General features: G+C 37.1%; 9 protein-coding genes across 22 annotated transcripts; 3 read left to right on the top strand and 6 right to left on the bottom strand.

Annotated features, from left to right (window-relative positions):
• The first annotated feature begins 67,000 nt into the window (after positions 1 to 67,000).
• On the top strand, positions 67,001 to 88,593 carry slc39a10 (solute carrier family 39 member 10). 4 transcript variants are annotated; one of them, XM_043248931.1, is made up of 11 exons: positions 67,011 to 67,142; positions 72,604 to 72,730; positions 79,152 to 80,342; positions 81,286 to 81,457; positions 81,698 to 81,873; positions 81,955 to 82,128; positions 82,356 to 82,476; positions 82,784 to 83,107; positions 83,193 to 83,273; positions 84,935 to 85,125; positions 86,074 to 88,593. In XM_043248931.1, the coding sequence occupies exons 3-11, from the start codon at positions 79,173 to 79,175 to the stop codon at positions 86,224 to 86,226; spliced, it is 2,562 nt and encodes an 853-aa protein (XP_043104866.1). In that variant the 5' UTR covers positions 67,011 to 67,142; positions 72,604 to 72,730; positions 79,152 to 79,172; the 3' UTR covers positions 86,227 to 88,593. The 4 variants fall into 4 exon arrangements, with proteins under 4 accessions (XP_043104864.1, XP_043104866.1, XP_043104867.1 ...); XM_043248929.1 differs by lacking the exon at positions 72,604 to 72,730 and having other exon boundaries at positions 67,001 to 67,142; XM_043248932.1 differs by lacking the exons at positions 67,011 to 67,142; positions 72,604 to 72,730 and adding an exon at positions 72,810 to 73,287.
• On the bottom strand, positions 88,447 to 145,410 carry dnah7 (dynein, axonemal, heavy chain 7). Its single transcript, XM_043248928.1, has 66 exons — positions 145,360 to 145,410; positions 145,059 to 145,253; positions 144,866 to 144,907; positions 144,690 to 144,780; positions 144,432 to 144,600; positions 144,251 to 144,341; positions 143,922 to 144,102; positions 143,555 to 143,627; positions 142,978 to 143,103; positions 142,320 to 142,439; positions 141,887 to 142,070; positions 141,541 to 141,720; positions 140,779 to 141,051; positions 140,561 to 140,688; positions 140,411 to 140,489; positions 140,102 to 140,326; positions 139,607 to 139,753; positions 139,196 to 139,516; positions 138,655 to 139,022; positions 137,698 to 137,884; positions 135,146 to 135,339; positions 132,719 to 132,917; positions 131,633 to 131,773; positions 131,336 to 131,548; positions 131,093 to 131,202; positions 130,758 to 130,926; positions 129,277 to 129,379; positions 128,916 to 129,043; positions 128,467 to 128,679; positions 124,624 to 124,722; positions 124,270 to 124,518; positions 123,634 to 123,783; positions 122,320 to 122,502; positions 119,908 to 120,084; positions 118,894 to 119,025; positions 117,489 to 117,710; positions 116,139 to 116,336; positions 114,157 to 114,312; positions 113,660 to 113,828; positions 113,205 to 113,331; positions 112,912 to 113,131; positions 111,963 to 112,835; positions 111,250 to 111,479; positions 110,760 to 111,090; positions 110,015 to 110,361; positions 109,748 to 109,928; positions 107,652 to 107,837; positions 105,769 to 105,932; positions 104,073 to 104,227; positions 103,082 to 103,272; positions 101,451 to 101,584; positions 100,898 to 101,233; positions 99,206 to 99,332; positions 98,422 to 98,616; positions 98,211 to 98,303; positions 97,638 to 97,814; positions 97,319 to 97,480; positions 96,987 to 97,187; positions 96,701 to 96,862; positions 95,701 to 95,886; positions 94,344 to 94,481; positions 94,012 to 94,242; positions 93,116 to 93,268; positions 91,837 to 92,014; positions 90,289 to 90,392; positions 88,447 to 89,034 (listed from the first exon to the last, which is right to left on the bottom strand). Exons 2-66 carry the CDS (start codon positions 145,068 to 145,070, stop codon positions 88,828 to 88,830), a joined length of 11,991 nt encoding a protein of 3,996 aa, XP_043104863.1. The 5' UTR covers positions 145,071 to 145,253; positions 145,360 to 145,410; the 3' UTR covers positions 88,447 to 88,827.
• Positions 145,411 to 147,474: 2,064 nt separating this feature from the next.
• Positions 147,475 to 153,256, bottom strand: rubcnl (rubicon like autophagy enhancer). 2 transcript variants are annotated; one of them, XM_043249284.1, is made up of 12 exons: positions 153,095 to 153,256; positions 152,240 to 152,866; positions 151,439 to 151,607; positions 150,960 to 151,014; positions 150,764 to 150,896; positions 150,442 to 150,575; positions 149,829 to 149,893; positions 149,504 to 149,742; positions 148,918 to 148,979; positions 148,631 to 148,784; positions 148,264 to 148,354; positions 147,475 to 148,042 (listed from the first exon to the last, which is right to left on the bottom strand). In XM_043249284.1, exons 1-12 carry the CDS (start codon positions 153,095 to 153,097, stop codon positions 147,939 to 147,941), a joined length of 1,836 nt encoding a protein of 611 aa, XP_043105219.1. In that variant the 5' UTR covers positions 153,098 to 153,256; the 3' UTR covers positions 147,475 to 147,938. The 2 variants fall into 2 exon arrangements, with proteins under 2 accessions (XP_043105219.1, XP_043105218.1); XM_043249283.1 differs by having other exon boundaries at positions 150,764 to 151,014.
• A 562-nt stretch (positions 153,257 to 153,818) lies between these two features.
• lrch1 (leucine-rich repeats and calponin homology (CH) domain containing 1) lies at positions 153,819 to 189,585 on the top strand. 5 transcript variants are annotated; one of them, XM_043249278.1, is made up of 21 exons: positions 153,819 to 154,318; positions 164,836 to 164,980; positions 167,352 to 167,478; positions 167,838 to 167,943; positions 168,919 to 169,055; positions 169,135 to 169,265; positions 170,255 to 170,342; positions 171,632 to 171,737; positions 172,345 to 172,430; positions 173,690 to 173,757; positions 173,869 to 173,931; positions 174,119 to 174,196; positions 174,323 to 174,359; positions 175,494 to 175,607; positions 176,839 to 176,895; positions 177,025 to 177,094; positions 178,026 to 178,139; positions 180,548 to 180,657; positions 180,994 to 181,131; positions 181,762 to 181,839; positions 184,794 to 189,585. In XM_043249278.1, exons 1-21 carry the CDS (start codon positions 154,090 to 154,092, stop codon positions 185,073 to 185,075), a joined length of 2,364 nt encoding a protein of 787 aa, XP_043105213.1. In that variant the 5' UTR covers positions 153,819 to 154,089; the 3' UTR covers positions 185,076 to 189,585. The 5 variants fall into 5 exon arrangements, with proteins under 5 accessions (XP_043105213.1, XP_043105216.1, XP_043105215.1 ...); XM_043249281.1 differs by having other exon boundaries at positions 153,877 to 154,318; positions 187,226 to 189,585; XM_043249280.1 differs by lacking the exon at positions 178,026 to 178,139 and having other exon boundaries at positions 153,880 to 154,318.
• A 214-nt stretch (positions 189,586 to 189,799) lies between these two features.
• Positions 189,800 to 193,573, bottom strand: esd (esterase D/formylglutathione hydrolase). 3 transcript variants are annotated; one of them, XM_043249285.1, is made up of 9 exons: positions 193,495 to 193,573; positions 192,993 to 193,076; positions 192,823 to 192,911; positions 192,115 to 192,213; positions 191,574 to 191,698; positions 191,349 to 191,468; positions 191,161 to 191,259; positions 190,450 to 190,617; positions 189,800 to 190,077 (listed from the first exon to the last, which is right to left on the bottom strand). In XM_043249285.1, exons 2-9 carry the CDS (start codon positions 193,058 to 193,060, stop codon positions 189,997 to 189,999), a joined length of 849 nt encoding a protein of 282 aa, XP_043105220.1. In that variant the 5' UTR covers positions 193,061 to 193,076; positions 193,495 to 193,573; the 3' UTR covers positions 189,800 to 189,996. The 3 variants fall into 3 exon arrangements, with proteins under 3 accessions (XP_043105220.1, XP_043105221.1, XP_043105222.1); XM_043249286.1 differs by having other exon boundaries at positions 192,993 to 193,071; positions 193,495 to 193,554; XM_043249287.1 differs by lacking the exon at positions 193,495 to 193,573 and adding an exon at positions 193,305 to 193,457 and having other exon boundaries at positions 192,993 to 193,071.
• Positions 193,574 to 200,381: 6,808 nt separating this feature from the next.
• Positions 200,382 to 225,695, bottom strand: htr2aa (5-hydroxytryptamine (serotonin) receptor 2A, genome duplicate a). 2 transcript variants are annotated; one of them, XM_043248306.1, is made up of 3 exons: positions 224,679 to 225,695; positions 207,868 to 208,068; positions 200,382 to 203,602 (listed from the first exon to the last, which is right to left on the bottom strand). In XM_043248306.1, the coding sequence occupies exons 1-3, from the start codon at positions 225,145 to 225,147 to the stop codon at positions 202,797 to 202,799; spliced, it is 1,476 nt and encodes a 491-aa protein (XP_043104241.1). In that variant the 5' UTR covers positions 225,148 to 225,695; the 3' UTR covers positions 200,382 to 202,796. The 2 variants fall into 2 exon arrangements, with proteins under 2 accessions (XP_043104241.1, XP_043104242.1); XM_043248307.1 differs by having other exon boundaries at positions 225,197 to 225,695.
• A 26,045-nt stretch (positions 225,696 to 251,740) lies between these two features.
• Positions 251,741 to 254,743, bottom strand: med4 (mediator complex subunit 4). Of its 2 annotated transcripts, XM_043248153.1 has the most exons (8): positions 254,591 to 254,743; positions 254,266 to 254,332; positions 253,849 to 254,019; positions 253,345 to 253,402; positions 252,691 to 252,777; positions 252,474 to 252,605; positions 252,130 to 252,308; positions 251,741 to 252,034 (listed from the first exon to the last, which is right to left on the bottom strand). In XM_043248153.1, exons 1-7 carry the CDS (start codon positions 254,671 to 254,673, stop codon positions 252,136 to 252,138), a joined length of 771 nt encoding a protein of 256 aa, XP_043104088.1. In that variant the 5' UTR covers positions 254,674 to 254,743; the 3' UTR covers positions 251,741 to 252,034; positions 252,130 to 252,135. The 2 variants fall into 2 exon arrangements, with proteins under 2 accessions (XP_043104088.1, XP_043104087.1); XM_043248152.1 differs by having other exon boundaries at positions 251,741 to 252,308.
• A 787-nt stretch (positions 254,744 to 255,530) lies between these two features.
• Positions 255,531 to 262,317, top strand: itm2bb (integral membrane protein 2Bb). The gene is made up of 6 exons (XM_043248561.1): positions 255,531 to 255,711; positions 258,284 to 258,415; positions 260,314 to 260,514; positions 261,095 to 261,205; positions 261,310 to 261,460; positions 261,598 to 262,317. Exons 1-6 carry the CDS (start codon positions 255,637 to 255,639, stop codon positions 261,684 to 261,686), a joined length of 759 nt encoding a protein of 252 aa, XP_043104496.1. The 5' UTR covers positions 255,531 to 255,636; the 3' UTR covers positions 261,687 to 262,317.
• On the bottom strand, positions 262,132 to 272,881 carry epc2 (enhancer of polycomb homolog 2 (Drosophila)). 2 transcript variants are annotated; one of them, XM_043248560.1, is made up of 14 exons: positions 272,480 to 272,881; positions 270,637 to 270,796; positions 270,373 to 270,518; positions 269,350 to 269,556; positions 268,909 to 269,057; positions 268,569 to 268,698; positions 268,275 to 268,484; positions 268,081 to 268,164; positions 266,821 to 266,960; positions 266,440 to 266,672; positions 265,496 to 265,617; positions 265,266 to 265,404; positions 264,550 to 264,838; positions 262,132 to 264,029 (listed from the first exon to the last, which is right to left on the bottom strand). In XM_043248560.1, exons 1-14 carry the CDS (start codon positions 272,630 to 272,632, stop codon positions 263,957 to 263,959), a joined length of 2,235 nt encoding a protein of 744 aa, XP_043104495.1. In that variant the 5' UTR covers positions 272,633 to 272,881; the 3' UTR covers positions 262,132 to 263,956. The 2 variants fall into 2 exon arrangements, with proteins under 2 accessions (XP_043104495.1, XP_043104494.1); XM_043248559.1 differs by having other exon boundaries at positions 266,371 to 266,672; positions 272,480 to 272,879.
• Between the last annotated feature and the right edge of the window lie 3,857 nt (positions 272,882 to 276,738).

Here is a 276,738-nt window from a genome sequence, read left to right as displayed (position 1 = left end):
GACAAAGCTCAAAGGAGTGGCCCCACTGTTTGCATTATCCTGTGATTGTAAATATCATCTGAATCCTCAGACTGGCATCCTACCAGCATGCAGAGGGACAAAGTAGTACAGCAGTATAAAACTGCCCTCTGTAACAGGCACTCCATCCTTTCATTTGTCACTCTGAGCAGACCTTGCTGCTGGATGAACAAATGCTCAATCCCTCAAGCTAATGCTATTGAACGAGCACAGAGAGAATGGACCTCCAGCATGATACCAGATTGATCACGGGCCTTAAAAGTAAAGAGTCATCTTATGAAGCTTAATCTGAGTGCTGCTTTTGCGTGCTTGATACCGCAGCTCCTTAACTGCAGTATAAAGAATCGTTAGCATCAAACAAAAGCAGCAGAGCTTGTAGCTTCCATGCTGGAGTGTAGATCAAAAAAGTAGAGTCATGATGTTGAAATGGATTTGATTTGCGGCAAAAGTAATGTATCAACTGATAAAGTGTATATGTTCAATGCAATATAACTACTCTTTGGATAAAATCATCTGGCAAATGCATTAAATGTAATGCAAGAAAATATATTTTACTTCCTCTCGTACGTGGCATTAACAGCTATTTATCCCTATGCTATTGATATTAGTGGTCAACATATACAGAATGACATTTTTAAACTGGGAAACCTCCACTCTTTATGTGGTCACGGCTTTGGAAAATACAGAGTTGTGCAATGTTACCAAACCATAGTTTAACTCACTACATCATCTTATCTTATACACTCCAGACTATGTATAACTAGCATGAAAGCTAAAGAATTCTTAGTACACATACATACATACACACATACACACACACACACACCAAAAAGTTGGTTTTGTGGTTTAAGGACTCTCCATATAGGCGTAATAGTTTTTATACTGTACACACTGTCATTTCAGTAGTCCTACACTTAAACCTAAACTAAACTTCAAAAATGTTTAGATTAAAAAGAAAAACAACAATAACATTGAATATATGTTTTTAAGCCTATTGAATTACAGGGACATAGACAGTGTTTGTCATAAATAAACTTCAAATTGTAATACCTCTCTCTCATGCCCATGCACTTTCTATTTATTGATCCAATAAAATATTTTTCCACAAGCACATTAAGCAGCACAACTGTTAGCACTGAGGATAATAATAAATGTTTCTTGAGCACCAAATAATCTTTACAATGATTTCCGAAGCAGAATGATCAGTGACACTGATGACTAGTAATAGTTACTGAAAATCTGTCATCATAATAAAATAAATAAGATTTTAAATATTACATTTTTTCAATTGCTTACACACAAAATCTCAAAATGAGTTCAAAATGAGTTTTACAGAATTTTTGATCAAATAAAACAGTACTGCTAAATATATAATATGAATATATAATATATAATATGAAGTTTTAAAAGAAAAAAAAAAAAAAAAGTTACATATCGCATTATGCACTAAACTGTTATTTACTTAATAATGTGAAATTTTCTAATTGTATTGACTTTGTAATATGGCCAGCCTTTTAAATAGGAATATTTTTTTAAGTGATCTGTCTGCTTAAAGATAAAAAAAGGCCTCACAAATACTTTTTATAATAATAATGGTCAGAAGACAAGGAATTAAAACTGACTGTAGTGCAGTTCTCAGATGATTTCACAAGTTTCTATTTCACATTCAGTTGGTTTTACAACAGTTTAAAAATGACTTCTGATGCAACCAATTATTGGATTACATGAAAGCCATCCAATAAAGGCCATTTTATTCTTGATTCACATCAGCCTGAATAAATCTGCTCGGCTTCGTTTCACGCCTCACATTGTGTTCTTTTATTCTCTCTCTCCGTCTCATCAGACCAAAAATAAATAAGCTGGTTAGACTCGGCATCAAATAATAAAACCGCAGGATTACAAGGATCAAAATACATTTTATTTATTGTTGTTTGTTTGCATATTTACCTTAACACGTTACGTTTTTGGCATACACTATTATGGAAAACCACTCTGTCGAGATTGCAAAGGTTGCGATCACACCATCTCGGATATATGTTTCCTCACAGCGCACTTCAGACTGGAATATCACGGTTTTAAAACCAAATATCGTTAGCTTCTCTCAGTAATCATTTCAGCTGTTCCCACCACTTCCACTCACTGAGTAATGGGTTTTATCAAACAACCTTTTAAAGCTGCTCTTTGCTGCTCATGTACTGCCAATCTGAGTCGAAGGTTTTAATGTGGTTTCAGCGGCTTTAACACCATGTTTCCGGCATAATGTTAGGCCTGATGTTTTAATGCAGTAACTGGATGTTTAAGAATTGCTATATTCAATCGAATATTTTAAGATTTTGACCAAAATGCACTTTTCATTAAGTTTTGTTTGGTGAATAAACAGACAGCTCGTTGTGGTGGTCTCAAAACTGACATCAGCAAGGACACACGCATTCTGTCCCATTCCCGAGTCTAGATTCATTAAGATGACTTTTATTCTGCTTTAGCAAAGTGTCAACATCTAACGTCTTTGTGGTAACCTAAATAAAAAATGTTTATGATTTAGAGTTGCTTTGCAAAGCAGATAGACAAGAGACAGCTGGACTAAATTTCCAGACAAATTACCGGAGTTCTTGTTCATGCAGATTGAGTTTCCTATGGCTTATCTCATATTCGATGCACTTTGTAGTACCATACTCAGGGGCACAAATACAGGACATGCAGCAGAATATGCAGTGCAGTTGAGCTCATAACCAATGTGGGGCTCCCGTAAGAGTTTCATTCATATAAATGAGTGAGATTTAAAAGTTAAAAGGGCATAAAACGGAAATAAGCATGACCTGAGTTTCACTGCTGGATTTTAATCATTCCTGGAGTTTCTGTTTCTCAAACATTTGTGTGGGAATTAAGTTAATTAAGCCAAGATGATGAACAGAAAAAAAGGTTTGCATGAATATGCTGACAGTTATATTCCAAGTCAGGATTCCTTTGATTGATCAGTGCTTTCAGTCATGGAGCTGTAGGAGGAAATCAACTCTTCATTTCCAATGCAGTACAGGCCCTCATTGAGCTTTCTGCAGTAGAAACTATCTGCACACACACACGCACACACACACACACACACAGGCCAGCTCTCTGCTCTTACTGACTGTCCTCTTTTCCTCTCCTCTGTCCTTGACTCTCTTTCTTTCTCTCTCTCTTCTGAAACTCCACCCTTTGAGTGTTTATCTGACCGTCTCCCTCATATCCCAGCACCCCACCTCATCTCATCTTTCATTTTATTCTTTTTCTATTATATTATTTCATTAGGATTTAACTGTGTAAAACATACCACTAATGCATACTGATAAATTACTGAATGCACAACACAATACCGTATAACCTTTATATAAAGTCTCTTACATACTGACAATTTTATTTATTCATTTATTTATTATTTTCACACTACAAATGAAATTTAAAGTGATTCAACGAATTAAAACTTTCATTTTTTTACAAATAAGCTGATGTACTCAGTTTTTATTTCAGCAGTTTTACCGCATTTTGTTCAGTAGTTTAATAGTTACTAATCTGTCTGTTTTAGATGTATATCATTAAACACTGGTAATAGTGTGAGCACCCGACCAATGATGGATCATACCGTATTACATAAAACTAGTAATGGTTTCTGAAAAAGATAGCAACAGGAAATACATTGTATTTTAGTTTAGTTTTGTATTATGTATTTTATTATATACTATTGTGTTTTTATTGTATACTATTAGCACATTTCGTCCTGTTCGTTTGAACAGACTGACAGTGAAAAAGCTTTGCTTCTTTGACTAACAATCAACTTGTCTTAGACACACACACACACACACACACACATCCTCACAAGCCACATCCATCTGCCAAGGTCTTCTCTCTCTATCAATAATAAAGCCTCCTCACCGGCCTGAAGGATGTCTTAATGTGTGTGCGGCGCTCCTCCTCCACCGAGGGTGGATCGGACAATCAGCTTGGCTGTGTCTCCCCTTGAGGCAGCTGGGTCGTTTGCCCTTTTGCATTTCTCTGAGTCACTGCTTCCCTAGGATACTCCCTTACATTTTATTCCAAGGTTGCATCCTCCTCTGCATCCCAATAAGTCTTAAGCATAAGGAGGTTATTGTGCACCTGCTGCCAGGTGATGTGTGACTTATAAAGAGATCTGCTCTGTAAGGCTGAGCAAGGATGAGGGGCAACATTCTTCATCACCAGGTTCTGCTGGCACAAAACTAGATCTGTTGAAATAGACGTATGAGAGGACAAGGAGCGATGCGTTTCATCATTTCGGTGTGCTGGCAGACATGTGGCACAAGGGACTCTTTAATCTATGTTGGAATTGCATCTGATATCCCATACTGTAAACTACATGATAGTGAACAGAAACTCATTGCAACAACTGTTGTTTTAATGCACTGTCTTGTCATGTTAGGCTTAATTTACTGAATAGATACAGATTTTCTGTAAATAAATACACACACAAATACACAATACCAGTCAATAGTCTGGAATACTTAAGATTTGTTAATGCTTTTGTAAAAAAGAAATGTAGCAACAAGCCAACATTGGTTCAAACTACAGTAAAATTGTGAAATTTTTTTGATGACAAGGCTGTTTTTTTCCCGGTAGCCATTACTTCAGTTTTAGATGATCTTTTAAATATTTCAAAATAACATCTGGAAAAAGCACAGTTCCCACAACCAATACTGAATCATGAAATAATCGTAATGAATACTGATCGTAGAGAACAGAAGGTTGTTACCATGGAAAACTAAATGGAGGAGAAAATGAGAACAAACTAAAATTAAAACTAGGAAGACAGAACTAAACAAAAACTAAATAGACACTTAACAATAATGCCTTTTTGTAGCGGAAGCAGACTCACGCAGGAGGTAGGTAAAATGGTAACAGAGTTTTTATTCCCACAAATAAGCATGGAAAGTCTATAGCAGAAGAATCGAGTGAGTATATAATCATTTGAAAGTCTTTAACTGGAATCACAGCTATACTGATCACAGTTCTCATCTTTTCCAGGAACCGGGAGTATGAGGAAGACAAAGGAGGTCCTTGGACCACACACCACAACCACAGAGAATGTTGATAGAAACACTGGAGAAAACTGGGACTTGAAACACAAGTAGCGAGATAAGTGATTCACTAATACTTCATAGGCACAAGAGCGAGAAACCAATTCATTCATATAAGCCCAGACACTGACTGAGCTGTGGTGTGTGTTTATATAGTGGTCTTGATGAACGTACTGATGAGGTGCAGGTGTGACTAGTTAGAACTCAGGTGAGGGAGGTGAGGTGATTGGGTGGTGGCCAAACCTGGCACATCCGTGACACTTTTATTCAGTAATTCCATACCAAAAAGTTTAACTTTGTTTAGAAAATAAGAATTAAGAAATAAGACTAACAATTACATTTTAGGAAAAAAAAAGTCATATTTTGATTTGGAAGTCATATTTTGATTTAAATCCTATTTTATAAGTGTTTATTTTTGTGTGTGTGTGTTTATATATAAAGGGTTTACAATGGTGTTATAATTATATATTGATCACTAAATTACTGTCGCCCCTTTTTAAAAACCAAGGAGATGGAGTGCTCAAGGTGAAACTTCCATCTGGCCTCTCTGAAAAGCCGTGAATGCGCTCTGTACAGGAAATCCAGATTCAAAACTATGTAAGGTCTCAGAGAAATTCACTAAAATATAATGTCCTTTACAGAGGACAAAACTCCACAGCTAGGAGTGTCAGGAGGATATTCATATCAGGAAGGGAGATTCTATATTTTGGCAAAATGGTTTTTTTCTTCTTATTATTTTTGGACTACTGGAGACAGACAAAGGCCAAAGAGGATTCCCGATAGTTGAATGACAGGATTTGTAAACTGAGCTGGAATATGTATTTGCATCACGGCCTATAATGGGGTCAGACTGTCAAAACGCAGTCTTAAATCACGAAGCCAATGGATGGCCTCAGCAAAGCCATTATGCGCCAATGTCTGAGACTAATATATATTTCATCTACAGTATAGAGTAGAATTATGTCTTCACTATGCTTGGTGAGGACTGTGCTCTTTTCTGGTACTCAATTTCTGCATTAAGTAATTAAGATTAAATGATGATTTTATATTTTACATTTCGTCTTAATGAAGATGCAAGGACAGAGGCTGCGTCTTCACAGCGCATAAGCATAGTGTTCCTTTCATCAGCGTTGTTGATTTGGCTTGCTGGCTCTATTTCAGGCAGCTTCAGACTCTCCGGGAAACTTTGTACTCAATTTTTAATTGGCATTACTGCAGCAACGTGAGCCCATTAGTGAGAGAGACGGAGGGCAAGATCACAGTGCAGTATGGGAAAGTAACCTCGATGGAGGAGCAAAACTGGGTTTCGTACCTGAGGGGCACACACACATACACAAGACACATACACACGTTTGTGTTTCTACTAATTTTTTTCTTCTGTTCTTACACTGAAGTAATGATACTTTCTATCTGCTGAAACTAAATCTTTCAATTTTAGATGACCATGTAAAAAAATTTGGTAATACTAGGCTCAGTAAGTTTATGTATAATTAATGCATTAGGCATCATAAATTAACAATACTTTAATCTAGATTATTTCACGGCCCCATCGGAATCAAAGCTATTACATTAAGTGTGTTTACTAAAGTCTCCATGAACTCAAACTTGACTTCAAATTGTAATTCAATTATTAAAAGCATTTCATACTTAAAATGCGCGCCCATAAAGCATTGAAGAAGAGTCAAACGTGATCATTCTCTCATATTTTATCAGATATATCATTTTACTGTTTTAATAATTTCTTCCCTTTTTTTGTTTCTATAAAACGTATGTTAGGTGCATTATATCTATGTTATTTGTAATTGGTTTACTATATGGAATGCATGTCAAATTATTGAGTAAGGAATATTATGATGCTATTGTTGATAAATGACTCTTTCGCTCACACAACGTACTGCCAATTGTTAATCAAGCATGCAGATGTGAATTTTGGCATTCCATTCACTGCAAAAAACGTTTCTGTTCATTAAATAATGTCTCCTACTGAAGTAAACATGAGACATAAATATAATCAGAGTCTGAAAGTAATAAAAAGTGAGAAGGCAGTTTACAGTCTCCCATACATCACAGCACTGCCAGTGTCTTCAACTTGTACTCTGCACTGACACTTATTATACAAACAAAAGAAAAATATGACACCGCTTAATGCAATTTAGCGATATTACAGCATTATCCCTCACGATACTGAGTAATATATCAAATCCAGACCTGGGCACAGATGGACTACGCAGCTTAAGGGGGCCAGGCAGCTGGTGCACCTGACAGGTGGCTGGAGTGGATCCAGACACACAGAAGCTTCGGGTGGCCTGTGGACTCTGCAGACTCCTGCAGGTGGGGTGGTGGGTCACTCCGTCTGCCCCTGTTCTGATTGTCTGGTGGTCTGCCAGGCTACTGTCAGCCCTGCAGGACCAAACAGCACCTTCGGGTCACAGCTGGCTGTGGCGGTCACACCTGTCTGCGTTCTGTCACCCCTCTGTTCCTCGTAGGAATCCGGGACAAATCAGGTGGCCACAGGCATAACAATTGGGCCCTCGAGGTTTAGAGACTCACTTTATTCATTGCTTTTGTGAAGTGCAAGCCTTCTTATAGAAGCTATCTATCTATCTATCTATCTATCTATCTATCTATCTATGGCTGTTTGAGAATTAGCTACAGAATCAGATTTCATCTGAAGAATTTATCAGCAATTGCATTATAATATTCCTTACTCAATAATTTGAAATACATTCTATATAGTAAACCGATTACAAATAACATGGATATCTATTTACATCCATCCACTACATATATCATCCGCCCAGAAGAACATCACTTTATTTTATTTATTTGCTTACTGATTCAAACATAAAGGAAACACTGTAAAGTTTCTTGTACAATTTTAGTTTCCGTTTTGATTGTTTGTGGATCTTGTTACACGTCACGTCACACTGAGCACCTATCACAGAGTAAAACCCACAAACAGTGATATTAATTACCTCAATTTGTCACTGTCACAGCTGCCCTCGTTTCGATTTCATTAGAATGTGAATAGGATAAGAGATAAATAAAGTCGATTTCATGTGGCACACAGCAATGCGCATTTGTAATTTCTGAATTTAGAGATGCAATTTAATAATGCCAAACCTCCTCTCTCCTCTGCTTACAATTTACCACTGATTACAGCCTGACGCTCTCGCAATTTGAATATTTACTGCATGCCAACCAATCCACCCCACCTCATTTACATTTTGATTTACATGCCAATAGATGCAGAGTGTGGGATAAATATGGGCCGTAATCAGCTTCATTTATCCAGAGCTGAAATGAGCAAAGACCTTTGGGTACCCCATCTAAAGGCAAACACTAAGCTATTAGAGGTCAACTATACTAATCCCACAAGAGCAAACTGGACACAGCACATGACTTGGGTGATTGGCCATTTTAACAACAGCCTCGGGTTGCTTGACTTCACCCATCTCGATAGTAATCTGCTGCTGTGATTTCATCGTGTTTGTTTGTGTATGTGTGGCTACATTGGGGAAGCATGGTGCCATTAGATGAATCATTGAGCACGTTTCTATGAGTCATTGTTGCCAAAGGAAAACCGTTTCTTGGGAATTCAATAGAGGGGTCAATTAACAGTCTGTAAATAGAAGTTTGTTATAATGGCTGGACATAAAATGTAATGTGTGGTGGTTTACGGACCCTATCAAAACTGAAGTGAAGAATTCTGTAAAGACCGTTAATTATTCATCATAATTTCTCAGGGCATTTATTCCTTATCTTGTGGTTTTATGTGCCATTCAGTTATATTCAAAAGATGATTAAAGGCAATAGGTGATGATGCTTCACTGCTCTTACTAAAAAAAAAAAAACTGTGCAAAGTAGCTAAGAAATAAAGGCCTAATGTAGTAAATCCATGCATTTTTGTTAGATAAATTTCTATATTTCACACTTCATATGCGCACTTCATATTCGCATGTGCATCTAGGGGCAAAGGAAACGTTTCCTTATTTCACTAAAGGAAATCTCCTCTTGGCTTGTATCTTTACAAATCCTTGTTTTGTGCTTCTAATTTATGATGGCATTTTGTTTTGTTCTCTCTCCATGTTCGTCACTAATCAAGCGAAACAGACATCTTACGTAATCTGCTGAAATTGCTTCCGTGTATGACAAGTAGCAAAAGTGATAGAGAAGAGTTTATTATGTTCTTAAATATGGATATTTTTCTTACAAAAACACATGGATTCACTATAGAGGTTTACTAAGGCCTATACTAAGTATAGGCCTTAGCAGCAACATACATAACCAAAGTCCAGGTGGAAAAGGAGGCAAGGGAAGCCACAGCTGAATGACATACACAGGTCTGTCATTCACCCGGTAAATAACTCATTAATGTGAGCGTGCTGAATTAGATTGCCGTTAGTCACAACGGACCAGTGTGCCCTTTATGAAAAATACAACAACCAAAAGTACAAACTAGCTTGATCCAAATTCATAATGAACCAGAGCACCTTTCAGTGTATTACACCTTTCACAGGGCAATATGTCAAATCAAGACAAAGAGGTTATGTGATATGAAAATGCTCCTTTAAAACAATTTTAAACTAGTGGCTCTTTGAGGTTAGACTGAGGGTATTTCCAAGTCAGTGAAAAATGAATGAAACTGAATTTTTACAATCACGATTGCAGGATTTTTTTTTTTATTCCTTTTCCCGCTTTTCTTTTCTCGTACGAGTAATGTTGTTTGTAATTTTGCCTCTTTATTTATTCATAGAGCCCAATCTAACTCAGCTGAAGTGGGCTCAGAACTCCCTGATGTAAATTACAGTAAGTCAATATCGTGATGATGCTTCAGCCTCTCTGCTGCACAGGCTTGGATGGCTGCCATACTTGTTACCTGCAGTTTTGCATGGGGCTCTATCCACTTACGGTTTTAAATCAGACTCTAGCCAACTCGTATATTTTGTCTCCTCCATCATTTTCTTTTACCGAATCATTGGTTACTATAAAAACAGTATTGTCTTGTGTCACTTCTGTTAACTGCTGTATAGGAGAGACCAGGGCTAACTGCATATGGGCCAAGGCTGTCACAAAAGGTCAAGCTGTGCTCAAAGAACTGTATCTGTAAATGTTTAATGTCTTTTTTGTAGCCAAGAAGTTTAGGTATGTATTAATTCAGAATTTCTAGAATACAGTAAACCTGCCACAAGAAATGTCAAAACATTCCCACATATTGAAGCTTGGTCAGAATCCTTTGGTGTCAATTTTTGACACAAAGGGTACAACTTTAGTGTGATTTTTTGACGTTCACATACAGTATGTCTAAACGCAATGATCTAGAAATACGGCACATTTCCTGAAACAAACACTGCAAACAAGCCAACTGTCAAAACAACCAAAATATAACTATGCAAGATAATAGGTACTGGCCTCAATCCTTCTAGTACTCATTTTACATCGTTAAAATACTTGTAAAAACAAAGCCAAATCTTTACAAATTAGTCAGTGGCCTCACTAGAGCATCACTAAAACATTTCTCATACCAAGAGCAGGTGCCTCCACAGCTGCAGTTATCCAGCTAATTAAGCAACAAAACATCAGAGAATAATTTGTGTACCTGATTGTTTCAAACTGTAGGCAACCTAAATATCTAATAACCATCCATAACTCTGTTGTGGTTTGATTAATAAGCTTAAAGGGGTGACGACCTGAGAAATCTACTCTCTTAATAATAATTCTCTTATGTTTGACTATGCCATAAAAAGTCGCAATACTATAAAAAACATATTGTTTTGAGTTTCAGAATTCAAAACTTTCTTGTTAGGTCCAAACAAGTTCCTTGCGTCCTTGACCCACCTATAATAGTCAATAAATCATTCGGCTGACTAAATGGACAACTTCACATAGTTCCTTTTAGTTGCATGAAAATCATCTGTTGCTAAATTGCAATTAAATTATATACAGAAAATGAGCAAAAAAGCTTCCTTTATAATTGCTGGAGCTGTCAGTCACCTCAGTTCAGCACTCTCGCCAACTCCCATTATAATCAATTAGTCTGTCTACACTACACAATGAATCTCTTTTATTTACAGTGCATCATGTCTACACTGTGCTGGTTATGATGAAAATTGTGTTTGTTGAAAATATAAGTGGAAAAAAGTCATGTAAAAGGGCATAATCATTCCACAGCATCGACTGAATATTTTGTCAATAGTGACAATGGTCATTCTGGGAAATGGGTTAGATAAATTACAACTAGTAATTTGACATTATCATGACAAACCCATTTAAATTACATTAATGGTTTAGACACCCAGCCCAGACTTTTGCATTGTATATGAACATGAATTAATGATGACAGATATTGTGATCTTCAACTCCTGGATCAATCCTTTGAGCTTTTGAACCTGATCCTTTGAAAACAGGATCATGACATGAACATCCACACCATCAGTTCCACACCATCAAACATTTGTTAGAATAAAAGCTTAGAATACTGCCCTCACTGGGTCATCAAACCACGCACTAGTTTTAAATCATATGCGCTGGGTTTCACAGACAAGGCTTAAGTATAGTCTCATCAGAAAGAAACTCGCACTGACTGATCTTAAATCATGTCAGTGCCTATGTTTTGTCTTAAAATGCACACCAGTAATGCTTTTTCTAAAGAATGTATAAAAAAATAATTCTGGCTGAGGCTAAAACCTGTCTACTGAACGTTCAAGGAGCAAACAGAAAACAGAAACGTATCAACCTCTTCTTTCGTTTTCCAGAGCAGTTATGATCAGCAAAGAGTTCAATAATCTTTCTACAGAGATGCTTAGCAAACTATTTACTCAGCGTAATGCTTCAATCGGACATTAGATGGGAATCTGATAATCCCTGACATACGCTCATCAGAAACACACTCAGAAACAAAGTAAATATCTTTAATCCGCTTGTAGTGGTTGGATCCCTATGTGAGGGCAATTCAGTACATCTCCCACATTCCCTCACGCCCCTTTCTTAATCTGCGCTTTGTTTGTACACAGAGAGGGGATTGATTTATTTCAGCTGTGTCAGAACCCATAAACCACACCAAAAATGTTCTCTGGCCATGTATCCACATGAGTTTTCCATTTAATTGTTTCTTGATGGAAACAGTTCAATGTCAGTGCGAGATCAATGAGCACTCGGTGAGTGTGTGTGTGACCGAGAGAGAAATTGCTGTTGTTAACTGCTGATTGATGGGAAAAGGTTAATTTGGTACTAATGCAGGCTTTCCTCTACCAAAAGAGCCTCTCAGACGGTGGTTCTATTGACAGCTGAGCATTTAGCACACATCTGAAGTGCTCCCTGTGATGGTTCCTAAATCACACTGAAATATAATAAAGATCTGCACCAAAGGACAAGGCAAAGGCCAAATGCACTTTTTTGCTGACTGTCTCATTCTTCTGGCTGAGTTCCAACCGATCAGCATCTTTTACTCACCACTAACTCTAGTTCTGCAGCTGAGAGCACAAACTCTGGTAGACTAGTTTTACAAATACTTTTCCTTGTCTTTTATCCCCAAGTCTTCCACAACCTATGCAACTAATGTGTCAAAAGTGAAAAAATAAAATAAAAATCAGTTAATCATATATTATCTGTAAGTTTAATACAGCGGCTGTCATGCTGCAAAAAGCTTACATAGCTTACAGCACAATAAAAAGACAGATTCCTTCAAGTGTAAATAAATAAATAAATGAAAGTATAATGTATATATATCTTCATTTACTGTAGAAGATGGGAAAATGACCACATAAAAACTACATGATGTCTTTTTCTATGACGGCTTGACCAGGTGTCAGGTATCCATATGACAGGATGGCAGAATGTTACTATCAACAATGCATTGCAGAGCAACACCTGGTAAGCAACTTGTTGAGTAAAGACATGGCCTGGAGGTTATGTGACACTGTGAATAACACTCAAACACAGGTCAGCACTGTGTCTATGTGTGGAGGCTTTGGGAGCCTGATACATTCAATCAGATTTCTCTGAGAGTTTTCTCTGAGGTGTCAATGTTTATCTGGTTAGCAGGTCCAGTTAGCCTCTACTTGAAAATGTCAGAAATACAACATTGTGTGGGCAAAACATCTTCTAAACACCAAAGTGTTTGTTTTAAGGTGCTCTACAAACTCATGTAATGCTCTTTAGAAACTTGTAAGGAACACTAAAAGCACAAAACAGTTTCAAAATACATGTTTTTGAGTATTACTGTGTGTAAAGTTAACAAATGTTAATGCCCCCTTAAGTAGCAGTAACCACAGACCTTTCATTCAACTTAAAACACATTAGAAATTCACAAGGGAACCCATAAAACAAAGACAAATTCTCTTCAGGGTCTCTTAAGCTTTACTGGCTTATTTCTAGTTTCCAATAAAGACATGTTTTAAGAAATAAAAGATATATTTAAAAAAAAAATACTTGCACATCAAATATTTACAAACAGTGTTAAACATCAAAGTCACTGAGCGTTCTTCTGATAAAACCTGCAGAGGTTTTCAGCCCATTTTTACTTGGATACCATTGAGTCCACGAGGGCTATCTTTATCCTCTACATCATACTAATAAAAAAAGCTGAGGAATTCAACGCAAACGTTACTCATTTATTTATTGTATTTTTAAAACATTTTCTCTGTTGTTGTTGTTCTCCTACTCTACAACCCCCTCTAAGCTACAGTATCTTATTCTCTCTGTTTTTTCGTCAGCTTTTTCTTTACTTCACTAACCGCTGTGACTGAGCAATTCTCCATTTTCTTCTTCTACACCCTTCCACCAGACACACATACACTCTCTCACTCGCCTTGATTCCCTGACTGCATCTGTCTTTTTTCTTTATCTTTCATCCCACCTAGTTTCCCAGCACTCATTTCTCACTGCGAGGCTCACCATTACTGTTTGTCTGTCACAGTAGGACACTGTCTGCATTAGTGTAAATCCTGCTGGGAGGTTGAACCCACCAACACTGTCATGAATAACCAGCTTGACGCGTTTACCCAAGAAGTCTTAACTAAATTTAGCACAACCAAGCAAAGAAGCATACTGAAGATAACAATGCTCATGTGCCTCAGTTTCAGTGGGAGACACTGTGGTGCCTTTTAATGACAAATTACAGTTGCCATGGGACCACAAAGCATATTACAATCTGGATATTACAGTTATTGTCGGTTGAGAAGAAAGACTAAGAGATACTGCTGATGTCTGATTACATGGTTGACCAATCTGAGTCAACGGCATAGCAGGGATAACTCCAGATAATGGGTTTAAAAAGTTTTTATGACATTTGTTTGACATACATGATGTTTTTAGTACTTTTTACAGTCATTAAATGGGATATAAGAATTGGAAACAATCATACAGATGCTGTTACGAAAGAAAAGGTTCCATTGTCACAAAATAGTCCAGCGATGAACCTTAACTAAAAACCTCCAAGCTTGCATAACAAGAAACCAAATGTAACTTTACTGCGAGTAGTAAAAAGTACTTTTAATAGATTGTTACTATTACTATTTATTGTACACAATCACTGTATCACTACCAACAGTGTTCTTATTAAACAGAGATATAGTCCATAGAAATATGAATACAAGGCCCACAATGATGCTTTCACTTTCTCTCTTCTGAACTTTCACTGCATTAACATATATAGCAGGTTGATACTTTTACCCGAAGTGACTTACAGTGCATTCAAGCAATGTATTTGTTCAGAATACAAAGTCCCTGGAAGGGATGAAGTCATGATCTTCTAGCTGAGCTACTGGAAAGGAGGTAGTATGCAAGGTGAGCTTATGCCCAGCAATGACCTAGGATTTCTTTGTTTTTTTTGTTCAAACTCAAGCTAAAGAGAACAGACTGAAATTCTCGGCAATCCAAAGCGCTGGAAGAAAATATTTTCACCAGGTCTGTACAGCAGGGCTTTTTCAAACTGAACCCTACATCTAGTGGATGTACAAGAAAAAAAAGAAAGAAAGAGGGAGGTAAGGATTTATTTCAAATGAGAAATTCTGAAATTCATTGTGATACATTCTACCAGCATTAGTTTATGAAGAAATTCAGAGCATAAGCACAAGAGTGTGGCTTCAGTAATTTTCTTTAATATAATGACAATGCATTTAATTCTGAAAACAATGATTTAATTTGATTTTTGATTAACAAAAATCACATGCCCCTCACAATGAGGTAATCATATTTGAGGTCTTATCGATCCTCATTTTCCTTTGAATTGAAAAAAGTCTAAAAAGCCCTGTTCAGGCCATCAGCAGGCTTACTCTCTGACTATCTCCACCCATCTTGCTTCGATAGGTTTTGACCCAAGGTACGCCACAATCCAGATCAAAACAAGTAGCTTACGGCACTCTGTCACGAGGAAGAATCAGGGATTTGGGCTCAGATTTGTCTCTGTACATGTAGGTACTGGTTAAATGCTATAAATGGAACAGAATTAAGGCGCTCATCTTCTCTGACAAGCCTAAGCCTGTGTTGATGGGAGAGATTACGCCCTGAAAAATGCGATTAAGAGTGAGATTATATCTGTACACTTATTGAAAGGTTTGAGGCGCTTATCTGTCTCACAGTGGTTAAAATGGCATATCAAATAAGAGAAAGTGCAACCTGGTATAAGTCAAGTTACCGTGATATGACAAACATCATGCAGTACATTTACACTGCAAGGGTATGTAATATTAAAACTAGATACATATCCCAGGATCCTCCACTGCTACAATTTTGCACTCATGCATTATTACAAGCTGCCCACAATATTTTAATGAAGAAAAAGAAAAACGAAATTAGTAGAAGGAAAAATATACAGTCAAAGGTGGCTATTTAACAGCTGTATTAATAAAACTGTGCTGGTGAAATTAGCCGTGCAAAGCACAAGACAGAGTTCACAGGGGTTCAGACGGAATCAGGAGCTCACTGAGCCAAACTGTAACACATAATTCGTGTAAGGGTTTTTTTTGTTTTTTTTAGTGTATCCACAATTCAGCCTGCCTTCTGCCAAAGAGATCAAATTATATTCTACAACATCTTTCCAAACCAGTGGATTAATAAGGATGATTGTGATACAGGACATACCAGAGATATGAGGTTGAAGTCAAAGAGGAACAGAGGACAGTAACCTTGGATGAGACACTGCCACCATGCAAAATGCAAGGGGTGACTAAAACAACAGAAAGTCAGATAGTAAGCAACCTATGAGATTTAAAATCAGGCTGAAGACGGTGGTGCAGCAGAGTCCTGGTGAAGATAGGGGATTTTTGATTACATTATTATCACCCTGAGGCAATTTGTGAAAACTAACACATTCTGAAGGCACCCAGGCCCACAGCATGAGAGCTGCCCAGAATAGTAAAACAGCCACACAAGCGCTGGTTTGTTGGGATGAAGGAGGTCAGCACAGACAACGCCTCGGGCATCACGACACCGCTCACATGGAAAAGAGCAGAGGAAAACACCTTCCCAAGGTGCTAAATTACTAGGGCTTTGGGTTGAGACCCTCATGGAAGTCAATTTAAAGAGGAGAGAAACGTGCAAATAGACTTCAACCAAATAGAAGAGATATGCACAGTAGCATGCAAAGTACTGAAAGTCTCTGACGACTTCATAGAAGGATATTATGTTTGTGTTTTCGTGTGACCCTCTCATACTGAAAAAAATATAATAAGACGATGTAATCCTGAAAGAGCATTGAGCATTAATGCAGGTCAAAGGTCAGCTGCAGAGAGATCACGCAGAGAGTTTTTTCTTTTGAAGACATCTTGGATAAATTAAAGTAAAGTAAAATAAATAAAAAAACAATTTGTCCCATTAAACATATAGATCGTGGAAAATTAATAATTTTCAATCATTTACTAATGACACGAGGAATGTTCCAGTTAACTATCCATTTAACAATTTCACACAATATTAAGAGCACAAAGCATTGTTACAGTTAATATACATGTCGTCTTTTAGCATTTATTAAAAATAAATAAATGAATAAAACTTTAATAAATGACATCACATTTTGTATCTCAGTACTGTTAAAAAGTTTATGTACAGTAACTATTAAAACCTCATAATTTGCTTTCTCTATACTGGAACTTCTTAAAAGTACTAAGGATTATATATTTAAGGTTATATATTTCACTTCTTAGCAATATATTGATAGTTGCTTGTGGTTTAAGATATTCTTGTTTATAAATCAACGAAGGGATTAGAAAAAATCAGCAGGATAGTACTGTAGCTGTTGTCAATAATGTAAAGGGTATTTACACAAATCGCTTGCCAAAGGATGCTTTACCTTGTCGTGCTATGTTTTGTTTATTTATCCTAGTTTGTTTGCAAGACTTCCCAGCTGTACATCTAAGGTGCAGTTGTCACGGTGACAGGGCTGAGGCAAGAGACAAGGCTGTTGAGGTTTTGTTTGGTGTCAGCGACTAACGAGTGTGCTGGTGCAATCCTATGTCAGACACATTTAATCACCTGAGACACACGGCAGCTCTCTCCCTTGTTCTCCGGGCAACAGGAAAGCAGGTCTATAACACGGAGAGAAAAATTACATTGCGCAAGAGCATCTGAAATAATATATATCAGAGACTTAAAGAGAATTTAAGTTCCGTCATTAATTTCTCACCCTCATTTTCCTTTTTCAGCTTTGTTCATCTTCAGAATAAAAATAAGATATTTTAGAGAAAAACCCGAGAGCTTTCTGACCCTGCATAGACAGCAATGTAACTACCACATTAATGGGCCAGAAAGTTAGTAAGAATATTTAAAAAATATTGAGATGGAGAATGATTTTAAGTCTTATCTAGATAGATCATGCTTCTTGTGATAATGAGCCTTCAGTGTTGAAATATCTTTCAGAGAAAGCAAAGATTTTGACTGTGATGTCGAGAGCTTCTTGAAATAAAATGAAACGCAGTTACTGTTCAACAGGTTCATTCAATCTAGATGACAAGTATGAATGAGATTTCTGAAGATACTATAAAACAGAGAGGGGGTATTGCAGGAAAGTTGTCTGCGAGATTAGCAGTGAGTAACATTACAGCTTTGCTTTGAGAAGGAGAAGGTAGAGAATTGTTTTCCATGAGGTACCAACTTAACGCATGAAGGACCAGAAAATATCTGCTCCTCATATTTCAAGCAGTGGAAATAAAAGTGCCCTAAACATGAAGCAATCCTTTAGTGGAGGTATTCTGATTGCTTATTGGGAAACTGGCAAATTTATTCCCATCGCAAAAAAAGCAAGAGTAATAAAACAAATGTAGTATAGGATCACTAAAGATCCCTTTCTGCTTGGGAAATATGTGCATGTTGTATTACTTTTTTGTATCGCTATTTTTTTTTATTTTTATTTTACATTTCACAAAGTCTTCCAGAACTCTTTCATCAACTCTTTTCTCACAATATTGTTTGATGTTGCCTTTTTTGTACTTCAAAATGTAGGAATGCTGTCCATTTAAGGCAGATGGTACGCATGTAATGCACAATGTGTGTGTATTTGAGCACTGAGAACGGATGGCCTGCTGAGTGCTGAGACCATTGTTTCAGATCATTTGTTCACAATTTGGTAGTCTACCCATGCACTTCTTCGGCTGCCATACTGAGACTAGATATGCAAACTCCTCATTTGATTGCAATACAGTGATGAGCATTTTGAAAGAGGACAGTTCACTTAGCCTATAGGATGTATTTTGAGTGTCCGAGTGCTCAAATATCATTTCCTCCCGTCTTGGTTAGTCAACGAAGACTGGGCATAAATTTCATCATAATTTTTATCATCATAGTCTTAGCTCATCAACGTCTCCTCATAGTCACAGCAAAGAGGTTTGTTAACAAATATTTTCATTGTTTTCTTCGTTGACTAAACACTGTTTTGAAAGCATTTATTCAAACAATATCGCATGCCCTTACACTAGTGCTGACATTCGAGAGTGCTGTGGTAAACAGAGACATTTAGCAACCACACACAGCGGTTATAATATTTAAATATTTTTTCAAATGTTTTTAGGCCACTGATGAAGAACAGGCAGCGACTGAGACGAATGCTGGTCAAAGAGGAGAGATGACCTTTACCCAAAACCGATCGTGGTAATGTTTGTGTACTACCATGCCAGAATAGTTTGTAAAGAACTTAACTGTTACCGAACACTTCTGAATCCCCGAATAATGTTAAATACTGCTCTTTTATTATTTATATTGCGAAACAAACTCTTCAGATCACTGGCCTTGTGAACAGGCCATTAAGTATGGCTTGGCCTTTCAACTATGTCATCATATTAACCACAGCGCGTCAGATAATTACATCTGTGACCTGCAGGTCAGCTACTATGGAACAGTAATCTCATCATGGCAGAAAATCGGCCATGTCTTGTTTAGCCTTATAGTCGTACTGAGCAAATACTTCATCGAGCTCTAAGGCAATGCCAAAGACGCTGCAAATGACACTGGGGTTATTAGCCGGACATAAAAACCCACTTCACTCCTAATGAAGATTTAATTGCCCTTCTCCTTGAGCTTTGATGATGTTCTGAAAAACAAGCAAATGCATTTACCGAGCTTTAAATATAAGCAACCACATTAAACTTCTGAATTACCACAATCATATTTGTACTAAAATGCCGTTTGTTTCAAAAAGACATTGCATGGACAATGGAAGTGACTTTTAAATGCCTGCTTTATAAAAATGCACAAACACTGAGCTCATGCTTCATGCCTCAAACCCTCTCATCAGCCCCTTTAGCAGCCTATTTTCTTCACTGCAGTTGCCCTCCAAAAACATGTTCTCTTGCATGTAATTAATATGAGCAGCCATTACCAGTGTGTTTTAGGAGAACCGCCAATTAGCCTGTCTGTCACTGCTGAATCCTAATTAGAAATTATCAATGTTAATGGCTCCAAATGCTTCTGCTAATGGAGAGGGTACCTGCCAAGCAGCAAGCGTGGGCCTTGGTGAATACTTAATAGGAACTAAGTTTCTGCCTCAGACGCCACGACGAGTGAAGAAGCAGTTTGCTGTAAGCCACGGACCGTCACAAACTTGAGTCTGATAGGAGGACTGACAGAGGAAGATAGTGAGCCAGATACTGCGAGAAATGAACTCCCACAAAATGGTGCACACTTTTAAAATAATAATTTCTAAAATAATAATAATAAAAAAACGTCTCTTTACAGGAAAAAGTCGGTTATGATGGTAAAGATTAATTTTTAGCAGTAATTTCGTCAATGTCACGTGATCCTTCATGATAACATTAATAGCATTTCTTATTACACATGCTGGAAACGTTTTTAATATTTTTGTGGATACTGATTTTTTTAGAATTCTTTGACAAATAAAAATTCTAATTTTCTAATGGGACCATTAGATCATTCTTTCACACAGCCTGTGAAAAAGAAACAAAAAAATGGTAACATTTTATTTTAGTGTTATGGTAATGCATTACAAGTAACGCAAGTTATGTAATCAGATTACTTCTTTCAAGTAACTAGTAAAGTAATGCATTACTTTTTAATTTACAAGAAAAAAAAAAAAATATATATATATATATATATATATATATATATATATATATATATATATATATATATATATATATATATTTATTTATTTTTTTTTTTTTTCAGAAAAAAAATGCTAGTTACTTTGTTTTCCTATTTATTAACTGACAGGTTTCCTATCTCCATGTTGAGAGAAATCAGAAGGTTAGAGGCATTGTGTGGAATACAGTGTAGTTTTAGACTAAATGTGCATTGAAATGTGCATTAAATCCTCTCACTTGCAAAAAAAAAAGCAGATTTAGAATTCATCAAAATTTATTAAAACAGTGAAATGCAAAAAGTGATGCTAACCTGCAATAATTAAAGAGTACTGAACCTTCTTCTGTATTCTACTGTACAGACATGAATTTACTTTTCCTTTAGCCTAAAGTTTATTCATTACACTTTTGGAGAGAAAGGCCCTTTGCAAGTTATTTTATTAAAAACAAACAATCAAGCCCTGCTCATAAGTAACGTGAAAGTAACGTAAAAATAATGTAACACATTACTTTCCGTAAAAAAGTTAAGAAACGTAATTAGTTACTTTTTTTAAGGGAGTAAATCAATATTGTAAGTTATTACTTTTCCCCACAGTAATTTTCCCCAACACTGCTTTTAACTTGTTGCTTATTATACATATTACTAGAACATTATCCATTTATTATTCATTAGTACTAAAATACGCACATATTAATTAACGTAATTATACAATTAAATGTTCTCTATTCTAAACTATTAAGACAAAAATTCTTTCAAGGCCCTGTTTTGTCCCCTTTTCCTTTCCTCAAGTGTCACACACGCTACTATATTTGTGGGATATTTGTGTAATTTCTGTTAGCACACTTATATACTAATCTGCATATGAATGCAGTGGCATTGATTTTTTGTAGTTGTAAACGCCAGGCCAGACCACACAGGTACTTGGATCATTATTTGTTGGGTCAGTGACATTAACTACGACCCATCCTTCTCCTGAACAGACAGACTGCTAAGAAGACAGAGAGCACAACAAGACATCGTTACCTATTATGTCAGAAAGTGAAACACAGCCTAAGTTTGTGGAATTGATTTTCAGGTGCTCTGGGAGCAGCTGACTTCAGCGACAGGCTGTCAGTGCCACTCAAGGAATCATGCCAGCTGAAGCGTCTCAGAGGGCCAGTCGCGGAGGAAGGTACTGGTGTTGCATACACATGAGAGCATGCTGCAGCTGCCTTCAGATGAGGAACAGAAGTCATCTGGAATCAGGAATCTAATAAAAGCAGTAATGAGATTGACATTCGTTTCTCTTGAAATTACGCGAGGACATCTGGCAGTACATTTAGTAACATATTGTGGTTAAGAACAAACCAAAATATGAATTTAAGCAATAAATCATTCATTTAAATATATTGTACATGTTAGTGGACCGTAGCATAGGGTATATGTGAAATTACCACGCGACACAAAACAACGAGCAAGAAGTTCCACGAGTCACTAATAACTACAGCCAGTTGCGTTAGCTTTGCCTGCCGTCTTTGTGCATCTTGTCCTTTCAGCCCCGTTTTCTGAGAACTTCACTCAGGCCTCACAGTGGGCTCCTCTGGGACCCTCAGCTGTCATTCGAATCTCAGAGGCAGTGAGAAGCCGAAGGCGTGCGCTGTCTGAGCCTGCCTGCCACACACAAACGCCACGTCCTCTCATCCACACATCCACACTCTGCTTTTAATCTATGTGTGATGGCCTGGCATCTTGTCTTCTTCCTCTCTCTTCACCAGCAAAGCTAGTCAGAGTTAATCTTTAGCTTTCCCTTTAGGATGGATCCTGCTGCCTGAGCCAAGGGGTGGAGAATGAAAGGATCCTTCTAGATGTTTTACTATTCTCCTTCAGATTTTGAGATTTAATGTACACCATCATTCAAAGTCAGGTTTTGTTTTATTAATACTTTTAGTCAGCGAAGATGCATTCGGTTATTTGAAAGTGACTGTGTAGATATTTGCTTCAAAAGATTTCTATTGCAAATTAATAAATAAAACATATCACAGTTCCGGCAAAGGAAAAAAAAAACACTGGAAGAAATTGTCTATGTGACAATTATATTTTATGAAGCTCAGAAACAATTTTGTGTGAAAACAAAAAACTAAAATACTGACTTTATTCAACAAATTTCTTCTATTCTGGGTCAATGCAAAAGAGTACACGCAAAAAAAGTCGAAAAATACTCACAAAAGAGTAGAATTGTTGAATAAAGTATTTTTGTTTTCTTTGAATTATCTTCATTTGTGTTCTGAAGATAAACAAAGGTCTTGCAGGTTTGGAACAATATGACGGTGGGTAATTATTGTCAATTGTCCTACCTGGTCCCAAAATTGAAAAAAATGTACCTATACTTGAGAATCTCTGCCGTTTCCAGATGAAAATAACACTAGAGGCAGGATAATTCTTTTACAGTTTTGGTTAATAAAGCCTAATTTTGTGCACTGACATCTGAAAACTGATATCTTCGAAAGTTAGCGTCACAGATCCAGCTTCATATGGATTTTTTAGGGTTATAACCATATAACAATTTTTTATGGTTTACTCGGTAGCTCACGCAGCTTTGCTTGAGAGGTGAAGCAAGATACAAATCCTGAGAAAATACACCGGCATGAAAAAACATAACAATAGCATATTTGCATCGCTGAATGCCTTTTTATATCAGTTTTTATATCAAGAGACACTCCCTGTGTATTAAAATTATGAACCACCACAATATGTATCTGAAGCAACATCATGAACTATATCAACATAACAAAAACATGCCAGGGTCACGTATTGAACCTGTGTTTTAGCACAACTTACTGGACGTTTCACTTTGAAACTGCCTTGAAACGTGGAGTAAAGTACCTAAAAATGGTGGTTTCAGCAATGTACTTAGAGGCACTTATTTCCCATAAGACCAGGACATTTAAATTGTGGGTCAACTATCCCTTTAAAAGCCAGATACATAATAGTTTGGAATGATATGAGAGAATTTAGCCAGTTAAAATAACACGCTTTATCTTGGACTTAACTGGCGCTCCAACATCAAGTTTTCAAGTTCAACATTTTAATTCTAGTTGCAAAAACAAACTTTGGGGTGGTATCAGTGAACAATGACATCCTATATTGCTGACATCTATCATATGGCCTTGAAAGACTGAGAATATATCATAATTTTGACAGATTTGACAATTTTTCTTCTTTTTGGAGTTGACAGACATGGTCACCTTGAGCTGTCTATCAATAACTGTAAAGATTTTTTAAAAATGTTGAAAAATAACAGCATATGGGTTTGAAATGACATGAGGGTGTGTGAATAACGATTCTTCATTTTTGGATGAACTATTTTAGGGGTAACATAAGCCTTCCTCGCTGCCCTTCTTTCCTGCTATCTCTTTCTATTTCTTTCTCTCCACGTCTTCCTCTGTACCTTTTTCAAACTCAGCTTCACTCATCTAAATCTCTGCAAAAGATAATAAAACTGGCATGCACTCATACAACCCGAATGCATATGCAAACCTGCACCAATCAGGGCTGCGTTTCCCAAAAGCAAGTTTGTAAAAAAAACAATCTTAATATTAAGGTCTGTTTCCCAAAAGCGTCATAATTTAAGTAGCACTTAAAAATCTTTGTAGATCTACAAGTGCTCGATTAACAGATACAATTATTTATATAATGTATTTATTTAATAAATAAAAGACGTGTAGGAAATATGATTCGAATATGACTCCAAAACTCATAAAAAATGATCAATGGCTTGCTGATATTCACAAAAACCAGCCATGTATTGGACCCAGAAATAATGTCTGCACAGATATTATTTATCAGTAATATCTGAATCCTTGGCCATCTTTAAGAATCGGCTAAAACACATCTCTTCCATCTTATTTGATCCTGTAACAGCTATCTCTATTCTAATTCTATTCTTCGCACAAAAATACTAACTTCTCTATTCTTTTTCTATTCTGTTTATTCCTTTTTTTATTAATTATAATTAACAAAAACAAAAAGACCTCTAAAAATGGCTTGCTCTATTCTTTTATATTCTATCTGCTTTCTTTTAAATTATATAATAACAATAATAATGTAAAAATAATTAAAAAAACCTTGCTACATGTACTATGTTAAGCTAACTGAATCTTAAGTATCATTACTCTTTTGTTGATTTTGACCAATGGATAGTGACTTCTCGTAGCACTTAAAGCATAGCTACGCGTGATTGTGTGTGAGTGCATTTTGGGAAACGCACGTGAAACCATAACGAACTTTCGTAGAATGACTTACAGCGCTAAGATCGGTCGTTACTGTTTGCTTTCTCTCAGTCTCATTGACGGCAAATATGCTCAACCAGACACTTCTGCCTCCATCATCAATACTTTCATTCAGCAAAAAACCGAAAGCAGGTCTTCAAAGGCGCTGGCAAGGTCAGCTTTTGGGAAGACGTTGAAGAAACCATCCCATTATACGGTTAAATGGTGCAGAAGATTCAGCCCGAACCAAATTCTCTCCCATCAGTGTGACGTTCTATTAATTAAGTTGCAGAGGGCAGGCCTTTGCTCACTACACAGATCCACATGAGCTAATGCAATGCTGAAGGTCGTTCACATCAATAACAGGCTGCCATTCAGCCTCACAGTTACTTGAAATTTGAATATGAAAACAATTCAGCACTCATGCCTTTGTGTACGCCAAAAGAGCGTTTAGATTTAGGAGAGTGCTTGTTACATTCAAATCTGAAAGGCTTTTCGCTCTATTCAAATACGGGGGTCAATGAATATTGACAGCATTTTTAATGTCACATTTCAAACGATGTATGACTTTTCTATTCTCTGCTCATGCTCTACATAAGTACAAAAGCCTGAAACGTGCACACAAGGCTCTCTAAGCATGAATGAAGACTGAACAGTATATCTCCCTTTATTATTTATATGAAAAGAGCTGTTGAGACCTCTGACAAATGGCATTATGCCAGTGAATGTCAAATTCTTACGTAATGACAGCAGTTTTATGGTTGCTTTTTAACTTAAGTGCATGCATACGCCTAGACATGATAACAGCAACTGGGAAAATTATTTGATATAAGTAAATGTAAGCACTGTGAATGTCACGTCATCGTGTCAGCTTTGTAGTACAGGATGGGAGTTCTTGACAAGTTCTTTGTTTGCTAATGCAATGGTAACAATGCAACAATAATAAAAAAATAGCAATCAGTATTAATATAATGAAAAAGTTCTTTGTTTGTTTTGGAATAGTTCAGAATACAGTTAGAGGAAACTCATGAAGGCCAAGCAACAGATTGAAACACAACAGGAAAAGGAAAAATGTGATCTAATTGGATAAAATATTTGACAATTCTCAATTCTCGAATTTAATTATTTAACTGCATTTGCCTTTATTACTATTTATAATAAATGTCTAATAAATAAATAAGTGTCATAATGTCACAGTTGCTGTCCATGGTGCTGATTGGTGCAGCGACTTAAATTAAGCAATTTGATATAAAATAAATAAATGAAATGAAATGAAATGAAATGAAATAAAATAAAATAAAATAAAATGATAAAATAAAAATAAAAATTGCCTACTCATTTTATAACCAAAAACCATTATTTTCCAAATTTACAAAAATAACATGTAAAAATAACATATATATATATATATATATATATATATATATATATATATATATATATAATTATTATTATTATTTTGTTTTTAAAACAACTTGTTATATTTAAAACAAAAAGCATCTGTACTAAAGCCCATTTCCCATCTACAGTACAATCACCACCTCTTTCATCACTGTCTCATTTTGAACCCTTTTTCCTACTTCCTCCTACTCCCTGCATTCATCTGAAATCCATGGTCCGTTTTCTCTCTTATGAGACTGACAAGAGCTGCACCCAATTAAAGTGAAGGTGAAAGGAGAGGCTGCAATGTCAGCGAGACAGATTAGCAAAACGGCACACTCAAAAATGCAAACTGACACCTGCCGGCCTTATTTTGTCACGCAGAAACATCAACATTCACAATGCGGTGTCCATGCAGTGCTTATTTGTGACTGACAGGCTGAATGGCTGCTTTTTACTCACTGATTTATGGCACCAAGACCTCTGGAGGTCCACGGATCGCAGAAAAAGAACAGACGAACTCGATCTCCCAGTTGTGAGATGAAGGCGGGCTGAAGCAGCTCAAAGAGGACCAGGCTTGCTCGCTGCTGAAAGCGACAGATTAAAGCCAAACCTAGTGAGAGGGAGAGAGAGCGTGTGTCAAAAGATTCTCAGCAGTGTTTCTGTGTCACAAGGTGATGAATCATAATTTTTCCCTTCATTAAAAGTAGCACTCCACCAAACTATGCTGCTGACTTGGTAGACTCAAACTTGAAACGTGGTGTCATGGATTTCAAACACTGGAGTGCCACTGACTTGATCAATATTGAGGCTCTAATGACTGGCGTTTACCGCTAAGCAAACAGTCGTTTGGAATAAATGGTTTTAAGCAGGATAATTGGTCTCAAACCTCCCTCTCTACTCAATGTCAGTATAATTTGGAGTTAGAAATGTCCTTCTGGCAACCAGCATAATTGGGCCAACAGCTTCAAACAGACAAGTAGCTTATAGACATATGAAATCAAGTATTTGTCAGAGAGCACACTCTTAAAAAAAAAAAGCGCTTCATGATGCCAAAGAAGAACTTTTTGTGTCTAAATGGTTTCGTAAAGAACCTTTAACCTTTGAAGAACCATTGTTTGAAGAGCTGCTATACTTTGTGATGAAAGAAGGTTCTTCAAAGGTTTCTTCCAGTTTTGCTAGTATTATTACTGCTGTTATTATCTTGGCCTGAGAACAGTTCAACCATATAATATATATTTAATTACAATTAAATTTAATATATTTCATTATCACTGCCCTGAGAAGACATTGTGACAGTATTTTTGTGCTAAAAGAAACCATCCTCGATATATATTCAGAGGCAGAAAGTGTGACTATTTCCTCTATAATATAAATTTATATCAATAGACTTCCAGCCATATCTTAAATTTCCCCTTTGTTTATCTTTTCCACATCATTTATTTGAAGTTTTATCTTATCTACATGAGTGAGCGTCTCATCAAGGGTCACATTGTCAAATTACTTTAAAACAATGAACTAATTTCTAGAGATGCATCTGACATGTACGGTGAAATGCTAATGAGCAGTGTGCTTCATTATCCCACTGAATGAAATACACACTGCTTCACTTCTAATGAGCTAATGAAACTCAATGTCATTTAGAGCTTAGCAGCGCAAATGGGCAGAAGCTGCTCAACAGGAGCCTGGATTCATTGTAGACTAAAATGACATGATGCTTTTATCTTTGAATGCTTTGCTGAGTGTGCTTTCATAAAACATGACATCTGTCAAGAGCGCTGATGTCAGCGGACCTTAACGCTCCAATTTAAGATGCTTTCTTCCTCAACAATTCAAATGAAAATGTGAATGGCATCCTTCAGTTTTAGTCTATTTGATAGGCTGTATTGTATCAGCGATAGTAAGACAGGCTCTGTTCATTATTCCCATTACCTCAATTACTGTGGCATTTTATTGCACGGGTACACGGCAGCCTTTCATCCATAAATTTAGATTCTGTTTATGAATTATTTGTTGAGTTTTATATTGTATGAAGGTAACTGTATGTAGGTTAACAAAGACATTCTGCAGCAGCGTAGTTATCTAAAAATAAGTCTAAATGTTGTATTTCCCTAAAGACGATCGATTTTAAGAGCACTAAAATAAAAAGCTGGCAATGGTAAAATATCTGCTAATAACTGAATTAAATACTAGCAAATATGGGCAACTAAATGGCATGGAAAAGGGAAAAAAAAGGTTTATGAATTAGGGGTGGGCAATATACCAGTAGACACAATTTACATGTGGTCATGCAAATTTGTCATTCATATTTGTTAAAATGACCATTTTTGCAAGAATAGTAATTTAGGTCTTAAATTAAAGCAAAGTCTCCACTAAATCACTTTTGTAACTTTAATAAGAAGAAATGTTTAATTTACACAGTAAAGAATATGCAGTGCTTTCAAACACCTGATTATATAATGTGTGTGACATTTCTTATTTATTTGTTCTACTGTAGTTTTTTTTATTGCTTGTTTTTTTTTTGTGGTATTGACACTGGTGACAAGAAAAGAATTGAGTTCCTTAAAAACCCTAAAAATATTAGCGATGAGAATGGATGATTCTCAAAAAAAAAACATGACCACATTACTGTTCAGGACCTTGTGAGGGAGTTAATCAGCATCACTTCAGAGCGAAAAGCCATGTTTGGAGCGTCGGAATCTGCGTAAGTTGATGCTGACTGTTTTTTCACATACATGACACTGGGAGCTTGTTGTTAACTCCTGTCACTGCCATGCAGAATTATTGTATAATATTTATTGGTCTTTCTGGTTGTTATTTGTGACGTAATCTTCAAAACAGCAGAGGCGTTTAAAGAATATGACCCGTTCCTTTACAGTTTTTTTTTCATTTGCTAACATACTTTGTCCAATCTCTTGACACATTTTCAAAACTCTAAACACAATTATCAAAACATCCATTTGTCGTGACCATACCGTTAACACAATTTGGGTTGTTTTCACACAATATGCAGTCAACTACCATGTTTCTAAAATGCTTCTATTTTATTCTCATACAAAGCTTACCCAAAACCAAAATAGAGTCTCATTAGTCTCATTTACAAATGCTTAAACACAGCATGTCAGAAATGAAGACCTAATGTTCCAAACCTAAAATATAGTATAAAGTGTCTAGTCCATCAGCAGTTCAAAAGTATTGAAAAATATCTCTATAGAAATTATTGTAACAACCGATGAATATTTGTAACAGATCACTGAAATATTTAGAAATAGTTTATTCCTGTCTCAGTTGATGGAATAGTCTAGTGTTCTTTCCATCAACAAAAAGGCATTTTGGAATTGGTTTTGTGGATGCAGAACAATACTGAATTAGAGCGAGAGAGAGAGAGAAATAATGCCTGGTAACGAGGAGCTAAACAGTGGTAGGATGGAGAGGATAGTTGGATCAAGAAGAAGAGGTAGCGGAGAGGAGAGAGAATGTATGTTTTTTTATATTTTCGTACACATGTGGAACCTATGAAAACATATTTCTGCTTTGGAACATAAAGGGTATCTTAGAATTCTAAAGGTTTTCTTGCAATTGCTAATTTACAATTCCTCACACTTCTGACAAAGTCTGAACTGCAAGACGGAAACTCAATTCCAATTCCAATAGACATCTGACTTGTGAGATAAAAAAAAGTCACAATTGCTTAAAACGTTGTACTCTATAGCCAGTTCAATTCAAGTGACCGACACAGCAACAGCTGACAGGTCAAACCAGGACAACACTGCTTGCTTTTATTTTTGTGAATGTTATGCTGGTGGGATCTATAGTGTTTTTTCACGATTTAGTTATTTATGTTTTTTTCTCAGCAATATTCCTGTTTTGTTTTCCCCGAGATTTGGCGTGCTGTACGTACTCAGTATTGCTTCCTAATTTCTTCATAATATCAGCAACCAGTAACACCTCCCCCTCATGACTAGGAACATGCTTAACGAAACATATCTAATGTAGCTTGAATCTTTCACATCTAAAAAGTCTACACAGCCCTGTGCTCGTCTTGTGTGTGTGTGGTCGAGCCCAAACTTCGCCGATGAAATATTCATCCATTGCATAACCACCAGGGACTTTCAGACTGAAGACTTCACCGAGACGTACACAGAATGTTGACTTGTGTGGCAAACCGTAATGCTGTTCAATTGGACTCGATCTTCTGTTTGACTGAGCTGCAGATGAATTTGGCGCTTTACTGTGGCGATTTGACAATTTGTGATCCCGGTCACCCTTTTTACTCTGGACATAAATGAAACGAACGGGAGAATTTAAAGAGTTAACGTTTTGCACTAGAACTTTCACAAAACAACACTTTTGTTTATTTGGTTAGATGTTTTTATGTATTTAATCATATGTAACACGCATACCAGGTCTTCGCATGGGCCGCAGTGTACAGATTTTTCAGCAGCTCCTTCGGTTATTGCCATGCACTGACATAAGCGGCGCAGAAGAACAGATAAGCTTCTCTTTGTCCTTCGTTATAATTAATCCCGTTGTCTGAGGAATTCAGGGTCGTGCAGCAGTGCATGTAATAACTGCTGTCTTTTTATTGGCAAAAACTTCGCTGGCCGCTCTGTAACGACCTGAAGGTGAGTGACAGGAAGCTGGAGTTTTGCTCACGTTTGCTGGACTAAGAATATATCAGCAGCTCTGCACGCATGAGCCTGACATCTGCTTAAGAAAAGAATTAGAAAGTGGCTGTCTAACCTGCTCTGACTTTGTATTGATAGCTATAAACGATTAAGCTTTTTCTTAAATGGCTAGAAGTTTAAGGGTTTCTTTTTTTTTATATCTGCCTGTGCTAATGAAATGCCTTTCAGAAGACAGATCTTGTTTTTCAAAGCTGAATCTTCATTAGGACTGATTAATGATGGACGGATTCCGGTCAGATTCTGAGCCTGTGATCTGAGTAGAAGTTAATAGTTTCTGGTGTGTGCAAAAATAGTTTTGCATTAGCGGATTACCATTTGGTGAACATCTGACAGCTTGGCACTGTAGAATTACTACTCTGCTTTGCTTCTTCATTTACTTCGCTCACCTTGTATGTGTGTGCGTTACGCATATATGTTTTGACAGTTTTATTGGCAATCTGAAAATAAATTCAAGCTAAATTTGCATCCCATATGGCGATAAACAAAATCACTTCCAAAACAGTAAGCTGAGATGTAAAATATTTGATGGGTGACACACAGACACAACAAACACATGAGCCAGAGGACACCAGAAAGCCTTCTGCTCATGTTGCAGCTCGTTCTTTGTGACCCCTGTGCTTTGGGCACCAGCATGGGTCATTGTCAGCTTTGGGCAAAAATTGTCAACCATGAATCACTGCAGTATAGCTATACCAGAGAGCTATTAAATAGCATGCGCCTTTCTCCACAGGATTTACCTTTTGTAAACATTTCCACATGGCTAAGATGTAAAATCCATTCACATAGACATTTTGATACCACAAACAATGATATTTTTATATGATCTCCAGTAATTTATCTTTAAAATAAATAAAATAAAATAAATTGAAAATGAAAATGATTATTATAATAAATTATTATTGCATGAATTATTGTATTTTTATTTGTATTTACATTTGTACTCATTTTTAACAGTAAGTGCACAGAATTTTAAAGAGGCAAATAGGAATATATAATTAATTATTACATTGTATTCATAGTGGTTTTTATATATATATGTATATATACATATACACTTTCTTTTTGATACTAATTGTAATAATTTTATAGATATTTTACATTATTGTGTTTTTTATAATAATTATAGAAAAATTAAAAAAGAAAAATATGAGGTAAATAAATCGACAAATACACACAAAGTTCAAGTTTGCATTTTTGCTGCAAATAATTTATACAGAAGCAAAAGCTTTCAAACTGGCACAAATTTTGAAACAGGCACAGAGCCTGTGTAAAGATGTCTTATGAAAAGCATCATGGGTAATTTTAAATTCCAGCATGCCCGAATGATGGAAATATTGAGAAGTCAGCTGTGACAACATGCAGTGTCACAAAGTCTGTGCGCCTGACAGCCAAAACCGCTTGTTGTTTTTTCTGAAAGGAAGCCAAGCGACCCGTCTGTCAAAAATACATGCATGCAAAAGGTGGGAAAGAAGCCTCACACAACGGCTGGCAGCCAGTGGCTGGCAATGTGACCCAAAATAACAGCTGTGTTTTTCTTTTTCCATCCAGGTTCATTATGCAATTACAATGCCCATAAGAATAAACATGAGAGTGTGAAACCCAGGTGTATAGAGAGATCTAGAGCTTTCCACCTGTAACGGGACCGCAGTTTCTAGTACATTCAAGTATTATTAACAAAAATGAAAACCGTTAAGTGGCCAGTGAGTGTTCACTGTGCTATGCAATCAAGACTCAGTTATGATTTGAATATTCATGAACTGAATGTGGTGAATGCTTATCTGACAAATGGTTGGCTAATGCTGTTATACCGTAAAGCCAACAACAGATTGAGATCTGGAAACCGAACACAATAATGAACCATAGGATTGAATGATGCAAAACCGATAACTACAGTGTCTCACACATCTGCAACAGCTATTACAGACAAAACCGAAAGAAAAAAAAAAGAAGATATATAAATATATAATATATATATAATGCAAGTTCCTTGGGGCTTTTGTCTTCAGAGCTTTGTCCCTGCCATAAATATCGCAGAAAGAACGCTCATGTCAAGCTTACCAGAAGACCTCTGAATTTAGACTCTATTTTAGTGCAAAAAGCACTTCGGCCTTTCTGTCAATCACATATATGAATTATGCTTTGCGAAAGTCCCGTTATAATTACCACAAGAAAGAGAAACACCTCAAAATTAAATTGAGCTGCATAAACAGATGGAAGATTTTTCTTAGATTCCACAGAAAAAACATTAGACCGCATATTCATCATGCCAATGTGTTATTGCATTTGTGTCGCCCATTAGTAAGCAGACTGTGGCGTATTCGTCCTCAAAGATGTCTCTCTATTCCCTTTTGCAGTAGTATGAAGAGTCAAGAAAGACAAGGCAGCTGGACACAAAGATGTGCTTTTGAAGAGACACAAACAGAATGAATGAAGTGAGCAACTGTCTAGTCCAGGGCTTCTCAACTCCAGCCCTCGAGGTCTGTTTTCCTGCAGAGCTTGACCAATCCTTATTAAACACACCTAAAAACGAAACGAAGGTCTGTCCCAAAGCTGAATTCCAGGGCAGGATAGCACCAAGACACATAATCCAAGTTATCTTCACTTCCTGTTAGCTGAGATGCCTCCATTTGATAAATTTTTGAAAGCTGCATAAAAATGTATCCCTCGCTGCCTTTAATATCCCATAATCCTGTGCCTTTCTTGCCATGTCAGTTCAGTAAAAAAACGAAATGCCATTACTATTACATTAATAAGTATTACATTTTTTTTTTCACCTGTGTATTTCTTTGTAGATCATTAAGCTACTGTGTTGCTTCAGAAATCTTGCAGAAATCATTTCATGATTGGAGTTGAGAGTTTTTACTAGAAATGTATATGCGGATGAGTTTGATCAAGACCTGAACTTGACAAGTAAGTAGACCTCAAGTTGAGAACCCCTTGTCTAGTGTTTCAGTTCTGTTGTGTTCTGTTGACATTTGACTCTTTTTAGACAAGTGTTTAAGGTTGATTTTGCAATTGGCAATGTAAAATTAACAGGTATAATCTAGGTAAGCAAAATATATTTAATAAACGGGCAGAGAGATGCTGTATTACAAAATATCCCAAAACTACTCTTATAGTATAATTTGAATTCAAACTGCACTCAGAATATTTCTATTTTTTTGAGCTTTTGTCACAGCATAACACTCTATTTGCAGAGAACTGGCACATAGAACTAAATTGAAAACCATAAACCTTAAAGTATAAAGACTTCCGACTCAAAAGGTTTTGGAGGCTCTTTTCTTAGTTATAGCTTTGGTTGAGGAGTATATTCAATTTGCTTTGATTATCCGTAGGTGACTGACGCAGTGACATGACAGCATCTCGATATGCTACCACGATCACATAAGAAACAAGAAGATTAATTAACTTTGACTGTGAAGCCACGTTCACAACAGATGTTTAAAAAAAATAACACTCTCAACTGTAATCTATAATTATGAATTCATGCACATTCCTCATATCCGCTGTGCACAAGTCTGTAAATGTCTTGATGAACACTTACAGTTCCATAAATGTTTCGATGAAAGCTCACGGACGAGAACAAAGGCTTCTGGTAGTCTAAGTCATGCCTGACATGAGGTAATGTTAATTGAGAAAATAACTACGTTAAACATTCTTGATTAGTGACAGATGCATAACGATTTCTTCTTATTCAATAGAGAAAAATCTAAATGTATAAAGAAACAGATTTCTTAACGTCGATCAATCATTTTACAGATATTTCATGTCAAAAAGGACCTCAAATTTCCTGATTGCCTGGTAGAGCTAAAGTGTTTTATCATCGGTTTTAAACATATACACAGTAACTTTTAATGTTAAACTGTTATTTCAGAACGTCTGGGAGCTGGGGAGTAAAGTTTTTTTACTGTCTGATCAGGTGTGTAGCAGTTCCAGAGAGAATGTGGTACTTCGAATGTAAAATTCAAGGACTAAACGTCACATTCTATTTGTAATAAATGCTTATTTTAAAGAGTAGCTGTTTCAAGTCAAAAAGAAGTCAGCAGAAGTAGTACGACAGCAACTGCTGCAAAATTTAAAGTGCCATTCTCATAATTCTCAGCACGACATCTCAAATTTGATGGTTACATATTAAAATAACTACTTCTTAGTTTGTTTGTGTTTTACAAGTAATGTACATTCGGGCTTTATCAAAGACTACAAAAATACCAAGATGGTACTCCCACATGAATAGAAGTCCTCCTCATAAATAAAAGAGCCAATCACCACTTGATAAAGCCACATCACTGCAGCTTCTGTAGCACTGCCATCATTCTGAATCTCTTGCAGCCTAAGATATAAGATTTTTAATGCTATTTGAGCATAGGAAACAAGCTTAATAAGACAGTTCACATCAGGGTTTTGCTTTTTACTCTTTTTTTTTTGGCTGATTTGAAATATCTTTTAAATGTGAGTAAGGCTAGCAGTTTTCGAGATTTCCTGATTTCCCTATATTCAAGCAGACAGGGCTTGGTCTTGCATGCCTAAAATAGCTGCCTGAAGGAACAGCAAATATGGCCACGGAGAAAACAGACTTTCCTTGAAAGTGACTTTGGCTTTATGTTGATTTCTTATGTTGTTAAATGAATGTTCATTGGATTATACTACGACAAATATTGCTTCCCGGAGAGGACTTTAAAATCAAATTTTGTTTTCTATTATGAACATGAGATTGAGCTAAAGAATGAATGATATATGAGATTCAGGCAATCACACTCACTCGGTTGATCTCTTTTTTATAATACCCCAATTAGGCTGATAGTATAGCTTTGAAAATCCTACAGCTTTGAAACATTTTACATCACACTTATTTTACTACATATAATAACTTTTAACATCAAAGCAACCCTTGATACTCAGCACCCCAGCCATGCTCATGAACTACCGGGTCATGCTCCTACTCAAAATGACATTGCTCAAATATCCCACACAAGATAAATTAAAAAGCAAAAAAGAAAAATATATTCTGTTTTGGGATTTAAATGGAGTTCTATTTGAAAAGATGCCTTAGATTCATCCTGTGATTCCAGGCTGTAATAATCTAATCCTAAACTACATGCCCTTTTCCTCAAAGTACATTCATTAGTGCAGTTAAAGTAGTCGCAGGCTAACACTGAGTATTGCTGCTGCTTCTTGTTCAAGGGAGATTTCAGCTCTATTTTCAAAGCCTATCGCAGATGTGCAGAAAGTGTGGTACAGCACGGATCAAACGACAGGAAGTGTTGAAGTCGCCGTTGCACCCATCACATGTAGGGATTACCGAACCATATGAAGCTTTTGAAGCAGCAAAGGTGAAAATCTGCCTGGCTAGTGGCAAACAGGGAGTCTATTACACGTAACAGAGTTAAAATACACATGGCTGGGCACTACTTCAACATGCAACAGGAACTGCATGAAGGACGATCATTGTCTAAACCCAAAAGATTCTTTTTTGCTGCCTGTGGGTTTGAGAGCATGCCTTTTTATCGGTTGCAAATTAATGTACAAATACATATGTTTCAGAAACCAAAATTAGTGTTCTTTACATTTTTTGGACACTGCTCTCCTATCCTCACTGTGCTAAACCTTCTGAGAACAGTTCCCCTCTTTCTACCTGAAGCTGTTCCCGTAGGGTTCACATCATGTCAGGTCCAGATTGATGTTATGCAAAGACATCCAGGCAGAAACATGACTGCATCAGAGGCCCTGAGAAAACACGGTTGGTTATAAGCATTAATATTCAAACCGCCTTGAGCAACTAAAATAGCTTCAAGATTAATTTATAATCGTAACCATCTTTTAGACCTCACTGTTGTATTATTCTGATGTACTGTAGCCCGGCGATTGTAAAGGATTTCACTCTGCTGTCACACCCAGGGGTGTTTTCAAGCCTTCATCAGTTCTGGGGCACAGGCTCTTTATAAAGTGGGTGTACTGTTATTTTCTAGGGTGTCTCAAGGGCATACAAAAATACAAACAAAGAGTTCAGGTCTGGTGGCTTACAGCAATATGCCTGTGTAACTGTAAGCAACATTTAATTTCACTAGTTTAGTTTTTTTCTCTTTGTAACTAATCAAAATGCATTTACAAGGTAACATTAACCTTATCACTGACCCAGGAAATGTTTGGAAACTAAAGGGAACTAAAAGTTTACTTTCAACACATTATCCCACTACATTTAATGACAGACTGTGTATTTAGCAATCTTTAAATTCCTTGCTGGTGATGAGGTCAAAACAAGAATATCCTTATTTGTTCCATTTCTATGTGAAACACTTCAAAAGTTGCAGTTCAAAAGTTTATGATGATTCTAAAAAGAATGTGTGTGTGTGTGTGTGTGTGTGTGTGTGTGTATGACCCTGATCCACAAAAACAGTCTTGGTCGCCTTGTATGAATCAAAATGATATATTTTTTATTTTATGCTAAATATCATGCAGACATTAAGTAAAGATCTTGTTCCATAAAGATATTTTGTAAATGTCTAATTTTAAGTATCTAAAATTAGTAAAGTTAGTAAGTCTAAATTTAAATGTCTAACTTTAAGTATCCAAACCTAATTTTTTATTTGTAATATGAATATCCACATCTAGTTCAAATAGTTGTATCTCAGCTAGCTTTTTTTTTTTTTTTTTTTTTTTTTTTTTTTTTTTTTTTTTTTTTTGAATCGCTCACATCTTAATAACAAATTAAATAACGAAATAATAGTTTCAAAAATGTTACATATATTTCCTATTAATAACAATCATAGAAATAATACAGATAATAAACACCAGATATATAGGGTTTCAGGGCTTCTTTAAATAAAAATATTCAAAATATACGTGAATAATTTTTTGAACTATTCTGTTTGGTTTTAACTAATTTGTATTATTTGGTTTATCATGTTTATGTGTGTTATTGAGAAGAGAGGAAGGTAGAGCAATGGGTTAAGTATTTTTGCTTATTTTCAAATATAAATTAAATAATTACATTCAACACAATTCCAGTAAAAATATAAGATTATAAGAAGCTACAGAATATCCAACATATGTACACATATCTGGAAAAAACTTGATTCTGTGGAGGACCAGGAATGTTGGTCTTTTGAAGGTCTCTTATTCACTACATATACATTACAGTAAAAAGTTTGAATTGTGCCAGAGCTCTCCACTCATAATCCTATCTCATAAGATTTCACAGTGATCTGATTCTATAATGCGTTTTTAGTTACTCCAACATTATTTTAGTAAACCATGTTTTACTTTGTTTATACGTGTGAAGATGACAGGAAAATGAGCTAGATTAAAAAAAATGAGCTAGCTATTGAATACATGCATATTAACAGCGCAAACATTAACCATGCAACCATATAATATGATTAAATGTTAACAAACTAAGTGTATTAGCAATCATGAATCAAAGAAGACATTTCTTAGAAATATATTTTATCATGTTAACGTGTTGGGTGATGTGACTATAATGCTAGGTCTCATCTGTCTCAGATGCAAGGAGATTAATAGCATTGATTTATTGAAGGAAAAAAAAAAACATATATATATATATATTCCATCAAATATTAATAATCATTGTTATATGGAAACTTGGTAGCTTGCTACCTTTCAGTTTCCTGCAGTTTCTTCACAACCTCCCGTGTAGAAGCCCTGGTTAAAACAAAGACCATTATCAAATCCAGTGAATAAGTAAATAATAATTTGCATCATTAGACGTTGCTATGACCCACTAAAATGTTACTAATAAATTAAAAAATTTTAACAATAAAAAGAATCAGATATCTATATATCAGAAGTCTATATTTGAAGACTTTCAGCATCCTGTTACGACTTTCCAGTGACTCTCCAAACCTATAGGAGACAAAGTGTTGTAGATGTTTTCATACTGTGTTGTTCATATGAAGAAGGTTATATATCATTGTGTAAACATACTAACAGTGATGGTGAGCGGAGAAGCAAAAACAGGAGACTCGTATAACAAGAAAAACAGATGACAAAAATAGAAGAAAGGAGAAGAAACTTGAGGCTGTGGTCTGTATGTGGTAATGAGATGGCTGGCTGCCCACACAGTGGGAGAGAGGTGAGGACAGCAAACCCACCTCCACCCCATCTTACCCCGTGCAGGAGCAGTGTCGTCCTGCCATCTCCAAAGATAATTGGCGCTGGTGGAGAGGAAGGACTTCCTGACACATACAGGCCCTTCTCTTTCTCTCAGGGTCTCAGAGTTATTTAATTAGTGGAGCTACTCAGTCAAATAACTCAACTTATGATGTCCACCCACGTTTATAATTATTGTGTGATATAAAAGACAAATGTGTATAACAGTCTGATCGTACCATTTTTTTATCTCAGTAAAGGGCAAACTTCTGTATATATACTGTATAATAATGAAATACCCCATAAAATTTTAATTAGAAATGAAAAGTCAAACCCTGTTCTGTGAAAATCATTTATTCATAATAATTATAAATAATGAAATGTATCATTTACCGCTAAAACTAATTTTGTGTCACATCAAAGAACACAACAAAGATTCCTGTAAAAATAAAGCCACATAAATTACTTTCAATTTATTTGAATCCTACTTCCTTACATTTAGAATTTTAATTATAATTCTACTGTACTTAATAATTCTAAATACTATACAAATTGAATTTTAATTTGGGAATTGCATTTAAATTTATATTAATTTTTATCATTTCATTTATTTAGCATTTATATATATATATATATATATATATATATATATATATATATATATATATATATAATTAAATTAAAAATGAAATGATTATTTTATTCAAATAATAAAAGATAAAATTCTTCCAACTCAAAATGTGTGCATTCTTTTGAAATAAGTATTATATGCTCAAGGCTACATTTAATCAAAGCACAATAACTGTCACATGTTTGGACTGCTTGTTGTTGTTTTTCATGTCCCATGTGCTATGTGTGACCTACTTTCTGTCTTCAGTTAAGTGTCTCATTGTATTCAGGTGTGTTCTGTCATTTACTTTAGGCTTCATAAGCTCCTGTTTGTCCTTTGTTAAATGGTCCGGTCTCGTCTTTGATTATGTGTGGTTCTAGTCTGCCTGCCTGTAGTATTATTATTTACTCTTTTGTGGAAGATTAAAACTGTAAATAATTATAATCTGTAAAAGTTATAATCTCGTCGAGTGCTCCTTCCCTTAACCACACTGTCACAATAACACAGTTGTAAAATGTCATTTATTCATGTGATGGCAAAACTGGATTTTCCACAGCCATTACTCCAGTCTTCAGTGTCAAATGATCCTTTAGAAATCATTCTAATATGCATACTAATTTGGTTGCGTTGAACAGCTTAATATTTCAGAAAAAAATGTGATACTTTTTAATCAAAAATTACATAAGACTTATGCATTGTTACAAAAGATGTATTATTTCAAACAAATGGACTTGTAATTTTCTATTCATTAAATTAATTTATCCTTATTGAACAAAATGTCAAACATATAAAAAGGTATTCTAACCGACCCTAGTGTTTTAAACAGTAACATAATAACAAAAGAAACACTAATAACTGCTCAGCTGAGGAAGTGCACTAACCAGTAAACGGGTTTTAACTGCATGTCGCCATTAGTTTTCTAAATAACCCATGAAACGATTCTTGTAAAAACAGCAACCCATGAACAGACCCAGAATACACCTGTGTCCTGTAGTTTTGGCATTGAGTTTTTTTCTTCCACAGCTCTCTTCTAAATCAGATAGAGGCCTGACTCTAAGCTCTGATGGCCTCATCTCCGCCAGAGTAAGACTTTCATTACTGTCGGCCGTGTCACCTGCAGCAGACGTCCGGGCGATAAGCCAGAGATGCCATCACTGACATCCCAATCACATTAAATCCGAATCCCCACCCTCCGCCTCCCTCGGAAAGAGGACTGGAATCTCCAGACGCCTGACAGGCCTGATCTGGCTGACTAAATGACAGTCTCCCATGTATTAAGAGTGGAGTTGTGGTGGATAAGGTTAGATTAGGTGTCTCTGAGTGAGAGACGAGCAAGTTTGTTCTTCAAGAACTGACTTTTCTCTCTCCGCTTTCTCCAGTAAGAGTGTTTCTGCCAAAAGTCTTCCTCTAGAGCCTCAAGCACCGGCTCTGCCTCACAGTCTTTTTTGAGGTAGGAGGTAATATCATTTGTGTGACAAATGGCCTGAGGAAATGTTCATAATGTACATGGTTCAAATTTGTTCTCGCTCTCCTCTGTCTACACTTGCATTTTTGTTCTCATTTGGTATCTGTGGAGACACCTGTGAGATTACAGATCTAACACCCACCTTTCACACTGCTCAGCAGATGTTTTGTCATTGACTCGGATTTTCCTTAATATTTAACAATGGCAGTGAGCCTCCCAGAACCATTTTTATAAGTTCCTGTTAATAACTTATTCAGAAGGTATTAATTTTGCATAAGCCACTATGTAAATGGTTGATAAATGACTTGTTACTAATTCATTAGTATTGTAAAATTCAATTTCACAAGTTGAAAAGACCCACCTGAACTCCAATATATCTTATTGTAGCTCTAACAACTTTTTAAATGACCTCCCATTGAAGAAATTGAGTTCTGGAAGTTCAAAAATTCTCAAAAAAACGTAAAGTCTGTCCAGGGTATATCCTGATGTTAAAAACAAGGAACACTGGCAATGTGCGATGTGCTAAGTTTTATTTTTATTTATTTTTTTAAAGCCTTAGGCCTTTTTTAAGATTAGGGACCAGATTTACTAAACAGCAATTAGATTTACATATTGACCAACGGAATATACCAAGAGCAGTGCAAATTAGCGTAGTCTCAAATAATCAGAGGTAATGCTCATCTGGGTTCTCTACAACACAGGCTCAAAATAATCATTAAATCCATTCAAATCATTCATCTCTCTCTCTCTCTCTCTCTCTCTCTCTCTCTCTCTATAGATACTATACTAAAATAACAAATGAGTAATTCAAAAATATGAGTTACTCCTATAAATGAGTCTGAAACATTGTCCTGTATAATTTACAGCATTGACAGAGAAAGAATCACTGTCATACATAAGCAAATGTGTCTTATTTATGTCTAAATAAAGGCGGGACTAAATTGAGAGCTAATGAATCAGAATCGAATCTTAATCCATACTTCACCCTAAAATTAACACAGTAGGTATACAAGTAAAAAAGAAAAAGTTATAATAAGATTGCTTTCATGAAACTGCTTGAAGTGATATGCAGTGATTGTGAGAGGCCTGTTATGTATTCAGTACAGCGTGAAGCATTTAATCATTTACCAAACTGCTGCTCCTCATCTCTGCTCTGTGACAGCCTGTCAGGGCAGCTGCTGCCGGACAACTCGTGTCAGGAGAGCTCTTCCATACACAAGGCATATGCTACTACAACACGTATGCAGCTTTGTCATAGAAACAACTTAATCTGCTAAATTCATCAGGTAAGAGGGAAAAAGTGAGAGTGACGTTTAGACTGGCAGGTGTTTCTAGGACGACCGACAGAAGACAAGAAGCATCCAAGGCAAAAGCCGGGCTTTTTTTCTCATTTCTGGTCAGCATTGGGTTTTCCAAACCCCCTGTATGTTGTATATTGAATGATAATCAGTTACTAGCAAAACCTCCTCTGATCTATACAAAAGTTGCCTCTGGATGTCCACAAAGGTCTTGTATTTACCACGGGGGACTAATTTGTCACCACTGACAGACAAAGGCCACAGCGGTGACAGCAAAACTCCTAATCGATGGCCTTAGCGTTTGACCGTCCAATACTTTCCCCTCAGTCACCTCGACACCGTAGGATTATCCTCCCCCGGCTGGCTACTCGGGACAGCGCCCGGACAGATCTAAAAATTTGCTGAATTGTCCAACCAAAAAAAAAAAAACAAAGCCACGCTCTCTGCTTTACCAGCCCCACTCAGATCACTCTGGGCTTTTGTAGAAACACGACTTTAATGGAATATCGATTAAATATGAATTTAGAGCACACATGGAGAAGCCCAGCAACAGGCAGTTATCACGGGCCGCCTCACCGCAGGGTGTACACGGACTGATCGATAGAGGGTTAATTACACTGCCTGCAGGGCACAGATGAACGGACGCACACGGAAAACAGTCCTCTGTCTAGAGAGCAAAGACACAGAGTTGCTGCACAGTACTAAAGAAATAAACAGCACACTAATGTCACAACAATGGAAATGCAATGGAATTCAGTATAATTTTTGGTAACACTTTGGCAATTTGGCAACTATTAACTACTACTTCCTCAATAAATTCTTAATTTGCTGCTTATTAATAGTTAGTAAGGTAGTTGTTATGTTTAGGTTTTGGATGGAATTAGGGATTTAGAATAAGGTCATATAGAACAATGAAATAATATGTGCTTAATTAGCACTAAAAAATGGCTAATATTCTAGCAACATGCATGCTAATAAGCAACTAATAGGTGTAACCGTAAAATAAAGTGTTACCTTTTTATATTTTAATACTTTTTTGTGGGATACATGCATTAGCCAAAATTGTAAAGCTCAATGCACAGAAAATGTTGTCGCTGGACCGTCTTAAAACTTAATAAAACTTATTATTACATCACTTGCTCACCCAATGATCATCTGCAGCTGATAAAAACATAGTAAATGACATGACTCCTGTCCATAAATTAAAGTATTCTGCACCAAAACACTGCACGTTTATGATAAGGAAGCTAAAATTGGAGTCTCTGCGTATTGTTTTCTGCAGTGAAAAAGCCATCTTGTCTGAATCAACAGAGAAATATGCACAGATCAAGCATCATTTGCAAGCAAACACAGTCCAAAATAAATATTTTAGAATATTTCAATGTAAGTGTTGTGCATTATGGACATTAATAGATTTATTTGTGGATTATAGCGATGGTTTCATCAGCTGTCTGCATTACATGACACAAAACAAGCAACGTTTTCAAATAAATGATAGATACATTTTTTGCAGTTATTCTTACTATTATTAAGTTAAATATATAAAATTGGGATGCATTTACCCACAATTACCCTGTGCAATTAATGAAAAAGCGATCTGAAACACTTTTTCATTAATTGCACAGGGTGAAGCTTCTAGATGTCAGGAGGATCTCTTTTCTTAAGGAGCTTCTTACTCTTTTCAAAGCAAGCCATTAAAGTCGATGCGTATCGGCAATATTAATAATGCATGCGCAGGCTGCTTCCAGAGGGAACAGCTACCCAGTGGCTGCCCATGCAAAAATGTCATTTCACCAACTCAGATCAAGAATTAGTCAATCCAGACATCAGCAGTAGAATCTGATAAGCTTTGAGCAAATCCTGGCTGGTTTTGAACTGCATTTTAATAATAACGAGACTTGTTTTACTCCTTTCTTGTAGGAAATAACTTTTCAAAACAAAAAGCACAAAGACTAGAAAGCAAAGAATAGAGCAAATCAGAGAGCAAAAAGGCTGTTTCTAGGCTGTACTTCCACGCTTTGGTAAAAAAAAAAAAGAGTAATAGTGAATTCAATTAACTGCATTATCTTCATAATATAACAAAGATTAAACCATTAAAAACCTTTTGGTTTCAGGTGATATTGTAGATAGTGTAATATAACAAAGGTCATGAGCTATTGCTATCTGATAAACCTTAATATATTTCAAATTAAGACTCATTCTGTGGCAGATTGTGCTGCACATCCTTAATACCAGAGTACCGCTAGAAGTAGTTCACGCAAACAATAGCATATATCTTTGAATATTTAATTATATTATGCCTTAACGTTATTTCAGTCAGGAAAAGTAGTTTGAAATAAAGGATTTTTTTTAATTTATTTATGATGGGTCCTGATAATTTGAGATCATGTTTCTGAAACCTGTCGTGCGCTGATGTGCGGCACAGATGGCTGTTATGGCAACAGGTGACAGAGTTGACATCGTGAGAGGAATGCTGATGAGACATCACGACAATATCGGTCTTGCCATGACTGTCACTCTAATTAGTCTAGCATGTTTCAGATGGTAACTAGAACCATCTTTTACGTTTTATGCTTTTTTGAAAATGCTATGTCTTATGTGGCATTTAATAAAATGTAACTGGCAGAGATCTGACAGCCAGATGTAAATAGACTTATTAAACAGGTTTAAAATAATCTTCATGTCTATAAACCATTACAATATTTATTACAATTTTCAATGTTCTCAATGATGAACAGAAACTGCCCAAATAAAAGCGGTCTAAATTTATTGCTACGATTAAAAAAATAAATAAATAAATACATTTTACCTTTAGCGGTATTAATACATTATTAGTGCTCTTTAAATATTTAATGAATAAATTGAACGCTTTAAAAGAAGCAATTAAATATTCAACATCAACTGATCTCAAGACATAAAAAAAAAAAAACTGATGCATCAGGCATTTTTACTTTTTAATTTTAGGAGAATCATATGTTGGCTTTATGACTTCATTGTCTGCTAGTAAAAGATTAAGGATTAAGTAATTATTTTCCTCTTTGTCACCAACAGTGTAAAGTCATATTTAGCTGCGCTGATGTTTGGTTGCAGTTGTGATTCTGTAAATCTGATGCTTTAACACTGTCCTTCTCCTTTTGTCACCCTTTATAAAGTGTCGAAGCACTAGTCACTCCATACTTTGTGTTTGGCCATGCATGACAGGTGAGATGACAGGGCTTTGGCTTTCAGAGTAATCCAAGGCTTCACTTTCACCAGGGTGTCCTCATCATAGAAACCCAGGGCTTAGAAAGCATTAAAGGACAGTAATTTCACGATAAACGCTTTGCGGCTGTCATCTGCATAACAACTGTCCTGAAGAAAAATGCACAGCATGCGCAGAGGACAATATCCACATACCCTCATGACGTGCTAGATTTATGCTTTTTAGATGAACACAAGCAAAGAATTTTAGGGCAAGCAAACAATGACAGAACTTCTATTTTTGAGTGTCCCTAAGGAAAGCAATCCCGTGATGAAGGAAAGCAATGGCAAATAAAAAACTATTGGCCTTGCCCCAATACCTACACTTGCAGTCTGTGTAAAACCTTTCAATCAATCAATCAATCAATCAATCAATTACATTTATACAGCGTTAATACAGATACAATACAAACACTGTCTCAGATTTGCTTCACTTTCTCTCAATCATTGTTCATTAGTTACTTCATAGTTATTTTTCTTGAACCTTTAGTAAATCCCTATGAATGGCATCAGTAAAAAGTAAATTTAAGCTTTATAAAGCATTGTTCCAACATTAGTAAGCAGGCATTAGTAAGCAGTTTATAAATGCAGCTAAAATGTTTTGTTCTTGAGCATATTGATATATTGCTTAATAATTGTATTTTCATACTTCATTAACAATAATAGCTTTATTTCTAAATTATGTTATTTACAAACCGGTTAGAAAGCATAAATAAATTATTTTGTAAACCTAAAAACCCCCTAAAGACATTCTGTTATCTTTAGGCAAAACAAATTAAGAATTTATTGATGAAAGCCATAAGTTTTCTAACCCTGCATTCTGATAAACAATGGTCCCAGGCCCAGAAACATGGAAAGGACGTCACTTAAAATTATTACAAACTTTTCACAATGAACAATCAAAAACATTTTTACTTGCCCATCTTGCATGGTCTAAATTATTCTGTCATTTGCTCATGGGCTACTATTTTGTATTGTTACTGAATAACCATATTTATTAGAGGATAAAGACAGAGGCATGGTCATATGCGCTTGCATCAGACCTGGGATCACCGAGTAAGATACAGCAACAGCGCCAATATATTTGCTTGTCTGAATCATTATGTGAAAGATCAACACCTGCTCTCAGGCTATGTGTTCAGCAGGAGGCTCCATGTATTTTGACTCCTGTTGCTGCATCCTTTCTTTCGGTTTGCACACTCTGCCCAGGTCATCACGCTCATCCTAGTCAGTCATCTGCCAGCAAACACATATACACACATTTTTTTGCCATCTTGTAGTCCTTCTCCTCCTCAATGTGACATTGAGCAGTCTGCTTTCTCTGCCCGAGACCAGCCCTCTCTGCAGCAATCTTTCTTCACGCCATAGAAGCGTTGCTCCTGCCGAGGGAGTTTCAGAGCCGCACGTGCTGCCTGGGCTTCACACGGAGTTTGTGACACTAACCGCACGAGATGACTACTGTGGCGTCATTAAGAGCGGTTCATTTGCCATAAATCCTAAAGAAAGTCCTGCTAATCCCTGCCGAGGAAGAAAAGGGGAGTGTGCGACAGGCTGTGGATCAGCACGCTGTAAAAGTCATCGCTTTTCACAGCCTTCGTGGCACAGGAGTTCTCTCACTCCACACCAAGCCATTAACTCCTCTTTATGGGCCACCATGGGGCCACAACTGTGGCCCATAATCCTCGCTGCCACCTTCACTTGCCCTTCTTAACATCCACAGGCAGATCAGAAGACCCACTGTGCACTCTGAAAGTGCCATTTTGCTATAAAGCATGTCTATATTCGTTGCGTGTCTTTTGTTTCTGATGATGATTCTGATGATCCTGTCGGTCGAAATGGTGGCCCACCCAAGTAAAGTCTATGTGTGGGAAGCACTAACTGATAAAAGACTTTGTTTGTTGTTGGTCCATTCAAATTTTGTTGCACAACTTTAGATTTTTAGATTGTATATTGTATTAGCAAATGTATATAAGATTAATAAACTCTTAAACTCTTTAAAACAACTCTATTAAACTTTCTTTTTTTCATTGTTAGTTTAACTAATGTAGTTAACTAATGCTGACAAATGGAACCTCACTTTAAACTATTCACCAACAAATTATTTTTTGTCAGTGATTACTTGAGTCTTTAGGTTCACATGATTCTTCAAAAATATTTGCTGTTCAAGAAACATTTCTTGTGAAAAAAATAAATAAATATATAATATATATATATTCATATATAAATATAAATATTATATAAAATATTATATATATATATATATATATATATATACCTATTATGTATTAAATTGTATTTTTGATTTCAAAATTAAAAAAACTAAACATGCTGAACCCAAACATTTGAACATTTACAGTATGCTACAGTTGAGAAAAACCCTCCAATATGAAATTTGGTATGTATACATTTGTGGGTTACTTTGACTAGGTACAATTTTTTAAATAATTTTGTCATACATTTGTAAAATGGTAAAATGAATGTTTGTTACCGCAAAATAATGCCACATGTATGTTTATAATATAATCTGAAGTTCTCGTTTATGATTCAAACATAATTCAACATAAATTCAACCCTGTTATGATCAAGCATAACAGTGAAGGAAACAGAAAAGCTCACAGAACAAGTACTCTGTATAGGCAAATTTAAGAGACAGAAGCTGGAAATTTCTCTGCTCAGCTGCCACAACTTCTGTGTTATCCATATGTTGCAGCATGCAAGAATAAACTTTAGCTTTATACAGGAGGAATAGCCAGCAAAGCTAGAATTGACTTCTGATCTAACCTCACAAAACTACTTTCTTCTCATCTTTTTACATCCCTCCTTAATCCACACTATCCTCCTCAGCCATCTATCTTTCACGCACACACATGCACGTTCCTCGGTTCCTCAGATCTCTGCTGGGTTCATGTACCTGCTGCTCTGTGTTGGAGTAGAAGCTGGCAGAGATGACTAACCTTCGTGACAGGTGCCCTGCTTGGCTCTGCTGCATAGGCATATTGCTTTTCTGATCTTTAATGAGTAATCTACAGGCTTGACACTAATTTAAGTGCTTGCACTCTGCTTGTTTGCTGAAGATTTTAGAATTCGCTTCAAGACGTAGCCAAAGAGACTTCAAACGCAGAAAGGCAATGCAGCGAAAGAAAACAGAATGACAGCACTGAGTCTCTAGAGCTGTTTGACTAATTTTCAGCCTGGAGTCACCTTCAATTTGCAGAAAACATGCTTCAGATGGCAAACATAATCTCACTGTTATCCGCAAAACTGTGTCTTGTACAAAACGCTGCCCTACTGTGCCTGCTCACAGCCATTTGGTCATCAATGTCAGAGAAAAACGGGAAAAGCAGACTGAGAGGAAGCCCACCGTGCAAGAGAGAGAGAGCGGCAATTTTAGAGATACAATATCGCCCTCTGCAGGCAAGAATACAACGCTCGAGGGAACAAATCAGCATCTCAAATCCAGAATAATTTTTCAGCTAGGATCAGGGAAAAACTAAAAAATCTGATCAAAATAGAGAATACAATGGTAATATTGGTGCAGCGCGCCCATATTTCTCAACAACAAGAATAAAAATTGTTGGGCCGTTTTCTGCAGCACACTTCCCAGGCACGGCAGCGATGCAGGAAGCTGTAGTAACAGATTTGTGAGTGTTTTTCTACTGTCAGGATTCCAGTGGCATTGTTCTTTGCTTTTGTGTTACGCCAGGTATTTTCCACAAATAATGTCACGGAAATGAATTTGCTATCTTGGGCTTGAAGTGTTTACATGTACATTGAGCTAATGGAGAAATGAAGGAACATCATACAGCTGATGAAATACTACACTGTTTATCATTTTTATTTATTTATTTTTAATCATCATTTATTTTAAACTATTACAAGTATGAGTTCAGCAGATGGCATGTTGTTTAAAGCCTGCACCAACTAGACATGCAATCATCAGCCACAACCATAAAAAACAACTCAATATTCTGTAACCCTCGTGTTGCCTGTGGTGTCTGGCACCAAGACATTCGCAAGACATTCGGATTTATTGGTCCAGCTCATTTCATGGATACCCAATAATGATTTCTCAAACCATTCCTGAACAACTGTTAGGATGTGGCAGGGTGCATTATTCTGCTGAAAAAGGCCACTGACATCAGGGAACAGCATTGCCATGAAAGGGTGTGTGTGGTCTGCGGAATAGGGATCTTTTAGACAAGCCATCCACCTCATCTAAAATAAAATGCAATTAGTCAAAGCGGTCAACATTTCTTTCATAGCTCCGTGGTTCAGTCTATTGCAGGCTCTTTTCTGGAGTGGACAGGGTTACCACTTTTTGCCTTTGCTGCCCAGATTCATCAATGGGCCTTGGGCACCCATGACCGGTTTGTATGAACAAAAGGCTGAAGTTCATGTTTGCTAAGGTAATCCGCTACTAAAGGATTGTCAGGGTCAGACATATTGAAGCAAAGAGCAGCGAATTAACAATTTCTTAGGTTTGAAGCTACTGTGCGAGAGTGACAGCAAGCTAGTGCTGTAGTGTTTTAAATGTGGCCAAAGTAGCTCTGAGTCTGAAAACAGGGGGTTTTCTCCCAAAAACGCACTACAAATGACATTCAAATAATTAATAGAGAGATGAAATGCCAAAATGTAGGATTTTCAAATCATTAGCCTTTACTTGCACCAAAAATGAGAATTTCACAATTATGCTTCATAAAAAGTCTTATCGTGATGAATTTATAGTTGATAAATATGACGGCACAGGCACTCTCAGAGCTCAGAAACTCCCACCTTCCCCAGCTCCACCTGTGCAGATCTGCTACGGGTTATTTTATGTTATTTGTGCAACAGCAGTATGTCCTAAATACTCACAGTACAATGTCACTGTATGCACTGGCAGTAGCAAGTTCCTGTACTTGCAGCAGAACTAATAATCTACAACAATAATAACCAGCAGCAGCGTCGTAGATCTATTCTGTAAGACCATATAAACTGTCATATCAATTATTATGCTAAAATATTCGGAGTTGTCATGATAAAAATGCATTTAATGTCACTTATCCTAATCTATAGTGAGCTCACACCCACAGTGTGGAAAAAAAGATATAAAAATAAAAACACACTTAAGGAGGCAAACAAGCATATAAAATCACTATTACTTATTTGATGTGCAAAAGAGTTAACCAATTATAACATTTCATGTTTGTGTAGATCTGATGGTGCACATGTCCCTATCCCTCTGATTCAAATCCAAAAAAAAAATAAAGTAACAAAGAAACACATGTTCACACAAGCTCTGGAAAATTACTTGTCATGTTTTCCAAGGGCTTGTAATCCTGGAATAATGGAGGATTTTTATATTTTTAAATATATAGATAAGGCTAGTCATGTCTGTTGAAACTTTTTAACATACCGTAAATTCTGGACTATAAAGCGCACCTGCATATAAGCCGCATCCGCTCTATTTAAAAAAAAAATAAAAATAAAAAAATAAACAAGCCGCACCTGCATATAAGCCGCATCCGCTCTATTTAAAAAAGTTTTGCTCTTCCCGCTGCCTCCTCCAGCGTCTCACCATAGATTCATTGACACTAAGCTTCCGAGCAGCAGCGCAGTTTCCTTCTAGCGAGATCGATGGCCTTCAACTTAAAACTTGCATCATACGAACTTCTTCGTGTGGGTTCCATGATGAAGGGGTGAGGATTTGAAAAGATAGAGTTTGACAGGATTGGTCATTTGTCGTCCTTCTATCTGCTTCTATCGATTTATATCTGCTAAAGAGGAACTAGCGTATTCTTCTTGAACTAGCGTATTCTTCTTTGCATTTATTTTGTCTTAATTTTGATTCTAATTCTGGTTAGAGCGCCCCTAGCGGTGGGAAAAAATCTGCAGAATAGCCGCACCTTTGTATAAGCCGCATGGTTCAAAACCTATGAAAAAAGTAGCGGCTTATAGTCCAGAATTTACGGTAATCAGTTTACACACATAGCCACTCTATGGATATATCATCCACATTTTCATATTCCATTGCACAGATCTGAACACAATGTGTTTTGATCTAAGCAGAGGACTGGAAAATTCTGTAAATAAAATTCCATTTTCCTACTGTAAGCAAGACGCATTTGGATATGACAGAGATATGCATTGTAAACCGAGAAAAAAAGAAAACACACACACTTGTGGCTTTTTTTTTCTATTTTGACTTCCTTTGACTGCTATTGTTTTTATATTGAGCTAATTACATACTTTTTTCTAACAAAGAGAAAAATCTGAAGTCTGCTCCAGAGAAAAAAATCCCCAAATCCGCTTCAGAGAGCAAAATCCCTGAATCCACTCAAGAGAGTGCAATTCCCGAGTCCGCTCCAGAGAGCACAATCCCCACATCCACTTCAGAGAGCACAATCCCAGAGTCCACTCCAATCACTATTCCTGAATCTGATCCAGACAGCGAAATCCCAGAGTCCGCTTCAGAGAGCACAATCCCAGAGTCCGCTCCAAATCACTATCCCAGAATCTGCTCCAGAGAGCGAAATCCCTGAGGCCGCTCCAGAAAAGCCCAATCTCCCAGTCCGCTCCAGATCACTATCCCTGGATCTGCTCCCGAGGGCAAAATCCCTGAGTTCGCTCCAGAAAGCACAATCACATAGTCTGCTCCAGATCACTATCCGTGAATCTGCTCCAGAGAGCAAAATCCCTAAATCGCTCCCGAGAGTGCAATCCTTGAGTCCGTTGCAGATCAGAATCCCTAATTCTGCTCCAGAGAGCTGAAAGTTTGAGTCTGCTCCTAAAAGAGCACAATCCCTTAGTATGTTCTAGATCACAATCCCTGAACTTGCTCCTAAGAGGAAAATCCCTGAGTCTGCTTCAGTGCGTGCAATTCTCAAGTAAGCTCCAGACCAGATTTTAGTTAGCTTGGAAAATACTTTTTCCTGATGGAAGACACACAAAAATCAAACCAACTGATTTAATTTATGTTTTGTCATATACAGCCAAATATTTTAGTCTGGTGTTTATTTAATCTTCTAGTTAACTCTAGTTTGGAGGATTGATCACATCCATAAAAGATTAATAGCCTGGCAATATTCTGCACTGTTCTGAAAAAGCAGCTCTTTCAGATCTTTACAAAAGGCCGTTTACTGGGAGGAAATAACTCTCTTCTCTGCTTCGCCTGCTATCCAACATATTTATATCTCCGTCTGTCTCATGTCATCATCTGATCAATGAGAGGGCAGGATGGCGGCCTCCACCCCATGGCTTGGTGTTTTATGTTTCCGCCTGTGTTAGGAGGGGTGTTTCCTCCATTTTTGTATATCACTTTACATTATACTCGCATGCAGGATTTCGCTTCCTGTGTAGTCAGTCCGCAGCAGGTTATGGATGGGGTCCATTTGTCAACACTCATGACAAGACCTTCAAAAGCACCTCTGACTGTGGTGCAATCCATCACCATCTTTGAATAAATACTCTGGTTATGCCTCTCAAGGTTTGTTAGCAATGTTGTATCTATAGTCTACAATCTGACATATATGCATAAATGTATATTAATGAATGAATCATTTTGTCTATATTTGCAGTCCTGTGTTTATTTCTTTAACTCAATCGTGCTGTCAAAAGCCAAAATGTTTGGTTGTAGTCATCAGTTTAAGGCAATAATTCACTGTGCTTGATTGTGTCTTTTCACATTATTCTTAAATTGTCATCTTTATCAAAACGATCTCATCTATTTAAAAAGTCAGCCATAAAAGAAACAGATTTAGTGATGGTTTTCTTGCCAGATTTTTTTGGCATATCGTGGTTATTACTCTAAAACAGAGATAATGTCTTTAATTTGAATTGACTGATTTGAAGCAGCATTCAAAGAGAGCCTGCCAGTTAGAAAATCAGTAATCATAGTCCAAAATTGTTTCTCTCAAAAAAACCTCATAAACACAGAAGAAAGTTAATGAGATATTTGCACATCTGATCCAGCATCATTGAAAGTGAACACGTGCTGATTATTGCCTTCAGCAAAAAAAAAAAAAAAAAAAAAAAAAAAAAAAAAAAAAAATTGTGATCGGCGTTAAAATGATCCCAGTCATGAAGTTAATTAGGTATAAACCTCTTACATCTTTGTAGTGCACAGAATATGAATAAATTTAAAATAATGTAATTAGGTATGTCAATAAATTATAGATTTTAATAGATTTTAAATAAATTAATTACATGAAGTGCAAATTAATTAGTCAAATTAATCACTAATAATCACATTGCCTGAGTCAATATTTGATGAAAAAAGATAATTATTAAAGGATTAGTTTACCCAAAATAAAAAAGGCATTCACCCTTAAGCCATCAGAGATGTAGATGAGTTTGTGTCTTCACAAACAAATTTGGAAAAATCACTTCCGTCTCAGCTGTTTTAAAGGGTTAGTTCACTCAAAAATGAAAATTGCTCACCCTGAAGCCATCTTGTTTATATATGCCTTTTTTTCAGACGAATCTAAACAGTTAAAAAATAAAAGTTAAAAATTGTCATGACACTTCTAAGTGGGTTTGTGTTTCGCTTTAACAGTCCAAAACAAGTTAAATAAAGTGCACACAAAGAAAATAAAACAGTTCCAGGGGGTGAATGAAGGCCTCCTGTAGTGAATTCATGTGTTTTTGTAATCCATATTGTGACCATATTTCAAATGTATTAAACACTTTTCGATCACATCCACAAATTTTTATACGAGGAAGCAGCTCCAACGGATTACATAGGACTTTGGCATTGTGCGATAAGTGATGAACGAGAAGAGAGAACAAAAAACGTAGATCACAAATCCATATTAAAGTCTGATTAGCCTACAACGCAAAGGTCTTACACACTTTGGATGGCTTGAGTGTGAGCAAAACGTGCTCATTTTCATTTTTGGGTGAATTAACCCTTTAAACTAACAAACTAATGTAAATGTAATTAATGTACATGAATTGAATTACCGATGTTTCTGATGACAGGTGTATCACACAGATTAGGATTAAATCTAAAGTAAACCACTGTAATAGTTGCCTAGCAACACTTCAGCAATCTGCATAAATACTGTTGGTTAAGTGTCTGCACACTTGTCTCATGAAAATGCACACGGACTGTTTACATACAATTACCTCGCCATTGTTATTCAGTTCATTTTCGGAGCGATTTACAATTCAGAAATTTGGAAGTGGTCGTTTGTTGCACCAGCCCACAACATGAGGTTCTGCCCTGTTTATCTGCTGGAGATGGACAGGTGGCGGTGTTTAAAGAAACCTCATTATTTTTCTCAAGGATGATAAGCAGCTCATTAGAGGCAGTCAGACGCCAATGGGGTGATATTTTACATAGCGTAGTTGAGGAGCCACAATGCCGCGGTAAAGTTCACATTTGCATTACAGTGAATGAGAGCGCACCTGTTCTCCTGCCTCAGGCTCCTCCGCAGGGGAAGCGAAGAGAAAGAGACGAAGAGATGCTGGAGTGAGTCACTGAGTCCTACCTTTTGATTTCCAAACAGCTGCAAGAGTAACAGAAAGCCACTCTGAGGTGGTTTCCAAAAGCTCTGGTTTTAATGTGTCACGTTCTATCCCACATGTGACAAACCCAAACCCTCACTCCCGTTTTCTCATCTTCCACTTCTTCCCATGCTTGGCCTGCTGTTTGTGTCAGGACTGATAGCGTAATTGTGCATAAGATAGCAGTTGTATTGACAGGTGGCTCATTAGGAAATAGAGGACCGCAGCATGACGGAATCCGCTGAGCCCTTAAAAGTTGTTTACCGCATTTTTATGGAGACGGGATGCTCAGAAACGCAGGGTCTTAATGATCTGTATCCAGTTCCATCTTCGCAACTGGTGTGTTGCCATGGATACAAGAATCTGAAGGTGAGGGGTCGTAAAGTGGTGAGATTTGACTTAAATACTTGTTGAACTTATCGTGCCCTTCTATGCTGTGTTTAAGAAATTTTTTTTTGGTCATTAAAATATTTTTCAAATGAATTAATTAATTATACATAATTAATAGGACTGGGTTTTGACACAAATTTCAGGATTCTGATTCACAAGCTTGCACTTCCATACATTATCGATTATTACCTGTGTGTGTACGTGTGTGCACATTCTCCTGTACATTAGTGTAATAGTATAATTAATATGAAGTTTACAATTAACTGATAAGTCTATAAAAAAAAGCTTAAAAATAACGTTACAATTATATTTAACTTCAAAATCATGGCCACCATCCACCAGCATTACCAAGCTTATAATTAGAAGCAGTATAATTATTTTCTTTAAACTCTGTTGACTGTGTTTGTCTGAAAGAAGAAATTATATATTATACAGTCATACAGTCAGGACTGGGGTGAGTAGGGGGGGGGACTATTCCTTTAAACTGATGCACTACAACAATCTGCCACACCACACAAAACAGCGCCAAAATAGCATTTATTGTTTGACTAATGTTAGCACACAATTTGAAATAGGAAATTTTGTTTCATACAAAAAAAAAAAGAAAAAAAGAAGCTTTTTACTGGATGGACGGTTATGCGAGATTGTTCATGTCAAACTGAAAACAGTAAATCGATTCCTGGTATTTAAATGCCCCTATGGCTAATGAAAGGTTTATATTTTGGTTCTGAGAGTCCCGTCTTTTGCGTAACGGTAATCTGTGATTATTGATCCAATTGGTCGATTAATTCCAATTTCATAAAAGCTGCATTTGTGATTGTGGTGCTGCTTGCGACAAACGTTACTGCGTGCTTTTGTGGCCCCTACTTAACATTTTGCACATCGTAATAGTCAATAACAACAGCTAAGTTGTTCTAGAGTAGTTTAATTTTTAAATAACAAGCAAACAAATTAAATTAATGTATCGGAAACACATCCCACAGCACAATAATCTGAGATCAACTTTATTGCTCATCATTGGCTGCATTTGTAGCCAGTGGCACTAACCAGACCGATATACAAACACAGACCAGAAGTTAACTTAGGGCAAGGCACGTGCGCCCAATGAAACAATCTATATTTTGTCAGTTAAGTCTATTCGATTACAGAAACTGATTAATTACAAAAAAGATATTGGGTTTGATTAACATTTGACAAAGCAGGAACTTTTAAACTGCTGTGAACCAATATACAGTTACACACATCCATTTTCTTTACCTATAAGCATCCATGTAAAAATTAATGGCATTTATTAAATAATGGCCAGCGATAATGGCATTTATCTGTTGTCTGCAGTTTTGTGTTCTTTTCTCAGCTTCGATGCAAATTGTTAGTTGCTTATTAGTTCCTAGGAGGAAAAGCCCCTATTGTTCAGACAGAACTCCTCCATCCTCATGCATATGAAGTTAAGCATTCTTTTGAAAGCAGCACATGAGACAGAGTGAAACACTGGAAACAAAGTACCAGGGTCTTTACTTATAAAGTGGTCACTTTTGTTCCTGAATGAATCAGCGTTTTTGAAAGAATCAGTTAAATGAATGAATCAGTGACTAAAATCAGTCACTTATCAACAAAGAAAATCTACACCACTAATGCACAGACTGACAATAACATTATATAACCTTGAGAACTGATGTATAGCATGTATGTGGGAGTATAGAGAGAAATAGTGTGAGATGCATGCATAGAAGAAGTCTGTTTCTGTGGCATCTCTGCTTACACAAGTATAGGCTACACAAGAAGAACCCTATTTGACCGTCCCCCTTAATGATTGCCACATATCACCCAATCACATTACAGTAATATTGATGCCAGTCATTACCCACAATGCATACTGTTTTGGCACCCCAGTGCAGCTTTAAAATAAGAGAACAGAAAGGCAATAAAATCCACTTATGAAGACGTATGGTGATGAAGTCAATAATATTATATTCCATAGTTTGAGGCTCTAATGATAAAAGAGCTCATTCAGGAAATGCCGCTAAAGTCATTTTGGAGTAAATGCATTGGAAGCTGGAGCTATATGAGTTTGCTTTGGTCATTAGAGTTTTTCTCCTGGATTCTTTGAGCCTGCAGCCTAGAATAAACTCAGCATGCTTTCCCAGAATTCTCCACTGGTTTTGGTAGTGACAGAATCAGCATCAGTAATTGAATGTAAGCATTATGAAGGATTTTTTATCATTTGAAATTTCACAGTGTTATATAATGTGCTTTGTATTATTGGAAAGAGTTATTCACAATTCAGTGTGAATGCGCTCTGTCACCACGTAAATCTCACAAGTGTCCTGTTATATGCACTGCACTGGCAATAATGGTCCATTTTCAAGTAAGGAATCTTTGCCTCTACCAGATTTTATGTCTTCACCCTTAGTCACTTCATTCAGCCGACTCATTTTAGAAAGATCCTTCAGGTGCCATTAATAACACATTAACCAAGATTATATTAAAATGTTTGTTCCCAACCTTTATGTAATTCAGAACAAACTTTTGGAACATAAACTGATAAAATCTGCATGAATTATGCATTTTTGCAAGTTAGGTGCTCTGGGTCCACTGTCCCGAAGTCAATGGGTCATCATGCTGAGCAGGTTATCTCATCTAGTCTACTCATTATTCCACTTTCACAACCTTATGGAGTTATAATCATGCTCAGATGTTCTTCCAAACAAATGCAAACTTTCTGGGGATTTAAAAGAACTAAAGACTGAAACAGTTGTTCGAAGCTTAATGGTCGTACAACCATGGTGTAGCTTGTAATTAGCCTAAGCGTTAGCATTTTATTTATAGACATTTGTATTTAAGATTTAAAATTGTGCTCAATTGTTAAGATCATCATAAGGAACCTAAGAAAAGGAACACTATAAAAGCAGTTCATACTTCTTGGTTATGTGCAGATCTTTTGAATCCTGTGATAATCATTTCATTGGCTTGTTTCACATAGCTATTGTATGGCTTCAAAACATTTTAAATGTGCGCAAAAAATATTCCCACATTAATGGTCCATTTTTGTTAATGGTGCAATTGTCGCGTCCGAATATTTCTGCCTGTTCTGTTTTCACATACTAATGGAGTGGCTTAATAATCTGCATGTACGTGTTGCATTATGTATGTTTGTGTGCTCTATTCTGCTGTTCTGAGGACTCAGTGACCACACTAATGTATGCAATTCATACATTATTCATTTCAAGTTCTGTAACTAAAACTGTTCACATCGGAAAAATGTGTCCTGCTAAGTGCTTATCCCCAACTATTAAACTTTGGCATGCTACTTATTCCTCACTGTTTTGTGCTATGGACATTAATAATACCTCTAAATCTTGTCAACATATTAAAGATTAAAGAATAAAAGGTGTGCAAAAATCCTATAGTACTAAAACACTAATATATATATATACACACACACACACACACACACACATATACATACACAACCTTAGTCATTATACAAATTCTCATTTTAAGATTTTCTTAATTTCATATTTTTTCATATTTTTTATAACTGACACAGAATTTGCTTGTTTTGTATCATTATAAATCATTTAAAGTCATCTTGAGGCCCCACTGGAAGTTTGCTAGCCCCCGGACCCCTGATTGAGAACCACTGTCATAGACTTACAGTAAGAAAGGAATCCAAACCATTGAGTCATATGAAGTAGGTGCTTTTCACATGGTAACAACGAGCCATAACTCAAACTCATAGCACTGCATTAAAACCACTTCAAACACATTAGCACTATTTTGCAGAGGCAAGCTGCATTCACTTTATTTCTATTGTGCACTTCCCTAACAGAACTGAGTAGTCAATCAGCCTCCCTCTAACACGTTTCTGATCAACAGATATAAAATAATCCAGTCCAACTGCACTATGAATAGCTTGAAACCTTACTCAAAAATGATGCATGTAATAAAATTACTAATAATTAAGATTAAGTTTTCTAAAACACCTAATTTACCATAAGCAAGAAAGATTAGTTTACAGCTGTTTTCCCCGCTGTCTTTGTCCCCAGCACTCCACACCATATCAGATAATAGTTTTTTTTATAGTTCAATATGCTCATGCTTTCAGCTTGTTTCCCTCGATGACATTTGACATCTTTCATTTCACTGGCGAGTTGCAAGATCTTTATCAGTTAAAAAACTCTGAACCACAGATAATCGATTTACTAGAATTTTTTTGGCAATGTTTTCAATGGCTTATCTAGCAAATGATGAAAAATGGTAATTGGGCGGGCCTGCACAGCCCAGGGTGGCAATTTGTGGCCTAATGAAGCCATTAACCTGACGACACCGAACCTGATAGTGGCTAAATTAGAGGGAGAGTGTGGAATTATGAGCATCAATTCAATATGATCACGGTTGCTAGGTGAATATTACATTTTAGAGCGGCTAGAAACATTATCTGCTTTGTGTATGAAAATAAATGTGTTTTATATGGTACAAATTGGATTTTGTTGCTGTTGTTAAAGTTTGTAAAGTTTGTGTATTATGTTTACTGCTGTATACAGTAGAATTAAAAACATACTAGATTTCAGAACTGCGCATATTCTCATTTGTGCAAATGTCAGTACTTGCTTCACCACGGTTTTCTGTTACATCTTGTCTCTTTATGATGAAAATCACAGCGACTCTTTCGTGTTTCTCAGAAACTGTGAAGTAAAATATATGGCATCAACCTCGCACAGTCTAGCCCATCTACTTGGATCACAGTGGTCTCTAACTCAATAATTAGCCTGTAAAGGAGATTCAGGCTTGTTTGTTTGCTGCTGTGATCGTGCTCTCTGTGCTGTTCATGTAATCTTCAGCTTCATTCCACAACTACGATGTCACTTACTGCATGACTGATCAGTAAACAAATTCTAATTACAAGACACTAATGAGAGAAAGAGCGCGAGAGAAAGAAACGGAGAGAGAGAGAGAAAGAAGCTCTTTCACAATACTGTTTTGCTAGAGATTCCTCAAAGGTCATGTCCTCTCCCTCTCTTTACAGAAGTGAAAGAATGTTTGAGGACATTTTTTTCGTCTTCCCCTGATTATTTCCCTTCTTCTCTGTGCGTGTCTCTCTCTCTGTCTCCGAGGTTGTGCCATGGTTCAATGTATCATTCATTAGACTACAGCAAGCCATTAGTGTCTCCAGCTCAGGGAATGTGCAAACTCATTGTGACTCCATGTTTAGCATATAAAGTAGGACCCCATTTCTCTCCAAATAAATATCGATGACAGGCCTCGTTATGAGACATGGACGAGGTTTGTAATTATATGGATGCTCTACTTTGGACTAATAAAGAGTTTGCAAATAAACTCTCTCTTAGCATAAAGCTGCTACAGAAGCTCCCTGGTGGTAAATCAGGTAAATATGGCATATATTACTTCACACCATCTTGTTTTGTGGAAATGTTATGAAGGTTTAGGTAAACATGTCAGGTTGTGTGTGTGTGTGTGTGTGTGTGTGTGGTTGTCTTTACTATGGGTGTTAAAAGTTTTATCGGTATGCTAGTTTCAAGTAAGTCTAACAACACTTTATAGAAAATGAATACTAATAATTATTAAATGACCCAACAGAGTGTGCATTTTACAGATTCAAATTCACCAATAAGTAGCGATAAGCTAATCCTTCACTGAAGCATTTATTTAAAACTGTGAATGTGGTTCCTAATTCGGTTACAAATGACTGCCGTTACCAGTTAATGAATCATCCACTCAAACAAATTGTTGAAAAACACTGAATTAAGGAATGAAGTAAGTGCGAGTCATTGATTCATTCATTCACTCAACTCGTTCAACAACACTGATTCATACAGGAACAAAACGAGTAAGTGTCGCTGACTGGTTTATTCAATCACTTCTTTAAACGGTGATACATTTTAACTGTGTTGTGGTCGACTTTGCTTTGTTTGCTTTACTTGGGATTTACAAAATGACACTATTGGTGGAGCAAAAAAATATACAAATTAACTGGCAATATTGTGTCTAAAATGTAAATAATTGTCTGGATTTCCCATATAGTCTACTTTTTGTTGTTTGTTTCAGTTTTTTTCCTGACATTGTTTCAGGAAACACACTTAATTCAATTACAGAATAGGAGGTGGTTTCTGATCATGTGACAGTCATGAGTGAGTTCTGTTGTTGCAGGAGTTTTTATGATTATAATAAATATTTCCTCTGACCTACTTTTGCAGCCTTTTAAGGTGGAGAAAATAGATGCAGGTACAGAAGCAAAAGCTGACCCATCGCCTATAAGCAGTCAGTCCCAATGGATCCTGCAGGAGTGCTGCTCTGCTGACCGACCACTTATCCTGTCTGCTGCAGTCTGCCCAACATGCTTCCTGACAGGACCGAGCCTCCAAAGAGTCACCAGGGAGGACAAATAACAGCCTGCGATGCCAAGGGAATACAGAAACACAAAAGCATAAACACACTCCTGAGCATTGAGTGTGCGCGCGTGCTTGAAAGGGGCTACAACTGATTTATCTGAGAGATCAAAGATATCTGAAAGCTCTCCGCTGCATAACAAACAAAGGTCTAGTGTTGTGTACTGAACTATTGGCCTTTTGATTGATATGCTCATTCTTCATTTCAATCAGAGTGAGTGCAAATGATCTATGAGAAGCACAAGCCTTTTATATAAATCATAACAACAGGTGGCACTTAAGTTTTTGCTTATTTTTGTTTAGTTGACAGACACTATATAGAATAGCATTGTTACATCAAATGTGATGCAGTAGATGCTTTTTAACTAATAGCTAAGTTGCAGCCCTTTCCTTGCTTAGGCTTTTAAACAGTATATAACAGTCAAGTGTTCGCGGGCCTATTTTTGCTTTCACTTGTTTTGTTGGCAATAATAAGACTAAGAATAATGTTTATATACAGTAAAAAAAAATATATATTTTTTTAATCAGAATTTATTATTTTCTTTTTTTTATTAGCTCTTTTTTTTTTTAGACTTATATATAATTATATACTGATTTCTGATCCATTGCTTTCAGTGCTTGTTTATACAGTGCTGGCTAAAAGTATATTTAAGTTATTTCTATCTTTTGCTGTAGTATGACAGATCAGCTTACATTTCTAAAAAAATCATTTTGACATTAATTGTAATAATCCAGTGAGATCCGGTCAGCCTGCATGACATGAAGAAACAGAACAAACTGGATTTAGACACCTTTCTTCTATTTGAAAGACACACTGCAACACTTACTGGATAATCCATATAAGGATAAAGCTTATCGTATTTCAGTTTTCTCAAGGTCAATATTACCACATCACATTTAGCAAGTGACACAGTTCAACGCCTTTTTTCAGTTAAACTACGATTGCTTTTAAAGCTTATGATATGCATGAACCGACATGCTGAATAAATAATCAATACAAATTATTGTGCAATGATCAGTATTGGAAGTTTTGGCATAATATACACATAAGCATAAAGTAGCTTTTGCTAATTTGTGGATAATCGTTACAGGTGTCAGAGAGGAATACACAGACTTGATAGAAAACTTGGCATGGCTTTGCTCAGATTTAAGGCCATTAGCAGCTGTGTTGACAGGTGAAGATGAGCCATGCTCTTCTAATTCAATAACTGCCTGTCGCTCACAGCAAAGCGCACTTGTGCTCTTTCAAATTACATTGATGGATCATGACTACATGTGGCAAAACAGATTTGCTAGGCGTGAGAAATGCTTTGCAATTGTCTGAAATGTGGTTTTGATAACAAATGGCGTGGATGGCTGGGGAAAATTATGGTAATGATTCGAGGTAATAGAATCTGTATCCATCAAACTATGAAGCTGGTGTGCTCAGGGCTGCGTGATTCCCAAAAGAACCCGAGGAGAGGTTTTGAACTGAGGATAACCCTGTATGTGATGCAAGCTTCGCCATATGTGGCGAGACAAACATGCATAATTAGTCAACAATGCGGAGGTTATTTTGCTGGCGAAGTAACTGCGTTTATTGATATGGTCGATCTGCAGGCTCAGCATGTAACGTGTTGGCTTAAGTGTTTGATTAGAGTGTTTTAAACATAAGTGCACTGCTTCAAGCTATAGGAGGTGCTAAATCAATGTGGGTAATGCATTAGGTTTTTACTGTATTCCAATCCAATGTCACCAATTAATAGACTGCAGGACTAATGAGATGGCCAGACACTCAGTGAAATTGGGTAGTACATCTACAACTGTAAATATATATTAAATTAAATATTATTTTAATATATCAAAAAAGCTTTTATTTTGGATGTCATTAATCACGAATAATCATTTAGCAGCACTAATTTGAACAAAGTTACAATCTATTTCAAATAAATGCTGCTCTTTTGATCTTTCTATTCTTCAAAGAATCCTGAAAAGTAAATATTAAAATATTAAGCAGCACAACTGTTAAAATAGAAACTGTGATGTTAAATTATACATTATATTAGAGAGTGTTTTTAGAAAATTTTTGATGAAATAGTTTGTACACATTGTGTTTTTATATTATATACTTTGGCTGTCAAAGAAATTAAACAATTGTGATTTAATTTCATGATTTGGAATCAGCATTTATTTTCAGCTTATTTACGCTTCAGCTGGTTGTCCCAGATCCCGGTTTAAAAACCTCTGGACATGCTGACATGATCACAAAGCATCCCGTACAGAAGATTTCATTCAAGCAGCATCGAATATTCCAGATTAAATCTAAATCTGAAAATTTAAATCCTGTTATGATAGGTTATAAACAAGTTAAATCTAAATCCATTCCCTTGTATTTTCAAAACAAAGTTAATGAGATTTCCAGGAGAATATATTCAAGGTCTGTGGTTTGTTTTGTTGAATGCTTATGTATGTGAAGCAAACAGGAAGAGAAATGAAAAATGACACCTGGGACACATACTGCAGCTGAGTGGCAGCACTCATCAATAATTCTATGTGATCTCCAGAGGAAAAGAGTGTGTTGCAGGTGTCTTACACTAAAGTGAAGCGAAGCAAAGACACTATTTCATATTTCTCAGATGACTCTCGCTTGTCAACGACGGTCCAGGACTGACAGGTGATTAATATGTGAAAGGTGTCATCCTCATGCCGACTATCCATTTCTATGTGAGCAGACATGTCACCTGACTCTCTGAGGTGACCTGGATTAATGCCAGCTGGCAACACATTCTTACATGACTGATTGAAACACAGGTGTTTATTCTCAGCACCAGTGGAGTAAGACCTCTTAAACTCAAAAAAAGTTTTCGCTGAAACTTTCCTCGGCTCTGTAACCTCTAGTGTCACCGACATCGATCCTGTTTCACCATTTCAGATGTTATTTCTCAGCAGGGTCTCTTTACCATATTGTAAAGAGAATCCTTCTCCGTAAGGATTTCAGAGAACCATGGGATTTAACAACGCTGTGTTAGACCAGAGCCTCAGATCACTAATGCAGAATGTATTCTCAGAATATAACCGCTGACAAGATCGTCAGGAATCAAAAGCCAGCTACAGCTTAGCTGCCATGGTTCAAATGTATAGGCAGGGGATTCACCGAGGTTAAGAATAGACCTTTTTTATTGTAGCAGCACCCATCTCGATGTTCCTCTATTTATATCTGCAGAATCCTTCTCTGTTCACCCTTCACAGGAATAAGGGATTATATATGGGTGTTGGATTTGCAGGATATTATGATAGATAGATAGATAGATAGATAGATAGATAGATAGATAGATAGATAGATAGATAGATAAAGTTACAGTGGCTCACTGAGAAGATGGTGGATCTAACACAATGGAAAGTGTTTCAAAAGAAATCAAAGAGGATTCTGTCAGTACAATTCCATACAGACTTTTCAAGTTTTCTTCCAGTTACATTAGTTAAGCTTTACATATTCTCTTTTTTTTTACACCGCTCACAGGTGCTCTGTTTCCACAAGAGTGGCATCTATTACAGAATAAATCCTTTTGTCTTCACAATGCTGATGTTCACTGTCACAGTCTTGGCTGATCACAAAAGCGCAATTCTGTCTATTCTTCAAAGGAATGCAAAAGCTGTTGCACCTAGACATATTTTACAGCTTCCGTCTAACACACAAGGATAAAAACTAATCCTCACGAGACTTGTGAATTCAACACCAGAATCCAACAACAGCATTACACATTCCACACAAATAAATAAATAAATAAATGCAGTGTCTTAATATACAGTAAGTTGTCAGTTTGCAATTTTAGCATTTCACGATATCTGTATTCCAGATTACAGCATTTTTATTTAAAAGAAAGAAAAAAAAAATGATATTTTTCTGATTATCTTTAAGTTCAGCACTTCCTGTTAAATTTTATTTCACTGCACCTCTAGGACTAATTTTTGTTGATGCACAACTCCAACACTTTATAAGGCATTAACCGAAAATTATCATTTACATTATGAGTTTATTGGAAGGCTAGGTTAGGTCTGTGGCTGTAAAAACATGTTATCATAAGAGAAACGCTAATTATAATGATATACTAATAATTATTGTTTTAACCCTACGTTAAAGTGGTATTTATTTATGGGAACATGTTTTTTTTCTATTTGAAATTATGAAACGTGAATCCATAAACACTATTCTCTTTAAATAATAATAATACTAATCATCATCATCATCATTTTCTATTTTACTGCATTTACAAAGAATTTTCAGCATCATTACTCCAGACCTTCAGAAATTCTAATATAATGATTTGGTGCTCAAGAAACATTTTTTAATTTTATCAGTGTTGGTGCTTAATAATGTAAAATCATTTTCTAGGATACTTGAGCACAGAAAACTCAAACAACAGTGTTTATTTGAAATTTAAAATCTTGATATTGAATAAGGAACAGAATAACATTTACATAACATTTTAAATGGTTTTTAAATATGTTGTTTTTAGATTAACTGAAATCAAAATTTTAATACAATTGTAATAACAATGACAAAAGTATCCGCAAAATGACAGCTCTCTCTTTCAGTGCCATGTGATAGAAAAAAATTAAAAAAAAGAAATAAACATTATGTACATTATGTAGTTATATTTTTTTAATAAAATACTTTTGAGGCTGAAGAAGAAAATGTGAGATAATGAAGAAAATGGGTGTATTTTCAGTATTTAAACGCAGTAACAATTATGTTGCCCGTGGGATCTTTGGCGCTAAACGGAAGCTGCAGTCGATTCGGTGGAAACAAACATTCACAGCGAGGACATAACCGCGACTGTATTATATCACACGGATGTTACTCAAACTGCCATAATTACATATGACGCAACCAAAGACGAGTTTTCGCAATGTGAGAATCAACCGCGTCTTTGTCACAATTATTTTAGCCATATCACAGGCTTATGTGACGTCCGCTTCCGCCACGAGCTCAGACTGTCTGCTGGCGGAAGCACGCGTCACGGAGCTCGAGCCGCGTTACGTAAAGAGCGTTACGCTTTCCTCGAAATGTGGGGAGCGATGGCGGTACGTAACAAGAAACTACGTAAGTGGCTCTGAGAATGGCGTTTCCGCAGTGGGGTCAGAGTTTTGTGCGGTGCGCAGCGTGAGTGTTTTAGTACCGAGCGGAGAGGAGATGCACACGGCACTCGAGTGAGGTAAACTATATAAAACCCGCTTTGTTTTCACACACTCCCACAACATGGACCCGAGCAGCTTTCAGATGGGTCAATGAGAGCAGGGATTTGCGATAAAATCGTGCAGTGTTTTGAATCATTATTGGTTTTAAAGTTTCCGACGCTAGCAGTGTTAGCTGCTGCCGTTTAGATTTATCATCTTTCCGCGGATTGCGCCTTATTAAAGCAGCTGCTCGACTGACGGCGTTTCGCTGCTTTAAATCAACGTGTTTGTTGCGAACCGTGTTAATATAATAGACATTTGGTCGCGTAGGCATTGATCTAGGTCTAATGCTTCGTAAAAGGGGAATTTGGGGCTTTAATCGCGTGCTTAGGCTTCAGGATCAGTCATGTGAAGAAGTAACGTTAGTCTTGAAGATTGTCTCGTGCTGGTTTATTCGTGAAACCGAAATGTTCATGTTTTGCTGGTTTCACTTCAGACTACTAGATTAATCTGTTTAATGTTTTCTTTGAGGTTTTCCATGATTCCACTGTTTACAGTGTAGTTTACAGTGGCAGTTAATCTTGAGTTGTGTTTTTTGAGCGGTGTAATAATGCGGATTATGCTTCATTACAGGATTTTTTTGTTAGTTTCTTTGCGCATTTTCCAGGCCTTGACCAGTTAATGTTCAACATTGTCCCTGACAACCACTTTACACAGTAACATTTGGCAGATCCAAGTCTCACCACCTAAAAAGTACCCAAATCTCTTCTAAAAATAGCCTGGCTAAGCTGGTAGACCAGCGAAAAAACTGCTTCCCAACAAATATCTTGAAATGAAGTCAAACACAGTTTTTGTAACGTGATATCTGAAGGGTGTTACTATAATAAACAAATCAAGTCTGAAGTAGGTTAAGCATGAATAAGATTTATCATTTAATTACATTTTAATGCAGGAAGTGTGTCACCGTTTGGACAAATGGAGGTTCTGCTGCAGTGTGATGATAATGATATCCTGTTGAACTATTACACACCTGCAAAAGCCTTCCTCTGTTTAACCGTGTCTAACCACAGAAACTGGTGTTCGTGGACATGCAGAGCTTCCGCTTGTAGATGCTAATGTGGAAAAGAAAATCTAAAGTATTTAAATCAGAACTACTCTGTTGATTCGTCAAGGGCACTGTATTCACCTCTACTGCAATTAAGTCCTGTTTGTTCTTTCATATTTTTTAATTTATTTATATAAATATACACACACTTTTTTTGTTCTTACATAAAACCAGTGTCTTTTCTCAGTAGAGAAAGTACAATAAATGCAGTGTAGTGTTTTTTTTTTTCTCCACAAATATATGCAGCTACCAGAAACCTTAAAGGTCCCATATTGTCAAATCTGAAATTTCCTGTCTTTTTTTAATAAGTGAGGTCTAGGGGCTATATAGCTCCCATATAAGTTTCAAATCAGTCGAGTGCAGTTGCTTTGATGGGAAACTACTGACGACACAGCTTCATGCTCATTGGTTCAGACGGCCGTGATGCTGCGTTCTTATCTAAAATGTTTCAATCTGATTTCATGCAATTATGTAATTAAATTATGCATGTGTATTACAAACGCTATGTCAGGGCAATCTCTGTGAGATTATGCAATTGTAATCTATGCAATTTTTTTTTACAAAATTAGAAATGGACGATAAATACGCGTTTTGTATAGAATTAAATAGCAAGCACTTTGAGTGTGTTCATATTTTAATTTGTATTAAAGCAACAGAACTGAATATCACAATTATTAGCAGCATGCACATAGGCATTTTTATAAATATCATAGTTGTAAGATGTAATAAAAGTTTAGATGCGCCCATATCAACAATAGACAATACTTTATTGAGCCTTTTCTGATAAGAAGTGTGCAAACTGTAGTTTTTTTGATGATTATTTCAGTCCAGTCTGCTTGTTTTATCTTGTTTAACCACATCGTCGTTTCTTTTGTCTGGCAGTGGCCTCAGGCATGCGATCATATTTCTAATTTGAGGCTGTATCACGTAGATTCTTGCACCCAATATCACAGCAAGACGATATTTTAAGCTTCTTATCTAGCCGAATCTGTGTAGTTTTGAATGGGCAGACTTCCCTCTGTTTTGCATCCAGCTAGCGCTGACATTATCATGACGTTATTACGATTACAAAAACATATTGAGGCGCCATATGATGTTGCTAAAAAGAACATTATTTTATGTATTTGGTGTAATGAGAAGTGTTTATGAGGTTTAAGGTTCCAAAAACAATTTAACACAAAAACAATAAATCACTTGTTGGATTATTATCCTCACAAAGCCACGGCTTTGTGCACAGCTACTCTATCAGGTTCAGGAATCAGTTCTCCGTAAATTCACTAAGCACATCTGAATACTTGGGTCGAACTGTTCTGGAACGGTGTTGTAAATACAACTTAACCACTGATATTGAATCACTGATTTGATGGCGTTATGAAAATGATCCCACACGGTGATGTAGAGAAGTGGGGGCGTGTTTAAACGAGGTGTTTTACGAAGGCATTGTTGAGGCTTAACTTTTAGAACATGCTATCTCTTTGGGTTTGAGACTTCGCAACTTCTCTTTGCAAACAGCTCGTAATACTCCAAAGACGAAATAAAATTTGAAATGGCATGATTTGACCCCGCCAGTATTAGATGTCAGATAATGCAATGGTTTTACCAACTCTGGATAGATTGCAGTTCTGTCTCATTTTGGCTGAGCTGGTAGTTACAGCATCTTTCTCACTTAATGGGCATTGAAAAAGTTGTAAAAATTGATTTTGTGGAATACATATCTTGATTAAAAATCCACTTGATCAATAGATGTATGAGTAATATTTACCACAGCTTAAATAGATTATTGGTCCAGTGTGAGAAGTAGGTGTTGTCCAACCTGACCACTCCTTTTTCACTCCTCCTTGACTCCTAGTGCTGACTTTAGTCTACTTTCGAGGTGAGGTGTTTGACATTTCAGATGAGCTTAAAGGCTTGGGACTGTGATCATTCTTGAGATCCCAGGTAAAGTTGTCGTGACGGCATTTTCTTGTGGCTGTTGAACCATTAGTGGCATTTAGGATTAGGTGCACAAAACAGTGTTAGCTGAACTAAGCATGAACAAAGATGGCAGATTGTGTCCTCTCACTGTGTCAGCTGAGTAACTGCCATTGAGGTGAATAGGAATGCTAACTCAGCTTTATCCAGATATTATATGGATTCTTTCAGTTGAATTTACTGCATTTGCTACAACAGCATATTTTTTTACTGATGATAATCAGATAATGTTAGTTGTAGGACTACAGAGGATAAACAGGTGACAATTTAAGTGGAGATTCTGGTCAGTATATCTGTTGCTGTCAGGTTTAACCAGAAAAGGTTGCATTTCTGGTTCTATCCCTATGTGATAGACTGATAGCAACAGACAGACATTCTTAAATCACTGATACTTTGTGGTACAACCCAGGTGTCCCATTAGATAATAGTGATACATGCCATTGCTAACAGCTTTCTTTCATCTTTGAAAGGGTAGTACTTACCACAAATTCGTTTAAATTCTCTCTTTTGTGAAACGTAAAAAGATATTTTGAATGTAAATGACAGAACTAATGTTAAACTCATTGATTCAAAGTTGAATGTCTTGCATGTATTATTTTATATTTCTATGAACATTCTCAAAACAAAGTCACATAACAGGGCAGCATTAAACAAGATTTTGTCAAATACGTGTTGGCATTTCATCATGTGACTTGCCTAGTCTTAATCAAATGACGTTTGGTGTAACAGTGCATAATATTGTTCACATGATCCGCTATATGTGCCTGTACATACTGAGCTGTTAAGCGTACAGTTTTGAACAGAGAGATTAAACGAATATGAGCTCTGTGGGTGAGGTCTCATTAAGAATAAGACATTTTATTTACAGTCTTAAGATTTTAAGGGGCCTTAGCAGGTACCTAAAAAGTATGTTTTATAATATCTCATTAAACACTTTAAGTTGATGTGTTTTACGGCACATTGTGGTTTAATTATGCATTAAAAAAATCTATTTTAAAGTCTATTTCAGGTGTCTCTTCAATTAACTTTTTTTTTTAGTCATACTACTGGGGACTTTCGGGGATTATATCAACAATTGCTTATTTCTGAAAATCTGCGTATTCATCTCTAACCACAAACAGTACATGTTGCTTAACTCCTCAACTGATGTAACATCCTGTTCTTAGTGCATAAGCTATTTTTAAAGCTATAGTTCACCGAAAAATGCACATTCTGTCATTTACTCGCCCTAGAGTATTTTGGTAGAAAAAAAAAAAATACTATGGACGTTAATGTTGACCCAAACTGGTGAACCTTTCCTTAAACTTAGCTGCAGAAGTTTTAGTGTAATGATTTTTAATATTGGTTGGGTCAGCAGGAAAGACTTATTACAATCAAGAGAAGAACAATATATTGGCAGCTATATCAGTATTGGGTAGGGATGCAATGATTCAGAAACGATCCAATACAGAAAATTGAGTGTCTGCATTTCTCTTGACGGCTTTAAATCTTATATCAAGTGCTCTTTAAGAAAGTTTAATCGTTTTGACTGTAGCAGCCTTATGCGACGCTCAGTTTTAATGTTAAATGGAGGACAGACAGTCTCAGCTGAAAGGAGAGTTTGTGAACTTGAATTTAATGACTTAAAATATTCATCTGTACCTCACATTGCCCAGCGTTTTGTCTGTATGTTTAATGTTGCACTATTTATATTCTAGATATTTTACTATTATTTTATTATACTTTAGTTTTTATTTCTTTTTATCTCTTATTTTGCATGATTGTAAGGTTAGAGAGGGAAGGAATTTCATCTGTGCTGTATGTTGTACATAGAGCATATTTGACAATAAAGTTGACTTGACTTGACTTGACATTGAGCTATGGAACAGCTTCAGAACACTTGAAATGTAGTGCACAAATACTTCATCCCGATCCCCAGAAAATTATCGTCTCGGACTGATGCATCCCTAGTATTGGCAGACATATTTAAGATGATAAATTGCAGTCATAGTAGCTACATTATTTCTAGATGTTCTACCTATTGTTAAAAACAAAACGTATAAATTGCTTACTAAAGGTTTTCCATCCACGGGACGCATGCATTTTGTTTATTTTTGTAATAACGTGAAAGCCTATTTCCCATTTTTACAAACGATTTGGCAGTTGGCACGTAAAGTTTCCTCATTCCAGTGGTTTATAGTAGGCATCATTTATATTATTTACATGTACTTTTTTTTTTTTTTTTTGGTGCCAGTTGAAGTATATTCAGAATGATCATAGCAGCCAAAGTTTCTGTATTGGTACATTCCTACTCTCAGCAGTTCCTGGCCAATGAGTCTCCTTGTAGCCCCCTACACCATTGTTAAAATTGACCTGACAAGCGTTAAAAATCCCTCTGATTAGTATCTGGCCTTCTCTTTGATAATCACCTCTCTCCTTTTCAGATGGTCTGGGTAATAGCCCTCTGGTGTCTGATGGACTTCACAGACTGAAGTCTCACAGGGGAAAAACTACAGCCATCAAAGTATTCTCTCCTACATTGTCCATGAAAACGCTGGGCAATTACTTAAGGTGCAGGCTTCTTCCTTCTGATATTTAGGCTCTACTGCTGACCTTTGAAGCCAATTTACAGAAGCTGTTGAGCTGAATCACATGCAGTTGGCTGTATTTTGGCTCTGTTAACCGAAAGCCTTGAGAACAAATTGCATGTATTTAGTCTATCTCGTGAAATAGAAGTTTGGCTATGTTTTTTTTTTTTTAAAAAGCTGTGATAGTTCCAATGCTTTTTAACCAGAAAGCTTGGGTAAGTGATGCGTTTTCCTGAGTATATGGACATGTCATGATGTCTATACTGTAAAGTCACTGTTAACAGTCATTTTTATTTTATTCTATTTGATGGCTACTTCAGGCCTGATTAGCTGAAATCTCTCCCTCCACCCACTCCTACCCACCCACCTATCAACACTTACAAACACACATGTCCAGTACACCCTCCCCTTTGCACTAAATCACCACACTTGAAGAGTTCAAAACATCAGACCTCGTTCCATATTGCTGTAGAAGAGCGTACTCTGCCTGAGTTGACAGCATATGACCTGTTCCTCCACCTCCTGTTGAGACAGAAAGAGGTAAGCTGTCGAATGCACCTGCAGTCAGATCTGCAGATCCTAAACCGATCTGTACGGCACATTTTCAATCGGGATAGACTATCAAAAGCCAATCCTAGTTGTCTGAGGATCAGCAGTTGAGCAAGGAGACGGCAACACTTGAAGGTTATTAACTTGTTTTGTCGGAGTTTGTGGTTTCAAAAGTTTCCTCCAGTTTTGCTTGCAGTGTTTTGCATTAATTGTTTAGTATGTGTTTGACTTGGTATCATTGTTAAAGTTAGCCTAACCCACTTTCTAAATATTTCTAAGTCAATCCAGGTTACTCGGCTGACGCTATTTGCTCTCTTTATGTGATCTCAGCAGTTCTGAATGTTTTTATTAGGTTAACTAGTTTATGATCAAAATAAGGTTTATGGTCAGGTTACAGTTTAAGTTCTTGTGATTTAGGTGTAAACATTTCTGTTTGTTCTCAGTATAATTAGATCATCTTAAATTTAGTCTTAACAAACCTAACCACGTTGCTACCATGCATTAGGGTGCTGGTCCACCACATGAACTGAATGACATGCTGTTATGGACCTTCTGGAGTGTCTGTTTATTTTAGAGGTGTGTGCGTGTTTGGAGTCAAGAGATCATGCTTTTTGAGGCTTTGATTCTTGACTCCACCTAGACACACATTCAAGCCTATTTAAGCAGTGCTGGACCATCTTATTTGGACTAGATTCCTCTTGAAAGACCTTTTTAGATGTCTTTCTTTGGGAGTATGCATCCACTGGACTGAGATTGGTCCTGGTACAGTGATATAGCTCTGTCATTTCCCAGAATGCCTTGTGCTGGCAAACATGTGTAGTTCCCATCTGCTGTGTGGCATCTGCTCATTTCTCAAGCCTTGAGGCTTCTTCTGACATACAAATCTTTTTTTTTTTTTTTTTTTCTGAACATTGCATGTAAAATATGACTGATTGAATGCATAGATATATCAAGGACAGGTCATATATCTATTGTTATTGGTTGAAGTGATGTGCTTCCATATTGCTTGGCTAAGTTGCAGATCATTATTGTTCTTCAGCCTGCTAAAATTCACATTGACCAAATTAAATGAGTTGGCACAGGCATGAATCAGAGGGGATTATTAGCCAGATCACCACAAGGTTTGCTGTAAAAGCTGCTTTATTTGATCCAGACAAGTCCGACTGTAACCCTGTTTAGCCCAGCATCTGCCTTACAGTAAGCTAGATTGTAAACAGGAATTTACCAGAGGTGGACTCACGCATGACTTGTGAGAGATGTTCAGTCTAGGCAGAAGCCTTGTGAGAGTCATATGAGGCATCTTAAAGGCTCTCTCTCTTCCTCTGTTGCTCAGAGGCTCAGGTTAATGTATAATAACAGTTCATGGGGTAGCTCGACAGCTCATTCCAGGAATGGATTCTGTGGAGGGTGATACTGGGTACAACTTGCTATTATAAATTTAGGAAAATACAGCTTGTCAGCTTCAAATTTTTTGAGTTTTGTTGAAGCTGGTTACATAATTAATTCAGCACGTAACAGTCTGTGTCGTTCGGTTCACCCAGTGTTTTTTTTCCCTTTTTTTTTTTGAGACCTGGAGAATGAATTTGCAAAAAGATACTGCAGATTAAGTCTTTCATTTATTAGCATTATTTTTTTCCTCATGTGTTCTTTATTAATTTTGTTTTTGTGTAGCTATTCATTCTTTTCCTTGTTGTCCTTTTTGTCCACTTAATTTCACTTTTTTTTTCTTTCTTGCTTCACAACAAATTATGTTGAATAAAATGTCTTTATGATGCAAGCATAATGCAAATATGTATCATTTTAAGATTTTTCTTTCAATGTATCCCCTTCTATAAAACATTATATGATGAATCATGTACACAAATGAGTCAACAACATGTCAGCTAGGACAATACACATAATTTATCGTATTTAAGTCAAATTCTTAGTTATTATAATCAAGTAAAAAAAAAAAAAAAAAAAAAAAAACTTTCAGGTGAAATTGCATAAAGTCAAACCTCCCTTCAGTGCAATCCAGCTTCACGTACTTCTGCTGTTCGTTTATTTTATCTCGACCAACATTTTACCTGGAACATGCAAAAGACATTGTAAATAGGTGTAAATGAAAAAGTACTGTATGGATGGATGCGCAACATCGTTTACGCAGTAATACCACAATGTACAGATGTGCAATAACATTCGTCACGCTGCACTGTGCTTCATCTACAGGGCCGATTATTTAACCGCAAAATGTTTTAAGAAAAATTAAACATATAATCGGCAATGGAAAAAAGTACTGTGCAATTTACTGTCTACAACGTGTCTATTGCATATAAAAGTCTTAAAGACTACATAAACGCATCAATGTTTTAAATACGCTCTATTCTATATATAATCACTAAGTTTGTAAAAGTAACGTTTTCCTTTAAAGTTTTACACAGCTTCAGTAGCTAGCTAGCTAATCACGTCATCGACGGTGCTAGCCCTGACAATATAAACAAGGTTTTGTAAAAGAAAATTCTCATTCAATTTATTAATTCGGCCCCGCATTTTAATGAAATAGTGGCCACACTGTAATAATTGTATTCCTTGTTTTAATTAAATCGAAATGAGCGAGCACAGCAAGTGCATAATATAACCAGGCTGCGTGTACGTTTACTTCCTAATTTTTAATATATATATATATATATATATATAATGTTTTTGTGCAGTGTTCCACGGCACGAATATTGTACATTGTACTGTTGACTTAGCATCAAATTAAAAACGCTTAAGTATGATTTAATGTAACTTACCTCTTAAACCCACTCGAAGATAATGGCGGCGTCTTAGTGGATTTCACCAGCGGCGATTTGAACGGGGTGGGCGGAGTCTAACTACATCTTTACGGAGTTGTTTTAACTCTGTGAAATAACTCCAACACCAAACGCCATTTTACTGAATGTGTAAAAATGATTCTTTCGGTGGTAAAATTAACTCGGAAATGTTTTTTACACCGAAATTTCAATTCTCTAATTTTTGCTTTGTGTGTGTCTGTGTGTGTTAAGCCCAAGACACACTGCATGATTTTTGCCACCCTATGCAACATAGATCTAATAAACCTGGCTATGATGTGAGTAGACTGTGACACTTGTTGACTTGTATGATGCAGCACACTATAGAAGAATAAAACATTATCAGTATGCGCTAATGGTAAACAAATAGAGCAGTTTATGTGTGCTGAGAAACAGTGGAAGATCACAGAAAATGTCTTGATGATTTTGCATTGCCAGGCTTTCATATGGGACAGCTGGAACTCGTGCAGTTTGTGTTGGGCTTCATCGAATTGTACTTAAGTTTGTTTTACTACCTTTCTGAGCCTGGGAACATTTCAGTTGCATATCTCTCTTTCTTTCTTTCTTTCTTTCTTTCTTTCTTTCTTTCTTTCTTTCTTTCTTTCTCTCTCTCTCTCTCTCTCTCTCTCTCTCTCTCACATATATATATATATATATCTCTTTGGTAGAATCATCCATATCTTGGCCTCTTTGGATGGCTTTTAGTTGAGGTCATCACAGACATGCAGTAATAAGAGGGATCTCAGCCACAATCCCTGAGGCCTGAATGCTGATCTCAGCCTCTCTGTGTGAGGACACTGCATAAACACACCTTACTAAATGGGTACATTGCTCTTCTCATTCATAGCCAAGTAGAACAAGAGCTTATAGAAGAATTTCAGTTTATCCTTCCTGTTACCACCTAGACACAACACCGTATTCAGAAAACATGACTGTCCAGGCAATGGCTGTGCAAAATAAGAACAGATGATGTCTAGGGTATCATCTGTTGTGATACAGCACTCATTTGTTCTAAATTGCAGTAAATTTGATGCAGTGATTGGTGGTTCAACCCTAAATGGTTCTGAAATGTCCTTCATATTTCATCTCAGTGCAGATTTACTAGTACATTTTAAAGACATAATTCAAGGATTAGGTTTAACTCTTACCTCTTCAAATAACCTGGAAATTTGGTTTCATGACTTCCTTTCATGACCAGTTCAACACAAATAATAAAGTTCCTTTAACTCTACCTACCTATTATGATTTATGAGGATGCTGCAGAATGTAATTAGCATATTTTAACAGAAAATTAATTTTGAGTGTGAATTAAAAGTTTAATTGAAGAGCTCCTCTGCCTTTTATTCAATTGATCACAAGTGGTTTCCAGCAGAAATAATTCTAGTCCTCTAGTATGTCTGATGATATCTCTGCAGCACATGACTATCCTGGTTTTAGGATTTTTTTTATTTTTTTTTTACAAAATAGTCAGCCATTTTTGGAATGTCATATAACTAACAAAGAGCATATTGAGCTAGCAGAGTGAGGCAGGATAATCAGCAATTCTGCCCCATCCTATCTCCTGAAGGGTTCAGAGGTCACTCCACTCTCATGTTTATAAACACTGTGCTGCCGAGAGGAAGGATCACAATTATACTATGTTTTAACCACCTTCACGCTTCAGATTCACACACTTTAAGAGGCTGGAGCACAGGCTGGCGTAAGTACTGCTTACAGGCTGTTTTGATTTTAAAGAACCATTCAATAAATTGGATTGTTGTGTATTATGTGCATGGCTCATTTATTGTATATAAGGTTTAGTTTTCCCCCTAGTTGTGGATTACTTACACTTGTTCACATGCAGCTGGGGAATTTTTTTTCTTTTTATTCTTGGAATCAAATGACAGTTCATAGCAAATATGTGAAAGCTAATTATTTTTTGCACAAAAGCAAACTATTTTTCAGTTTATTTAAATTTTGTACCCACTGTATCCCACCAGTGCTGTGATCTTTATGTACTTTCAACCTTGCATTGACTTTCATTTGGCTGACGTATGATTCCTTCCAATAGGGAAGTTATATTTGATAAATGATTATCTGACTGCCATATATTCCTCATGTTTTACACTCTGCCGCATATAAATGTATTGGTGTAGGTATACATTTTTTTCCTGTAAACACAGTTTGCAATAGATGTCATTTTTCCTCAACATGAAAAAGTTAATAATGGAGGACTGCTGTAAAAGCCGAATGTTGTTTTATTTGGATAATTTTTTTTTTATAAACCAGAAAACAGAAAAAGGAATATTGGTTTAATATGCTACAACCAAGTAATGTAATATAGCATGCAGTACAAGCTACAGGGAAAAAAATGGCAGTGCTTTTGGAATAAAAATTTTGGGAACACTCACACCCAGATCCGTTTCACAAAGATTTCTTATTTGTGGCTCTTGTATGCAGATCGAAGAAAAGACTGTTTCTCTTGCTGAGATATCTGTTTTGTTTAGTAGCAGATTGATCACACTTTCCCCTCCAGGCTCACAGTAGTTGCTGTAGGGGGACCATTAAGGCTCTTCAGTACTTTTCCAGCTGGGAAACCATCAGCCCCCTGGAAAAAGGGATAGATCTAGATTTTTTCCCCCTATAATAACGTGGCTCACAAGATAAAAGCCCATTTCGATTATTTTTTTAAACAATCAAATAAGGCGTTAATGTGGGTTATGTGCAACACATTTCCCTATTCTGTAAAAGAGGTTTTAGTTCAGGTTTTATACGTAACTTTTGCAACTCTAGAGGTTAATAAACAGAAACTGTTCATCTTGTAGAAGAACATTTGTAGCTGGAGCTACTTCTCTCTGTATGTATAACGAATCACGCAGGTACTCTGCAGCGGTACCTACCTGCACCAGTCTAAATAGTGTGAATATAAACACTTAAGTATACTGCAGTGATTCAGGAAAAGTCAAAACCCAGTTTGGAAAATTACTGTCATGTGACCTATAGCATAAAACATGTTAGCTTTTGTAGAAATGAGTAATGAGTTGGATTTCTGTTTCTTCACAGAGGTTTCTAAGCGAGGAGATAATGAGAGTTCACACACATACCAGATTCTGCTTTCTCTGCGTGCTGACTCTGCTGTATCATCAGTGCAGTCACTGCCATGAAGGAGGGTCCCACCATCACCACGGGCACAACCACGGAGACCATGACCACGTTCACAGTGACCTGCAGATTTCAGAATTGTCCTGCGATGGTTTATCAGACCAGTTCGTGCACAGCAGCCATGGTGAACCTGCAGAGAACGAGCAGCGTTACTACATCATGCAGTTGTTCTGTCGGTACGGCCACAAGGATCGTCTGGATTTTAAAGGCTTCCAGAGTCTGCTGCTGAGTTTAGGGCTGGGTGAGGTGCGCGTGGTCGGGCTTGAGCATGAAGATCTGGGCCACGATCATGTGGCACACTTAGATATTCTGGAGGTTCAGGAAGGTCGGCATTCGCATTCAGCGGGCCATCCGCATCTTCATCAGAAGCCCCACACCTCACACAAGACCCATCAACATTCCCACCATGAAAATGAACAACACGGTCCTACCGAGGAGCTACCGTGCAGCAAAAGCACCGGAGCCGAGAGCACCACTCACAGTGGATCTGAGAGACATGATCATGACCATGAACATGATCACCACGATCACGATCATGACCATGAACATGAGCATCATGATCACGATCATGATCATGACCCTGAACATGAACATGAGAAAGACACTGATCACAAACATATCCACAGGCATGTTACAGACAGTCCTCAGACCCACGATGACCATGGTCAACTTGAGCAAAAGAGTAGTGAACATGCACATGAAAATAATGATCTAAGTGACCAAAACCACCATCATCATGACCACCATCACCACAAGCATCCCCACCCTCATCTCCATGGTCCTGACAGCGTGGAGCACAACACAGCAACCCCACATCTCACACCCAGAATACAGCTTTCTGCTCCGACTGAGCTACCCACCACACAACCCAGAAGAAATGGCAGACCACCTAAAGCCAGAGCTCATCGAGGCCGCAACAAGACCAGCATCAGTGTTACTCAGGCTGGTGAGCTGGAGAAAAGCAAAGTTGACCACGACCACAGCAATCAGAATCACAGCCCTGTTCAGTCCCAGAGGGGCAGGAGAGAGGTTCCAGGAGAAGATCTGTCTGTAAAATCACACGCACATGGCTTCCTTCACCAGCATGAAGAGGTAAACCTTAGTGTCTGTCCTATGTGGTTGTTTAAGAATGGCTTTGCCCTCCAGATGTGCCAAGAGAGTCATTTGAAATGGTTTCTCTTAGTCGATCTAATCAGGGATTAGTCCACATATAGAAATACATTGTGGTATCAAAGCACTACCTTTGCAACAAATAAAATAGTTTCTACCAAACTTCAGATGACCTGCTTTAAGCAGGATATCTATAATGCATAATTCATAGTTATTATGTGAGGACTCTGATAAGAATAAGCAGTGGAGTAATAAACAGTAATAAACCAATTTAACGTTTAATGTTAAAATAACAAATTAATGCCCACAGATTCTCTGCTGCTGTAGCGTTTTTTATTTTTTGTGCTATATAAATACTTTGATATATTTTGTAATGTTTCATGTTTGTATGCTTTAATTAACAGTAAAGGCTAAATTGAAATTTTTGTTTACTAATTTAAAGTTTAAAATGTTTTATATTTAAAAGTATTTATGTATCTTTTGGTTTATATTTCATTCTTATTTGCAAAACAGTACATTTAATGTCTTCATCCATCTTCCTTATTGAAGGATAAAGTATTTTTAAATGAAAATGTATTTAAGCATCTATCAGTACCTTTTTTGGAAATGAGTACTTGCATGGCTAATGTTTAATTAAGGCATCTGTAAATTTACTTATACTTGATTTGTGTGCCTCATCCACCACTAGATATTGATGGTTATTTGGTTGATTAGCATAATTAGGAGTTGATGCTAAACTAGCCACCATGCTAATTACACTTTCAGACAGTCATTAACTAGTGGATTTCACACAGATTTCACACATTCTTGGTAATAATATAATATATATTTTCTATGCGATTTATATTCCTTTTACGTGTTGAAAAATGAATAAAGGAGAATGAAGCAATGAATGAAAGTAAAACTCTGCTTATCTCTCCCTCAGTGTCTGAATTTAACAGAGCTGCTAAACCAATATGGACTGAGCTCGGATTCTCTAATATCTCCAGCACAGTTCACCTATTTATGTCCAGCTCTGCTCTATCAGATAGACAGACGCTTCTGCATCCTTCATTATCACCACGTTGAGGCTGATATACAAGACGAACCTTCTTCAGGTACATGTGATCCTGTGCTAGTAAAACAAAATATATTCACTCATTTACAATTCTCTGCTAATAAAAAGAGAATTTACAAAATCTGCTAATAAAAAAGGTAAACAGACATAGTAAAAGGTTGAGAATCATTTCTAGAGTATATTAAATCTTTTAATGTTGCTAGAGTTACTTTATATGAAACTCTCTGGATGAAGTGACGAGTCCAGGTCTAATCCATTCCGGCTGATTGTGTTTCTGCAGTGTGGGTTTGGATGTGGGGCTTTGTGTCGATCACCATTATCAGCCTGCTGTCTTTGCTGGGTGTTGTTCTGGTACCCATCCTCAACCAATCCTGCTTCAAGTTTCTCTTGACCTTCCTGGTGGCTCTGGCAGTGGGAACCCTCAGCGGTGATGCCTTACTGCATCTACTCCCACATGTGAGTTCACTCTTTAAGAGCAAACAAAGATTTAACCAAATTACAAAACCCAAGTAATCTATCCTTTCTTATAACCTACAGTCTCAAGATGGCCATGATCACAGCCACGGAGGACATGAAGAGGAAGAAACTGAAGAGTTTTTTCTGACCAAGTTTGATGGAGTTTGGAAAGGACTGACTGCACTAGCAGGAATCTACCTCCTCTTCATCATTGAACATTGCATTGGCATGTTCAAACACTACAGGGACCAAAGGGTGAGAGGCACCACAATGCTTTAAACACAGCAAAGAGGTGTTAGAAATCTTGCAAATGTGGCAAGTAAGCTTCTTTTTACGTCACACATGCTTGTTCAGGACTGACAGAGCTGAGAGCTCTGGAAGACTAAATTATAATCCATTATTGCAGGCTTTTAGTGCGCAGCAAAACAACCTTGGATTTTATTCTTGGAACCTAGTGCTTATAAAGCTCCTTGTTTCCACAGGGAAGCCTCTGCCAGAGGAAGAAGAAAGGAGAGCAAGCAAAGATTGGGCGGAAGTTGTCAGACCACAAACTCAACAGGCGTTCAGATGCTGAGTGGCTCCATCTGAAGCCTCTAACAGAGGGTGGGTCTTCATCATTTCACAATCAAATGCCAGCACAATTTATTTGGTTTTAAGTAAAGCTGTAAGTGTTGATTTCATGTAGATGTTTCAGAGTCTCTTCCAATATTTGATGGAACAATCTTACAAAAGTTCCAAGAACAAACTTCAGAAGCAACTCAAGTCAGCTCATTTGAGTCTGAGTCCATGGAATGTTTTAGTCAGGCATGGCCAAGACCAATGGAGTTGAATCAGAGTTTTGAGTCTGACAATTTATCCAGTGTACTATGACACTGAAGTAAATCCTTCCATTCCCTTTTTTTTCTTGCAGGAGAAAGTACAATGTGTGAAGCCGGACACAATGACACTCAGATGACAGAGTTACAGCCATTGGATTCACCCAGCAAAATGCCACTCTCCATCTCTGATTCAGATCACCCCTACAAGGAGCCAGTAAAAACAGAAGAGGACAGCATGCCAAAGGCAAAATCAAAAAAGCATGGACATGGAAACGGACATGGCCATGGCCATGGTCACTCCCACCATGGGCACTGTCACTCTGACCAGGAAATGAAAGATGCAGGGATCGCCAGCATAGCATGGATGGTGATCATGGGAGATGGCATGCATAACTTTAGTGATGGACTTGCTATAGGTCAGCTCCTGTATATTGAAAATATTAGCAGATTGGTTTGTCTTGAAGTAAAGGGGAACTGAGGAACTGTGTTTGTCATCTGCAGGTGCTGCTTTCAGTGCTAATATTACAGGTGGCATTAGTACTTCAGTGGCTGTGTTCTGTCACGAACTGCCTCATGAACTAGGTAAGTGGCTCAACCAGTTGCTGTATGTAGAGACATAATTGTCTTTTTCTTTTTTTTTTTATCTGTTTGGCAGATGCATGTGCAGTAAAAGTAATGAATGAAAACTACATTAGTGTTCACATCAGCGAACAACAATACTATGTTTGTCATGTCTGTTGCTTTAAATGCTTGACCTCTTTAAAGTGGATTCTAGTTGGTTGTCAATGATTTTAGGATTCATCAGCTGGAAAAAACGAAAGTGATTAACAATATTTGTCCTCTGTGTAGTTTTTGTTATCGCTGTGGTGTGGATTTCTATTCCCATAGAATGAGAAAAAATATTAATAATGTACTCTTCGTACCGTTGTCCTTGCTGTTATAGGTAATGAAAGCTTCACATTTTGGTTTTGAGAAACAGATGCATGCAAGCGAACTTCAAAAAACATTTAAATTTTCTTATGTTTATTTTCCCTTATTTGTGCAACGACTCCCAAACGATTCATTCAACGGTTAATTGTGATTGGTTGATTTTATTTAAAGCAGTGTTTGTGAGCTTTTAACACTCTAAAAGCAGCACCTAGGGGCAAAGAATGAATTTGCATTTTCATTCAGAACCAAAACGAAAAAGATCAACAAGTGGGCTCATTTCAAGGATTTAGAGTCGACACTTACTTTACAGAGACAATAACTTTATACACAGTGCACTTTCTGACTTAAAACTTTATGGGATTTTTATTCACTTAGCTGTTACACTTAGCTGTTTTTTTTTTTTTTTTTTTTTTTAAATCAAAATAGGAGCGCTCTATCCCAGAAAAAACTAACGTATTAGTGTGAGGTCAGACTTAGCTTTGGGTTGATGTGATGGTCCTGGTTGAAGTCTTCAGGTTTTACCACCAGTGACGTCTCTTTTATCCGTCATCTATTGATATCAACTCTGGAACATCAAGAACATCAAGCTCCAGTTGTTCTTCTATGCTCTCCTTTTCTTGTGTAAGCGAATAAAAAAACAAATGGTGAACTAATACAACACAGCAGCACATACCAACTTTTAAAAGACAGTAAAGCTTTTATGAAGTTTTGAGTTTGCTGTCTAGAGGGCCACTAGTTTTTAAATCCCCCTTTTTGTTTAAACAAAAGAAGCAGAAATTACAATACCACAGAAGCAGTAACATAAACAGGATGCCTTTGATGTACCAATGATCTTTTTGCATTTGATGTTGTTTACCTTTGCTGTCTGCCATCCTGTGGAGGTGATGGGATCTGATTCCTCAAACGCTAATAACATTTGATGGAGCAGCTCTTTTTATTTTGTCTGAGAATCTATCTCCCCCGTGTTGTGGCTGGAGAAAGACTGCTATAATAAAGAGATTTTTTACTACCCTGCAGTGCCGTTAATTGCCTACGATGACTGATTTAATTAGATCAGGTGACACGGAGCAAAGGTCCAGAGTGCAGTTTATAGAGAACCAATGGTCGTGAAGGAGCCCCACATATATATTCAGTAATTAGGAACAAAGGAGTAGCAGCATAGAATTGCTGAAACGCATGGAAAAGTCTCTTTTGAACAGCCTGATCTCACTGCAGTTATTGTCAGGTTTAGCATGGACTAAACTAACTAGATTCACACTGCTGTATTGTTGTTTATTGTACATTTAATAGTGCACTTTTGTGTTTGCGTCCAGGTGACTTTGCTGTTTTATTGAAGGCTGGGATGTCAGTGAAGCAAGCCATTGTGTACAATGTCCTCTCTGCTCTGATGGCTTATGCTGGCATGGTGATCGGCACGGCTGTGGGACAGTACACGCACAACGTCACCAGCTGGATCTTTGCTGTTACTGCTGGCATGTTTCTCTACGTGGCATTAGTGGATATGGTAAGAGAATCGAAAAATATGGATTTATTTGCTTGCCAGTTGGGCTGCATAAATGGTATAATTATTGATTGCTTGAAATGATTTATTACATGCCATCTTAGGGGCATTGTTGTTGGATTCCACCGCACTGCTTGTCCATTGTTTTGCTCTGTTAACATGCTCTAGATGAATGTTTGAGCATTATGCTCACGTCTCATGCATGTCATTTGTTATAAAATAAGTTGAAATTGTAAAAAAAAAAAAAAAAAAAAACATCTCTAGACTTTGCCAGTTTTCATTTTAATTATACAGCCCCACATCTCGAGTTTTCCAATGCAAAAACCTGCATTGACTGACCTATCACACACACACACACACACACACACACACAAAAAAAGTGAATTAATTTAGTGCTGTTTTGAACATCAGTAAATATAGTGACATCGGGCCTGTAAACAGCATAAAAAGCAATTATTCAAGTTTCAAATAAATTATACACAATATTAGAGTGCTTTCATTATAATCAGTTCTGTACTTCTGTGAACAATTAAATGATTCTAATCAAAAAAGCTGTCTACACTGCACAATACTTTTCTTATTCACACTGTTGAAGCCTTGCTGATTGTAAGAAAAGCATTTTTTGTCCCAACACATTGGATTTTTGTCCCAAAACGGCAGCATGCAGTATATATTGGGTGTCACACATACGTTGTTTAAATTGTGAAAATGTGGTGTGACATCCAAACGCAGTATGATTCCGGAATATGAACAAAGGTTTTTGCAATACATATTTTCATGTTATTATGTGAAAAATGTAAACAAATCTGTAAATTGAGTGATGCACATTGTTAATAGTTAATTTATTTAGAAAAATGCTTTATCTAAATGCATAATTTATTGTATATGCATCAATCCTAGATTTTTGTTTGCTTATTGTTATCTTATGAAATTCCTCCTCTTCTTCTTCAGTTGCCAGAGATGCTTCATGGTGACAGTGAGGAGCACAAGCGCTGTGAGATGGGTCACTTTGTCCTGCAAAACCTGGGCATGCTCACAGGGTTCGGCATCATGTTGCTGATTGCCATCTTCGAGGATCACATTGTACTTGACTTTGGCTTCTAACCAGAGCCTGAGGTCAGGGGTGGCGTCATTCATCAGCTACATTCACACACGTGCTTTGCCTTAAAGTGGCTTTGTTTTGTGATGGTACAGTCTTGCAGGCATGTCTCAAAAGACAGCATCAGTAGCTTACAGTGGACATGGACATGCAAACAAACATGTTTACATTTCATTATCTCATCTCTTCTTCTCTAGGCCACTCAAAATGGTTGCTTGTCGTCTTCAAGGCCTTTGTAGTTGTAGCTTCTAGACCGTTCTCTCTTGTCCTTGTTCGTTTTTTTTTTTGGTTTGGTTTTTTTTGGAGTATGTGTGTACAATCAGACATATCCACAGCACATGAGAAGCACTCCCCAGTATTTGGGTTATCCCTTTAATATTGTAGTATTTTGTTGTAGGACTGTGTCCTAGAGAGAAGCAGCTATTCATCAGTCACTCATTCAGTGTCATGTTTAGCTCTTTCATTCATCTGTGCTGTATCTCATAGTCCATTCATTAGTAACTGGCGTCTTGTGCTGTGTATGTCTAGTGTGTCACACCATCTCAGTGTCAGGCACAGAACTGTGCTAATATGGTGCAACAGAGTCCAACTGGCATCAACTCTGCAGTTGTTTTTTTATTTTTATTTTTTTTTATTGAGGAGTACTGGTCAGTACTGTGTGCCAGGATCATGAAAAACAAAACACTTGAGCTCTTTTCTTTACTGGTCTCACGCTTCGTTGTCAACATTGACTACTTGTTCGTTTCTTACACTATATTTACTTTTCATAGTAATGGGAGAGTCCTCAGTCTTAGAATTTCATTCGCTTGTCTTTTTTTATTATTAGTTATTATTGGCTAAGATTGTACTGGTGATTTGGCCAACTCTTGAGCATTGAAGAAATATCGGTACGCAACTGTGTTTTGAATAACCTCCGACACGGTGCCGCCAAAAGAGCGATCGTAGTGACTGAACAAGTCCAGTATTAAAGCCAATGCTAAAACACTGTGATTTTTAAATGAAGAACAACTGTCTACACTTATCTGTCCATCAAGGAATACATACATTTTCTTTGGGAAGTCTATTTGTTCATTGATAAAATAGTAATTATCATGATCTAGACTACTTTCCGAGTTGATTTTCATATCCAAGTGGAGTTGTTGTAAATAATGATCTTGTTACACTTTGAAGAAGTTCATGAAATAATTATCTTCCCCATAAGGAGATTTGCTACTGAAGACTTGTTTTTTTTTTTTTTTTTTTTTGTTCAAAAGTTGGCATTTTGAAACACCTTTTGTTACTTTATTTTAATTTTATGACATGTTTGGTATTACTGGATAATTTGTGCAAATTTCAGAATGTTATTTTGTGAGACATCAGCACCTTTTATACACTGACCATCTAAAAACTTGCTTTCTGGGAGAACCATTCCTTTTTTTTTAACCTAAACATTGAGTTGGCCATTATAAAATGTTCTTTTTTTTTGACAATCGTATACATTTTCATTTGTTGACACCCTCCTGTTTTATAAAATTAATGCACACATTCAATTATTGGCCTTATGCGCACTTGTATGAAACTACAATCAGATCTATAGAACGTCCGTTCATCTGTCCCCCGTTGATGTGATTCTTATTAACGAGTGTGCAACATTTTGATTGTGCCAAAAATGGGTTTCTAAAATGGCGCACAAGCACTGCCTGTGCCCACAGTCGCCTCTACACATTCCACTGGCTGTGTTCGCTGCTCGAGTCCTCTACCGTCATGAGTTAGTGGGGCATGTTTTGTGATTCATGCTTATCCTGTCACCATGTGACATCCATTTATTTGTTCTTGTGGGTGTGTATCATTATTAATTGCATTCATCAAATGCGCTTGATTGGATGGAAACATGCATGAGACAAGTGAAAGTTATTTCTGTTATGAAATTGAAAGAACACTTACAGTTGATTTCCTCTTTCCCCGAAGAACTTAATTTTCACAGCTTGAATGTAAAGCCAATGAGTTTTAGGGGTCATGTGAACAAACCTAGTCAGTCGGCAGAGATTAGGTCTAAATCCTGTGTATGTCTGTAAAATGAAGTTGTCCATTTTGTTAAACCGAAACCGAGCTCAATTGAAACACCTCAATTAGGTGGTGCGAAGAAATAAACTTGATAAAAATGATGCACAACAATTTTCCTCATGTTTTACAATGCATTTAAAAAAAAAAAAAAAGGACCATCCGGATATTTACTTACATTTGAGTATTGTCAATTGTTTGGGAAGACGTTTATTTTTGAATCCTCTGTTTACACAGCTTGGATGTTAAAGCGTTTTCAATACATTTGCCATTCTTGCTGATTGTCTGTGCATTTTTTTGTCAGAAGTGAAAAATAAAGTTTGCAAAGCCTACTTTTGGGTGTTTCAGCTTATTAAAAATCTCTCAAAAAACAAATACATCTTTTTGAAATGTATAGCTTATCAAAAATCTATTAGTGGTATATATTTATCTTTTATATAATTTAAATTTTAGAATACAAGACTTATTCATGTGCTTATTAAACAGTAAAAAAAATTTAAATCTAAAATATTACTTGACTACAGATACTTTACTATTGAGTCAAGTGAAGGATACGAGAAGTGTATCTACGAGTTAAGCTGGCACAGCAGGGCCACTCCGCGCCGGATCCAGTGCTCTGGAGGGACGTCTGAATTCAGGGTCATTGCTATGACGTAGTTGGTGGAGTGTCCGGTGGTGGAGAGGGTTCCTCGTCTCTCGCTGGTCTTGTACACGGGAGAAATGTAGCACTGACGCTCAGGAATGTCCTGCTTCTTCATGGGCTTCAGCCAGATCTGCAGATAGACAATGTGATGTGTAAATGAGAAGCTTTTCTTTGCTCGTTCTCTTTCCCTACAATCCATTTTGATTATAAATATGTGGGATGTGGTCGATATATTGGTGGTGAATTAACATTCATTTTTTGCCTTGTTGATCATCTAACCCATTTTCCCAGTCTCGCTATGCAAGATAACTAAATAACAAAGAAGACCGTCACCGAAAAAAAAGCCCCAGAACCAGAAATCAGTAGTACTTAATGTACCTCCTCTGAAATAAACAGGTACATTAAAAGTTGGTGGTTTTAATATGACTTGTGGATGTGTTTATTTTCAGTGCGCTTGAACGATGAAATGCTTTCAGCTGAAATTAATAATGGCCTTCGAAAGAAATTTGCATTTCAAAGTTTTACCGTAAGTAACAAATGCATGTCTAATTAAGTTCAGCTCTTGTCAAAAAGTTATTTTGGTAATGAGTTGTCCTGAAATGTCTGAATATTAAACAGCAGTGAATGCATTATTTATTCTGGCAATGTGCATTGTGCAGAATAAAGAGGGCAGAATTAATAGAAATCTTTGTTCTGTTAAGAATACTTAACAACCTATTTGAATCTCACCTGCTATGATATTCATGTCATATAGAGACATAAATAGAACTCCATTCATATTCCGCATTTAATATTTTTCTTCTTAAACTTTCTTCAAGTGACCCAAGAGTTGATTGAAGTGCACAGTGATGAAAGAGATGTCTTCAAGGAAATGTGAAAAACGGGGTGTCAGCACAGACCACCTGCTGGGTGTATGCTGCTGAAGTTCAGATTTGCCTTAAAATGTATTATGTATTATTATTTGGTACTGAAGAGAGAATAAAACACTTCTCTAGCTGTGTTGTAGCTGCACTGGAATTATAATCTTTATCAATACATTATAAGTATTTATTAAGTGCACGTTTGAGTAATGTTTTAGCATTATTGTCTATTGATTTAAAATTTTTGCATGCTTCTGTGAAAATCTTTTTTCTCAAAATTGCTTCTTGTTTCCATAGTTACTGTTATAGATTGCCTCCAGGCAAATAATTTTTTTTGAACGGCATTCAAACTTTCGAATTGCAAGTATTTGCAGGTTTAATACATTTTTCAACCGACTGCTCATTCCAAAGGAATGACTTTCTTGTGACTTAAATCTCTCTGTGTAATATGAACCCACATCAGGGGCTGTGCATGATGTCGTCAGCCTCATTTGACTCAGATTATACACTTTATAGCTTCTTACCACAGGCATGGTGTCATGCAGGATTTTAGGAAAAGACTCCGCCAAGCGCTTTGTTCTCCGATCCCATCTTGCACCATCCAAGAAAAGGCCACGGATGTAAACACCTGAGCAAAAATAAAGATGTAAAGTGAGTCCATATATCATTGTTTTGTTTACTGTGTGTTTAAATGGCTTTTTAGAAACGGTGGATGCCAGTGTTTCGGATGACATGCATTTGGTCAACACTACTCTGAAGTGGGAGCTTAATTGACCCTTCAAAGTTGTCCAAAGAACAATCCAGACAGGAGAGTAGATTAAAATCAGTGAACTTGAACCTGAAAACTTGGTTCATATTGATTACTTAACGCAGTTGAAACAAGGTATCATCTGATACTCATTCGTGTTTATTTCAACTAATGAAGATCGGAAGAGACAATTGCTTCGCTTGCCACTTGAACTGAGGAACTACATCAATTTGTCTGACATAGCAAACGTAACAAAGGGGGCAGGTCTTTGTGAAGGGTCGATTTAGTCCAATTTAGGCATTGCTGTAACTAAAATAGTTCCCTTTTTCTGTCACGCAGACAAGCTTATTCATCCACCATTGTTACAGGAACTATGCAAACGTTCCTCCATAGTGAAAATTTGAGCATTTTGCAAGCCAAAAGATACAGTTTCAGTTTAAAAATGGAGCATGGGAATGTAGATGGAACCTTTTTTTCTTGGTCTCTAATAATAGATTGCTGCAATCAAAATACACAGGCACACTATTAAATCGCAATTCCCAATGTCCCTACTATGCAAGACTACAGGACACATATTAAACCGATATCATAAAACCTGTTACCTGAAACGTGTCGCTTTAAATTCAGAAAACAGCAGATTTTACATAGACTGATCATTGACCATGTTCACAATGGAGTCACATTCATCCATCTTCAGCAATGGCTATAATTAAAACATACTGCTTTAGGTCAAACAGTGTGTTGTGGTGACTAATGTGATGTCTTTTCACAAGGACACGGTCTTAAATGGATGTCACTGTTTATAGCTGGAAGCGTAGTTTGATTGGCTTGTAAGCTCAAATATTTAAGAAACGAGGAGCTGCAAAAAATGTACTTAAGGTATCGTCTTTGCATTAAAAATGTAAGAGCTGAAAATCCTTAAAATAAAACTTGAATTCTGAAGTATTTTAAACCCCTGCACAAACATGCCCTCAAACTAAAACCTGTCCCGTTTTATAAACTGACTGACTGAACTATAAAAAATAAAGTAGACACAACAAAGTATCTGTTAAAGTGAAAGACACTCATAAACAGCCTCATGCAGCGTGTGATGGCCTCAGAGAGATGGGTTTCCTCTGGAGAGATGCTCATCATGTACTGATGAAAGAGCAGCAGGGGTCTGATGTCAGAGCACTGTAATGTTGACTCTGATTGATGGCACTCAGCCGCGGCGAGGGGTTAATGAAACTGTGTCTCTCTCTTCCCTTTTGTCACTTGTTACCCATTTCCCTCTCATATATTTTACATTTCATGCTTGTCAATACTGCCTCTTTGTCTTTCTCACCATCCTCCGGGGGGTTTTTGTGTTCCTTGTCCTCCATGACTTCAAAGTCGAAGCTGAGCAGGTCAATGGGGATGGTGTATTTTCGGGCGTAATTCTGCTGGCTTCCAGTGAGGAAGGCCTGAGTGAAAAAGAACCCGGACATCCAGAACACTGCAGGCGTGCCATCCACATACCAACCCTGTGTTGATGACACAGAAGATACTGAAATTAAAGACTAAAAGCGAGAAAAATAAGCAGTCGCAGCTAATTCTAAAGGTCAAAAAAAAGATATTGGAATGTAACAGGCTCAAAGTTTTATTGAAAGAAAGGGTACTTGTATAACACGCTTACAATTCAGTCCTTTGCAGAAGCAGAGTTGTAATCTGAGCTCACTAAATGAGACAGCACGTCAGCTGCACTTCATGTGATTTTCCCGTGGCTCACAATACACACTAGAATGCTTTCTGCTTCAACTGCTTTATGTATGAATGTGCATTTTAGTCTCCCAACAACTTGCTGGAAAACAATCGATTTGAAGTAAAGACTCTAAATTAATCACTATCAATTATTATGATTTTTAATCATAATAATAATATTACCATACTGTTTGTGGAACCTAAAAAATGTCTTACATTATGATTAAATGACTGTAGCTTTTAAGACCTCTTTACTCCTCTTTATTCCCTATTATTTAGATGTGTTCAATCATTAAAAAGTGTGACAAAAAAATAAGTGCCTTTAATATATTTAAAACAGTAATAATAAAATATCAAATCCAGTAATCTCTGTATTAATTATGCATAGTTTACATAGGCAAGCAGATAAAGCTGGAATATGAACGCAATTCACTTAATGGTTCAATGTTTTCCTTGTAACGTTTTTTTATGGGAAACCACTTTACGTTAAACTTTGCATGTTGCATTTTTATTCTGCCTCATCTGCTTTTCTGTACAAAATATACAACATCAAGGTCTTGCTGAATTTTACCTTATAATACCTGTGTTTTTAAAAAACTGCAGTTTCATTTTGTCCTCCAGGTGGGCGTTCCTTAAAGGGTTTGACCTCATGTGTAAACTATCAATTCGAAAGATAGATAAAAGCCTGGAGTTATCAAACTAAAAAGGGCTCTGCAGCAATTTCAAGCGTCCATTTTCAGGGGGTCAAAATTGCCGGAGCAGGGTAAACGGCAGGAGTAACCGTAGCAAGTTATGCGTTTAAAAACAAAAACGCACTGGTGTATAAATTATGGTGCAATAAAAAAAGTAAACTACCATTCATGCTTGATGACTACAGAGTTTACCTGTAAAAACTGGAGTCTTTCAAGGAAGTCACTGATGTAGCTTCCCAGTGGTTTAAGGCTGGGATACGACTTCTTCATCCACATGGCAGGGATGCGACCCTTCAGAATGCTGCTGACAACTTCCTCAAGTTCAGCAGACATGACCACCAGACCCTATGCCCAGACACACAAATTCTTCACATTCCTCATCGCAGTCGTATTTACAGCATATTGCCATTTTCTCTTCTAGGGAAAAGTTTTCTTGTCCTTTTCTTTATGTCTTTTTAAGTGCTGGTTTCAAAGATTTGTATTTGATGTGGTATAGAGATGTATGATCATGAATGATAATGAAAGGGTAAAGGAGAAAGGTTCCTCCAGAGCAGAAATCAAGCTGTAGTCAGGAAAGATAAAGGGATTATTTTAGGGTTAGATTATAGGATAAGGGTTCACAATGTGTAAATGAAAGCCAGGGTTGTGATCAGATCTCAGTATATGCATCCATCTCCCCCCGCAGGGCGGTAATGCTAACTGGGATCAGAGCTGTCAGTCAAACTAAAGGACAAGGAGGCTCAGCTGGAGTGCACAGCATTAGGACATGCCCTGGGGCACAATGAATTTTCCTCGTATCTTTCAGCAGGGAGTGAATGTTTAAAAAGTTTTCTTAGTTTTCATTGCTTCTACATAAAGGTTCGTGTGGAAATAGTAGCGTAATTCAAAGCTTGTGCAAATGTAAAAAAAATGGATCAATGCAAACAAAACCATCATGCCTTTCAGAATAAAATGCAACTTTCCAAAAGAATAAACGTGATGCCGCAATATACTGCTGAAAGCTAACTGAATGTGTTTAACGAAGTACGAAGACTTGGAAACATAATCAAAGTGCTAAACCTTCACAGTGGTTTTGCCAATGTTCTGACCTTAATGGCCTTCTGGATGTTGACACATGAATCCCTGATAGTCTGGAGAAGTTTGTTGAATCGTCCCATCTCTTGCACCAGCACTGTGTTCATGCTTTGGTTGTAGCTGGTGGGGTACTTGCGCATTGCAGCATCTGTATCAAAATCTTGAGGAAGTTTATTGAGAATGTCTGCAGCCACCTCGTACACCATGTCATCTGAAGACGAAGCGCTGCCACCTGAAGAACGGGACTGTGAGGGAGAAATATGGCAAAACAAATTTAAACTACAAACATAGTATTAAGAGAGATTTAAACTAGCTACTTTGCACTAATCGAAATGTATTTATGCACCTGAGTGAGAAGAATGCTGTCAAACAGCAGCTGCGTTTCCACTTGGTCCTTAGTAATATCAGCATTGGCATTCATGCCAAAGATTTCAGGTGAGGGATTTAGAGGAAGTGTCTTGGTGTACTCGATGTAGCTGTTATACTGAAAAGGAAACAATCAGCTTCTTAATGCAACACTAAATCCAGGATGGCGATGCTAAATAATGGCATGCACTTAAAACAGGGTACCCTTGAGATTGCTGACATTTATAATAATGGCTATGCAAATGACATTCATGAATAAAAGATTTTGAGAGAAAATGCCAAATAAAATTGGGCATAGATTATACATGTGCTCGCAAATAAATCAGACATCACCACTGGCAGCAACCCGCTGAGTTTAGTTATTGAACTTATAGCTCATAATTCCTTTTCAGAACTTTTATAAAGAGGCAGACCAATGCCTCTCCAAAAGATGCATGTTTTTTTTGTTTACAAAAGTCAATTATATCTGTAGGCATTTTGAACACAACCGTATAATGTAGGAGGGATTCTGACCCACGAGCTGACAAACACCTTGACTGAGCATGTACAAAGACCGGAATTGTTGTTTTCTCTTATAATTGCTTCCTCTTAGGCTTTGTTTTGAATGAGAAACCTCAGCTTGCAGAGGTGTATACGGTCTTCCTTTGAAGGAAATATGATGAAGGAAGGAAAATGAAGTCTTAGTTCAGTTTGGTTTCTGGTGTTCATCTCTGTGGAGAATCTCTTTGAATTTTATATGACAGAAATATTGAACTAGCTTTTAATGTCAGCTGTGGAAATTTTGTCTGACATAACCCCTCTGGAACCGGACAAGCTTTTTGAGCTATAAAATCTGCTCTCTATTTTGATAACTTAACCAACAAATCAAAAATCTGCTCAATCCACTAAATAGTATACTGCTATTCTTTCATATTTCTTGTCTTTTTGTGTCATTTTCTTGTTTTCTTGTGACTTTTTGTACTATATTTATTGTATTTTTTCTTGTGCTTAAGGAATAATCTTTGACTTGATGCGACTGTTTTCAACATTGATCTTTTTAGAAATATTTAAATTTAGAATGATTTCTGAAGAATCATGTGTCACTGAAGACTGAATTCAGCTTTGCCATCACAAAAATGAATTCCATTTTAAAATATATCAAAATAGAAATATATCAAAACAGTTCATTTAATTTCTGATGTACAATATTAATGTTTTTGTTGTATTTTTGATTCAACAAATGCAACTTTGATGAGCATAAGAAACATCCTTCAGAAAAATACATTCTTTCCAACCTTAAACTTTTAAATACACATATAATATGACAGACTAAATATGATGAACATAGTGTGTCTTACATCTCCTTCTGGTGGTGAGTAATACAGTCCACTAGGGTCAAACTTGTAATCAGTGTTGTCAATGATCTCGGGGGTGTAGAAGATGGAGAGGATTGTGCGCAAGGTCCTGCGATCCCAGTCATCTGTGACACGACCTCCGTAGTTACACTCTCCTGTCATGTAGCGAAGAGCATCGAAAGGGATCTCCTAGTAGGAACAAACAATACAAGTTCAATTAACATTTAACTAATACTAAAGTTCATAATATTAACTATACATAACATAGTGGATAGAAACTGTGTGAGGATGGTCAGATTACGTAATCAAAATCAGAACCCACTTTCATGATGAAGCTTTTTTGTAAGTCAGTAAAAAGTCCTCATGATTACGACTCACCTTTTTCTCATCATAAGTGGCATTTAGTTTCATTTTGAATAGTGTGGCTACATCATTTTGACCATAACACTAACACTGCTATCTCAGGTGAGGGCTGTGCCCCAACTTTTTCACCCTAAAGATTGCTTTAAAAAAGACAAGAAAATCCCAACAGCAACCTTTTCACATGTCTTAAAAGCATGGCCACTCAACAAAGGCTCTTTTTTTATTAAGTGGAGGTGCGTGTCAGGCTGGTGGGTTCAATATAACGATCTTCAGGCAGGATATGAAAAGATGGACAGAGGAGTGGCAGGATTGTGACATTTCCTGTTGAAATTTCCCTTGCTAATGCAGTGGGTGGCACTCCGTAGCACTGGAGAAATGTCAGAGCATTCAGGGAGGCTCTTGATCAGTTTGTGCAGTCTGCTTGTTTTGAAAGGAGGAAGGGAAGTATGAGGAGTGCTCCTCTGAAGTTGGGAAAATGTCAAGAACGTTTTTTTTAGAGGTGGTTTAAAGGGGCGCGCTGGAAAGCATGAAAAGGAAGAAGGTGACGTGAAGATTGCGCGTGTGTGTGTTTCAAGAACAGTAAAAACAAATTTGTTTGTGTGTAAATACAAAGACAAGACAGGTACACGTGTGATCTCACCTCATACTGGTCCAAGAACATTTGTAGCTGCTGGACTGAGATCCGCAGGTCTGTCTCGTTGAACTCATAGGGGATGTTCCAGCCTAGAGGACCAAATTTTCTCCTCTCCTGGGTCAAGGCATGGAAGAAGCACAGGCTGAACAGCAGCTTTTTAAAAACGGCCTGAAAACACACATACAGAAGACACTTGTCTTACAAATAACGATGTTAAAAATAAACATAAAGATCATCAAAGGATATGCATCATATTGGGAGCGTTTAAAATATCCATCTGTGAAAGACCTACTGGCTTTGAGCTGCTGTCAAAGAACTCAGGGTCTGATATGGGGTCCATGAAGAAAGAACGGATGATGTTGGAGCGCAGCCCTTTGGGGGCCTCATTGGTCATTTTGACTCCGTTTTGCAGTACAGCCACAGGAAAGTTGGGAGAGGGGTAACTGGTCAGCCACAAGCGGAAATCTGGGTGAGTGGTATCTGGATTCAGCTCCTGCAGAAAATTAAAGTGCTGCTTCAGTGTATTTCTGCTGGTGGACCTTGCTTAATATTGCAGACATGCACACATTGACTGTGAACAACTACCATCCCATCACGTTTGGATCATCTACTTTCATGTACTACCTCACAAACACGCTCAAGGGTGGACATCCAAGAGGTGGCCAGGTGGCAGTTCTGTAAAACCACCCAGGTTCCCTCCCTGACGCCAGTCTCAATCATGCTCATGGCAATGGGGCCCTGACCTTGCCCCAGAGAAAGGGAGGTCAGTCTGTTGCCTGTGAAACCCTAAACAACAAGGCAAACACTGTGTGCATCACCCATCACACAAGATATCACACATAATGAACCAAAGCTCTTAAAACATTACAGATGCAAAAAAAACCCAGCATTGTTACAGAATAATACAGACCAAACTATAGAGAACGTTCTTAAGTGTCCATACCTGTTCCTCACCAAACTTGAGCAGTGCTGCCATGGGATCTGATCCCGGAGATAGGATAAAGATGAGTGGAGCACAGCAGTGACTGTCGGCAAAAGCTGTGGCCAAATTAAAAGGTGGCACCTCAATAAACTGCTGTCCTAAATTGTCTGACACAAACTCTTGAACCATGGGAACAATCTGAGAGGGATAGAGACAAGGTCTAAGCACAAATGTGAATTCTTTCTGAGTACTCACACAAGAGAAAAAAACACACATATTAGCCTTTACTCCAGGCTGCGGTGTTACAAGATCCTTTAGAAATCATTTTAATATGCTTATTTCCTGCTCAAGAAACAGCTCTTATTATTGCATTGCATTCTTAGAAAGCTCAAAAGAACAGCATTTATTTGAAACTGAAATATTTTGTAACATTATGTCTTTACTTTCAAGTTTGATCAAAGTATTGCATCTATGCTGAATAAAAGTATGAATTCTTACTAATGTCTGATGTATAATTGGTTAATTAAATTTAAATAGAATTCCAGTGCTTTTTATTTCCTGATCCCATCCAAGGTGTAATAGAAAGATCCTTACCTTGTCTGGCCGTAAGCATCTTATAACCAGCATCCTCTGGAATTGTCCTAGTTTCTCTTGCCACTCTGAAGGGAAAGTAGTGTGGTGTGGGTCCTGCAGAACACATACACAGACCATAAAATGAAAAATCTGGTGTTCCTTTCATACTTCCCCTGTCCATTTCACACCGCTGAGCAGGAAAGAAATAGTGTGTGCTTAATCTCAATGGCACCTTGCTATCGTAAACCTCTTTCCAGCCCTCCCGGAGTCGAGCCAGGTCTTTCCGCAGGCCTTTAAAGCGCTCCATCTCATCCAATCGACAGATCTCATCCCAGGATGTCTTGGGCAACCAGGTGCAGGGGTTTGAATGAGGGTTATCCAGACCCACACCGCCTGTCAGGAGAAAACGCCATTCTCTCTCATCCACCTGAAAGAGAAAGGAACAGAAGGTGGAAAATTGTTCATGCATAATGCCATTGTTACATTTGCAATGAAAATTCTCCTTCCCTTAGTTTTGACACACTTTGTTTTTCAGCAGCTGTGCTTGATTAAATATCCAACTCAAAAGAACATCGTAACAGTGAATGAGTCTTAAAGTTGCCGCCAGAAAACCACAGTCTATGAAAATAAATGTACTGGTGCATCACCCCCACACCACTTGATTCAGGAGCTGACAAAACTACTGACAGCACAATAAATAGATGATAGACACTTGGAAGTTGTGTAGCAGCTCAGGCAAGGAGAGACAGTGTGGAGAACACATTATAAATCACTTAAACTTCGATTAAACTGGTTAAACTCATGTTTATGTGGACTGTTGGAATGTTGCAGGATCATTTAAAACAGGGATGATATAAACATTGTCAGACATATACATGCAAGTCATTAACCTTAAGAGGCCTTGTGTGAGAGTAACCTCTTCATTCTTACTATTATTTATCAGATGAAGTACTGTCCTGCCTTATCTTATTGATTCAATAAATCACAGCTGTGTGCGAGTGAAGGCAGTTACTCACAAGCTTGTTGTGTTTAAGTAGGTTGACATTGAGGCAGAAGGAGAAGAGCAGTTTGTCCTTCTCAAACAGAGAGCGACATACGTTGACATAAAGCGAGTATGTAAAATGGTCCTTCAGAATCTGGAGTCTAAATATACAGAGAAACTGTGTCAGAAAACAGTTCATTGAGAAGCATTTTGAAAGCATCTAAAGAAAACATTACAATGATCTGATGTAAACTGAACCTGTGATACACATTTTTAGTCTACTGCTAGTCATACCTGTATAATTATGTTAGCTATAAAAGTTCTCCTAATTCTTTCTATCATCAATAGTTTTTTTAGCAAAATCCTTATAGATTTTACATTTTTATAATCATCATATTGGAGCCCATTGACTGTAGATGAGGGGTTGTATTTTTTTACTCCAAGGCCTCCTGTTTAGGTTTATACAGTATGTATCTCTGATACTTCTGCTGTAATAAAAATAAACAAACACAAAAAATTGTTGTCCGTTTTCTATGTTATTACATTTTAATTAGGATTATGTTATAATTTTTTTAAAGCAGTTTCTGTATTCGGTGAAACAGTGAAAAAACTAATCCTTATCCAATAAATCACAAATAAAAATGTAAAAAAGTCATGAGACCTTTGAATATTTCTATTGACAGTGTGGTGGCCTGGAGTCAAATAGGTTGAGAAACACTTCCCCAGTGAGTCCCTGTCGCCAGGCTGAGAATCACTAAACTACATATTTTGTGAATGCCATCTTAAACACATTTATTTAATACTTCAAAACTGCAAAGTTTTAAATAAATACTTTACTGCTTCCACTGTAGAAGAGTTTTAAAATGCACTCTCTTAAGTTTCAGAGATCTGATTTTGGTATCTCTGTCCTCTAGAGAATTGGCACTGTGTTCTTTTAACCAGAGGATTCTGCCCTGGGCTGAAGTGTCACAGTATTCCCACAGCTCTTAGCTATCAAACTCACATCAGAATGCCATACTGTCCTAGTAAGACGGTGCTGATGGTAAATAGTCATACAGGGAAACAATGTCTTTACATCATTTTGTAAAAAAGCCTTACCATGCAAGATATCCAGTATACCACAGAACCCATATCAGAGATAGTCTGTGGAAAATGTAATGGTTTTAAAGGTCTACTGAAGTGCCTTGAAATATCATACAACCCCGTCTCCATTTGCTCCAATTGAAAGCATATTTACATCGCCTGAATCGTTCCCTGTCGCTTACATTGTGCACTATGTGCCATTCACCATACAGAAATATTAACAATGTGAACAAGTGACCGATCTGAGCCACAGCTTCAGCATCTATTTATAGTGTAGGGGACGGGTGCTTCCGAGAGCATTTGATTGGTCAGAAGATTCGATGAGAAGCTGAGGTACAAGGTGACGTCAAAATAATCATTGATCCGTTTTGGCAGAAGTGATGGAACTGCAAGTTTTAAACGCTTACACTGTTTTGGAGCACACAGGCTTATAGATAACCTTAAGACTAACATACTGATACTAACACCCAAAAGACATCCAATTTGATTTCAGCCGGACTTTAAATGGTTAGTTCACTGAACAATGAATGTTCTTTCATCATTTGCTAAGCATCTTTTCATTCCAAAATCTGTATGACCTTGTTTCTTTGAAACTATCTAAGTGTCCAGTGATTTAAATGAAATATCTGTAGTGACAGAGTACCTTTGTTCGAGAACGTCATTTTTTGGGGAATTATCAATGGACAGGATGAAGAGGTTGATGAACCATGTTAGAGAGTACTGATACATGGGCTCGATATTGGCCAGGTCAGCGATGGAGAAAAACAAAATAGCAGAGTGAACAGCGATGGGGGTGTAGCCCAAGCGTGTCTGATCAATCTTCAGCTCAGTAACCTCGGCAATGGCCTGCTTTTCAGAGATCTCATTGGCCAGAACCTTAGAAGATGAGAGGATCTGAACGGCAGTTTCATCTTCCAAAATGTTCCCCTCTGAAGAAGAGAGCACTTCTAAGATTTTATCCTCTATTTCTTTCAGCTGTCTACAAAGAAAAGAGAGAGAAAGTACATGGTTAAACACACACAAATGTACTATAGCTGCTTGCTTTTTTTTTACATTACTGCACTGCATGCTGCACTTTGCCCTCACTTCATAAGGAGATAATTATTTACTCAACTTGTCTTGCTTTTATAGACAATATTTTAAGCAAGGAACTCACAGGACTAAACTGTCAGGTTAATTGTGTTTCTGGGTGGTACCTCTTGTTCTCAGCTCCCTGTACGATGAGGGCTTGTTTCTCCTCTTCAAGGTCAGGTCTCTCTCTGGCCACCACAATGCCCAGCAGCTGGTCTTGCATCCCCTCTGGGGTGATCATGAAGTTCAACAGGGTCACCTGAACAGAACAGGAGCGAAACACTGACAGTGCTGGAGGCGACTTTTCTTAGAATCCTATTTTTAATGAGAACAGACCCTTGTGGTTTTTTTTTTTTTATTAGAGTATCATAAGGTTCTTTTTCAAGCTTACAGATTCATTTTGTGGATATGGCATAACCAGCCACAGAACTATCTTAAATGAGATTGAGAAATGCTTGCTAATATCAGGCCTAATATTTCTTTTATTACTGGCTAAGACACATGCGAGTCTGCAGTGCAACACATTTTGTGCTATGAGGAAAGGTAATCCTCATCTTCTACAACAATATCATCTGTTTTATCCTGTTGTGAACACTACACGCTCGTCCTAAAAGGAAAATATAATCTCAGGCTCATTTTGGTAGTTGTAAAGGAAACAGCTCCAGGTATTTTTTTTTCCAAGCATCCAGACCAGCCTGACACAGTAACATTGACTAATGTGTTTAGGCCATGACTATTTGTCAGATTAAGGGAGTGTTCAGAAAACCTCTTTGAAATTTGGTGACCCTAGTGGCAAAGAAATTACATATTTGCCCTTTTATTTTAGCCACTGTTCATGTAGACCGCCTGTAGCACTTTAAGACAAAGTTCAGCTGTAAAACTTGTTTTCCATGTGCATGTTTATGAGTTTATGGTAGAACAGGTTATGTTCTATTGATATAGCTAGATGTTTTAAGTGACAAAAACAGCATAATTAAAACTAAATCAAAGCAGGGTTCATGTAATGGACTGAGAAACTTTTAGCTCATTTGAAAAAGACTATCAGATCATCACATGTAGATTGTGGGTGTTATGTTTTTATGTTTATGTTTTTTAATTTTAATTGTTCTCATGGTAAATCTCATGCTTGTGGGTTTTTATGAACTGTTTTTCTCTGTATGAATAGAGATAGATAAGGGGACATGTTTATAGAAGCCCAAGGTTTATGGGATGATGCTGTGAAGCAGTGGAGACCCGATTGATCAATTCTTTTAAATACACAAAGATTTACAGAACTGAACACTTAAAAATTCAATACAATGATTACTAAAGAATCGTGAAATTGAAGGCTGAAAATAATTCTGCTGAAAATTCTACTTTGTCATCAAAAAAAAATAAATTAAAATAGAAGGGTTTTGAATTGTAACAATATTTCACAATATTACAGTTTTTTACTGTATTTTTGTAAAATATATGCAGCCTTGTTAAGCATGACAGACTTGTAATGTTCTTTCAAAAACATTAATAAATTAGATCAACCACAAACATTTGAATGATATCGTACATTTTGGATTAGTGTACCAATCTGGGTCTATTCATCCATCCCGTAAAAACATGTCAGAAAGTGTTTGCTAAGGTGTTTGATTAATTGCATGTTTGATACAGTGTGACTAACATCATGTTTTTATATAGATGATACATTATTATATGACCTTTGTTTTAAAGCAGACAAACATTTGAGTGTATCCATGTGTGTTTTTCAGCAAAGCAGACTCACCTTGACTGAGATCTCAGGTAAATAATGTGGATTTCGTAGCTTGGTTGTTATGTAAAACCGGAAATCTGGAGCATATTCAATAGTGGAATCGCCCAGCCGAATGCAGACACTGCCACCCTGTTTAAAAGTCTGTTTCAGCAGCAGGGGCTCAAGTATAGGGTCCAGTTCTTCCCCTACATTCTCCAACAACACTATAATACACAAGAGATGAATGATTACAATTCAACCAAACTGAAATTTCAATAAACAAAACAAAACAAAAACTGAGATCTGCACAAGCATTTATTTGACCTACTCACACACACACACACACACACACTCACAGAAAAACAGTCAGGGGAAGTGGGAACTCAAATAGTGTAGCAGAACAACAACAACAACAAAAAGAAATTCATAAATAAACTCATTGCAATTCCTAGAGGAGAATGGTAACAAAACAGTCCATCTGAGACAGCTAACCACTGGCCTGCCTACACAAGCTGCTTTTCATCCTAGAGCAGCACCGATGAGGATGGAAGACACAGGCACCTAAGGCTAGATTACTTGGCTCATTTGCGCATCTCATGTTGTATTTCGGGTCTACCCCTGGGAGTGTAAAATTAGACAGAAATTGTGCTTTCTGGCTTAATGTGTAATGTACAAGGAACCGATTCTGCTCTAGGGAAAGACAGAGAATGTGTGCATTTATCAACAGGTAACATTCACTGGTTTGGATCGGTGATTTGTGCTTGTTTTCCATGGTGGAGGGGGACCCCTGGGGAGAAATACTGGTATTGCACCCTGAGAGAAATGTTTGCTGTTGTTTCTTCCTTGATTGATTTTTAAGTTTAATTTTATCAAAATGGGGAAAAAGCAGCTTGATTATCAACAGCGCTGTTTGATAACGCCACACAATGAGTATATTATTAATCTGAAAGCATTATAAATGTAAGATTTATTTGCAGTTCTGAATACAGCTGTCATGGTAAATTGTAAAGTCAGTGTTTATCACCTGGAGTGCCAAATTGGATGCAGTTTTCTAATGTGCGCACAAAGTCAGCATCACTGAGCTTGATGACGTGGAGACTGTTGGATTTCTCCATGTTCTTCAGCCACTTGTTAGCCTGGCCCTGAGGATCGATCATTAGGGGCCACCTCCTCCCATTACTGCAGAAAAACAAGAATCCTTTACAAACAAGAGCTCTCCAGCCATGACAAATCACCTCCATCATTTACAATTTCTAATAACTCATAATATCACAATATACTCCAAAACAGAAAAATTAGTTCCTAGGCAACTCAAAGTGTTGGAGACATTGCAGCTCACAGGGTGCTAACCATTTTCACGCATTTTGGGGGTGTCCTAATATCATGTTATGTTTTTAGAAAGATATAGAAAAAAAAAGATTTTAACCACACGTTTTGAGGTACTTTACATAGACAAGGTGTCAATATATATCAATATATCAATAATTTCTATATTTATTGAATTTTGTCTAAATGGATAGAGTACATAACTGTTGTTGTTATAGATCCTTTTTATGCTTATTTATAAATATTGTGTCTACGTTCCCCTTTGTTTTTGTATAAATTTACTTTTTGATTACACTTTTTGATCAGTTTTTTTTTCCTGATCAGGAAATATATTTTGCAGATTCTGTAAAAGTGACAAATATGGTATCTCTTTGCAATGAAAAAAACCCAAAACAATTTCTACTTTAATGGTATTCCTCCACCTGGCAAGCCCCACCCCCCTTAGTTACAGTTGCCCCCTCAGACAAACAAAATAGAGTAGCTCACTGTCTCAATGACAGCTGCAGTGTGAAAACCTTGTACCACGCAAGCAGAGAAGCCTCATATTACAGTTGGTCATCACGAACACCGATGATCATGTATTGAGGGTACGATTAAATGAATGTACATTTAGCCAGTTTAATATGAAGAGACAGTGAAATGCGAGAATAGTCTGCTGTTTAGGTTTGTACATTTGGATGGGCTCACATACATTAATGTCTAGTTTTAACCAGAGACCTTGCTGAAGCACAAGACATTAACGTTCTGCTTCAGCAGATGACAGACAGAAAATTAACATTTTGTGTTCATTTAGATTGAGGTTGAATGCCTAAGGACATTTTGCTCTGTTTTGTTCAGATTCAGGACATGGAATACAATAAATTATATTGCCTATCATCTCAGGATACCTGGAATCAGTGTTACAAATACCCCAGACACTTTGTTTTCCAATGTTTCTTTATGGCGCTGAAACCTACACATGTCCGAGTTCCACTCTTCATGCAACTGATACTCAACTGCCATTGGCTCACCTGCGTTCGAGGGGAGGGGCTTACCGCTATGTCAATTGTAATATACAATGCAAAAGTATTTTGTCAGCTAAAAAAAGAGTGCATATATGTACTTTCTTTAAGTTTTAATTAAACGTTCGAATCAGAATTAATCAGAAATAAGTTTAAAACAGTGACTGATTAATGAAAATAGTGAGATTACTGCTATGTTTAATCAAAATTGCATTTAAATAATGCTAGAATAAATCTCAAAACATAAATATGGTTTAAAACTTTATGGTTTCCTAAATCTTAAACTAACAACAAAAAGTATTTCAAAATATATTTAATAATATAATATTTAATACACATTAAAATCTAAATGGTCAAACTTAAATGAAGAAAATATTGGCAGAAAACTCTCACGAGATGATGATTGCGTTGTCAATGGAGAAACTGTCAGAAGGGAGGCCAGCAATGGTCCAGCTGCGGATTTTCACCGGCTCACCCAGGGTGTTCATCAGTGACATGTTCTTGGAGCAGGGAATTCCTGTTGTCTTACACGTGTCAATCCATTCCTCTGTAGCTCGCTGTAGATGTTAGACACAGAAACTGGCACACGGCTCAAGAAAGATAACATGATCACAGCTGCTTTAAGACAGTCTGATCCAGAAACAACCGCTGGAAGGCCCACTGAGAAATGTAAGAAGTTTTAATCCTATTTGAAAAAACAGATCCATAGATCCAACCTCATCTGCTGGTTTCAACCTAATACTGGTATTGTGGACAGTACTATTATCGTTTCGATATCTTTGTTTTCGGTTTAAATCTAATAAAGACTTACTGCACACAAACGTAATAAGCTGTGTGTCATGTACCTGCACAAAAGCTTATATAAAAAGACCCTCTTCTGGGAGAAAAGATATTGCTTTCACAGAGGGGGAAATATTAAAGTGAAACTACTCCCTGTTCCCTGAGTGCTATTTCAAACTCACCATAGCAATACCTGGTATTGTACAAAGTGTTTTCACGGAGTTCATTCATTTTTTATGGACCCTGCTCTGCTGTTAAGAGTAACCAGCTGACAGGGGCAAATGTGTACAAATAATAGCTATAGAAGGATATCAAAAACACTGTAATACTGCTCCACCTGAGACGCATAAACTGTACTGAATATGAATATGAATTTCACTCATGTTACAGTGCTTAGACTCAAATGTAATGGAAAAGCAAACAAGGCTCAAGGTTAGGTGTCAAATGCAGTTGTGCCAGACAATCCCTCTCCCATATGTATTTCAGTGTTAAGTATAGACTCTCTCCTACACTGTAAAATACCGACATGATTTTGAAACATTTAGCTATATGTTTGAACAAAAAGCTAGCTTCATACACAGTTGGATCACATTGGATTGTAAGCAAATATAATAACAATTATGAATTAACCCATGTGTTAAAATAGTTTTGTGTTACAAAATTTAACTTGTGTATGTCTGATCTTTCAAAAATAGGAGAATAGAGAACAGTGGTTCTCTTAGAGCAGTGGTTCTCAAACTTTTTACAGTTGCGTACTCCCTGGAGCATTTAGACAGCAGTCACACCTTTGCCATTAAGGGACAATATTTTAAAACAATATTTTCATCCATTTACTCTACAATTTTAAATTCAGGTATGCAAAAATCCCAAAAAATGCAGCAGAGCTCAAGGGGTTAATATCTAAATCTTTGCATATTTGTGTTTAAATGACATGACAGTTCAAAAGATAAATAAATAAACTAGTGCTGTCAAACAAATAATCACATCCAAAATAAATGTTTTATGTACACAATTATGTACACAAATAACTTTTGTGTACATAATATGTCTGCATAGTGTGCATATTTTTATGTTTATATAAATATAAACACACGCACCTTTATATTTAAGAAAAATATGTTGATAATATATGAAATATATTTACATATAAAATATAAGAATTCAAATATATAAATATAAATATTTTCAAAATATATAATGTATGTGTGCTTTTTTATATATACATAATAAAAACACACAGTATACATACATAATGTAAACAAACACTTATTTTGGATGAAATTCATCATAATAAATAATCGTTTTAAAGCACTACAATAAGCAAAAAAATCTAATAAGTTTAAATGTACTAGATTATATATGTAAATGCAAATGTCTCAGCTCAATGACTTCCCCCTTTGAAAATAATTTTAATTAGCACCTTTTTTTAAAATCTGTTAAGATATGAAGAAGAATGTGGGTTTATAAGAACATGGCTGTTTTATGAGGTGGCACACCTGTCTAAAACTGGAAGTAAAGGCACCCAGATAGGCCACTATAGCAGCAGAGATGAGAATGTCTCCAGTGAGGTTGTTGTAGAGTTCACCTAAGTTATAGGCTGTCTCACTCCAGCGGGTCTTCTCTCCTCCTAACCCACCAATGAGTTGCTCTGCACGCTCTAACTTTTTACTGCACAACTCCACCTACAGAAGAAACAAAAAAGAAAATGAGGAGACTAAAGGATGCATGGTAGCGGGAAAGATATATAGTCAGTTACACAGATATACATTAATTAGTCAAGTTTTTAATGTATGCTTTTATTCAGCAAGGGCACAGTAATTTGATAATAAAGACATATTCAATTCAAATAAATGCTGTTCTTTTAAACTCTTTATTCAACAGTCGATAAATGTCGATAATCGTTTCCACAAAATTACTGAGAGCTGCACAAATGTTTTTAACACTGATAATAATCAGAAACTTGAGTGGTAAAACAGCATATTAAGAATGTTTTTGTTTGTTTTTTAATTGATGACCGATGAAAATTCATATTTGCCAGCAGAGAATATATTTAAAAAGAAAGCAGTTATTGAATGCAATTGTTACTGCTTTTATACATATTTGATCCATAGTGTATATAACACATATTCCCTGATGTGTACGATATTGACTAAAGGCCAGTTTCAATTAAGTCCTTATATTATGAGATCATTTAAAAACATGCTAAAACAGGTGTTGGCATTAAAGACAGAGCAGGTTAAGGGTGGCTGTCATCTGTATTCTCTATATCATTTCAATCAATCATTTTTATTTATATAGCGCTTTTAACGATAGAGATTGTATCAAAGCACTGAAGAGTATAAAGTAGAATGTACAATGATAGGGATGTATAATGACGAGGTTGAACAATTTGTTATAATATATGAGATATTATCTGTATAAGATAATCGGCCATTCGCACTGTTTAGAAAAAGATGATCAGATATGACTGCATTTATATAAAACATTTGTGACCATAAATGAATGTTTACTACACAAACATCCTTGTAAATAAAGCATTTAATTGAATGTCTGATCCACTAGCCCGGGCCCTCTTTCATCATTACAGTAAAATGGATCTTTAAACCCCCAGTTTGGCACCAGAGAAACATAGTCTTTGTTAGAAATGACAGAGTGAGCCTGCGCAGCTACTGCAGAGAGTGATGGGAGCTCAGTGCTTGGGCCCGAAGCTGACAGCACAATCACTGAACAATCCAAACATCTTATTCACTCCCGTGACGGTACTTCACTAATTCTTTGTGACACTGCTGCATCCGGCAGCATGACACTTCATGCTCTTTGAGATGAATTCCTCCATAATTCCTGTTCTTTCTAACTCGTATCCCAAAGTGAGAAAACAATTTAAAAGAGACCGTTCCAGTGGAGCTTCAGGAACAGCATAACAGGTTTGCCTTAGTGCATTCAAGTGCCTTGATTCTGGCCATGCTTGAGAGAGCATGGCATAAACAATTTCTACCCTCCAATAGGGAAAACAGACAACCTGAATTACAAACATGGAGAAAAGGGGAGAAAAAAGAAGAAGGAACATGAAAGGAAGTGAAATAGGGCAGAAAACGGCAGAAGGGCCTTGGTGATGCTTGGTTTACCCAAACACGCGCTAAACTGACAGGCAGTCTCTACAGACAAATGAGAACACTGTGTGTGTGTGTGTGTGTGTGTGTGTGTGTGTGTGTGTGTGTGTGTGTGTGTGTGTGTGTGCGTGTGCATGTGCCCCTGTGTGTTTTCTGTGTGGGTTTAGAAACAAAGGCTTCACTCTTACAACTTCAAAGTTGGAACATAAAATGATCTGAAGGAAAGTAAACAAAGAAGAAAAGGAAAACATTCCCTCAACTCCTCTTGATGTAAAAACACAAACTAAATTCCTGAATAAACAAACTTCCAGCAAAGAGCAGACATTTTAACAGGGTTGGGCCACACCGGAGGTTACAAAGAATGTCACCAAAAAAATAGCTGAACATGGTGTAATACGCAAGACTTCAGGAAAAGTAGCCAACCGTGTATTGATGGTCAGATTCTTGCGTAACCTCTTTTGTGACTATTGTCGTTTGCTTACCTGATTTTCAAGGTCAGCCTTTTTGTTCTTGTTGGCTTCCAGTGTCTCCTGTAGTTTGGCCAATTTGTCCTGGACCTCCTTCAAAGCAGCCTGTTTCTTCTGGAGGCTCTCCATGGCCACCTTCAGCTTCTCTTCTGCAAGTGCCAACTTCTCTTTCTTAGGGGCCACTACCTTTGCTACTCTGTGAAGAAAAAGAAGTTTGCACCATAAAATGTAAAACATTTAATAAACATTTTTTCACCTTTTGTTCGTTAAGCTATAACTCACTTATCGTAGGAGTCCATGGCACAAACCCATTTACAGAGCCCCTCTGCAGCAGCAGAGGCCGTGCGGATCTTCTCTGGAACAAAGTCTGGGTTGGTGATGTATTTGTTGCGAATGACGCTCATGTAGTTGGCTGGAATATTGTCTTTATTGTACTCATGAAGGCTCTGGAGAAACTTCATGTCTCCTAGCAGTTTTTTTGCTGGGCCCCAGAAGTCCTCCACCTTCTTGCCAGAGCCTGAGGGGTCTGGGATACGGTCTGGTTTTATGCCTTTCAGGATGCAGATGGCTTCCATCACCAGCTTGACACCAGCTGGAGGATTCTTCATAGATTTAACTAAAGTTATATCCTACAGAGTATGACACAGATTGATTTATTGGATATTGGCACTATGCAGTATTTTAAAAAGTAAGAACATTCATCAAGTCACCAGGACACACTGTTGGTGTTTATTACATAAAGTGATAGTTTAAACAAAAATGAGAATTCAGGTATTTTTTTTATTCAAACTCATGCCACTGTAAAGCTGCATTTTTTTTTCTTTTGTGAAACACAAACAAATATATTCTAAAAAAAAATTCGTGTTCCACAGCAAAAATACAGGTTTTGATATGAGACTGAGTGAATGAAAATTTTACTCTCTAACTCATGCTAGAATGTGTTTCTTTGGCCAAAAACAATCTGAGAGCTTATAAACATTTTGTATGCATCGTAAACAATAATTAGTCGGTTGTAGTTTCCTCCAACCTGTGTGGTGAGAGTATCCAAAGCAGCCAATGCAGCTTCCAGAATGGGCACAGCAACTGCCAGATCGGCGTCACATTCATCTTTAATGGCCTTGGCAGCCATTGCCTGCTCATTAGCCTCTGCTTCATCCACACGGACCACTTTCTCGGTCTTGGACACCTCCACAGACTCTCGTTGGATGACTACCATCATCTCTTCTACTTCTTTACTGGCCACACGCAGCTGAGGCTGAAGGGCCTCCAGCTCAACCTGCATTGTGGACACCTGAGTGGCAGCCGATTCCAACTTCTCGAGACCGACCTCATAACGACTCTTTAGCTTCATGACCTCTCTGAAGCAAACAGAGAGCAATAACTACATCATCAACACAGGTGAAAAAAAATATAAATGCTTATCATAGAAAGGGTTTTCATGCCAAATATGGCACCTAATTATTCAAATCTAATCAGTCAGTCATTCTAATTTAAAGTCTTTAAGCAGGATGACTTACGCTCTTTTTCCCTGGAGTAGATGCTTAAACATAGAGATGAGCTCCAAATAGGAGGTTGGTGTGACATAGTTGTAGCGTTGCAGCTCCGAAAGGAAACATGCAGAGAGATTGATGGTAGATGTGTGGAAGCTTTTGCACATGCTGATACAGCCTTCACGAGCAGTGTCTGTCATTTCAACATCTTCCAAGAAACGAGACGCCACAGCCTGCAGCGCATCTTCTGGCCAGCTCTTAGGGAACATAAGTAAACATAAATAATTATTCAGTCCATCAAAACAATTTGTTTAAAATTTTTGTTTAACATTTATGTAATATTTTAAGGAGGTAAAGTCAATACAGAACCATTAGAAGTATTATTGTCAATTAAAACTAAAACCATAAAAATTATTCTAAATAAAATAAATAAAGAATTACTAAATAATTAAAACAGTAATAATTAACTAATAAACTAAAACTAATAAAAATGACAAAAAACAACAAAATTACCTAAACTTCAACATGGTCACGAACTGCCTTTGTTTTTTTTTGTACTGTTCTCTGAGGTGCACTTATAATGTTATCAAGGGTTTTACAACAAAATACATCAACGATAAGCTATCTTCTGTTCTGTTGGAGCCCCCACATCAGAATGTGAAAGAAATCGGCCACTGCTATGATTGGCTATCAGTTGTGTATTGATTTAGGTGAAAAAAACCATTCACATTCACACCAACCTGAAACCAGTCAATAGTGCAGCAGTTGATGAGAGCAGGGAAACGTCTCAAGCGGCTTCTGAAGGTGTCGCCAATAGGACTCATGGCCAGTACCACGTGCAACTGACTGCGACAGCGCTCCAAAAACATGTTAAAGAGAGCCAGTGGGCTGCCGTCCGTCTGCTTATCACGTTCACGCTGACGGTCCAAGACGCGCATGCGCTCGCATATCTCCTGCTTCTCATCTACAGCAAAAAGATTGGGAACCTCGCCAGTGTTTAACAGGTTACTCACATCCTCCAAAAATGACTCCAACTTAATTTGGGTGTCTGTAAAAAGGAAGACTCCATGAGTTTCCCCAGATGTCGATTTTTGCATGATGAGTTTGAGGTCATCACGCCACTCTGTAACCCCATAACTCTTGGAAATCTCCACCTGAAAGAGTTCGGCTTCTGCCATGTGAGCGGCCAAGCGTGTCAATGATTGTCGGCCGCTCCCTCCAACTCCTACTAAGAGAGCATGACCACGGGGCTGTTTGAGAATCCGGGAGATACGACATACGTGTTCAATGGCGAACCGGAAAAGTACAAGATTCATGGGAGCCTTGCTGATATTGTTGTACTCTTCGAGATGAGTCTCCACCACCTGACGGAGTTTTTCAGGGTCACCCACCTCACGGTAGTTGCGGTCCTCACCCTTAGGGTCGTGAAAATCACAGAACATGAGGCTTCGAAGGTCATCTTCAGTTACAATCCCATCTGCATCACTGTCCAGATGCTTGAAGAGCTGATAGAAGTCTTCTTTCAGGTGAGACTTGGATACTTCTTGCAGGAAGCCCACCATCCATGCACAATCAGAAGGATGTACTAAGCGGTCATAATACACCCTCAGCACCTGCAGGACAGGCATATTCTGCATTAGTTTATCACTCTAGTTATGATATGACAGTTATGATATTAAATTGAGCTACCTCATGCACCCATAAGCGTTTTATGGCTGCAGGATCATCAGCAGTCTCGGGTCTTGATAAGCAAATCCCCTGGATGACACGGGAAAAATCTCGAAGATTGAAAAGGTAGTGGGACTTGGTCGGGGTTGGTAGGAGGTTTTTAGTGGCCTCTTGGTACACAGACATGGTGGCACTGATGATCTGAGAGGTGATGCCGGCGAACGGTTTGGGAAATGGGAATCTGAAAGCAGGTAAAAACAGGAAATTTATTTAACAAATGAATTTATTTATTAAACACACTGGTATAGTTTTACCTGATGGTCAGGTGCCAGTCAAGAATTCTTGAAAAGATGGTGAACATGGTTTTGTCATCAAATTCATTAATGGTCACTGTGTTAAAATGACGTAAAAATCGAGGAGTCACAGGGTTCCTTCCCCCACCTGCACGTGACAATGAACATGATGACATGTAAAAGCAGATTTGTTATTCACTTGTTGGTTCATCCTATCATATCAGGCTTGCATTCTATGAAATAAAATAAGTATCTCAAAGTTGCATACAACTATGATTTGCTTTGTAATGCCAGTAATGGTAAACTTGTTTGATTTATGTGGTTTATACTATTTTATTATCTTTATTATTGTCATGGTTTATCCCCAATGTCTGTTCATGTCTACAATGTATATTCTCCAAAGCAATTTTGGCTTGCTATACTGACTTAACGCTGCTCTGATGACATAAACCCATCATGAAATGACATAAACTCACCAGGCGGACCCATGGCACACATGATCTGGATGTCCACTAAATTGATCATGGAGCAGTCCTTCATGTCATACCAGTTCCAGTGGTCAAGCCACTGACGCAGGAGCTCCACTGGAGGCTGGGCTCCATACGTTTCTCTAGCTGGCATGTTCACATCATCTACAAACACCACCTAATCAAAGAAATTGAAAGGCAAAAAAGTACAAAAAAAATGACAGGAATAACTTTTTATATTAATGTTGATGTAATTTTGAATGCTGTAAGATAATGTGCTATTAATGGCAATTAAATATAAGTGAACTTGTAAATTAAATTTCTTCCATTTAATTTAGAGGCAATTAGGAACTCTTTTTCACTTTGTAGTTAGAATTTTAGGCACAAATTATTTTCATAAATAGCTTTTAGAATTCTATGAAGGATCCTTTAAGTAAAAATTGATTGAGATTCAATCATAACTACTCCAATAACAAAAGGGTAATAAAACGATGCTTAAAGTATACCATTTTCTTTCCCAGAGGAGGGCCAAATACTCCTTTTCTTCTCTTATCGAGTTTAGACATAATAATGTTTTGGGTTTGTGCTGCTGTTGTTTGGGCTGAGAAGTTGATCAACAGAGGACTGTACACATCCTTCTCCAGATGATTCAGCAAAAAGTCCTGTGGGAGATTTGGAGACACTTAATTAGCTCTAGTTAGCACAGATGTTGCATCAAACTTTTTTTTTTTTTTTTTTTTTTTTTCAACTGTGTTAGAAGTGTTCAGAAAACTGTTTCTACTGTGAGCCTGTCACTACCTTTTTTAAAAGATGCTGTAAGTTGTACACAGTTTTCAAATAAGTGAGAAGCCAGCAAACTGAACATCTAAATGTGTGCTAAAAACATTTCAATATGGATGAATTACATCTCTTTATAGTTTAACAGTTGACCTAAAGGATGAAAATCAACAACCGACATGAAAGCTCTTATTATGAAACAGCCACATGTCAACTAATTAATGTAAATATATGCACATTTCAGAGAGACCTCATTCATTATAGTTTGAGGAGCCTGTGAGTTGTTCCACTTAAGCCTGACACATACAATCTCTTTCATTCCTTAAAACTCTGAAAGAGCCATGTGGCAGAGTGTGAAGAATGATGATTTAATATTCATGTTCTAAATGAGAGTGATGAAGTCATCGGCACCTGCAGGCATTTCAAACTCAAAACATGCAGTCCTTCAAAATTTTGCCAAAGAATCACAAGGGGGAAATTAGGAAAACGTTAAACAGGAAGAAAACGCAGAGTGAGAACCTATGAAGCGAGTGGGTAAGTGACTAGAAAGAATGAAGGAATCCTATTAAAGGGTATCCGGTCTGGCACACATCACCGTTGTGATAGCTGAGATTTTGTGCATTTAAAACAAAAAGCATAATGCTGAAACTGCTTGGCTTTCTAACAGTGTCACTGGCCAAAATAAGAGAACTGAGTATGTTCAACATTTGTGGAAAGGGGGCAGGGATGCACACTGGGCCACAGTGGGTCTCAAACAATTGACTAATCTATCATTAGTCATCCTTCAATGCATATACATTCAAGATCATGTTAGAGGTTTCGTGCTCAGCTGGGCAATGTGGTAGGTAGGTAGAGACAGATCGTCATGCACATATTTTCCTTTGGACGGGGGCACCAGTGGAACTTGCTGAAATAGGTGAGCTTATATAAGACCAAAAGGCAACAGACACCTTTATGAGACATTTGTCTAGTTGTACATTTTTCATTCAGAGGGCAAATGACAACAGTTCAAATCCTGAATAAATGCATAATACATAGTAAACCTCTTTTATATTATTCTTTACATAAGCAGCATGTCTCAGTGAGTTATTTTAATAATTTAAAAATGCCTGGGTCATCAAAACAATTTGGTATGATCACCTCCCATAACTACATTCCCAAACATCAGGCATCCGAAAGCAAGATGCACTGACAACGTTTGCTATTGCGTTTCACCTGGCACCTGGCTCTTTTTGCCTTCATTATGTAGGCAAAAAGAGCCACATTATTACTACTGATACAAATTTTATGCATATGTTAAATGTGCCACTTTGAATGGAAACATAGTTAATTAATGCTGAACTGAGTATGAATCGTTAACTTTAAAATATATTACAGAAGGCATAAAATATTCTAAACTAGTAGAATCAATTTAATGTGTTAAACTTAATTTCATAATTTAGCATAAAAAAGTGTTAGGAATTAGCATATAAACTCTTGCCCTTTACTCATACACAATTAGACAGACATTGTCTATTCATTCTTATCTAATATTTCATTAGCAAATTATTGCTGCATGTGCTCAATTATTTTGATTAAATAATGAGCACATCATGTAATTATTTCAATAACAATTTTAACAGAATGACAGCCCTACTCTAAATATATTCCTGACTGGAGAGTCATTGGTAGACTGATATTCATGGTGGTTAAAAAAACCTGAAACACTCACTAGAATGTAGACGCTCTTGCCAGTCCCTGTGGGACCGACAAAGACAGTGGGTTTCTGATGAGTGATGAGCAGCTTCATGAGAGCAGTGTAGCGTACAGTGTTCTCCGTAGGCACAATTATTTCGTTGAACTGCACATCTTTGGGGATGGGGGGCAAAGCCTTCAGCTTCTCAGTCCACAACTCCCATCTGCCTGGGCCCTGGTTAGAGTATCATTGTTCATGTAAAACATTATTTAATGAATAACAATTCCAATAAATCTTCTTGTTAGCTTTTATGGTGTTTTGTTTTCCTGTCCTTCTGCGTGCCTTAAAAGACATTGTAGGGTATTAACACTGCATTGTTTTCAATTCCACCATCATGACACCCACTGAAATTTGTTCATGGTGCACTCTTTGTAGAAGTCTTACATACACCACAAAAGAATGGGCTTGTTCATAGTCTTGTCTGTTCAGAAAAAAGGCTTTTATCTAGAGCAGAAAAATGTAAGCAATGGATAATCCATTTCTTCTCTAATAAATGACATTTTCAGCATTTAATGAGGCATGAAATTGGCAAATTAGTCCAGGTTATGCCTGAAGTTTTATTACACAGAGATAAAGCTTGTGATTTACAACAAATAATAAGACAGATTACCTCATTCAGGATGAGGAGGGTGTGCTTCCTGGGCAAAGAGTGAATTTGCTTATTAGGATTTCAGGACGAAAAATACAAATAATCAAATTCACATGCCTCAAGCTCCAGGAATTAAGTGGTTGATTTTACACTTTGTATGTATTCTAAATACAGAGCTAGCCAAGGTGGCATTTTAATACTAAATCAGGCTGGATATTAGAATTGTACAACTGCTTTCTAGAAAACCAACAAACATCTTTAAGAAGCAGCAGAAATGGAAACGTAAGAATAATTATATGTAACACAGGTATTATAGATACAAGATTTAATAATATTTACATATATAGAAATATGTAACTGTTTATTACGTGAAATAACACATAAATGGGCTTTCATTTAAATTATATGTAAACTGATAAGGGAAAGTGTGCATTTTGTTCCCATAATTTGTTACTACATTTTGATTATTTATATAACGAATTAACCATGGTTTATTCTAAATGGAAATAATATAGGGACTGAAGAAAAGATGAATGTACAGTAATTATTAATAGAATGTTGTTTAGATGCATGCATAAATAGATTTAGTTTGAGTGCAACATCAACTTCCAAAAAGTATTTCACGTCAGCTAACTAATTACCCCCTAAAAATTAGGATAGGAAAAAAAACTTTCCAAAAGAGCTCAGTCTTTTTCTCTCTACATATCCGCCCAAATGTGTTGAAGAAACGCCCTGACCTCTTTGAGGAAGCAGTATTCATAGAGCGTGCCCTCAGTGGGTAAAGGCACCGTCAGCTGCTTGGCAGGAGGCTCCACGTGCTCCAGGATTCCATGGCGTGTGCGCATCTCTTCACTAAGGCCACCTGCCAGCATCTCCCTCACCAAGCCATCAAACTTTACCCTTCCTGCTTCAGTGCAGCTGGCCCCGACTGACCACACAAGGCAAAAAACAAAGATGCCCTATACAAAAAGAAATAAAAACAATGTTTTAATGGAGTGGGAGAGGTCAAAGCTAGTGGTGCTTTGTTTTGACTAACAAACATCTCATCTTAATGTTGACCACTAATAAGCCCATTTTTAGGTATCATACATTGAGTTTTTAATGCATTTTCGAAATCATTACTTCCTCCATTGAAGTTTTGAATCATTACGACCCACTGCTGACCTTCCCAGAGCTACTAATCCAATCAATTATTCAAAAATATTCCTTTACAAACTAAATTGCACCTTTAGATCAATCTGCAGCAGCAATGACAATCTATACAAACACAGCCGCCATTGATTTGGGGCGAAATGCTTTGTGCTCTTTTGCATAAACAAAAAAAAAGCTTTAAGAATGTGCAATACTCTGATGACCAACTAGGAGGAAGCAAATAAAGTCATTCCTATCTGGGAGGAGGGAGACTTTCTAAGCATTGATCCTATACCGGCTAATCAATGAGACTCTCCATCTAGGTTGGCAGTTTTTGATCTACTGATATGATCTTCGTCTCAGAGGAGCAGGTGGAGAAAGATTATTACCTTTAGAGGAGAAATGCAGACGGTATTGACAGACTTCAGACAACAAAAAAAAGTGGCAAAAGTTGCCTTTGGCTTAAGAGATGACCTTTCAGGTCACTAAAGCTAAGATTAATAGAAGAAACTATTAATATGAAAAATTGGCAGTGGATCACACAAACTGGAAAAAATGTACATGCTTGTGATGAATATTAAGCAAGCTATGTTTCAATTCATTAGGCGTGAGATGAAAGTGAAATGAAAAGATGAGTACTATGAGATATGGACACTACAGTATATCCAGTATATGGCAACTTTCTACACCCTCTTTATGGATTAGATATATTTAAATAATTAAAACATATTAAAGCTCCAGCACATACAAATTTATCACAATTAGATTTTGACATTTTCTAATGAAAATGGAAGTGGTGCCTATGTAAAACAAACCTTCATGCTGCAGTGTAATGTGTATGGTTGCTAGGACATTACTACTACGTTCAAGAAATTTTTGCTTAGTTGTTAGTGAGCCGCCTCAGTGCAGGCTCAGCAGAAGTGTGGATTGATTTCAGCTACACAGGGAAAGCTGCAAGCGTTGAGTGTCCAACATTCCACAATTCATCTTTTTTACTTTTTATCTCCTTACCTCAAGCCAGGAGCACACATCTCTCTCACTCATCCCCTTTATCTGGCTCTCCTCTCTGAACTCATCCATCATGCAGTCCATCAGATTCATCAGAGACCTCACCAGGCTTGTGTTGGACGTAGGAGATAATTCCTGAATGCCCACACAAAACACACCCCATTAGTCCGAACCAAGAACCTGTGGCTAGATGATTAGTGGTATGCCATTTATACTGGGCAAAACTGTCTTAAAGCTTTGCAAGAAATGCTGTGATTTTGTTTTGCAGAGAGAATAAATAATGACAAACAAAGTTGTGAAGAAAATGTAGCGGTTAAATGAGTGGAATAAAGTGCTAGACTGTCTGACAAAAACTGTATTAATCAAAGTGTACTGTAAGCCTTAAGAGACAAAACAGAACTGACAGGAAAAGTAGCAGTTAAAAAAGAAAGCACATAATTAGTGCTTTATCCCATTCTGAGGACAATGCATGCATGAAAGCACAAAAGAGCTCCTAATTGCAGAAGCATGTGATTATTAGGAAAGAAAATGCTGTATGTAATGTGGTTAATTGAGACCATGTAAGAATTTCCTATTACTTCCAGAGTAATAATAATGTCATATAAAGACTAATGGATGCCATTTCTGTAGTATAGTTGCATTTTTATGAAAAGAGGTCAGAAATGTTTCTTCTAGCTTTGCCTAAATTTTAGTAAGACCAGGAAAAAGACAGGGGGCAAACAGGAAATACTCAGGAAGTTTGAAGAAAATATAATATTAGTTAAGGGATGATCTACAGTCATCATCACAAAAGAAACCACAAAGCTACCGGTAATTAGGAACCAGTGCAAAGTTGCAGGGTCTTGTATCATCCTAAGCTTAAGAGAATAGGGAACTTAGTGAAATAATTTGTCAGTGATTTACACAGGACGAAAAACAATATATGAATGTGCAATTTAATATCAATTTAATTAATGATGCTTTTTAATTCAGTATCAAAGCATTCCCTTATAAGTTGCAGCACAGTTACAGCTGTACCTTAGTGCCTTTGCGGATGAGCTGAAGACATACTGGCAGCATGCGGTCAAAGAGGCCAGTGATCAGGTCTTTGTGCATGGAGCTCAGAGAGGACGGCAAAGTATTGAGCCAAGACAGCATCAGAGGCCGCCATCCCAACATGTGAGGCTCCATGTAGATCATGCCGCAGCGAGATACCTACACAGAAAGCAGTAATGCCCCAGCTTGATAAAAAAAAAAGATGCACTACTGTTTAAAATGTTATGGTCTGCAAGATTTTTGAAATAAGTTTTTGAAAGAAGTCTTTTCAGTTTTTGAAAGAAGGCAACATTCATTTGATTAAATCAATTCACAAAAACAGTCTCCAGTCTTTAGTATCACATGATCCCTCTGACATGCAATTCTTATTATTGTATATATGTTGACAACAATTATGCTGCTTAATATTTTTTTTGTGAGAGATGTTATATATTTTAGTTTTTAGGATTATTTGATGGACAGAAATTTCAATGTAAAAGTCATTTCTGGGGGAGTTGATTGAGTCTATTTTTTAAAAATGCAGAATGTTTCTTTAAGAGATACTGCTGCTGCTCAAATAGCATATAAGATAACCCATAGCAGATCTATACATCTATAACAAAGATAGGGACTATTGTAAATATCAAGAAGCAAGAAAATAGCATTCATTACCAGAGTAGTCCTTTCTAAAGGATGTGGACACACAACTCCAAAGGGTACCAAACTTTTTAGATATTACTTAGCCATCTGGAATGGTGCATAGTTCAAACAAATTGCATTTTATTCATCTGCACGGCAGCTGCACTGGGTTACTCATAAAGATAAAGGTCTTCTGTGCTTAATGATTTGATGAATAGCACATCATCAAGGTTACATGATGGAAACAGCTGTCGGAAAGCGGCTCCCACGAAAGGCCCATGTGAATGGTAGAGGTGTAAGCGAATTGCAAACTGGGCGCTTATGCACAGGTGTTAAGCCGGAGGAGACATCTGGGGCAAGCATGACCTCGAGAGCATGTTAGCTTGTTCAACTGAATTCACATTGAACTTTGGTCTAGTTTGCAGCAGGCCATATGAGTCAAGCATCAATATATAAAAAGGAGGAGGCCAAGACAGAAATTGCGAGAGACAGGTATGGGCCAAAGGGAGATGGTTTATGCTATAGCCAGGCCGCTTTCGTTTTCTGTCAAAATAACACAAGATATTCACAAATTTGATCTCTGTCTCACTCTTTCCCTCTGGCTCTGTCTCCGGCATCTACTTTGATCTGATCTGGTGACAGTCGCAAAAAAACAAAACAAAAAAAAAACATGCAGACATTCACATATACACTCTTTCCTTCTCCATAACATGCTTGTTTAATCTCTGTCATCATCACCCATTCTTTTGAATCAGAGCCTTCTGCCCACACTGGGCCAGAAAAAGCTGGGATCCACAACTATAAGAGCCTTTCCTCAGGCTGGGATGTGTGAGGCAGAAGCTCTGTCAGATACAAAGCCATCTTAGGAGAAGACGCAGAGAGAAATAAAGGAAGGAAATTGCGTTGGTGTTTCTGAAAAAAAGAAATCCAGTAGTGACATGCCATTATGCCATTCTTGAGTAGGCTGGGAAAAGGGGGTGGGTTATTGCCAGTGAATTGGTAAGTCCTCTTTTGACAGGTTTGCTGAATGACAACAACAATCTCATTTGATGGTCTACTTTCCTTTTTTTTTGAAACCCAAAACATCAAAGGCAGCTTCAGAGATGCTATGATAAAGATATAACAAAATGCGTTGGAAAATGTGAGGATATATTTTCATCAAATTTCATCATTTTTATACTGTATTGTATTTAAAAAGAAATAAAATATGTGCACTGTAGGTTTGCCTTTGTAGGTGGAATATATTAAAGGCACATATTATTGGAATATCTTGCAAATGCCTGCTGAAGCCATCCCAAAGTGAGATATAAGTGGATGAAGTTTTTTTTAAAAAGATTCATCTTATTTCGATCTTACTTGTATTGTGAGCCTGTCACAGTAATGTCATGTCATGTAAAAGGAGGCACTGCAAAGAGGTTTTTATAAAGGTTGAGGCTGTTATGAACTAAATTGGACACAAAAGTAAATTTGCTGCCCATGTGTGAGCCCTAGAGCAAAGTGTTTTTTTATGTGAGAAATAAAAATTGTCTCTTTAGTAGAATATAAAAATTTTACTACAATCATATTGCTTTTGGAATAAAGTAATTATACTGTCATCTACCGACTGTACGTTTTTAGATTTTGTATTTACTATTAATTGTTATACGTTCATTTTGATTTAAAAAAAGATGCACACAGAGTGTGACATATCAATTCTTGACTGCTGTGATATCTAAAGAAATTCTTCATGTTCAGCGTGGCCAAGAATCATGCTGAACCACATAGCTATTATCTTACCGTGGCTGGTGAAGCCACCTCCAGGTCCATGGGCTCAAAGATAAGGCTCATCTGTGGGGACATCTGGATGATCTCTCCACTCATGAGACAAAGCTTCTTGTTGTCGTCCAGTACAGTGTTCATGTTCTCAATCCACACTGCATCCACAGGCCCATCAAATATCAGCCACTTTCTGTCAGGACTCTGGTAGGAAGGCAGCAGACAGTCACTTCAGACTCAAATTGAACAACTTCAACTTTACAGCGTGCGCTGTGTCTCAATAAAATAGGTATAATTGCATATCATTATTATTATTTTTTTACCACTTGGAAAGTTAGAGCTCACCAGAATAATAAAAAATTAGCTGTAGAACAATGAAAGATGACAATTTTTCCTAGCATTTTCTAAAGGTTTTGGCTAATCTTGAAAGTTTAAAGTTAAAAATAAGGGAAACGTAACATTTCTCCAACACTAGAATAATAATTATTGTAAAATTTCAAGAATGACACATTTGTTTAAGCATAAAATTCTTGCATCGTTTTAACCTAGTTCTTTCTACCAATACATTTTCCTGCTTAAACAACTTCAATTTTGTAACATGCCTTCATAGCCTCCAGCAAAAACAGCAGCAATTAAAATGAAACTAAGTGCGAAGCAAACATTTGACACCTGTCTGCTCTTATTATGTTCCTTTTTATTCCTCAATTACAGCTATTAGAGGATCTAGGTTTGCTCTCCACCTTCTTGCTGTGCCAAAGATAATGCTCTACCATGTCTTCTGCCATCAACTGTTTAAACATAAACATTTCTATTGTAACCCGGCGAAACAAAGCTTCAAACTGTGATTCTTTGGAAATGAGGGTAGGACTGCATTCTGAAGAACATCAAAGTCAGTGGGTAAATGATGACACAGATTTAGGCATAGTGTTACCATGGTGAAGAAAATATAAGAGCTAAAGATTTCAAGTAGACAGCACTACCATATGTGAATGTTCTTAGTTTTGAGACAGCTTTAAATTGGAAGGAAGTTTATTTTTTGTGTCATTGCTATTTATGGAATTAGTGACTTAAAAAAGCATAAAGATCCAAGTAGTAGAACTGATGCATAGAAGGAGGGAGGGATGCATGGAGGAATAAATGTCTGGATGGATTAAAAATGGGATGATGGGAGGGATCATTGACAACGGGACAGAGGTGTAGACAAATAAGAAAATATAGAGGTAGGTGAAACAATGGATAAATGGTTGGTTGGATGGATGAATAGATGGATAGAGGTATAGATGCACAGGTGTGTGAATAAATGGACAATTAAGATGATTGTAATGGTAAATGTACCTGGGAAGTGGCGAATGCTCTATAGCTGACAGCCAAGATGCCATCTGACCACTCATGGGACACAGGATCAAACTGTCCATACAGCTGGCCCATAGTGATAGACTTTGGGTTGATAACTGTGATCTGAACCCTGTTCTCCTCCATCAGTCTCTGCATTCAAATGAGGTTAAGTTTGATTGTTTCTATAACACAACATTTCCATAGCTTTTTGCATCAATTGCATCATATTAGCATGTGTATGAATGTGCTTCACTGCAGTGATTTATAGCAGTACCATCACTAAATGTGTTGTCTGTTCTCTGAAAACACAAGAAATCACATTTCCTTTCTATAAAAACATTTTACTGACTTTTAAGTGTTCTATTATGCAAAAAGAGCAGTTTGTATTGTGGTATTGTGATACAAATTCACATCCAGTTGGAACTGCTTGAGGAATGTGGGAGTCTTTGAGACTTTGGGAGTTCACATCCTCTGGGTACAAGAAAAAAGTAGTCGAAAACAGTCAATAAGTAGGATAAAAGAACAAAAGTTTGAATCTTATGTAACAGACATACAATGGTGAATGCAGAAAGTTCTACTCCCACTGTAACGGTTTGAGCAACGCTAGTTTTGTACACAGTTGTCCATTTACCGCACCTTCTCACAGATGTCATGCAGGGCTGCGGCGAGCACGCGGTAGGCAGATGTCTTCCCACCGAAGGGTTCACCCACCATCATGAAGCCGTGACGCACAATCATCATTTCATAGATCTGTAGGATCTTCTCAGCAAAGAAGTCAGTGACCTGCAGGTTCATCTTAGCGCTGTTTTCATTAATAGCCTCAAGCAAAATGCTGTAGTCTGGTTTTGGAAGCTTGATTCCAGGGAATAGATCGGAAGTGATGCCCTGGACACATTCAAAATGACTGAGAAGTTAGTAAAGGTTAACTGGAGAATTAAACATACATTTAAATGAATGCATGTTTAGAATATACTGATAAAGATGTTGTACCTCAAATAATGGAAGGTCATGAGCCAGAAATTTCGGGAGGTTGACATCAATAATAGATCTCAGCAACAGAATATCCTCATTCTCCTCTGGAAACTTCAGCTGTGACATGTTAAACACAGGGAGAGAAAGAGGTTTGACACTCAATAAAAGATTCGCTTGTGCCGTCACTTTTCCAGGGTCTCCAGGGGGAGAGTGGCATTCAGCCACATTGTCTTTGCTCATTCTTTACCATCACAGTCATTTGCAACTCAGACCTGAGGGGTTTAGAGCATGCCTTTGTCTCCAGAAGTAATTTCAAGATGGCAAAAGAGTGCAGTCTCGGGTGTGATGGTGCAAAGATTGCTGTGAAAATGACACAGGCGTATTCATTTCTGAGAACAGCTGAGATGACACAAGCAGGCGCTATTCAAATTTGGCAAAACGAGAAAAGCGAGTGGGAGCCGCCAAGGTCAGGTTCTTCCTCTGCCTATTTCAGCTCTGTGAGATTTAGTTTTGTGGCTTTAATATTTCAGGCTCCTTATTGTCAAACTATAAACACATTAGGATGAGTAACTGTCATCCTTGTAAAATACAAGTTATCATTCCTTGAGTTCTGGTCCTGATTTATTTACAATATTTAGTTATTTAGGGCAATGATTAGATTTTACTACTAAACATTCTCCCTAAAATTAATGTAATATTTTAATCATAGATTCATGATTGAAAAACCAGAAAAAAAGAAGACACGGTGTGTTGCTACTATTGTTGCACAAAATCACATCAGAGAAGATGGCAGATGAAAACAAGAAACTCTACCCACAAATTAAAAAGTTAGCTCGACAGTGTAAAAAAAAAAAAAAAGGTTACAGACATTCCAGGCTGCAGTCTGCTTTTTTAAACATTTGGTTACAAGCACTCTCTTCACCTCCCTATAGCTGTGTTTTGAGTGTTTTGTATTAATTTATTTAATGTTATTAGTTTGTTTTTGGTGAATACAAACAAAAAGGATTATTTCATTATTTAATTTCAAACTTACTATACATATTGCAGTAGTACTGTTATTGCAAATTCTTTGGGTGATGAGAACAGTGTAGTGAAAGTCTGATATTGCACAATGTACATTTAACCTGTCACAATACAATGAATGCTTTTCATTGAGACTGTTACTGAAGGATGTTGCTTTTAATAAATGAAAAGCCAGAAGCAGTGAATCAGTGTACCATCAGTGTACCATGACTAATTTACTTCCTTTATGTAAAGAACTTTGAATTACCAATGTGTATGAAATATGCTATATAAATTAACTTGCCTTGCCAAAGTGTCTCTCGCCCACTCGAACTGAGCCTACATTTTGATTCTACAGCCTTCAAGAGAGGGTTAAAATGGTAGCCTGATCTCATTAGTGTACATAGGATTTCATACATATGTTGATGTGTATATGTTTGTGTATTTGAACATTGCTGTTGAGTACAATACGGCATCTAAAATCAAAAACTATGAATGCAGATGCACCTAAAAATCGTCAAGAGCTGGCTTTAAAAGCCACACGAGGCATGCTACAGGGAGAGCTTTGCCTCCATGACATGGAGCACTATTGCCAACTCTCTCTTTTCCCTCAGACAGCAGCGTGTGACCGATCGGCCCCCTCACAGAGAAGCACAGCAAGGACCCACTGCACCAGAGAGAACGAGAGCACCCACAGCACCGGACCTCTTATTTGAATTACCACTGAGCATGCCTATAAATACAACCACCCTCTGTGGCTTTTATTTTGAACTCTCCTTGTCGTGTGATTCTTCACCCTGTAACTAAATTTAAATCATTTATTGTAAATCATAAATCTTTAATCATCTTTGATTACTAGAAAGTAAAAAAAAAAGTATTTGGGGAAGAAAGACTTCATAGTCTATTTTAATGTGTCCTTGCTGAATAAAAGTATAAATTTATTTCAAAAATGCACTAGTGCGGCAATGTAACTAGAAGAAAAAGTGTATTCTCTGTTTACTAACAATTGTTGAACATTAAAACATTAAACATTAAAATACTTTGTTCGATAACTTTCGTTTGGACAGTAGCTGTTGGCATCTTTCTTATTTGCATCCACAAGATGCCAAACTGCTGCCGTGGTTACTATGTCAACCGCTGTGAGTTGGGGATAGCAGAAGTGACTCTTTTATTCTGCACAGACACAGAACAATAGGATTCACTCCTCCAAATAAATGCAGCTGCCACTCCTAAAACTTTGCAGGGAGTGAGTGGCCTGTGTGACTCTGACAGGAGACATGGCTTTTATTTAGATGATGCACTCGTATCAGAATAGCAGAGTAAAAGGCATTCATCTTGCTGGAGGCGCATTGTGTGCACTGCTGTTGCTCCTTTGACCTGTCTTATCTGATAGCCTATGGCTGCACTGCTGTTCTCAGTGTCTGAGTGTCAGTAATTGACAGCTGTATGAGGATATTCCCATGCGCATACTAAATATGCTTTTAGGGAAAATCTGTACAGAGTAATAAATCAAAGATCAAGGAATGAGCTCAGGTAGGGCCACCTATGAACATTAAAATCAATGTGTTCAGGCCTTGCTTCAGGGCATCTGCTTATTATGAAATAGGAGTACTTTATAGCACTCTGTACACAAGCCTGTCTAGCAATCAAATGGAATTATTGTATAACATATGACAACTGCAGGTTTGTGTTGACATTTCACTCTAAAAAGTGCGGTGTCTGAAATCACGCTTCCTTATATTGTGCTCTTTACACATTAGAAATGATGAAAGAGAGAGAGAGAGAGAGAGGGGTACTGATTGGAGTCCAAAATTCTTTAAGGTCACGCAGATTTTAGCAAAGTTCTCAGTTTCAATAGTTTGTGTTTTTCACAGATCTGCAATTCTCCAGGCTGCTGAATTGAGTGTGAACACTATTTATATTCAATGTCAGATTCATTTGGCTTTGATCCACAAGCAAAAAGTGGCGAGAGGGAGAGAGGAGAAGGAGCGTGCAATGGGAATTGAGATGAAGTGGAAATGTTTCACTCCTCTGACCCTTGGTAACTCTGTGCTGATAACAGTGGCAGGCGAAGAGGAACTGAGCCAATTGCAGTTGGGAGTCATTCAGAATTGCTTTAACAAGTTTATGAAGCGCTCAGAAACAGTGGCTCAGCAGAAGCAGCAGGAGCCAAAACAGAGAGCTACTAAATGAAATGAGATGTTAAATCAAAACAACAAAGGCCTTCACATTCAAAGACGAAATGAAAGCTGATTCTTCAAATAACATCATTATAGATTCAGGCCACGAATGTTGCAAATAAAGGGCCGTGATTTAAAATGAAACTGTAAACACCACAGAATAGTTCTCTATTGACTTTAATAAGTTATGCTGAATTAATATATTGTATATTAAAGGGGTGTAATATTCACCCCTATAATTGCGGCCATTTTCCAAATCAAGGTCATCATCCTTATCCCCTTATTAGTGGAGACTTAAGTGAGCAGAGCATGTGCGTGTCATTATTTAGTAGTTTGGAATGCACTTATCAAAGGGAGAGATGTCAATTCCTCATTATCTACGTTGGCATATTTAATACGTTTCTGGATCTGAAATAATTTCAGTTGTGTTGCTGTCTATGGAGAGTCAAATGGCTCTCCAATTTCATCAAAAATATCTTAATTTGTGTTCCGAAGATGAACAAAGGTCTTAGGGGTTTGAAAAGACATGAGGGTGAGTAATTAATGACAGAACTTCCATTTTGGGTTGAACTAATCTTTTAAAGCATATTGCTTTTTTATTAAAATATTTAAATCAAAGCATTGCGATAAAAATGCAATATAACATCAGGAGTTTTTTTTTTGCAGATACAGATCCTACCTTCAGGTTCCCTGCGGCAGTCAGAACAGATTTGACAGCCCTCATGCCGTAATCATAGTGGTGCTGGGAAGAGAGCTGCTCAGAGCACAGTCTGTACGTAGCTACAATCTTCACTGAGAGCGGTCGTGCTCTGACAAATCCACAGGAATACAGCACAATCTCAGCTATCAGAGCATAGTCTGGCACCATCATAGCTACTGTCCGGAAGAGAGCCTGCAGCAGACAATTACACAAAATTCACAAGCACTATATACTTATATACTATATAAAACGGGACAGTAACACAGTAAACAAGTGACAGCAAGAAATAAAGAAACATTTTCATTGCAACAATATGCACAGAATCACATCAATAATCAAAAAATGTTCCTCTGGGAATGACACATTCAAAAGGTAAGCGCATTCCGTGTGCAAAGGAAATCTTTGCATGAACTAGGTTCTGTACATACCTTCAGGTTGTCAGGTAGTTCAGAGCGTCCTGCATAGCCAGGGTTCATTGTGATAAAGACAGCACATGTAGGGTTTAGTTTCAGCTCTGTCCCCTCAAACTGCAGCATCTCAGCATGGGCAGAAATACCTGCAGAGAACAAAAAAATGATATATTCATCAAAACCCAAACTAAAGAAATCTCATTAGACTGATAGATTTATGCCATTTAAGCATCCTAACACTTAATTTGGCTGGACTCAGATGTAGGCATTTAGGAGCATATAGGAGGTTTAAAAAAACCTAGGGCTCCATTGATCGAATTTTAAAATCCATTGACAACACAGTTGACATTTAACTCAAAATGTGCACGCAGACACACACCTCTCTGGATAGTAAGAATTTGCTGAGCCACCACCGAAAGCACTTCCAGATCAATACGGTTGAACTCGTCAAAGCAGGCCCAGGCACCGGACGACAACAAGCCCTGGAAGAAACCATGTATCTTTACCATGACTTAAAGCAAATGTAGTCTGAACACTCCTGTGCTGCAAGATAACTGACAAAGGGTGAGCAGGATGACATTAAAACGCAAGCCTTTTGCAATTCTAAGCTCTCTGATTAAGATACAGCTGTGGCTTCCTGATAGTACTGAGGCTGTACAGCAAACGCAACGCAATCTTCACTAGCAGACCAAACTAAAACGCTAACATGTATGCTAATTATAGATATACTTTGGTTTAAAAGTCTAAGACCACTGGAGAAAATAAATATATTTTGCTTTTATCAAAATTTTTCTAATACAATCTTTTTAAATTAAAGAGATGGTTCACCCAAATTGAAAATCCTTTCACTAATTAGTCGCCCTCTTGTCGTTCCAAACCCATAATACTTTAGTTCATTTTCAGAACACAAATTAAGATATTTTTGATGAAATCTGGGAGCTCTCTGACCCTGGATAGACATCAATGGAACTAACATGTTTAAAATTAATAAACACAGTAAGGACATTGTTAAAATAGTCCATGTGACATCACTGGTTCAACCATAATTTTATGAAGCTAAGAGAATATTTTTTGTGTGCAAAGAAAACTAAATCAATGACTTTATTCATCAATTCATCTCCTACGCATCACCATCAGCTGCCATTCATGAGAGTACCGTGACACATATGTCCCTGGGCCTGGGAAAATTTGAGTTTCATTGCTGTATAACGAAGGTCAGAATGCTCTTGGATTTCTTAAAAAAAATTTTTTGGAATGTGCATTTTAAAATGTCTTAGATTAAACTAAAATGTTTACATACATACACACAGAGAATTAACATTGTCATTCTCATGCTGAGCTACAAAATAATTTTATTCCTTCTACTTTTCTTCGTTTTAAAATGTTCAAAATCATAAAACTTTTTATTTACCCCAGAGTAATGTCTTACTGAGCTTTTTATTTAGAAAAGTTCAATTTAATCAGAAGTATTTTGTGGGGTCGATAATCTGGAAGACAATACAAAACAAGATGAGACAAGACCATTCTCATTATGTAATATTATTTCAAATAGTTCATAACCCCCCTTCTACAAGCAAACATTTTCTTCAAAAATTCTGGTATTCTGAATCTGTGTTACTATAGTAACCAGTGACGGTCATGCCAGTCAGTGCTGTGCTATTCTGTTTGAGAGGTTTTTTTTTTTTTCTAAAGACACATGATGCTTGACCTCATGTGTGCTATTAACTGTCATGTCATATTAGCATTAGCATTATCATTTTTATATTATTATGTAAGCTTTTGCTGTGAGTTAAATACTTTAGATTTATGTTGATATTTATTCCTGACATGCATCATAACAATAGACTTTGTAACACTAACCTTAAAGAATTTGCCGAGTGCAATGTAGTCCAGGCCATCAGAGCAGTTGAAAACTACACACTGCTTAGCTATGGCTTTAGCCAGATCTTTGGTGGTTTCTGTCTTGCCGGTACCTGCAGGACCCTCTGGGGCGCCGCCAAGATGTAAGTGTAAAGCTCCAAAGAGAGTTCTGGTAAAGAAGACACGTTAAAAAGGTGAAGCTGTCAGCTGTCAGTGTCATATGATTTGCTCTTCAAAACATTTCTTATTATTATTTTTATTACAGCATGCTGTAGGTGCAGCCACACTGAAAACGATCGCATTTGGATTTTATGAAAAATGTGAAGAATTCTGACCTATAGCAGCGATCAGTGAGAGGTGTGATGACCAGTCGTGGTGTGTTTCCAAGATACTCATAGCCGTACGCCAAGCCTGCATTGATCATCTTTGTCTGAAGCTGGTTTTCCTTCATTGACAGGGTCAGATCAAAGAGTCGAGAGAGGAAAAAAGGAATCAAAGCAGATTATCTGAGTGTCCAAAACAATAGCAAGACAAAAAATCATTTTCAATCCCATTTGCAGACAGTCAATTTGACTTACAATCCAATAGTATCGTAGCTGGCTGAGCCACTCAAAGTTGGTCTCATCATCCACACCCTTCTGTACTAAAGAAGCCAGCACATCCCGGGCATGAACGTCAAGTACCACCAGCGCTCCAAGTGTTACTCGGTTCTGTTTGGACAGCTTGCCACGCACCAGAGTCACAATGTCATCTATCTGAGTATTGTTCTGCTCTAAATAGGCCTGAAGAGCCTGAATCAAAACACAGAAAAAATGCAGCATGAAGTATTCCACAGAGCTGTGCAGTAAAAGACTATATTGCTATGCATAACATACCTTTGGTCCCTTTGCAATGGCTTCATGGATGTCCTTTGTCCAGTAAACCTGTGACACACAGAGCACTGTCTGACCTGGCCAGGCCCTGACCCAGTTGATCCTTAGGTCTTTGGGATAAGCTTCAAATGCCTCTCCAATCACCTGACAGCCAGAAATCAAGAGAGCAGTTACTGCAGCATCTTACAGTTCTAAGAATGGCAGTGATAGTCAGAGAGACATGTCAACTGAAAGGTGTTAAAACACAGGTTTTGTGTTGATATTGGTACGTATTGCTGTGTTTTTGTTATGTTTAATATTCAGGGACTGTCGCTAAAAGTGAATGCTCTATCGTGTTGGAAATATGCCCTACACCAAATCTAACCCTAAACATACCCGATAGTGTTAACAAATGCAAACTGATATAAAAACACATTTGTTGATGCAACCGTGCCATTTCAACTTCTTTTTAGGCAGATTTTAACACTTCTGTCAAACCATAGTTACACAGGATTCAAACCAGAGCTCCTCGCCTCTAAAGTATATCACTATACTACGTGAGCTACTGAACAAACTGCTTATGAAAATACACCGATATGAAACTGGATATGTGTGATGCTAAAGCTCAAAAGCATCACTTTTCAAATCTCCCAGCATATTAATATTGCTTTGAAGTCATATGATATTCTTTATAGTAATATTGAGAAAATTATGCTTTATTAATCAACACTTTGTACATTTGTAGGGAAAGGAATAAAAGGTGTTTTACTGCCTCTAGATATTATTATTATATTATTTCCTCGAAACTGCAGTAATACTTACTGGTAAGTATTTTGTGTCTCGCTAAAAAGTGCTCCCATGTTTATACCATTAGACCAGGTAGAAAAAAACAATTAAATATATAGCCCTAATGCTTCAAAGTGCTTCCAACAATGTATTAAAAAAATCTGAAGTGGGTGACAGCCACAAGCAATTACCTGTGGAAAGGATTTGTCAACCGAACCAATTAATGTACAAGCCAGGCTAAACTACATCGAATCTAATTAAGCTGTTTCCATTTCTACTACTCAGAAATCCACTGACTCTGAGAAAGTTTGTACAGTTTTGTACCTTGTGTATGGAGTGGAGCATGCCAGTCTCCAGTTCCAGGAGCCATTTTTCCACCTGTCCACGAGCTTTAGATGTAGAGATAATGTCCAGCAGCTCCACCACCTCCCCTTCACTGCTCCTCATATGAGTGATGTCCAAAACATCAGTGAACACGACATTAGCAATACCCTCAAAACACTTCTTGAGGTGGGGCTGCACCCTGGAACATAAAGCCGATGGTGAACTGTTGCGCTTTTCCAGTGCAAGTTTGATATTTCATTTAAGGAGACATGCTTCTGGGATACCTAGATGTTCAGAAATCTTAGGTTTAGAGAAAAAAAAAAGTGTAACCCTGTCAGACGATAGCATGGAAAACTTACACTGAATCACAGAGTCAGTGACTCTATTAACTTCACTCATTATCACTTCCAGTACTTTCTGATACACACTTCAGCAAAATAGCTGCTGCAATTAGATTTTTTTTAAAAGATTTCTGTAAAGCTAGTATTTCCTTTCAAATGTAACAGAAATGTGGGAGACACAAAAGATGAGCGAGAATGACACAGCGAGAGTGAGATAAAGAGAAAGAAAGCAAGAAAGAGGTTATCAGAACTGGTAATAGAGCAGAAAAGCAAGGCCAGCCAAGGCCAACATTCCTCCTAGTTTGTGAAACCAAAAGCCCCATAGTAGTACAATTTGAACTTGCATTTGAGACATCATCATTCATCATTAAACAAATACCTGGGGTGAAATATAACAAGATTTGCTTATACGTTAAGGGCCTGCACAGGGGAGCCACAGCGGAGAAACTAGGCCAGAGTGTCACAGGAAGAAGAAAAAGCACTATAATTAAATTCCCTCAGTAAATACTGGGTTTTAAGGGGTTCAAATTGGGTTTTTCGAGGCCTAGGTGAATCTAAATTGCTTTTCATTTGTCCTTCCCTGTTCCTTTTGAGACCTCACATGCTAAATGTTTACGTAGGCAGCAGTGGTTAGGTAGGCGGCGTAACATCAGTTGGATTTGCCCTGGGAGACATGCCAAAGTAGGCTATGTAAAAACATAAGATATATTCATAAATATCACAGGCTTGAGATTAAAGCCCTGCAAAGTGAATGCAGTGTTTCTTATTTCATGTTACAGTAAATTACATCCAGCCTACGTTCTACATCAAGGTAAAAATTCTTGCATATACTAAACACTCGAAAATCTTGGAACTTTGTAGCAATTTGAAACTACTAATATCCAATAAATACTAGTAGTCATTTGTTTCAAAGCTTTATGATAAAACGTTCCATGTGCTAAATATGTTAGTATATTTCAGAATGTGAGCAGTGCAGTTTCTTACTGTTATTCTTCATGAAAATACTGAAAAAGAAAGCATAGCAGCACCGCACATCAAAAATTGACCCAAACTTGCATCATCTTAAGGTTTTTTGAATAATTGATATAGCACAGACTGATCTACCATAGTTCTTTCCGACATTCAGTCACACAGCCTGGCCTTATTATAAAGCAATCTATCAACAAAGCGAATCCCAAACAGCAAGAATATTGAAAACAGAAGACTTCAAAATCAGATCCTCTTAACTGCTGACAAACAATATTCCTCAAGCCTATAAATCATGTTGCTTCCAGAAATGTCTCTTTTTCTTTTGAGGATATGGAGAAAGTGTGTGAGTACTGTAACTCACACAACACTAAATGTGCAAACCCACAGAAATCCTGTCACTTCCTGTAGCTTGTAAAGGCACAAGGATATGGATCAAGCAGAATGATCACCAGTGGTACATTCAGAAAGCATGATAGCTGATGACAGTTAATGCTGTATAGTATATGCTACCATTCAACAGTTTGGGTCAGTAAGACTGATTGATTGATGAGATAAATTTATATTTTAAACATAAACGCATACCTTAACGTAGTCCTTAAAGATAACATAATCGCAGCTTCCAATGTTTTTAACATTTATAAAAGAAGAAATGTTTTGCGAGCACCAAATCAGTATATTAAAGTGATTTCTGAAGGATTATATAACATTGGAGTAATGATGCTGAAATTTTTGCTTTGCCATCACAGGAATAAATTACATTTAAAATACATTGAAGTAAGTTGATTTAAATTGTAATAGCATTTCACAATCTTATTGTTTTTACCATATAAATAAATGCAGCCTTGGTGAGTACAAGAGACTTCTTTGACTAAAGTCGTGCCAACCCCAAACTTTCAAAATTGAATTGAATTTGACTTTTAAAACTGAAACTGAATACACTACAGCGATAGCACATGACATGCCACAACATTGAAAATTAAATTTACACAACATGTACTCAAAATTCACAAAAAATACCCATTTAAACAGCTATTAGTAAAATTAAGAAATATATGACCAAATATCAGCCAATCTATCAGACTGTCATTACTGAGCACTTTTAAAAGCTTCCCTGTACCTGGTTGGATCCTTAGTCTCTGAGAGGATCTCCAGCAGCTCGTCATTGGACAGGAAGAAGAAGCGGGGGAAATAGAGTCTCTTCTTCTCCAGGTATTCATTCAGACCCTTAAGAATGAGTTCCAGCAACTCGTTACTGCTTTTCATCTTTTCAAGCATCTTTTCAATGGCCACCACTGCCAGGACATGCTTGTCCTAAAAAAGAAACACGTAATATTTAGCTATGTGTTATACAATTCAAATGAATTACATGGAGAACCTGAACTTTTAGTCTTCAGGAAAATACAACAGTGGCTGTGGATGCTTGGTTTGTTGTAGGCAATCTGCAAGGCATTTTTAGATGCTCTCAAAGGTTGAAAAAGTGTTTGGGGCGTCGCCAAAAGATATTCTGGTGGGTTCTTCATTCAATGTACAATACGCCTATAGGATTCAACCATTTTCAGCACCTCTCTTCTCAACAAGCCAATGCAAATTACACCCTGAAGTTTAATACTTCAGGGTTTGCTCAAATCCCTTACCGTATGTATGAGAAATATGTTTTATATCAAGCACCACTAATAATTTAGTAGATGAGTAAAGTGCATATTTGACCGTAACAAGGCATATTAGACTGATCTCTAAAGGAAGCTTCTGGACCGTGTGTGATGTTTTCAAGTTCAGCTGCAGTTGGGAAACTCAACAAGCCTGAAAATCATGGGTAATGGAATACCATCAGCCTCCTTTTAATTCTCTGCCCTCAAAGTTCAGACAAACCCAGTGATGAAAAGATGATATGCATGGCCATATTCCGCTGCTTTCACAAAAGAGTTCATTTATGAAAGGTGTCTCCCACCAGGAAAACTCATCCTATCTTTCAGTGTCTGATTTACAAACGTTCATCCAAAGGTTGTATGAAGGCCACGTCCTTCATTAGAGAGAGAGGAAACAATTGGATACCCCACCCCCTCCCTTTCAACCCCTCACAGATGCTCCTCACCTGTAAAGAGATAATAATTGCTTTTTCCCCTTTTCGGATTGCTATTGATTTTCTATTACCTACGGTGACTAGACTTCACGTTTTCAGAGAGATTGAAGTTTAACGATCACTTTTGGATGACAAAAAGTCCTGATTTCTTGACAGAGACTGAGAGGAAGTAATGAGGGGTTGTTAATAACCAAAGCCTACACAAAATAACCCTTTTACAACATGAAAAGACACCATTGGATGACTCTAATGAAAGAGAGAGGGGATGTTTTATGCCAATTACTCTTTTAATTATTCTTCCTCTCCGTCACGCTGAATTACATTATAGTGAGAGGGTGAGTGCTGCCGGAATGCGTCTGAATGAAGGAATGCTGAAAATCATCCGCTTCTTTTCACAGGGCTCAGAAACATGCAGGTGGGCTGCTCAACGGAGCCAGATATTCACAGTTACTAGATCACATTTTCTTCACAAATGTATTCCCTTTCATTTACAGAGGCATCATTGCCTTGGGATCCACAACAGCTTCATATGTCCCTTCTTGTGTCTTCTTCAGCAAAATAAGAACTGGGCTCAGATCTCCATGTACCACACTGATGTTTCCCCCAAACACCCCACTGATATTATAAGCATGCCTTTCTTTATGTACTGCTGTTTCCTGTAAATCAGCAACAGGCAAAAGCACCTGCCTTCCAGCTGAAATAATACGTGTTTGCTTTTCCAAGAAGAGCCATTTACGGTAATGTGGAAATCGTGAAGTGGTGTAGGAATTATTCAAAAAGAAAACATCCTTAAAGAAAGCCAGAATTCTGAATTCAATTACAGAATGTTTATCTCCGCTTCTGTCAAAAGGGGAAAGTTAGAAACACATTAGAAAAGAGTAAATAAAATCTGGAGTACGTGAACAGCTCTGTGGTTAATGTAGATGAAGAGAGACACCTAGTGGACAATCTGATATGACAGTCTGTAGTATTATCTGATTACAGCTTGATTAAGCACAAAGCTATTTTTCAACAACATGCTTATCGACATAATCGCTTTAGATACATGTAGAACAGAATATATGACTATAGTGAGTTTTCATTTCAGAGAGTGTTTGTCAACTGTCAGAAAATAGTCTCTGAAGAGTCTGTGATGAATTAGGATAGTGCTTTAACTCGCATAAAAGTGCTGAGGTTTTTTTTTAAACTATGGACACTCATTTTTTCAAACCTTGGGGAGGGAGGCAGCATGCCTCGAGATGCTCAATGACCTTGTTTTCCGCACACTCCTAGATCTGAGTCCCTCCAGACAAAATCCATAATTTCTATTTGACGGTACAGCCAGGTGACTTTTTTTCCGTTTAGAGGAGAGACAACAGATATTGATGTCTCTCATAGCACTGAGACTGGACTTGCCAATTACTTGCTGAAGAGTCTCTAGATGAGTGACTGTGTTTGGGTGTGTTTCTCATAGCCGTCTCATTTGTCATGAACACACTAGTTTGATGTCAGGAACTTTTTCAAAGAGTTCTATCTATATCAGTTCTAGATATAAACAAACTCAAGTTTGTGTTTATATTTTGCTGCATATGTAGGGCTTTCTGACTCACCAGGCTGACTTGTTTCATAGTGTCCCTCCAGGTTTTATCCACAGCAGTAAAGCGACGTCCTTCTTCGGGCATTTGAGCCATGATGTCAGGGGAACTGAAGATGGGCTCAAGATAGAGCCAGGTGCCCTGAACCTTTAACCACTCATCCATAATTTCCTGCAGCAAAAGCAGCTTCCCCTCCCAGTCCCTGAGACACATGCATACAGACATACAGTGTAAACAAGAGAAAAAAATAACTAAATACTAGTACCGATTTGTTATCACTGATACAGTTTTTTTTTCCCATGTTGGTGCTTCAAAATCAGGATTAAAAAAGTATGTGATTAATCATGAGACGCTAAAGCTATTAAATCAACAAAGAATTAGCGCATGTTCAATTTTGTAATCTCACCCTATTGAATTGTGCTAATGCAAATGCAAATACTCAACTTGCACCGAACCTTTCAGCCCGACTTTGATGAGAACACATGCAGGTTTCTAATGCAAATTTAGAATCATAGCTAGACCCCTTTTAATGAGGTATAAGCCCAAGGTTTTGCCGTGCCCCAGTAAAATTTCCTTATTAAATCTTTCCTTAAAAAGATTTCCTTGTCTGACAAAATAATTTACAGCAGATATGGCTCAAAATTAGATGTAACAGTGTACTCTATACAGTAAATGAATCTGTAAAATGAAAACTAGTAAAACGATCTGCACCAAATACTTTATACATCTTGTTACATATTATGATTTAAATAAATAAGTAAATAAACCTAGAAATTAAGTCAATTAGGAAATTGACAAGAAATATAGAAGTGGCTGCTTAATGATCAAGAAAATATTATTCTAAGCAAATATAAATGAGCAAATCTGACAGCTACAGTTCTGGTTGTGTATAAACTTTGCACATTTGTAGAAATCGCATATGAGGCATTATTGTTCTTATTGACTGCAAAATATGCACAGACATTCTCTCACCGTATCTCGGCCTCAAATGGCTTGATGAATGGTGAGCCCCTCATAGTCTGAGTCTTGACAATGTGGTCATCCAGCAGCATCTGGATCTCATCCAATGAGGACAAAATGGAGGTTCCAGTTTCACGATAGGGCAGGAGGGTGAACTCCATCCCCTCCCATTCACTAGCCATGCGCTCCATGGCCTTTTCAAGGCCGTGTTCCTTACTGGCCCCTTCGCTGATGGTTTCAAAGGCAGAGAGGTGAGCTTCCAGATGCAGTGGAAGAAACTGGGCCACACAGGCATCCTCCTCTGAGGGCTTGAGGGGAAAGCCGACAACTGCAGACATGGCCTCCCAATGGCGCTCGCGGAGACCAGGGTTACAAAGCACCTGCCGAAACAAACCATCCCCATAAATAATGAGCAACCCAGCATAGAATCTGCACTCTCAGCCTCTGGCATGTTCTTTATTAAACATAATTTACAATGCTTTCAGTTACCAATAAGAGTGAGTTACTGTCAAAAACGAACAGTTGGGAAAGTGACTCAAAAGAAAAGCATCACCTGAACTAGAGGAATGTGTTCCTTAAAGGCTTCCACTTCCGCCTTTACAGAGTTGGCAATTTGAAGAGCTTTGGGTGAGTCCTGGAAGCTTTTTTCTAGCTTGTACAGAGAACGGCTGTAGTTACCCACATCAGATTCCACTTTGTCTGGGTTGACGGCTGAGAGCGGGCCATTCACCCACTGACGGTGCTGATTCTGAAACTCAGCTGCCGTCTCATACAGCCGCAGATAAGGGAGCAGATGGTCTTGGACAGTTTTGCATTGTGGGTACTGAGAGACAGGCCAGCCAAAGGCCTCCTCCTCCTGGTTGAAGCCTCTGATCTGATGGATAAGAGAGTAAACGAGTTTGATTGTGCAGCTGCAGTTCCAACTAAAATAAACTATAATGTTTTTGTCCACAGTGCCAAATACCTTTTCCATAACCAAGTCCAGTTTGGAATTGAGGGCCTGCGCTTTTTTCAGATATTTGTTAAGCTCAGAAATGTCACCAAAGGTCATAAAGTCCTCCACTTGCAATTCATAGCTCTTGAGATCCTCCACAACCCTGTCACATCTCAACTACGATTTAAAAACACACATTATTTTATGCATAGTGCATCAGTGCCAGATTGAAAAAGTGTTTTCATTCTGTGTTATTGGTGGATTTATGTTGATGGATTTCAGCTTAGATTAAAAAAAAAATAGTGTCTCTGTGTCATTTTTGTTGCTGGTAAATAACATTTGTCATGTTTTTTTTCACTGCTAAGTATAGAATATACATGCGTATCCCCATATGTTACATGCATTACAAAATGTACAATATGTTACATAATGAGAAAATTCAATGTGTATGTTTCCATGTTTGGTTTGATCAATTAGTTTTAGAGTCGTCTGTGCTGATTGACTAGCATGCTGCATCTCTAGTACCTTCAGGCCATTCTGGAATTGATTGGTCTTCTCTTTGATAATCTGTTGGTGCTGATCAAAGATGGAAGGCATGCGTGCATGACACTGGAAGGTCTTGCTGTTCAGCTCAATGTCTGTGAGCGAGAATGTGACATAATCCACCAAGAAACACAACCTGCTATTGGACTCCTGAAGCTTCATTTCCAACTGAGGCATTTCCTCTGCCTCCACCTTCATCACATATGACTATGACAAAAAGGAAATTATACAGAAAGATATTTTGCTTGTCGACAGAAACAACAGAGACAGGTTTTTGGAGATCAGTATTACCTTAAGTTCCATGAGTTCCTGTGTGTTTGCTGGATTTCTGAGGGCTTTATTTGATATTGTATCATATTCCTCACATAACCTAGAGATCAGTGATCAGTCGTTACTAACAGGTTTTTGACAAATTGTTTTGGAAATTTGTCTGTTACTCACTTGCTATTGAAGTCTTGATGACTCTGCAACATGTGAGTGACCAGTTTCTGCAGGAGACCCTCTGCCCGCTTCACGAGGGCACGAACCAGATCATGGGAGTGCACTTCAAACATGCCCAAACGCACCACCTTAAACACAGAATACAATAAATGAAGGTTTTGGTCATAATTCTGTGGGGAAAAGCTGCTAAAATGTAGATTGTAAAAAAAAACGTCAACCTTCAGGGTGTTGTATTGGATCTCATCAGCCAACTGCTGGTAGCGTGTCACCTCCATCATTAGTTCCTGGAAAGAGTGCTGCTCCTGCAGGAACTGGGCAACATCTTCCTCAGCTTGCTGGGACACCAGCGGAGCATACTTGTCATAAAGACGGACATGCTTCAAAGGTTCAGCTCTTTCTGCGCGTATTATACGTCTGATCTTCTCCTGCTGGGCCTTCACGATCTCCGGCAAGATGATGGGCTTTAGAGTGTGATGTGTCTCTGGGCCAGGCTTGAATTTGTGTAAATATGTAAATACATGACACAGAAATGAAAATATTAATTGGAGTAAGTTCTTTCTTTTGAAGGAATGATATAGTGGCTAAAAATATTTAGCTGATGCTACTTAGCTATGGGTAATATTTATACAGTGTTAAAGAAGGGATATCACAGTCTTTTTCCTTGAAGGTCACTATACTTTTTGTGCCTAAAACATGTATAACTTGAAATATATATGTTAACTAAGTTAACCGAGTTCTGTTTCAATATAAAAAAAAATTGGGACTCAGTTTCAATAAAAGATTTTTACTGAAAGAAGACATTTTGAATTCTGAACATATAGTATGTTTTCAAGTACACTGAACTCTTTTATCTCAAAAGATCAAAGAAAACTCCTCATGATTCCTCATGATATGATTCCTCATGATTCCCTTTAATATTAATACATCTATCAAACAACAACATAAGCGAGATGTAACATAAAATTAAAAAACATGTTTACCCATTCTGAGTACAGCTTCGTCTCTACTCGAGGGATCGAATTTAAAGATTTCAGCATCATGCCATACACATTTAGAAGAGTGACTTCAAAGTCTTTGAAATCGGGTTCAAATCTGATAGTATTTTGATCCAGCACCAGCCTCAGAACAAACCCCGGATGCTCATAGGCTCGCACTGACAGCTTCAAAAAAAAAAACATTACTTGGGTATTTCTAAAGGCTATCAAAATGTATATAATAAAAGATACACTGAAGCAAAGAAAAATCAATAAATATTCCAGAGTGATATACAAATTGCTACTGTTGAAAGATAAAAAGGTTAAGAGTTTACAGTGGTACAGATCTTACAGGGTCCTGGGCGATGAGGTGTGTGTAATCCTGAAAAGACTCCAGTGCTAGGCTTTGGAGCTGGTAGGTCATCAGCGTGGCCAGACAGTTGTAGAAAGACTGCAGTCGAGCAACGCTACTGTTGCTAGGGATCAGTTTGCGTTTGCTACTAAGACAACAGATTTGTTGCACTTCTGGTATCCACCTGTTTGATTCAAAAAAAGAAAAGAAACAATTGAAGTTGCATTGTTTTTGCAGAGTACAGTCTGCTAAGCTTAAGAAAATGTTTTGGATTATGTTCAGCTCTCAACTTGTAACTGCTTACTGAGTAGTATGAAAAATCATTCATTATCAAGATATTGTCTTCATCCACTAAGAAAATTCAAACAGATAGCTGGGATGGAGGATCAGTTCATGTATTGATGAGTACACAAAAACAGCAGTGAGAGCTTACTTTTTGAGAAGGATGCCAGTGGCATATTCAATGTGTTTGCTGACTAACTGCTGAAAAGCAGACAACTCCACAGATTCCTGCTCGTTGTGGAAGATCTCAACATCAACAAGGCGCAATTTCCTGCAGAAGAGAGCAAGACAATATAGCCATTACGGAAAAGGCTGTGTGATTTAAGAAGTGCTCTTTATGTGTCGAATGTGCACCTGAATGTGCACTACTAAAAGTATATATTTGTTTTTGGAGATAATATAATAATAATGAAATAAATTAAAAGGACAATTAAGTGCACTTACAGAAAGTATCACTGTTTCATTACACAAGGTACACTTTGTGATAATGTCAAACTTACTTTAAATTGCATTTAAATTACATTTAGGGAAATAATTAAAACATAAATAAATATAACATTCCATTTGGACTTAATTAAATTATTTAAAAGTATATCATTCCTGTAATAAGTGCTCTTTTACTCTTTTACTTTAATTTGTCAGTGACTCACAGCAACAGCAACATATGAGTAACCAGTTTCTGTGTGATGCAAAAGTGTGATTTTTTTTTTTTTTTTTCATAAGGGGCTTAATTTGCTACAATGCAGTACAACGCATTCAGTGTTGAGGTCCCCAGTTCCACACTGTCCTCATGGTCATCTGACACTTACTTGAAAGACACTTGCCACAGATCTAGTACTGCGAGCATAGTGGGATTGATTGAGTAAAGCTGGATTTTCATTCTTTTCTGGGCCTGAAGAAAGGGTTTATTCCATGGCTTTGGAATAACTTCCAATCTGCAAGAAACAAAGGGGGGAAATCAGGCATTTAATACAGGATGAAATATTGAAACAAAAAAACATTATGCATATGTTTTTTTAACATCAGGCTTTTTAAACGGTAATTTAATTTAACACTAATTATTTTGTTCATATTGCTATTACACAATATTAACTTAAATCAAGATGCTTTTCATCATTTTGGCAGATAAAAATGTATGAACTGCCGTTTTTCTGCATATTACAAATCTTGCTACAGAATGCTATTAGAGACTGGAAGAAGCAAATTAAATAAAGTTTTAAAGTACTAATAACGCAGAAGGTACATCAAAAGGCACAAATCACATAATGTAAAACTACATTTGGTAAGAAATTTGGAAGAAAACAATTACTTTCAAGAACCTGACTAATATGCACCATTATCTAGAATGCTTTATGGACAGTTTTATGTCTTGTGTTTTGCACTCACTCCTGTCTGTGTGGAGGGAGATCTCTAGCTTTGGACTCCTGATTGTCTCTGGGGTCTTGCAACACAAAATCCACTATATGGAGAACAGAGGACAACAATGCATGTAATTGGTAATGGCATTTAGACAGCATCATATAGATTGTTAAAATAAATGTACAGTAAAAAAAGGATTCAATTAATTCTTTCAGTCATTAACATTTAAAAATCATTGTTCATTAAACATGACAATCAACAAGCACCTAGACTAAACATCAGATTTTTTTGTAGGCATTTAGCGAAAAATGTCTCTGTGCTTAGACCGCCAAAATATATAAAGCAACCGTGTCTACTTTTCAGACTGACAGATTATCCAAACAGAAGACCATACCAATGGCCTTTTTGACACTGAGCAGATAGTCTTCTCTCATCTCATCTGAGAGAGCCTCAATGGTTCCATTCAAACTCTTCAGGTGTTCTGGGACTAAAGCAAGAACGTTCTTAAGCCAGGAGTCCTCCATAGCTGCCACATCCTCTGTGCCTATCCCATTGCGGATGTAATAGTAGTACCTCTGAAATAAAACATCAAGACACGACATTTGTTGCAAAACGTAAAGGCATACTTTAACTACTTTAACAAGACTGACTACCTTTTATTCTAATGCGTCACATCTGAAATTAAACGGAACTAAAATGGACATGCAAAAGGTTGTTTCTTACCAAAATGTCCTTCTCTGCAGCAGTGGGTGATCCCATAGTGGATGGGGTGCTGTCTTCTGTGATGGACGTAGCAATGGCATCGTCACGGTGCCTGAAATCATATTGTTCTTTTAGTGATTATACTGTATGTGACAGGTGCAATTTGTCATCAAGAATCCATCTTTATGCAAATTGAACCCACATAATAATGCTGACAAGAGCACTTCGAAAATGCTCACGAGCCCTCTTGGGTTGGACACTGCCACGATGCCTGTTAGAAAGTCCTGAATTCCCTCCATCTTTGGTCCTCACATGCTGTGGACCTCGAAGACGAGTCTGACGCCAGTGTAGCCCTGCTCCTTGCACATCTCCTTTAGGAAAGTATGTTTTCACAGATATTATGGTGTGGACTGCAAATGTAATATGTTTTTCATAAATCAAAATACATTGTATATCATACCAGAGAGCAAAGAGCCAAGGGTGTCCACCTGAGATGGTCCCTGAAGTGTGAAGCTAGGTCTTGTTTCATGCCACCGAGGTTTCGACCGAACCTGAAAGTCACAAGCCACACTGATATTGGTTGGAAAGACATAATCGTGACTTTAAAAGATATGGTGGATCAGTGCCAAGCTTTACCTGCTGTATTTTTGGTAAAAGACCCACAGTTTTATCTGGTTTCTTTTTTTAGCAAAGGGAGAGAAAAGAAATATGGAAAATGTTCAGTGCGTGTATATCATTCACACCGTGTGAGAGCCATTCAAAGATAAGTTATTCATGAGCAAGTAACATTAAGTTGACTATAAACACATTCTGTTCCCTTTTCACTCACCGGGATCTCCATGTTCAGCTATTTGGTTTTCGCTTTTACATTGAACTGGTCGGAAATGGAATTCAATTGGTCGTTTTCACATTTTAAAATGAAGCCACGTCGTATCTTGCGGATGCCAAAACATCCCGTGAGAAGATTTTCACAAAAACACAGCTCGTCACCTGTCCAACGGTCTGCAGGTTGCTCAATGGTTTGCTAAAAAAACAAAACAAAACGATTATTTTCTTTGAAAAAAGAATTGGAAATGTGTTCGGAAGTTGTTCTTAGGATAAGCTTAAAATGTTTGGTTTGTTAAGATTACCTGTTTTCGTTCAGCGACTTTATCCGCTTGTGAAAGTGTATTGGTGTTGCTAAGATGGTAACCAAGGAAGCGCCGCCTGGTCTACGTTTTACGTAATGCGACAGAGCGCGCTCCATGCACGTGGATAGAGACGAGAACATGTACTAATGTGTTGCTTACTGGGTGGCTGTTATCCCATTTTAGCTGTGTCATAAATGTCGAAGTAAAATACACTTTCGTCTTTGAAGTAAATAAATAAATAAAAATGGCCGCTAGAGATTTTATACTTGCAGTCAGTCAAAGCAACTGGTAAACACGGGCGAAGGTGAAAAGTCAATCGAGAGAATGTAACGTCTTCTTAATTAAGTAACAAACATGTAAGCCACATGTTCTCATTCAAATTATGCCAGAATTTGTATATATTTTAGACACAAAGGCAATGAGGTATAGTCTATATTCACCTAATTTAACATGCGCACAGTACACATACTTGTCTTCGGCCTCTGTTTCTTCAGTTAAGCATGTGATTAGCCATTAATCAAACGATCTGAACTACAATAGAGTGACAAGCTTTTCTTTGGTTGGACATACTTAGGCCTTAAACCCCAGTTCAAACAGATGGCACACACGTGCAGCATTCTGGTCCTGAATGTTTCTGGGTTATTCTTAATTTTCTTTCTTTCTCACAAAAAAATGCAAATATGGTCACTCAATCAAAGAGAGAGAGAGAGAGAGAGAGAGAGAGAGAGAGAGAGAGAGAGAGAGAGAGAGAGAGAGAGAGAGAGAGAGAGAGAGAACAACCTTAAATCATAAAGGACAAGAATACAGAAACCCTGTAGAGGATGCTAAAATGACAGAGGGAGTGAGATAAATGAATAAACTTCTGACAAGCATGAAATGTCTGAAATGAAAGGATATGCATGATAGTGGAAAAAAAAGAAAAGAGGAATGCACAGTTTCATTAACCCCTCGCCGCGGCTGAGTGCCATCAATCAGAGTCAACATTACAGTGCTCTGACATCAGACCCCTGCTGCTCTTTCATCAGTACATGATGAGCATCTCTCCAGAGGAAACCCATCTCTCTGAGGCCATCATAGGGCTGTTTGTGAGTGTCTTTGACTTTAACAGATACTGTGGCTGCATCTGAAAACCGAAAACTGCACTTTAAGGTAGGTTTCTTAGCTGGTTCTTGTGGAATTGCCCCCAAAATCCTGCTTGATACCACCCATGCCTGTGATGAAAAACTTTAAACTGTAGAAATGGAATAAATGTAAGACCAGAATGCCCCAAAAGCCTATAACACTGAAGGAAGAAGGAAAAACCAAGCAGTGGTTATCGTTTTATTTCAGTTAAAGGTAACAACGCTCACTCCAAGTCTGCCACCACTAGAGGGAGCCAACTGAAACACTTGCGCCTGTTTCTGAACGGTTTTATCCCCTAAAACATTTAAATTAGGAAATGCTTTAACTGGAATTCATATATAAATAAAACGGCATCTTAATGTGAGAGAGTAGCTTCGTAAAACATTAGAGAAATAGACATAAAGGCTTCAGTGCGCCGGGTGACGTATGTCAGGATGGCCGAGCGGTCTAAGGCGCCAGACTCAAGGTTCAGACCTTCCTGTGAAGCGGGCTTTCTGGTCTCCGAATGGAGGCGTGGGTTCGAATCCCACTTCTGACAGCTGTTTTTTTTTTTTTTGGTCTAATTGGACTAAACTCTCTACGCTAAAGCTTTGCTTCAAGCGCTAGCGCCAGATTCGGAGATCGTTGAGAACAAAAACCCAACGTGTAAAAAAATGCTCAAAACTTTTATCATAGATGCTCAGTGCAAAACAAAATCACTCAATTAAAAGCACAAGAATCTGGCCAAAAACATATCCGAGTAAAGGTAAAAGAAAAAGTATTTGGGGTTTTTTCATTATGAATCAATGAGAAAATCATCTAATTAAGATTTTAAAAAGAATATTAATTAAGAGTCCAAATTCGTACTCAATGTGTCATTTAATGGCATATTATTAATGCAATGTATGCAAAAGCTGGTAAGAACATCACTAAACATGAAAATGTTACAATGTTCATTTAAACATTTTTTTGAAGATTTATTAACATTTAATAAAAAAATATTTCACACAAAAACATTATATTAAAATTTTATTTGCATTCAATCTTGTGCATTCAGACAATATATATTACACAGCTAATAGCTTTATCAAAACAGAAAGAATAATCTTTTTTGGTGGAAAACACGAGCTTTGATAGTAAACTATTAAACCCAGACCTCTATCTGATGAAAGTTATAACTGAGCTTGCGTTCACCATATTTAACAGGCAAAAGATAAAATAAAAATGTACTTTTTAAAGTTGAAATAAAATTGTCCTGAGTAAAAAGTACTTTTTTCTTCAGAAATGTAATTACAATAATTATTAAATTATTGTTGCTTTAATGGAAATATGTACAACATCGAACAATATAAAAATATTAATCTATGCTTTAGAAAATGACAGCGTAATACATGTCAGTAGTTGAACAGTTGTGAAGCTCTGAACACCTGGAGGTTTTTACACAGCTTCAAAATGCAGTGAGGGACACGTCGGAGATTTCATAAAGCGGCGTCTTCTTGAAGTTTCTTACGTTTCTGCAGTCTGGCACATTTGGGACATGATTCATCACGGAAACATGAGATGTGGAAACAGGCTCTGCAGTCTGAAAAAAAAACCAGGCAACAGTCATTTTATGAAATACGGGAATGGCCTTATATCAGCTTACTCTCATTGAGTTCTCGTTTTACATCCACTACCAAATGATTAAGCGCTGTAACCCAAGGTGGAAAAAAAACATTGCTTCCAAATGTCTCGAGACTTTGACAGTCATTTTTAACACAGTGTGCTGAAAATACTTGTAGTTGTAGCATATTGATGTCTGACCTTGGCAGCGGGTGCAGGTGTCTCTCTGAAAAGGGAAAATCACTTTCTCACCATGACAGAACTCACAGATAAAACCTTTGGCCTGACACAGCTGAAGAACACAACAGAAATGAGGACTGTTGAACACTCTTAAACACTAGAACGTAGACATTTATTATTGTATGACAGTTATTTGTACATATATATATATATATATATATACACACACACACATATATATATATATATATATATATATATATATATATATATATATATATATGTCTATATGTATGAATGTATATATGTATATGATAGTAAGTGCAGCTGTCTGTTGGTGAACTGTTTGTTATGTATGTGCGTGCATCCAAAGAGTAGCTGGACAAACCTCACACATGTCTATGTGAATGACTGCAGACTGCATCAGTGTTTTCACTATGCTACAGAGCTGACCCTTTTTTACCCTGATGAGGTCATACATTGAGAAGAGGTGTAGTTCCTGCGTCAGATGAGCAGGAAGTTGTTTAAACTCGTCAAGTACTCTGGTTAGAGAAACAAGTGTCAGAACGAAAAACCTACCCACACCCATCTTTTTAAAGAAACATAGACTGACTGGTTCAAGGCTATATGTTTATTATGAATTCTCTGTACTTAAAAAGAGGGCTAGTAAATTACCCAGCTGACAATCTGCAAGCGCTCAAAAGCTTTTTAATGGATATAAGTTGCTCCTGTAGTTCCTAAAATAAATGATAGCAAACAGTTAATATAATGCTGCATTTAAAAAGAATGAGAATATTGCAATTTTAAATTATTGACTCAATAGTCTTGACCTTTCTATTCATCAAAAAATCCTGAAAATAAATGTAGCACATGTAAAATGTAGAAATGTTTACAAATATATTAAGCAACACAAATATTTTAACAGTATTAGTAATAATAATAATAACAATAAATGTTACTTGAGCACCAAATCAGAATATTAGAAGGATTTTTGATATCATGTGAAACTAAAGACTCAAATAATGGTTGCTGAAAATTCTGCTTTGCCATCAAAATAAATTAAAATGTATTAAAATATTATTTAAAATAGAAAAAAGTTATTTTACATTGTAAAATATTTTCATAATATTTCAGTTTTTCTGTATAACAATGAATAAACAATAGATAATGCTTAGAAAGGAGTATTTTAATGATAACTATTCTGTAATTAATAATACATCTAAAATATAAATGTAGCACCGGGGCAGGATGAAACACTCACTCTGAAACGCTGCAGCTCTTTGGCCTGGCTGTACAGGTTCTTGGACACACTCGTAAGTTTGAAGAGCGGTTGCTGCCATATACAATCCAGTAACTGTCTGGAGAAATGGCAGACCGGATAACGTGCAAAATCCCAGTTATTCAGAACCCGACCTGGAATCACTGATTCCCAACCGCCGTGGCAGCCGTCGCAAAAGTATCTCCCCAGGTACTCACAATACCGCAGTTTCTTCATGTACCCTTATAAGAGAGCAGCGAAGGCTTGATGTCAGAGGACTCAAAGCTTTGGATCACATGGCTCATATACCAGCAGCTTTATTACTCACTGGGCTCAATTTTAGTGCCACAGCCTGCACACAAGAAGTGCTGGGAAGAGATAACATCGCTGCGCCTGATAGAGAGATAAGCAAATATAAACACCCTTGTGAGAAAAGAAATATGCCTGTACCATATTCATTTCATTAAACACTTACATATAATTTTAAAAAGTGTGCATTATAATAATGACAACTTATAAAGAACATTTTAAATCATGTAACGTAATAAAGTGTAAAATCTTGATTTTATTAATTTTTTTACTGTACTTTGTTATTCGATATTCAATTTAGAGTAAATACATTTTAAATGTACAGTATTAAATTCTATGCAGCTTCATCATTGCAAATTGGCAAATTACAGATATATTTAAGTATGTGAGGTGCAAGTTTCAGTAGAAACAACATTTTATTTTAAACTACTTTAAGCATTTGAAGTTACATACACCTGTTACATATGTTTAATATTAATAGGTTTAGAAATACGAAAAAAAAGAAACATGCAGTTAAGTGTACAAAAACATTACATTCAGTTTGCACTTTACTAGATTCTTTATATTATTAAGAAAGCAGTTGCTCATGTGTTTCAGAGTCAAGCTTTTATTTTAACTCTGGTCGTACTGACCTGTGTGTTGGTTGGACACAGAAGATGATCTGAAATCCAGGTGGAGCCCAGGTTAATGTTCCTCTCATTCTGGTCTTCTGCACGATCTCTTCAGTTAGACTGATCCTGTCATCTCCCATCACAGGGACAGAGGCCTGTGAAAAGACGGAAGTGCGTTTTTCGTTTATTAGAAGTGCTAACTGAAATATTGTGAAAAGTAATGTCCTTAAAAATGTACTGTATATGCTTAAAAATGTTTCGTGTACAGTACGCGGAGACGCGTGTCTGTTTCTGCGGCTGCACCTGTGTGCGCTCCTTGCATGAATGTGTGTTTGTTCATTACCGTTTTCACTTCCTGCAGAGCAGAGCTGAGGTTTGGCACTAGCTCACAGGGGAACCACTGCTTCCTGAACTCTGACACCAACTGGTGGGCTAAATCCTCAGCACAACACTGCATTCTGGAACTCTGAAGACAACTGAAAAAAAACATGTACACGTACACACACAGTGACATGACTTTGTAAGAATTCACTGCATACCTCTGAAAAGAAGCCAGGGAGTATCTGTTTGAAGACGGTATAGGGGCGCTGTCATCTGGATAAGAGATAAGGAATTCAAAAAAACTAGAGAAACACATACACTTTGTATGAACGGATTGAATATATAGAGGGATATATTGTATGATGTGAATAGATTTATGTGTAAAATGCACCGGTTGTGTTTATATGAAACAGTGGTGCCATGAATGACACTGAAAATGACAGAATATCTACTCAATCTAATATTTATTAACTATAAACTATATTAAGTTTATAAGTTAATATATGCAATGATAACATTTGAACATTATTGTAAAACGTTAACTGTAGTAAAGTGGATCTCACCAAAACACTTTAGAAAAGTGAAATACTCCCGAGGTAAATACTTAATGATGAGCTGTTAGTTTTAAAAGGGCAGGTCAGCACTCTCTGATCTTTCTGACCACGTCGCATGTGACTTTGCTGAAACAAAATCTTACCCTCAAACCCACTGTCAAAAGAATAGATTGAGTCAGTTTTTGAGGTGTTTGGTTTTTCACATCTGTCTTGCTGAGGATGAGCGGTTTTTAACTGCTGCAAACACATGATCCATTTCACGGCCTCCAGCATTTCCAGCACCATATCCACGACTACAAAATGAGCATTTTCCTGCACATAAACAATGAGAAAAATGCACTCTTTACTTATTCCCCAAATCTAAGCCTACAGTTCCCAAACCATCAACAAAAAGGGATCCTCTAGAAGGTGTTTATATATTCATTTACACATACTTTACATATTTTGATAGCAATAACATTTCAGTGGACCACAAAACCAGTCATAAATAGCACAGGTATATTTGTAGCAACAGCCGACACATTCAAAATTATGGCAAGCAGGTTTTTATTTTACACCAAAAAATCATTTGGATATTAAGTAAAGATCAAGTTCAGTTAAGATGTTTTGTAATTGTCCCACCATAAATATATCAAAGCGTAATTCTTGATTAATAATATGCATTTTTAACTTTACAGGCGATTTTCTCAGTATTTGATTTTTTTTTTCAGATTCCAGATTTTCAAAGGTGTACTTGAGACAATATTGTCCGACCCTAATAAACCATACATCACTGCACTACATCACTACAATGACTGCATTTGTGGTCCAGGGTCACAGATTGCTAGATGAGGTTTCTTACATAATACGTTGCATGTGCAAATGCCTAAAAAGTGGCTGCAAAAATGATGCAGTATATATTTTTAAGTGCCGGTAAATTCAATGAATCATTTTTTACAGCATACCTGGTCCAGACTGTAGAGTTCTGCGGTGAAGTAATCTACACACGATCCATGTTTCTTAGCTGGGTCGGAGCTCCTTTGACCGGATGCTGGTGGGAGGTCGGAGCAGGCTCTTCTTTTAGCCCTTGACTGGAAATCCTCGCGTAACCATCCAGAAGCAAAAGTGTGGCTGCGAGTGTCCTGAGAGACAGGTGAAATTCCTGTGTCACGATTAGCTGCGAGGAACTGTGCCTGTCCCGGAGAGCCCTCGGGTGAATCACAGTGATCAAGGTATCGCTCTTTCTCTGAGCGACTGGACTTTACCGGACTTGAATCGTTGGCTTTCACAGTTGGAGAAACAGATAGCTCAAATATCGGAGGAGTCAGAGACAGACCACAGTGTTTTTCTGTCTCTGTGTTATGTCTCTTGCGGGATATGACAGGGCTGCTGCGGGGTAGATGGTACTCTTCTTCAGACTTGAACAGGCCTGAATCCCTATCAGCGACTGGAGCGTTACATTCCCTCAACTTCAGTCCATCTTCATCAATACCATCATCATCATCATCATCAACAATGCTGTCAGAGTGATTTTCATTCAAATCAGTATTCACTATCCAGCTAACAAAGCTACAGCTATTACCGGCACGTGCCTGGAGGATGAGAGAGGACAGAACAGTGAAATAAAGGGAAACAGTTTGGTTAAGCAGCCTAAGTACAGTATCCTTTCTAAGCACGCTCACTCAGAGAAACTCTTTACTAATACCATCCCTTTAAGATTGACAAGTTCAACGATATGTAGTTTGCAAAATTCGTATTTCACAACGACCCTGACAGATAGCTGGGAGTAAAGCAAAGAGGTAAAAACCAGCAAAACTCACCATATTTTGTCCGAGAAACTAGAAGAAAAGCTGCAGCTTTCATTTTATGATGTGATCTGATGGGTCTTCAGCAGTTTCACTTCCTCGGTCTCTAAATATTAGCCAACGTGTGATTTTTTTTTTTTTTTTTAGAGAAGCAGAACAGTGTGCGACTTGCTTAATTATATGACCAAGCATGTACGACTAAAGCAAGAGCAAGCGTGAAGTGCAAAAATTACATTTGTTGTAACAATTTAATGTTTTATGTCATTAAAAAACAGTCTTTAGGCGTTCTTGTAATGTCAGTTATTGAGGTTATTACAGTACACTTAATGTAATTAACCAAGTCTGCGTTATAATTTAAATCTTAATAAAATAGTTTTCAATCTGATCAATTAACAAAAATGTTACTTTATTTAATTGCATGGGTGACATTAATAACTTTGTAATATGAAGCTATCAAAAAGGAAAAAAAGGGAGAAATTAATACGCGCAATTAGATCTTGGACTACTTTTGGAGTAATAGAAAATGTTATTGTAGCACAGCACACATATACGGTTAAAAATTAAAACTATAATGTGTGGTGTATAATAAATTTATATTTCATGATATGAAAACTTAATATTTCACTTTCATATTACTTTTTCGTTTAAGACTTGTGAGTTCTAATTAGAAAAATATCTATATAATTATTATAGTAAATTGATAAATATCATTTAGTGTAACAATCACGAGTTCCCAAAAGGTGAGCCTTTTTAATGTTTTCTAACGCATTATCAGTAAAGCGGTGTTCTGCTCGCCGTCACCAGCAGGTGGCGCTAAAGTAAAGGCCATAGAGACAGTTACTGGCACGAGCTCAGGTCCATAAACAAACTGCGCAGAAGCTCCACGGACAGTCAGATAGCGCACTAGGAGGAAATTCACCCACCGTTGTCGAGACCAGCGCATTATCTTTGGGGATATACCGATCGCAGAGCCTTTCGACGAGCCTTTTTTTTCCTGACGGGGGGCGAACATGGCGACGCTGGGACCGGAGCCCCGTACTCATTCCCAGCTGCCTTCTGCCGCATTACAGACAAACCTGAGCGGACTGGGCTCCAACACGAACCTGCCCCTCAACCGGGGCTTGGAGAGAGCTCTGGAGGATGCGGCGAACTCCGGATTTCTGAACCTCAGCACAAGAAAACTGAAAGAATTCCCCCGGACGGCGTCTAATTACGACCTAACGGACACGGTTGAAGCAGGTAAAGGGATGAAGCGATGTGTTTCTGTTCAGCAAGCTGCTCTCGCGCGCGCGCTCGCTCGGTCCGATGCGCTTACGATAGTTTCAACCGGGAATGTTTCCCGAAACGTGTTTTGTCGCATTTCAACCACTGAAAGATGTTCTGGCCTTTTAAAAACTTTCACTGTAGTCCTCTATAACTCAACAGAAAGCGTAATAAATATATTTAGCGATATGCGTCAGTATGTACATTATGTTACAGAACATGTTGCAGACAGGACGGTATCCTGGGCCGGGATAAAGAGAAGTGGGCTACTTCAAAAGCGTTATAAACGCCCTGAACGGAGATCTGAGGATGCGATAGACTAAAGCGCTGAATATTATTAGCGTCCATAATAAGACTTCCTATGTGACCAGCTTGTCCACATACTAAGTGCTATGGAAATCCCCTTGCACTTTTGACAGGGGATTTCATTTCCATCTTTGGAGATCAGCAGAGCACACAATGCCCATGAAATGAAAATGAATGCACAGAGCAGAAACCAGAAATCTGAAGGCTGATGATCGTGGGATCTGCGGGGATTAGTTTTCTTTACTCTTTACTGCACGACGTGAATAATTAACTTACAACCGATTGACGTTATCATTAAGGTCAGTCTCGTGAGGAGACACTTAAGCTTACTATCAAAATGTCCTGAACTCAAAAGAACGATTTTCTGCTTTTATGAGTACTGCTTGTTATTTTAACAACAACTTATGGCATGCGTCTCCGCAAGGCACGTGACGTCAGGTACCCCAGTGAGTCGAATCTTTTGAGTCATGATTCATTTAGCAGAACTATGATTCTATATATCAGTATGTGGTGAATGAGGCACTGAATTGTTCACTTTACCAATTCGATCAAGTCAGGGTCTAGAGTCCTTGCATTGTAAATCACTTTTTTTTTCTTAGTAATTGTGAACCAATACATCTGCAAATATTCCTATATATTTTTTAATGGAACTGTACCTTCCTGTGAAAATGTCAAATGATCAATCACATCCAAATGAAACGTTTTTGTGTAATTCATTTGTGTATATTGTGTAGTGCGTATATGTATTATGTGTATATATAAATACACATACACACACACACACACAATATATATATATTTTGAAAATATTCAAACATGTTATATTTATATAATCTATGTTATAAATGTATTTAATATATAAATATAACACATTTTTCATAAATATATATACATGCATGTGTGTGTATTTATATATGCATAATAAATATCCATAGCGCACACACGCGTAGTATGTAGCTAAACAAAAAAAAAACGAAATTTTGAGTGTAATTATTTGTGATTAATTGTTTGACATCACTAGCAAATGACAGACTTTTCTCTGGTGATGTTATGCGGAAATTCTATAATTGATTGAATAAGATTTAGTCCCCAATAGTCGTCGTAATGAACGGCTGCGGGAAAAGCCAAGATGACAGTCAGGAATGTTGAGAGCGCGGGAGATCTGCTTCCGTTCCCCGTGAATTCCTCCGCACTCCCCTCAGCTCGGAGGCAGGAGAGCAGCTAAAATAGGAAACAGGAAAGGGCAGACCGTGGAAATGGCAAATTCCTAGCATTCTTAAATGGTCTTCTGAAGTGCTTTAATGCAGAAAATTATACATCGGCTCCATTATGATATTTGGAACGTGCGAACTGTTATTATGTGACTAAACGGCCATCATTTTAGCCACTCGCGGTGTCACAAGTTCACACAGATGAAGTCATCCTCACCACGAATACAGAGAAATTGTTTAGATACATTTACTTGCTTTGCTTAGTTGACCTTATGGCGTGTTGACCTTTTGGGTGTATTTCAGAAGACTATGAGAAGACTTATGACTTCATGAGTTCAGGTTTCTCCCCACAGTAGCTCTGGATTCCTCAGAAGTTGTCAGTGTTTTTTTTTGTTTGTTTTTCAGGTTTTTTTAACGGACTCAAGATATTTCAAGCTGGGACATGTTGTTCTCACAAACACACTCTCTGCAGGAGTTTCACAGGTGGTGTTGGGCATTTTCAACTGCTCATAAAGCCATTGTGTAGTTTTTTTTTTTATGTATTTTTTATGTTTTTTATGTCCTTTGGGCGGACGTTGCTTCAGGATGGGCTAGCCTTCACCATCATATTTCTTTACATTTCTTGATTTAATTTATATAATAAAATTCTAACTTGTAGCAGAGCTGTATGGATGAAGGGTGTTTTAAAATAGAGTGGTTATTTCAGGAGGAGTTTCTATAAAAATTCCAACACAACTGAAAGTGAAAGCATGAAGTCTTATAGCTGTTTGTACAGTAGTGTTCATGCTAGTTTTCCATAGTTTAAAGTTCATCTATAAAAACACTAATAATTGAATAAGTGTAATGTTTAGTAAATCTCAAAATTAATATCTATTGACAATTTTTTTGTGTTATTTTATTCAAGAAAACATTGATAAATATACAGTACAGTAGATATCTTATTCAGCATCGGTTCTTTTAACTGAAAAAAGTGATTGTAATCACATTTATAATGTTACAAAACATTTAATTCTTTAAAAGATTGTAATTTTTCCACAAAAATCTTAAGCAATTACATCTTGAGCTGTTTCAAATGAATAAGAAATAATAATAAGAAGAAAAGTTTCTTAAGCATCCCACCGAAATATTAAGCTGACTGTTGAAGAATCTTGTGATACTAAAGAGTGGAGTAATGGCTGCTTTCCCATCTCAAAAATAAATGTTTGTTTTAAAAGATTTTCACAATATTGCTGTTTTTATACATTTTTTGGAAAATCAAACCATTGGTCTGTGGATAAACTAAAGATGGTTATCAGATTGTCATGATCGCCAGAGTGTAATATTATTGCGTCTCTTATGAAAACGAGCTGGATCGTGCGGGGGACTTTATTGCAGTGCAGTTCGACGCATAGCAAGGCACGAAATAGTTGAAACCGTGTGCATGAGTTTGAACGTATATGATCAGGTGTCACAAACCCATGGGCTCTGCGCTCTCTAATAAGTGGCGCTGCGGTTTTAAGCAGGAGCAGTCTCCTCACGGCCCGATGCAGTCCGGTCTGTTTTCGTCAGGTGTTGCTCTTCGAGCCATGCGGCATGCGAGGTGGCGTGTGTGCGATCCACACGCATACACCCACGTGAATTACCTGTGACCCGTGCTCAGCTCTCCCATAGATGCGAGTTGATAATGTTGTGATGAAGCCGTCCTCTCTCTCTCTCTCTCTCTCTCTCTCTCTCTCTCTCTCTCTCACCTCCTACTTTAATCTGCTGTCAACCCACACAAGTGCGCGTGCACACAAACCTCGTTACACAATGCACACTTGGCCTTTTTATAACACACATTGCTCGCAACACAAACCCTCTTCCCCACGATAGCATCCTTTCTATGTGACACGCTTTTTTTTGGGATTAATTTCAGCTGCTTATAGGAGAGTAGCGTACACTGTTGAGAAACTAAAAATAATAACCTCACGTTCCGCTTTCTTTCTCTGCGGTACTCGCAGCGCTTGGGTGGGTGGATGCAGGGGTGTTTAAACGCGTGGTTGAAAGAATTATGGGATAACACCCACACGCATGTACACACAAATTCTCCGACCTCCAAATATTGGGTATGCGTAGGAGCGTGTCCTATCTCTGGGCAGCACCACTTTGGATAAACATTATGCATTAAAGATGCATTACATCAACACCTTTCAGAGTGTTTGCTAATGCACCATGGCAACAGCACGCCACACGTTACAGAGCCCAGGCATTCGGTAAGAATCTGAAAACAAGGCAAGGAAGAAATGAAATGCATTTAGCAGTAAGGGTCTTAGTGTTTACATGAATGTTACAGTAAATTCCTTACATTAGGAATCTATAGTAATTTGTTGCTTCTAAAGGTATTATAACCCTTTTATTGAAAAAATAACACTTAAAATTCTCACTATTAACAAACTGTTAATATGACTTAATAAACTCCTGATTTTGTGCTTAAAATGTAGTTGTTAAGTTTAGGGATTGGCTAGGATTAGGGTTTATGGTCACGCAGAATAAATGGGGGACCCTCATGTTGTTCCCAGCCTTTATGATTTCTCTGAGCACAAGATATTATAATGTTGGTAACCAAACAGCAGATTAACACCATTCTTCACATATCTTCTTCAGCAGAAGAAAGAGACTCCCACTGGAACAACTTGAGAGGTTTTCCCTTGAAATATTATGAACTGACAATATGAAATATACAAATGTTCATTTGTAAATATATTATTAATATGTTATGATTTCCAGCTAATTTAATATTACATCAATAATAGCTTTTATGATTACGCAGAAATGATAAACTTACTACCTAGAATAATTTATATGTTAAAAATCTAGTTCATATTGCGTTAACTAATGCAACAAAATGAATCTGGTAAATTTTTACAAACTGAATAATTCCTGTTCAGACACTGTATCGATGCCTCTTTAGGGTTTGATGAGGATTTCTAAAAAAATGTGTGTGTGTGACTTAATGGGGGCATCTGTGTCCTGAAGGGTTTTGGCTCAGTAACGTTGTAGGGCTTTCCAACCTACGCCTTGTTTCCTGGAGTTTGTAAGAGTGTCGCAGCATTGCATGATGGATGGATGGGATCGCTGTAAAATTGGGTGCTGTGTGACAGTCCCAGATTCATCCCAATTTTGGGGAAAAAGGCCTTTTCTGAAAAGCTGTTGATCGGTGACTAAATATGTATGATGCTTTAGGAGAACATTTTCTAAAGCAAACGCGCTTGAGTGGCTTGTCGTGACACGCTGAAATTGCTTTTGCTCTTCTCAGTTTTCTTAGAATCTGTCTCTAGCATTTCAGTAAAAAATAAATATGTTCATTTTAACTAAAAATGTTTGTGTGTGTGTGTGTGTGTGTGTGTGTCTCTTGTAAAACAAAATAACTAAATATAATGCATATCTGTAAAGCTAAATACAAATATACGTGTATATTAAATCGAAAATAATTCATATACTTCTTATCAAAAATTTATTGAATGATAAAATGTAAAAGAGAACACAACGTTTCAGATTTTTGGAAAAAATAAAACAAGCAAATACAAACAATTGATTGATCGTCACAAATGTCACGTAGGCTCTCTCTGTAATTTTAGTTTAAAGCATGTTAAAGTAAAGAATATTCGGATCAATTAAATGTCAAAATAAAGGATTGTGGGATTTCTGGGCAGGCAGTTAATGAACAGGTTTTCATTTGTTAAGGAAGGGGTGTGTAAATGTGTGTGTGTTTCCCATGTTTCTCCAGGAGGAAATGGCCTTTTCTGCACATGTTATTATACAATGAGCCAGGGAGGAGACAACATCCTGCCTCTGTCTTACAGAACAAACCTGTGTGTTATGCTGGTATACAGTTAGAAAGATACACAAATTAACTCAGGGGCATCTGACCAAGGTCAGAGAGAAAATCAACAGCATCATCAATCAGCTTTCTTCATTATCACACCCCGGCCTTTTGTTTCAAACCAATAATCGCAGACTCCATAAGTTATATGTATGTTAATGTAATACATTGCTCCTTTTGACTGGGCTTTTCAACAGCTTCTTATCATCTAGAAATACACTACTCTTCAAAAGTCAGGAAGATTTTTTTTCTAGAATTATAAATGTCTTAACTCAAAAGATTTTCATCAAAAGATCTTAAAAATCCCGGTACAGGTCTGTAGGTAAATATAACTCTTATAAGATCCTCATTGTATTTGCCTGGTAAATGGCAACCTGTTTAATATGATGCAGTATGGTACAGACACCAGCTGTTTGTGTCCTTGAAACTGTAATATTACCCAGATTCATCTGCCCTACATACACTCTGAGACACTCGCTTTATCAGAGCTCCACCCAGACACCAAAAAGAGGGTCAAAGTGTGGGTACTAGTGATGGTGATACGCTTGTAGTATAGATTTTATCAATGGATCATACTCTGGATCTTTGAGTATGTTTATGGCTCTGCTATACATTTTCTTATATAATAACTGGAAGATATATATGTGTGTGTGTGTGTTTGGTGGGGACAGATGGACTGAGCTTGCTAATCAGGTCACAAGTCTTATGGTAGAATAAATCAGCCCATTCTGTTCTGGGTGGAGAGTTCAGTGATGCATTGATCATGAAAATTAAGTATGATACATTTTTCAATTCCAATTTAAATTCCAGAAATGTGAGTGAAACAAATCAAACAGAAATGCATTGAAGGTTTTCTCCGCTCATTTAGATTAGGACTTATATGACTTTCTTTAAGCCTGTCAGATGCATAGCGTTTAACTAAACGTCTTAAAACAAATGAAATCAGGGAAATTATCATTTTGTTAGCCTTCCTGTAACCATCATGATTACATAATAAACCTAAAAATACACAGAGCTCTTAAATATTTAATGAAATTATATCTTATTAGACTAAACTATTTTATTTCATATTTTTTGCTATTTAAATTATCAAAATGTATGAATGAAAGCAGTGCTGTCTGGATTGCCGGCTTGTTCAAAGCCTACTTTTTTTTTACTTTCCTCACATAGTCTATTCTTATCACACTGTAAAGTTAAAAAACGAGTTTTGCGACCAGACATAAGCACACTGAACTCATGCAGTGTGAATCGGGGTGCCGCTGCCTGTCGGGGGGGAACAGTTTGCTTATTCAACAGAACTCAAAGAGCACACTTCCACACTCAACGTCACACCGAGAGTGGGCACACAGAGGAATGCTGAGTGGCAGAAACGCACAAGCACAAATGCAGCACTCCACTTGTACGCGCATTTAACTGTTGTGCACACTTTCTACAAATCTAAGTCAGAACCATCTGTTTGATTATACACTGTAAATAAGTGCACGCACACACACACACACACACACACTCTCAGCTGATTATTGCAGCTGTAAGCCGCAGGATGAGGCCACACCCAGAGCAACATAATGACAGACTACGTTTCTATGCCCTTTTCCCACTTCAGACACTTTGAGGACAGGACAAGAGTGTTTGAGTGAAAGAATGAGCTTTTAAGCTCAAATAAAAGAATGTAAGGTGTAATTAGCTTTGATGAAAACTTCACTCACTCGGCCTCAAGTATGTCTGGGTCTGCTTATCGGTCATTTTTAAGGACCTTGATTCTGCTTCGTTGCAATATATCCACTAGTTTAAATGATATCCATTGCAGAGTTCTGCAGTGTATTGATTTGAACTATAATTATGTATGTAGATGTACACTGTAAAAAAACTACTACTAAATACTAATTACTTTTTTAAATTACTTTTATGTAGTGAAACAGGGTGTTACATTTTCTGTTATTTAAATAATGTATTTTTTTTTCTGTGATGTTGGTAGTTGAGGTAGACTCGTAAATTAGCATCGCATCACTTATGAAACGGCTATAAAAGTTGTAAAACATGCAGGCACCACTGTGACATCCTTCCATTACCTGAGACATTATCGCTCTATTTTTGTGGTAAATTTCCTGTAGCCCCTTCATTCATCCGTTTTTTTGTAAATGTGCAGGATTTATTATGCTAAATGTACGCATCAAAATCGAACGTAGATTAAGGTTGTGACACTGATAGTCTCGAGAGTATCAGTTAAAATCAGATTGAAAATTATTAACAAAAACAGTCATGTAAAATCAGGCTAATAGTTATTCATTTTTTAATAGAATTAGACTTTGCTTTGGTTGTGTGTTTAAATCAGCACAATTCACTGACAATAATTAATCAATTTTATCTGGATGATCCTTTTTGTCAAACATTGAAAGGTTGTGTTTATATTTTAAATGAGTCCTATAACACTTATTGATTATTATAGTTCAGCGCCGTCGCAGCAGAGGCTGACTTCCCAGAATCCTCTTACATCACAGCACTCCCTTCACTGGCCGTTTGTTGACAGAGCTCACATGCAGACTTATTCTCTTCTCTCCTTGCCTCCTGTTCTCCATCTCACGCCTCTACTCTTTTTTCTTTAAACCTCCACACACACTTACAGAAAGAGGTGTTTTCATAGGACTGTGTGTGTGTGTGTGTGTGTGTGTGCTTTTCGTCAGGGGTTAGTTTGATAATCCGTGCCATCTGTGCCATCTCGATGCCCATTGTGTGCTCAGAACAGAACAAACTGCCTCAACGCAGACCTCCCTTACAGCTCGGCGAGACGAAGAGACAGATCGCAGACGAGAGAGCGCTACAGCGCCTAAGATCATCGGGCGGCTGCGAAAAGGTTCTGACTGTTGTTCTACTCTGTTGCTTTCCCGCAGCACATCACGCCGGCATGTTTTCTTGAGTTTCCGGGTCTGTGTTTTATCTGCCGTCTCTCAGTTTCTTGGCTGTACCTGACTGTCCATATCGGTGGGACGCTGTATCTCGCCTGCGGTCTGTGTGTTTAATATGTCGTTCAGTAGAACAATGTTAAGCTTTTACAAACCTCATTTGTTTTGTTGGTCTTATAGGCTTATCTGCGCAAGCTGTAGATTTGACCTACAGGCCTAGAGTCATTAAATGATTATTTATCCCTCCGTGTTTTGATCTTTCAGCATAAAGCCGAGACTGGGGTGAGCCAGCGGGGCTTTGTGATGGCACACAGCTTAATAAGTCTGATAATATTTTCCTTGCAGTAGATTTATGCTCCGTTTAATATTAATAAACACTGCGGTTACCCTTTGGCCGTAATGCCTCCATCATGTGAGCCGTTCACACACACTGAAGATACATGTAGGTTATCTGCCATGTTCTGAGGCCAAGAGCTTTTTCTGTTTAGCCGTCTTTGGTTGGACAAATATTTTTCGATTTTTGCAATTTGTCAGTGTCCGCACATGTCCTGGTCTAAATTCAGAATGTACTCAGCATTTGCCTATATTGTATTAGATTATATCAATAACTGCGTCATCAGCGACGCCAGCATTTTTTCATATTATATAATAATTGTATCAAAAATAAATATTTATTGATCTTTCCTGCTGTCACGGGTGTGGTTTAGAGTAAAGGAGCACTCGACAAGTAAAATAAACTTAAACAGATTTAATCCTCTTAAACGGACAAAACAATAATATGCAGGCAGGCAGCCCAAAAACCACACGCATTAACCTTGCCGATCGGACCAACCGAATACAAACACACAGGACTTAAATACACAAGGAGATTGACTAAATTAACAAGAAACAGGTGAAGACAATGACACAATTAACAGGAACGGAAGGTAGGGCACAGAGCACATGGCACAAGACAAAAACAACAACAAAAGAGTCCAAAGACGTGACACCTGCTTTAAATACACTTTTTTGTCATGTAGAGTTAGGCCTTTGTGAAAACAAATCTTAAAATTAAAAATAGTTTATCGCACGTTATTTAACAAACTTGTATTTTAAATTACATTTTTAAATTAATGTTTTAATATTTTTCGTTCTGCTATAAACAAGTAAACTTGTAGCATGTTTATATTACATAACTATATTTCGTATTATATATTTATGATATTATATTTAATATGTGTAAATGTAATATACAATTAGATACATGATGTAACATTTTTTAATAAATTGTGACATTAAAGTTTACTGTAGTTTTGCATAAATGTTTGTCAGTACAAGGGATAATGTGGTTACATAACATAATGTTGTGCAATAATTAATCAGCGTATCACTATAAATATATGGATCATATTTTAAGCATCTCCAGTTGTGGTTTCTACTTTTACCTAGAGAGTTATGGTTTGTGTATCATGTTTTTTGAACCTCTGAACCGCTTATTAGAGTTAATATTTGAGTAAAGAGTATTGAGTAGAGGTCCTGTCTCAGGAAATCAGGCGTGCTTGGACTGTGTATACTGTATGGGTGCCTCATTCTTGACAGGCCCGTTTCATGCATAAAAACTACTATGCGTGTGTCTTTTGAACTGTCTTTTGCTATTAGCACTCATGCAGCCTCTAATAGTGCTGTGTGCGTGGTTTCTATGGGAACACTAACGCGTAGTGACAAGGTGGTATAGGTCAGTGGTACAGTTGGTGTATCACACATAATGTTTACAGGGAGAGAGTAGGAGGTTTAGTCACATGCACTTACAGTGAAGTGTCATTAATATTACTATGAATTTGATATAAAAACATGGCCTGTGACAAAACACTGATCGCTTTGATGAAACGCTCCGCTGGTTGAAGCCTTACGCACATTTGGTAAATGTCATTACTTAAACAATGACCTCATCTTTAGGCACGTGAAATACTAACTGTGCTCGGCCACTACCAATTATGGCTTTTGAAATGAGGTGTGTGTGTGTGTGTGTGCAGGAAAGGAACTTAACCTTGGGATCCCCTTCTTCACACGCTCACAGATGTTTTTGCTAACCTTCCCTTCATTGATATCCGTAGTTGTGAAAGCGCCTCCTTGTGTTTAGTTGGGGTACTACAACAACAAATGTAGCACTGAGTGCATGAAGTCATGCTAGTTGTGCAATAAATGTACTATCCTATTTTTAAAGCATTAGTGTAAATAGAGCTGTTTCTGCCTCAGATCTTTCGAAGAATCGCTTGATTGACATCCCATCAGAGGTGTGTCATCTGGTCTCGCTGGAAACGCTGAACCTTTATCACAACTGCATTAAAGGCATTCCTGATACCATCATCAGCCTTCAGTCCCTGACCTGCTTAAACATCAGGTGAGCATTACATACACACACACACACATTCACAGAGAGATGAATTACATTGTGTTGTGCATCTAGGCTCAAAATGCATTAAACATTATATTGTGGGAAACCATCAGAACGTGTTAGTATGCTTAGAATGGCATTCTACTACTAGCACGCTACTAATATTTCTGCAGTGAGCATTATGTCAATTTTCCGTATATTACCAAAGTGATGCATTACTACATTTGCCATAATATGCAGTTTACAACCAGAGCACACTGTGTGCAACAACGCAGTATGATAAATTTGGCCTTCTGTGTCCAGTGTGATGAATGAACTGTCATCTCCCCGATGACTTAATATATTAGTATGCTGACAATTTATTTTTGTTTGTCATTTTTCGTTAATTGGATTAAAGGTGAAGAAATTAAGCACGGCTTACTAAATTAAGCTTCCAACATAAATCATGTTTAAAAATAGAAACACAAACATGTTTGAAATGCAGTTAATTAGGGTATATTGTATATTGTTTCGCACACTGTATTTGAAAACAGGAATAAAATAGAAATAAATACCGCAAGTTATGTGTTATGCTACAGATATGAAGAAAGACGCATTAAAATAATAAAAAATAGGTATATTACACGTATAATGCTACAAAAGATATGTATTCCAAATAAATGCTGTTCTCTTGGCCTTTTTATTCATCAAATAAACCCATAGGAGCACAACAATTTTAAATATTGATGATATTAAATGTTCTTTAAGTAGCACATGATCTTCGAAGGATTGTGTGACTAAGTCACTTAAGTACTGACTGCTGAAAAAAACCAATATTATATATATATATATATATATATATATATATATATATATATATATATAAAAATATTCAATATTCAATCATTATTCAATATTGTTTGTTTGTTTTTTTGAGCAAACAATTGCAGCTTTGATAAGATACTACTGCTGTCCCCAAACGTTGAATGGTACTGGAATTATTATGATAGTATTCTTTTCCAATCAACATAGGCCTATAGGATTGCATGTCTGTGCGTCAGCAGACCTAACCTAATGTGATATTAAAATATTTTATTTGCATGTTTGTTTTGAATGAGACTGTGTGAAAGAGACTGTAAAAATAGGCAATCAGCTAGATGTTGGGGGGGGTTTGTTGATTAGTTGATTTAGTCAATTACCATGCAACTACCATCTCCACCAGACCCGATAATGTGGTAAAATATTTATACTAATTAAATACCTGAATGGTATTTAATAATTATCTTTTAAGAATAAAATTAAAGTGCACAACATACTAAATCGAAGTGAACTAAATAAACATGTTTTTCCCCCCTCTGGTTCTTTCCTGCTTCTGTTAAAAGTAAATACACACATACACAGGCTCTCCCTCTGTTTTGGTTTTCTCTCTCCAGCCAAATGTCTCCTGCAGAAGGCCTGATATTCACACTGAGTTAATTAGCGACGGAATTTGTTTTGTAAGAAGTTAATGAAGCACTGAGCTCTTAACGGTTGAGAAGAGTGAACATAAACTGGAGATGGAAAATCAAGCAGAAAAACCAAGCGAGATCATGAAAAATGGATGAAAGATCATCAGAATATGAAATTGGCAAAAGAAAATGAAAAGAGACTGACTTGCACACAGATTTATGTTTTTCCTCCAGTTCAGCACACACACACACAGACTGACTGCTGAACAATTGTGTGTTTGTGTGTCATCCTGTAGTCATAACAGGCAAAGTCGGTCTAGCTATTACTTCTCATGAACTCGTGAACAACTCCCTGAAGTCTTTTTCCTGTTTAATGTCATAGACAGAAATGATGAAGTGTTACAGGAAACTTAACACATGACCAAGGAAAGCATTTTATTTTAATATCACTCTTTTGTGAGTTAATAATGCACATTAGCCTCTCTTTAGTGCCACAATTGAACTGTTGTGTGACCGTTTAATTCTATAAATTTGTATTCATCTGGGGGAGAATTTATATGCCTGTATACTCTGTTTATATGTTTATAGTTTACTGTTACATATTGTAATAATATAACAATAATTTCGATGATCTAATTATTTAAAAAAGGCACAAGCTTCAACAGCCAAACAAAAAGAAACAACAGTAAATTGAATGTGCATAAATAAAATAGGAACAAAATAATGTTTTGAATCTGATATCATTTCATATGATAATTAACGTAATTTACATGATTATTTTATTAAGTATTGATAAGTTCTCTATATGTACAGTATAATGTTCCCCAAATTCTTTGTATTTATGTCTCTGTTTTTTTATAAATGCTTTGATCGACTAATCAGAATGAAGTGCTTCTGCTTGAGGAGTAGCGTTAAGAAACATGTTTTGTTGAAACGTTGCGGTGCTTTAGCCGGAACCAGCTGTCAGCGCTGCCAGCATGTGTGTGTGGTCTTCCTCTGCGAGTGCTCAACGCCAGCAATAACAAACTCAACGCACTTCCAGAAAGCATAGGCCAGCTCACCAATCTCATGGAGCTGGTACGTACCTCTGATGTCTGCATATGAATGAGATGCTCTGTGTTTTATGAATATATTACCACTATGACTCACCCTTCCTCGACTTGACTTATAGCGAATGTACTGCTTTTCTCTGTCTCCGGTTTTTCTCCGGTTGTCCTTCTCCCTGTCTTTTTTTTTTTCTTTTTTTTTTTCCCTTTTGTAACCATAAATGAGAACATACACAGGTTTTGTAGGTTTACGCCAGGTGGGATATCATATAATACAGTACAACAAGCGTTTAGTTAGAGTGTGTGTAATGAAAGGTTTATGCAGAAGCTTGTGTTTGAGAAGAAGGTAAACGGTAACTCTAAACTCCTCTTCTATCTTTTTCCCATCAGGATGTAAGCTGTAATGAAATCACAGCTCTTCCACGCCACACCGGCCAACTCAAAGCTCTGAGGGAGCTCAACGTGCACCGAAACCTTCTCTGCGTCCTTCCAGAGGGTGAGCCTGCAGTCTGTGTGTGTGTGTGTGTGTGTGTGTGTGTTTTGTATCCCTCACGCACCGTTACACCTTCTTATCTCTGCTGAAATGATTTCAGCTTCTCTGACAAGTTCCTCGATAACCACTCATCACATTACCAATAAAAACTTCCTCCGGTAGCTCCACAGCTACAGGAAATCTAGCCTTTGTTTGACCCCTGCTCCACCAACCAACCTCCTTATTGAGTCCCTCTCTTTCCTTCATCCATGTCATTCAGAGAACAGTCATTTATGAACAACAATCACTACATATTGTAACAAAGCCAAATAAAACCCTCAGGCTCGTGTTGTACTTGTATAAACATACGTACTGACATATATATACATTAACACAACTCTTTTAAGTCTGAGTAAAAGCAAACTGCCAAGAACATAAAGTGTGGGTGTGTTCCTTTAAATAACAGCGAGAAAACGGTTAGTGTTCTTGGTGCTAAAGTGATTTTGTAAGCCAAGGATTGTCTGAAACATGTGGCTGGAGTTATATCAACAGCTTACCTTGGCAAAAAAAAAGTCTGTAGCTGAGATTTTGCAGCTCAACTAATTATTCAGCTAAATTATGCTGGCAGGTTCTGAAAATTAGGATTTGTAATGGTCTCTCCAAGCACACTGTGCCAAAATGACCTCATGGTGATTCACCATTAATATAGATTGACAGATCTACTGATCTACCAGGACCAGTAAATAAAGTTACCTTTTTTTGAAATAAGACATCTATTTTTATGTAGCAAATGTTTATTATATTTAAGAAGATACAGATATTTTTACAATCAACCCCTCAAACCGCTGAATTTCTCCTATTTGGTTTTACAAGAGCTGTTGTGTGCATTTTACTGTTTCCCTGTTGTTGTTGTTTTCATTTTGGCAGCTCTTTCTGCCCCTTCTTGCGAAATGCCTTTTTTAATGTGGCTTAATTATTCTCTGTATGTGTGTGTTTTAGATTTGGCAGATTTACCCCTGGTCAAGTTTGATTTCTCCTGTAATAAGGTTTCTACTATTCCTGTCTGTTATCGAAAAATGACCCAACTCCAATCACTACAGCTGGAGAACAATCCACTTCAGAGTCCTCCTGCACAGGTAACACACACATACACTCACAAGATGCAGTTTTCAGTTCTCTCACAGCTGCTTTTGACATTTGTTCTAATGCTTTCAGATATGCATGAAGGGCAAGATTCATATATTTAAATACCTCGCCATGGAGGCATGTCGTAGTGACAAGATGGCCGATGCCCTGTACCTTCCTGTCACAGACCGCCTTAGCTTGACACGACCCACGAATGGGAGGTCAGTAAATTGTGTTTGAATTAATTAAATTGTGATATGGAGATATGTATGTGTATACACACACACACACACACACACACACACACATATATATATATATATATATATATATATATATATATATATATATATTCACACTTGAATGAATCAGCTGTCTCAAGGACTTATTAATTAAGATAAGATCATTGAAGATGCTGCCACCTACTGGCAGTTTTGATCCTGATTTCATATGATTGGTATAAGCCCTATATTATCTTTAGTATATTAAATGAAAATTAATTTATAAAATGTAAGAATTTGTTCTGAAAGATCATGCATGCATCTAATATGTTAAGGGAAAATGCTCTTTAAATGACTTGAAAATATTTTTGGTCAGTAAAAATGCTAAGTAGCTAGTAAATGTGGAAAACCACTAGCCACAGTGGCTGGTGAGAGAAAAAGTTAATGTCAAGCCCTGTATGCACATATATTTTTAAACACACACACACACATAATTATTTATATATATATATATATATATATATATATATATATATATATATATATATATATATATATATATATATATTTTTTATTTTTTTCTTCCTCAAAGCAAGTAGAATAAAAAGATTTTAATCCCCAAAATCAAAACCATTGTCTTCGTATTCAAGCAATAGCCATATGTGTTATTAAATCTTCATGTAATATGAGAATTTTTTAACCAAGTTGTACACATCTAAATGGGTGTATAAAAAGAATGTAGATTACAGTGTGGAATCTCAAAAAAAAAAAAATGAGGTCGTGTGTGTATGTGTGTTGCCTGTCATTATCATCCTTATCTCAAGAGAATCCTTTTAATAGACTGCAGGGGGTCACTCATCTGAGCGAGAGAGAGAGACTGGAAGATTTCTTTGTCTTTGTCAAATGAGAGACATAGGCTGCTTCTCTCTCTCTTTTCTGTCCTTCACGACCCTTGTCAATTTCTAATCACCCTCTTCCTTCTGTCTCAGCACTGAGGACATTGATCAGCACAAAAAACTTGACAGTGATTCTGGGGTGGGCAGTGACAACGGAGACAAACGCCTTTCTGCCACAGAGGTCAGTTTGTATGTGTGTGTGTGTGTGTGTGTGTGTGTGTGTAGAAAAAGCCTGACCATCTGGTGTATGTTCTTTGGATATTTGCATGCATTTGCTATATAGCGTTTTCATCAGTGTTGCAAATTTAAAGTGTTATTAAAGCATTATTAATAACACGTTATGTTAGTTTGCTTATGGTTGGGCTGCAATAAAACTAAGCAGGACTGAGATCATGTGCTTGAGGACAAAGGTCTGAAAGCTGGTATCTGACAGTTATCTTGTACTGTAGCATAAAGCGTTACTGTTACATCACTTGTAGTTCTAACATCGGGATAGGACAGTATATAAGTGGTTTGGTTACTTTGTAGAGTTATAGCCCCGCCCATAGTGAAGTCCCATTGGTTGAAAATAATAGTATGTTAAACATCAACTATGCTCTAATTGGCTGTTATTGAGGCGTGATGCAGAGCATTTTCACTTTTTGTGTAAACAGATAAATTAATTAAGGCAATGATGATGCTGATGATAGTAGTCGTATCAATAAAGATAAAACTATTTTTATATTATGTATATAATAACAAATAAAATACGTCCTAAAGGATGAATCTCAAGGTGCTTTACAGAGGAACAAAATACATGGATTAATTAATAAATAAATAATAATAAAAATAATAATAATAGAACAAATGTAAATGTATGATATATGTGAATTTAAAATGTCAAATTAAGACCATCAAATTATTTTGAAGGCTAAAATTATTGCTAGTGAATGGGATAGAGTGTATTTCCGTGTATACTAATAAGTCTTGGCTTCATGTGAATTCAGTTAGTAGCATGCAATATTTTCATGAAATATTTGGTGGACAATGTCGTAAAAATTTTTCCCTCTTTTCTGAAAATAATCTTTTAAGCTAAGCTAAAATCAGACTTTATTGCTAATCACACATAACTCACACTTATATTTGTAATCAATTATCTCATTGTCATGTTTTATTTATCTTTTCTTTTTGAAACTGATTTTTTCTATACTCAGCCAACCTTTATCTAATTGTGGCATTATACCAGTTGTTTTATGTTGTAAAAAATGCTGAATCGTGCTTTCAGCTAGAATTCTTTTTAGAGATACTAATAGTAACTAGTACATGCATAAATAATGCTGTTTGAAACTGGTAACGTATAGAATCACTGAAATAATATACAATACAATACACAATACTTATATAACATATACATTTTTAAACAGTGTGTGTATAGTATGTATAATATAAGCTTGTCAAAAGAGTGTTTTTGATAGTGTTTTTGTGTTCCAGCCATCAGATGAAGACAGTCTCAGCTTGAATGTGCCCATGACCAACATCACAGAGGAGGAGGGCTTGAGCAAAGACGACTCCAGCGAACACATCAGCGCTCTGACAGGTGATGCTCACACGCTAACATGCCCTCACTTGTGTGGACAGGATATTAAAGTCCTGTAGAGAAAAACATCCTCTCACTAGGCTGACACAACAGTAGAGTGATACAGAGAGTGCGCAAAACCCAGGTTAAGCCCAGGGGAAGGTCCCGGACAGGAAGTGTGGATACTGGCTGGGAAGTCAGCGTCAGCACATTAAGGAGAATTAAGGGAAGAGGAGATGAAAACCGAGAACATTGCAGGAAGAAAGGAAAAGCGTGTCTGTGTGTGTTGCGCTTGAGTGTGTGTGTGTGTGACTGCTGAGCTGATAGGAGGGTCATTTAGTCTTTAAGCTTTCAATAAGATTTGTGTGAATTAATGTGTATATGTGTGCACTTCTAGAAGAACTACACTACAGTATTTGTATTTTTTTAGGTTTAGGAATGTTCCAGGGTTCAAATTGAGTTTCTATACAGCAATTATGACATAATATCAGTCATTATGTTGTGTTTTTTAAAAGCAAAAATTTGCCTTACACTTAAAAGCAGTTTTGATTTACATTTAGTGTCAGTGAAAAAATCTTTAGTATAGTGAACATAAAAATTGAGTAAAGTTTATGTGTGTGTCTGATAGGAGACAGAAGTTCATCTGAATCTCTCAAGGAGCACCTGAGCTATCGAGAGACTACCCTCAGCTCACCGTTCATCAACTATATCAAAGTGAGTGTGTTCAAGATTGATCATGGTCTGTCTTAAGTGTGTTTGTATAGAAAGATAGAATTTAAGCACAGTGAGTTTTTACTCCGCCGAGGCAAGTTTAGATCACATTTTCCAGTTTCGGATTACACTGTTATCCTTTTGCCAATGAATCGGTGCTGTGCAGAAGCCAGGTTAAGTTGTTGTTGTTTTTAAAACTTCACTTAGCGAGCACATTATCCTGCCTTGAACTCTGACATTAGCAGTTTCTGGTTTAAGACCAGAAGACTTTTGGGGCCAACACAACATCTCATTTTCTGCGTATAATTGCGTGTAATAGTTCCAGATTGGCACTGGCACCAGAGTCCCCTGTTGTTCACAACAATATTCACAAATGACTTTTTCAGTTGGTGGTGACTCAATGGATCTGGATAATAATAATAATATCAGTAATTTTGACTTTTCCAAGAAGTCACATAAAATGAACCCATCTACCTGTTCTCCAGGACTGTAGGGATCCTGGTTCTTCTGAGACAAAGTATAGTTGTTTAGTCGTTTTTGTTTAGTTATTTTAATTCTTATTTTAAATAATTGAAGCCATTTGTTGGCTTCATTAAAAACCACTGGTCTAAATGGGGAAAAAGGCATGTGAAATTGTCATTAAGCTGTTTTGTTTTTGTTGCTTTTTTTTGCTCTAAAAGATTCATGAGAAATCATCCAACCTTACAAAATATTGTGGGAATATCTGATTTGAAACTGCTTAGATCTGTTGTTTGTTTACTTTGTACTGCTTTATTTAAAGTTGGCTTTCCCATTATAGTTGTAATATCCTAGTTTGAGCCCCAGCTGGAGTATATTGAACATTTTTTTCTTCGATACAAAACTGATCTTACGTCCTCTCTTTCCTGTCTTTATCTACCCTATTTCCCTTCATTCCATTCTTTTCTTGTCATATTTTTCATCTGCCTCTCTTGGCAAAGCGCTTTATGTTCCAGTAACTGTTAGGTTATCTGATAACATCTCATTGCATCATTGGATTGGCGCAGACGGTGTTTATTTGTGCATTAGCAGTTCCCCTGTGAAGTAATCCATGTCTAGAGGGACATTGTGCGTATAAGGCAGAGTGTGTGTGTGTGTGTGTATTCCCATCTGCCTGTGCGTCACCCTTTCAAACAGGCGGTGGTGAATCTGTTTCATTAAATTCTAGACAATTAGGCCTTTAGACTGTAGTCACATGATAGAATTTGCAGCTGAAGTTGATGTGTGTGTTTGTGTGTTCGAAGGGTCGAGGTGCGGATTTCGATGAGCCCCTCAGGATAGAGGAAGACAACCACTGGAGTTCAGAACAAACGTAAGTTTATATCCAGATATTTATGATGTGTGTCTTTCTTCTGTGAATTCTTGCATTCTTTAAATTTGATCAGTAGTTAAATTATATAAATTATGTTACTGGGTGCAACAGGTCAAAGGTTAACATGATCAACCAGTTAAAGGAAGCCGTGGAAATGCTACAGGATCCTAACAGGTAAGATTACAGTGTTAATCGCGTATGTCATGGCAAAATGATCTACTAGATCTACTAAATACAACTATAAGACATGAAGATATATTAACATATATAAGATATGTTTTTTCGGGAAGGCTGCTTTAAAACAATGTATGCTGTGAAAGGTGCTATTTAAATGGAATTGATTTAACTTGTTTGTATATAGGGTTAACATGAACTCGACTGATCTCTCTGGTATCAAGCTCTACCCCGTGGAAATGGTTACAGTAGATGAGTCACTCAAGTAAGTTACTTTACAGTTTCGATGTTTTACGGTAAATGCCCAGCAGTAGTTGAAATGCAATCAAATCCCGCTTTACACCTCGCAGTTTTCATCAACACCCCATTCTTGTTTTTTGTCTTCCTGCAGTGGCCAAGAAAGTGACGAAGGTCAGGCGACACCTAAGGTAAACCGCCGGTACATGTGTCTAAGTTAACATCAGACACATGTACAAGAGGACCTTACTGGTTCCTCTAAGCATCCTGTTCATTTCCTTCTTTATAGTGCCTCTGTAGACCGCTGTGTTTCTCCTAATTTCCTCTGAGATCAGTGGGCTATTGTTGAAGGGTAAACCAGTTTCGCGGTTTCCCAGGAGGATTGTCTTTCACACACATTTACGTGATGTCAGTTACAGTATGTGACGTCATATTTTACGTGAGGTTTATCATTTCAAAAGGAGCTAGTTCACAACAGTTTCATTCGTTCAAGAGCAGCTGCAAAAATCCAATCCCTTTACCTAAATTGCTCAAAATTTAAAACAGTAGCCTCTCTGATTACAAAACACTCTTTGGTTTGAAGTACTTACACTACAAAAGTTTGGGGTTGATAAGATTTTGTAATGTTTTTAAAAGAAGCATCAAATATCATTAAAACTGCATTCATTTGATAAAAACACGCTAAAACAGTAATATCGTGAAGAATTATTATTATTAATATTTAAAGTTTTTTGTGATGGCAATTCAGAAATGTCTGTATTACGTTTCACATCATCCTTTAGAATTCATATTAATGGTGCTTAAAAATATATTCTTTTTTCTGATTTTCTATTATCAGTGCTGATTAATATTTTGTAATAATCATGATACATTTTATCAGGATTCTTTAATGAACAGATAGTTCAAAATAACTGCGTTTACTAAAAAATAAACACCATTTATTTTATATTATATTTATATTTAAATGCATCCCTGCTGAAAGAAAGAAAAAAGTCCTATGACCCCAGACTTTTAAATGGTGATGTATGTTGTGCCTTTATTGCACAGTGGTCTGTTGTGGTAGTTTTTGTGTTGTCGTGTGTGTATGTACTCTAGATGTCTTTGCTGTCTTATGATGTGACTATTTGGATGATAAGAAAATATTTCGTCGTGTATTCAAAACGTAAATTATTCGTTGCCGTGCTGTGCAGTAGTTCTGGTTAGCCGTGCATCTTGTGTGTTATAAGCACATCCAGTTAAACTCCTGGGCTGTTTTTACCAGCGTGATGTGTGCTGTGGTTAGTGTCATAGTTTGATGGTCTTAAGAGCCATGATTATCATTAAAGGCTGCTCCTGGAGAATGCTGGGAGTTCCAGAGGAAGAGACAGTGCATTCTAGAAAGGGCCCGGCTCGAGGCCCAGCTCGCATGTCAACAGTATGCCCTGCACGTGGCACAACAGGTAATCTGACAAATTAGTCCTGCCATTCAGCCCGCTGTGTAGATGCATTCGTCAACTTGTGCAAGTCGAGCGGGGACATTGTTATAAATTATGCAGCTGGTCTCTCAGAAATGATTCATCGTTTGGTGCAGATGTGTTTGTCATTTGTATGCACCGAATTGTCCAAACAAATGGTTTAGATGTAGCCGCCACATTCGTGCTTTTTGTTTGTGCTGTGGTGACCTCATTCTCGTTGTAGCTGTGCTATTGTAAATGTGAAGCTCATTCCTAGCAGACCAACGCAGGACTCCAACAAAAACAACGCAAATTTCCACAGAATTGGAGCCAACACCATTTACAAACTCTTTGTGGCCTCTGTCACCCCTGCATTTTTGGTCATTAAAATTGATGTGAAGTCTTTCGATTTTATTTGACTGAAAGTGACCGAATCCATACGTGAACGTAAGATACAAGATTACAAAAAAGTGCTGAAATCATTTGTCTGGCTATTGGTTAGTTTGTAGTTTGCCAAAAATATAATTTTATCGCCATTTTACGGTATTGCCTCATGGCTTTCTTTCTTCTGTGGGATATAAAAGTAAAACATTTTGAGAAATGTATAAGGCTAGCAACATTTTACAAAATATCTTCTTTTATGTTCTGCAGGAGAAAGCAAGTCATACATGTTTGAAACAATTTGAGTGGATGATGTCTTTATCGTTGTTTCAAGGGAAATGTTATTACTATTTAAAGATTACAAAGACAAAGATATTATTAATAACATTAGAATTTGATTGTGCTGTCATCTACCACAATAAGTGAAGTACTCAGTTTAGCAGTTGACCAATTAATTCTGCATAATTTAGCTGATTTTTGTCAATTTCATCTGTTCCATTTATCCTTTCATACACAGTGTTTGAGACGTGTTCTGTGCTGGATGCATTTGTGTTCGTTTATTAACATCGCCGTCCATGTACTTTTAGTCCATGATGTAACCTCATAAATCACCATTTTAGATTAAATAGAAATTATATTTAAAGTAAATGTACTCATGAGGACTGAGAATCATGTAATTGTCTTTCTAATGAAAGGGAAAAAAAAACAAACAGAGACTTGAGAAAGAAAGACAAAGAGTCATGTGGAAGCAGAGAACAGGGTGCATTGTTTGTCTAAAGAGATGGTCTGTTAACATCTTACATCATCTCAAGAATCCCACAGACTGTTTTTTTTTTTTTTTTTTTTTCACTCTTAGGGTGACGTGATTGGCCAGGAAGGATCAGGTGATAGTTGTGAGAACCAGGTTACCGAGGTAAATCTTTCAGCTGAGTCACAGTTTAATGTTACCGTGGCTTTACGCCATGGTAACGTTATGCAATGAAATGTTACTTTTTAAAAATGGTGCAATGCACTTATGCTGAATGTGTTTGTCACATACCAGAGTGAAGACAAAACCCCAGTTTCCAGCCCTACACTGAGCTCCCCTCCCTTTGGTCTGAAGCCCAGATCAGGTGAGAACCATGTTGTTTTTACTAACACACATGGTGCCAATGTGCTGGTTGGCATGGGTGGCATTGCACTTTAGAGGATGGTGCACATTTTGGGCTCTCTCATTATCATCTTATTTCAGTAGTAAGGGGGCGGAAGTGTTTGTATGTAAAGATCCTTTTGCCTGTGGCCAGCACCTGTTATCCTGTCAAGCTCATAAAAGCCATACATTATTACAGTCAGGCTTTTTATCCATTCATATTGCTGTTTAACATTACTCTCTTGGCTTCAGTGCCTAAACTGCATCTGGATAGGTTTATAGAAAGCACATGGTTACTGAATATGTCCTGTATTCTCTTTATTTACACAGAGATTTTATATTTTCACAAATACCATTCATTATTAATGTATACAGTTTAATAAACACACAAAACAGCTTGCTTCATCTGGATGCTGTTTAATTCATGTAGCTGTTTGTTTAGCTGCCGAGAGGCTTCTTGTTGCTTCCCCGTCTAACATCTAAGCTAGCATTTGCAATTATCTGTGATCTGTTATTTATGTCTAACATTACCAGCAATATCATGCCCTGAGTCTGACACTTAACATAAGTAATATTCATTTGTACCAGGTGCATTAACAGCATGCCAACAAACTGGTACTGAAATGCTGCTAACATTGACTTTGTTTTTTTTTTTTTTTTTGTGCTGTATTTACATGTCATTTTGCTTTGCTTATTTTCTGGCTTCTTTCTCTTCCCTTTTATTTATGTTTCCCCGAACTGCTGCTTGCTTGCTTGTCTGCTTGTATTACACACACTACTGTTGCTTGGCTTCCTCCTACTTTCTGTTACCTGAACCTCCTGCCTGTTTTCTGTGGTTTTCCAATTTTAAAAAAATCATTTGTTTGGCTCCTCCTCCTACTGGCACTATGCTTAATGTTGATACCTACATCTAGCTTCACCCTCTGTGCCGTGCTCGACTCCGCCCTGTCCCCTCCCCCTTACACAGGCCCCGCCCACTGATAGAGACACGCCCCCTAGCCCAGCTGAAGGAGACATGCCAAGCAGTGGTAGGTTTGCTCAATGTATCGTTCTGTGCAGTCACATGCATTACAATTAGTCTCTTTGTGTTTTCTTGTCAAGATGAATTTGTTTTGGGTATTTTTGCTGAGCCTTTGAGTCACTATCATAGAGATTTAAATAAACTTTTGATTGTAAATATTACATATAAAATATGTAACTCATTTTACACCATTTATGCAACTGGACTCTTTTGACTTTGGCCGGTGAGCGACCGCCCAGAACACCCTAGTAACCACATAGCAATGCCAAAAAACCCTAGCAACTGCTTTGTAACTCCCTACTGTATAGCAACACTCTGGCAACCACCCACAGTACCCTAGCATGAAAGCAGCACAATATTACTCTCATTACACTTGAAAATCTACATTTATAAATGACACTTGTTTTTTTAATGGTGGATGAATACTTCAGCCTACCGATATTTCATTTTTGGCTGAGAGAATTTGATTATTTTAAGTACAACAAATGAATAAAAAAATAAGTAAAATAGAAAGTTGAAAGGTGAAAGTTTTGTCAACATATACACACCTTCATGTTGTTCCAAACTTGTATTAATTTCTTTATCTTACACTAAAAGATCGTTTGAAGAAAGTTGTCTTTTGGCTTCCATTATATGGGGTATGGACAGAAAAAAAAATTCGGTCATGTTTCACAGAAGAAATAAAGTCATACAGGTTTGAAACAACGTGAGGGTGAGTAAAGGATGGCAGAATTTGCATCTTTGGGTGAACGTTTCTTTCAGCTTAGTATACATTGTTCACTCATCATATGTAGACAACTTTCTGGGGTTTGTGGTGTAGTGCTGCAGGGTCTTTTAAAACATGGGAGTGAGAGAGGGGATGTGGTTGAGCTGAAATTTGGGGTGGCCCAGTGGCTTTAAATGGAGCTGTGTGTATTTATAGAGCTGCTATTTTGAAGCATTAGATAATGGCCCCAGAGGGAAAATCAGACCTCCATTTAAGTGGAAATGCTTTCAGAGGATGAAAAACTGCCAGGAGACATCTGTACTTACTCATCGTCTTGCAAGAGAGAAAGAGGAAGAGGGAATGATGGAACGAGAGAACAGTTTACTAATGAATTGCTCTGTACTAATGGTAGTATTGAACTTTATATTAAAACTTTTATCGAACCCAGATGGAATCTGGTGCCTTTTAAAGGACCTAAACAGATAAATCTGTGCAACGTTTTTACACATAAAATGTCTACACTGCACTACTCTTATTGTTAGTTAAAATCATAATCAGATTAGGCAAACCTGCACTTTATGAATGACGGTGTGTTCAGATCCTATGGAGCTTTATTTCTGTTCTCAATAGAAATACTACTACTACATTTTGTGAATTTCTAACTTCCCAATGGAGGTCTGAAATTCTTTCTTTTGTTTGTTTGTTTTTGTCGGTGACCTTTTCGGGAATACTTACCGTCTCTTGCAAACTATGTAACAGTAAAAATGAGAAAGACTCATTTTTGCCAATATTAAGTTGGATTAGAATATGTGCTGTTCTTAAAGTTTAGAGACGTTGAGACAAGAAAACGGTACACAGATAGCCTCGTCCCCAAACTCAAACCATCGGTGAAGCCAGCGTTTGCTATGCCAGGCTGGCAGAAAAAGAAGGTGAACGTTAAAATTAGGTTCTTTTAATGAGTTAAATGCACCCTAAAACATGATAGATATAAATAATATATATTAACCCTAACGTTCTTCATTTTTACAGTAACCTCACTTTTGGGTACAAATTTCAGATTTGTACACACACACTAATTTTCTTTAATTCTGCTCAGAGATGTGTAACATGTGCTTGCTATTTTACATCAGTGTCCAAGCACAAAAACACTGCTCCAGGGCTTTGAACTGAGAGACAGCAAAAAGGGGGAGGAATGTTCTGGAATAACATCCTTTTAATGTTCCCTGCATACTGTCCTCTTTCTTTCATTTCTTCACAGGATGAGAGGTTATGCAACTACAGAAACACACTCAGATGTGTGGAATGAAGCATTGTGTTCTTGTCTTTCTCAATCTCCCTCTTTCTTTCATGTCTTGTGCTCCCCCTTGTGGGGAAATGTGAAGTAAAAAAAAAAAAAAAAAAAAAAAGGCTGTCAGCTGTCACATAAGGAGAGTGTCTGGTTGCCTTACAAATTCAGGATGTTCATTTTGATGTAAATAGACAAGGCAACTTGTTAGTTAAAAAAGTAACAAAAAGAACAGCAGTAACATTTGATTACTCTTTATTCCCCTTAATGTCAAAAACGACAGTAACCTAAAGTTAAAGAGTATTGAGATCATGATGCATGTGACTTTAAAAAGATAGTGACTGAGAATCTTTATGCATGTGAGAGTGAGACAGGAGATATGATGCGCTCTGCGCAGACTAGTGACGCTTCAGTTGTGTGACAGTGTTTTTCAGGACTCACAAGACTCTGGAATCAGTGGATCCTCAGTTCACCATGAGAAGAAAGATGGAGCAGCTCAGAGAGGAGCTGGAGCTCATAGAGCAACTACGAGAGGTACGCAAACACACTCACGCAGAAGCTATGCATGTAAACTAGCTATATTGGTTGCTTGGTGACTAAATATATGGATGTACTATGGCTCCACAAAGTATACGAACACTCACATCACACTGTATTAGTGAAAAAAACCCCAAGGAGAAATTTGGAAACAATAGATACACTGTTCAACGTAGGTTGGAAAAAGGGGTTAGATATTGTTTCAAAATGTTATAAGTGTGTAATCTAAACTATTCTAAAATATCGAAATTATTTTGGTAGTATGGATTTTTTTTCTTCTAAAATAATTCTGAACATTTTGTATTTACATCCCAATCGTGTTGAATTTGGCAGAGTATTGAGAGCAGACTGAAAGTAGTTCTTCCTGAAGATCTGGGCTCTTCTCTCATGGATGGGGTGGTGCTCTGTCATCTAGTCAATCACATTCGGCCACGTTCAGTGGCCAGTATCCACGTGCCATCCCCTGCAGTGGTGAGTCATCTCTGAATTATCCACACATTTATACAATCACTATAAACTACCATTCAAAAGATTGAGCTCAGTTACATTTCTAAATATGTTTTTTTTTTTAAATATGTTGCTTATTATTTAATTTATTATATTTGTTTATATTATGAATAATAAGTTATAATTCATTAATAATAATAATGGATAATTTGAAACATTTTTAAACATTTATTTGAGTTTGTGTGTTTTATTCACGTAATGGAAAAGCAAGAGTCTCTCAAGATCTTTTAGAAATCATTCTAATAAACTGATTTGCTACTCAACAAACACTCTGTATTATCGCCGATGTTAAAAATAGTTGTTCTGCTTATTTTTGTGAAAATTACATATATATTTTTTTTTCAGGAATCTTTGCTGAAAAAGTAAAAAAAACTAAACAAAACAGCATATATATAAAATGAAAATCTTTTATAACATTATAAATATATTTACTGTCACTTTAATGCATTCTTATATGAATACAAATAATATAAATGTATTTTAAAAATGTTTGAATGTTAGTGTGTGTGTTTGTTAGCAATAAGTTTGTTAACCTGTGTTTTTTCCTCTTTCTCTTTTTTTTGGCATCTGTATATGGATACGTAAAACCCTCAGCCCAAGCTTAGCATGGCTAAATGTCGCAGAAACGTCGAAAACTTTTTGGACGCCTGCAGGAAAATGGGAGTCCCTGAGGTGAATATTGAATTTTTTTTAATGACATATAAACTAGACCTATTTCTAAAGGGCCACTGTTTATACAGGTTTTCTGTACTAGTCTCTTATGTGCAGTCCTAAATTAAAAACATTCATTTACTGGTATAGGTGGTCAACAAGAAGAACTTATTATACTATTGTTGTCTGGTTTTATCATTTATTTTAAATATTGAAAAAAAATGTGGCCTTGACAAACATTATCTAAAAGCAAGTCTTTCCCCATATTTCCTTATGCTTTGCGGCATTACTACCAATTGAGCTGTTTTGCATTTAAGGGAATTTCATCTTATATGTGGTGAAAGTTTCCCTATTTTTTACATATTGTAACTAGAGCTTCAGTGAAGTGTACTGCTAATGGGGATTTCCAACGAATTTTCTGTTTAATTTAGCTTCTGAATCTGAATGTGGAAAACCTGTCTGGTTAGTCTAAATGAGTTTTTCTGAAAGTAAACCTGTACACACAGGGCCCCTTGAAAAGAAATGCTAGTAAAATACATGTTTTTACTTGACTGAGTTTGTTCATTAGCCACCCCTAATCTGATTGGTTGAAGCAGCTGAGATTGCCTCACAATGCTCTCTGATCAGTCACGCCCCTTGAAAGCATTTTGGTGTCACTTCTGCCTTGCGTTTATAAGCTTCAAGAAACTTCTGGACCTTCTCTGGTCAATAGATGTTGGGAAAACTGATCACAGAACAGCATTTAAAGGCATTTTCTTCATATAACCCTCCTAGAGCTGCGCCGTAGCGTTGTATTAAGATGTTATCATCATTGCTTTAGGCTTCATCATCCATTTCTAAGGCTTCATTCCATCCTGTTAATGGCTCTGACCTGCTCTCTGATAAATTATCATGTTTCTGTGAGCTGTGACAGAGAGAACTGCAGTGCACTGATAAACAGGCAGCGGACCATAACATATGAGTGAAACTAATTTCTCTTTATTAAACCATTATTTCATCAATTCAGTGAGGCAATTTGTGTAATACATTGTCTTATCCAGATAAAGCCAGAAGCAATTACAGCTGTCACATCCATGAAAATCTTTGTATGTCCTAACTAGCCACAATGAACACAATGTCCATGTTGTCTTGAAACATGGACGAAATGTTTGTTGTTGTTTTGATGCATGTCTTTTGCGTGAGGGCTGTTGGTCAGCTTTTTTTGCTCAAACTGTGCAGACGTTTCTATTGTTATTCCATCCTACCTACTAAAAGTGGTTACAATACCATATCGGTAGCCTTTCTAGAAGGAGCCCAGTGTTCAGCTTTACGGGTTGAGCTTGGTCCAAGCCATTCATAACAGGCCGTTCTGATTAGCGTGTCTTACAGGAAGCTTTTAGTCGTCATAGCTTGTGTCTGTAGTAGCGTTAGCTACTACGAGTCTGCATGGCAGCTAGCTTTGTCAACATTTGTCTCGTGTTTGCTATCCTGCTAGCTGACGTTTATCAAGCTAGTTTATTCTGTTAGCGTGTTTAGGGCTAACGTAAAAGGCCTTGTTTGCTTCGCTAACTCCTGGTTAATATATATTATTGCCCAATTTAGCTTAGTTGGTGGGATATGCAACAGTGTAGCTTGACCTGCTCTGCTCTGTACTGGCTTTTGCAGCTCTCTTGCTTCGTATCATTTTTAAAAGGCTGTAGCTTGACTTGCGCCTGGCATAATGTACGTCCGCCCACTACTGCACATGCTCCGCTAACCACCATGTCACCATGTCACCTGCTAACAGCATCCGCCCCAGCATACCTAACATCAGCCACAGCTGCCTCCTGAACGAGAGACTGTGACCGACGGTGTTCAACCTCGACAGAAAGCTCTTTCAGAAGGCAGTAAGAGGGTCATTCTCGGGAATTGATGACATTTGTGCTCGAAAATCTTGTTTTGGGTTTGTGTTTTCACTTCATTTTATATGGTTTAAAAAAGATAGATTTAGATAGATTTAATGAAAAAAGCAATTCATAAAAAAACTTAATGACCATGTTTATTCAATATTAGTTCAATGGCCAATTTTGTAATGATCACACTAAGTTTATAATATATACATTTGTAATTTGCACACAGTCAAATATTATATATGCATATTACACACATATTATGTATACATATTACATAAATACACACTATTTTACACTACTTGTAGTATTATACTACCATTTTAAATGTTTATGGACAGTAAATTATTAAAAAATTGTATTCAGCAGGTATGAATTCAGTTAATCAAAAGGGACAGTGAAGACATTTATAATGTTGCTGTTCTTTTGAACTTTCTAATCATCAAAGAATCCTGGAAAAAATGGTTTCCTAAAAAATATGAGCAACACAGCTAATATTAATTAGAAATGAAAAATTAATTATTCTAAAGCACCAAATCAGCATATTATAAAAAAAAAAAAACGTAGACAAAGGTATTTGCACCACGCTATATAAGACAATCAGAAAAAGAAACAAATATTATAATTTCCTTTTCTTAAATACGTCAGACATATTTTTTAATAAAGTTTTACTGGTTGAGCAGAATACTGTACAACTCATGTATCGGTGATGAACGAGGATATTTTGATGAAAAAAAGTAAAATTCCTCAAATTTAAATGGCTCCAGTATACGCTAAATGTGACTTTAGTATCTTGTTAACTACGTTATCGGTGATCATGGGAACTCATATTTATTACACAAATGTAATCATTTCTTGACAATAATCCAGAACTCTTGTTATTTGTTGAGCTCAAAGCATTTTACCTTTGACCTTTATCACTGTCTAATCACATTCCTTATCTTTCTCTGGTGCCGGACGGATGATCTCTCCTTTTCTCATTTCCCTTCTTCTTTCCTTTTCTTCTCCCTTTGTTTCTCTGTCCATCCATTCTTCATTATTACTCTGTTCTCTTCTCCTCTTCCTGGTTCTCTTTGTCATCCCCTCCATGTTTTTAATCTCTCTCAGTCCTCTCTCTGCTCGGCTTATGACGTTCTGCAGTTTAACCTGCGTCCGCTCTGGGCCGTGGTCGCGGCCTTGCTCATGGCGGAGAGCACAGGAACAAGGCAGAAGGAAGGAAAGGTGGAAAGTGGCAGGGAGAAAGAGACAGAGGTCAAGAAGCTTATCCCCGAGTCCACTCAGACTCCACCCCCTTCCTGGCAAATATGGGATCTGATTGGCTCAAGTCTACTGCACGTTTTCTGTCTGGTGATGCTGTTTGTGGCCTACAGCTGGAGCGAATTTAAATAACATACATGAACTAATAACTCAAAAGTAACACATTATATCATTTACTGGTCTTTGAAAGCACATTGAACGGTTGGCCTCACTTAAAGGTATAGTACACCCAAAAATGAAAATTCTGTCATCACGTACTCACCCTCAAGTGGTTTGTTACAAAACCGTACGGGTTTATTTCTTTGGAACATAAAAGAAAATAGTTTAAAGAATGCGGGTAACCAAGCAATTGTGGTCTCCGCTGATTTCCATATTGTGGAAGTCAATGGAGACCAACTCAAACTGCAGAATTTTCATTTTTGGGTGAATGAGCACAGCCCAGAGAGTTTCATGTCTGATCAAACCTTACATCTTACCTTGGCCGTGATGGAAACCATACGTAAAACCAAACATGCAACATTTTTGTAAAAAAATAACGCGCTCCAGGAAGAGATTTAAATATTTTCATGCTCGAGTAAGTGTTATTTATTAGTCGGGGATTCGAATACCATATTTATCAGTCCTTGCAAAATGCTAAGGAAACCTTTTTACAAACATTTACGCAGGAGGTGCACGGAGCACTTTAATGAGGAATGACGAATGGCCACATTCTCACTCACTTCCACTTCTGTACAAAAGTTGTTTCACAAAGTTCCGTTTCAGCAGTCGTAATGCTGAACTTTGTCGGATATTGCACATATAAACAATATATACTTATTAGCATCTGCATGACAAAAAAAAAACGGATGTGCCAGTCATGCCAGTGATCAGCAATATATCTACAGGAATCAAGCGCACATTTGGTCTGCTTCACACAAAATAATTTGCAGATAATAAATCAGGAAGCTCGAGTAAGTGAAGGCCCAGATGCCATTAAAGCAAAATGATAAGCTTCGCTTGCACAGAAGTCTTGTACGGTGAGGTTATATCTATGATTAAAACATTTAATCATTAGCATAAGGGCTAATTTGTCTGTTGGATGTAAAAAGCAGTTAGTTTGGTTATGAGTGTTTTTAAGAGCATGATGTGTTATTGTTTAGATCGGGAATTATTAAACATCCTGCACAGTCGTTGCAAATGATTAGATTGCTATTTTTTCCAAAACGCCATCTATGGGATGAAACGGGACTAATGAATCATTGGTTTCATTTCCCGATCATTAGTAAAACAGAATGACAGAGCGAACCAAATCTATTTTTTAATAAATTTAATAAGCAACATTCCACAGCAATGTGACTAATCCAAGGAACAACAGCATCGGATAATACGCTTTAATTCGTGTATTCTATCAGTGATCTGTAATAGAGGTTGAGGTGGCTTTTTTTAAAATGATGAAATATCATATTAATGCAGTTTTAATAATTGAGTAATCAGTGTAGTGGCTGTATGTAATTTACTTCGTTGAAGGTCTGTATGCAAGGTGTCTCTAGAACGGAGGGTCTTCTAATCGGATGCTCTGATTCTATTTTAGGTTCCGATCATTATCTCACGTAATAGAATGACCTTCTTTATCTCATCAGAGATAAAAGAAATCTTTAAAGAGAGCCGTTAGTAAATGAGCATGTCACTGAGGCCTCTTGACATCACTTCCTCAAACTACAGAATACTTTGAACCTTATCGGCGGGATCACAGCAGTTATAATTGGCACTGCTTTCATCATCCAGTTTGACAAAAATAAAGGCAATATTGACTGTTCGGGACTTTTTGTTCGGCATATTTCCTCCTTTGTAAAAAAAAAAAAAAAAAAAAAAAGCTGCAAGATGCAAAAAGTGTTTGTATTGCTTAAATTAGATTGCGTGGGTTCCTCTGACGGTTCAGCCGCTTCTTGAATAGCGTTCAGTGCTGCTGCTTCTAGTGGACTTTGTAAGGCTTTGTGGTTTTTATGAACCTGTAAATGAAAAAGAATAAATGTACAGTTTGGGTTGTTTTTCTCATCTTTGCCTTTTTAAACCACCGTTTAAATGTTTGGGGTCAGCATTTTTTTTTTTTTATTGTTTGCATGACTGATATCGTATTTGCCATCACTGCTAAACAAGGTGAGTCTCTATTAGTTTCACTAACTGGATTCAAGAGCGTTACATTTGAATGGACTGTGCATAATAAATTCTGTTTTCCATGACTGTGTGTCTTTCTTCTCTGACACGACACTTTGTTTGTCTTCTCTGTGAATCTCTCTCTCTAGGATAAGTTATGTCTGCCACATCACATTCTTGAGGAGAAGGGCCTGATCAAAGTTGGCATCACTGTCCAAGCTTTGCTGGATGAGACTTCGGCCAGTGAGACACTCATCACATGAGTCGCGCACACACACACACACACACACACACACACACACACACACACACGCTAATACCGGAAGACAATCTTTAAGAATTTCCCTGGACTGTGTCCATTTATTGCTATTAGAACAGTTGATCCTCAGCTTGCAGGTATATGCTCATGTTTCCCTCACTTTCTTTTCTTTCTTATTTAGTACTGTTATCTGATCACTGTCGCCCAGGCCACAGGTCGTATAAGCAAAATTAGCTCAAAAGCAGCTTAAGATAAGAAATTGTTTTATTTAAAATGCATTTATTTATTAAACGGTTAGTTGAGAGGTATACAGAATTGTGCACAATTTCTGATGGTTTTTATATACGCATTTACCCATATGATATTTGTTTTGGGCAAACCTTTAGCGATCTAGATTTAAAACACTCATCCTCCCAGAGTCTGGTTTTGTAACCACTTTTGAGTTGGTTTTTGGGAGACGGTGATGTTTTGTCTCAGGGGAGGTGTGGCCTCACTATAGTTTCTTACGGTCTCTGCTCTGCTTACCTGTCGGTCAGGAATGATTTCACTAAAAAAAAAAATATGTTTGAGTGTGTGGACGGTAGAAAACAACTTACCTGGCATTTGTTTTCAGTTGTTTATGCGTGAGTTATACCTTGAGGAGTATTTCTTTGCGAGCGTGAGAGGACGAGAGCACATGTTGGCACTTTTTTTTTTTTTATATGCAAGTTTGTGTGTTTTTTTTTTTTTTAGTGCGTATTTGTCTAGTGTCCAAAGCTTCAGCTCCTCGCAGATTCAGCCATGAAACAGACCAAAACACCTGAAGCTGATATCTCACTGGAGATTATTTGACAGTTGCCAAAATTATTTTCATATATCAAAACTGATTTACAAACATAATCATTTTATAGTTTTTTAAAATGTATTTTTAAAATAAAGGTTTTGTAGTATTTGTAGAAGGATTTGTTACGTGATGTTGGTGTGTGAACGTGTAAAATGTACAGAACATTTATATTTGATGTGTTTATTTTAATATGTTTGAATCGGTGTTTATTTTACTTAAAACTAAAGCACAATTTATTTTATTAATGTGAACTGACAGGGGAAAAAAACTCTTTTAGGTTCTTATATGAAAGCAGTTATAACACTTCCATGTGGGATTTCTGAGAGACTGTGGGCTGTAACTATTTATTCATGACAGTAATTCATGCATTCAATACAAATACAATGCATTTACTAAGGATTATCTCTGTACTGTAATAGTCAACAAAAACGTATATTATCTGCTCTTTAAACTTAATGCGCATTATTATACTATAGGACAATATTTTGGCCAGAAGCTTTGAATTGGTGCATCATGGGTTAAAATGCTTTCCTAATAATACTCACACAGCTTCCTAGATTTTAAACCTTTAGTGATTTGAATGAAACAAATGGAAAGAAAATGAAGATGCGGATTAGAAATTTTAGAGACATTTGAACGGGATAGCACTTAAGATTTTGGTTTTTGGTAGTAGCTTCACATGGTATTTTTATTTTACAAATCTTTGCTTTTGCATTAAAAAAAAAATATTCATGCATAGTTTAGACCACAATCACATCCTATAAATTCACCGCTTTACCTTTCAAGAAATGTCGTCCTCAAAGAATAGAAAATACCGATTTGAGGTTTATGGTTCATATTCAAGTACAGTATGAAAATCTCCACTACAGTGAACAGGTTGTGCATCGTTACTGTACCCTCAACATTCCCCACCACTTCACAGAAACAGCAGCGAAACTAAGTCTGCTTCATACACACTAGATAGAGGTTTAAATGCAGATTTGATTTTGAAATGACAGTGTTTTGCACTTTATGTATTTGGGACTGTCTTTTTGGCAACTGGCAAATAGTATTAAGCGTGGTATTTATATTACAGTATTTGGAGAAAATATCAGATGGTCGGATTACTGATGTGTTTGAGAAATCACTTTAAAATGGGATACAAATCTTTAACTGCTGAATGTTATGTGGCTATTTTGTCTACTTTGTATAAGGAGAAACGGCTTGTACTAAACAGTTTTGTACTTTAATTTTATAAATAGGAATTATTTTTCCATGTCTTTTCAGTGTTTGGGATTCTTCCCCTTTGTAATTCTGTGAACTTTAAATGCATGTACAGTAATGTTTTTTGGGAAATGCATGCATGTCATTCCACCTTTTGCCTTAACCTCTCTGTAAATAAGGTTTATTTGTACCAACTTCTACCAGTAAATACTTTCCCCTTCAAAGACTCTTTTGTTTCTTAATTTTTAAGGTTTCCGTAGACGTGACGATAATGGTGTCATTTAGCAAACGACATTGATCAGACGTCTGAACCATTTAGCCTGCTTTATTAAGTGCGACGCATAACACGCAGAATAATAGTGCACAAAGGAGTCGTTCACAAAATGAATTTAAACAAACCCATAAAAAGAAATCGAATCATTCACTGCGGAAAAAAAATACAAAACCACAACCAAACGCCTTTATTTAAAGAAATGTGTATGTCTTGACACTTAAACATCACCCTATTGTTTATGGACTAGAAAATATAGAGTGAGTTATGGTCAGGGCATGGCTTTTCAGCTGTGTAGGTCCTGTAGGTGTTATTACGGTCTGAAAGGCACAAAGGCTTGCTGCTATACTCGTGACGGGCAGTTTCAGGCGTTCAGATATTTGGCATGGTGCTTGATGTGGTCGTTGATGAAGGAGAAGATGAAATAGTAGCTGTGATCATAACCCTGATGAAGAAAATGAAAAACTAGATATTAACGAGTTTGTTTTTCTTAAAATACATACACTTATAATGGAAAATCATGTTAAATATTCAAAGTCCATGTGTTCAAATCTAAATGCCTTGACCAAGCAACAATCTGAGACCACAAGTGAAAATGCTTCCATGTCCATCTATCCATCAATTTAGTATTTAATACAAATATTCAACATCAGAATTTTATTGAAAAAATAAATACATAAAAATATGAATTGTAAAGTTTTCTGCCATGTGCCCGTTTATGCTTTAAAATGCTGAGATATGTGACTATTAGCACTAAACATCAAAGTGCTATATAATTAACTAGTTACTCTTACTCATGGGTTGGTTAAGTACTGACCTGCTGAAGGCGGAAAACGACAGGAATTTTCTTCTTAGAACAGGCAGCGATCAGATTGTCAGGAAGCAGCTGACTGGAGGACAAGAACTGGTCATCACGGCCTTGATCAATCAGAATATCAAGCTCAGGACCGGAGTATGATTCAGCCAATACAGTAGCATCATATACCTGTGGAGATGACAGGAAGACGATTAAGACAAGTGGAGCAGTTGAAGAACATTTAGAAACAAAAGGTTACACACTGCTATATACACTTACATGTTTTTGAAAGAAGTCTCTTTTGCTCACTAAGATCTCATTTATTTAATCAAAATAAGTAAAACATTTATTTAGTGAAATGTTTAAAAAAATTTAATTTTTTTTTTCCCAAATGGCCAAATTAAATTTTCATTACTCCAGTCAAAATCACTGTTATATACTGATAAAAAAATTCTTATTGTTATAAATGTTGAAAACAGCTGAGCTGAGCAAATATTTTTTTGGAAACCATGACTGTCTTTTTTTAAGATTCTGTCATAAATAGAAAGTTCAAGACATCGGATTTTTGTTTTGAGAAACATTTTTGTAACATCATGCATTTTTTATTGTGCGATCACTATTAATTTAATGCATACCTGATGAATAAAAGTAATCATTTCTATCAAAACAAAAAAAGGTAAAAGTTCATAATGTCCACCGATTTTAGTGTTTAAACAGGCAAGCGTCTCTCACCTCCCAGGTGGACTTGTCAGATCCAAGATAGCCAGAAAAAGCTTTCTGACCCCACGCACATTGTACAGGGTTACAGATGGGTGCAAAAGCCGACACAGACTGAAACAGACACGTGTGAGAAATTCATGCTCAGTCTTTGAATTTCAAACAATTAAATGATGGAGCCGTCAAACGTACAGTATACATGCCTTATATTTCCCAGGATTCTTAAGTGCACAAATGAGAGCTCCGTGGCCCCCCATGGAGTGACCAGAGATGGACATCTTCTCCGGATCAGCAGGAAAGTTTGAATTAATCAGTCGTGGGAGCTGAGAAAAAAAGAAAGGTGATGAAAGGTAAAAAAGTCTTCGTACTCATTAGAGCATCACCGTTGTCCTACTGACTAGTCCTTTGAGCAAAAGAAGTACACACACCTCCTCGGTGACATACGAGTACATGCGGTAGTTGGTCTTCCAGGGCTCCTGGGTGGCATTGATGTAAAATCCTGCACCTGTGCCGAAATCCCAGCTCTCTTCCTCCCCTTCAATGTTACAGCCACCTGACCAGAGCAGAATCCTCATTGTGCGTTTGTGTTAATAAGACTATATTAGCACCGATTGGCTAAGAGAACATGAAATGACAATAACCGGTGGTTTATTCATTTCTTACTGCATCGGTAGAGACTCATAATAATTTACGATTGATTTATGCTTCAATTGCCATTTTTCCAAGAACAGGAACGACTGGCTGGTGGGAAACTCTAGGCCCTGATCGGAACTGGGAATCACAACACTATTTGATCCTCAGCGGAGACTCTTTTTCCCTTATCTATATGTCGCAGTAATGCACTGACTTCCCAAGGGATCCCAGTTTCCATAATCATATTTCGCCCCATGTATCTCTGAGAGCAGGCTGAGTTATAGGGTGTAATCTCTCCAGAAATGGACTGTAAATTGAAAATGTTAAGATGTTTACGTGGACTGGTGTCAGGAGCTACGATGATGATCCCATGTTCAGAAGCTGTCTGCTGACTGCCTGCCTTAGTGATGAAGTTTTGCTCTGTGCATGTCAACCCTGCAAAACACAGTGGATGGATAAATATATTTTAGGTACGTTACTAGTTGTGTACATAATGAATATTGGCTATTTGACAAATTCCATTTATTTTTTAGGAAAACGTGTCTGATGATGGCCTAAATGTGACCCTGGACAACTACAAAACCAGTCGTAAGGGGCTATAGTGCATTTAATATTATAGTGCAAAAAAAAAAACTTCAATTAGCACATGGTTTGTTATGATAAGACAACATTTGTTTGAGATACAGTTATCTGAGGGTAGAAAAAAAATAATCAAATCAAAGAAATCAAAATATTGAGAAAAGTTATTTTATTATAAAAATTATTTTTTAGCGATGCATATTACTAATAAACAATTAAGTGTATATATATTTATGCTAGGATATTTAAAATTTATGGAACATAATATTTGCTAAATGATCTTTTTGACACATACACTGTTGGCTATTGTGAAGAATATACACATGATATTTCTGACTGGTTTTGTGCTCCAGTGTCACAAATATAAACAGACATAGAAACTAAGCGTAGTATTCTTCAGTATGCAGTATACAAAAATATTAACTCGACCGCTTCACTCGACAGAAACGAAATGAACGCAAGCACCTGAAAGCCAGTATAACACTGGGCATTTGGAGCTCTCAGCCTTGGGAGGAAGGTATATGCCAAACTTCATTTTGCATTTTAACTCGGAGCTGGAAATAGAGTTTTTGTTGAGAGCAGTAAGTTAGGTGAATATTTCATTCGGCGATTTAATGAAGCCTGCAGTCTCTCACCTGTCATGCTCGAACACTTTCTGATATCCATCGCAGCACTTGTTAGAAGAAACTTGCGTTAATGCCATTGCACCGTTTACTGTACTGATAAAAAAAATAGCTCCAGTTATATAAAAAAAGTTATTTCACATAACGTTCGTATCACTACGCAGTAACACTTGCTTGCAAACATATGCGTAAACACCACTTCCTTATCTGACTTCCATACATTAAGTGTGCTCTTTTGATTCACGTTTTTAATGTATGTCAACACCATTTGAAGCCAAACAAATGTGTTAAATTCATTTTTAACACTCGTCTGCGCATGCGCACCGCAGTAACTGGCCTGCCAGACTCACGGCACCGCTTGCAGGATCTGCAGAAAACGACCCAAAGAAACGCTTCGGGTTCGTTTCAAATAATGCCAAAATGTCCGCTTATTGAAGTTCCGTATTATTTGGCTCCCGTGTAACACTCCTTTTCATGCAAGATAATGGCCTGTTTGTGATTTAGTGGCACTTACCGCTACAGCTACAGGATCCAGAGTTCAGTGCGACGTCAGGGTCAGCGTAAGCCACGAAGCCACGCCCCCTACGTTTTTCTCGTACAGTCTGCGCTTGTACGTTTCGGCCAAAGGGGGGCGCTCGAGAGATATGTTTGTTTAATGTATTTCAGTTTAAAAGTGTGTTGACTAAACCTGTTGCAGACTGCAGAGCCGTTATTTGCGCCCGTGTGAAACGTAGACTTATATTTCCAGACTTATATTTGCAGTTCATTAAGTCAAAATTAATTAAATGCAGTCTAAAGATCAAATTTATTGAACGGTGATTCATAATTTATCGAAAAGCAGCATTTTAAAAATAAAAATACATGACACTGGCTATATAAACACACTCTGACTATGTCTCGTTGTAAATCTGAGGTTGACAGCACTAAAACGCTTCTCACATTTAAAAACATGCTTCTCAGTATCTTTCAGTATTTAAAAACCAGTATATCAACTGAGTAGGTGAACAATACATCAGCTAAGGTTTTGAAGTGTGCAGTCAGTAACCCAGAAGATCACATTTGGGAAGTTAGGTGGTAAACAGTGAGCCAAACAACCATTTTCAAGTGCTATTGGTAGAGAGAAAGTTGTTCCTCGGGGCTAATCTTTTCTGTAATAACATAAACTTGCAAAAATTTGAGTCATTTTTGCAGCACATCTGCTCGTTAGATCACATCATTTAGTTGGAAATGGATATGAATAATTCTCTCTCTTTCCCTCTCTCTTTTATATATATATATATATATATATATATATATATATATATATATATATATATATATATATATATATATATATATACACACTTGCCAAACGTAGCTTGCATGCTTGTATTGCAATTATGAACTTTGTGAATGACTTTGTCAACGGAGGCCAAAACAGGCAGGCGGTCCTGGATGTTTCTAATGATGTATAGTTAGTCAAAATTAAATTAGAACTCGATGGTTGTGTTGTACCCTGGCGCATACAAACGAGTCCATATTAAGAGTGTTTTGGACACTCTGTCATTTATAGTGCAGGATGCGCAGCTGCAAATGATATATCAATGCCCTGCCTAACAGTGTAATATTACAGATAACATTATATCGGTGACGACAAACGCTTTTCGCTCTACTAAAATCTTAATTTGTCTTTCACATGACACCATCTAATTTCCCATGGAATCAAATTGTCTGTCATCAAATGCCGCGGCCGCGTCGGCTCGCTTATCCTCATGGGCTGGTAATGAACTTTATTTTTTGGGTGTTCAAAACTGACTTCTGTTTCAGTCACCTCATCATTTATAAACCACTCTGCACGATTCAGCTCCTGCTTCCGCTAAACTGCATGCTAAATGTGATCAGTATAAAATGACAAACTCCATGGAAACATGTCACAACCAGCATCGCGAACCACTATGCCCGTCCTTTCTAAAAACCGAATAAAGAGTAATGACCACATACAGCAGAAAATACATTACTGTCCTCTTGTTAAAGACAAATCATAGGCTGTCCAGGCAATTGCCCGAGCATGGAAGGGAATGCTTACTTAATTTAACAGCAAAAACAGAGTGTACTTGAAGAAGAAGAAAAACACAATCAATCTCTCTCCATCTGCCATCTGTAAAGGCATTTTACCTTCAATCTTTTTTTTAGCGTTTCCCTACCAGAGATCACAAAACATTTAAGAGACAAGCATTTTTTCTTATCTGGTAGCAGCTAGAGTAATCAAAAATTATAATTTTCCAGCATTCTAATATTTTCAAATATGCACTGCTGGGTGTATGTAAGCTTGTTTCTGCCACAGGATACAAAATGTAAAAAGTAATTGCGTCTTTATGTTTCCCTTGTAATTCTTAGAATGAAAGTCAATTAACATATTATTATTATTATTATTATTATTATTATTATTATTCTATGGTGGAAACAAGCTTAGACTCATGCACTTGTTTCATACAAATGCAACACAAAAGTCTTAGTTATCAATTTTAGTGACAACTACTTCAGAGGATTGTAGTATTAGTATTTATATTACTGTACTGTTGTGTAGCTAGGCTGATTTTGTGTGTGTGTGTGTGTGTGTGTGTGTGTGTTTTGTTGTAGAGAACTATATGCGGTTTATATGCAACAAACTTATATTCCGTGAATCGGGTTGTGTTGCTTTCGGTTCAGGTCTTTTGTACGTGCTTCGTTAAAACTGTTTTACTCAAGATGACTTCAAAGGAACAACCACGGAAACGCATAACCAAAGCCCATCGCATTTTTTTTGGTAAAATTCAAAAAAGACAAAAGACACTCAAATGGCAAGCTTTCCATACATTCCAGCGATGGCTTAAGCTTATCAAATTCATACGCTAAAAAATCATAAATCACAACTATCCTTTTAGTAATACTCTGTATCTGGACACTCTATAAGGGCAATTATTTTCATGCTGTTAATTAAGCTCCACAAATGCAGCATCAGTCAATAGAGACACAGTCTTTGGTTTCCAAAGGAACTTATTCTGTCGACTGACTCACACATAATATATCTGTCTAGCTGAAAGGGGACTTGATCACACGTCCACCGGTATGAATCATTACTAAGGTCTGAATGGCTTACTGATTTGAAAGGCTTAATAATACTCTCAATGTTCGCATGTTAGACAAAAGGCTAACCTCCAATATTAAGATGAAGTGAGCCGTAATCACCTTGTGATACAAAATTACTTTTTTTAACCAAGTGATTTGAACTCTTTTTCTTTTTTTCTTTTTTTTTTTTTACTAATAGCATAAGTATGTACCAGGGAAGCATGAAAAGAGTGAGATTTACAGCCAAGGTGATGCACACTGGCAAATTGATTTGATTTACAGTTACGCATCAAGACCAAGGCTGGTGATTTGTATGGAGTGCAAAAGAATCTAGTCTAACCTTGTGATGGTTAAGGTGGATTTCCTTTGTCCTGCTGAACACTAAATCATTCTAACTGCTGCTGAATGGATCTTTTTTTCTACATAAAAAATAAATGTTACATTTGTAGTTTTTGTTTAATCATATTTCTTTTTATTTCGATTTTTTTTTTTTTTTTTACTAAAGTTCAATTGTTTAACAAATTCTTTCATTGTATCATATGTGAGAGAGTTTAATGAATTCTGCAGATTTAGTATTTAGGATACACTCATACTGTGACACATCAAATAATTTTTAGTTTATTTATTTGTATTAAGCATGTATTTGATTTATTGCTATCATTTAAATCTGCAGTTAGGATTTAGAAATACACAATTTTTTTTATTTTTAATATAATTTTATTTAAATAATTTTTTGCTGCAAATTTTTTGCTTTTTACAAATTTTTATGAATTTAAAATATAATTTATTATCCATTTTAGAGTATACTTATTTAGTACATGCACATTTAAATTAATAATAAGATGTGAATTACCACCGAAATACTGCCACCATTTATTTAGTATTTATTTGATTTATTTATTGCTACTCTTTAAATGTGCATTTAAGATTTACAGTCATACTGACACATATGAGTTTTTTTTTTAATTGTATTTAATTCAATTGTTTTTAATTCAACCGTATTAAACAGCCCCTCTTTAATATATATTTTTTTAGCTGCTTTTTAACACATCATTTTTTCACAAATTACAAAATATAAATTACTATCTATTTTAGAATTACCAGAAGTGATACTCCCGCCCTCTTGTCTCCCTCTCTGCCCTAATTCTTTACTGATCACCTGAGGATAAGAGCACAGCTGAAAAAAGGAAATGACATGGTCATGTGACTCGCGAAACTGTGAAGATCAGAACCGGCGAGGGACCTTTCCGCTGATAAACCATTTCAATGGATTGATTTCACACTGAGCGATGGCCTGCACTCCAGCGATTTCCAAACGCTCTGTTTTTGAAACTGAAAGCGTGTTATTTTCTTGGCACTCTCAAAAGAAATATGAAGCGTAGCTGCATGCAGAAACTAGCCAACTGGCCTTGACTGCACATAAATCTTCCGCAGATCTTTGATTCTAAGAACGCGCTCTAGAATTATGATGCTTTTATGGAGCAGTTTAGATTACAGCTGTAAAACCCAATAAAGTACTTAGAAATTGTACCCTAGTGGAAAAAAAGCAGAAGGTCAGAAAAGCTGTGAAACATTAGTGCCGTGGGTGCCTACATTCACCCTGAGAGTGAGTATATACCTCACAAGCCGGTGTGCTGCTTGAAAATTAATTTAGATATATCGCACATCGTACGAGAAACTCATAATACATTTTTAAGTGTCCTCGTGACATCTTTAAGTGGCCAGAAGCGCTTTAGATCAGGCCTGGATCTCAATAGCTTTAACATGCTGAGTGCCTTTAGCTATTATGACCAACACCGCAGACCGCATTACTCAAATTAAGTGTCGCACATGTTTATGTGTGAAAAATACACGTGAACTGAATAGTCGATTAGCCAGCTGACTATAATCATCCCATCAGAGAGATGAAGCTATCATAACAGCTTAATGGAAATCTCAGAGGGTCAGGCGTCCGTAGTCAACAGGAAGCAGACGTGGCAAATGCTTGACATCAGTGAAAAGCTCCATTTCTGGCCGGATCAGAGGCATCCCACATCATTTCATCTACTACCTGTCAGTCTAAAAGTAATTTAGCGCAAGGTAAGAAAGGGAAAGGGGAGAGAAACGAAAGGAAGAAAATGAAAACAGAGGGAAGTTGTTTATATATGGTGATTTTGGCATTTTATTTGCAGTAATCTTTTTCACCTTTGTTCCTTGACTCTGTTCTGCACTCTTTTAATGAGCCTCCCATGTATCGCGGAGATGATTCATTAATTAGGATTACAGGCGGGATCTGACATATGTGAATAATTTAGCATCAGCTCAGAAGAGGGTTTAGGAGAACCCCAGAAAATACATGAAAGGAGTGTCAAACAGGGTTCATTCTTTACTCGTGCCTCTTATGCCAGCTTTCCCTCTCTATTTTTCCCTCGCTCTCTTTTTCGCATGCTCTCATTTTTGAGCAGCTGTGACAGTTGGCATTTCATACTTAAAGTTCAAAGAACTTTGCATTGAGCCTGGCTTTCCCATCTCTCTCTCTCTCTCTCTCTCTCTACCCCTGGAGGATTGATACTCGCACGAGTCGAGGTGGGCGTATTAGTTAGTTCTGGGTTTGATAAAACCTCTTTACAAAGCATTCTTTAATTGATTTAAATTACTGGTGTGTGTGTGTGAGAGAGAGAGAGAGAGAGAGAGAGAATGACTGAGTGAGTCAGAGTGTGTGTGTGTGTGTGTGTGAGAGAGAGAGTGTGTTTCCATGTGTAGGTGTGTTTTGGAACGTGTGCATGTTTTTTGGGTCAGTGAATGAAATGAGAAAAAAAAAAAAATCACCTTAAGGTTATTTAATTTTGAAGAAAATGCCACCCACACGTCTTCTGATTCCCAGCAGCCACGGCTGCACCTTGCTGATTAGGAATCGTGCAGGTGCCAGTCATATCATAAATGCCTTCTTGATACAACCCACACACAGATTAAGACACACTTCAGACGCACACAAACACTTAACCTGACATTTTTTTATATATATAGGCCTATATGTCAGGTTGCATTGAGTGTGTCATATATATTTACATATTAATATACTATGAAACCTTAGCAAACCTCTAATTATTAATTAATACAAAAATAATAAATTATTTAATTTTAAAAAATCACATTTATAAAACCTAACCTAATAACGTTTTTAAAACAGTACATTGAAAGCACAGTTTGTTCCTCTAAATAACTATTTTTTGCTATTTTCGTTATTTAAAAAAACAATTCATGCTAAATTTGCATTTGAAATATGTATTCAAAAACAAAATCATGATTTATTTATCTGTTAAGAATGATAGATATACGCATGCTGTGTGCCTGACTAACTACAAATAATTCTTTAAGTAATTGAGTTTTGAGTAACCTTACTCAAGCATTATTACATTCATATTTCTGTATCGCAGGAAACTGCCTACAACACCGAACAAATCAGTACTGTAGAAAAGTCAGTTCAGAACATGTATTTGTTTATGTACTGTTCTTCTTCGCAGTTTCTCACGCAACTGCAAACATATTGTGGTGATTCAAGCAGCTGCTCCGAGCCTGCGGGAAATTGGCAAATCACCCTGCGGCTGATGGAACATGACTTTTCCTCACAACTGATTGTTTTACAGTCTACAAAAATTCATTCATATTCATGACTGAACTGTAGTGACTCAGGGGAGACCCGGCGTAATGGAAATGCTTTCTGTGTCCGGCGCTGTCAGCTCAACGGAATGTACAAAATCCAGTGTAGAATACCACAGATCGAATCTGCGCTCTCAACTTCGATGCTCTGGTGATGTTTAATGGAGTCTCTGGCACATATTCTGCTCTTTTCGCTGTCAGAAGTACGAGAAGTACAGTTAGGTCGAAAGGACAGTGCAAGCTGTTTTACTCTAACCAGAAGGCCAACTCACAACTTGCTCACTTTTTCTACGGGGTTGTAAAATAGTATTTTTATTTTGAGTTGTTTGGTTTAATGGACTAAATACTAAACAGCTCCCATTGTGCAGCTTCTACATTCCTTTATTGAGTTATTCATGTGCAGTGTGGCTTAATGGAACTTCACGCTCTTACTGTCATGGCCAGCCATAACAGAGCCAAATTATGACCATTAAATACAGAGGCTGGCAGAAAACCCTAGAAAAACAACGTTTTCTGGAACATCGAGTTACAAATGTTTATCTGCTCTGGCTGTCGGGGCTGCTTAATATATCTTTGATATACTGGAATGAGGGCGGCTAAATACCGCACCTATATACCTGGCATAATTATCCACTCAGGAAGATGAAACAGAGATGACTCATTCGATGTCTGCAAACAAGTTTATGACCATCACCATAACAACAACAACAACAACAGCAGCGCTGTCAACTCAGACACTGGAAATAGAATCAGAAAACAGATCAGAGGTTTTCACGAGGTGCTGAGATCTGAACCCTTTGTGTTGCCATGGAACCCTGAATCCAGAGGTACATTTTCAAAACCAAAAACTTACAGGTCTTCTTAAAAGCACGTTTTCAAAAAAAAACAAAAATGTCAAATCTGACAAATGTAAGCGTTGGGTTTGAATACTGCCACTACCTGAACAATATGTGCAACGCCAAAAGGTCTCAGAAATTGTTTTTGATCGGTCCAAAATGACAGGGTGAAAAGCAGATACGGTTCCCTTTTGAAATAAAAAGCTTAGACTTTTCATGCTGCGCCAGGCTGGTTTCTGCTGGTTTCCTCTAGTTTTGGCTGGTTCTGCTGATGTTTACCACCAGGAAAATACTGCTCAAACAGCATGCTTTCTAATCTGGATTGTAGTCTTTTAAAGATTTATCCGAGAAAGTTTCTATGGAAGCCCATTTCCTCCTCAGAGTAACAGCTATAGATTTAAACCATACTATATGCTCTGCACATTTGTTTTGTTGCTTTTTTTTAAAAAAAGAAACTGATACTTTTATTCAGCAAGGATGCATTAAATAGACCAAAAGCGACATTTACCATGTTACCAAAGATTTCCATTTTAAATGCTGTTTTTTAAAAAAGTTCTATTCATTAAAGAACACTGAAAAAATTAAACGTTTCCACGACAATATTAAGTGTTTCAACATTGATAATAATTATTTCTTATTCACCAAATCAGCAGATTAGAACTGTTTCTAAAGGATCATGTGACACTGAAGGATACAGTAATGGATACTGAAAGCTCTGCCACCAAATGACATTTTAAAATACATTACCATAGAAAACAGTAATTTTAAACAATAACAATATTTTACAATATTACTTTTACTGTATTTTTTTTAATCAAATGAATGCAGCATTTGTGACCCCCCCCATACATGTCTCATACATAGCTTTGTATTTGAAAATGTAAAAATAGGGCCCAAAATCTAAAGTTCACGGTGCAGGTGCACTCAGGACTCGTGTCCAAATCCACTTTTGCTATTTTAAAACGGTCTGTGCGCACGGGCGCATAGTCCAAATGGATTGTTTCTCTTTTCTCTTAAATAATGGGTGTTTTTTGGGCATAACGTGCACTAAATCAATCAGAGTATCATCGAGTTGCGCTCGCGCCATGGTGGACTTTTTTGGCAAAAATCTGAACTCTTCTCAAACAAAGAAACCGATTTGCTCGTGCGCAAGGCTAATTCTGAAAACACTCATTGACTGTCCATCATTACATTTTTTTTGTATGTAGCCTACGATAAGTCAACGCGCGCTGTGGACCCGCCCATTATAAATAGCAACAAAAAAAATACTGCGCATTGATATTAGACTTTAGACCAGGTTTCTTTTTTCAGCCTATTTTCAGTTCATTAAAATAGCAACGCACCACCAATGCTCCTGAAAACACCTTTTTTTTTGGACCAGCAAGCACAAGGGTGCAAATGCATTTGCTAGTTAAACGCGTCAGACTGAAACTAGCAAACTCACTTGCGCTGCGCCTCGCACCAATATATGATAGGGCCCTACATTTCTTATTTAAAACATAGTCTCACAATTTTACTTATTTTATTTTACTCTGAAGTGGAAACAGGCTTCTATAGGCATGATTTTTTTTATCATTGTTCTTATCATATAATAGGAATCATTTAAAAAAGTCACTTCTAATAATTAAATAAAAGTGGTCCTTATGCTTTGATCCCAGAAACTGTTTCATACTTTTTAAGGTAAGGTCCTAAAACCACTATCTTGTCCTTCTGTGTCTGGATTCAGTGACTAGTAATACAAATGTCTGCTAAAATGATAAATCAGCAGCACACAAGTCAGCTTATACGAGGCTACAGCATCTCAGTCGTTTGACGCAGTACAAAAACTCAAGTCACATCAACCACGCTTGTTTTCAAAAAACAGATGCTGTAAACAAAACACTGTTGATCTCCCATGAATTTAGACTTCACTCTCTGCATATAAAGTGCTACATAAAAAACTAACTTTGACTTAAACTTTGACTTAACACTTATATACAATTTTTATAACCAGAGAGGTTTCATCCCATTGATTCAACTGACATTTGCAGTCAGGACAAATCCCGATCAGAGTTCTTTTGATGTGTGAGTACGCTGTGATACAGTCATAGATCGTGAAGCCGTCCGTTCATTGATGCAGTTGGGCTTTGACTACTAATACTTTAGACCAATCATAACTGATTTCTGCAAAGGTAAGACGGAGAGAATGCCAAACATGAAACCCAGAAGAAAATCCAGGGTTACGTCTGGCATTTTGCGAGTTCGCCGAGTGAATTCACAAGCAGCTGACACTCTCATTTTTGCTGCTTTTGGACAGATGGTGGTTTTTATTGGGAAGGGGCAGAGAGAAATCCCCATTGCCTATTGATCCAGTGAGCGGCAGGTGTGTGGACTGATAGGCCAGCGGTGGAATGGTGTTGACCAGAATTAGTTGTAGCGGTTTCTTCTCCTCGTGAAACTGGCATCGGATGTATCTGGCGAAGGCTGAGCGGTAAGTCTTGTTAAAGAGCGTGTAAACCAGCGGGTTAACGGCGGAGGAAAGGTAACCGACCCACACGAACACATTCAGCAGTCTGTTCATCACATCAGCGTCGCACGTCACCGGCTCGCAAACCACCACTAATACATTAGTGATGAAAAACGGACACCACATGACCACGAACAGGAAGAAAACCACGCCCAGAACTTTGGAGGCTTTTTGCTCGTTGCTGATGGTCTGCACCGTGTGCCGTCCGAAAGGTGGGGTCACAACCCCTGAGTCTGCCCCCGCCTCTCGGCTCAACGAGCGCCGCAAGAACAGCTTTTTCTCTGAGGGCGAGAACGAGGGTCCGGGGAGGAAGTTGAGAGTGAATCCTGCGCTCCATTTGGGCCTGGGCACCAGTTGGTCGAGGCAGAGAGTCGCCTCACTCTGCAGAGCGCTGATAGTCAGGAAGTAGGTCACCACCATAATGGTCAATGGCACAAAGAAAGCCACAAAGGACCCAATCAACACGAAAGAGTTGTCAGTCAATAGGCAGCTGCCATCCTTGAAAACTTTGGTGTGATCGCGCAGACCCAGCACTGGGATTGGCATGGAGATGCCTGCAGAGAGACAAGGGGGAAGAAAGTGCATTTGTAGTTTAGTTTAGTCGGCAGAAATTGTGACAGACCAAAAAACAAGGTGGCAGATAAACCAACAACAGGAGAAATGATGACAGTTGTTTATTTCACACGAAACACAAAAAGCAGCAAAGTTGTGTGACCTGCAGTTTGTCTTTGACACATGCAGCTGTTCTATTTGTGTCTTTTTCGCATGCGGTCCATTTGTACAAGCAGACATAAATTAATCACAGTTCATATAGTGCTATAAATAATGTAGTTTCAATATAGAACAGGTTAACATCATTAAATAAGGTAAAGGAATACCCTCTTATGTTCACAATGAAAATAAGGTTCACTGATTAATAATAATAAATAATAATAAACGAGTATTAAAATGCATTAACAACCCTAATTAACAATAAAGTTGTTTTACCAAGGTATGGTAATAAAGAGTTTATTATTTTTTATATATAATATTGCTGCCATAGATAACATGTTAACACACAGTTTATCCATTTTTATTAGTAATGGCAGCACAAAATTTAGAAAAACATAACATTATTCATTGTGTTGTGTGGTATTTTTATCAGGTAAAATATCCTCTTAATTGATTTTTTGTATACAGAACTATATTTAAAAAATAATAATTCACTGTCAATAATCATCATCATCATCATCATATTTAACCTCATCAATTGTTATTTAACAGCTTAATAAATACAGTAGAATTGCTATATTAGTGCCATCCACTGGTTTTTAATTCCATTAATGTATTTTGAAAATCATTTAATTCTTGTGATTTTTGGACATGATTTCAAAGATAACAAGCCCTACAGTTCACTTAGACTAGAAAATGTTTGCTCATATATAGGGGCATCACTTAAACAGGTGACTAACTCTGATATCTCTTATCGCCAAGGAAAAACACACACAAACACAGCTGTACACGAACATCAGTTCAACAGCACACGTTCTATCTGCTATCCAATCATCACATCTTGTTTCAATGATAATGATAATCTTCAAATAGCTCTTGGCTCGTAATCATGTGTAAACACTTTCCATTAATTGTTTCAAGCGCTAACACATCATTTATTTACAAATCATTAAACAGTTTCAAACTGAGAGCGCAGGTGGCGTATATTTATGAAAAACATGCTGGGCGGCTCGATGGGAACCCTGTGATTGATGGATCTCTTGTTCAAGGACAGGCTCGTATTACTCGACTTGCTCAGACAACTTGCTTATGCTTAGGCAGCAAAAATGTCCGTCTTTGTCACATGCCTTTGGGTTACTTCACAGTAATTGATGGGACTTTATTTCTCCTGTTGCCTATAACGGTTTAGAGGCATGCCCTCAATAACACAGCTATTTACGACCATTAGCGTTCAGTTCGGCCTGTATAATGTTGAATATGATATACTTCTCATTTCCGCTAGCATCTTGCAAATGGAAAGCTTGTATCGCTCAAGGACAAACTTTCAGTGAAACTGCCATGGTGATAAGACATCTCCATGGCAACAGTAAATCTCTGCAAATCGTGTCTGATCTCGGGGGTTTGTTGGGGGAAACCGAGCTGGGAAGGATGGGGTGGGGGGTGCAATGATGGACCTCGTGCCTCTGGACAATGCGTCTGGCATTGGCTGTGCATCTACGGATAACTGCAGGCCTTGGATGACTGTGATAAGAACCGCAGAGTGATAAAAATGGCTGTCGCTGTGTGTCAAAATCTGAGAGGAAGATGAGGAGATTAAAAATATATATCAGTAAGGTTTCTCCTTCAAAACTGAGTTTAGAGTGGGGTTACGTTATCTTAGTGACTATCAGCCTCCTCTGGCATCACATTTCTTATCCTGGAGATGAGAGTAAACAGAAAGCAGCATTATAATGTAAGTTGTGATGGTGCTTTGCTCAAATCCACTGACAGCTCTCAAGCTTTAAGGGTTGCATCTTCACAATGGACTTATTTACAGTCATCTCAGTTAAACATGTTATGTGCTGAATGATTTAAGACAAGACACCAGAGGTAAATGGTACAAATTTTGACTAACAGATACTCACCATAATTCTCAGTCGATTGATCACAACTGTTTTGCATTACAAGTTGTCTGAAATGTCATTTTTTAAGACGTAGATAAGACATAATCTCATTTAATATGCATTAATTGGCACATATTTCCAGGGCTCTGAAGGTTTTAAAATCAAGAAATACTGTCAGCAGGCTTAAGAAAAAAAAAACTTTTAAGAATAAAATGTTATATAAATCAGGTGAATTATATATGAACACACTCCTCTGGAAAAACCTTCAGAATATAGATAGCAATTGAATTGCAAAGTTGGCTACAAAAGCGTCTGAAGTTCAGTGCATGAGAAAAAAAAAGAGGAATTTAACGAAATGTAAAAAAAAATATATATATATATATATATATATATATATATATATATATATATATATATATATATATATATATATATATATATAACAGCCTAAAATCTAATAAATTGTTTGAACAAAAAAAAAAAAACAATAGTTTTGTCTAAAGTGTCTTAAAGCAGACTGAGAGGGGAATATAGCTGTTTTGTTTGCATTACAAATACATGAATGGATGGATAAATGGATTCTTTAATGCAGGAAAAATAACACCTATCAAATGTTCCACTGCAAAGACCAAGCTAATTCTGTATGTTTATGCTATCTCAGTGCTAAGCGGCTTCTCAACTGATAATTAGAAAAACACTTTTTAGTCTTAACAACCAGACTTGCTGTTTTTGAAAAGCATCTCACTCGAAAAGCATGTTCAAAAAGCCCTAATCTCCGAAATGTTAGTAGATCTACTTTGATCCCCAAATGACACATAATTACCATCTGAAAGTCTTCTTCACTTTAAAGCAGCACTAGCTCTCAGCTCTTTGACCACCCTGAAGCTCACAGAGGTTTGAGACTGAGGATCCAAAAATGTACAGTTTACCCACTTTATTAGTACAGTTCTATACCGGTCTCTATAGACTTTAATTATACCGGCTTTGCATTACGAATGTGTTTCATTAGACTGTTTTGTTTTTCTTTTCACACTACTGTGATGTAAATGCCATTATGGCATTCACTTTATTACATTTTCTGCTCATAATATCCTTTTCTGTCTTTCCTGCATGCAGCTCGAACTACAGGACTCGTCTGGGGTCATTCTGAAGAATATCAGTGATATTTTAATGCACAGCCAGGGCATTTCTTCAACTTTGGGCACAGCAGAGGTTGATTTTTATTAAAAACTAATAGATTTCTTTTTCTTTATTTATATGAAGGCTACACTGAAACCATTTGCCTATTTCCCCCCCTCTTTTTTATACTAAAGTCTCTTAATAAATAAATATACATTTGTTTCAACAGATGATTACATGCATTTTTACACACATTTTATACACATTTTGTGTACAAGAACAATAAAAGATAAATATCACTTGTGAACAGTATTTTTTGATTGAGAGCAAGCTTGTGTAAAAAGTGTAAAAGGAAAAAAAATATTTGAGTGTACTTTACGATCCCCAAAATGAAATCAGTCTTAGCAAAGATGGGACGATTTTATTTTAAAAATGTTTAAATGATCATATCCACCAGAGTATGCTATTAAACACAACACATGATTTGAGATGTGGTGAAAATAACGTGCTTGAAACACTCCTGATTTCAGCGTTCAATGAGCCAGACCTGTAAAATTCATTAATTTCTACCTTTCCATTATGCTATTTTTTTCTCTTCTCAATTATTTCTTCCTTGTGGTGCTCCATTGACATAATCAGCAGGATACTGATGAAGCTGCACTCGCTGCTGCAGGTTTCATTGTTGTCTCTCAGCTCCAATCTATAATATAACTGAATATTGCTGCAATTTTACATCTCATTTACAGAGACCAAACTCTCTCCTCCACTCATGTATTCAATTGCCTTTCCTCTTGTGAATGACAAAAGGCATGGAGGTTTATTAGCTACTGATTTCTCTAGTCCCGAAAGCAATTCATATTCAAGTACACATAAACGTTTAAAGACCCTCTTTGGAACACTCTTTGTTTCAGCAGCGGCTCTAAACAGCCAAGGTCATCTCAAGCCAATAAGGAACATTTTCTAGGATTTTCTGAAAGCAGAGTCAGCGGTCGATGCTGCCTGATAATAATGTATATACATCAGGGTCATGACGTTCTGTTCACAACAGTGTAATAATAAAGGCTTCACGTCAACGCCACAGCACGGTGTCATGGCACCAGGTGTACCTGCTGAGATGGTCCACACGGCCGTGATCTTGGCCCGGGCGCGGGAGCGTGAGTTTGACCGATTGTGTCGGATGGGGTTACGGATGGCCACATAACGGTCCAGCGAGATAGCGCACAGGTGCATGATGGAGGCGGTGGAAAAGAGAACATCCAAGTAGATCCACATGGGACACAGTGATGCAGGCAGGGGCCAGGAGTAACCTGAAGAAGAGATCGACATTCAGGACCAAGGAATACAACTGACAACAAAAGCTGTAAAACTATTGACTTTTCTCCGTTACATGTTAATGGACCCTTTGAGATAATTGAATGGGCTTATTCCACTAAGCTCAACTGAGTGATTTGACTGGAAGGCATGAGTGTGATGAGTACTTGAGAACAACGCAAGAGCTTAACGATCGCTGACAGTGTTTTCGGTTGACACGCTGATAGAAAAGCAGTATCATTTTTTTACAAAACTACATCCATCGGTGAGTACAAAATAGTTCTTGCGTGGCATTGTTGTGAAAACCCCTTTTATTTTACGAGTGTAGTACCCCATCCACCCATCCATCCATTAGGGCTGGGTGATAAAAACATCATATCGAGATTGCAATAAAATGTATGCTCATGAAAATTCATGAAACATTCGTATGCTACCAATATCATTGCATGAATGATCGTATGTGAACACAACATGTAAAACATGTAAAAACACACTGCTTTGGAAGCCTTGCACCTATAGAGTTTACAAGAAGGAGAAACGAAACCCTGTCATGTCATGAGAGAAAAGGTGTTCTTTCTTTCAAAACCTTTGAATTGTTTCAACTTGAAATAACTTGTTACCCCGCTGCCTACATTTTTTAACTTGGTTACTTTAAGTAAATAAAAATTTGAAGCTGACTCAACTAAAAATGTTTAGGCAGCAAGGTAACAAGTTGAAACAACATTTTTCTTTACAGTGTTCAATGGATAGGTTAGTCTTCCTTTGGTTGAAGGCCTCAAAAATAGAAAAACGGTGACAACCAACAAAGATCAGGTCTTTACATCAAGGAACAACCAATAACTAACAATAATGATAAAACAACAAAAAGTTTAAATGAAGTCAGCAAACAGCAAAACAATAATCTCCTAAAAGTAACTGCAAAATGCTGTTGAAATGTTAAGGCTTTGTGAGTTCCCAGCATGCATTACAGCATGAATAAACTATGAAATTCTTTGTTCAGACAACTATGTTGGGACAACATTTGTGGTAATTTTGTTGGACTGAGAAGGATTTTTATGTTTAAAGAAAATTGCATTTTTTCACAATTTGAGACTGAAAAGGCTTTGTTAACTGGAAAATGTGCAGTTCCATTTTAAAAGTGTAGCAGTGTAACAATAGCCAAAAATACATAGAATGGGTCAAAATAATTAATTATTAGTATATTGAGTAAACCTTATGTTCCATTTTGGACCTTTCCAACAACAAATATTTAAACACTTAATTTTTGATTAGTAATATGCATTGCTAAGAAAAGCTTTGGACAGCTTTAAAGACAATCTTCTCAATATTTCGTTTTTTTTTGTGCACCCTTAGATTACAGATTTTTAAATAGTTGTATCTCAGCCTAATGGAACATTACAGAACAAGAATGACAAAATAAGCAGCTACGAAACTGCATATTAAACTAGATGGGTTCAATGGGTTTAATAAAATAAAAATATAAAGAAATAAAATGCATTACAGAAATAAATACTTTTCGCACATGGGCTGCTCATATCATTGATAAATTCCAAGTTTTGCATAGAAATGCCCACTTTTCTGTTCTGTTGTACATTTGTTTGTAAATGAGTCCCACTAAAACAAAGTAAAAATTAAAAATCTTCACAACAACCAATCAAAAGACAAAAACAAACAAAAAAAAACAGTCAGGTTTAACTTGAAATTATGACAGAAATGTATACTTTTTTATATCCTAAAATGTTCGTAGATTTTCAAATAATTGATTTTTTTGTCAAGGAAAATCATACAAAAAAAGGTGTTTTTCTTTAATAAATACATTTCTGATGTACAGCTTCTTGCTTGACAATAAAAATGCAATTTATTCTGTAAATGAATTTCCCTTGATTGCATTTCAAAAGAGTGATCAAACTGTCAAATTAATTATAATTCAGACACCATTTGAAATCAATTTGAATCATAGAATGAAAAAAGGATTCACTGGGTCCTAAATTAAAAGGTATTTCACTTTGTGGAATTTAATTGTAAACAAATACAGAAAATGATATTTACATTTATTCACAAGCTCTAACAAACACGTCGAAAGCACTTCCTTCCCCAATAATAGTAAATCAATATTGTGGTAAATATTGTATAATGTTTGATACGGAAAAAATATTGTGCTAATATTTTTAGCCGTAAAGCCCATCTATCTATGTGTCTATCACCGTGTCAGCCTGTCCTTCTGTCTACGTCTATCTGTCTAGCAGTCCATTCATCCAAGCACACTGAAGCCACTGGTGAAGAGTTGCTTCAGTTTTGTAAGAGCAATAACTTTAGCTCACTCTGCTCTGGGCAGTCAGGCAGAAAATGACCATCCACCAAAGACTCATCAGTGAAACTGTAAATTTCGGTCTTAATACTTCCTGGCGCTTTGTACAGAACACACACAGACACAAACTGTGAAGGGGTGAAATATTGAATTAATAATACATTTACAGCAATTTGCACTTACTGTCATGTACTTTCTTATGAAAGGAGCGCTTTTTTCACTGACAAAAGACTGAAATGAAACACAAAGGCTAAGCCGAAAGAGCCAACACAAATGAAGTGCCACAAAGAAAATAGTCTTTCAAGAGAAGAGGAAATGAGGTAGAAAAAAAAATAGAGAATGAAATGGGTGAGAGGATAACAGGAGGAGGAGCTGTAGGAAATGGGATGCATGCAGAGAAAGGAAGTGAAGGGAAGAACGGTCATATGTGGATGAATGAACGTATAGAGCTTGTGTGCGAAAATATGATAAAGACCATCAATCACCAAAACAAAGATCACACAATCACACACCTGAGTTTTAGAAACATCACTCTTCATCAGAATTCACTCAAGTCTGATATTGGATTGTACCTCAGCAGAGCCACAGTATTACTTTAGTCTCCCTGTGTGTGTTGTGTTTACTGTGTTTTTTCAAAGTGACAGAAAATCTGTGGTTTCCCTGCAGCTCAATTCAAAGCTCAAAAACAGATTCTGTAAATTTCTCTGCTGGAGAAAATATCAGTTTGGGCTATAGCAAAAATTTGGTCTGTGGTTTGATGAATGCATGCAGCGGCACAGGAGATAAACTACATTATCTTAGCTTTGAAACGCTCCCACGCTCTCCTGCCTTCACTATCAACTGAGGTATAAAAAGATGTCTGGGTGACACACTGGCTAAAGATAGATGTGTTTTACTATGAACATGAAATGCAGACTGCCAACATCATGGCTCAAACATAAACATATTTAGTAGTAGCCAAAAGACAGCACAGACTGGAACTATACTGGTAACCTAGTCTCTGTGAATATAGTATATATATAAAATGGAAGTGATTAACAAGAGTAAGTAAATGAAGGGGGCACAAAACAGCAGCCTGTTCTAATATTTAGCAATATTAAGCATTCTAATATATGGATATTCAACAAGTTATGAGCATAACTGATGTTCAACATGGTAAGCAAGTGCTGGTTTATTTATGTTTCGTATATCTGAATTCATCTTGTATATATTTCACTTTGTATATCTTTCACTTTCTCCATTAAATGACCGATATATAATATTAATAACTGCTGGTTTGCTGGTTTACAGTCAGTTATTAGACTGGAAGGTTTTTTCCTTTTTGGTCCAGGTGATGATACTACATCAAACCACAAAAAAAGCTTATTGGTCATATAGGTTGATCTTCTCAGTTTATTGATCAATATGTTCAGATGGTTAAGCACCTCATTAAAATGGCTATTCACTGAAAAAATTATAATAATAAAAAAAGACTTCCAGGCCTCTTTATACACCCCATTTGATGGAATTGCCTACAGCATGGGTTGAAAGAGAAAGAGGATCAGGGCTTATGATATGAAGAGATGAAGGTTTTTTTTTTTTTTTTTAGAGAATATTAAGATATGGGGACTGTTTGATGTAGCGGTATGCATCATGGCACAAATAAAAATCAAAGTCTTGATGAAAGAAGCACAAACAGGAAAATACAGAAGTAAAAGAATAAAAGGTCAATCACTGGCAGGCAAAAGAGGTGCTTATGAATAGACTATGAGAGATGAAGAACGTCATCAATTTCTCTGCTCTGAGGCTTCTACCAGCTGTGGCTTTATTCAATAAAGCTCAAACGGGAGACGCCGCATCAAAACCAGGGGCTAATTAATAATCCATTAATACAAAATGGCTGTGAATGTGTGTGTGTTCTGTCTATGAGATACATGCATGCATGTTTGTGACTGAAAGGGAAAGAGAAACAATGAAGGGCAGAGACTCGATTTAAAACCCCTCAGACAGTTTGTCTAATTGGAGTTGCTCATCGGTACAGACTCAGGGGACGCCCTAATTGCTGAAGGCGTAATCACCCCTAGTTTAATACTCAGACCTAACAAAAACCTGACAAATTCCTTCAAATCCATAGAGCGTTTGTGCCTGTGCCTCAGAGGAAAGCCAAATGTTATCTGGCCAAGCAGGATAATAGCCTGATTTGGTTGAAGGACACCTTAAAAAAGCAAGTGTGTATGAGTGTGCATGTGTGTGCCATATTTTTGGGACAAATATGAACCTAGAACTGAGAAAACCTCCATTTGGGAATGTCCTAATTTGTAAAAACTGTATTAAAATATACAAAATTAAAGGGAATGTCATGTCATCTAAAACCTGCAAGACTTGTGGATGAAAAAATAATATATTTTGAAAAATAACTGTTGATAACTAAACTATCTAAAAAGTTGATAACTAAACTCTTTCTGTTTCCACTGACAAAAACACAATGGAAGTTTATGGGAACCAAAACAACAAAGCAAAACCAATGATCTGTTTATGCTATTACAGTGAATTTAACCGTACAGCCTCTCCGGCAACAAAAAAACACACACACAAATATGCCCATCAACACCGCCTTAAAAGCTTTGCCTTTTGACCACAAGACCAAGATTTCAGAAGGCTGAATGAGAAATTTTAGCAAAGACTTGACTCTAGAGTGCCGGAACATTTTGAAATGCATTTCATGTAAGCATTGATTTGAGCCGGATGCCAATGCAATGACCGCTGAGGGTATGATTACATGCGTCACTGTGTGTCACCATGTCAAAAAGGAAAAAAAAAAGATTTTTGACTAAAGCAGGAAGGAATCTCACTGTAATATCATGAAGAGTGTGTATGCATGTGCATTTGTGTTGGTGGAAGGATAATTACAATACCACTGGCTCACCCCCTTTTCCCTGACCCTTCCTGAACTCATCCTCTGCCTCGTTAAGCAGCCCTGAATCTATCAGACTAATTAATCACCCCTTCCTACACACACACACCTTTTTCACTACTTTACTCTGTCTCTTTACCTCTTGTTTGTCCTGCAAACAACTCAAAATAATGATGAGTTCCCAAAAAAATAATTGCCAATGCCCTTATGACTTGATGCATGTTTTAAATAATGTTGATGCCTTAACCATTTAGTGACTAGTAGCTATCAAACAAAAAAAAATTGTCTATAGAAATCTTATAATTAAGGGAAATGTATATAAATAATTACAATTAATTATGATTCATTTATATAGATTATTTCTATTAGCTGCCAATAGTAACTGTAGCAGAATTGCATTGTCATCAACTAATCTGTTTGGTCAGCGAACATTCAGTACAAGTTTATATAATCTCTAAGAAAATATATTTTTGTGGCCACAGAAAATACCTTCAATGCATTAGAGCATGTAGCAAGGGTCAAAATCATAAAGGGACATTTATTTGCAAGGCAGAATCCGAAAACTCGTGTAATTTGTACATAACAGTTTGTAGTGGACAGCACGTTCCAGGGCCTCGTTTATAGCCACTATATTGCACAAAGGTTTACTACATTTTGACTGGATCCTGGTAGACTAACATAAACCAGCTGTTCAATGCTATCAGATAAAGATGCCAGGCCAATGCTAGATACCCCTTAAATAGCAAGAAGAAGACCTTTGGTAAAAAGCCTGGAAACGACAGAACTTCTCATTGGTCAAAATGCAGTTTCTGCCCTTCACCCACCAACACACTGATTCATAAAAATTCCTTTGGACCTCTGAATGCAGAAGGAGTGAGTGAAACTAAAAGAGGTCACATTGTTCCATCCAAATCCATTCATAACTATGTTCTCAAACTTATACTGATGCATGAATGCATGCATGACAGTTCAATCTTCTTCCTCATGTTTGGACTTAATGTGTTAGCAACATTGCCAAATGTTTTCTGGTTGTGGTTTGGTAAGGGAGAAATGCACCAGTAAAACTTTAGTGACACTTTTATAACTTTGTGTATGGACTATGCAAATAGGCTCCACAGGAGAAAAGAAAAGGGGGCCACACCATGTCCCCCGCTTTAAAGGGATCGGCCATTCATTTCAAGAAAAGGACTGCAACAGATCACTAATTCGGAGTCTGAGTATTGCAACCGAAAAGAGGTTAACAGAATACCAGTCTCCAGGCTGCATGGTAGCTGATAGAAACAGATTAACAGATCAAGTCTGAGTCCTCTTACAGGAAGGCAGCAACAGATACAGTTCTAAGTCCCACATGGGTGAGACAACAACAGAAACACCTCAGTTCTGAGTTTGAGTCCTGTCAAGGAAAGGACTGCAACAGAATACCTCTGTTCTGAGACTGGGCCTGCAAGGGTGAGACACTAACAGAAATAGTTGTTCTGAGTCTACCAAGTCCTGAGTCTCCAGCTTTGAGACAGCAATGTTTTGAGCCTCCAGCCTGTGAGGAATAAGATAATCTTCATTCAGACTTCATTCAAAGTCTTCGTCCAGTGAAACAGCAACAGATGCAGCATTTCTCCATCCTAAAGACACCAAGTGGATAGGCCAGGTTCTGAGTCTCTAGCCCAGAGAGGAAGAAGATATACAGACATCAACAGCAGGGTTAAGGAGAAGAAAACCTTCACTTCAAGGTACTTTTGCTTGCGTGTCCCAGGCAAGTACCTTTTGCACCTACTCCAGGCCCTCATCTGCGTGTTCCAGATTTAAGGACCATTTGGTGGTCCAGGAGATCAGCATCCTCCAGTGCTTTATGTTCAAGGCTGTTGAAACGGATTCCTGCTCCTTTTCCCACTGTAAAGTAACTATCACTTATCCAAACCTCTTCCAGAGACCTTATTATCAGTGATTTTCTAATTTACATTAGATATTATATAGCTGCTTTAAATTGATAACAGATAATCTTTCAGTTACTTGCTAGATGCAAAATAAGGTTATTCATCTTCTTTCTTACAGAGTAGCAAGTTTATCTCTTCAGATAACATAGCTCTGACATAGCAACATCCAACAAAATTACTTAATTATTATTATGTATGTATTATTATGTATTCATTTAGTAGTTGTTGATTACTTTTGTCTATCGTTTGTTAATAAAATCTAATAAGATCCCACCAGTCTTTCTTATGTGATGTACTCATAACCACACCTTAAGTGACAACTTATCCAAATATCAAAACGCCATTGCGGACGCAAGTACCCATCACTACCCTATTTCTCCTCCTAGGCTGGTGAAAGCAAAGTTCACTACAAGTTTTAAACCTCTGTTTAGTTTAGTAAAATGTACAATACTTGCATTGCCTCATTGGTGAGGGTTCAAATGCAGTCTCGGATGAAAGTCTTGATGGTTTAAATAATTTTGGACTTGCAGTCACATTCTTTTTGGTTTGAAGAGTAATGACTTCCAAAGATGTCAATGAAAAGAGAGAGACCTCAAACAGAGATCTGCTGAGATCTGAGGATCTTTGGTTGAATGAAAAGTCAAGGCCACAAGGCCTGGCACAAAAGAATGCAGAAGTGCTCAAATTCTCATCTTCTCAGTGTCCAGCAGAACACTAGCTGGGGCTGTCTCCAGGCCCGCCAGGATTGAGGGCACCGGTTTTCAGAAGCCTTATAAAGTCTATGAGGGTCACACCTCTTGTGGGTCAAAGAGCCAATGATGTCTTGAACTTTTGGAGGGAGAGTTTTATGGCTTTATGTCTCTAACCATGATAAGCATTCTAAGCATTTGCATATGCACTGGATTAGTGGTAGACAACTAGTAAAGATTATTGGAACCCTAATATGTTGCATTGGTATCGAAACGTGATGTACAATCTCAATTAGATCACATGCAGATGATTCTACAGAGATCAGACATAGCTAAGGTGAGATGATATTAACTAGTGATCTATTATAAACAAGCATAAAACAGTATACAAAACCAAAGACAATATACAAGAAAAACAACAATATGCACAATGACATAAAGGATATATGTGTGCTCATTCAAAGAAAGGTTTTCCTTTGAATTAATTAGAGAAAAGTCCATGGTTGAGGACATTATATGTCTTTCCAAAAGGCAAATGAAGTTAGAGTTGTTCTGTCCACAATTCTTTAGACAATAAACCAACGTTATCAGATGGTTGCCGGGGGAACCAGAGGCCTGATCTGGCTTTTGGAGATGCGCCTTCATTGAAGTTGCGCTTTCATTAGCCCTTTGGTTGGGTAAAAGGGTATTAGAGATTATTTGTTAAATATAACAAATAGTTGGTGCCTGATTGGTCCAAATGCTACATAGATTATTTTATGTCTTTGAAGCAAACGTTTCATGTGGCCTTGTGGCAGGATAGCATTATTTATATATACATTTTGTACAGACTTATTATTCAACCTAGGCTCAGTGGGAAAAAGTATTAAAATTGCATTACATTGCTTAATGAGCATTTTATGACGCTTTCAAAGTTACATTTTCTAGTCAAGGTCTCAAAATGCATTTTCAGTTTTTTCCTAAATAGACAAATGTCAATCTGGCATATTTTTTGCTACAAAAAACAGTATCAATGCAATATATTTACCAACACCTTGATCCACATATCAAACGTTGGCACTGCCTCAGACTCCCAATGTTGTAAAATCTGAGTAAGTAACATGCTAAGGGCAACAATTTGTACTGTTTGTCCAGCCCTGTTTCTGGTGCCACCACACCAAACAATATACACACAAACAATATTCTACATTTCAGTCGGGTATATCACCCACCCATATTCAATACATAACATAGTAGTTCGAAATCCAGTGTCTGAAATCCATACATATTGAGCTGGTTATATGATGCAAATATGAAAATCATGGACTATGTTAAAATTGTTTTAAGCAGAGGCTTCTTGCACTCATTATCTTTGAGGGGGCACAAGTTTGGGGGATGGGTTGTCATGTGACAAAGAGTAACCACAACAGCACTTATGTTTTTTTTTTCTTTTTATTCGAAACATTCCCAAATGCATTGACTACTATATCATGAAATATCTTGCTTCTCACCTTTATACATTCTATGTTGATCTATAAGAGGTTATGACCAAAGTAACCTAATAATGTAAACTAACTATGCATAAAAACCTGACAGAGTTTATATTTAATGCGAATTATATAGAATTTACCAGAATTTACAAGAACAAGATAATTAGACAGCGAGCATTTTAGCTGTGATTCATTTGAATGACTCTGATTGGTCATTGCATTCACAAGCTCAACATCATTGTGTGCGATTGGTTATAATGCACGTATAATGTACAAACACGCCTCTGGCTTAGCGCCAGCCAGCAAATACAGATTTGAATTTAACAGCTAATGATATGATGCTTCAAACATTCCAGTCACGTGGGTGTGATCATATTAAATATAGAAAATTTTAATCGTCCATTTTTTGTATTCAAAATCCACTTAGCTCAAAAACTGACTTTGGCAATTGGCATGACACCTCTGGTTTTAAGGTCTCAGCATAGTGTTATGCACTCCAAAGTATTTTTTTTTATTCAACATCTGTCTTTGTAATTATAATTTGTGTTAAAAGAAATACCATTGTTTTACTGCGAGTCGTACATTTATTGTCTTGAATTTTTAAGGGATTATAACATTATTTATTTATATTATTGTTATTTATTTGTTGGCAGCGATAACTGCGGCAGGCAAATAGCAGTGAGTTATTTTTAATAAAGCGCAATCTGTATTCTGTAATCCTAATTTACATAGAAAGGAGGCGTGTTTGTGCTGAAAAGAATGACAATGGCTTCATTTGAATACACATTTGAATTTGAATACAATTTGAATGTACTATTCCAGCACAGTTAGCGCCTGATTAAACCGAACTGCGGGTGGTTAGTGAACAAGACCCGGGGTTTTACGCTGTAACAGCAGACTCAAAAGTGATGCAGCTCACATTTCAGAATGCGACGATGGCTATCCATATCCATCCCGAAGATATTACAACCCACCCCAGATCGATAATGCAGGTGTATGATCAATAGAGAATAGTTAAGCAGCCATTACAGATGTAGCACAGGTGTTAAGTGCTTAAAGTGGCCACGACCCTAATGAGAATGAAATGAAAGATATATTTCAGTGTCTACGCAGATGCTCGTCATTAGCCCTTCATGCTGCTCATTAAGTCACTCCACTCTTTTTAGTCGGTGAGCGCCGTGGCAACCTAGAGACCACCTGTGCCAGAGAACCATCAGTGCTGCATTAACGGCAGCTATTGAGGTTTGAGTGTTGCTCTGGAACACTCTATCGTCATGGTGACATGACGTGGCAGGGGATTATGCCAGAGCTCTGCTGTGGAGCCGTTTGGGAGATTGAGAGGTTTTAGAGAATCAGGGAGAAATTAGTGTCTGTGTGTATTCTGATCCCATTTATTTTGGCTTCCCTCACTGTCACTCCATCCGGATCTATGGAAAACAAACGGAAACAAAAGAACAACAATGAAGACCAAAATATACAAGTATATAAGAAAGACTACAGTATATGTGAAAATCTGACAGAATGGGGCACAGTAATACAAAACGTGATAAGTTGCTTTGTAACTGTAAACAGCTTACAGTCAGACTTAGGAATTGTATCATGTTAAAAATTGAGCTACTAATTGAAAACTGGTGTATTTATCCCTATTAATTATCATTAACTATGGTATAGTAACAATAGCACGTGGACTCTCGTGGCTATATTGCTTTATGCTTCAAAGCAAATAAATATTATAGATATAACAGATATTCAAACTTGTTTGGATATTAATAGTCACCTTATTTTAGGACCGTTTATTAAATTATTTGAATCTTTTTTTTCTCCCTTGCCTCCTATGAGATAACAAACACACAACCACGGCTATTCTTACCTGTTCGGATAATGGGTTAGAAACATGCGCTGCTATTTATAAAATGCCTCTGATTTCCATTGGATTACTCAGTGTGCGCATTGTCACGGCTCTAGTACGTCATTGCTGAAACTCAATGGGAGTTCCTCTCTGATTTTATCCCCCCTGCTGCTTTAGATGTGATCCCTCTCTCGTGAACTTTTTAAAGATCTCTGTCCGATGTGTCATTTTCTTTCTCTCTCTGTCATCTCCACTCATTTGAAAGCACTTCAGCCTTTCTGCTCTCTTCTAAGCAAAGCCAAATCTGTCTGTCTTTACAAGTGATTCAGTGGAAGTTCAGTGGCATTTTGTTGATCCGCATCAGTGGTTTTTAGAAATTTTTCTATGAAGACATTCCCTCAAATGATAATGTGAAGATGGCTTCTATTAAATATCATCATAAAATGATTACCAAATGGTAATAGCCAATCATACATGTAGACCTGTTGCATTTTAAAGAGCCAGTTCAGGTGATTAAATTACAGTAGTGGAGAGATGCTTAATAGTCCCCAGGATGCAGAAACATGGTGTGAAAATTACATTCAGGGCTAATTTTGTAGGTGCATTTATGCTGGATTTGCACTATTTGGTTAAAAAAACAGCCCTATCAGCAGTTAGCTCTTTCTGGATTGCACCCTTTACCGTTATAACCTATTTTCAATTATTTTTATGGCTTTTTTTGCTTTTTAGTGTACAGTACAATAGGGAATTGAAGTGGGTGGATAGATAATAGATATAAAATGACACTGCCGTGCATCTGTGTTGGAGCATGTGCATTATCTGCAAGGAATGCTTCTAAGGGTAGAGACACAAACTGACACCAAATATCACTGTCATTATCAGCCCTTGATTTTCTTGTGGGTAAAGAAAGAAAGAAACATACAGAACGACAACAAATGTCTATGCATTGCCTCTTTACTCTGTCATTGGTTTGCTTATGTCATTTCAGTATTTTTTTTTTGTCGTGGGCTCATTCGCTAAGCTAAATACGATGCTCAAAAACCACCTGACATTGCTCAACTGTCAACCTTCGGCCTGGTGCGTCTCGTAAAAACAAACATTTTTGCCATCCTCATGTCATTCCAAACCCGTATGAGTTTCTGTTTAATGTTGAACAGAAATACATTGTGAAGAAATTTAAAGGAGCAAACTGTTGTTGGCCCCCACTGACTTCCATATTAGGGGAAGAAATACAGCTGATTGTCAGCATTGTTCAAAATATCTTTCATGCTCATCATATGAAAGAAAATCACACCGATTTGGATTGGCATTGAGTAAATGATGACAATACAAATACAACAAGAATTTGGCACTGCACACAAAGTTTTGAGTTATGATACTTGTAGGAGCAGCCCACGGTATTATAGTGATGATCTTCTTTTCTCTGTGACTGCATGTGGCCATCGAGGGCACAGTACAGAACAGCTGGATGCTAAATCGCCCCATTATCTGTTCAAAGACACACTGATTATCATCTGATCAATCAGCTTATTCCAAACAAGATCATTGAAATTTTTTTTTAAGAAAATGTAAGTGGTGTTTTCCTGTGCAAAACTTGCTTGATGCTATGCCAGGGAGTTGTGTTTGGTTGGCAGCACATTGTTAGTTTTTCTGAGTGGCTGTTTTGGATGGTTGCTAGGCTATTGCTTATATTGTCTTTATATTGTCTTTAAATCTCTTTTTTTAAATATAAATTTTATTTTCTGCCAGTCAAAATGAATATAGAGCATAATAAAATGGATTGATTTTTGTAAAAATTTAATTTTTCACTCAATTTGAAACCCACTCAAGGCGCATGAAACCGATTAAAAAATGTTTGTTTTTTTTAACCACTAATGCTCACTTGACCACATTTATGACGTAGTCACATTGGAATGGTAACATGTGATGTTGGCGGAAGTACTGACCAAGTGTTTACAAAGCAAATGTACAGAGAAAGTCAAACTGCCTTTAAAAAAGGTAAACAATGATGCTGAAGTTAGAGGAGAAAATAAATTTTTTGCATTACCATAGCTTTTTGAACTGAAGTACACAGCCAAGAGCTAACGGTACAACCTGTCCAAAACAATTATGAAATGTGCATTGCAGAGCTTGTGTTAAATGAACAATTGTGATCAAAAAGTATATACATTTTTACTTTTTTTTAAACAAATGACAGAAAATTACACTAGATAAGACCATTATTACTTGACTGGGATCATGTAGCTGTCTTGAAACTGCAGTCTGGACATTTAACCCTTGAAGACTAATTTTAAGATTAAATGAAAAATGCCTGACAAAAATCTTCTAATTTTAGAAGAGAGATGCACGCAGAAATCTCATCTTCTCTGGAAAGTACAATGGTTTTTTACTGAAACAAAACTCAGTTTTGCACTGAAGAAGAACACCGCATCTCAAACCTTTTAAACAGAGCAAATACTCTACATTATCAGCAGCCCATGTATCTATCAGAGCATCTGAAGGGTCAAGGCACTATACGTGTTTATTTTAATGCCCTTAATAAAAAGCATATTACACATTCAGGACAAATTGGATCAAACACTTTCCCTGCAGCTCGGTCTGCGTCACTCAAATCAAACTGTATATCAACATAAACTGTTTTGCCTCATTCCAAAAAAAAAAAAATCAACCCAACCCTTTTTGCAATGCAATGCAACCCAAACATAATAAAATATCCATGAACAGATTACGGTTAGCAAATTTAAAAGATGACAACAGTAAAACAATAGGAACCTCTGAGGAAACGCTGTGTTTGTGTGTGCACATGCATGGATGTGAGAGAGAAAAAAAGAAAGAATGGAACAGGCAGAATGTGACTCAACCATCAAACACAAGGACAAAGAGCTTAATCAAGCCAATTAATTAGGCAGAATAAAGGTTCATAAAAATGCTAGAGTAACAATAGTGTCATTTTTCATGAACAACAAAACCAAAAAAAGCACAGCCAGCAGACAAAGACAAATTGCTTCATAAGAGTACAGGTGAAGTGTTGAGTGTCTCCGTCATCCAATGGATTTGAATAGCATCAGTCCAGCATTTACGCAGCGGAAAATAATTAGACTTTCCCTCAAAATTCTCCCTCAACATCATCTTTAATGGCTTCTTTTGTCTGGCCGTTTAACAGACAGATTTAGTAAGCAGCAGAGGTCATTCCACTCACACACACACACACACACACCTTGAAATGTTAATAAGGTTTTAGCTGTAACATGTGATTCTGTCCGGAAACAGTGACATGACATTTATTCACATCCACAGTCTGACTAATAGTACTAATACTTCCCACAGCTAATACAGAGGGGACAGAAGAGCAGAAGACGGACACAGAGAGAGATGAAAACGGTGAAGAGTGTGGCATGTTTCTCTCATGCACACTCTTGTGCGATCTTAACCTCTCTGTCTCTGAGTTCTTCAAAGCCGCTGCCTCGGCGCACAGACAACAGCCTGAAATGCAGCGTGACAATGACATTTCACTGTCAAGCTCTATCAAAAAAACACATTTCTTATTCCAACCCAAATAATAAACACATCTTCGAACTCTGTCTTGAACGAAAATGAAGTCTTTTGTGCAAAACCATGCATTTTCATGTGTTTGGACTCATTATAAAATATAGGGGCAATTAAATTAATCCACAGTGTCATCCAGAAAACCATTTGCATGAAAATAACCTTGTCAGTGTATACAGGGCCACTAATGATCAATTAACACATCCACTTTAAGTACACAAATAACAAATTACACAGAAATTAACATTTCCCTGATGAAACACGACAGATAATGAATCCAAGCTAAATTAACAACACAATGAAGAATGATAAATAAACATGACCATCTATCTATCTATCTATCTATCTATCTATCTATCTATCTATCTATCTATCTATCTATCTATCTATCTATCTATCTATCTATCTATCTATCTATGTGTGTGTGTAGAAAACTTGAAAATTAAATATAAGAACAGTGAAAAAAACTAATCTGTGAACTAAAATTTTAAATGCAGTCAGAACAGTGACAAATTACCTTGAAATGCCACAAATACTCTTTGCAACAAAATTCACTTCAAACAATGCGAATGTTAATAATTTATGCAAGCAGAGTTTCAAGAATAAAATGGGTATATAATTAGTTTAGATTTTACATGCCTCAAGAAGTTGTTATATAATTTGAAAAATGTGCATAATTTGATTTCTCTGATAATTTAAGGGGTCACTGAAGTATATAAGTCTGGTCCAATCACGTCTGTCTCATGGTAGTGACATCAACAGGAATGTGTGCTAGAACTAGCACATTTAAACAGAAGTTATGTAACCTACCAGTTGACTACTGAGTTCATATATGGAATCTACTTGAAATAATCCATTTGAATAAAAAAGTAAAAAAAAAACACACACACATAAGCATTCACATCATCAACAATAGCCAAAATACACTCCAAAACCAAAATAATCAAAATAGTAAGTGGATATAATTCTATAGTCCGCTGCAATATTCATTCTCCAAAATATTTACTTACAACATTTTAATGACCATAATTGGTAGCATATATGCATTTATTTGTATATATATATATATATATATATATATATATATATATATATATATATATATATATACACACACACACACACACACAGAGAGAGTTAAAACAAAACTTTGTTAAAAAAAATTGTTTAAAAAAGAATGAATTTGAATTTGTTAAAAATAACATAAGCAACTACTATTTGTTGTCTAACAGCAACAGTAGCGTTTAGTTGATTAGTTTCGCACATCACTGGACATCGTACCTTCACTGCTCCAGTCATGTTGATTTTGTTGGAGATTGAATGCAGATTACCAGAATATGCCACAAGATGGTGCTACGATTTAACGAGAACGTAAAGTGTTTTTATGCCAATTATGATAAAAACAAGTCACGAATAGGAAATACTGATGTTCGCTTTAAAAACAGAAAAACAGAAAAAAAAAAATCACATTTATATCATAATGTTAAATTATAACATTGCGCCATGCTTGTCAGTTGTTGCCATTTTTTTGACATAATGTCATAATGACGCTTCTTGCTGAGGTCAAAGTTGATCAATCTGATCTAATCCATGTCCAATTTAGAGCGCTGTTCCAGTCATTATTTTCAAGACGGAGGTGGGAAAATCCTAAAGTCCATCTGAGAAAATTCCATCTTCCCTTTATTAAAATAAACCACATCTGTGCTTCAAACTTTTCCAGTGGATTCAAAGCACTGGTTGGAAACTACTGCAACCTGCCTTACGACTTGTGACTACACACACCATGCCTTATTACACTGAAATTCCTACAAGCGTACCACACATTACTGTTTTTCAGAAACAACAGTCTAAGTGAAAGCTCACATCCAAACATCACTGCCAACATAATCAATTACTGCTGTCAAAATCGAAGCAGACTCACCATACACAATGGTCACCATGGAGACAGGCATGACCAGAAGTCCCAGAAGCATATCTGCCACAGCCAGTGACATGAGAAAGTAATTGGTGGCATTTTGCAGTTTTCGTTCCAGATTGACAGCCATGATTACTAAAATGTTCCCGGTAACCGTAATAATGACCACAACCAAAATCAGTAACGCAGCCCAGTTTTTCCGAACTAATTCCTCTTTGCTTGTCTCGCCGTTGCACCTTTGCCATGACAGCGGTTCTGTTTTTTCACTGGAAGTGCTGCTGATGGATAAATTGGGAAAGAGAGATGCTTCGGTGTCAGCCCAACTTCTGTTACAGCCTATGGAACTGTTACGAACCACATTACCCAGCATGATGTCCGGGCTCGGTGTCCAGGTGTCAGGGTCAAAGGGCATGAGGTTCGAAGAGGTGAAGATGCTTTTAGGCACAGGTTTTGAAATGTTGGCATGCAAGTTCATAATGTCCCTTAATAACGCTGCTAGACTCTTAAAGACAAAAGTTTGTTACCTCCCAAGTTCGGTTAGAGGTCATGTATCCTTCTTTTCTTCATAGCATCTTTCATCCAGCCGTTGAGTCCAGAGGATTTCTTCATTCTGTCCTCTTTGAAAACACTCCTGAAGTCTTCGTGCTACTCTTTTACAGTCACCAAAAAGCCTGAAAAGCAGAGAATGGAAGGCGCATCGATCAAATGTTCCCATAATCCGTGCATTTCTGAAAGCACAGAGTGTGTTGTGTCTGTTAAGTGAAGTCTTCTTGCTCCTCTCTGTTCTCGTTGTCAGAACACAACGGATTTTACGAGCTGGATGACCTGATAGTTGAGCGCACGCTCTCTCTGGCTCCCTCTCTCCGCTCTCTCTGGCGGTGTGCGGAGCTAGCAGATTCTGGTCCTCCTCAAGCCAGTGATCATTCTGTTCAATCCAGCTGTGCTGAGAGAGAGAGAGAGGGAGAGCGAGAGGGGGAGAGAGACTGAAGTGTGAGTCAGGGGTTTAGTGAAAGTTCCTCAGGTGTTTCCTCTTTCTTCTGCACCTGCGTCTGCAACTACCAAGACAAATCAGGGAGCTTATTTAATGTGACAGCCGACACACATACGCACGCTTCACTTGCTTCAGGCCCAATGAAAATATGATTGATAAAAATAGGCAAGATTAGGAAAAGATTTAGACAAAGATAAGCACACAGGTCAGTCCTTCTATCCATCCATCCATCTATGTCTATCTATCCCTCTATCCATACATCCATCATATTAATATGTCTATATATCATAAACCTTGTCAATATGTCATATATCTATATAGGTAAATGTCTTATCTACCTTCCAAGAGTCTGTCCATCCATCCATCCATATATATACAATATCTACTTTAAATGTCTGCCCAAATGTCTTATCTATCTCACTTACAACGTTTATCCATATCTACGCATGACACATCTATCTGTAAATTTCTATCTATCCCAATCTGTCCCCCATCATATATGTTCATCATATCCATACATTTGTATCTGTTTTTATAGTCCATCCATCTCTATCCATCCATTTAGCTACATGTCTAGTCATCCATGCATCTATAAAGCTACACATTTTAAAATTATTTTCTACCCATTATTATTCTATTCAGACATTCATCCTTCCAATTCGCATATATGTATATATATATTTAATGTTTAAGTCTAAACATATGTAAATGTCTATATGCACACATCTTATCTGTCCCTCCAAGTCCATTTATTCATCTTTTCTTCTGTTCATGTATACATATATCTGTAAATCTATTTATCTATTCCCATCATCTATTTTTCATCAACCATCGGTCATGCTATGTAATTCCTTCAGCTGTCTCTCTTTCTCTGTCTCTCTTTATCTTCCCACTCTTTACATTTGAACTGTCTCATTACCCCCAGCACTGTACCGCTTATCTTCATTTTTGTTGTTCATCTAACCTGGCAGTCATGTCTTGTAGAATAAATGTTTACATGTGAATGTTTGTTGTGCGGTGTGAAATGGGACTGCATTACGCCATGTGAACGTGGTTGAGTTGACTGTAGACATGAGACTGATAATAAAATAACCTGTCAGATGTTGACTATAAAAGCTAGATGTCACCTTTTAATGAGCACTGTTCAGAGATTTACACGTTAATTCGTTACATAAGACACGCATGCAAGCTGGTACGATTGAACGGACAATTTGAATTCTTTGTACAGAAGAGGGGTGCATGCATGCAAAAATAAATGAATATATCAAACAGCTATTCAGATGAATTCAGACATGCAGGAAGAAACTTTTAGAAAAATTACAAATATTTTGCACTTAAGAAAGAATCTATCGGTGGTCACCCATGATGACTCTTTACAGGGGTTTTTTCTGTGCGTGGATGTTTGCAAATAATAATCCCAGCACTACCACAGAATGCCTTCGGTCTTTATTCTGCTCGGTTCATTAGCAGCACAAATGAAAGTTGCAGAGGTGCAGTAATGAATAAGTTATGCAAATATTACCATCAGATTTTCAGCTGCATGCATTTCTTGCTTCATTTCTCAGCTATAACTGTATTTCGGTTGACATTTCGTGGTACAGTGATGCCTTTGTCACAGCATACAGACATGCAGATTTCCTGTTCAATGGCAGTGGCAGCAGGCTGCTGTATTTCTGATTTAAGACGTTACACTAAGTGATGGCAATGATGAACTAAATACATTCATTAATGTTGTCTGTGTGATGTTTCTTGCATTAAAAATACAGTAAACAAAACGTTCACATGTGCGCCATTTCAGGATTCAGCTAAATATTCCTAAAAACACAGACATTGGAAGCATGAGCTGTTTCGCTCCGGACCCTCAACACTACTTCAGGTCACTGGACAAGACATCAGCACGAGCCCTCCAGCTCTGCTTTCCACTCAGATATCAGCAAACTCGCTGCCACTCACAGCCAGTTGTTGCCATGGAAAGGCTTTGTCGCTAACAATGCATTCAATAGGGAATGAGATAACCAAACGATAATCACATTGTTGCCTCTTTTTTGACCTATCACAGGCTCATAACCATGGAGATGCTTGGTGCTTGAACAGATAAGAACAAAGAGAATGCAAAGGCCAAGAGGCCATCTACACAAAGAGAAGAACACGCTAATGCAATATAAATTAAAAGCTAATAAACCTCTGCTTATTTCTTCGTAGGGCTGCACTAACGATTATTTTGATAATCGATTAGTTGGCTGATTAATTTTATTTATCTATTTTCAATTAATCAATTAATCGAATTTTAAAATATACTTTTTTCAATTGACAAAAAACACATTCAATGCAACGTCCTTCAAACAAATGTGTCAACTGTATGCTATGAAAACGGTGCTTAACAAAGTCCTCCTCCTTTCATAACAGCTTGCATTCTTGCTGCCATTGTTTATGTACTTTTCTGACTGTAGCTCGGTATCTGGAAAAAAAAAAACCCTGTAAAGTGCTTGGCTATTTTTTTTTTCCCCAAGATAACGGCAATAATGAAATTATTAGAAATAGCCAACTACTGTTATTAAAGAGCTTATTGCATATTGGAGAACTAACCAATACAGGAAGCTAAAAAATGATTATGGCAATCACTAATACTGTTAGTTTAGAGCAGCGGTGGCACAAAGCTTGCATAATTTGTTGAAACCTTACATACATACATTCCATAGGAATGCATTTTTCTGTTTGAAACGGCAACATTTGAATTTGTAACGAGTGTGTCAGTCAGACTCAGGATAGGGATGAAAATCGACAAATTTTTATAGTTCTATTGTCAACCACAGCATGTCAGACAAAACGCCTTTTGTGGCCCATGGCAAGTAAGTTAGACATTAAATAACTAGTAAATGTTAAAAAGTCTTGTTTAACATTATAAAGGCTTATTTTGGAAGCAAATTGTATTATTTCATCTTAAGTAAATAGTTGTCATTGATGTGACAACTAAAAACAACAAAAAGAATACAATTATTGCCACAATTTTAATATTCATAAGGATCGTTTTTTAAGGTGAAGTCAAAACGTCAGTTTCTTTGTATGTTTAAATGCTGAAAATGTTAGTATTTGTACATTTAGATGCTAAAAATACGTCAGTTTAGCACGTTTTAGTGCCTTTAAAAACGTAAATGTACGTTTTATAGAACAACATTTTATGAAAAATGCATAAGAATTATTATGAGATCACGTTGAATATGAAAGTACTTTATTAACATAAATGTTTTTCACATTCTATATAAATAGTTAGGATCAGCCGGACCACTTTAAGGCTTGAAAAGAAGTTATTTAGAAATTATGTATGACTGAAGCTTAAAATAATCCTTTGTTGCCCCTGGCTTTGGTAGTGCTGCAGTCCCACACTACTTTCCAAAAACAGAATCCAATTTGAATAATGTATCAAAAAACATTACGAAGGCATCTTCTAAATCTGTACATAGCACAGCACTGATTTTCCATCGTTCGATCGTTCTATCAATAACACAGAGCGAGTGAAGTCTTTAAAGCCCAGGTCCACTCAGTAACCAGATTTGATTATATGTGCAATCACACAAGGGTTTGAGTATGTGAAATTTACAACTAAAATAAAATAAAATGGCATAGTTCCCACAAAATGAAAATTCTGTCATTAATTATTCCCCTTAACGTCGTTCCAAACCCATAAGAACTTTGTTCATATTCAGAACTCAAATTAAGATATTTGTTATGAAATCCTCTGATGAATCCTTATGAATCCTTATGAATTTCTGACGCTCCATATTTCAGCATTGTAACTGAAACGTTCGCAATAAAAATATTTCACAAATAATCACTCTGTTATATTTTATTTCAGGCTTATACTAGTGCTTTCAAAATTTGCACATTAATCCCTAAATTAGCATTTTTTTCCCAGTTGAAGGCCGTTAACACGAACTGTTGTTTTTATTAAGAAAAACAGGGGAGCAGAAGACTTTTCAGACACACACTCCACTTTGTCTCTGAAAAAAATGAGCATGAAAAGGTACAGGTGACGATGAAGCTTCAGTAGAGCAACAGCGAACTGTTGTCAGATGATTTGTTAGGTCATATGTAACTAAAAATACATTTTTCTGCATGCACGAATATGGCAGCGTGCACCACAGCCTGTATCATTTCATAGTAAAGTGGGAATGAAACTACGAGCATGTGTGTCAAATAACTTAATGACCCAGCTGCTTTAATAGGAAATCAATTACTATTATAGCTTTCAGGATTCGTCTATATTTAATTTAGACTTTTTTTAATGTTTTGAAATATACAGAAATATAATAATGGATTTATGTAATGATCGTTTTAAGTTCGCTTAAATTAGATGTCATTATTTTAAAGTTTAATAAATGCTAAAATTGATAGCTCTCAATTACACTGCAATGTTATAAACAATTACCTAGACAGTAGTATTGAAAAATATGCTATTTAACAAATATTACAAAAATACTATGTTGTTTCAAAATCAATTTGAAGATTGAATGTGCAATATAAAAGTACATTTAAAATACTTTAATGTTAGGTGGAATTAATCATGATTAATTTTAGAAAAATGTGCTATAAGTGTGCTATTTTTTTTGATTGACAGCACTAGTTTATATGTATAACAGTACTCTAGTAGTGTTTAGGACAAATAGCATGTGGAAAGTAAAATAAATTTGTGACTTTAGTAATTCAATCTTTGTTACAGGCATGTAGAGCAAGCATAAAAATTGGGAAATCATCAGAAAACTTAAAGAACATCAAATTTGCTTCCAAGTAAACTGCAGAACTAAATCAGACTGTCTCAGCTGACACGAATGTCAGGTTCTTCATTTTAATTGTTGCTCCAAAAATATAATCACAGTCACCACAATGGAGATTACATGAACAGTTTGGCTTTTACATAATGCTCATTTTCTCTGCTTGCCACTCATTTCCCGTCATCATCATCATCTGTGAGTGTTTTTATGCTTGTGGATAAATATAAACACTCAGACTCGATACCTCTTGTTTCAGCAATCTGTTCCCTTTCTAACCCGTGAATCATCTGAAGATCTGAATTCTTCTCATTTTGCACAAATTCATTACTACTTTAATTTAAAATGTGAATGGCTAAAGGAGGAATTCTAGCTTCAAGTGACAAAAGCAGTTATGACATCTTCAGAAAAGCAACTTGAATGCATCCCATTGAATGAATTAGTTAATGTCACCGCATGCGGCTAACAGAGATAATTCCATGTCAGATTACTCAGTGACATCCCCAACAAATCTCTTCTTTTGTGTCATGCATCATCTTTGCTTCTCATAACTTTTTTTTCCCCATCTGAGACATATTGCAGACCTCAGACTGCTACCAAAAAATAAAATCTGCGGAAACAAGAGAGCCAGGCTGTGACATTGTCCCCATTCAGTATGATAATGTTTAGGTGCCTTTTGTCCGTTATTAATATGTTAAAATTGGATGCTCTAAGACTTGAAGATGCACTGATTGTCCCCTCTTTGAAAATCGTACAATACGCACCTTCAACAAAGTGGATAATACCTCCCAGTTCTAAAATCTGAAAGGAAAAAAAAAAATCAGCAGGTGTTATAAAACAGATGTTGTGACAGGAACAAAAAAGACTAGTTATCCAAATCCCATAAATATGCAAAGAGGAAATCTGCAAATCTCTCTCTCTCTCTCTCTCTCTCTCTCTCTCTCTCTCTCTCTCTCTCTCTCTCTCTCTCTCTCTCTCTCTATCTCTCTCTCTCTGTGTTGTAAAAGAGTGGGGATATCATCATTTTCAGGATGTGATAGGAAAGGACTTTCACATTGAAAAAAATGACTTCGTTTTTAATTTTCGTTTGTTAAAAACTCCCAGGAACCAAGCAAGTCAACAAATTATTCTGCAATATTCCCGTTACATCATGCTTTTAATTGCTTCATCTATGAGAATTGAACAATGCAATTAAAATAGCTTGTCACAGCTGCGGTTCTGTGATTTTGATCCACGCATATGTGTGTGTGGAGCCTGTCTGTTGTCCTTTCTGCTTCCCCTACTTGTAACTCTATCACAAGATGCCAATCAAACATTTTTGCCATTTCATTTTTTAATGAATTAACTCACGGTTCAAGATCTTGGCCAGTTTGCAAACCCCTTCTGTGCTCACACCATCCCAGCTGGCACTCACTTCACTGATCACAGTCAACAAACCTCCTTAGCAAATGCCAAATAATAAATAAGAGTCTATTTCCATGAAACAGAGCAGTCACAGAATCAGAAGTGGACATCTGGAGGAACTTCCCCAGACATTTTCTACAAGCAAAAACATGCCATCCAGCGTGTACTGATTAAACTATATTATAATCAATCAATCGATTGATTTTAGAAAAGAAAGAAAAATGAACTTGTAAAAAAAGGCAACATTAATAAATGCAAACATATAAATCTTTGCATGTAATTTGCAGCTGATGCGTGGGCTGAGACCAGCTCGCAAGTAACCACCTTTGCTCATCCGGGATTTAATTTTACATTGACATTGTCGCCACTGTGAGCAACTTGGACATGACAGGTGCTAGAATAGCCAGTGAAAAAGGCCAAGAGAGGCCTTCATTACAGATGTCAGAAGATGTGATTTGCTGAGGGGAGAATACAGTGCTTAGACTGATACATCAAGGGATCTCTGAGAAAGAGTCTGTGATATTCTGTGGTGTCTGGGGAACAGAAGTGTTTAAATGGTGTTTTTTCATCAGGACTGTGAGTGGGACACAGTTAATGCAGCAATCCCGAAGCAATTGGCATTAGGTCAACAGGATGCCACGTTCTTGACGTTCTGCTTAGTCACAAAGAGAGAGATCAGAAGGGACTGTTCTTCTATCTTCTATGTCATTTCTGACTTGTTATTTTGGCATTTTAAACAGCCGTTTGTGCGGTCTTTTCTCTCTAAGCCAAGACAAATCTATAATTTTATCCACCTTGTTCCCGAACAACCGAAGTAAGATATTTAAAATAAAATACAAATATTCATTTGCAAGGTTAATAAATTAGAGAAAAATGCATCCAGGGCATTACATTAAAATAGTGGAAATCACAATGTGTCAGTGCAATACAATATTATATGTAATAATGTATTTTTTCTTCGGCTGATTTTATTTCTGAAACCTCAGAAGAGGAATGACATAGATGACGTGAAAATAATTTTCCAGTTGTGTTCAGTGATAGCCTTGTCTTTATAAATTCACAAATAAACACAACCCGCTTACATTTATATTGGCTGAAAAAATATAAAGCAAAATGAATGCAAAACATTTTGACATAAAAAAGGTAAATAAATTTAGGACAGAAGTGAATACAGATAGAGAACATTTTATAATAATCCCTGAAATGAACGCAAGAAAAATATATAAAAACATAGAATTCATTGAATTTTTTCAGAAACATAAACCTCAGACACACGTATCATGTGTAAAACATTAAAGTTTAAGGCTTTTTAACTGCCTCATGAGATCTTTTAGATTTTTCCAAAATGTCCTGAAAACATCCATCATCGAAGAAAAGACAAAATTGTTTTCTTTTTGCAGACAGCCCTCCACCTGTCTCTGTCTGATTAAAAAATAAATAAATAACTTCCCTACAGTTCTTGATTTCCACTTGTTTGTTGTTGAGCTTTTCCATCTCAGCGGTCTCCAGTGATGGATGACCACTCTTTCATTTCTTCATAAATATTCCTCCTTACAGCAGACACAGATGCCAAGCCACATTACAACTTTCAGCTGGACGACTTGCGTCTCAGAGACGTATGACGGAAAATATGGACACGTTATGAGTTATGAGGAGCGGTCTTTCTACAGACACTAAAGACAGTCAGAACATTAAGGATATGAACGGCTTACAATTTGAGAGAAATTACAAACATTTTCTTTTTTTTATTCTCTCTACTCCAAGTCATGTCAGCTCAACGCAGAGGGATAATACGATTTTTTGCATTGATTTTTGACAGGTATTTTACCCACATTTTACATTACGCATTTTACCGTATTGTGTTTCATGGCCGAAAGACATATTCGATAACCAGTAGGATATTATCCGGACTCTTGCAGTGCATGTACACACAGCAACTTGTAAACCGTAATTAAACTCAAACCATACAGCGAGTATACGCTTCTTTGAATGCACGCTACTGATAATGATCATGCACAGGATCTCTGCAGGGAAATTGATCAATTTTACATACAAACATTGATTTGAAACAGAATCATATTTACTATTATATTTACAGATATTCCTACATTTACCTTGACAGAGATTTCAAACCCTCTACACGAGAGAAAGCTGTAAAACGGACATCACGTAAAGTGTGTTCGGAAGCGCCTCCTTTCAATGCATCTCCGGGGCTCTATGTGGTTTTACTTAAAAAGTCTGTCAACATAACTCTATAAAACCCATTTAGTGTTCCTCGTCGCATGCGGTATATACACATGCAGCTGTAAATACGCACCACCGAATCCAATGCATTTTACAGAGAGCCAAGTTTTCCCTTTCATTTACATATCCATATTCGAACATGTGGTGAGTCACAACTCTCCTCAAATGCATTTCTCGTCTTTGTTCTTCGACTGCCTGTGGTTAATTCTTCAAGGCTCTGCTCATAACCTGTTGTTGAGTAAGACTGCCAGAAGCTGTGTGCTCATTGATCTGAAGCCTCTGGGTCTTGGCAGCAGGTCGCTCCGCTCTCCTCTGAAGCCTTTCTGCCCTTTGAGCAAGTCGTGTTCCCCGCACAAAAACAGACAGGAGTGTGGAGACACGACATGCTAACTCGCTAACTCAACCCCCCGCTTCCCTCTCTCTTTCTTTATTGAGCTCCTTCACCTGCAGAGCTTCACATCACAAAATGATCTTCTGCTGGCCCCAGGAGGATGCAGCTTTTTTGTTCTTTTTTTCCTCTCATCTAAGAAAGACTAGATAAAAGCAAGACCAAGAGCACAGGAATCATACCCATTTAAACTTGGGTGCGCTTGTCAAGTTGATTTTGAAGGCACCTTCTAACATATCTTTATTTTCACCGAAAAAGTGTTTTATATAAACTTGTTATATAATCATATACAAAATATAATACACGAAGGCTGCAAATTCAGCTTCGTCATTACATAAACAAAATAAAATTACATTTTAAAACATTCAATTGCAAATTATTTAATGTTACTTTTTGAATAATAAATGAGTGAGTGAGTGTGAGAGAGATATGCAAATAATATCAGAAACCTCTAAAATGTGTTATTAAAAAGTGTAAAATTATTTACAAATGAAATAATAAATCTATATTGCTGTCAAACAATTAATTGCAATTAAAAGCGTTGTTTTACATGGCATTTGTCACAGGTGTGGTTAGCAGGAGAGCACACAACGAGCATAAAGGTAAATAAAGCGTTTTAATCTACTCAGAGATGAAATAAACAATATAATTAAGGGCAGGCAGGCAGGCAGGCAGGACAAAACCACACGCACATAAAGACAAGATCGGACCAAAAGAACTGAACTCACAGGACTTAAATATTCAACGGAATTACTTAATAAACGAGACACAGGTGAAAACGCTAAGATAATTAACTAAAGTAGGTCACACGGAACACATGGCACACGACAAAAACAATAACAAAGTCCAGAGACGTGACAACATTCATATTTTTATGTATATTTAAACATATACATAGACATATACACACCCATGCATGTATACATTCAAGAAAAGTATCTTACATTTATATATAAAATATATTTATATATGATATAAATAATCTGAATATTATATATGTATAAATACGTGTAAACATTTTCAAAATATATGCTGCGTTTGTAATTATATGTTCATAATAAATATGCACAATGCACAAACATCTTCAATGTTAACAAAAACCTTTGTTTTGGATGTGATTAATCATGTAACAGCAGTAGATTTATAGGAATGATTCTCAATATCCAATCGCCAGCACACCTATGCAGCATTATTACAAATAATAATTATAATGTTATCTCCGTTTTAAACTAAGATTTCACAAATAATACACTAGTACAAGCTTCATCGCCTTTGGTTCAGCGGAACAGAAAAGACTTTCCACCATTTGAAATGGGACTGGCTTCTATTTCCCTTCTGCTAATGCACTAACCTCAGGTCAAGGAAAGGAGAAAATGCAAAACAGAAAAATGGTGAGTCACCTCATGAAACGCGTTATGCAATAATATCCTCCAGCACTGAGTCTCAAGAACGAACTTGTCCCCTGAATATCACAGAGGACAGCAGTACACATCTGTCAATTTTCATGACATGTGAGAATTGAAAACCAACCGTCTAGTTATTGTACTTTAAACATATTGATTCGGTGAGCTCTATCTAAAGCGCTGCAGTGGGTTGTCTTTGAAATATTCTCCAGCTAAGCAAAAAGGGGCAAAACACCGGTGACCCAGCGGGGCGATAAACACATCCATCAAATAAAGTCACCCACATGACCCGAGATGGCATGTACATGTTCTATTATTCTTCTTCATGCAGGGGAAGGGAACAAACAATACTGTCTCCAAGTCAAATAATATACGAGTACGATATCCTGAACATAAACCAGTTTAGCATTCAAACTTACATTAGTGAAAGTTAAATACAAAACAACAACAAAAACAGATCTACAGAGCTCGTTTTCCCGATCCCATGCGAATCTCTCATTAATATAAAACCACGCACATTAACCTGCCGAATGCAAATGGAGAGCCAGACCTCATCAGACAAGGTCAGCAATGACTAACCACTGACAGTAATGAGTCCTCATCAAATATTCTCCGAGAGGATTGCTGAGAAAAGACTTTGACAAGAGCTTTTGACTTCACGTGAATTTCTACCGTTACAGTCGCTTTCATGAATTATTCATTTTCTTTGACGGTTGACTGCAGTAAACAGAGGATCCTTGGAAGTGTGTCAATCTATAAAAAAGGCCTCGCGTGGCAGCGCAGGAATACTTGAATCGCTGCAGCTTTCTGAATTTACCCTTGATGAAACGTGAGGTTTTCCTGCAGGGATGAATATAACTTGAAAACTGTTTGTGCGTACACACCAGTTTTCAATTGGTAAAATATAAATCTGCTGAGAAGCGCTACGTACATGCTTGCCGTATACAATAGTCCCCCTCGGCAGAAGGTAATCTCTATTTTTCTAAAAAAGTAGTTGGTAGTTGTTAATGCAAGCGGGGAGATTTCCTCTTCCCACTGCACGTGTCCCAGCCTCTCTGAAGCCGCTGCGTACTCACTTGAAAGACCTTCGCCTATTAAAATGCAAGAGAACAGGTAGGCTTTGTGTGAAGGTCTTGCTTATGTTGCAGTCCACTCATGTCACTTTGGATAAAAGGGTTTGCTAAATCAATACATGTAAATTGTAACGCATAGTGAATGGCTATCATTACTCAACTGCACGTAATTCTGTTTGGAGCCCTTCCTGCGCTTTATTGAAATCATGGAAGTGATTGCTATTTAGCTGCGCGCATGATTTGCTCACAAGAATGAATAATGTTTGCTAGCACGAACTAGACACGTGGCGAGTCACTGCGGTTAAAACTCCTTATTTCAGGAAGGGTATCTGTAATTTTATCCTTGATTACTGGGCATTCAAATGGTGACTAATGCATTAACACTCTGACAACGATTATGGACGAGTGCATTGTTAGAGTGAACATTTATGTGATTTACTGACCTGCGTAATCGACAACAACGTAAGCAGCATGCTATTACAATAATTTTAATTCGTCATTTTTCAGTATTTAAAGACTTTTTTCAGTACTGTAATTGCAGGGACAGTCTCTCCAGGCCAAGCAAGGTTTCGGTGACTTGCTCCAGGGCAGAGCCGGATTTCTGAAACCGTACTACAGTGCATGTGTGAGAGAGGAACAGATGGAAATGACGTTATTCACAAAAAAATCTGAATTATCGGGAATTATTGCTTGTCATAAATTATTGCTTCTGTGTTCCACAAAAAAAAATAAACTCCATTTTAGAAAAACACAAGTGTGAGGTAATTTAATTTGCGGTCGACTTTTTTTTTTTTACGGAACAAACAAATGGTTATTTACAGTTATTTATTTCCCCCAATGTGCCATTTAACAAGTTTTATGCCAGTAAAACCCACATTACAATTATTTATAATAAAAATGATTTGGTTCATGCCTCAGAAATAATGTATTTGCCTGCATGTCAGCTGATCCCTTTATCTGAATCAAGCTTCCAGTGTCCCTCCATCTGTACAGTGAAAGATCTGAACAAATAATCACATACAGGCGATGTTTGTACAGATATTTTTTTAATAATTTAGTCACTTTTGTAAACACACACCATGGACTAGTGAACCAGTTGTTTGTGCTATAGAGTAATTGTGTTTGCTTGAGTGAGAGCCGCACAAAGCTGCTCTGAAATGTATTCAGTGGAACTGCTGAGAGGAAACTCTGATGTGTCACGATTATCTTGTCTTTCACTCCAGTGCTTGAATGCACAGTCAAAATCTGATGAGATTAAGGGGACGCTCACAGTGGACATCCTCTCGCAAATATTCAGGATATTCAGATGATCAGAGCATATCAGTGATCTCAGTCTCAGTAGAAAATGGTTAGACTTTCTGTTTGGCACACCAATTTGTTTTTTGAGATTCTTCCTTTACTGCGGAAGAGAAGAACCGAAAAGGCTTTTACCCAGGTTATGAATCACCCTTGTGCTTTCACTAGCTGTTTTTGTCTAACACTCTATTCTTCCGGACACACATGCAAGCCACACAGAAAGATTTCATTACACGAAAATTGCCCTCATTTTCCCTACTTGCATTATAAATTTTGTCGGGATCTCCATTCTGCACAAATGTCAGCTACAACATTTGGCTTCTAAATTATCTTGCAAAGGTTATTTTCCTGGATGACATTCATTATTCGAACACACGCACACCGCCGAGAGAGGACAGAGAAGACGCAGGCTACCTGAAACCTGCTAAAGCTCCCACGCTAACCAGAGCATGCATTTGCTTGCTCATTAGTTGGGAGGCGACACTGAGCTAAATTATGCTTTTTCTAAACTCACAAGGCATCTACATTCAGGGCCATTCAGCTCCAGTGAGAAAAGATTAGGAAACAGCGATCAAGGAGATGAAATGTCAATCATTTTTAACAATCGATGGAATGTCTAATGACTGTCAGTGCAAGAACAAATACATCTTTAATCCTGAAAAAAATAATAGCAAAGTTACATTTGTTAGCATTAATGCATTATGCATCTGAAACTAACAATGAACAACATTTCTAGAGCATACATTAAGATTATTTAATCATTAATTATTTAAGTTGTTAAAGTTAAGTTTGTTCATAAGTCATTTTTGAAGTAATACAACTTCAAAGTTTAAAAATATTAATGAATGTAATGTATGCAGAACTTCACGTTAAGGGGTAAATACAAGACCTTTTATCTGTGTGGGCAAAAAAATAATAATTCTTTAAACATGTTTTGTACTAAACAGAAAACAGAATGATTTGGAATCTCAAAAGTGTGAATAAATTGTCAGTCTTTTAATTTTGAGCTTACTTTTTTACATATAGACTAATAACCAGTGTGGTAACATTTTACAATGGTTTCATTGGTTACCATTAATTACCAAAGTGTGAACATCAACTAATATTTCTCCATTGTTTTTTAACCTCATAGTTCATGTTAGTTAATGCAATAACAAACAAAACGTCTAACTAATAACTAAAACTCAAAATAATAGTGAACATTTAGAAGACAAGAACTCTGTCTCCATTCTCCATGCAGATAAATAAGAGGTAAGAGAGAAGTTTGTATATTGTTTAAAAATGTCGTATCAGAGGTTTCAGAGCTTGAAAGTGTTCGAAAATAGGTCACTGATGATATACTCATGTGTGTAAGAGCTAAAGGGAGACGGAGCATGAAAGTGAGTATTAGAAAATGTTTGGCTTAGAGACCACGAAAGTGTTTGAATTGGTAAGTGTTGGTAATTGGTGTGTGTGTGTGTGTGTGTGTGTGTGTGTGTGTGTGCTTGCAGTAATCCCCTAAGAAATTGGTTGGTAGAGAAGGAATAGTAGTAGTCTGATATAAGCTTTAAATTAGAACACACAGTTCACAATGACCTTTCCTTGAAGTATGAGGTTATCATTTTTCATTTCCTTCTGTACAATGGGTCAACTGGGTGACTCACAGGTGATGGTGTCTCAGTGGGTAAGGCCTTTACATTGGTTACCATGGTTCGACAATCCTCTGACCACTGCTTTTGTGCCGAAACACCTTACTCGAATCTGCTTCTGGGTTCCTAAACTTCTCCTTCCCTCAAGACCAGAGTAAAGCAGTGCTTTTAATGCCAGGGGCATCACTAGCCCCTTCTTGCTGTGCCCCAGTAAAATATTAGGCTACTGATAAATCTTTGTACACCAGCACAAGAATAGGACAATATTTTCATTTATGCAATTATGCTATTAGCCGAATCAGAACTACCGATGCTAAATTTACTAATGGTTTGTAGAAAGACATGCACATGCAGCTTGTGAATGAATGAGAATGTGCTGGAGCCATGTTATACCCATGTAATGATATTAAAATACAGATACATTGGGGATTGATGGGGGCTTGTGCTCCAGTGCTGATGGAAAACAAAAAAAAAAAAAAAGCACTCTCTTTTTGGTGGTGAAATCCCTGAATTGAAAACAGAAATGTTAAAATTATACTTGTCCTGCGTGACCGTAGCCAAACGTAGAGGAGAGCAAGCCACTGAATACGAAAATATCAAAGCCACAAAGGGAAACGAAAAGAGCAAACTTTTACCCAAAAAACTGTAAACAAAAGAACGTATTATGTGAAATGAAGCAAAACTAATTCTAAACATGAATTAAAAGAAAATCAAATAATAGATGCATACAAATAAGAAGGACTGAAAGAAAAGAAGGCAGCGTGGGAATAAACAAGTAGTTAAAATCTATAAATCTGCAGCCATTCGTTTTCTTATGCGAACCGTTTATGCTAGAAATGAAAAGAGGCATTTAAACTCATTCCACGGCGAGCGGGAAAAGAAATGAAGGAGCCTCTGCACAACAAAAACATATTAGTCTGGGGTGCACCGATAACATTGCAACTCGTGCTTTTATGATCATCTTTGTGCTTTAATTTATGAAGCTTCCCAAACATTTAAATAACTAAGTAAACATAAAGTACATTGTTAAGAGTCTGTTGAGTCAAAAAACTGTTGTCTTGTTAAGACATTGAAATGTATTAAAGATATTGCAATATAGTAAAATAAATAACATTTAGATGCACACTGAGGAAGATTACAATGATAACAACTTCAAATTCATAGATCATCTGGGTTGAGTTGTAAACACTGTACAATTGCTACTTCCCCTATGCAATATGTGGCTATCATAAAGGTTTGGTCTTACTGCCGGTCATGTTAATTAAGGTATATTACAGTACAAGTCTATTCTATTTTAGATAGTTTAATTCTTTAATATAGTGCATGCTGCTTTGTAATAACCAAAATCAATGAATAGCTTTTTGTGCACCTTTGTCTTGGAAACGAGGAGAAAAATGAGTTGACTTGCATGTTGAAGGCTGACTGATTAATGAGCATTTTATATACTTACATAATGATACTTTTGGGAAATGTGCATTTATATGATACTATCATTCGTTTCAGCACTTCTGGAGATAAACAGAAATGGAAATGCAGATCATAAATTTTCAATATAATACAAAACTTCAGCAACCAGAGAATATTATTGTCTGAGCATAACTCAGTATATTTCTAGCTAGGTCAGTTAGGACTCTCTAACAGCACGATATTTACTGAAACGCTTAGTTTTTGATTTATCAGTGCCATCTTATAACTCTTTCAGAATCAGCACAAACCTTTTTATACTGTAGCTTTAAAACTTTTGGAAGTGCTGCTGTTTAGAAAGAGATGTGTGTAATGAGGCTTGAAGTACATCAGAGGATGCAAATGTGAACAGAACAGCACAAATATAATGTGCTAGCTGTCATTTAATACCGCAAGCTGAAGCTGAAACTAAGATTTGAACGGAGAAACGTTGATGTCAGAACTAAGCCGGAGTGACAAATGAGAATCTGCGCATGTATAGCCATTCTAAACAAAACATGCTTATATGCGCTATTAATTAGCAGAATAATTGCTAATGTGTCCTGACACATCAACATTCTTCTGAAAATGTGAAAAACATTGCACTAGGCATCCAAAATGACAACATCCTGACAATATCCAAGCAACCGAACAATATAAAAGGATAACAAGGGACAACGCACGATTTTATTTATTTATTTATTTATTTCTTGCTGCAAGGGACGTGAAACTTGTCAAAACTTTATGTTCCATAAAAAGAAGATGTTCAAAGAGGTTTAACGCGCAAAGAGGGGAACTGGGGACACGTATTAATAGGCAGTAATTGATAACTTTCTCATCTGACACAGATAAAAGACCTCTTAAATTAAAGCTGACATCTTAATTGTCCATTACTTAATAATCTTATCTTAAATAATTCCCATCTCTCCAACAGGTTATTTGGATTTTGCTCTGAAGTTTACCAACTATGACATCATTAAAGTGCTCATAAAAGAGCTGTGAAATGTTTGAATATTAACGACTGCTTTTAACTAATGAGGAACTATCGTTTCAGTGGAGAGATAAATGAGTTGTGGAGAGCACTGCAATTAGAAGCCAGTGTGCAGGATCTCATATCAAGCCAGTCTAATGCAGAGCAGCTTCCAGTGACCTGTGAGAGGCAGGGTGAGTGAGTGTGTGTGTGTGTGTGTGTGTGTGTGTGTACTCTTCATACAGTTTTTCAGGAACAGACAAGCACCTCCAGGTTTTAAACACGTATCCGGTTGGATTACACTGAAAAGAGGTGTAGGTGAGTTTGGGGACAGTTGTAGCACTCTTTGGTCTAATGTTTGTATTTGTGTGTGTGTGTGTGTGTGCATGGTTGGGGTTGTGCTATATTTATCTCCAACATGTGTCTGCTACAATTTAGTGCAATGTAAGTAGTGTTGTTTTTATTGTTCTGCTGTTGCCTCACTATAGGGGTAAATTATGAGAGTAGATGGAATTCCACGCACCCTCACATGAAATTCACGATGAAATTACAGGATTTCACCCCAAATTTTTCTGAATAACGCTAATTTTTCACTGAGACTGGTGACACAGCTGGAGCCGGTACTCCGCCAAAGGTTCTCTGGCACTTGTTCTCTGGCAGGATACAGAACCTTTTATGTCACCAACATGTAACTAGGATCACTTTTTATCTCTTGCAGAAGAAAAGTATTGGTTTCTTCTGCCAACCACTGCTGAACTGACATATTTAACTGTTCTTGTTAAAAATGGCTATTACCCCATATTTTACTGACTCCCAAGCCATCCTAGGTGTATATGACTTACTTTTTTCTGCTGATTTTTTTTTTTTATCCTGGCTTTTTGAAGCTTGGTAATGCTGGACCATATTCTCCATTATCCATAAACCGGATATAAGTCATGAAACAAACCAATACGCATCCGAGGGGTTAAAACATGTTTGTTTTCTGAAGCAGAACTATGGGTTTTGTAATAAAAATATTTCTAATTTTAAAATTATAACTTAAATCACTGACCTCTGACTCAACGTATGACATAAGCGGCATTCGTTCTTATACTGAAATCCTCCGACAACTTTTACATTTCTCGTTTTCAACTTTTAATTCATTACTGGCATTTAGTATCGCTCTATCCTTGTTCATCTATTTTCTTCTGAGCTTACTTTACGAATGCAGCTTATGTCATATGGTATCATACCTCAAATCAGATTTTTACTTTGGGTAAACCAAGAATATGGTTTGAAACATTCTTATATTGTGTCCGGATGCATCAAAGCAATGTTCCAAATTCATTTCCCCTGTTACCAGAACATAAAGTACATCAGAAACAGAATGGGGCAATAATTACTAGCTTAAAGCCTGGGTATGCGTCCTTTTCATGATTTGCTTTACAGTGAATGGTAAATATAGATTTGTATATACAAAGCAAAAACCAAAAAAAAACAACAACAGTCAGGTGTGAGTCATGTCAGTCATTATTAAACTGTGCCAATGTTGGCTTATACAACATATCATTTTGTTCAGTCTTTGTAGGGCCAGCACAAGAAAACAGGTGAATATTTTGAGTAAATGTAAAATCAAATTAAACAAGAGTCTGCTGATTTAGCCTGATAACAAATCCCATTATAAAGCACTTTGTCGGTTGAAAAGTGGTTAACCTGACAGTGTTACAACCATCCCCAGGTTCCCCTGCTCCCACATAAACACACAGACACTTCCCGTGCTGTTGTCCTTTTACATAACAGTGTTCCAAAAGACTTTTCCTATTACAGAAGTTCAAACCAGCTGTTCTAACAATCAGTGTCAAACCTGACCTTTGCACACACATGCAGCACAGTGCATGTTACCAAGTGTAATACAGAAAGCTGAACCTGTAATTGCTTATTTGCTCTTTGTTGCCCAGTAATTCCAAAAATCATCTCTGCCTCAGGAAAATATACTTCATTGTGTGAGGACAATGTGCAGAATTCAGTTTCTTTCATTGTCTTGAGGGTCCTTCCTCCCCCGCTCCTCATATTTCCGCTCTCCTTCTCTTCTGGCCGTGTGAGACGGACTTCATCATGTTACCCTTAATAAACCCAAGTCACCGCCATCTCTCTCTTTTTAGCCGTGCAACAGAGGTGACTCATCCACCGCTCGCTCTGTGCAGATAAGAACACTTGCCTTTTTCATTCATGATTTTGACTAAAGGGGAAAACAAGCTCGAAAACAACCCACTGTCTTCACGCTTACACTACAGTGTGATAAACAGAGCAAAAAAGCAGAAGGACGGAAAAGATTTAATTATCCGTCGCGATAAAAGAAGAAAAGCCCTTCTTTCTGTCCAGACGTTACGTATCCTATTGACTGAGCGTATCACTGGCCTTATTATGTAAAAGACGCACATGATTGAGATATTTCTGCATTTAATGATCAATTCAGAAACTACCTGTGGTCATTTATGAAATATCTGTGTGCAAATTAAAGTAAAGACCAGCTGGTGCTCTTCAAAGCTTTGTTCAAGCAGCTTGAAGCCGCTGACACACACACGAACACCTACAGGGTAAATACCTTCATCTAGATATTAATATTTTCTGACAGTGGACACAAATTTTCCTGCTTGGGCAAGAGTGCATTAATATTTATCGCATGTGTGTCTGTGGAACACATGCACTCCTCTAATGCCGTCCCACACCGGGCAATGCGTTATCACTGGTGCACAATGCTCTCAGAACGACACGTTTATCAACATTAAAACTGTGGCATAGCATTCTGCCAGCGTTAGGAAAAGACAGAAAGAACGAGTCTTTGCTAGAGATCAATGTTTGAGATGATCAACAATTGCTGCCCCAAGAGGCTTAAACGCACACACTTACACACGAACAGCATGAGGAACTTAATTCAGCGTGGCTTTGTCTTGTCAGATCGTTTTATTTGCAGTTGAATGTATCTTCTCTCTCTGTTAATGCTCTATCAGGACAGGACGCCTTTGTGAAATTGGGAAACGAGCTGAAAATGAACGGCAACTTTGAATCAACACTTCTTCCTTTGCCAAAATATGCTCGGGCGCCCTTCACTAAATGCTCTGCAAAAAAAAGAATTTTCCACATCTGATCGTCCGCAAGAGCTCATCGCGGGAAAAATGACGCTACGCGATTGTTCCAAGAAATAGACTCTGCGTACGTCGAAGCAGTGATCGTATAATGTATCTTCAAGGGCAGATTTTTTTTGATTCTAATTAGATAAAAGCACTCTGAATTTAACGAAGTATCAGAGCACTGCAGTCAACCTCTTTCAGCAGGATTCATTGTGGCGCGTGAGCGTCCTCACTCCTACAGAATATAATCAAACTGACTGAGACTAATCACACCAGCGTAATACACACTACTATTTAAAAGTCTGAAGGCTGAAGATTTCATGTTTTTGAAAGAAGTCTCTTATGTTCGGGGCTGAATTTGTTTGATCAAAAATACAGTAAACCAGTAACATTATTTAAAAAATGTAATGAATTTTGATATGTAAATGATTCTGGTGATGGAAAAACTCAAAATTATTCTAATATGCTGCTTTTTCAAAGCTCTTTATGATAAAAGCTGAAAGTCTTAACTTTCTGTGTGCTGCGTCTAATTCAATTCAAAATGACACTTATCAGTTTTCTTAATTCTGTTCTGCCAATTTTGTAATTCTGAATCATGCCCGACCATTGTATTTGCAGCATTTTTTTGTGTATTCAAGACAGAAAATAAGAAAGAAAGCAGACGTGGCCATTGTCTATAGCTTTTAACAGTTTGTTACAGAGTGGAGTCAGATCCCCCTTCGTTACATCAGGGGGGAAAGTAATAATATGTTCGGAGTCAAACAGACTGTATGGTGAGGGGAAAAGAGCCATATCTGCTCTCAGCGGACAAAACAAATACTCACACCTCTGTACAAATCTGACAGGAGCAAATCCATTTCTCTAAACCCTATTCTCCAGCTGACTTACAAGCTTTTATTATCTGATCCACATTAAAACATTTGTCAGACTAAAACAGTAAAGTCTATATTTGAGAACAGGATTAGTGACAGGGATAAAATGCAAATTAGACCTTGACTCGATTTCTTCAGTATCAAAATGCCCAAGTTCATGCAATGTAAACATTCATCAAGCGCAATCTTAAATGCTAACATTATTTTTGCTCCATAAAACATTCAATGACAAATAATACACATTAGAAAGGTATTTAGTTCTGTAAATTCAAGTTATAATTTACAGGCTACAAAAGTCTGTCTGTAGGCATGTAACTCACCTTACAGTTCAGTGGCAGGAAACCTGTAGGACGAGAAGGTCGTGAAAGAGTTTGAAAGGTGAGTTATGTTAAGTTAATGCTGATTTTTCCTGTCAGTGACTTTTCCACCAAAAGTGGAGCTGTAGAGGGCTGTGTGTTGAGCTACACGTTTCAAAGGGTCAAAACAAATAAAAGCAGAGAAAAAAAAATCAACAAAATCAATCAAAATCAACTGGTGCCATCTTGCATTTCCGTTATCGATTGTTTTAAAAATGACCTCAGATTCACAGCGAGGTAAGGTTTTAAAACCATTTAAACGGTTTTTAGTTCTTAAAACAAATGAAACTATAAATATGAAATATCATTTTGCAGTGAGTTCCAAGGCATTATTTCCCATTTGTAATCCCACTTATGTACTGAAATAATTCAAACCAAAATTAAGAAACGAATAAAAACAGACACACTTGAATAAAACTTTAACTAAATTGAAAATACATAAATAAAATAGTCTCATTCAAAATACAAATGAAACTAGAAAACTATAGGCTTTTAGTGTATAAAAGATATAACAGTGTCTCAGAGGTATATTTTTTCATATATTGTGCATTAATTCATTTTTGGAGGCAAATTTTAGATTACAGTTAGTAGTCAAAACAATACACAGTCACATAAATTGTTGTCTACTATGTATTAAGCATGTATTAATATACCATCAGCCCATACGTTATCCCTTAAATAAAGTAATTAAGCATTATAGAACTTTCTGGAAGAATGGAAAATCAAGAGATGACAATACACTCCCATGAGTACCTAATCAACCCCTCACATAATTAGTGCACTTACAATCACTTTTTATTACAACACTGAACAAGTCTCTATGTAAATGACTATAATTATTTATGGTAATTATCTAACATTGTTATTATTTTATAATTGACTACTTTGATGATGAAATTAACAAAGGCTAAAGATGCAGTATCAGTAGGGTAGCAGAAACACAGAGACACGTAGAGTGAGCAGGTGAGAAGTCCTTCGAGAGTCGGTTGCCGCTAATAGCACATTTCCTCCAGAGAGCAGAGACATGCCCCCAGCTCATCCATGTGATCAAAGACGCCCTAATAGCAGAACATCATTTGCAACCAAGTCTTTAATATGTAGTCGTTTTGTCTAATAAATTATTTAACAACACGAACAAGAATAACTTTTTTCATCACTGTTAATTCTGCGGAGGAGCATTTCATGTCATGTAAATGTGGGACCGTTGGGATTAAACGGCGCAAAGACCAAAGCACATGTAATGTAACACATATTTCATATAATAGGCGGCATTCTGTAGTGAAACCATGGGATCATCACTTCATTTACACTCCTGTTGCATTATGTGAACCTGTTGGTGGACTGAAGAGAGTGATGTTGTTGAATAAGTCAGAGATTGCCATAGAGACACTGGCTGCCCTGTTGTGATTTACTGAGCCATTATGTGCCCCTCGCAAGGGGGGCGATTGGGTGTGTTTGATGAGCATGCTGTTGAATGACGACGGTGCCGACTTACAGCCAGAGAGCTGTTTTTGATTTCAAAATATGTGATGTGTGCCTGTGCTGGATTTTGTTCTGGTTTTGTTTTGTATTTGGTTATGCTTTGGTATTTTTTTAATCTTGATTTATGTAGCTTGATATTTTTATTAACATGGGGGTGAGTGAATAATGCCACAATTTTAATTTTGGGGCCGAATAGCCCTTTAACGATATTATTAATGTTAATGAATTTATCAGTACAATAAATTTGCTTGTAGCATTAAATAATGACTGTTAGTAAATAAGAAAATTCAGGTTTCCTTTTCTTAAAGGGTCAGTTAATTGGGGGTGAACTATATCATTTAATATCTTAAAAAAATAAGTATTTCCAAACAAAACAACAAATGCTTTCCGATCTACACTCATCAAATGAATGCCAAAAATGATATACCCGCTGTAATATTGACCGAGTGTTGAGCTTTGAAGAATAAACAAAGTGAAAGACGAAGAGCAGAAAGAGAAACAAAGAGATATAAAAGGAACGTCTGCTTGATTTAAATATGTTTGTGCTGTAGTAAGTGTGACGTGAAAATGGTCAGCGTTGTTTCTGGTATGTTGATAGATTTTTTTGTACATTTGATCATGTGAAAAACATTAACCTTACAGTTGAGCAAAGTTTACAGACAAGAGCTAGTTGCTTCGGTGTTCTTCGTTGGTAAAAATCTGTAAGCTCAAGCAATGCAGACGCACATCTGAACTGCCTGTGTTATAGTTCACCTCTAAAAGCCTTAATCATTCTTTCCCCCGGCTCTTCTTTCGTCCTTCCTCGCTCACCCCACAGCTTGCTGGGAGCATTGACAGGAGAAAAAGCTAAAAGAAGAAATGAAGCGACAGAAGCAGAGAACACAGTTGCACAGTGGGAAGAGTTTGTTCCCTCTCCTTTGTGTTGGTAAATGAGGCACAGAAGGAAAATAATAAATTATTGTGTGATTCACTAGCAGCTAATTCAATCCTAATTACAAGCAGTCCTGACACATTATCCCACCTATCGGTACACTTTACATTAGCACGCATTAGCATTAGCATAGGGTTTCAAATAGTCATGCACTGAATCACCATGATTTAATGCTGGCCACAAACTGTGAAGACGTCTTTGAATTTAACCAGCCTGTGCTTATATACAGGATCAGAACATAACATCTGAAAGAATTAGTGTATGTCTGGCATCTATGAGTAACTTAAATATTGTTTTTTTAATTTTTAATATATTGTCATAGCATTTTCGCCTGGTTCTACATTTGTTTGAACAGATGTCAGTATTTTGCGCTATATAGAAAAAAGCGCTTAAACAAAACGTGACCGGTATCTTAAGGCAACAATGCGAGAATAATAATTATTAAAAATGCATGCTGGCTAATTAGTGTTAATGCGCCATCTGGTGGCCAACGTTAAACAACCTGAACTATGTGTGACCGGAAATGTATTCATAAAATGTCGTAAGTATATATTTAGTGCTGAGAATGGTACTTTGGGATCATTAAACCAAATCGTCATGTGAAACATAAGAGATTAAAGTGATTTTCTTTTTTGCAAATAAACGTAATTGTAATTCAGATGGCTAGATTTGAGATGTTCAGTCTCATTAGGACATTCATGAAATGTTATACTTATTTACAGGAGGTTTAAACTAAATATAGATACCTAAGACCAAAAAATATCTTAGAAACAGTGTCATATGTATGTTGAGGGATACAGACTGCATTAGTTCATATACAGTGGTATGCGAAAGTTTGGGCACCCCTGTAAAATTTCATGATTTTCCTTTGTAAATCATTAGTTGTCTGGATAAGAAATTTCCGTTAAATATATCATACAGGAGACAAACACAGTGATATTTGAGAAGTGAAATAAACTTGATATGATTTATGGAAAGTGTGCAAGAATTATTTGAACAAAATTAGCCTTGTGCATACATTTAGGCACCACAAAAGAAAGAATAACTCAATATTTTGTGAATCCTCCTTTTGCAGAAATAAAAGCCTCTAAACGCTTCCAATTAGAGTCAGAAGGTATTTTGGACCATTCGTCTGTACAAAACATGTCCAGTTCAGTCAGGTTTGATGGTTTCCGTGCATGGACAGCCCACTTTAAATCACACCACAAATTTTCAATAATATTCAGGTCTGGGGACTGAGATGGCCATTCCAGAATGTTGTACTTGTTCCTCTGCATGAATGCCTTAGTAGATTTTGAGCAGTGTTTAGGGTCGCTGTCTTGTTGAAAGATCCAGCCTCTGCGCAACTTCAACTTTGTCACTGATTCCTGGACATTGTTCTCCAGAATCTGCTGATATTGAGTGGAATCTATGCGACCCTTAACTTTAACAAGATTCCCAGTCCCTCCACTGGCCTCACAGCCCCACAGCAAGATGGAACCGCCACCAAATGTTACTGTAGGTAGCAAGTGTTTTTCTTGAAATGCTGTGTTGTTTTTCCGCCATGCATAACGCCCCTTGTTTTGCCCAAATAAGTTTCATCAGTCCACAGCACCTTATTCCAAAATAAAGCTGGCTTGTCCAAATGTGCTTTAGCATACCTCAAGCCACACTGTTTGTGGCGTGTGCAGAGAAAAGGCTTTTTCCGCATTACTCGTCCATAAAGGTTCTCTTTGTGTAAAGTGCGCTGAATAGTTGAACGATGCACATTGACACCATCTGCAAAAAGATGATGTTGTAGGTCTTTGGAGCTGGTCTATTGTTTTGACTGTGACTGTTCTCACCATCCTGCGCCTCTGCTTATCTGAGATTTTCCTAGACTTAGATTTAACTAGAACTGTGCCTCTGGTTGTTTTCACAGTTGAAACTGAGAGCCTAAATCTCTGAGACAGCTTTCTGTATCCTTCCTCTAAACCATGATGTTCAACAATCATTGTTTTCAGGTCATCTGAGAGTTGTTTTAAGGCTCCCATGTTGCCACACTTTAGAGAAGATGCAAAGAGGAGAAACACTTACAATTGGCCTCCTTTAAATATTTTCTTATGATTGGATTCACCTGTGTATGGAGGTCAAGGGTCACTGAGGTTACCAAACCAATTTTGAGTTCTAATAATTAGTGCTAAAGGTATTGAAATCAATAAAACGGTGCCTAAATTTATGCACATGGCTAATTTTGTTTAAATAATTCTTGCACTCTTTACAGAAATCACATCAAGTTTATTTCACTTCTCAAATGTCACTGTGTTTGTCTCCTGTATGATATATTTAACGGAAATTTCTTATCCAGACAACTAATGATTTATAAAGGAAAATCATGAAATTTTACAGGGGTGCCCAAACTTTCGCATACCACTGTAAAGTGTTGAGGTTTCAAATAAACCCTAACTAGAATGTTACAGCTATATCAAAACTGTTTTATTTTGCGAGCAGTGTAATAAATTGAAGTCGACAGTCTATGAGAAATGATCATGCACAGAGTAGGATCTGTGTAAGCATTTTTAGAGGTCATGGTGTGTATATATTAGAAAACTGAACCGGAAGGGTCATTTAAATCAGACCTATTCCTCTACTACCCTGCCTCAGCTCCACAGGGAGAAACAAACCCATTTTAAAACTACACAGCCCTTCTGGATAAACAAAACAGACCAGGTAAAATGGACAAAACAATAATATTAAAAAAAGAAAGTTTTATTTACAGAGTCTGAAAGTTTAGAGGTATTTACATTGCTATTTATATTCCAGCTGTAAACCAGTAATGCTTCACTAGTTTACAAATAAATGCAAATGAGCCCGTCTGCACACAATGAAAACGACGCACTGGTGACATTTGAGGCCAGTGGGATAAAATTATACAAACAAATGATGACTGCAAGGCATCTGGAGAATGAAAAAAAAACTCTTTGCTGAAAAGATGACCAGTGTAAGTTTGGTCCTCCTGAAAGCAGTATATGTTGGCATCTGGATCTCTACAATCACAGAAAAGATGCAGACAACGCACTATCAAGCTGTTCAGGTGGACAAGTTACTGTGGACACACACACACACACACTCACACACTCACACGCTCTCAGTCTGAGTCACTGCTGCTGCTTGAGGAATCTGTTGACATGGCCTCGACATCATCTTCATTTTCCTTGTTATGACCAGGTGGCTCTAGGCCAAAATCGTTGCCATGGTGAGGAGGCAGAATCCCCATGGAAACATCAGCTGACTGCCAAGGATATTGTGGGGTTAGAATATCTAAAAGCCAAAGAAGAAAGACATTAGCAAAAAATAAACATCAAGGTAACATTCCGTACTTCAACAGAAAAGTGCATAGCCACACACCGGCCATAACGTGTGTATGATAAAGACAAACGGGAAGAGAAAAGACTGCGGAGAGATACAACAGAAGAGTGAACCTGCCTGGTAATCTCCCAGCAGCCAATGCGTCTCCTGGCAGGTGCCCATTCACTCCGTTGGTGGACATGTTGCTCATGTTACCCAGTATTCCACTGCGCATCTCCAGATCAGTGGGGTACGGCCTGCGGGGGTCACCTGCACACATGCACATCAGAAGAACTTACAAACACAAGGAAAATCACAGTGAAGGAGATGAATAAAAAAAATCCTGTCTGTTAACCTGGAACCCAGTTGAGAGGAGCACACACTGCATTACTGGCACTGATCCTGTGAGCGTATTTGATGATCTCCTCTGAAGAGATACTCCCTGGTGGAAACACACAAAAACAACGAAACAAGAGGCAATGTTTTAACAAGAGCTGTATTTATTTGACTGTATGCTTTATCCACACATTAAATGAAATACATAACTTACATAAATTACAAAATTCTACTAAGAACTCTCAAACTTTCTTCAATAAAAGGCACATTTTAAATATATAAAATGTGAGCCCAAGTTTATTTGTATAGTGCATTTCCTACATACTTGTAATTTCACTGTCAGTTTAAATAAAATCCTTTAGAATTGCAGTTTATAGCAAGCGGATGTTTCTTTATAACATTTTTTAATGCCACTATAATTATTGTTTGTATAATTAATGGTATAATTATATATTACATTCATGTTAATTTTAACTACCAATAAATGAATAAAAGTGAAGGAAAGTAAAATCTCTAAACATCTTTACAGTGTTTATAATGTTCCTGAACTTTCTGAAAGTAATAACAGTGTCTTTTACGCTGATGAACCTTTTCTGTTTTTTTTCCCCCCTCAACAATATGACCCAGTGCAAATTATAGTCAGACGTGACAGAAATTGTAGTTACGATTTTACCTTTTCTGGCCTTTTCAATAGACTTCAGCTTCTCTTTGGCTTGGTAGACAGCAGTGGCCTGACGATGAACAGAAAAAATACAGTACGTATAAGACTGGGTTGGCTGCACCTTATTTTAAAGTGCTTGTAACGGTATAAATACACAAATACTTGCCAATAAATTAGTTAATAACATACTAATAGGTTTAAGGTTTGGTTTAGGGTTAGTTGCTTGTAATTATGCATAACTTACTATAATTCCTAAAGTACACACAACAATGCTAACATCAGGTGTCCTCATTGTGAGCTCAAAGTAATCAAAAGACATTTGCGATGTTCTTTGCCAATTTTGTACCTACAAATGATCAATGGTTTTCCTCAGATTAAACTCACAGCAACACAACAAGCAATTTTTACTGTTGGTAGTTAAATATCTACAAAGTTGCACACAAAAGGGATGGTTTGTAGAGTAATAAAGCAACTGAATGTGACTGAAATCAACATGCATTGCCTCATGTCAGATACCAGGATATGTTCAGCCTCTTTGAGCTGTTTCTGGAGCTGCTGGATGTCGCTGTCTCTCTTCTCCACTTCCTTCTCCAGCGCCTGCATCTCCCCGTGCACTTTGCCCTGCTCCACTGCCGTCTGCATGAGCTCCTGAAACTCTTTATCTCTCTGCACTAACAGCTCCAGTATCTGCTCACAGAATCAGCATATGGTCAATCCGTGTGCTACACAGCAATTCACAGGGTAATATTAATACTAACACCAATTAAACAGATAGTGAACATTTTATTGTTTTTAGGATTACTCAGGATTTTTTTCTACTACCCAGGTGAAATCAGAATCGTAAAACTATCAGATATGCAGTTCTGTCTTTTTGAGATTTCACGGATGTCCTGAGCACTGTCTGTACTTGTGTGTGTAAACAGTGTGTCTCACATCAGTGTCCTCTCCAGGCTGGGGCATCTTCTGAGTCCTGGACAGCGCCAGCATCTCTATCAGCTCTCTGCGACACAAACAAGAACATAAGAGAACCCAAGAGCAGCTGCGTGAGAATGTACTGCACTGTATAGTGTGTTAACAGTTGAGAAAACAGTAGACTCGATTTATTTAATCTATTGCGATCGAAACCAGCAACTGTGTGGAGAAATCACTGGACATTTCGATGAATGAACTTAGCAGTTTAAGATAATTTTTTAAAAAGCAGACAAAAGTGACATCAAAGTTTTTTTTATCTAAACATTTGGAATATACGATGACAAACCTGGATAAAACTTCAATGTCATCCAGAGTGGATAGAAGCTTCTCTTTCGTCGGTTTCTCCGCTGCCGCCGCCGCCGTCGCCATGACTGTTTCTCCTCGCTTTGCGCATGCGTGAAAAATAACCAGCAGAAGCGTGCGTCAGACAGCGACGCCTGTCGGCGGAAGGACCAACAATCGCTCTTCTTGAAACACTGTAGAGACGGACATTTAACTCGTTACGACGGCATTACCTGTGACTTATAGATGCCGTTGTAATTCGGTAAGTTAATTGTCACAGCACTGGTGGGAATCAGCCGATGTGCGTGTGTGATTACTCAGATTTTATATATTTTGCATTGTATGTTTAGTTTGCGTTGAGTCGCAATGTTCTTATGAATGACAGTCAGTGGGGAACTTGGGACAGCTGTTGATATTCCATAAAGATATTAACTATAACCTTGTCAATAAGCAAACATATTAATCTTAATGTAACACTTAATCTTACTCTGATTGAACTTAATGAAATCATTAAAAACAATAACAACAGCTGAAAAAAAAAAAAAAAATATATATATATATATATATATATATATATATATATATATATATATATATATATATATATATATATATATATATATATATATATATATATATTTTTTTTTTTTTTTAACAAAGCTCCACACTGTCCGACAACATTCAAAGCTTATATTGTTTTAAAATGAAGCCTTGGCCCTAGATGAGAGCCAGCTTTCTGCAGACAGCTCTGCGGTCCTTAAGAATTCCAGACGTTAATTGTTAATAATTATGTCCTTCACTTCACTACATTTAACTGAAATGAACTTTTAAAGTAACGATGAAAATAAAGAATCACACTAATGTATGGACGGAGAGAGCTGTTTTTCTAGCAGCAGTCACTAGAGGCAGTGAGGGCTGTGGATGTTGTGATCTGTCATGTGCGTCACACACACATATCGCTGCTGATCAGGAAACTAAACGCTTTCATTTTGCGCTGTCTTTTTTTTTCTCGATCTTCGCGGACGTAACCGCTCGCAGAAACTTGTCAACATGGTTAAAGTTTCTTTCAACAAGGCTCTCGCCTTAAAGGATCCGAAGAAGGAAAGTCTCATTACTGGTGTACAGGTACTGTGCTATCAAATCTTGGTATATTTACTTCTGTTGAATTGCGTAACCGCGTTTTAGAAATGTTTGGGTTCGGTATTTTCTCATAATTAAGACTTTTAACCGAAGGGTAGAGCGTTGTGTCCACTTGGTTTTTTATATCACATTGAGAGAAGCATATAAAGTATCGCAAATAAAGTTCAGGTTTGCTCATCAAACTTTGATCAGGTTGAGTGAAAGTGTTATAAAATGGCTGACGGCCCAAAGTTTGTCAAGACGGGTATTCAGACTTATAATCATTAATACCACGGTAAAAAGTCACCTCAGTTCTTTTCAGTTCATTAAACTGATAATACATTGAACTACCTGCCCTTTAATATAAAGAAACGTCTTTGTACACAAAGTAAAAAAACAACAATTCTGTTCAGTGTGTCTGTTTTCTCGTTTATTTATTTATTTTTTATAATATTTGTAATTTATTTTGGTGCCTTTCGTTTATGTGTTTGGGTAATCTAATAAAAAAAATAAAAATAAATTACACAAGCCCCTATGGGTTGTTTACTGATACCAAATGCACTTAGTTAAGCGTTATTAGAGTATTTTGCCAGAAACCTTGGTTACCATAGTACGTTTAGTGTAATAAAATGTTAATAAACGTTTAATTTCCTGGTATTGTTGGGTGTGAGACTGTCTGACAAACTATATTGGGTTGCTTGTTTGTTCATGTTCGTTGGCAGTTAACACAGACTGTGGTTGCTTCACTGGCGTTTTTTTCTTTATTATATTTGTATGACGACAAACAAGCTTTTAACTGATTATTTTTTATTAAAAAAAAAACAAAAAAAAAAAAAACGTAAATACTTGTGACACCAGTGACAACATAATAGAATAGAATTCAAAATGGATGACAGGCTTAACCCATGTATAATGTATGTGGGTTGGCCGCACAAGTTAAAAAGCCAAGACCAAAGCAAGGCTAGACTAGAGATGCAGTACCTCTGATTATTAGGGGCACTTACAAATGTAAAATTGAAATTGAAGCAATAGGTGCATTCCAGCCGACCAAGTGCCCTGGTTGCGGTTTGGTCAGATGGAAGCAGTAAACATGATGGTGTTTCTCTGAATTATACTTTCAGAATAATTCAACTGTGTTTTTCACAGCACACTTTACAAATGCACTGCGCTCACTACGGGGAGACTTCACTGTTATATATGCGAGCGCTTTTCATGGGTTGTGAAAGACAGACGTGTTGAGACATGTTTTATGTGTGCGCTTATCAAACATGTTCATGATTCAGGTAGCTTTGAGCAAAAATGAAAATTGCTCATCCCCGTGCCATTCCAAACCCGTAATACCTTTGCTCATCTTCAGAAAACAAATGAAGATGTTTTTGTTGAAATCTGAGAGCTCTCTGACCATGCACAGACAGCAACGCAAACAAAACCTTCCCAGGTCCAGACACTTCTTTGTGACATCAGTTGCTCAGCTTCAGTTTTGCGAAGCTACATAAATACTTTTTGTGTGCAAGAAAAAAACAAAAATAACTAATTTATTCAACAATTCTTCTCCTCTAAGTTTCTGCCATGACGCACACACAACTCTTTCTCCTCAACGTAATCAATGTGGTAACTATTGAAACGTTGAACAAATTGTTGTTGTTTTTGTTTTTTCTTTGCACACTAAATGTATTCTTGAATTAATTATTACATTTTTGAGTGAACTAACTCTTTATGCTTAGAAATACAAAATATGATTGTTGCTGTTGTTAATTTGTTCCTATGGAAAGGAGCTATATAAACATAAACAAAACCCAGAAAAGAAACCATAGAGCAAAAGACAAGCGCATAGCGTATGTAAATATATTGTGATTTTATCTGTTTTACCGTGGAACCAGGACATGCCTGATTCATGAGGCATTCAAGAAGCATTAAAAGGCTCTAAACTATAATTTCTTGTCAAGGCCATCCAACACTCACCTCCGTGTGTTCAATAAAGGGCTGTGTGGTTACATTAATGAGAGAATGACAAGTAAAACAAAAAACAACAACAAACAAAACACTCTTCTACAGGATATTAAACTAGAATGAATTATTTTGACTATTTGAATGAAATAAGTACAGCACAATAAAACCAGGAGCTCAGAATACATTCAGTGTCTCCTGCATTATAGCTTTGTTGTTAACTGTGTCTGACTTTTTATCATTCTAATAGTCACCTAAATTCCCCTTCTGCTATTCAAATAGAAACTGTTTGATAAACTTTCTCTTTCGTTTCATATTGCACTTAGCGTTGCAGTTATTGTTTGAGTGAAGCAACACTTTTGTAGATTAGAACTTAAAGAGTTTGAATCTTTGTGACTTTTTAAAGAAGTTGATGACACCAAACTGTTTCAACGCCTCTTTAACTGCAAAGCAGAAGGGATGTAGTGTGAATCTCACTTCTTCTTTTCACTCTAAATGTCTTTACTGTCAGTTTATTGAAACATTGTTGAATAAAAGTAATTATTAGCCAGAAGTGAGTACATGTATTGTTGAGTAAGTCATTCAAATGTAATTTTGTAACTGTCGTTTTTCTCTGTAATTTGCCCTGTAGGATCCTGAGGCAGCGGTGTTGGTGCGTTCTCAGTCTAGGGTGTGGTGCTGGTGCTTCTGTCTGGGATTGGCTCTTGTTCTGTCTGGTTTAGTGGGGGGAGGAGCCTACCTGTACAGATACTATGTGCCTGAGGTAAGATGACTGATGTAACCATAGTGATATCAAAACATCACATCATCTAACATGTGTCATCTTGCATTGATGTTCATCTTTGTCTTGTTTAATTTCTATAGCATTTATTTCATAATCAATCTAAGCCTTGGAGCAGTGATTTTCAGCTGGTGCGTTGTGACCCAGAAATGGGTCGCAGATTTTCTCTGAAATGCAAAAGCAACAATAATCGAGCATGGAAAGCAGATGTTATGGAGTGTAGACTGTAGATAGATGGAATTAACAGAGTGAATATTACTGCACTGAGCACACTGGCAAGGTGGAGCATGCAGTTTAGATATATAATCAGGGAAGAGAGTAAGGTTGTTAAATTGACTTTCCTAGATGCAGGAGATTGTGGATGGAAGAGTAGATGAGAGGAAGGATACACACTTCTTCGCCATTGGTTAGTGTAAAGGTAATCCCTTTGGTTTGTAGGCAGAGAACACTGCAGACACAAAGGAAGACAATCACTAGAAGTAATGCTGGACTTCAAAAAGTCAAGTAAGTAGTCCACCTTGAGGTGAGACGAGGTGTGTTTGTAGCAGTATCAGAATTCTGGTGCTGACAATTCTGTGCAAGTGCTTCCCCTACGTCATGGTGGTCAACCTCTTTCTTGGCGCGAAGGACAGTGAGGGTGAGTGTCGACCTGATGCTATACTATATAGATACTACAACCGTCCACCACAGTGCTGGGAGTCCAGGATCTCTCTCACTCTGTACGTGGCTCCATCTTATAGGATTGGTGAAGGGTGTTCCTAAACTGTGCCAAGCTCTGTGGAGACAGAAACAGAAGTATAATATGGTTTATGGATTTATTATGTAGTGTGCAGTTGATAAGCGACCTGTTAAGTTTGTCAGGTGATGGTGAAGGGGCCAGAGTATCCAGGAATAAGCTTCTTGAATGGCAAGCAGATCCTACTGTCTCTGGTGGACTGCCGAACCTGTCCAGACTGAAAAGTTGGAGTTAGATGTCCTCCTGGATCCATTGGTGGCACACTGCCACTGTGAGTGAGTGTCTCAGACCCTTTCAGTCTCTCAGAACCAAAAGTCAACAGATGGGACATGGTTTCCCGGAACCACTGGAACAAAGGAACAAAGGCACCCGAGCATGCACCGGAAGAGAGTGAATCTAATGGAAGGCTGATAAAGGAAACTGGAGCCTAGGAACTGGTTCCAAGAATTCTGGCAGTCATGGCAGAAAGTTTTGTGACAAAAATGTCTGTGTTTTTTTAAAGCTTCATGACTATTAATGTGAGGGCCACTGGACGATAATAAATCAGACATGAGGGTTTCTTGTTCTTGGGTACAGGTATGATGCCAGATTTTTTAAAAGAGGTGGGAACCACAGATGTGGCAAAGGACTCATTAAATATTGGAAGTAAACAAACAATAGTTAATAAGAATTGTAAACACTGGAGACACAAAGGAAGGAAAGAAGTCATGTAAGTAGTCCACTTCGGACCAGACAATGAGGTGAAACGAGGTGGGCTAATGAGTGAGGAGGATGAGCTGCAGGTGTTTGGTCAGAATACTGGTCATGTTGAGCGCTGTTCTTGGCTGAACCTGGCAGTTCTGTAACAGCAAATACATCAAAATCATCTGCCACAAGCCAATATGCAAATGTTTTGCAAGAATACAGCCCTGACTGCATGACATTGAGAGCAAACATGCATGTGTAATAAGAGTAAACAGTGCAAGCCATTTTACATGCTGCTAAGTTCTAAGAAACTTGTCACCAGTATTAGGGAACTACATTAAGTGAACAAATCTAGAGAGAAAGTCGCAAATATTCTTCCAGAAAATGCAGAATCTTTCAGACCGCAGGACAGGTATAGGTCTGTACTCGTCTTAATGCCGCATGTGTTTATAACACACAGGAGGAGCAGGTGTTCGTCTGTGGATTGAATTACTTTGAGGAAGAATATGATTTTGATGAGGAGTTGGAGGTTGAAGCACCGCTGAGGCTGATTGAAGAGAATGTGAGCTTTTTCGAAGACGATGAGGCGGAGCTCATCAAAGTACCGCTTCCTGAGTTTGCAGACGGCGATCCAGCTGGCATCCTGCATGACTTTACCATGGTACAAAAATACACACTGACGCAGACGGTTTTTTTAGAGCATATCCACCATAAACATATTATCAGCCACACCGCTGTATTTGTATCCATTATAAATTAAAACAGGGAAGTTCCTGAGATTATAGGTTACAAAAAGAAGTATCTTGTTTTGTCAAAGAGACTCAAAATTATTGATTTTTCTTTCATGTCAAAAACCATTCAGATATTAAGTAAGGAAAAGGTTCCATGAAGAAATTTTGTAAATGTCTTACTGTAAATATATGAAAACCGATTGATTGATTTGATTGATCCAGGATCAGTTTAAGAAAGAAATTGTAGTATTCTGCAAGGTTGTATTAAATGTATTAAAACTGATAGTAGATACATTTAATGTGACATCGCACACATAAGAGACGTCTTTTAACTTTTTTTTTCAGTTATTGTAATCTCACTGTCACAAATACTAATAATGTAAATATATGATAATTACTGATTTCACTGGTTTTCACTCTCAATCTCTAATCCGTCTAAAATATTGAATTAATTCAAAAATCAGCGGTGTTTCGGTTCGAATAACCCTGTGTGTGATTCTGTGCTGTCAGAAACTGACTGCTTATCTTGACCTAAATCTGGAAAAATGCTACATCATCAACCTGAACACATCTGTTGTCATGCCGCCCAGAGATTTCCAGGAGTTCCTGGCCAACATCAAGGTAAACAGATGCGTTAATAACGGGAGATAAATAAGTGTTGGCGTGGATTTATCTTTCGGCCAAATGCATTTTAGTTAAGTTGATGTTTGTGTGCGTCTTTGCAGGCGGGAATGTATCTTCCCCAGACGTACCTCGTGCGAGAGGAGATGATGATTACAGAGAGGCTGGACAGCACCAGTGATCTGGGTTATTACATCAATAACATGTGCAAAGACAAAGACACGTACAGACTGCAGCGTAGAGAAACCATACTGGGTAAGTTTACACAAACAAACAGACCGTTTGATAGGACTTTGTTTACAGTAAACAGCGTTTACACTATCGCAGTGGATCTTATTTTCATGTTTTAAGCACAACTAACGCTCCTGAATGCTGAATGCGCTCCATTGCAGGTATGCAGAAACGCGAGGCTCTGAACTGCTACAAGATCCGCCATTTTGAAAACAAGTTTGTCGTGGAGACTTTGATCTGCGAGCCATGAAGAACGCGAGTCTTTTACACAACAGCAGATCTTCAGCCCTTCCTTTCATTCAGTAAAAGGTTCTTTCGTTCCCGCTTGATTTTTCATAGGCCTTTTTCACTTTTTTTTTAAAAATCTAAAATGTGAAATTGTCTCATCTGGACAAAGATGTAATTACGTTTGAGTGTATGTGGAATGCGTCTTACGCTTTTTTAAAAACAGACTTAATAAAGGGGAATATTGTGCACAATTGAACAAAAAAGGATTGACAGTAGCCTATATAGACCCCCAATCAGAGGTTGAACTATGTCATTTAATAAATAACTGTTTATTCCCATGAGTTTGCTGGAAAAGTAGTATTTTTTTTTATTTGTTGTATTTAACATTTTCAACGTCTGCTGTATTTAAATTTGATACCATTTCAAAGGTTTCATCAAACTGGTGTGTAATTTGGACCACAATGTTGCAGTTTCACTATTTGAAGTATTTGAATTAGCATTTAATTCGTGTTTTTTAATGTTTAAAATGAACTGAAAAAGCATACACTTTCTTTAAAATTCGTTTTGGTTCTTTGCTGATTTGTATATAAGCAAAACATTTTTCTTTCTTTAGATAAGCTTCATATAAGAAACCAATAAAATCAGAAAAATCATGTGTTGCTTCTTTAAGCTTGTCAGTATACACTACTGTTAAATGTTTGGGCTGTTTTTTTTTAATTAATACTTATTTCCTTCTCAAAAGTGACAGTAAAGACATAACATTACCAACTTTTTATTTCAAATAAATGTAGTTCTTTCTGTTAGCGGCTGAACGTGATGATAAAATATTTAATTATCCCAGATTAATATGCAATGAGTAAGCATTTTGCAGTTTTATTCCCCCGAAATGTAAGCACCGAGGCTGTGTCGCACTTCATCGGCATCGAGAAAGTAATTTACCGATTATTTCAGATTTTTGGCAGGTACGACTCAGGTGATTGTCTCAAAGACTTCCATGAGCAAAAACGGCAGGAAGCGTGTGGGTTGCAAGGGAAGCGTCCTCGACTTCTGAGAAAAAAAAAAACAAAACTTGAGGAACCTGCCCGACAACTGCCAACCAGCAACTTCCTCCTGGCAACACGTCTAGAAGAGCTTATGAGCCCCCTGGTGGTTAAAGCCCATTCTTGCATTGTTAAACTACATCCATATTGAACCCTAAAAAGTTAAACAGAAACACAAGGAACTGATCACAAGCTGCTGACCACAGTAACGCACCTTGAAAATGGCTTTTAAAATTCAATCATGTCTGAGTCCATAACAAAGGCCTGTAAGCTTTTATACTTTTCCCTGGACATCACAAGACCAAAACACGGGTGTCTGAGTTATAACTGAAAAAAATATATATTTTTTTTACAGTGTACTAAATGCAAATGACTGCCAGCTGTGGCCGTAGATTCACTCATTTCATTAAAAAGGCCATTTGAAAAGGGGAAATTTATTTGAAGACACTGGACTGAGGATGTATAAACTTCAGCATTCATAAACAAGATGGCTGACAGTATTTGTGACCTGTAGAGTTTACTCTCAATACAACACCAGTCAGAACCCTGAACAGCTCCTTCAGTGCTGGTTAACCAGCAACGGCTAAAGACAGATGACAATGAGGGCTTCCATCGGAAGAGCAGGAGGTTGAAGGTCTTCTCAATTTCTAAAGGAGCTTCTCATGAGCACAGTCAGACGAAACATACTATTCTTGGTAAGACGAGGAGAGGAAGGCAAGAAAATAAACCAATTAAAAATGGTTGACATTTTGAGAGGGAAGATTACCCCCTTCTGTGAAACCAGATTCAGCTTTCTCCTTCCTATGAAAAAGCAAAAAACAAACAAGCACAAAGCATGGTATACTAGCTATGTCTGCATTTTGTGGTCACAAAATTGGATTTATTTGTACGAGATACAAAAATGTAAACATTGCAAAATAAATAGTTAAAACAAGTGACGCAGGACCTATTTCATGCTCATAATCCCAACATGAACTGATGCACTTGTCTTGCTTGCATTTTCAAGTGCAAAAGCATGATGACAAAACAAAAACCAAAAAAAACAAAAAACAATCTAGGATTCAAGTAACAGAAATGACAGACTAATGATACAAATATACTATTTTACAAGGTAGTGATAATTCCCAATTTTACAAAATGTACACTTATAATATTGACAAATTTCTTAATATTTTGATATGCTGTTATTGGGTATAAGTCCGTGTAGAAGCGCACAGCTCTCAGTACTGCAGTCTTTGTGTTTTTGGATGGGCTATGTGACCTCCATGGCGACTGTGGTCTCTGATAATCCATTAAGAGCCAGTCTCTCTGGTTCATGATTCTCCCTGCAATAGCAATAAACAGATTCATTTACCTTTTTTTTTTTAAACAATAGAGTATTCAGCAAGGATGCATTACAGTCACTATCAATGATTTTTACAATGTTACTTTATGTCATATGTGTTTGTGTGTTATATTTTAAACTTGACTCATAATGACATTTACCGCCACCTGTTGGCAGGTTTAGTTTCTTAAATAAATAAAGAATAATAAAAACATTAAAATATTTTATATTAAGCCGCTGTAGCCTAAATGTTTGTGTGTAATAATTTTTTTGGCCAAATGAAATATTTCTTTAGATACAATGTTTAATGTATACTTGATACTTCCTCATTTAAAAACAAAATTTGCTTTATATAATTTTTTATAAACAAACTTATTTGATTAATTTGATTAATCAAACCATCATATACATTACAATTAATTCTAAAAAAATAGTATTAATTAAAAAAATATATATATATAGAAAAGAAAGGAAAACAACAGTAGGGTGAATAAGAAGCAGCGCTGCATCAGGGTTCAGACCTGGCAATGTCGATGGCACTAGTGGGGGTGACTTTGGGCACCCGGTCCAAACTGCTAGCAACACTAGCCAACTTTAAGGCTGAGGGTGAAGGGGCGCACAGTCGCACACTGTGGTGTGTATGAGCGGGCGACACAGCGCTCACGGTGCTCAGGTGCCCGTGGCCGTGAGGCAGGGACTGAGGGACGGGCAGCTGTGGGCTCGATGCATTCGTCATCCGTACTAAAGAGCCTGACTCACCGCCACCTCCACTCTGAACAGAACGGCTCAGTTTGGCTTGTCTAAAGCTTCCTGCAAAACACAGAACAATCCATTTTAGCAATCAAATATGCTCAATTAAAAAAATTAACTCACTTTTTTAAATACATTTTTTTCAAATTTCATTAATAAATTAAGAATCAACGATTCATTTTAGCAATCATTTGCTTAGCTTTCATTAAAAGTAGGGATTAATAATTTAAAAAATATTTTTAAATTAAAATTAATAATTTAAAAATATTTTTGTTAAATTAATAATTAAGAATCAATAGTCAATTTTATCAATAAAATATGCTCAGATTTCATTAAATTAACCAAAGAACAAAAAGTCCCCAAATAAATTTAGATCTGAATAACAGTTTTGTTTTTTCCCCCCACTAAGTTCTATAAAAATGTAGTTTTAAAATATTTGGACTTAAACATTGCAATAGAACTACTGAGAATTATAGATTGCACTTGCCTGAATTGGGAAGGACGCCGTTGACACTCGCGATCTGGGGCCTGTTTTCATTGTTGGGAGTGTTGACCACAGCAGAGGCAGCAAAGTGTGCACTAGCCGAGTCCAGAGTCTTAGACATGCAGTCAGATGACGCTGTGATCTGTAGAACAAATAGAATGACATCTTTTTTTAGATGGATTCATAATAGCCTAACAGAATGGGACGGTCTGTTATTTGGTGTGTAAACTCACAGGCAGGTGTGTGTGAAGTTCTGGTGCTGTTGAGGTCTGCTGGAGTTCTTGCTGCTGTAACTGTTTGTGCATCTGAACCAGCTGCTGCTGATGGGAGTGAAACTGTTCTTCTGTGAATCCACCTGCATGCGCAAGAATATGAAGCATAATTTGATGCTCTACTAGACATGTAAAGAGCTTTAAACCAACAGTTTCATTCCCCCCCGCTAGTCGGCAGTAAAGTAATTCACTAAGGAAACCATGACCACTAGATTTTTATTTACTGATGCATTTCTTCCTCAGCAAAGATATATTGAATTGCTCAGAAGTGACAGTAAAGACATTTATAAAGTTACTAAAGTTTTATTTAAAATAAATAAAAACTGTTCTTCAATAATTCATGAGGAAAAATTAAGTTAAAAGTTTTGACAACAATACAAGGTTTTTTCAACATAACATTAGAAATGTTTCTGGGGCACCAGGTCAGCATATTTCTAATATTTCTGATTTCTGAGGAGTCATGTGACACTGAAGACAATGACTTCTGCCAATGTAGCTTTGCCATGACAGGAACACAGCGCAAACAGATTCAAGATAAACTATTTACATAAATACACTGATAGGGCAAAACAACTGAATTGACAATTGAAAATGTAGCTGCATCGTTGCAAATTTAGTTTTTAACGTTTTTAACTTGCTCTGCATACAGACTTGGTCCATTAACTAAGCCACGAGAGCTGAGTTTTATGCATAGTGCACTATCATATATCATGGCAGGGCAAAAATAATTCAAATCAACTGGCAAGCCACATTAAAAATGACTGACAGGTTAGATTTGTTGAAAAAGTTACAACTTTGATTGAACTTCTGAATTCTGTTCAGCTCCGATGCCTCACCTGACACGCTGTTAGAGAGTGGCGTCAATGCAACTTTCTCCACCTGCAGAGTCCCTTTCTTGTCCTCACCTCTCGTGTTCTCCTGTAGCGGCCGAGGACGGAAAAACTTCCACCTGCTGGCCTGGATGTCACTCAGGAGCTGAGTCAGTGAGCGCTGAGGGCTTGATCTGGAGCTGTGAGAGTTTGTGTTTGTGTGGACGGGGAGGTCAGGCACAATAGAGTCGGCGGAGGGATAAAACATGTCAGGGTCCAGATGCCTGAGGGCACGGTCCAGATCTGACGAGGTGCGATCCAAAACAACCCTGATGGAATACAACAGAGTGCTTTTAGATTTATACTTTAATCTGAGCTAAAATTCACACCACAATGACACAAACTTCATTACAAGAAACATCATTTTTACAAACGATGAAAGGGGCGAATGAGAAACTGTACAGAATAGTGATATACCTGCCACCTCTGCCCACCCTCCCGTGAGCCACTGCGATGCAGCGTCTGGGCACAGAGAGGGCAGTGAGACAGTTCCGCTGCCACAGCCGGTCCTGACCCGTCTGCTGCCAGTGAGGAGGACAGCTCTGGTCCACCAGTGGCTGAGGACACACACACCACACATTCAACAAATGGCAAAGAAAAGTACCAAAACACCACAGAGCCAAATAAATGCTTCTATGTCATAAAAAAAAAAAAAAAAAAATACAAAATAAAAAAGAGTATACCATAGATTATGACAGCTACATAAAACACTTCATATTTAAAGTGCACTAAGCAAAACACAGTTATTGTCCATGTGCTTTATTTACAGGCCAAGACAAAAACACCCCTTCCTGTCTCACGACCCACATGTTTGAGTGTTCAGAACTGCAAATCAATTTTTTGTGGTTTCAAGAATACATTCAAAACACTGATGCAATTAACATTCACATTAATTTTTAAAAGTTCTCAAACTGAATTTTCTCATCCTTAAATGTTTTAGTGCACTTACAGAAATAATACAAACAAAATCAAATAAAAAATAAAATCATAAAAATACTATTATTATTTCAAATATTTTAGATATTCAAAAATCTCAGTCTATACTACACAACCAAAAAACGCATGTCACATGACCATTCATGTAGGTACAACTACTGATATGTATACATAGTTTATTTGTGTCTATGTGCTTGGTATGGTCAAATGATAAATCTACCTATATACATCTATGGGTACAACAATGAGAGGGATGTTATCGTTTACAAACGTTATGTGTTTTACAATAAAAAAAGCACTAATGTAAACAGGGCCTGTTTATGTATAACTATAAACGTATTTTTTTTAATCCTTATGCAATCTTGGATTTATAATTTTTGATCTTGCATCCTTGTGTTCTCGTTTAAACGATCATCTGTCGAAGTTCAGTTCCAATTAGCCACTGCTATGCTGAGACACAGCAAGAACACAGAGCGTCTCAATTCTCACAAGGATACGCCGTGTCCTCACATCCTTACGAGTTTGTTCTTCCAAGGAAGCTTGACAAGACCGTCTCCATTAAAACACAAGGCCGTTCTCTGCATTCTTGGAATTGAGAAATAACCTTGGACTACAAGGTGTTTAAAAGTTTTTGCAGATAGGTTGAGAACCACTGCTTTAAGCCATTTCATGGCACATTGGAAAAATAACGCAGCTCTGGCACGGTCTACAGAGAGAACTGATGTAAAGCGGGAAACTCACAGCATGGTAACTGCAGCCAGCTTTCCGTCTGAAGGCAAAGACTCCATCAGGATCATTCTCTTCATCCGGCTCTGAAGCTGGAGACTTCAGAGAAAAAAGGGAAGCAAAAGAAATAATGAATGTCTTTTAAGTAAAAGCACTAAACACAACATACTACATGAGCATGTGTAGAAAAACACAAATTGTACACTGACCAATGGGTAATCCTCCTCTCCAGAGCTGTGGAAGTCATATTGTTTAATGTCTGCCTTGTTGATGGTTTGCGGTCGCTCTGGTCGACCAGGCTGGCGAAACGTATCGAGTCTGGGCCTCTTGTTGTACTTTTTATGGGAACGCACAAAGTCAAAGTGAGGCTCAGGCTTGACTGTGAAGGGGTGGAGGTGTTTGGGTCCGGATTTGTGTGACTAAAGGAAAGAGACAAAATAAATACTTTTATCACGACCACTGACTACGTTCAAGCTATTTCTTACACACGGATCTTTCCTTACTTTAATTTTGCTCTCCGTCTTGTGCCGACTGCTCAAGGGTAGGGATATGGGCGCAGGGTAAATGGTTTTCTCTGCCAGAGGTACAGTGACCTCATTCAGAATCTCTCCTGAGAAGTCTCCAATTTGATATCTGAAACACATAAAACATGGAAAAACAAGTGTAAAAACCACTTTGCACTTTTCAAATGATTTAAAAAGCTTAGCGAGACGAGATGAGTCACCTTACACACAACAACCATCCTAGCAGTTAAGTGACACAAAACAGTTTTATTTATACAGCGTATGTAACAACAGAAATCATCTTAAAAGCAGCTTTATATAAAGAACAACGCTCACACACCTTTTCTCAAACACTTCCAGCGTCAGATGCAGCAGCTCGCGTTTGCTCTTTTCTCTCTTCTTGATCATCTCCAGGATGCTCATGGTTCGGCTGAACTCTCTCCTCAGCTTCAGCATCTTCTCATAAGACACTTCGTCATTCTTGCGATTCTGCAGGGAGAAATAGACCCACAGATGGTATGAATTAAAAATTGCGCTGTACGAAACAAATACATTGGGCAAAAATCTGTATTGGTCACCCACTTAACATTAATATGCAGATGTCTTCAAAAAGCTGATATAATAATATTAGTAAAAATCTGAAGCACCATAGGGAGGCCAGTTTGTCACACAAATATATCAAAACTATTTCCATTTGCAAAGTAAAAAACAAGTCCTGTCTGAATGTCCTCTAACGATACTGTTTGAGGAATGCATGACAAAGCACAGAGCACATGCATACCTTCCTAGTCTGCATCTTCTCTGTGCGACGCCTGAAGGCCACGTAAGCATCATTGTTGGTGGAGCCATCCCTCTTCTCCTGCTTGATCTGAGGAATGAGCGATGGGCCCCGGCAGTTCTTCCTCTTCCTTACCCAGTAGTCGTAGACTGACTTCAATAGGTAGTCATCTTCATTTAGCAGCAGCTTGGCTTCCTGAAGAGTGACCAACTACACAATAATGAGAGAGAGAGAGAGAGAGAGATATGTGTAAATGAAAGTGAAAAACTAGGTGAATTTTTGGTGCTGAATAATTTTTAGATCAGTGTGCAGACCAACACAAAAATGTTGGTCTGAGTATAAGTATGGAATAAATTATGCTTAATGTAAATAATAGCTATAATACAATCAAACTGTTAAAATAAGAAAATATAAAGATAAGCGTATAAGACTTCAGGCTAGGACAATGCATACTAGGTTTCCTTGCATTTCCAGTGAGAATAATAGTCAGTGTCAACTACAGTGTGTTTTCTGTGAAGAATTACTGTCTAATTATTTTATTCAATAGTCATATAAACGCTGTGCTTTTCAATGCTTTATTCATTAAATATCAGTTCCCAATAATACATTACAGATGATTGAAATTGATTTCTGAAGGATCGTTTGAAACGGAAGCCTAGGTCTGCTACTCAAAATGTAGCTTTCCCACTACAGGAATAAATTGCATTTTAAAATGTAGTCCAATAGAAAGCAGTTATTTAAAACTGTAATAGCATTTCACAATATTACTGTTTTTACTGCATTTAACTACTGAAAAAACCAGCCTCAATGCAAAAAAAAAAAACATTTAAAAAAGAAAAGGAAAAAAGGTTAAACCATCTTACAGGCCCACAAACCTTTGTACTGCAGTTATTGGTGAAATTAATTTATTTCACCGTTTGCCTTTATGAGATAGTTATTCTCATAATTCAGGTACCATGCTGGCTCGCCACTTAATGCGCTAAGCCCTGCAGCAAAACAAGATAAGAAGCACCGACTTCTTGTTACCTGGTTGGTGCTTGCTTTCTCTAACCGATCCATCATGGTCTCGAACTGCACAGGTTTGAGCTCCATTTTGCGGTTGAGTCTGTTAAGTAAAGTCTCGTCCTCTGAGTCCATATCATAGTCAGGAAGCTCGTTATCCAGACCCAGAGCTGGCAAGGAGTAAAAGATTGAGAGTCACATTCAAATCAAAGTTTATTTGTTTATTTAAATGAATAAATGACAGCCTCCAGTAGGACTATCTTGAGTTTGAAGCTGTGGGACACTCACGCTGGATGTGGATGAGCTGTTTGGGGATGCGGAACTCTCCTTTGTAAAGGCGGTCATAATACGTGATGTTACTCTCAGCCTCTGGGACAGGGATGACCATACTCTCCTTCTTCTCCCTGAACACTTGCTGGGCAGAGATGGCCCTCTGGAGATGGTGCTCCTGAAACACACCGTGAGAGAGAAAGAGAGGATGAGTAAACCTACTCCACAACTCAAATTTGCAAAATTTACACCATTTACGCCAAAGCAGTAAATATTTTGTCACCTCATACATAACACAAAGTATTTCCATTACAAAGTGAGCTCAGTTTGCTAAACTGAAACCGATGTAGCTGGACTCAGCAATAAGAAAAAGTTCAAAACTCGCACAGAGACAGAAATAAGAATTGGGCAAGTACCACTTTTAATGCAGCTGAGAACAGCAACGTGATGAAACCCGCTGCAATGGCTTACAAGGCTCGCAAGCATACAAATGAACTCCAAGTCGTTCCAATGACTTTTGGATTCATAAGAGGCTCGATGTGGTAGACAGTTCAATAATAGAAAGGTGAGCAGTTCATTACCAAGTGGGTGAGCAGAGCAAATGCAATCTGCGGATCATAACTCTTGTACCTTGGCCTGTACAATACGACCTCTTGATCTTGCTTGATCGAGATGGCAAGATGACAGTTCATAACGGTGTTTTAATAAAAGTCACTTCACTTAACAAATAAAATCAATCAAACTCAAGAAACCTAGATTGGCTGCACATCTTTCAAAACAGCCGAAGGTGTCCTGACAGTTATGTCAAAGCATGTACACCAAGTAATACATTCATTTCTGACTGAATGAATAGCATGATGTTGTCTTTGTCAAATAGAGGGTTACTTTTTTCCCCCCAAAACAGTTATTTTATATATAAAAAAAATGAAACTAGAAGTTATAATGTCTATAAAAAAAAAAAAAAAAAAAAAAAAAAAAAAAAAAAAAAAGTTGTCTAATGTTTTAAAAGACAACAGAAAGATATAGGGGGGCTGTTTCTGTTTTATAGTTTTCTTTATGTGAAAACAATAAGGCTTTTGGACTATTACTACTATGTAAAATTACATTTGTTTTTCTTTTTGAGAGAAAAATTGTAAGCAGAAATAATAATACTATCATAATATAGTAATAATACAGTAAATGTTGTGTTAATAAAAAATGTCAATATAAAACTTCTTAAGATATGGTATACACTTACATTATTAAACATATGTTTAATATGTAAACTTATTTACATATGTATATTTAAGTTCAATTAAACTATATTTCACATTTTTATTTGACTTTTCCTTACAACACAGAATATGTGCCATGAAATCGCGTGGCAATATCATGGTACTTTGGTATGTAATATTATACTAAATGATTATCATATTCATATACCAGTGTATTATATAATACTCAAATGTGGGAGCTAGTCGTGCTATTTTGGTGACTAGGGCCCGGTGCTGCAGAAACTAAACATCAGAAGAATCACGTTCGTGCTTCAGAAGCATGCCGTTCAGCTCGTGTATTCCTGTCGTAGCATCCGGAAATCTCAAACGCATTTACGCAAAAAGTCTGACGTCAATGCGCATTCACCGCTAGCAAATGTCTCAAGTAAATAACCTTGCTCACGCCACTAGTGTAAAAGATTTCCCACAACTGCGCAACTGTCGTAAATTTTATACGTAACCTAGAGCATTAGCACGGCGTTTGCGGATCTCTTCGAACAGAGAACATGCTTACGTATTGAAACGTGCGTAAGAGATACGTGAATACCAACACCCTGCTATGCACCTGAACCTCATGAAAAATTATGAATTTAAAATCATTTACATACCGACTCCTCTTCCTTTTCCATCCCGGTCGGCATCTGCGGAACCGCTCGGTTGATGGAGACGCAGTCGGTGAGGTCCGGGAGGTCTTTATTGCGGTAAATCGGCAGCGGTTTGGCGGCGTCTAGCGCTCGCGCGCGGAACGAGAGTTTACTCATTGTTTTCAGCGATCACAAACACACTAAACACGGATCATTCGGTACAAATATACACACGAGCCGACGGTTCTCTCCGCGGCCGCGCTCACTGACGTCCCTCCGATCGAAATCCGGCGGTTAAAGGCATCTCTAAGCGAGTTCTGGTGTTTTTTCACTGGCTTTTTTTTCTCGGCTGGTGTGAAAACATGGCGGACATGATCCCGACAGTCCGCGCGACACTGCCAAAGAGCGTGAGCGGGAGCGCGCGGGTGTCGCTGCGCGCGCACCTCCGACAACACGCGCGTACACGGTATTACGACACGCGGGCACGAGGAGCACATGCGTGCATCGCAGAGCTGTCATATTATACATTAGTAGACAAGGCCTGTTACACATCCCCAGCAATGTGTGTAATGTGTTTTACCTATTCCACGCAGCCAAAGATGACCTACAATCCAAAACCGAACCAAATATTCAAGATTTTGGGCCACAGAATGTTTAGACTGAAAATCCTATAGGCAAGGCCTATTGATCCTTAGTGTATGTTCATTTGGAGAACCCGTGCATTCCTCTCAGTATGGGCCTGCCGATCAAGACTAATGACAAAATGTTACTGTTTTATAAGGAGACAAAGAGAAAACATCAAAGTTTTAGAAAAAACATTAACATAAAGGGCCCATCCTCATCTCTAGATCTGTCAATGTTACATACAAACACAGAGGAACTGTACAGATTTTGCACAAATGAATTTGCCAAAATGTAAAATATTTATGAATTGCATTGCAATGAGATTATGTTAGTATCTTCTTATTCGGGTTAGGCATACTGAATTTAATATGAATGTTGGAAAAAAACTCATTTTCACAGCGTGCAACTTTCAAAAGTCTTCATAGATTTCTTGTCCAGGATGACATTTTGCTGGCTAACAACAGTACAATCTTTTACTTGTTAAATATGGTGTACTCTGAAAAAGGTCTAGTCAATTTACCAATAACGAAAGTGAAGAATATGGCCTGCTTGCTTTACGACATGCGCAAACTCATTCAAATTTCATTAAATTAAAGTAAAATCCATATTTACTATTGCAATGGTTTTTATTGCTGTATTGTCACTATCAGTCAACTAACAACACATATGTGACCTTGGACCACAAAATCTGTCTTATGGTTTTATACATCATCTAAAAGCTGAATAAACATTAAAAATACCTTTACATTTTTTCAAAAGAAGTTCCTACTAATCAAAAAAAAAAACTGTATACATTTAGGGTAGGAAATGTACAAAATAGATTCATGGAACATGATCTGGACTTAATATCTAATGATTTTTTTGCCATAAAGAAAGAGAAAATTATATTTCATTTGACCTATACACGGTATTTTTTGCTCTTGATAAAAATAAAGCCATGATACGTATAACTGGTTCATGGTCCAGGGTCACAAATGTTCAGTTCAAAAGCATTTATTCTGTTTTCGGTGTTTGTATGCGATTATAGCACAAATGATCAAAACATGCTCCACATTTTATTTTTAATATGCTTACTCTGGTTTCGAGTACATACTGTAATCACAGTAGCCTATTCTGTTGACATAAGTTTCCTAAATAAATAACATCCATCCTCCACCGTGTTCGATTTCTGATACTGGAATTGAGATTCATGTGCAGTCTGGTAGCGGTCGGCCAGCCTGCAGAGAGAAAAGTGTAGCACAGGGATCTGCTCGGAAAAAGTTACCTGCTAAGACACAAATCATTTTTAATGAGAGGAACGAGCAGAACTTAGAGCGCAGAGGCAATCCTATAAAAGAGTGGTGAATGTGAGACGGATAAGTGGAGAGTGTCTGAGAGCTGCAGGGGCTGGGTGTTCCTCCGGAGAACATTGCCTGTATTGCTTGCACACACTAGGAACAGTAAATTAATTGAAACATTTATGTTGTGCGCTACTGTTTAAAAGTTTGGGGTGAGTACGTTTTTTTTTAATCTGTTTCAAATAAATGCTGTTCTTTTGAACCGTGTATTAATCAGTTAATATTCACTGTTGAAAATAAATAAACAGCATATGCTGAACAGGCCTTTTTTGAAATACGTGACAGCTGATTTAAACTGGTCCTTATTTAGTCATGAGGAGGTTAAAGCTGGTTATGAGCTGGTCCTCAGCAGGTAGGGTTAAGTTTGTAACCAGGCTGTTTTGGGTCACCATTGACTTCCATAGTAGGAAAAAAATACCATGGAAGTCAATGGTGACCCAAAACAGCCTGGCTATAATTTTTTTCAGACCATACTTAACCAGCATTTGCTGTTTTTCAAACAGGGATCATTATTATTTACTGTTTTTACAAAACTATTAAGTAGTATAACATCTCAATGATTTGTATGATTAGTCCACCAGTGTTTAAAAGAACGATGTTGTAAAATAATACTGCATTTGTGCCTTTTTCATCAAATCAGTTGACTGGTATCACTAGACCTACATCAATGTACTGAACAAAAACACATAACTATGAAACTGAAGGCAAAACATTAGATTGTAACCATCAGTGATTGCAAATAGTATGGAAATATTATTGCCATATATACAAGCAAGCCATACATTTCCTTACATTATCCCCCATTTATATGTATATATATATATATAAGGAAGAGTGGGATGATGAATGTAACTGTAAGTGTTAAAACTAATAATCACTGTCAGGTGTTAATGTGTTGTTTCAAATCTAAAACCAATATTGAATGTTTTTCATTCGTATCCTGATCGTGTTTTTCTCTTGTTCAAGACATTTCACCACTCTCAGAGCTGGTTGTGGCGGTGATGTTTAATCTCAAAACACAATACTCAGTCTCTCAGCAACAATCGCAGGCATTGAGATCTCAGGCGTGAATTGGTGAAAACCGCTGGGATCAGGGTGAAAGGTAAGTAAGTAGCTGATAATAGCATCACAAGTTTCAAAGATAGCCTTTCCACTTTGTCACAAAAGGTCATCTGCCTTTCTTAAATTGCCCCTTTTATCAATGTATGTGTGAACCTTGCCTTTTAGTGCAGTCCGGAGGTGTTTCAGCCTCCCTGTGCTGTGATAGCTACGACGTTCCTCATTACTGCACTGCATATTTTACTCTTCTTTCCCCTCAGGGTCCTGTTCTTCGGGCACGCAGGGTCCTAGACCTTCTATGACAAGTCCTGGGAGTCCTCGGTGTGATGTTCCACGTCGCCAAATAATAACGACAGGAAGGTGGCCAAGTGTCTCGCAGTGTTGTACGAGTAGGAGTTTATTTGAGTCGAACTCCTCCTTTATTTTCTGCAGCCCGTATGAACACTAAGAAGATCCCCTAGGGCAGAGGCAGGTCGGTAGCTTTTTCTAGGACTTAGCAAATCCACATAGCGTGCAAATGAACTAAACACCACCTGAATTATATATTACGAGCTACGCGATTCGCTGAGGGGGAACGGTGAGCCCAGAGGCCTTCGTGATATTGCGATGTGCACGGCCCACCGGCATCACCAGACCCAGTTTCATCTCAGCTCAAGTGTGAAAGTGCATTCACCGTGCAGCGATTTTAGGCGTAATATTGACAGTTTAGTCTGAAAGCGTAGAAAAGTAGCCTAGGATGCTACTTTTATTCAAGATTTATAATATTTTATGTCGCTAAAGCATTGGTAACCTTAATGATATACACATTTACAAACAATTAAAAACACAAATTAACAAAGAACGGGGATTTTCGAGCTTATCTCGACAGAAAAGGGAAGCATGGAGCAAATAAAGCTGCAGCTGCTTACGGGTCTATTATATTCATCTGTACTTTATGATATTAGAGGTTAGAATTTTCTTTTTTCCCGTGCAGAGTAGACAGTTTTACTTTTGTCAGATTTATCCAGCAAACACAGAACTGTGACTTCTGGATAAGATATGAAATATCAATTATAAATGATAAATACTAGAGACTGCCTTCTTCTGAGACCGATCTGAAATGATGGTCAAGTAAAAGACCTTTGCTCAAAAATCAACTAGTTTATTGATACGTTTTTTGGGGGGATCATGGTGTGTGTTTATGTTGTATTCAGAGTACTGACAGTTTTTAAGCACATTTCCAGATCTCTAGTTGTGGTTAGCAAAAGATCCAATAGGTTGCGG

Source organism: Puntigrus tetrazona, chromosome 9 (assembly GCF_018831695.1).
Source record: "Puntigrus tetrazona isolate hp1 chromosome 9, ASM1883169v1, whole genome shotgun sequence".
NCBI lineage: Eukaryota > Metazoa > Chordata > Actinopteri > Cypriniformes > Cyprinidae > Puntigrus > Puntigrus tetrazona.
Note: the sequence above shows the minus strand (reverse complement) of the source record. Positions and strands in the feature narration are given on the sequence as shown.

Excerpts from the sequence above, each read along its gene's own strand:
- slc39a10 (XM_043248929.1), top strand. The coding sequence starts at position 79,173 with ATGAGAGTTCACACACATACCAGATTCTGCTTTCTCTGCGTGCTGACT. Across the intron at positions 80,343-81,285 it reads TCCTTCACCAGCATGAAGAG|TGTCTGAATTTAACAGAGCT; the intron begins GTAAACCTTAGT and ends TCTCTCCCTCAG. Across the intron at positions 82,129-82,355 it reads AACACTACAGGGACCAAAGG|GGAAGCCTCTGCCAGAGGAA; the intron begins GTGAGAGGCACC and ends TTGTTTCCACAG.
- dnah7 (XM_043248928.1), bottom strand. Across the intron at positions 130,927-131,092 it reads CTCACTGATCGCTGCTATAG|AACTCTCTTTGGAGCTTTAC; the intron begins GTCAGAATTCTT and ends CTTCTTTACCAG. Across the intron at positions 120,085-122,319 it reads AGGTGGCTTCACCAGCCACG|GTATCTCGCTGCGGCATGAT; the intron begins GTAAGATAATAG and ends CTTTCTGTGTAG.
- rubcnl (XM_043249283.1), bottom strand. Across the intron at positions 151,608-152,239 it reads AACTCTACAGTCTGGACCAG|GAAAATGCTCATTTTGTAGT; the intron begins GTATGCTGTAAA and ends GTTTATGTGCAG. Across the intron at positions 148,980-149,503 it reads AAGAGCTGCAGCGTTTCAGA|GAACTACAGGAGCAACTTAT; the intron begins GTGAGTGTTTCA and ends CATTTATTTTAG.
- lrch1 (XM_043249278.1), top strand. The coding sequence starts at position 154,090 with ATGGCGACGCTGGGACCGGAGCCCCGTACTCATTCCCAGCTGCCTTCT. Across the intron at positions 178,140-180,547 it reads AGGAGACATGCCAAGCAGTG|TGTTTTTCAGGACTCACAAG; the intron begins GTAGGTTTGCTC and ends GTTGTGTGACAG. Across the intron at positions 181,840-184,793 it reads GGAAAATGGGAGTCCCTGAG|TCCTCTCTCTGCTCGGCTTA; the intron begins GTGAATATTGAA and ends AATCTCTCTCAG.
- esd (XM_043249285.1), bottom strand. The coding sequence starts at position 193,060 with ATGGCATTAACGCAAGTTTCTTCTAACAAGTGCTGCGATGGATATCAG. Across the intron at positions 191,469-191,573 it reads ACTCGTATGTCACCGAGGAG|CTCCCACGACTGATTAATTC; the intron begins GTGTGTGTACTT and ends TTTTTTTCTCAG. Across the intron at positions 191,260-191,348 it reads AGAATCCTGGGAAATATAAG|TCTGTGTCGGCTTTTGCACC; the intron begins GCATGTATACTG and ends TGTCTGTTTCAG.
- htr2aa (XM_043248306.1), bottom strand. The coding sequence starts at position 225,147 with ATGAACTTGCATGCCAACATTTCAAAACCTGTGCCTAAAAGCATCTTC. Across the intron at positions 208,069-224,678 it reads CATGGTGACCATTGTGTATG|GTTACTCCTGGCCCCTGCCT; the intron begins GTGAGTCTGCTT and ends TCTCTTCTTCAG. Across the intron at positions 203,603-207,867 it reads CGTGTGGACCATCTCAGCAG|GCATCTCCATGCCAATCCCA; the intron begins GTACACCTGGTG and ends GTCTCTCTGCAG.
- med4 (XM_043248152.1), bottom strand. The coding sequence starts at position 254,673 with ATGGCGACGGCGGCGGCGGCAGCGGAGAAACCGACGAAAGAGAAGCTT. Across the intron at positions 254,020-254,265 it reads AGCCTGGAGAGGACACTGAT|ATACTGGAGCTGTTAGTGCA; the intron begins GTGAGACACACT and ends TTCTGTGAGCAG. Across the intron at positions 253,403-253,848 it reads AAGAGGCTGAACATATCCTG|GCCACTGCTGTCTACCAAGC; the intron begins GTATCTGACATG and ends GTTCATCGTCAG.
- itm2bb (XM_043248561.1), top strand. The coding sequence starts at position 255,637 with ATGGTTAAAGTTTCTTTCAACAAGGCTCTCGCCTTAAAGGATCCGAAG. Across the intron at positions 261,206-261,309 it reads AGTTCCTGGCCAACATCAAG|GCGGGAATGTATCTTCCCCA; the intron begins GTAAACAGATGC and ends GCGTCTTTGCAG. Across the intron at positions 261,461-261,597 it reads GCGTAGAGAAACCATACTGG|GTATGCAGAAACGCGAGGCT; the intron begins GTAAGTTTACAC and ends GCTCCATTGCAG.
- epc2 (XM_043248559.1), bottom strand. The coding sequence starts at position 272,632 with ATGAGTAAACTCTCGTTCCGCGCGCGAGCGCTAGACGCCGCCAAACCG. Across the intron at positions 270,797-272,479 it reads TGGAAAAGGAAGAGGAGTCG|GAGCACCATCTCCAGAGGGC; the intron begins GTATGTAAATGA and ends GGTGTGTTTCAG. Across the intron at positions 264,839-265,265 it reads CGGCGTCCTTCCCAATTCAG|GAAGCTTTAGACAAGCCAAA; the intron begins GCAAGTGCAATC and ends TGTGTTTTGCAG.